At 34.6% G+C, this 274658-nt stretch overlaps 26 protein-coding genes, 4 long non-coding RNA genes and 7 pseudogenes across 33 annotated transcripts; 24 read left to right on the forward strand and 13 right to left on the reverse strand.

Moving 5' to 3' along the window:
* Positions 1-1548: 1548 nt before the first annotated feature.
* LOC120118257 (40S ribosomal protein S7-like) lies at positions 1549-4114 on the reverse strand. Its single transcript, XM_039138348.1, has 6 exons — positions 4019-4114; positions 2689-2772; positions 2513-2586; positions 2298-2421; positions 1888-2070; positions 1549-1726 (listed from the first exon to the last, which is right to left on the reverse strand). The coding sequence occupies exons 2-6, from the start codon at positions 2761-2763 to the stop codon at positions 1607-1609; spliced, it is 576 nt and encodes a 191-aa protein (XP_038994279.1). The 5' UTR covers positions 2764-2772; positions 4019-4114; the 3' UTR covers positions 1549-1606.
* Positions 4115-5249: 1135 nt separating this feature from the next.
* On the forward strand, positions 5250-11311 carry LOC120118422 (synaptotagmin-5-like). Its single transcript, XM_039138449.1, has 14 exons — positions 5250-5682; positions 6617-6691; positions 6771-6878; positions 7189-7221; positions 7340-7429; positions 8016-8141; positions 8401-8544; positions 8697-9113; positions 9251-9385; positions 9530-9748; positions 9840-10112; positions 10269-10403; positions 10513-10815; positions 10910-11311. The coding sequence occupies exons 1-14, from the start codon at positions 5488-5490 to the stop codon at positions 11111-11113; spliced, it is 2457 nt and encodes an 818-aa protein (XP_038994380.1). The 5' UTR covers positions 5250-5487; the 3' UTR covers positions 11114-11311.
* Positions 11312-11727: 416 nt separating this feature from the next.
* Positions 11728-15335, forward strand: LOC120118699 (annotated as a pseudogene).
* A 12628-nt stretch (positions 15336-27963) lies between these two features.
* Positions 27964-33234, forward strand: LOC120118423 (serine/threonine-protein phosphatase 2A 65 kDa regulatory subunit A beta isoform-like). The gene is made up of 13 exons (XM_039138450.1): positions 27964-28068; positions 28392-28806; positions 29297-29543; positions 30211-30323; positions 30641-30720; positions 31014-31155; positions 31257-31337; positions 31470-31574; positions 32046-32228; positions 32363-32455; positions 32565-32704; positions 32789-32855; positions 32971-33234. Exons 2-13 carry the CDS (start codon positions 28414-28416, stop codon positions 33091-33093), a joined length of 1767 nt encoding a protein of 588 aa, XP_038994381.1. The 5' UTR covers positions 27964-28068; positions 28392-28413; the 3' UTR covers positions 33094-33234.
* A 3116-nt stretch (positions 33235-36350) lies between these two features.
* LOC120118758 lies at positions 36351-36565 on the forward strand. Its single transcript, XR_005515776.1, has 2 exons — positions 36351-36448; positions 36536-36565. It is a non-coding gene; the product is annotated as an uncharacterized LOC120118758 (long non-coding RNA).
* Positions 36566-38846: 2281 nt separating this feature from the next.
* LOC120118424 (protein ASPARTIC PROTEASE IN GUARD CELL 1-like) lies at positions 38847-40415 on the forward strand. The gene has a single exon (XM_039138451.1). The coding sequence runs from the start codon at positions 38868-38870 to the stop codon at positions 40350-40352; it is 1485 nt and encodes a 494-aa protein (XP_038994382.1). The 5' UTR covers positions 38847-38867; the 3' UTR covers positions 40353-40415.
* Positions 40416-43458: 3043 nt separating this feature from the next.
* LOC120118426 lies at positions 43459-45159 on the forward strand. Its single transcript, XR_005515748.1, has 3 exons — positions 43459-43657; positions 43748-43846; positions 45139-45159. It is a non-coding gene; the product is annotated as an uncharacterized LOC120118426 (long non-coding RNA).
* A 1656-nt stretch (positions 45160-46815) lies between these two features.
* Positions 46816-50212, forward strand: LOC120118807. Its single transcript, XM_039138776.1, has 12 exons — positions 46816-46959; positions 47049-47146; positions 47362-47448; positions 47545-47710; positions 47930-48457; positions 48555-48703; positions 48790-48987; positions 49088-49178; positions 49273-49471; positions 49555-49692; positions 49781-49877; positions 50197-50212. The coding sequence occupies exons 1-12, from the start codon at positions 46816-46818 to the stop codon at positions 50210-50212; spliced, it is 1911 nt and encodes a 636-aa protein (XP_038994707.1).
* Positions 50213-57883: 7671 nt separating this feature from the next.
* Positions 57884-61043, forward strand: LOC120118425 (leucoanthocyanidin reductase-like). The gene is made up of 5 exons (XM_039138453.1): positions 57884-58159; positions 58284-58424; positions 58629-58866; positions 60221-60424; positions 60535-61043. The coding sequence occupies exons 1-5, from the start codon at positions 57941-57943 to the stop codon at positions 60813-60815; spliced, it is 1083 nt and encodes a 360-aa protein (XP_038994384.1). The 5' UTR covers positions 57884-57940; the 3' UTR covers positions 60816-61043.
* Positions 61044-74818: 13775 nt separating this feature from the next.
* Positions 74819-75943, forward strand: LOC120118808 (transcription factor DICHOTOMA-like). The gene is made up of 2 exons (XM_039138777.1): positions 74819-75703; positions 75801-75943. Exons 1-2 carry the CDS (start codon positions 74819-74821, stop codon positions 75864-75866), a joined length of 951 nt encoding a protein of 316 aa, XP_038994708.1. The 3' UTR covers positions 75867-75943.
* A 22904-nt stretch (positions 75944-98847) lies between these two features.
* On the forward strand, positions 98848-99312 carry LOC120118809. Its single transcript, XM_039138778.1, has one exon. It carries the CDS (start codon positions 98848-98850, stop codon positions 99310-99312), a length of 465 nt encoding a protein of 154 aa, XP_038994709.1.
* A 7160-nt stretch (positions 99313-106472) lies between these two features.
* LOC120118427 (protein EXORDIUM-like 3) lies at positions 106473-113979 on the reverse strand. Its single transcript, XM_039138454.1, has 3 exons — positions 113974-113979; positions 111192-111196; positions 106473-107694 (listed from the first exon to the last, which is right to left on the reverse strand). The coding sequence occupies exon 3, from the start codon at positions 107685-107687 to the stop codon at positions 106674-106676; it is 1014 nt and encodes a 337-aa protein (XP_038994385.1). The 5' UTR covers positions 107688-107694; positions 111192-111196; positions 113974-113979; the 3' UTR covers positions 106473-106673.
* Positions 113980-114672: 693 nt separating this feature from the next.
* LOC120118258 (chloride conductance regulatory protein ICln-like) lies at positions 114673-116841 on the reverse strand. The gene is made up of 7 exons (XM_039138349.1): positions 116617-116841; positions 116394-116517; positions 115720-115840; positions 115550-115609; positions 115386-115445; positions 115183-115277; positions 114673-114946 (listed from the first exon to the last, which is right to left on the reverse strand). The coding sequence occupies exons 1-7, from the start codon at positions 116781-116783 to the stop codon at positions 114863-114865; spliced, it is 711 nt and encodes a 236-aa protein (XP_038994280.1). The 5' UTR covers positions 116784-116841; the 3' UTR covers positions 114673-114862.
* Positions 116842-118600: 1759 nt separating this feature from the next.
* LOC120118429 (40S ribosomal protein S13-like) lies at positions 118601-120465 on the reverse strand. Its single transcript, XM_039138456.1, has 5 exons — positions 120324-120465; positions 120170-120242; positions 119940-120078; positions 119311-119497; positions 118601-118813 (listed from the first exon to the last, which is right to left on the reverse strand). Exons 1-5 carry the CDS (start codon positions 120344-120346, stop codon positions 118780-118782), a joined length of 456 nt encoding a protein of 151 aa, XP_038994387.1. The 5' UTR covers positions 120347-120465; the 3' UTR covers positions 118601-118779.
* A 9011-nt stretch (positions 120466-129476) lies between these two features.
* Positions 129477-132043, forward strand: LOC120118428 (LRR receptor kinase SERK2-like). Its single transcript, XM_039138455.1, has 4 exons — positions 129477-130062; positions 130143-130403; positions 130492-131337; positions 131443-132043. Exons 1-4 carry the CDS (start codon positions 129630-129632, stop codon positions 131925-131927), a joined length of 2025 nt encoding a protein of 674 aa, XP_038994386.1. The 5' UTR covers positions 129477-129629; the 3' UTR covers positions 131928-132043.
* Positions 132044-133071: 1028 nt separating this feature from the next.
* LOC120118270 lies at positions 133072-133968 on the reverse strand. Its single transcript, XM_039138356.1, has 3 exons — positions 133658-133968; positions 133433-133573; positions 133072-133343 (listed from the first exon to the last, which is right to left on the reverse strand). The coding sequence occupies exons 1-3, from the start codon at positions 133817-133819 to the stop codon at positions 133185-133187; spliced, it is 462 nt and encodes a 153-aa protein (XP_038994287.1). The 5' UTR covers positions 133820-133968; the 3' UTR covers positions 133072-133184.
* A 433-nt stretch (positions 133969-134401) lies between these two features.
* Positions 134402-136364, forward strand: LOC120118810 (annotated as a pseudogene).
* A 4111-nt stretch (positions 136365-140475) lies between these two features.
* On the reverse strand, positions 140476-143024 carry LOC120118430. Its single transcript, XM_039138457.1, has one exon. It carries the CDS (start codon positions 142905-142907, stop codon positions 140553-140555), a length of 2355 nt encoding a protein of 784 aa, XP_038994388.1. The 5' UTR covers positions 142908-143024; the 3' UTR covers positions 140476-140552.
* Positions 143025-145952: 2928 nt separating this feature from the next.
* LOC120118433 (probable rRNA-processing protein EBP2 homolog) lies at positions 145953-147290 on the forward strand. The gene is made up of 2 exons (XM_039138459.1): positions 145953-146008; positions 146249-147290. Exon 2 carries the CDS (start codon positions 146260-146262, stop codon positions 147154-147156), a length of 897 nt encoding a protein of 298 aa, XP_038994390.1. The 5' UTR covers positions 145953-146008; positions 146249-146259; the 3' UTR covers positions 147157-147290.
* Positions 147291-150099: 2809 nt separating this feature from the next.
* Positions 150100-150891, reverse strand: LOC120118811. The gene has a single exon (XM_039138780.1). The coding sequence runs from the start codon at positions 150889-150891 to the stop codon at positions 150100-150102; it is 792 nt and encodes a 263-aa protein (XP_038994711.1).
* Positions 150892-153448: 2557 nt separating this feature from the next.
* Positions 153449-155251, forward strand: LOC120118431 (xyloglucan galactosyltransferase XLT2-like). Its single transcript, XM_039138458.1, has one exon. The coding sequence runs from the start codon at positions 153534-153536 to the stop codon at positions 155082-155084; it is 1551 nt and encodes a 516-aa protein (XP_038994389.1). The 5' UTR covers positions 153449-153533; the 3' UTR covers positions 155085-155251.
* Positions 155252-164772: 9521 nt separating this feature from the next.
* On the forward strand, positions 164773-165630 carry LOC120118812 (annotated as a pseudogene).
* A 2140-nt stretch (positions 165631-167770) lies between these two features.
* Positions 167771-171952, reverse strand: LOC120118813 (annotated as a pseudogene).
* A 1675-nt stretch (positions 171953-173627) lies between these two features.
* LOC120118720 lies at positions 173628-174347 on the forward strand. Its single transcript, XR_005515775.1, has 4 exons — positions 173628-173752; positions 173831-173930; positions 174011-174107; positions 174218-174347. It is a non-coding gene; the product is annotated as an uncharacterized LOC120118720 (long non-coding RNA).
* Positions 174348-176249: 1902 nt separating this feature from the next.
* Positions 176250-178005, reverse strand: LOC120118814 (annotated as a pseudogene).
* Positions 178006-180427: 2422 nt separating this feature from the next.
* Positions 180428-181059, reverse strand: LOC120118704 (annotated as a pseudogene).
* A 4886-nt stretch (positions 181060-185945) lies between these two features.
* On the forward strand, positions 185946-187743 carry LOC120118703 (sorbitol dehydrogenase-like). The gene is made up of 5 exons (XM_039138707.1): positions 185946-186200; positions 186311-186378; positions 186459-186695; positions 186785-187263; positions 187340-187743. The coding sequence occupies exons 1-5, from the start codon at positions 186095-186097 to the stop codon at positions 187530-187532; spliced, it is 1083 nt and encodes a 360-aa protein (XP_038994638.1). The 5' UTR covers positions 185946-186094; the 3' UTR covers positions 187533-187743.
* A 24793-nt stretch (positions 187744-212536) lies between these two features.
* On the reverse strand, positions 212537-214268 carry LOC120118266. Its single transcript, XR_005515741.1, has 2 exons — positions 214221-214268; positions 212537-213276 (listed from the first exon to the last, which is right to left on the reverse strand). It is a non-coding gene; the product is annotated as an uncharacterized LOC120118266 (long non-coding RNA).
* Positions 214269-217109: 2841 nt separating this feature from the next.
* On the forward strand, positions 217110-220551 carry LOC120118434 (annotated as a pseudogene).
* A 1827-nt stretch (positions 220552-222378) lies between these two features.
* Positions 222379-225036, forward strand: LOC120118435 (post-GPI attachment to proteins factor 3-like). Of its 2 annotated transcripts, none has more exons than XR_005515749.1 (5): positions 222379-222653; positions 222950-223211; positions 223306-223502; positions 223817-224193; positions 224364-224400. XR_005515749.1 is itself a non-coding variant. In XM_039138460.1 (5 exons), exons 1-5 carry the CDS (start codon positions 222550-222552, stop codon positions 224716-224718), a joined length of 1038 nt encoding a protein of 345 aa, XP_038994391.1. In that variant the 5' UTR covers positions 222381-222549; the 3' UTR covers positions 224719-225036. The 2 variants fall into 2 exon arrangements, 1 of the variants encoding a protein (XP_038994391.1); XM_039138460.1 differs by lacking the exon at positions 224364-224400 and adding an exon at positions 224432-225036 and having other exon boundaries at positions 222381-222653; positions 223817-224004.
* A 361-nt stretch (positions 225037-225397) lies between these two features.
* LOC120118437 (dehydration-responsive element-binding protein 1D-like) lies at positions 225398-251558 on the reverse strand. The gene is made up of 3 exons (XM_039138465.1): positions 251553-251558; positions 244867-244874; positions 225398-226096 (listed from the first exon to the last, which is right to left on the reverse strand). The coding sequence occupies exon 3, from the start codon at positions 226088-226090 to the stop codon at positions 225413-225415; it is 678 nt and encodes a 225-aa protein (XP_038994396.1). The 5' UTR covers positions 226091-226096; positions 244867-244874; positions 251553-251558; the 3' UTR covers positions 225398-225412.
* LOC120118815 (LOB domain-containing protein 24-like) lies at positions 227788-228277 on the forward strand. The gene is made up of 2 exons (XM_039138781.1): positions 227788-227940; positions 228014-228277. The coding sequence occupies exons 1-2, from the start codon at positions 227788-227790 to the stop codon at positions 228275-228277; spliced, it is 417 nt and encodes a 138-aa protein (XP_038994712.1).
* Positions 232998-233487, forward strand: LOC120118816 (LOB domain-containing protein 24-like). Its single transcript, XM_039138782.1, has 2 exons — positions 232998-233150; positions 233224-233487. The coding sequence occupies exons 1-2, from the start codon at positions 232998-233000 to the stop codon at positions 233485-233487; spliced, it is 417 nt and encodes a 138-aa protein (XP_038994713.1).
* LOC120118436 (serine/arginine-rich splicing factor RS40-like) lies at positions 237417-241121 on the forward strand. Of its 3 annotated transcripts, none has more exons than XM_039138462.1 (6): positions 237417-237535; positions 238287-238397; positions 239557-239669; positions 239766-240013; positions 240128-240757; positions 240845-241121. In XM_039138462.1, the coding sequence occupies exons 2-6, from the start codon at positions 238292-238294 to the stop codon at positions 240870-240872; spliced, it is 1125 nt and encodes a 374-aa protein (XP_038994393.1). In that variant the 5' UTR covers positions 237417-237535; positions 238287-238291; the 3' UTR covers positions 240873-241121. The 3 variants fall into 3 exon arrangements, with proteins under 3 accessions (XP_038994393.1, XP_038994394.1, XP_038994395.1); XM_039138463.1 differs by lacking the exon at positions 237417-237535 and adding an exon at positions 239027-239345; XM_039138464.1 differs by lacking the exons at positions 237417-237535; positions 238287-238397 and adding an exon at positions 239393-239474.
* On the forward strand, positions 245426-247003 carry LOC120118818 (protein DETOXIFICATION 49-like). Its single transcript, XM_039138783.1, has one exon. The coding sequence runs from the start codon at positions 245426-245428 to the stop codon at positions 247001-247003; it is 1578 nt and encodes a 525-aa protein (XP_038994714.1).
* LOC120118819 lies at positions 250060-250916 on the forward strand. Its single transcript, XM_039138784.1, has 2 exons — positions 250060-250183; positions 250303-250916. The coding sequence occupies exons 1-2, from the start codon at positions 250060-250062 to the stop codon at positions 250914-250916; spliced, it is 738 nt and encodes a 245-aa protein (XP_038994715.1).
* A 9016-nt stretch (positions 251559-260574) lies between the features above and the next one.
* LOC120118537 (BAG family molecular chaperone regulator 1-like) lies at positions 260575-262619 on the reverse strand. The gene is made up of 4 exons (XM_039138561.1): positions 261840-262619; positions 261501-261757; positions 261272-261418; positions 260575-261180 (listed from the first exon to the last, which is right to left on the reverse strand). The coding sequence occupies exons 1-4, from the start codon at positions 262069-262071 to the stop codon at positions 260803-260805; spliced, it is 1014 nt and encodes a 337-aa protein (XP_038994492.1). The 5' UTR covers positions 262072-262619; the 3' UTR covers positions 260575-260802.
* Positions 262620-274658: the final 12039 nt, after the last annotated feature.

A 274658-nucleotide genomic window follows, 5' to 3' on the forward strand; every position in this document is an offset into this window, starting at 1 on the left:
CTAACTACAATTCAAACAATAGCGAGCTAGATACCAACCAGGGAGCAAAACCTAGCCGAACTGCCGAAGTGGTCCTCATGGATATGAGGTCCAATATCCTCTTGACCCTACTATACCAGGGCAGATGGAAGATGGGGAGATCCATCTCCTTTTCAATCCATATGTTCAAAGGGCCAGTGAAGATCTTCAATGTGAACATGGGACCCCAATAGAGCAGGACCTTAGGTTATGGTATTCATTTGCCCGACAAGTTACCTAATGTTTATGAAGTTGGCCATGTGAGCAATAGGGAAGCCGATAACAAGACAACAAATTCCTTCCCAACGAGTGATCAATCCATATTTGCTTACCCCATCTCTGGAGGGACCCCTACGTTTGCCCACCTGTAAAAAGGGCCATATGAACCATGCAATTATTATACTCTCCGTTCCGAAACAACAGTAACACACCTCTGAAATCAACAAGCAAAGTTAAATACACCTCCAACTACAGGCCATGCTCGTTGCAATAGTCCATTAATGTTGCGACCGATAGATAAGACAACTTGGAGGAAACAATCATTTCATCATTAAACATCTAATAGACTGATTAGATAAATCTATTACGACCCTAACAAAGTCGATCAGAAAGGTATCAATCCCATACCGATCCCCAGTTATCACATAGTTTAAATGAGTCATTCGAACTTGAATATTATTACACTCGATTCAACTCAAAAATGTTAAAATAAACTCGACTCGATTCGAAAACTCGCAAACCTAAAATTTTCAAACTCAACTCAAACTCGAAATTATAAACCGAAGCTCATAAAAACTCAAAAAGAAAAATAATTCTTAAACATAATTCGATTAAAGCCTCGTATTCAAACTTATATTGAACCTTAAATATATAAAAATTTTATAATACATTCTTTTTAAATCAACACATAAATATTAATATTATTAATAATATTTTTTAAAAAATAAAATATTAATATATTATATTTTTGAGTTGCTCACGAGCTTTTTAAGTTGAGTATAAAAAAACTCGTTTCAGCTCATTAAGAACTCAAGTCAACTATTTATCGTGCTTTGACCGAGTCATCTTAAGTAACTCGTAATCTATCTCATCTCATTTACAACCCAAATTCCGTCACATGACACCCAAAGAGGTGGTATTTTTTCTTCTCCTCCTCTAAAGAATCCCTCGTGGAAACTCTTCCATAAATCTGTCTCAAAACACGACTCTACCGCAACCGCACAACCAGCCAACCAATCTTCAACCCACCTATCCACCTTAGGCAGCCAGTTAAACATCAACATAGACAAGAGAAAAGGATTCCATATAAGTGATGTTGCAAATAAGAATATGCTGTGTGAAAGCCAAAGTATTAACAATGCCAGCAATCAAACACAACAATATTAGTCGTAAAAAGCGTGGCACGGTAATAACGAGCAATGTTGTATTCCACACCAAAGATGCGTGAACACTAATTAAGTTACACCACAAGGGTACTCATAAATCTCAAAGTTTAAGGTGCTCCACTACAAAAATCATTTTTTTTGTGTGTGGGTGGGGGGGGGGGACAGACAAGGAAAAGGCATTGAAAACTTCAAAGAGGATCTATCTATGCCTCAGTAACTGGGAATTCAAACACGACATCTTTTCCGGCAAGCTTCCGGTAAACTGCCGAAAAGGTCTCGAGCTTATACTCTGTGTTGTTCCGTTCCTTTGGGTCCAAATAGACCTGCACCAAACGGGTAGCAAAAAAGGAGTGAGCATCAGCCTTCAAAAAATTAATCAGATCTATGAACGATGAAAACAATCATAATTTCTTGGTCATTTCTCCCGAGATTTAGCATCCTCATTGTAGAATTAGTATTAATAGTTATATGAGCACTGTCGTACCTTCATTATCTTGGTTCCATCAATTCTATATCTAATACGCTTCCCGACAATCTCAGCAGGTAAGACAATATCTTCTAGCATAGCTTCATGTACAGCAGTTAATGTGCGGCTACGTGGCCTCTGAACAGCAGAGCCTTTTTTTGGAGGCCTTAATATCCTCCGGGTAGTAATAAGAATCACATCCTGTCATGTAAACATAAACCATGTTAAAACCAACATCATGAGCATACCACCAATCAAACAAACAAGTAAGTCATTATTAAACACAAAATATAAATTTATGCAAAACGATAAACCCAAATCAAGCAAAAAGAATTCAAGCAGAAATACCAATCATGAACAATACAATAAAACAGATTTTATTCTCATTTTTTGCAGAAATGCAAGAAATAGCTTAGTGCTTTCCTCACCTTGCCACTGAACTTCTTTTCAAGCTCCCTCACAAGCTTAACATGAACCTTATGAAAAGCTTTCCTCAATCTGTAAGGAACATGGATAACAACAGCTTTCCGGCTGCCAGATACATCAATCTGACTGTAAGTGGAAAAAAATGTTACAGCTATCATATGATGAGCAAATACACACGTAACTTGACATTTGATGGACCATAATTGATCATTCTTACACTGCTGAATTAATGTAGAGATCTTTGAGGTCGCTTTTTAGATCGTTGTTGGTATTCTCCAAATCAAAGAAAGCCTATAACAAAAAATCACACACACCTTAAATCATTCACAAAACAACACATTTTCAGTAACATTTCAAGTGCAGCAGACATAACACATAAGAGCATTTTAGGACCTGGGCAACCGACTCCTCAAACTCTGTTGGCTCGACATCTTTATCTTTGTGGATCTTCTTCCTCGAAGTATACATCTTCAATACCTGTATCGTGAGAAGAAAATAAAAGGTTGAAAAAGAATTTTGAAAGAAAAAGGAAATGTAATAAAAAAATCAGACAAATTAAAAATAGGATCAAGTAGGGATGGCAATGGTCCGGATTTGGACCGGATCCAGCTAGACCCAAATCCATATCCATTTTCACATCTTGGATCCAGACCCAGACCAGATCTACGGGTCTAGAAAATCGAGACCCATATCCAGATCCAACGGATCTCACGGGTCCTGATCCAAAACGGGTCTGTTAAAAAACGACCATTTGACCTATTTTTTAACGTAATAAAACTGTCATTTACTAATTTCACATCACATCTCCAATGGAGGAAAGATTAATTCCAATACAACTAGTAACAGAATAAAAACGATAAACTAAAGTCTCAAAAAAATTCCACACAATTACAAGAATGTATTTTGAATAACACAAACATTAAAAAATGTAGATCATGAAACATTCTATTGTTGCAGGCCGAGTTTAAAACCTCTAAGAACTCAGGTATCTCCCTCTATAAAATATCTATATATTTTTTAAAAATTATTATGTCAAATATATATATATATATATATATATATATATATATATATTAAAATCAAAGGTGGACTTTTCTATAAACGGGTCCAGACCTCGTATCTTAGTGTTAGATCCGAACCCGGATCCATACTTTAATCAGAGGATCCAAATCCGGTCCAGGATCCGTCGGGTCCAAAATTTTAGGATCCAGACCCAATAAAACGGATCTGAATCTAACGATTCGGGTCGGGTCCAGGATCCATTGCCATCCCTAGGATCAAATATTGAGCTATCCATATACAAATTTTGAATGCTCAATTTAAGATGTGTAGAACAGTTGTATAAGTTCAAGATTCAAGAACAAGGTAACAATTAAAAAGTTTTACGGAAAGGTTCGAATTACATGCTGTATCAAACAAAAGCAAATAATATATGTACATGCTTCAACTTGAAATGTTTTTACAATCATTTGGCAACAAGTCTTGAATAAACAAGAAAAAAAGATAATACACACATATATTATATATCAGTTTTAAGAAAACAGCCACTTCTCCAGTACATTTCACCAAACAGCACACAGAATTTAGCATATCAGAGAAAAAAATGAACCTAAACAAAAACTAGAAGGGAAAAAAAGGGAGCAAGCGAAACGTATCCATTCTCTTTGTTTTTAATTCAGTTCCTAGGCAACCAAGCAAGTGATAAGAAAACAAGAAGTTTCACCTGAGAAAATGCAGCAGATGGAAGTGACGACGGACTGTAAAACGTTACAAGCTCCTCCCTGCAGCAGATTAGTGAGGAGCTAGGGTTTCCGCCAATTTGAACTTTATAGTGTTGACAATGATTTCCGAGTACACGCCACAGTAGTGATTCAGTTTGGACCTCATTGGGCCGGGTTTTGTATATTCTAGTGAACCTAGTCTGTATGGAGGGATGGACACGAATCCGAACTTGACGGATTTTGACTCAATCTAATTTTATTAGGTCTAATTTTTTTTAAAAATAAGATCCGGATCAAATTGGGTTTTTTGCAATATATGTTCGGATCAGGTAGAGTTTATATTTATAATGAAAATACCCGATTCAACCAAAAAATAAGTATAATAATATTTTATATATTTCGAATACAAATTGTATATTTTTCAAGTCGAATCGATCCGACCCAAGTCAACCCATGCCTATCCATGTCCTTATGTTCATGGATAAGAGTGAATATTCGATCGATTCAAGTCGAGACAAAAAATTTTGAGTTATTCAAATTGATGAGTTATATTCTTTCATATTATAATGTTATTTAATATATCAAATACAATCTAAAATTATGAAATATATTAATGATATTATATTTTAAAGAAATTATTTTGAGGGTAAAATATTGATGAGAGTATAAATGAGTCAATGAATTGATGAGAAGAAAGAATTTGAAAACAATTGCAGTCGAAAGACCAAATTGAGTAAAATGAAAAGTCAGGGGACTAAATAAAAAGATACAACTTTAGTAAAAAAATAACAACGAAGTTACATCAGTATTATGTTACGGTATATGAGCATCAGTTTCAAATTTAGTAAAAAAAAGACTTGAAATAAATCATAAATTGAATGAATAACGAGATTATAAAAAATTAAAGGACTTTAAATTAAATATTTAAATGCCAAAACATACCAAAATTAATAATTTAAATATTAAATATGTAATTTACCCTTAAAAAAAACATTGGTATTAACAAAAAGATTATTTTGTCTTCATTCTCATTGCAGTAATCAGTAATTTAAACGGAATTTTAACTATATTTTTTCCTCTCATCTCGAAGTTTAAGCAAAATTATAATAATTATTAGTAACCCAACAAAGAAAGACAACGATAGTATTCATAGTTTAGCCACCACAGTTCTTTTAGCATTTAGACCGACTTTGACTTTTCATCTCCATCCCCATCTCCATCTCTCTCTATATGGCTCTTAATTCTTTGGCTTCAGTTTATGAATTTTCCAGTATGATTCATAACATGTGAATATTATTATTCTTATAAACCTTTCTTTGTCCTTTTGGCTCCTTTTCTATGGCGGTGAAATGTTGAAAAAGTATGGATCTTTCATATTTGTGAGCTTGAGTCGAGACTTTAAGAGAAATTACAGTTTTTTGTTGTTGTTGTTGTTGTGAGAAAAGATTTGATCTTGTTGGTGTTAGCTAAAATGGGTAGAGGAGAAAAAAGAAGCTTGATGAATGTTGATGTAGTTGTGAACTTTTTCAACAATGTCATGTTGGAGAAGAAGCCTTATCTCCCCCTTTTGATCCCTTTGATTTTGATATTCTGGGCTTTAGAGAGATGGATTTTCTCCTTGTCCAATTGGGTTCCTCTTGTTCTTGCTGTTTGGGCAACCATCCAGGCAAGTTCCTTCCTTTTCGATGTGTTTTATGCTTATGGATATTGGATATGAAACAGCTTTAATGAACAGAAATGGATTTTCTCTGTTGCTTTTTCTCATTCTAGATTTTCTATCTGCTATTCAAATGCAGTGAGAGTAGAGTTTTATGTTATTAGAATTCATTTTTTTATAAAACATGTATAGATTCAGTTGATCAGGTGATTCTATTGGATTTTAAGTTCCCCCCCCCCCCGTGAATTGCTTCTGTTCATATGGCATGGTGTGCATTTTTGTTTTCAGTGTTCAGATAATCACTTTCGATTTGGCTCCATATTTGCGGCTTGTTTCGATCTGTTCTCAAATAACCAGCCAATGGTTCTCGGTGGAAGTAACATATGATTCTTGATACTCTACAATTACTATCGCTTCATTTACGATGTAAAATATCATTGTTACTTCAAGACAAGAGTACAGATGAAGTTCATTTTTGAAAGGGAAACTGGTTTATATTGAATTCAATTATCCTGTCTTTAGCTCGATTATTGAGCTAGCTAGGCATAGCCCTTGTAGCAAATAGGATCTTGGAGATTCAACTAGCTTGCATTAAAAGATTTAGAATGATTATGTAGTTTCAATTGTTGTTTTCCCTCTTCATCAGGATAGCTGCTTAACCGTTCTATTTTCATTAGTATATTTTTTCCCTCCAAGGTGTAGACCTAGGAATTGGATTCCTAGGTGATGTTGTCGAGATTCATTCTTGTCATGTTTTTCTGCTCTTTTCTTCACTTTGGAGTTTGGACTTAATTTGATAAGAACAACTCGATTTTCTAGTAGAAAACTATTTTGTAATATCAAAATGCTTGAAAGAAAATAATTTTATCGGCTGAAGGTTTTTTGGCAATTAATATTTAAATTTTTATTATGATGACATGAATGTATTTCTCTTTCATTGCAGTATGGTAATTATCAACATCGAATAGCTATTGAAGACTTGAATAAGAAGTGGAAGCGAGTTACACTAATTAACTCGGTAGTTACACTTTCTTTGATTTTCTACTTCCAAGATATGTGAGTTTTATCATGATCAATCATTTGGCACTTTTAAACAGAAAATAACACCATTGGAGCACTGCGAGTGGCTAAACAAGCTTTTAATGGAGATTTGGTCCAACTACATGAACCCAAAGCTTTCATTTAGGTTCCACTCCATTGTTGAGGTGAGAATTGTGGGATCTTAGTGAAAACTTCATTTATCTAGTCTTATTGCAAGTTCCGGTTTTAAGCATTATATCTAGTTGAAAACATGTGGGAGCTTTGAAGGACAATTTCTTCTAGACCTTGCATTGCCTGCTCTGAACACATACCCACACTATGTAAATATATGTTTGTTTATATGAACTTTGGGAAAAGCTTAAGTTTGCATTCAAATCTTAGCTGTCAATGGTTCTCGATAGACAAATTGAATGTTCGTCTATTGATGTTTCGTATTTATTAATTATATTACTAAGTGAATCTTCTTGCATGCAGAAACGTTTGAAACATCACAAATCAAGACTTATTGTAAGTGATATAATTTGCATTTAGTTCTCAAGAAAAAAGTTCAAATTTACAGTTGGAGACTTTTGATTGATGTTAATCTTTAGATACATGTTCACCGATGAGACTATTATTCATGTAGGAAAGAGTAGAATTGCTGGAGTTTTCACTAGGTTCATCTCCACCAGGGTTGGGTCTTCACGGGACTCGCTGGTCAACTTTTGGTGATCAGGTTCGGATTCGGGCCTTCTGGGTTTTTCATGACAACTTATAATCAAAGTTCATTTGCCTTGAGGCTAAGAATATGACAATCAATGTTCATGTTTTTCCTTTTATGTCAATCGCCGGTAAAACTATAAGGAGGGCCAATAGTTCTATGACATTATAGAGGGCCAAATAGTTATCTGTTTTCTTGTAACCTAGGTTACCTATAATTGTTCATCATTGGAAGGAGGTCATGAGCCCTTTCCTTTTGTTTTGCTTGGACCACACATCAGTTCTTCTGCATTGATAATGGATTCGAGTTACACCAATGAGGTAGTGAAGATTGCTAATTCAACTATGGTTCATGACTAAAAGAAAATTTTAAAGGGTGACTATTGTCTTTCAATAAAAATAAAAGGTTTGCTCTCGGTTTATTCAAGCTTGTACAGATGGACAAGGAAATATTTCAGCTTGGCATTTCTTAGTTTCTTTTCTTTTCTTTTCTTTTCTTTCTTTCTTGTAATAGTATGGCCTTTGTCTAATGGTTTATTTTCTGTCGTCTAATCAGTGAAATATACTTAAGATCCTCACAAAGCATATATTCATTTCGACAGCGAGTTATGCACTTGGGTTTTGATTGGGACACGAGTGACCTCAGCATCATGTTGCTTGCCAAGGTGGCCAAGCCATTTTTCGGAACTGCAAAGATTGTTATAAATAGCCTTCACATCAAGGGTGATGTACGTTGAAAAGCTTCTGCCATGCATCCCTTCTTTCTTTTCTTTATATCGGACAAATAAGTCCTACCTAGAAATTTGATCTATCTGATGGGTTGGTTCGTAAATTTACTGTTAGAAGTCTTCGAATGTGGAGAATTCAGAAATTCTTTTACAAATACTTTTGCTTTATTAATTCTCTAAGACCATTTTTGACTGATTTTCCTCGGTCAAGTTTGTTAATTATGATATATTGATATTATACCTTTTTTACATGCTGCAGCTTCTCTTGATGCCAATTCTGGGTGGGAAAGTGGTTTTGTACTCGTTTATATCCACTCCTGAAGTTAGGATAACAGTTGCCTTTGGAAGTGGAGGAAGCCAATCACTACCTGCGACGGAGCTGCCTGGTGTCTCTTCTTGGTTGGTATGTTTCTTTCTTACTTTTCTCTTGTTTTCGTTTTTTTTAATTTTTTGCAGGCGATAAGTAACTTAAAAAGATGCTAGGTCAACTCAATAATTTTAGCTCTTACTTTCCGGCATTGGGATAATTTTTATGTTTATTTTCTCATAATGCAGATTAAACTTTTGACTGATACCTTAGCTAAGATGATGGTCGAACCACGCCGTCAATGTTTCTCTTTACCGGCCGTAGATTTAAGGAAGCAGGCCGTGGGCGGTATTGTTTACGTGACAGTTCTTTCTGCAGCTAAACTTTCTAGGAGTAGCTTGAGAGGAAGCCCATCAAGGAAGCAACCGAGTTCCGGTGTAGATGGTTTACAAGAGCACATTGATGATAAAGATCTACAGACATTTGTTGAAGTTGAGTTAGGAGAGCTGACCAGAAGAACTCATGTGAGGCTGGGCTCCGGTCCTCAATGGAATTCAACGTTTAACATGGTTTTACATGATAATACAGGAATTGTTCGATTCCATCTCTATGAGCATACACCGGGCAGTATGACATGTAACTATCTTGCAAGTTGTGAGATTAAGGTACATTAAAATCGATCCTATGAGTATTGACCATAACATATTCATCAGCCAACCTTCTCTTTTTCAAGATGTTCTTTATTATCATCATCTTTAATGGCACCAATAGTTGATTTCCCATTTTCATGTCCGTTGAGCAGATGAGATACGTTGCAGATGACTCGACAATGTTTTGGGCAATAGGGCCAGACTCGAGTGTGATAGCCAGGCATTCTGAATTTTGTGGCAAAGACGTCGAAATGGTTCTTCCATTTGAAGGGGTCAATGCAGGGGAGGTACGATGTGATGTGCTTTTCAGTTTCACACTGCCAACTATCAGTTTGTTTTTGGATTAAATGGAGAACAAATATTATTATTCATTCATTTGTGACGTATTCGTCGGCCTAAATTTGTTCTCTCTTATATATATATATATACAGTTAGCAGTGAAGCTTGTGGTTAAAGAATGGCAATTTTCTGACGGTTCTCTTAGCTTCAACAACTTACGTGTTAGCTCACAACCATCACTGAGTGGTTCCTCAAATTTTCTTTTGAGAACTGGAAGGAGAATTAGTGTAACCATCGTGGAAGGGAAGGATCTTATTACAAAAGACGAAAGTGGAAAGTGTAATCCGTATGTTAAATTGCAATACGGAAAGGTACGATGGATTTGAGGTTGCCAGTTTGATATTACACATTGTCGTACTATAATTATGCTTACCATTGATCTTTGCTATGAATTCTTTTCAGGTTCTTCAGAAAACAAAGACAGCACATTCTTTTAATCCGGCTTGGAACCAGAAGTTCGAGTTTGACGAAATCAGAGATGGTGAATATCTGAAGATAAAATGCTATACCGAAGAGGTCAGTGGAGATGACAGCAATGGCAGTGCTCGTATAAATCTTGAGGGACTGGTAGAAGGGTCGCCAAGGGATGTGTGGATCCCTCTTGAGAACGTGAATTCAGGAGAACTAAGGCTACAGATAGAAGCAGTTAGGATGGACGACTATGAAGGATCGAGGGTAACTTTTTATGTGTGTTCTTTTCGACCTACGAGGCCTGTGTAATATAGCATACTTTGCTTGAAAAAAGCAAAGACTGCATCATATACGCATATTTGTTGATGTTCTTCTATCTCGAGTGCATCTATGCTAATACACATTTTGTTTTTCCTCAAGGGTTCTGCATATTACGGCAATGGTTTGATTGAACTTGTGCTTATTGAAGCAAGAGACCTTGTAGCTGCTGATCTAAGAGGGACAAGTGATCCGTACGTGAGGGTGCAATATGGAAACTTGAAGAGACGAACAAAGGTATGGAGAGAACCTGATTTTGAAACAGTTTAATTAATGATGAAAGTTTATATTGGCGTGTGCAGTGCTGTCTATTTATAGCTTATCTGATTCATGGAATGCCCTTCAGGTCATGTACAAAACGTTGAACCCTAAGTGGCATCAGACGTTAGAATTCCCTGATGACGGCAGTCCTTTGGAGTTACATGTCAAAGACCACAACGCGTTGCTACCAACATCGAACATAGGTGATTGTGTTGTAGAGTACCAGGGACTGCCTCCAAATGAGATGGCCGATAAGTGGATACCGCTACAAGGAGTCAAAAGGGGAGAGATTCACGTTCAGGTTACAAGAAAAGTTCCGGAACTAGAGAAAAGACCGAGTCTGGACCCTGAACCATCCTTAACAAAAGCTCATCAAATATCAAGCCAGGTGAAAACATTTTGGTTATGTTGATTTCCACAGCCCTATATGATCAAACAATATCAAAACTGACATGTTTTATTCGATGTGAGTTTGTGTGTAGATGAAACAAATGATGATAAAGCTTGAATCTTTAATTGAAGATGGCAACCCCGACGGAATGTCAGCTCCATTGAGTGAACTCGAAAGTCTTCAGGATATGCAAGAAGAATACATGGTACAGCTTGAAACCGAGCAGATGCTTCTACTGAACAAGATAAAGGAGCTTGGTCAGGAGATTTCGAACTCATCGCCTCCTCTAAGCTGAAGATCTCAAAGTTGAATCGGTTATTTACCTTCCGATATTACACGTAATACGTCGTTCTACCGAGATGGTTTTGCTTACCCAGGAAATGCTTACAGACAAAAGATCATGTACATCACACGCGACATAATAATGCTCAACAGAATAGGTATCACTGCTTCATGGATTTGGCTGATTGATAGTACTTGCATTGCTTTTAGGGTTGCATAATGGCTTATGCTTGTTCAAGTGTAGCTAAGGTCATGTATTGTGAGTTGTATTGCTTAAATTCTTAAGTACTGAATTTGTATCATAAAATAATTGTTAATAAAATATTTTAATGTAATTACATAGTTTTGATGGGAATAAATGCTGAATTGTGAGAATTTATTATTTTTTTCAGTTTTTGTTTTATTGATATAACATGCAATCCGGTTTTATCCTACTATGAATCTTAATTTTTTTATTAAACTGATCTTATTATAAATTTTTCGAATCATAAATAAAATTTAAATCTATAATATATATATTATATTTTAAATATTTACCCAATAAATATAGTCAAGCCCAATGCCAAAAAAGAGCCATATCCATTACCAAAATATCTATTTTCTCGCACAACTGGTGAAAACCCCTGCTTTCTTCCAAGTTTTCCAGTGCTACAACTAAAGCTAAAACAATGGCAGCTACTCCTTAGTAACAGAAGGCAAAGCAATGGCTTCACCACCACAAGATTGGCGGAAATGCCCCCTCATAGCTCCACTCTCTCTCTCCTCCTACTCCTACCCTTCTTCCCTCAACCTTTTGTTCTCACTCCCAAAACCTTCATTTCACTTCTTCAGCTCTTTCCCCTCTCTCCGGTCCGGAATCAACCAGAGCTCCGTTTCGAACCGCTATTCTTGCCCGTGGTACCACCGCCTATCCTCCATCCCTCTTAACACCGGTGGCGCCGAATTTTCCCTCCAGGCCTTGCCTTCCCATTCTGAAAAAGTCATCCAAGCGGACGGTAACGGTGAAGGGGGCGTCGAAACTCGGTATTTAGATAAAGATAAAGGTCAAAGCACTATTGACGGGATTGTTCTCAGGCTGCGAAACCTTGGGTTAGGACCAGATGACGAAGATCAAGATGAGGATGATGAGGTCGACGATTACGATTCGAAGCCGGTGACTGGAGAAGAGAGAGTGGGTTCGACCTGACACGAGGCTGATAGAGAGGGAAAAGGAGGAAGATTTGCTGCCGTGGGAGCCGGAAGAGGCGGAGCCGCGGCGGCGGAGGTGGTAAAGGAGGAAGGTTCGAAAAAGAGGAGACCCATGGCTCCGACATTGGCCGAGCTGACAATTGAGGATGAGGAGCTTAGGAGGTTGAGGAGGATTGGGATGTATTTAAGGGAAAGGATCAATGTGCGGAAGGCGGGGATTACGAAGGCGGTTTTGGACAAAATTCATGATAAATGAATGGAGGAAGGATGAGTTAGTTAGGCTTAAGTTTCATGAGTTTCTCGCCGTCGATATGAAAACTGCTCATGAGATTGTTGAGGTTGGTTTGTTGCTTTTAGTCACTGAAAATCTTAGGCTTTTGGAATCATTTTATTGGTTTTGTTAGTCATGCATGCATTTCCAAAAGAGATGATAGTATACTGCTCATGCATGCTAACAATTTTGCAGAACTTAACTGGAGGTGTCTTGCTGCTTAGAAACAAGTATTTTATTGTCATATACCGCGGAAAAGATTTCCTTCCCCCAAGTGTTCCTGCTGCTCTGGCAGAACGACAAGATTTGACAAAACAGATTCAAGATGCTGAGGAGAAACTGCTTGTCAGAGCAGTTGAGCCATCTCAATCAGGTGAAGATAAAAGACAGACACCCGCAGGTACTTTGGCTGAGTTTTATGAAGCTGGGAAGAGATATATCTATCGATGACGTGAAAAGATGATTGAAGAAGCATCGAAATCTAAGCATGCTAGACTTGCAAAACGCATCAAACATGAATTGGCTGCTGTAAGTATAAATTTATGTCAGAAAGAATAAAATTTTGACTATTCACTAGTTTTCTTATCATTTTAAGCCATTGGAAAATTAACAATGGAAGCTTCTTTTGACATATAAGCATGTCTGCCTTCTTGCGAAGGCTACTGCTATTCTCTATCTTGCATGCCAAATAAGTTTCTTCTTTTTTAAAGATCTGAATCAGGCTGCTATTTCTGTTCTCCATTTCCTATCTATCTTTAAAAGTTTTCATTATCTTGTTTAGTGCTTCTAGGTAGTTGCTGTCTGATGTAAATTTTTCCATGTTCGTATCTGCTCTGGGTAAACAACATGTTTGGGTTATTATATTTATTTGTTTATTGATATTTATTGAATGCTTGAACATGCAAACAGGCCCAAGCCAAAAAGCTTAGAGCAGAGAGACTATTATCTAAAATAGAAGCCTCGATGATCCCTGCTGCTCCCGATTATGACCAAGAAACAATCACCGATGAGGAAAGGGCTATGTTTCGCAGAGTTGGTTTAAGAATGAAACCATACTTGCCTCTTGGTAAGTGATCTTTTCGTTTGGTGACTGAGTTTTGAATTTAAAGTTAAAATGCTGATGGTTTGTACAACTATATACTAGGTATCCGTGGTGTTTTTGATGGTGTAATTGAAAATATGCATCTGCATTGGAAGCACCGAGAACTTGTAAAGCTAATATCCAAACAAAAGAAACTTGCATTTGTCGAAGATACAGCAAGGTTATTGGAGTATGAAAGTGGTGGGATACTGGTGGCAATAGAAAGGGTCCCCAAAGGATATTCTCTCATCTACTATCGTGGAAAAAATTACCGCAGGCCCATTAGCATAAGGCCAAGAAACCTTCTAACATAGGCAAAGGCATTGAAGCGCTCAGTTGCAATGCAACGCCATGAGGTTTGATATCTTACATTCTGATTTTATTGTTATACTTGATAACAATTCTTCCTTGTTACTTTTTTGTCTTACATTATACTATTTGTAGGCTCTGAGTCGGCATATCTCTGAACTGGAGAAAACCATAGAGCAAATGAAAAAGGAAATTGTAAGTGCTCCTCCTATGTACATTCCATTTTTGAACTCTTAACCGCATTCTTAACCCAGTTAACCTTAGCAAGTGCCATGGATAATCTGCTCAAATATTTCAGCAATCCTTGAAATATGTTAGGTGGATTACAGAATTGAACCAACACTAGGTAGGACTTTCCCAAGTGATAATTGGTTGATAGTCTGCTCGTAATGCTGCCATTATTTATGGTTACTGGTATGCTCTATGGATTTGTGTACATTTCCTTTAGTAATGCCTATTTAATGAGAGTATGCAATGGTCTTTGACCAGAGCTATGAGGCTATAACGTGGGGGGATTTTCTTTCTCTTTTTTATAATTCTAACTTGTTGAATCTTCAATGTTGCCGTTCTTTCCCGTAAAGTCATCATTGGTTCTTTCAGGTAACTTCGATTCTTTGTGGTTTTATACCCGTAAAGTCATCGTTGTCTGTATTTCTTGTCACTGGAGAATTATTGTTGGTTCTGTAGGGTGCTGAAGATGTTGAGGACGATAACAACAGGGGGTCAGGCGAGCACGGCCAGTTTGACCCTGTCTCAGAACTCTACCAAGTGAGTTACTATATGTTGCTACTATTATTGAAATTATTTTGTTACTGTTTGGGGACAATGTTTCTTTGTAAAGGGAATAATTTGTCGAAGTACTTGTTTTCAGAGTGAGGATGAAGCTTCAGATATAGCATCCGACGACGATGACGAATACAAAAATGAGCTTGATGACTGTGAAGATGATAGTGAATTTGTTGACGATGAAGATGATTCCAATGACGACCGGGAAGATGATGAATCTTTAGAAACGAACTTTAACCCGATTCACACAGATATCGTCGATCAAGTTTCTGAAAATCTTGAACCGAGTAGACAGTTTTCTTCTTGTTCACATATAGTCCATCAACCAGTCTTTCATTTTCCCGATCAGGTCGGGCTGGAATGAGTAACCATACATGATGGCTGAAGCATCTTCCTATTTTGCATTGAATTGTTAAAATTGAGGCGGAAGCGCTTACATGCATCAGCTGCCATTGAACTGGATTGTACAATCTGTAGCGATTTGTTCAATTTTAACACCATCAAGGTTTGGTATTGTAGACCATCTCTCATTTAGGGTTGGGGTTAATTCAAAACTAATATAAGTTGTGTAATAAAAAAATTACATGTTACGTATTGGAATTTTCAAAGTTTGTTTTGTAGTCTGAATATTTTTTTTAATATACAAGTTACTGCAATGGAAAAGAAAAATAAGACTTAACAAATTACTTCAATGGAGCTCCGTTAAGAGCAGAAAAAGAAGAAGACTCGATGATAGTTGTAAACTCTTATTGTAATTTTAAATATATATTTTTAATAATACTGGTGGCTTTAATTAAAAATAAATAAATATATTTTAGTAACCCCGACTCCATTTCTGCCTATTAGACTTAACCTTATTTCCCCGGCCAATGCTACATTTAAAGCATATTTTTTCCGCCCTAACACTCGTATCTCTTTCTTCGAAAATGTTAACTTACTAAGAGGAACAACAATAGAATTGAAAGTAGAAGAAAGGAAAAATATGATATTCAACTGAATTAAACTCATAACATTGACAGCCTATCTATATAAGCAATTGAATAACAAAAAAACTAGAAAGTTATAATATTACGGTGATTGCTGCTTTCACCAACTTCAAACCTTGAACTTTTGTTCACCGAAAGAGATAAGTCTAACGAAACATCATCGGTTTTGGTTCGGTCTGACTGCAAACCATCGCCGTTCTTCTCCATGCAAACCTTCGGTTTTGGTCCCAAAGTGAAAGGACGATGTACATTGCCGATCTTATCCATAAAGTTCACCGTTTCAATTGGTGTTGATGAAGACTACGATGTATTACCAAGTGAAAGAGATAAATCCAAAGAAACACCGGTCTCTTCAAAATCTTGGTGTCCCGACACGAAAGCTCCATTACCGAGCTTCTCCAAAAAGTTCGCCGTACTAAGTTCAACTTTCTTCTGCCATAATGGTGCCACCGACATATCAGTTGAGGTTTGTCGAAACCGTATTTCGATTGGGCCTCGGAGTTGGGCTTCGACTTGGATTAAATGTTTTAGGTGTCGCCACCGATCACTTTAAAATAAATTTAGGTGGGTCGGACACCATCTTACCTGATCTGCGTTGTACCAGAAACGTGTCGGGTTCGGGAGTCGGTTATGGTCAAGGAAAGATTAGCACCCTTAAACCGCCATTTCGGTACCAATTAATTTTCCGGTTGTCTTTATTTGCGAAAATTAACATTTAAATTGAAATTCAAATATTCAATCCGAATTAATTACCATTGATCGATTGAAATTATCCCTAAAAAGTCAAAAGTGTTGGATTGTCAAAATGAAAATAAACATGAAAAAAGAATAATAAAAAATATTAATAAAAAAATAAATATATATATATATAACAAAATGTTTTTGTATATTCAGACAAAAACGGGTGTCTACAAAGTTGATGAAGAGGATGGTGTTTTACCAAAAGAAAGAGACAAACCCAATGGAACATTGGTCTCTTAAATATCAGGGTTCTTCTCTTCTGCCATAATGGTTCCACCGACATGGATGAAACTCCGAGGAATGAATGGTTTGTCGTCTTCCATTGTCGAAGCAACGTGAAAACACAGCGTCAAGAACTCTTCAAACCCTTTCTTTAATGGAAAAATTATACAAACTGGGAAGCCTGCCAATATCAATTCCCAACTCTAAGCTCTCGACGTTAGAACATTGTACGATGTTAGGGTTTATGTAGAGATAATTTTCGAATTCAAGTAGGAAATTAATTTCATTAACTTTCACTTCAATTACAATATTCTGTCGGGCCCTTTAGTAAACTTATAGGGTTTACGTTGTCATTGTCAAAACTTTTTCTTAATAAAAGATATTTTTTTATTAATATGTGGTAATTAATATAACATAATATATGTTCATAGATAATTCTCTACCATTTGATATTTAAAATTCATACCCTAATATTTTTTTATATAAAAAATAATGTATTTGGGAAATAAATTTTAATAAAAAAATTTTATAAAAAAATATTTTTAAGTAAATTTTGTAGGAGTAAGATCGATCTAGTTCAGTTAAGTTTCTTAGGTTTTTTGAATTGTCCATTTTAATTTGTTTCTTTTTCCACATAAATTTCTTATTTCGATTTTTTATTTATTTGAGAAATTTTCAAATTCGTTTAGTAAATTTTTAAAAAAAAATCTAGAAAAATAAAAAGATATATAAGAATTGTTACATAATATTTATAAATTATTTCGTTCTTTGAAATATAGAAAAAAAAATATTTTTTTATAAAAAATAAATTTAAATTTAAATCAATTTAAATAATTATACTTTGTAAATTTATATTTCATAAATCATCTTTAATATTTTAATTATATTCAATCATTTTTTCTTAACTCTAAAATTTTATTAAATGATCATATATATATATATATATATATATATATATATATATTCAAATTAATTTCGGACTTGTGAAATACATACATTCATACGTCTACTACGTTTAAAATGGTTTTTAAATTTTATGATGTTGTTAGGTTTTTATATTTTGTTTATGTTATTAGAGTTTAGTCCCTTGTCTTTGAAATTATAGGTTCAAATATTCTATCAATAAATCACATTTATTGACTAAATTAACTTTAATTAAGTTTATCTAATGTAGTTTATAATTTTATTTGTTCTGTATTTTAAATATTTAGTTGATTTAATTTTTTTAATATATAAATGATCATTACAATATAAAAATATAGCATATCCACGAAAATAAGTTAAGTAATATAATTTTTTTGAGTGAATTCAGCGATTAAAGAAGTGTCATTTTCTCTATTACCACATGGTCATTAGCTTTGGGGCTTAATACCAAAATAAATGTCTAAATTATACATCAATTCTCGAATAGGTGCCTAAACTATTTTTTGACCAATCCAAGTGCCTAACGTTACAAACATTATCATTCTAGGTGTTCAAGCTGTTAACGGCGTTAATTTCCCACGTTTAGTGACACATGTCATAATCTGATGATTTTGAAATTTATTTTTTTAATATTATTATATTTATAATAAAAAATTCTTTTAAATTATAAAAAAGACTAAAAATACCTAAAATCCCCAAATCATATCCTTATTCTGTCGCTGCCGCCCTTTTCGACCACGACCTCCGCCGCTAGCATAGACCCTACCATCCTCCTAGTCATATACCATCGTAGTTGTCGTCGATTGGCCGTCGAGATCACTTGGGGATCGCGATTTTCATCCTAGGGTTCGCGGAGTATAAAACATCGATCGGTCACGATTTCATGGGGGTTTCGGTTGCCGAGGTCGGGTGAAGCTTCGTCAATGGCAAAGGGTGACGACCGATGTGGGTTTAGGGGTTGGAATGAAAGTTTTCAAAGTTTTATGGGTTTTACAAAATGTTTATATTTTTCTTTAATAAAATTTTTAAAATATCAAATTGTGACACATGTCACTTAACGTGGGAAATTAATGTTGTAAAAATTAAAATGATAACGTTTGTAACATTAGGCACCTAAATGGGTCAAAAAATAGTTTAGACACCTATTCGAGAATTAAGGTATAGTCCGGGCACTAATTTTGATATTAAGCCTTAACCCCGGCTCCATTTGTCGCCAATTTGCAGAAACGGTTAATTTTACTATTAACAAATAACATCCAAGTCTTAACTGTATTTCTCCGGTCAAAGCTGCATCTGAAGCATATATTTCCCACCTTAATTCTCATCTTTTTTCTAGAGAAAATGAGTGAAGTTCCTCCAAAATCCAGATCAATGTGACGGCGATCAACCAGAGTCGAGCTTTGGATTTCATTTGTGCTGAACACGGCATCGGCTCAATGATCAGATCCTAACGGTTAGAATGAGCTGATAAATTTTGTTCTCGTAGGAGGCCAACTCATTGATTTTGTTTCTCGACGTCCCCCCCCCAAAAAAAAAAAAAAGCCGAGAATTATGATTGCTTAAGGTAAATTTCGAAATTTCCTTTTTATATTAGTAACTGAAAGGTGCGCTTAGGTAGGTTGATCTTACATTACAATGCAACACTGTTAATTTATCAGTAAGAGGAAATTCCGGTGAGTGTACGACTCTCGAGAATGAAGCTCTGTATGAGATCTGCTTTCGTTAATCTCGAGCTCACCGCTCTAAGTAATTTTGGTTTTATTCTCTTGATTTGTTGTTGTTTAATGATGGATTTGTTTCCTTTCTTCTCGATTTGCTCCGATTCGGTTTCCAAAATGCCCTAAAATGATTTTGTTCAACGTCTATATGATAATTTCGTCGGCGCGAGATCTCTATGCGTAGTTTCTTAGTTGATTCGTGACCTTTGAGTTCTCTTGGTGTGATTGTGGTGAAATCTTGGAATCACTAGAAAATTAGATTCTTCAATTTATTTTGCTTTAGCTATTCATCAACTAAATAGTTAAATCAAGGAAGTTCCCAAAATATCGATGTTCCTTGAAACTCCTGAAACTAGGAAGTTTATGTTACTACTAATGAATGTTTTGTAGTCTGAATTTTTTTAATATTATATAAACTGCAACCGATATGGTCATGGACATATCCTTACGATTGAAAAGAAAAAGAAGAAATCTTGATGAACAAGTTACTGCGATGGAAAAGAAAAAGAAGAAGTCCTGATGAACAAGTTACTGCAATGGAAAAGAAAAAGAAGAAATTCTGATGAACAAGTTACTGCAATGGAGCTCGGTTGAGAACAGAAAAATTGAACCTCGAGCTATCAACGTCCCAATAGAGGCCGATCTCATCATCCTGCTTGAGTCCCCTTCTCTTCACAAAGTCTTTGGTCCAGTTACTGATGAAGACGTTGGCCTTGCTGCTCCAACGCTTGAAAATCATCCCATGTAGGGTGTTGGTGTCACTATCCCAAACTGAAACCGGCAGTCCTCGTTCAATGCTCGCTACCTGATCGGCATTCCAGTGCGGCAGAATATGGTATTCCACCAACTCCGATCCCAACATCAGCCTCGCCATGTTCCCAAGATCACTATTGTAGAGCTTCTTCTTTATGCACCATGGATCGAGGCCGAGTCTCAGCTCGGTCATCCTCAGTTCATCATCCATCTCCACTTTCCTCCTCTTGTAAGCAGGAGGCTTAGGGTTTAACATTGTTTTCCCCTTATCCAAGCTTCTGCTATTCTTTGCATTACGGTGATTACTGCTTTCACCGACTTCAAACCTCCAACTTTTATTCATCGAAAGAGATAAGTCTAACGAAACATCATTGGTTTTGGTTTGGTCTGACTGTAAACCATCGCCGTTCTTCTCCATGCACATCAGATCACATACTTCGAATGTGCTTGGTCCCGACAGGAAATCCCCATTGCCGATCTTATCTATAAAGTTCACCGTTTCAAATATTGGTGTTGACGAAGACGAGGATGTATTACCAAGTGAAAGAGATAAATCCAAAGAAACACCGGTCTCTTCAAAATCTTGGTGTCCCGACATGAAAGCTCCATTGCCGATCTTCTCCAAAAAGTTCGCCGTACTAAGTTCTACTTTCTTCTGCAATAATGGTGCCACCGACATATCAGTTGAGGTTGATGAAGACGATGGTGTTTTACCAAGCGAAAGAGACAAACCCCATGGAACATTGGTCTCTTCAAAATCGGGGTTCTTTTCTTCTGCTATAATGGTTCCGCCGCCATGAATGAAACTCCGAGCAGGAATGAATGGTTTGTCTTCCATTGTCGAACCAACGTGAAAACACCGAGTCAAGAACTCTTCAAGCTCTATTTTTAATGGAAGATTATACAAAAACAAAACAATAAAAACTTCGAAAGCTCTCTTGCCAATCTCAACTCTCAACTCTTAGCTCTCAACGTTATAGCTTTGTACGACGTTAGGGTTTATATAGAGATACTTTCCGAATTCAAATAGGGAACTTTCTCTTCAAGTAAAATAATTTGTTGGGTCTTTTAGTAAACTTATAGGGTTTATTTTTACCACCGCCATTGTTAATTTTTTTCTTAATAAATCATATTTTTGTTTCAAATATAATGTGTTTACGAAATATTTTTTTTGATTTGTATTAGTTAAGTTTTTGAATTTTTTTTCTTAATAACTTTTTCATAGTATTTTTTTTATTTCAATTCTTTTTACTTCTCTTACATTTATTTGATAAAACTTTTAAAACTTTGACGTATATATTTTCTTACAATTAGATAAAAGTCTATTCACGAAAATAAATAGAATAATATAAATTAATGATAAAATTCACATAGAGAGATTTATACTTTAATTTAGGTTTAAAGATCAAATCAACCTTTACAACTCGAGTTAAAATTTCATTAATTTTCAAGTAATTTTTTTCGAAAATATCATATAATAAATTTAAATGACAATGAATTCTTAAAACATTTTCTATTTAAACTAATTAATTATTATTTACTTAAATAGTTGATTCGTTATTTTAAAGTTAATTGTATCATAGATCTCTAAACTATGATTATTATTTTAAATTAGTCTTTAAACTTTTAAATGTTCTATTGCATTCTTAAACTATGATTCTTATTCTAAATTAATGCTCATAATTTTGAATATTTCAATTTTATCCACAAACTGTGACCCTTATTCTAAATTAGCCCATAAACTTTTAAATATTTCAATTACGTTCTAAAATCTCGGTATATACTAATTACATGTGTTTGAAAAATAAAATTTAAGTAAAAGTATGGTTAAAATTAATTACATAGGAGTAAAATGAGAATATTCAAAAGTTTATAGATCAATTTACTAAGAGGACCATATTTTACGGTTGAAATTGGAATGATAAAAAATTTGAGGATAATTTAGAATGAGAATAGTAATTTAAAAATAAAAATTAACATATTTAACAATTTAGAGATTAATTTAAAGTGATAATTGTAATATAAAGACTGTGACCATTGAAATATTATTTATTTCAATGGTTAATTAATGATTTTATAAAGAACTTTGACTCATTTAATACAGTCGAAGTTCCCGCTAAAACAAGTTCCATTACTATCCTATTAGGAATGGGTATGAGATCCGAATCAAATAATTTTAACCTGATTTAATTCGATCCTATTAGGAATGGATATGAGATCCGAATCAAATAGTTTTGACCCGATTTAATTCGATCGCATCAGATTTTTTTTTAAAAAAAAAACCAGGTTCCATTGCCGATCTTCTCCAAAAAGTTCGCCGTACTAAGTTCAACTTTCTTCTGCCATTATGGTTAAAATGCCTTCAATTATGGGTTAATTTTTGTATTCGCTCGAGTTTAATTTGAGTACAACACCCCTTCACCTATCATAGATTTGACTTAAATTTGTAGAAATTTCATCCAACCTAATTTTTAAATTAAAAATGTGCATATAGCCTAACCAGGCATACACACACAATGCCCCTCCATTTTCATATAACTTGAGTTAATTTAGAGAAGTTTCATCATGTATTTTCAAATAGATGCCTAAAATATTTTTTGATTTATCTAGGTGCCTAACGTTAGAAACGTTACCTATTTAGGTATCCGGGCAGTCAACGGCGTTAATTTATTCCGTTAAGTGACACGTTTCACAACATGATAATATTTATTTTTTAAAAAAAAAAGATTAAAAATATTATGATATTTATATATAAAAAAACTAACTTTTTCTTATATTATAAAACAACTCCAAAATCTCAAATTCTAACCTTAATCTGACACCGCCGCCCTTTTCAGCCACGACCACCGCCGCCCTTTTCAGCCACGACCACCGCCATCGAAATAGTCCCTACCATCCTCATACTCATACGTCGTTGTAGTTTCTATTGATTGTCCGTCGGAATTGTATGGGATCGCGATTTTCATCCTAGGGTTCGCGGGTATAAAATGTTGATTCGCCGTAAATAGTTAACAGCGTTAAAAACGAATTCATTTTAAAAAAACAAAATTATCACTAAAACGACATCGTTTTGAATCTATATAACTGCCTATTTTAACGTCGTTAAGTGATAAAATTTAAAAAAAATTAAAATACAGTTAGTGAAATAAGAAAGAGTAAACTTCACTTATCAAACTTGTAATTTACCCTTAGTTCAATAACAAATTGTTTATCTTAAAAATGTTGACCCCTCCGTGAAAATGTCTTCGCGAACCATCGCGGAAATTGCTCTGTCTTTACCGCTCCACACGTTTTACCATCCCATCACTCCTCGCGTATCGCACAGTCGCGCATTACCATCACCAATGTTGTTCCGGCCCCATCGTTACACCTTACTATTCCCACCTATAACATTCCACCGTTCCAACGCGTTTACCGACTCGGCGCGTGGCACATTGTGTTCATCGTTTTTTAGCGTCTCATGATCCCACTACATAACCTGTGATTACGTAATTACAAGGACGTCATCCTGTGTGCTATCAAGAGGCTGAATCCGACTGTCGGGTCATGTTATAGGCCATTACCATTAACAAGAATTAAACAGTCAAAAACCAAATATTTTAATGGACAAGTCAGCCTTACACTTATTAGTATATATAATAATTAATACGATATGAGATCAGATTTAAATATATTAAGAGTAAACTTCATTTTTTTTATTAAACTTTAAGTTTTAATAGTGAATTTTAAATTTCTATATTTTAAATATTAGTTTTTAGTTTTATGTTCAATTAAAGCATTGAGTCGTTAAATTCTTAACAGGCCTAATGATGTTGTCGTTTCTTTTTCATGGAATATTATCAACTCCTCTAGTGGTTTTAGCTGGTTAATTCGACAATCATCATGTCTTTTTGAATTTAACGATCCAATCATCTAATTGAACCTCTGTTTTGAAAATCGGATCGGATCGGTCGGTTCAACTGGGAGCCGTTGCTTAGTCCGATTCAATCTAAACCGGTTAAACCGTTATTAGTGAACCAGCCAGAACCGCTGAACCGTTCGAACCAGACCGGTTGAAAACCGGAAAAAATCGGGATTTTTGTTTTTTAAAAAAAAAAATTAAACCAAACAACGTCATTTGTTAAACGAGCCAAGTCGAACTTGAGTATTGCTGAGCTCGACTCGAATTTGAAAACTTTAAAAGTAAACTCAACTCAACTCAAACTCACAAGCTAAAAATTATCAAGTTCAACTCAAACTCGAAATATAATATTGAAACTTGAACTCAAAAAGGCTTGAACTCAAAAAAAAATTAGAAGCTCGATTGAAGTCTAAAATTCGAGCTTGATTGGAGTGAAAGAATAGTTATATAATTATAGTTATATAATTTTGTTATGATTTTTTAACCCCAAATTTATTTTTTTATTATAGTTATATAATTATATTTATTATTTAATATGTTTTACCTTAAATATTATGTTGTAGTTAATTTGAATCATTTTGTTTCACTTGATTTTATGATTTTTAACTTATATATGTTATGACTTGCTTTGAATATAACTTGTGATATAAAAAATTATTTTTTATTAAATATTTTTGGTATTTTTATTTAATTTTTTAAATAATTATGACATCGTCCGGTTCTTTCGACCAGTCAGACCGGTTCAACCGGTTGAACCAGTGAACCGGTAGCATGACCGGTTCGCTAACCGGTCCGGTTCTGAAAACCATGAATTGAACTTATAACTAAAATTCAATGCCTAAATAAAAGTATTTCAGAATTTAGTACTGAAATCAATACATGACATAAAGTTTAATGACTATTGAGCGTAATTTACCCTTGTATTAATTATATAATTTTGATTCTTTTAAGAGAATATATAACATAAAGTAATGATTTTATGTATGCTTCTAGTCATGGCCTTTTTTCTTTTCCTTTTTCCTCTTCGGCCGCCTAGTGACGGCCTATTAGACAATTTGTAGTATAAGAAATCAATCACCCACCCTTCTCTCAAATTCAAAGCAAATTCCTTATTTTTTTCCTGAAAAATTTGTTGTTGTTGAGATTATCTGGAGTTCAGTTATTGATCCATTAGAAGAGAAATAAAAAAAGGATAAATTATTTGTGAAATTAGTTTCAGTTCTATGGAGAAAGATAAGAGGAAGAGGGCTGGAAAGGAGCCGAAAGAGGAGGTAATAACGGAGGCAAGGAAGAAGAAGAAGGTAATAAGCAAGGAAGAGGAAGAAGCGGCCGCCGCCAGTGAGGAGGAGGTGGAGTTTTTTCGCTATATTGCGGAGGATGAAGGCGGTGGTTTCATATTTCAACAAAGGCAGCGGAGCTGGAGGAGAAAGGTGGAGGGCAGCAGATGTTGAGGCTGAGAAAACGATTACGGCGGCAGACGACGACGACGACGAAGTAAACCCCGCCAAGGATGTCATCGATAGTAACAAAAACAATAATAGAAGGGAAGCCGCGGCGGAGAGTGGCGTTTTGGACTTGAACGAAGCGCCGGAGGAGTAGGAGGCGGCGATTAGCAGCTGGTCTTGAAAACCGCTGCCGAAAGGTGGAGGTTTGAATTCCACGTGTAATGTTTGTCGGATATTTTTGGGTGATTATTATTATGTTCATGGACGCTCATGCTTCTAACTAATTACTCCAAATTTTCATCCATTTTTTATTTATTTGTTACTGACAACAAATCTTTAACAACAAAATATTATATTTTAAAATAACATCTAAATTATAATATAATTAATCACAACTTCTCATGTAATGAAAAAAATAAAATTTCAGAAATTCTATAATAATATAATTTCAAAAATATAACATCTGATTATTAAAAATTTTAATATGACCACATAATCAAAATATTCTCAACAATCAGTATTTATATTGTTGAACGGTGAAGTATTTTAATATAACATTAAATTGTAATTGTAGTTGGACAGTGAAGATCGTTTATTTCTTATGAACTTTAATTTGCATAATAATTTCATCACTGAGTTTAAAAATATTTCAATAGTAAGTATTAAAATTTATTTTATTTATTAATTCGGTCTATACAAAAAATGTCTCAACCTCTTCAAACTTGCATTTGGTCAATCAACATATATTACCGATCATCATTCGTGGTAAATCAATAAAGATAATTTTGATTTCATTAGATCGAACAAAAACTGGCAAAAACTATTTAAATGTTCAATTTTATAATATTTTTATCTTCTTCGACGACCCTGATGAACTTAATTTTAAGATCTTTTGTTTATATTTTTAAAATAATTTTTTTTCAATATTGGATATTTAATAAACAATTTATTTATTTATTTTTGAAGTTTAAACAAGTCTCGCTAAAAACCCCTTCTAACTAACACCAAAGGTGTAATACCCATAGTTTTATATGTCTCGAAATACGAGTTAAAGATGTTACATTGACATTTCAAAGCATTCTTTGTACATAAAACTTTAAATTTTCGTTCCATTTAAAAATCTCTCGTTTAACAATTTAGAACTATTTAATTAATCATATAAATATAAAATAATAATTTATCGTCCAACTAAAATATGATTTTAGCAGCAACTAAGCAGTTCAATGTTGTTTCTCAACATATATAAAATTGCTAAAACACTGTCTAATTTAAAATCATTCAATTTTCTTTTGAATTATATTTACTACAGACCAGTTTAAGTTAATTGATCAGAGCCGTTCAAACATTTATAACATACATGCCACTATTGAGTAAAATATGTCTTACGATACTGTAAGGTATATTTTGTTGAGCCCTCAACTATCAAAAGTTATAAAATAGTCACCGACTATTCATATATTCCAAAATCATCATTTTCGTTTAAAAGTTTGGTTTGTTTGAGTTGAATGCTATATTCCCTAGGATATGTAAAATTTGATTTCATAATTGTTTGAGTTGTATTTCGTGGATCGAGTCTCTGTTTACATCATGCTATCAAGCTAGTGCTTAAAATATTATATTATCGAGACAATGCTTGAAAGCAATGGTGGTACTGATAGACATTATTAAAATATGATTGTATCATATCCGGTCAGCATGTAAATATTTAGTTTAGTTGATCCTTAATTTTTAATGAAAGGGACTAGTTTGAAACATACGAATAGTCGATGACTATTTTATAATTTTTAATAGTCAGGGGACTCAATAAAATAATGTCTTATAACTGGAAGACCATTTTGTAATTTTTAATAGTTAACGGATTCAACAAAATAGTACCCTATAGTCAAGGGACCATTTGTGTACTTTAACCAAAAATAATAGACACCAATTTTATTACAGGTGTTCAAAACCAGATACTTGCATTTACAGGTACTCGAAGTATTGGGTACCCAATTTTTTTGTTAGTATATTTTCGTCCTATGACCGGCCTATTAAGTTCAGGTACCCGTAATTTCAGGTTACAAGTATCCGTTCATATTTTTATTTAATTTTTTTAAAAATCCTATATAAAATACATTAAAATTTAAAAGTTCATAATATTCATTTCATATATAAAGATTAGTGAGGTGAAGTTAATTTTAAGGAAAAATTTATTTCCAAAAGAAAAAGACTAAAATTATTAAAATTGATCGTGATTTTTTATTTCGAATCTGATATTGATAAATTAATAAAAAAAATTAAAAATTAAAACCTAAACGAACACCCCTAATTTTAATCATATATATTAAAAAGATTCAATAGGCAAATGACACGTGTGTGAGAGCAAAATAGAAGTGATAGGTGTATGTTTTGTTTGGTAAATATACCATTTCTAAATTCGAAATTATCGTGATTATTTTATTGTTTATGCTTTAACATGTGGTTGTTTATCAGAGGGTAAAAACAGAAACAAAAATTTATGGTCAAAAAGAGCTCTCGCATATGTCGAGAAATTAAATATTAGTAAAAAAGAGCTCCAATCTTTTACCGATCGATCACTTTCTCTCTTCTCTCTATCTGCCCCTTTTTACATATCAGATCGGGCCTCCAGCGAACCCTCGACAGGTACCATTTTCCTTTTCTTTTTCATTGCAAAGAAATGTTACTCTCGGAATCATAGATCTGCTCTCCAATTGTCTTCAGCTTTAGTCGATTTAAGTTACGAAAGATTTTGCATGTCTTGTTTGAATTGTTTATGGATTGGATAACCTTTTCTTCGCATTTATTAGGATCTCAATTTAATCCATATGTGTTATAATTTTGTGCGTGGTTAATTAAATAGTTGTGCGGATTTAACCGTGATTTCTGTTTTTATTTCCCCCCCCCCCAAAATTTGAAGTTTGAAATAGAATTAAATGGTTATTTTGAGTTTATTGGCATACTTACAGGTGTAATATCTTGTGAGCTGACATGGCAATGATAGATGAGCCTTTGTATCCCATTGCGGTGTTGATTGATGAGCTAAAGAATGAAGACATTCAACTTCGTTTGAACTCGATCCGTAAGCTCTCTACGATTGCACGCGCCCTTGGGGAAGAAAGGACTCGAAAGGAATTGATCCCGTTTCTTAGTGAGAACAATGATGACGATGATGAAGTTCTCCTTGCTATGGCAGAAGAATTGGGAGTTTTCATTCCTTATGTTGGAGGTGTGGAATATGCTAATGTTTTGCTGCCTCCGTTGGAGACTCTTTGCATTGTTGAGGAAACTTGTGTGAGGGATAAGGCTGCTGAGTCATTGTGTCGAATTGGTGCTCAGATGAGGGAGCAAGATTTGGTTGAGTTCTTTATTCCAATGTTGAAGGTTGGTTTCTGCTTTATGTGCCTTCTCTTTTTCACCTGAAGTGTATATATAGTTTAGATAGTTCTGCATGTGGGTGTATGATAGAGCGTTTCTGTTGGTTGCAATAAGGAACTATGAAAAATTGAATAGAATTTGGTTCTGGGTTTAATGTGTATGGTGAAAAGATTGTTAGTGGAATAAAGCTTTCTCTTATAATGCTCGAGTATGCTATAAACTTACCAGAGTAGTTTGAAAGCACCCCTGAATCTTGTTTTGTATTTCAACATTAGTAATCTTTCTGTCATTAACTGCTGATGTGCATGTTTTGCACCTCTGCCTTGTTTCCATTTGGATAATTGTACGATATATAATATGATCATTCCTAAACCTAGTGACCTGATGATGGTGTTATCCTTAATGTGTACTCAATTTTTTAGCTGTAATCCTTAGCATTCTTGATATAGTTTTACCTAACTAAAAACAAAATGAATGTGTTGTCTTCAACATGCAGAGATTAGCTGCTGGTGAGTGGTTTACAGCTCGAGTTTCCTCTTGTGGATTGTTTCATATTGCATACCCAAGTGCCCCAGAGGCAGTGAAAACTGAATTAAGAACACTATACGGTCAGCTTTGCCAAGATGACATGCCCATGGTTAGGAGATCTGCTGCAACAAATCTTGGAAAATTTGCTGCTACTGTAGAAGCAACTCATTTAAAGGTGGACGTTATGTCTATGTTCAATGATTTGACACAGGATGGTATGTAGATTGCCTAGTTTATCTCTTTTGCTTCATTATGACCACTTGTGTTGCTGATAATTCTTTGACAGATATATGCTTTAAACTTTAAAGTACTTTAAACGGATAAATGAACAGGGTAAGTGATTTGAGTTGAATAATCCTGGTCAGAAACATAAGGGAGGGTTATTAGCCTTATGGTATTCTTCCTTCTAGAGGAGATGGATATAAGTTTAAACATGAAGAGGAGGAATTGGGAAAAGGGTTATGTGCAGTTCCTTTCTAATTTTTTTATCTTTTTTCCTTCCATTTCCGACAAATTTGAATTTTATTGAGCAAGAGTCTTGGACAGTCACCCAAAAAATTAGATCAACAGATACTTGAGCTGTTCTGACTTCTGACCTTCAAGGCAACCTATAACCCCCTTTTTCTTCTTCCAGTCATTTCAAAGAATTATATCCAAGAACCTGTGAAATTTTTCTACAAAGCTTAACTAAGGCTGCTAAATCACTTTATGGGATTTTAACCTTGTTTATAAATGAAAGAATAAACGGATCCCTTATCTTTGACCATTTGTTCATATGTATGCCTTTTATTCTGCATATTTAGTTTTTCATTATTGTTTTTGAGTTTATAATTTGTTACAGAGTTTGAAATGCTTATTTGCTCCAATCTTTTGTCTCTGCAGATCAAGATTCTGTGCGATTGCTAGCCGTTGAGGGTTGTGCAGCTCTTGGAAAGTTGTTGGAGCCCCAAGACTGTGTGGCTCACATTCTCCCAGTCATAGTTAGTTTCTCACAGGTAGACCATGTATTATGAATATTGTTTTACTAATATGTTTGATTTGCTCTACTAGAAATTGATTAACCTCTAAGCTTAAGTTTTTTTTTTTGTTCATGTGGAGAATATATCTTGTGTAGGTGTTTGATGCAAACAAATATTTTGTATGATTTCTAATTAAATTTAAAACATTTTTCTTGCCTTTTGAAGTGATGTGATGGAAGTTATGGTTCTTTTTAATTGCCCCCCACCCCCTCGCGTTCTTTATTTTTCCCATTCTTAAATATGGTAATTTATAGTTTTGAGTTATTTTTTTATGGTATCACTATTGATTCTAGGACAAGTCATGGCGTGTTCGATATATGGTCGCGAATCAGTTGTATGAGCTGTGTGAAGCTGTTGGTCCTGAGCCTAGTAGGTAAGCCCTATAATCACATGGCATGAGCTGTTATATTTTCTGCTGTCCTGACATCTATTGTTACACCTGTTTTCTGCCGTTTTACCATCTTCCCATTCTCCTTGATCTCTATTGATGAATTTCCTTATTTCCTCTCTATTTAATTAGAAACCCATAAAATTTGCAAAGGGCAGTTTTCAGTTATCATGCTTTGGCCATACAAAACTGATTTATTTAAATTACTTTTTGTGAGCTTTATTTTGGATGATCATATCTACTGCAATCAAATGATATTGTAAGGTTCACATGTTTAGGTCAGACCTGGTTCCTGCATATGTTCGCCTACTTCGTGATAATGAAGCTGAAGTACGGATAGCTGCTGCTGGAAAAGTAACTATGTTTTGCCGAATTCTGAATTCAGAATTAGCAATTCAGAACATTCTTCCTTGTGTTAAGGTAAAAATGCTTATGGAATACTTTGACTACTTCATTTGTAGTGGTAATCTAGTTTTCCCGCTCTTGCTATGTTCTGATTTAGTTAGTGTTGCCTGCTGTAGGAACTATCAACAGATTCATCTCAGCATGTTCGTTCTTCTTTGGCTTCAGTTATAATGGGAATGGCACCCATTTTAGGGAAGGTAAAAACAGTCCTTTTTTGTGTTCAGACAGTCAACCTCTATGAAATTCAGTTTTGGGAAGTATAGGTTTCATAATGTTTTCTGGTATGTTTTTTTATACATGCAATAATGTTATCTCGTTGATGGTTGTAGGATGCGACCATAGAGCAATTGCTTCCTATATTTCTTTCTCTTTTGAAAGATGAATTTCCAGATGTCCGGCTGAATATAATTAGCAAGCTTGATCAAGTCAACCAGGTGGGACATAATTTAAGATTTTATTAAGAACGGCAACGGTTTCAACAGATATTTTTTCAAACTGTTAGCTTGTCAACTGATTTGGGTTGAATGGTTCTTACATTTTCTTTGTTTTACTGAGAAGTGAAAGGAAACCTCTGACTGGATTAACTGTTAAGTATTTCGAGGTTTAGATAAATGATGTGTTATGAATTAATATTTTGGTAAAATTGAGAGCAGTGAGGCTGCAAAACCTAGGATCTACAACCTAACCTTACCACAAGAGTCAAGTAGGAGTGACATTGTGTCATTGATTATATTTATAATATTTGACTGGCACTTATCGCCCACAGTTTCATTATTTATCGTCTCAATATTTTAATAATTTGTTTTGGCGGTGTGGTTGGAAGTGCTACATACTAGGGGCACGTTAGTGAATATCTCTTGCTTATAGTCGAATGCCGCATATTGTTAACATGCCTATCATTGCAGGTAATTGGAATTGATTTGCTTTCCCAGTCCCTATTGCCAGCCATTGTGGAGCTTGCCGAGGATAAACACTGGAGGGTTCGGCTTGCAATAATAGAATACATACCTTTATTGGCAAGCCAGTTGGGTGTTGGCTTTTTTGATGACAAACTTGGCGCACTCTGCATGCAATGGCTAAAAGATAAGGTGCAATGGAGTTTATGTGCCTGTTTCTTTACGATTCTATTCGTATTCAAGTGTCTCTTGTCGGAGAGTAGAAATAACAGATATTAACTAGGAACTTATTACGAGATAAAATTTGCTAACTTTGTCGGTTGTAGGTTTATTCCATCCGTGAGGCTGCTGCTAATAATGTGAAGCGCCTGGCAGAAGAATTTGGACCAGAATGGGCAATGCAGCACATAGTTCCGCAGGTCAGTTTGCTTATGTAAATAATCTTTTTTCTGAGTAAGTTAAAAGGGGGACACCTGAAGATGATGCCGGGTCTCAATAAGACGTCTTTTCCCGAATATCTATTTACAGGTTTTGGACATGATAAACGATCCACATTATCTATATCGGATGACCATCCTGCAGGCAATTTCTCTACTTGCCCCTGTTATGGGTGAAGAAATTACTTGTTCGATGCTTCTCCCCGTGGTTATCAATGCTTCAAAAGATGGGTAAAGTTGATAGAAGTTTGATTTGAAACTGTTTTTTTGGATCCTTCGTCTTTAGTTACGAGACCGAAAATTGAATTATTTCAGGGTACCGAACATCAAATTTAATGTGGCCAAGGTGCTGCAGTCGATTATCCCTATTGTCGATCAGTCTGTAAGTGAATTTATTTTCGTTTCTACGACTGTCCCTGTTAAAATTCTAGTGTTTATATTATAATGTAACCGTGAATTTGTTGTTTATATAATCGTCGAGTGATGAATACAAACAGGTGGTGGAGAAGACAATCCGTCCATGTCTGGTTGAATTGAGTGAGGATCCAGATGTTGATGTGAGGTTTTTCGCCACCCAAGCCCTACAATCAAGTGATCAACTCACCATGATGTCTAGCTAGAACCCTAGATTAATGGTATCTCTTCTAGTTCTGTCCCTTTTTTAACCCTCAGTTTTTGTTTTTTGTTTTTTTACCCCTTTGTGTTTTGTACCCATTTGAATTCAAAAACTCAGTTGCAATATAAATATTTAATTTTCTTAACTTTGGGTGCTGAGTTATTTCTGACGAGCAATCTTATGGTGCTATTTTTTTTATTATTATTATAAGGTTTAATGCCAAATAAGTGACTAAACTATACCTTTTGTTCCAAATAAGTGTATATTTTTTTGGCCCATCTGGATGTCTAATATTACAAACGTTAGCACTTTAGGTGTCTACGTGTTATAACCTGGTAATTTTGAAATTTATATTTTTTAAAAAATTAAAAATATTATTATATTTATTAAAATATCCTAAGATTTCTTATATTATAAAATAATTTTAAAATCTCAAATCTTAATCTTAACTTGTCGTCGCAACCCTCTATGGCCACGTTCATTGCTACCGACATAGTATTTGTTATCATCTTAGTTATATAGTTGTTGATTCACCATCAGAATCATGTGAGATCGTGATTTTCATCCTAGGGTTCGTAGGATTTAAAATGTCAATTTGTTATCGATCGATCGTCAATCGATCACGATTTTATAGGGGTTTTGGTCGCTGGGGGAGGGGAGGTTGGGTGAAGCTTTTTCGATGGTAAAGGGTAGCGATCGACTTGGGTTTAGGGGTTGAAATGAATGTTTTCAAAGCTTAGGGGTTATTTCAAAATTTATGTGTTTTTTTAAATGTATATAGTTTTATTTTTTTAATTTTTTATAAAAAAATTCAAATTATCAGGTTATGACATGTGTCACTTAACAGGAAAAACTAGTGCCCTTGACTGTCTGAACATCTAAAATGCTAACGTTAGACACTTGGATTGGCCAAAAAAAATGTAGGCACTTATTTGACACAAAAGATATAGTTTGAGTACTTATTTGAGCATTAAGTCTTATTATAAAAATTAGATTTGATTTGATTTGATTTTTTTAATTCTAAGATATTCAAAATTTAGTTGTTTTGACGTTATTCAAGTTAATTTGAAATTTTGATTCAATCTATGAGTTTAGGTTGAATTTGAATTTATAAAGTTCGAATAATAAAAAAATTAAAATTAAAATGATTTCTTACTAAAGTAATTTAGTTGTTTTGAGATTTTATTTCTAATTTTGCTCTCTCCAATTCTTAAATCATTTTAAGTATATTGTGATTGATTCGATTTGGGAATCGATTGAATAGTTGTTACTTTATCCTTTAAACGTTATATTGTGGAAATTAATTTGGATTAATTACATTATACATCCTCAATTATTAAATTCTATATTGGCCCTTAAACTGAAATTATTTCAATCAAATCCTTCAATTAGTCAAACTATAAGTTTTACCACTAAATGTCAACTTCAATCTATTATGATTTTTTAATATAAATATGGATTAATAGATATTTTGGAAAACGTCAAAAACTAAGCTAGTATTCAACATCAAAGTGACGCCTAGATTCATAAACTTATTGAAACAATACTTTAATTCGAGGATTTGACCGAAATGTTCTAAAATTTAAGACATCAAATGAAATTAACTCGATTTAGGAGTTGTTTGTTTACTTCAGAATGATTAAGTGCTGAATGATTCAAATGTTGAATGGTTCAGAGGCTCTGTATGAATTAACTCTGAATGTGACATGATGTTTGATAATGGCTCTGAATTATTCATAATATACTTCTGTGTTAAATCATTCAACACTGTTTTGTTGAATCAGTCAGCATTGAATCATTCAGAGGTGAGAAACAAACAGTCTGAATACTGAACGGTTTCAGCACTGAACGGTTCAGCATTCATCGTTGAATAGTTTCATTCAGAACCAAATAAACAGCCTGTTAATTTCCTACGCGTATCACATATGAAAATTAAATGGTAGACATTGGTAATTGATGCAAATGTTCCATCAATCATTTCTAGCTATCTTTTGTGGTGTCACGTTTATATAAAATTTACATTATCAAGGTTTAATTGAGAACGATTTTCTCATAAATGATTGTTAAATTATTAAAATTATTATAATATTAATGTGATAAATGAACATTTATGTTTATTTTATTATTGATATAACTATATTGATAAATAGTTCTAATTTTTTAGAAATAAATTATTATAAAAAGATTATAAGTTGATATGAATTATCGCATCATCAATGATGTACACATAGATTGTTATGCAGATTCCCATGCTAGTTCCATAGAAAAAAAACTTAAGGGTACTGATTTGCTTATACCACAAACGTTACAATTTTATTAATTTTAACACTAACATTTACTTTTAAATGCAATTATATTACTCTGCTGTTAATTATTTAACGGCACGATGACATGATAGCTCTGTGTCGTGACGTTGCTGAAGTGGAAGCCTAAAAAAACCTAAAACGATATCATTTTATTGATATAAATAATATTATTTTAAAAAAAAAATCCTAAAATTTCTACCAGGAAAATAAATGAATAATAAGTATCATTGTAAAGCTTGTTTCGACCGGCAACAAAGTCCATTGGTCGAGACATGCATGCTCGCGGTTTTCTACCATCCGTGCTAACTCAAAACGTAGGAATATGTAAACAATCCAGTTAGCATTTTCATTCATGGACCATTCCAATTCAGGTCATAATTATTTTCATGTTATTTGTATGACACCATGGAATACTCAATTTCTGTTTATAACATAGGAGAGGGATCAAGGATACAAGGAGCTGGGTTTCATAGACAGAATCACACAGAGCAGTGGACGTTCGTTCTCGGAAACAAGTACTGTTTTCATTTCATTGTCGAATTACATTCTTAAATTGGCCGGATCTTTCGTTCCCTTTACAGCATTTTCATTTGAGTGTATGCACAGCACATACGTAAAGGTGGCAATAAGGTTTGGTAGATTCGGGGCATCTAGCATTCTCGTCGAGGCCGGTTTAGGTCCATTTATAGACCACTCTCTTTGGACCAACTTAGTTTTTTGGGACTGCATAGTATTTTTGATATATTACTTTGCATGTCTATGCATTTATTTTCCCTTCATGATATCAGATATGGTTTAGCCCCGTATGATGTAATAGCACATGTGATGGCTTACGGTTACATGAAGTGCAGTCCTCACATGAACACGAAAACAACTTGGGTCTGCAATGTTTATGTTACTTATCCGCATCGATAGAGAGTTCGATGATTCGCTAATGAGTTACCACCATTTTTTTTGTAGGTATGCTCGAACATTTGCATTTTTCTACACAATCGGTCTGCATATCCTAGTCTTTACTTGTCTATATCGAATGTCAGCTCTAAGCTACCTCGGGTCATCATCCGCCCTCTTTTTTCTTCCGACTCTGCACGTTTCCCTTTCGAAATCTCTGACTTGAAAAATGTATTTCGCCGAATGCAGCAATGGCTCCGAGGAAGCCCTCATCGGAGATAAAATTCTCAACCTCCCGCAGGGACTTTAGCTTCATCTACTCAATACTTTTGCATTCATGCTGTTCATCGTAAGAGAAATATATATTATACATAGCGTTGAAAAAATGCATAGAAATTCCAGAAATTGTAGGGTGATAGAGTATTCATTGTCAAATGGTTGAGAGTATTATAACATATACTACTTTATAATGATCTTAGCTTAATAAAAAAAACTATAATATACCCTTATTGACAATCTGTCTTAACTTATTTAATTAGACGATAATTATTTGTTTGTTGTGCTGTGCCAACACTATTTGTAGACTGTACTTTTACAAAAAATAAAGGCAAATGAATGTGTTCTGAAACACATCAAATCTGTTTTAATTGTGGGTTTAGAGTGGGTGAACTCAATTAAAATTCATTTAATTATGAATGATGCTAGTAGTTCCCATTATAAACATGATACATGGTTCTATATATGATGTGTATGTATATAAGTGGATATCTATTTTTAGTTGGATTATTGATTATATTAAAATAATCATTTTAATCACTAAAATTATGGGTTCGACCCCCTAGTTTATCATTACCGTGGACTCGTCCTCCTACAGGTTGGGTCAAAGTCAATTCTGATGGTGTCGTGAATACTGGCGATAACTCGGCTGCTGCTGGTGGGGTATTATGGAACCGTGATGGGGATTGGATATTTAGATATACTTGGAGTTTAGACATGCTCAGTTATCGTAGCTGAATCGTGGGCCGCTCACAACACCTTAGTGCATGCATGGAGACATGTGAAAATGATGGAAGTTGAAACTAACAACTTTAAGGTTGCTTGAATCTATGACCTTTCTGATGCACTAACTAGAAACACTCTGGTAGATGCTTTGAAGGAACTCCGTGATCGCGACTGGGTCACGGGGATGAAACATGTGAAGAGAAAGCATAGTAGTTTTGCGAATAAAAATTAATCATAAATTTTATAATAATTTGATAAAATTTAGTGATTATTTTATAATTTTTTAAAATTTAATTATCAAAATGTTTATTTAAATATAACTTGATGACTTATGGTGTATTTTATCCTATTTATTTTAGACAACAATGATGATTGATTAATGGTATAACATTGCGTCAAACTCAAGTTCTAAACTCCATTCGGTTTCACTTTTTATCACTTGTAGTTCCCATAACTTTACACTTTACTTAAATAATTTCTATCATTTTTATTTAATAAATTATAATGTATTTAATTTGTCAAAAAAATATACTATATTTAAAATATACTTATTTTTTTGGAAATTAATAATTGAAAAGTAGTTAAATTGTAATTTTTGGAAATTAAAGGAAAGAAACATACTTCTTAGTATATGGGTGGAATTACAGTACGAGTCCTTGTACTTTCAATTAAATTAGCATTTAATTAATCTATAATCTTACACTCAATCAAAACTTTTAAATATTAAAATAAATATAACGTAAAGGGGTTGGATTTATAATTATTTTTTGGTATTTTTTTATGGATAAATGTATTTATAGGTATTATTATAAGGGTAAAGTACGTAAATGATATTTGACTATATGATGTTATTTTATTGAGTCCGTCGACTATTAAAAATTATAAAATAGTCTTTCGATTATAAGTCATTACTTTGTTGAGTCACTCGACTATTAGAAGTTATAAAATGATCACCCAATTATTTATATATTTCAAATTCGTTACTTTTTCTTTAAAAAAATTGATGCTCATTTGATTGGTTGTTAACCTGAAATTTAATATATGATAAAATTATATTTTAATGATGTCTATTGATATCGATGTTGCTTTCGAACACCGGGTCGACGAAGTAATGTTTCAAACGTTATATCGAAAACACAATGTAAACAGAGAGTATATCTACAAAATACAAATAAAAAAGTTATGAGATTAGATTTTATTATATCTCAATGAGCAAGTTAACGTATAACTTATGTGATAATCAAATTTTTAACAAAAAAATATTAGTTTAAAACTTTTAATAATCGAGAACTAAACAAAATAACGTCTTATATTCGAGAAATTATCTTATAATTTTTTTTAATGATTGAAAATTTAAATAAAATAATACACATTTATGCACTTTATCATTATTTTAGAGGAAGTAAAACAAAGAGAACCATAGAAAGTAATGTTCAAAGCTCTGCCACTCACAGTGGGCAGCTGCTTCTTGCTTAAGCCTTTTAGTCATTTAGTGACCGCCAACGAGCCTGACGCTGACGTTCCATATCGTCTTTATAACTCGGAACTCTCTAACAAACAAAACTACAAACGAAAAACAATGGCTTCTTCTTCAAAGCTTTCCTTTCTCTTCTCTGTTTCCTTTTTACTTTCTCTCTTGTTTCCTTTTTCCCTCGCTCGTTCCCCTCCGCCAACAACCGCCACGCTCGATGTCTCTGCTTCTCTTAAACAAGCTCAACATATTCTTTCCTTCGACCCGCAATCTTCTGGACCCTTTTCCGTTTCCGAAACCCAACCCGTTTCATTCAACTCTTCTTCTTCCTCTGGTTCTGTTTTCTCAGTTCCACTTCACTCGCGTGGCTCCATTCGCAAAACCCATCATACTGATTACAAAAGCCTTGTGCTTTCCCGACTCGAACGTGACTCAGCCCGAGTCGACTCACTTACAACCGAGCTGGAACTCGTTGTCAGCGGGGTACATAAGTCGGAGATCAAGCCTGTTCCCACGGACATCGAACCCGAGGCGCTTTCTACACCTGTTATTTCCGGGACGAGTCTAGGTAGTGGGGAGTATTTCACCCGGGTCGGAATCGGTAGCCCGGTTAAACAATTCTACATGGTTCTCGATACCGGAAGTGACATTAATTGGATCCAATGTGAGCCCTGTTCGGAGTGCTACCAACAAACCGACCCGATATTCAACCCCTCCGCGTCCTCCACTTACAGCCCGGTTTCTTGCGACTCAAGGCAATGCTCTTCTCTTCAAGTCTCTGACTGCCGTGGCGGGAAATGTCTTTACCAAGTCTCGTACGGGGATGGGTCGTACACCGTGGGCGATTTCGTTACCGAAACGGTGTCGTTTGGGAATTCCGGTAATATCAACGGCGTTGCTTTGGGTTGTGGGCATACCAACGAAGGCTTGTTCGTTTCAGCTGCCGGTTTGCTTGGGCTCGGCGGCGGTCCCTTGTCTATGACATCGCAGATCAAAGCGACGTCGTTCTCTTATTGTTTGGTGGATCGTGACTCGGCCGAGTCGTCGTCTTTGGATTTCAACGCCGGGTTACCGGCTGACTCGGTTGTCGCTCCGTTGTTGAGGAGCCGAAAGGTGGATACCTTTTATTACGTAGGTTTGACCGGGTTCGGCGTGGGTGGCCAACCGGTTCAACTCCCGCCAGGACTTTTCGATCTGGACCAGTCTGGAAACGGCGGGGTGATCGTAGACTGCGGTACGGCCATAACCCGGCTGCAAACGCAGGCTTACAACGCACTCCGAGACGCGTTCGTGAGCTTAACGCGCGACTTGCCGACAACCGGCGGGGTGGCGTTGTTCGACACGTGCTATGACTTGTCTTCGAGGAGCAGCGTTAGGGTCCCGACGGTGGCGCTTCGTTTCGGCGAAGGAAAGTCGCTGGATTTGCCGGCGAAGAATTATTTGATACCGGTGGACTCGTCGGGCACGTTTTGCTTCGCGTTCGCCCCTACGTCGTCGTCTTTGTCTATAATTGGGAACGTGCAGCAGCAAGGGACACGTGTGAGCTACGATTTGGCTGGTAATCGGGTCGGGTTCTCTTCTCGTAAATGTTAAAAGAAAGTAACTAAATTTCCCATTAGTTACTCTATTTATTTACCCATCCCTTTCACCTCTGGTAAGAAAAGGTTAAGAAAATGAAGCAAGTTTGTTCCTTTGTATTGTTATAGCAACTTTTAAGGTTAAATTTTTACCATTACTGTTAGTAGTAGTACTTTCTTTTTACAGTGGCAAATAAATTCCAATGAAGAAGAAGCTTTGGAGTAGCGTCGGCAGTTAATTAGTTTAACACCCTTTTAAGGGTTATGATTTCTGAAATTAGTGTTTGTATTATATAAAAGTTGTATATTCAGTTTTTGCGGTTTAAATTGGTAAATCTTAATTTTATATTTTTTTAATTTTTTCTGTTATCCATAATCATATAATTTATCAATATTGTCAAGAATCGATGACATAGCACGAAAAATATTAAATTAAAATATATGAATTAAAGCAACAACTTTCATAATAAGCACTAATAAAAGAACTTGCCCCACCTTAGAAATTATGTTACCTTTATTAATTTTATGTACAATGAGGTGATTGCAGTGTGCATTCTATTGTAAATATGATCATGTTGATGTATTTGTTTACAATTACGTAAACGCGTGCATGCGTGCCACGTGGTTATGAGATTTCGGATCCATGGATTGTGATTTTTGATTTTACGTGAGCGGAGCGCAGAGTTAGAATCGAGTTGATTGAGTATTATTTTAAGATAAGGATGGAAAATTAGGGTTTTCTAAAGCAGAGAGTATTAATAAATTTTAAAATAACAAAGCATGGCATGACATCAATATTAACTTTTTAATTAACTAAATATATATTTTTAAATCTGCAATTATTTGCTTATTGCAATCATCTTATAAATTTGACTAAACAAGTAATTCATAGTCTACAATTTTAAAGATTTGTAAAAGTTCAACATTTTATGATAAAATAAATATTTAATATTTCAAATAAATAAATTAAAGATCATTTAATTGTCTTAAAATGATTTTTGATTAATTAATTTTTAAATATTATAAAATAACTATTAAACTTATTGGGTCTTCAAATAATATTAACCTAAGCTTCCACACTAAATATCAAATAATCCATATTAACGTAGCTCAGCATTCCAGCTTAAATAAAGATAATTTCACGTCTTGAATCAGCGCGATTGAAGTTGGTATTTATGTAATAATGTTTTTTATTTGAATTTTATTACAAATATTGACATCTTAAATAATAAAATTTCTGACATGACATCCGTGATCAACAAAACCTGTTTGTTTGGGTAAATGGCGAGTGGGGTCCACGTCATTTGCATAGGGAGTGATGAAGTAAAAAGAAATAAGGAAACAGATCACATGTGGTGCGTGGGACCCTCCAAATTTTTTTGAATGGTCGTCAAGTCAACTGACATATAACAACACGCAGGCTTTATAATGTTTGATTAAAGGATTTTTGTTGCTAAGTTTTTATAATTCAAAAATTAAATTAAAAAGCCGTGTAAATGCCTGTCCAAAACCCACATATTTAAAGGTAAAACATACGAATAATCTTTTAATTATAAAATATTTTTTAATTATTAAAATTTATAAAATGATCTTTTAACTATATAATATTATTTTATTAAATTCATCAACTATTAAAAATTATAAAATGGTCAACAAATAATTTATTATGTTTTAAACTTGTATCTTTTTATTAAAAAAATGACGATATATTGAGTTGAACGTTAATATATTTATCGTTATGTGATAAAATTTGATTCTAGAATCTCAAACGAATACCATATCTCAATCATCAAATTAATTTTTAATTTATACAATCATTTTGTAACTTTTAATAGCTGATAAATTTAATAAAATAACATTATATAATTGAAATACCATTTTATAATTCTTGATAGCGGACAAACTTAATAAAACCTTATGTTCAAGCGATTTTACCCTATAGTTTAAATATCAATTATATGTGCTAAAGTTTAATTTGAACATAATAATGTTACGTCAATGTCATGTGGGTCCCAATTCCCAAACTCCATTGGGACCGGTTCCGTCAATGTCGGCAGGCGCTTGCTTCATCCATATCTGTCTTTTCTTGTGTAGCGAGTATCCTAGCTACGAGTGGTGTGAACACACCGCTCCATATTCGATTTAATCTCCAAATATATTTGTCCATCCATATACTTTCTTCTCATTTCATTGGGTAATTTAGTTTTGTTGATGGAGACCCAACTTTCCCCCTCATTTAATCAGCAGGTTTTAGTGTAAAGTAGCACCATAAGAACGCTAACTATATTGGCTTTACTCTTCTAAGTTCCACCCAATCATCTCCTCACATCTTCTTCTCACGTGACAATGAATATCAATAAAGAGTATATTGGGGTCTATTAGGTGGTGTTAGGTGAGACAGTCCTACGTGGTCAGTAATAATGCGGTTTATTTATTTTAGGCGAATAAAAAAAATTAAAACTCATACTTTTAAAATAAATTAATATGACTCGTATTTTATTTACATCTAATGTGGCCCTCAAACTGTAAAAAGTAATATGACATTTTGACTAATGGTTATAATATTGATGTATTAATCCATTATGATAGGTGACATAACTAATAATATGATAAATTGATTAAATTAAATTTTATTGTTGTCTATTTTCCCTACTAATACTTTTTTTTAAACAAAAATGGAAAAATTAAATTAGAAAGTCATTGGCAACTGTGACCGACTTTAGCTAATTCAACCGTGTTCATCATCAATGCACGTACTTTTACCAGCAAAATTCAGAGCTCTGAATATCCATTCAAGTAATGAGTACAACAAAACCACAGATAAAATCTTTCCATAAATTATTATAAATTATATTATTTTAATAATTTAAAAAGTAATAACTAATTATTTTATAATAGTAATATATTCAGTTTGGACCGAATCGGATCTAAAAATCAAGGCGGATTCAGGGCGAGAGAAAAACTAAAAATTATCGGGCGAGACAGGCCGGATGTAGAGAATATATTTTCGAGTCGAGACCGGGTATGTACAATATATTTTCGGGTCGGGTTTGATGCGGCAAAAAAAAAACCACCTCTCCCCGCCCGTGCCCCTCCCTGCTTTTAAACAGTTACTATAAAAAGGGGGGAAACCCGCCGTGAAAAAAACCTTGAAAAGGGGGCAGCAATTGTTATTCAACTGAAAGCTAGCAGTGAGGCAGATCGAGTGCAAAAATGGGTATGAACTCAGTGAAATGGGGGTATGTCCGTATCATCACCGGCACCATTTTTGGTGGTATCCTTGGCTTCTACGTTATGCACCGCGTCGAGCTCAGCTACAAGGTCCCTTTTGGTTATGTCTCTGCTTCTTAATTTGTTCTATAAAGATTGTAGACTTTTGATTTGTACTTTTTTTAATTTTTATTTCAACAGGAGAAGATGAAGGAGAGATTGAGGCAGTATGAACTTGAATTGAAGAATAGGGAGAAGCTAGAGGAGCTTGAAGATTCCCTCTAGCTCTTTCTTTTTGCAGTTAAGCTTGCACACTGCTTCTTTCTCTTTGAAATCATGATGGTTCTGGATGATTAGTGATTAGTGATAGCGGCTGTTGAATTTTAAAAGGGGGGGGGGGAACACTCAGTTAGTAGAAAAAGTTTGATCTATTCCTACTTTTTAATGGTTTCTTTTATATTTTTCAATGAATTTATCAGAAATATTTCTGGGTATCTCTTTTCGAATTTCAAGTTATCGCTATTCTATCATGAATTTAGTATAACATTGTCCGTAATGCTAGCTTCTGGCTGGTTGTACTGAGCTTAATTTATTAGGGATTAAAGGTTTATACGAAAACACTGGTGTAGTGAGATTTTTATCAGCTGCAAGATCAAAATGTAGAAATAGATTACATTCGTGGAGGAGAAATCTCTTATTCTTTGCGATAAGGAATATAGGGGTTTAAGAAGAATTTTCTGTAATCTAAAAGATTGAATTTTGGGATGCCGTAAAGATTGTTTTGATTCATATTGGTTTCTTGTGCATGCCAATGGTGCACAAAAAAGGTGAGTGTTAACAACATTCTGCTCGAACAAAACAGAAGAGGGACAGAAGAAAAGGATAAACGAAAACTGCATTTATGTCTTAGGTGAACATAGGACAATGAACATTTTTGTTTTCGATACAGATTTGAAGTGTTTCATTTTCATTAGGTCATTCATCGAACAAGGAGTAATACATAGAATAGGGTTAATAACTGGATATGAGCTGAAACAAACAAGATTAGACATAACCATACCTCTTATTATGAAGCATAGGTGAAGTAAATGATGGTTTCTTTACCCATTAGCTTCAACATCTTCATTATCTAACTTTTGCTTTTGGAAATATATTTTTTCCCCTCAAGCTTTGCTTTGTAGGAAGGATAGAATGGGCGAGAATGAAAATCTTACAAATCCAATGATTAAATTTCATAACAACTTCATTACTTTTTAACTAAACCATTAGATTAACAAGTTTTATATCTTTAGCCGTTTTCATTGTTCCTTCTAGGCAAAATTTTAAAGTTAGGACATTACTTGCTTTGGGGGTTTTTTTGTCTCGTGTTATAAATTGGTTTCCATGAAGTGGTTGAACCATTGATTATGTTGCAGAGCAAGTTGAGTTGTGCTTCTTCTTGTGGTATTCAATGGGTAAGTGTAGTTGGATTAGACATAACCATACCGCTTATCATGAAGACTAGGTGAAGCAAATGATGCATTATTTACCCAATAGCTTCGACATCTTCAGTATCTTACTTTTGTCTTTTGGAAGTATACTCTTTTTCTCAGGCTTTGCTTCGTAGGAAGGATAGTAGGGGTAAGAATGAAAATCTTACTAATCCAACGATTCTTACTTCTTAGCTACACCATTAGATTAACAAGTTTTCTACCTTTAGCCGTTTTCATTCTTCCTACAGGGCAAAATCTTAAAGCTAGGACATTGCTTTCTTTGGGTTTTTTTAGCCTCGTGTTTTAGATTGGTTTCCATGAAGTGGTTGAACAATTGAATATGTTGTAGAGCAAGTTGAGTTGGGTTGTGCTTCTCCTTGTGGTATTCAATGGGCAAGTGAAGTTGGATTCATTAAATTTCTTGTCAATGCGGCTTTTGTCGTGCTCCATCGGTGGTTAACCGGACAGAGATGATACAACTCGTGAGTAGTTAGGCCACTGATCCAGTGATCTGTTGTAATGTCTTATCTATCTGCTGTTCGTGTTTATAAAAAACGGACATGGAAATTAGTATACCCTAGCTTTGCGGAAATGAATTTTTTTGTTACACAGAGAACAGTTCGAGGCTTCCTTGTAATGGAATTTTACTTCTTGTTAATGGATACTCTTTTAGTGAGGGTTATAGTTGGTGGTGGATTTTGCACCAAGATATTGCTAATGACAATGACAATGTCGTTTTTGTTGTTTTTGTTTTGAATGCAAAATTTGATGTCTCTTTAAATAAGATATTAAACGGTAATTACTAGTTAATCAAGCGGAACTTGATGTTAGGCTACTAAATGGAGTAAAATGGGTTGAGATTATTATTTTCATCATAATTCTCTCGAATATTCGATTCGGATGAGTTGATCAATTGGATTATAATGATTATACAAAAATAAAATTGAATTCAGATTTCGAGGGTGAACAAATAATATTAAGAAAAATTTTATTTTATATTTAAGAGTTCGACTTTGAATATAAATAAATTCGTGTGATTACTATATATAGTAGTCTTACATCTTTTTAGGATTGTTGGATGATGTGAAATCAAATGTTGATATTAACTTCTTAATTTTTTCAGTAAATATATTTTTATTTTCTACTATTAATCTTAGTCTTTGATTTCTCATATTCTAATATTCCTAAAAAGATGTAAAACTTTTTAGTTTTACGTAGTGTAAGCGGATCCTGACTCCCTCTCTCTCTATATATAACATCAAATTTCTAAATTCTCATAGAGACCCCGAATTCCTTCTAGGACATGTTGAATTATGTTTATGGATTCTATCGTTTCACTGATTCAGACTAAATAACAAGCTAATAAATCTCATCCTTTTTGCCACTGATTTTTTATTCAATTGGTTCAAAAATAATTAAATAAAATATAAAGAATTATTAATTTGTTTAATTCTCTTTTATTCGTTCAACTTTTAATTATTTATACCATCTCATTCTATATTCAATTTATTATCATCTATTGATGAAACAATTAATTTAGATCAATCTATTCAATTAATCGCTCTAATCCTATTCAAATAAAGTCGCCAAATATAAAAAGCAAAGGGGAAAATATAGATGTACTTTGCAAAAACAATCCCACTCAAGTAGGACTGGAAACCAATCGAGTCGAGCTCGAGTATTATTCAGTTCGACTTAACTCAAAAACTTTAAAAATAAAACTTAACTCGATTCGAAAACTCGCAAGTCTAAATTTTAAGTTTGGCTCAAATGCAAAATCATGAATTAAAGCTTGAAATGAAGAAAAAAACTCGGCCCACTGACTCAGCTTGCTCGACTGACCAAAAAATCAGTCCAAAGCGTCGCCGCAACAGTTCGCCTGGAGTTCGACTCATCCATAACCGAATCTATGATTCTCATATTGGAAAGACTTGTCACCAGGTGTATATGTATATTTTAGGTTGATCGTTTTTTTTTTCATCAAAATTTTTTGGTCTTTGGAAAAAAATAAGTGTGTTTAAATTTTGCAGTGTAGACAAAAAACAGTGGACTTTGCAGCATCATGCAAGAGAAAGATTAACCAGAAACAATGTACTATCCATTTTTGTCACAAATGCCTCTTGAACAGGTCTTTTTATGTTCTTTGTTCCACATAAAGCTACCTTACTTTTTAAGAATATTACCATACTTGCTGGATCTTACTCTCGATTAGACAAAATTCTATTGTCAAGATTCTTCTTAAAACCTTTTAACTATAGCATGATCTAGATCTAATAAGCATGTGTTACTTTAGTGACATTGAAATATGATAGCTAATTGTTTATTTGTTTGTTTTTCCATCAGATATGGAGAAAAGGCTGAGGAGGTTGCCTTGTTAAATGATTGGAATTGCCCGAAATGTAGAGGAATTTGCAACTGTAGTTTTTGCATGTCAGTCAAATATTTTGTTTGGGAAGTTAATTGCAAACATTTGCTTATTATTTGTTTTGTTTGCAATCAAAATGGGGAAATTTTGAATCTTTGTAGGAAGAAGCGAGGTCACCAGCCCACCGGAAGACTTGTACATGCAGCAAAGGCGAATGGGTTTGCGTCAGTCTCGGATATGTTGCATCTCAATGATTCCGAAAGATCAGGTTCTCAAGAGACTGTTGGTGAAGCTGTGTCGTCTAAAAAGCGAAAAGCTGCAGAGAAGGTTTGATTGGGATTTTTCATCTGTTTTATTGCTTCAAAGGCTTTCCATTTAATTCCTTGGGTATGTTTAGATAGTATTAGTCTTATTAGAGAATGGTCAATAGGATGAGTGCAAGATCCATGTCGATTTTCCGAAAAATAGACAGTTCTATTTATAGATATGGGTTCATCTGCTGGTTTATGAACTATAAAATGAATGTTTATTACAATTTTCTAACAGGAATCTGGAACAGAGGAAACTGGCAATAGCAGAAAGGAAAGTAGTGATAAAGGGTCAAATGGTTCAATACAAGCCAATGAGAAAAAGGCTGCAACTAAATATACCAAGTTGAAAAGACTGAGAAGCAAGAATGGTGGGGAAATCGTCTCTGAAGGCAATGATGCTGATTTCTCGACCCAAAAGGTTACTCCGAAAAAGTCCAGAATCTCCAAAAAGGCATTGTATGAAGGAGAAGTGATTTTGGACAGGAACACGGCTATCCAGCTAATTGAAATGAAGGTCCTTAAGAAGTGTGATCAAGGAGAAGATGAAATGCTAAACCATGCAACTCCCATAGCAAAGAACAAGCCAAATAATAAGTCTCCAAATCCTAAGAAGAAAAATGTAGAAGTCAAAAGTGAAGCCTCTGATGACGATATAACACTGCCTCAAGGCACATTACTAAACTGTGTTGATGGCATTGACTTGCCTGCTGAGGATGTTGGCCACGCCTTGCAATTTCTAGAATTTTGTGAAGCTTTTGGAGAGGTGAACTTGTTATCTGTTTGTTTAGCATGCATCCTAATAGGTTAAAATTTTCACTCTTAGTTCTGTATTCTCACTTGGTAGTTTTGTTTGATTTCAGGTTCTCAATATGAAGAAAGGGCAATCTCAGCTGATACTTAGAGAGTTACTTACTGGAAAAAGCAAACGCAAACACAAACTACGTTATCCTTCGATTGTGCAGTTTCATATTCGACTGCTTTCCATGATGCAAAAGGATTTGGGAAAAGAGTATTCATGTTTAAATAGATAGTCATAAACATTCAGTTCCTTGTTTTAATTGGTGTATTGATCATCTGAATTAATTCTCTGTGCAGGTATCCTTGCCTTAGTCGGGATTTAAGTGAAACTTCATGGGCTCAAGTTCTTGGAGAATACATCAGTGATTCTCAAAAACCATTAAAGCGGTCACTGTCGGATTGCTTAGATATGAGTGATGATAGATATGAGAAATTAAATTCCTCTAAAAAACTGCGACTCTTAAATTTTCTATGCGATGAATCTCTTGTCACCACGTAAGTCATAAAGTTCTTTCAATAAATTCTGGTCATGTTTTTCTTTTTAGATTCTTAAGTAAAATGTATTGATAAAAAATTTCACAATTCTTCCCTTCAGAGAATTCAGAAGCTGGATTTATGAACAAAACTCGAAATTTGTCGAGAAAGAAAAGAAAATGAAAGAAAAACTTCTTTCTCGGAGAGAGAGGGTAGTGAAGTCAATATGACAACTTAGCTCAAGCAAATGCTAGTGTTAATGTTAAAGTTATGCCTTTGCTTGTCTGATCATAATTCTTTGAATAGGAGAGAAACATGGAAAAAGAGATGAAGCAGAAGTTGCAGGATGAGATAGCCAAAGCTATTATCATGAAAAATGGTGCACCTCTTTCCATTTCGGAGAATGAAGAGCTTATTTCTAGAATCAAGAAAGAAGTGGCACAAACTCTTGAAGTGGACTATACTCTTGCAGGTACATTGGAAGTGTCCGAGACAGTGGATGAGGGTATGTTCTGTTACATTGTCCTTAATAGTTGCACAAATGGATCCCTCTTTGCATATTTTGGCTGACACATTTTACCTTGCTAGTGATGCCCAAAGAGGAGGAGGATTGTCGATCAGATGCTGTTAGATCGGAGCCAATATTTTGGGACGGCCATGGTCATAAGTTTCTCAAATTCTGGAGATTGAGAGGCCACTTGGGTGAATCCAATATTCTGCTTCAAGGTTTGTCATATGCTTTGATTATCCAAAATCCGGGTTTCATCAGCTTGTCAACCGAATTTCCATTTCATTTGTTTCCGCTAATGTGCAGATATCGAGGTAGGGGATTCAGTTGCAGCTAAAGAACAATGGTACAACTACAGCACCGAACAAAATGCTACGGTTGAAAAATATATTTCATCTTTCAGGTATCAAAAGATGATTTTAACCGCCTACCTCTTTTCAAAAATGTCATTTAGTCTTGATCATGGAAATATGGCAAGATCAAATAAGTCAGAAATGAGACCATATTTCATGTTCTTGGGATACTATTGCTGTACATCTTTCATGGCCAGAATTCATCTTATGCCATTGTTAGGCTATTTTTCATTTTTATCTATGTTGCTCGGACTCTTCATTTTTATCTAGCCACACCCCGGTCCGGCACTCATACCCCAATCCGAGTAACATAGTTCTTGATTGGTTTCTGCATAATGGATTTCATTAATTTGTCATTTTGTTTTGCAGGATGCAAAGGAAATGAGCAATCTATATTGTCTCATATAATTTCAAGAAAATACTGTAGCTACAGCATAATTTTATCTATCTATCTATTTATATATATGTGTTCCTCCAAACGAAGCATGTTTATATCCTCCCGTGTGTGTTACTAAAAGAAACCAAGTTATGATCTTTCAATGCAACGGAGGGGAAGCTATGGTTTATGGTCTTATACAAGATCAGTGTGTATTTTACGTACTTTTTTTGGCCCATTAAGGTTTCTCTTTAGAGAAGGCAAAATTGGCCCAATAAGTCAAGTGGGTAAACCGATTAGCCCATTAGGCCAACCTAAATTTTAATTTGAAATCTACGGTAAATATTATAGTATAGGGTAAACTCATCACGCTCATATGATTAGTTTGTTTAGATAATTGTTTTATTCAAATTTGTCAAGTCGACGTGACAAATTTTAGAAAGATATAATTATTTTATTAGAATTTGTCATATTAGAGTGATAAGTTTTAATAAAAAAATATATTTTATTGAAATTCGTCATGTATGTGTGACGGGTTTTAAATCATTATGGCAAATATTGTGAATTTCAAATTAATTTTAGAAATAAATTAATAGGTAAATTTTTTCCACCAGTTGTTGTCTTTTCCATATACCGTGACAAGTTGTGTTAATCTCCAAATATTTTTCAACCTTAGAAGATAAAGGACATTGTTCTTTGGGAAGGGCAAATGGTTGTCCCTTGTTCCTATATATAATGGAATAAGAGGTTGAGAGCAACTTCCGTAGAATATCTCTGAATTATAAAATACTCTCCGTGAGACTCGATCTCACGATCTCAAAGTTAAGAACCTTATGCTTTACCAACTGAGTTGGATAGTCATCTCTTGGGAAGGGCAAATGGTTTTCTGAAAATGAATAGAATTATAGGGGGAAAAAGAATAAATATAGCAAAGTAACTTATGTTCAAATTATCTTTTTAGTCATTGAACTTCCCAAAATTATAAAAAGATTATTAAATCTTTTGACCTATTACTAAATAATCATATTGAATTTGATCGGTTTCTTTTCAAGGATAAGATTGAATTGGGTTCAAGTTTAAGATGGAAAATAACATAAAAAAATAATGTAAATTACATGTTTAACACTTAAATTATCATTTTTATTTCATTTTAGTACTTAAAACTTTTAATTTTTTAAAAAGTATACTTAAAGTTTAATTTTTGTTTCGTTTTAGTATTCATGTTTAAAATTTAATGTTAAGTTTTTTAAAAATTGAAAATTAAGGTACTAAAACGGATCAAAGCACGTTAAGTTTTTAATAGTGAGTACTAAAATAAAACTAAAAATTAAACGTTAGATATGATTTTTTAAAAAAAAATTAAAATTTTAGATATAAAAACAAACTAAAACTAATAGTTTAAATATAAAATGCATAATTTATCCTAAAATTATTAGATAAATTTTAAATGAATAAAAAATTCAACCCAACCCATACAAAAACTATGGGTGCAATACAAACTACGAATGCTTTTTAATCATGGAATAAATTTTTCTCCAAATAAAATAAAATAAAAGCAATGGTATTTTAATCGCCACCTTCTCCACTCGACAAAACTTTCGAGATAATGTTCTGGAAAAAATTAATTCACGAGATAAAGCATTCCTAAGATTAATTGCTCAAATAAGGTGAAATCCACAGTGTTGGTCGTAGGTCGACATGCCTTGCTGGCGACCTACTAGGTCGTCATGTCTTCCCGACGAGCTACAAGAGATTGCATGTGCCATGTACGTCCCAACACGCTGGGCATCCGAGGCCATCCGACCGAGGCCATCCGAGAACATCCGAGGCCATCCGAGGGCAACCGAACGAGCTATGCGAGGGAATCAGAGTGAGGGTAGGTCGCCCGAATGGCATGACGACCTATGTGTTGGGACATACATGTGCCATGCAACACGTTCATTCTCACGTTCATTCTCTCTGTTTGAGCAAGAGTAGGTCGTCCGGTGCATGGCGACCTGTAAAGTCGCCCGGAGTGCATGGCGAGGAATACATGGCGACCTACGACCAACACTGTGGATTTCACCCTATTTGAGCAATTAATCTTGGGAGTGCATTAACTCGTGAATTAATTTCTTCCAGAACATTATATCGAAAGTTTTGCCTCTCCACTCACAAGTACCGAATTTACATTAGGAGACCTTCCACGGTTTGCTCTAGCCAGGTAAAATAACAGAAGCAAATACTGTTTTTTCCACTTATTTATTTATTTTAATCCACACCTTTGTTTTCTTTTTCCTCTCCGCCCAGTGTTCCTTCTGTAATCTATGGTTTTTGTTTTTCTAGAGAAGAGCTGTATATATTTATGCAGGTTAGATCTTTTTAAAAGAAGCAATCTCGTTCGCGCCACTCTTCTAGCTGTAATATAGCCTTAGAGTTCCATTTTGCATTTTATTTATTTATTCTCATGAATTACTATGTGGGTTTTTATTTTTTAATGCATACTTTTTTTCCCTTTCAAAATTTATTTGTATCTGAGTTTTTAGATCTCAGTTTCTACGCTGAACTTGTTGAGTGATTCTTTTTTTTTTTAAATGTTTGTAATTAGTTTAAAGCCCGGATAGTTTTAGTTAGCTAAGAGTTTATAACTTTTTGCTCTTCTTTTAGTTGGTATTTGTAGGTATATTGTGATGTTTAGTATAGCTTAGTTATGCTCTGTTTTTATGTTGTTTGAAATTATGTAAAATCTTGAGTTAATTGTTTGCTTTTTGTCTGCCTGATCCCTTTGAAATTTGTGTTTTTATCTCGTTTTCTACTGTTTGTTTTGCCAGATTCGGGGGGTTTATCTTGTTCTTTTCCCTCTTATTTTAATTATTGTTTTCAAAATTCATATTTTAATCATTGTTCCTTTCCTTGTAACTTTTATTAATTGGGTTGTGCGTTTTTTAAAATAAATTTCAATGGCAGATGATTTTTGAAACAGTTCAAGTGAGTTGTTTGACCAATGGGGGGATGAGAGCAATCAAGGCTTTAAAAGAAAACATTTGGGAACTGATGAGCAGGCATCAGCTTCTTGTCATAATGGCTCTTATGCTAAAGGGGATATGGAACATCTGGTCAAGATATGACTGCCAATATAGATGAAGACACACAGCTTGACAATGCATCTGTAAGCAGCACACTTAAGGAATTCCTTTAGTTTCAATGGATATGGTTGCTGTGGACGTCGGTTCTCCGTTCTTGTTATGTTGCTTCTTTCTGAAGTGTTGAATTTGCTCTGAGGTTTGTCTGCAGAAAAAGGTGAGACTGCCAAAAGAATTGACTTTTCAGGATATATACAACAATCAAGATGCATTTGATGATGATGACAGTGACTGGGAGCCTGTACAAAAGCACGTAGAGATTTTGAAGTGGCTTTGTACAACTGCACAATGGTCAACCTTGATGATGTTTCCCACTGTGATGTAAATTTTTTCCTTTCTTCTTGATACTATTCCATGCCCCTCTTTTAGTATGATTCATTATAAATCTTTTCATGATTTCTGGAATTTTCAATTCTCTTTACACTTGGTAAAGAATTTTGGCTCTAGATGACTTAGCAATTTCATCTATGCAGATCTGCGGGGAGCATAAAGAATCTAGCATACTAAGGCTTGGGTTTTATGCATCTCCTTTTTCACCAGCTGTGGAACTTATTCAGGTTGAATCAGAATCCAGAGCGAGAGACAAAGGTAACTACATTCTGCTGAGCCTTTTCAATAATATGTTCATATGTTGCCCTTCGAAGAGGTTATTGGACTGCCCTACCTTTTGATGTTTTCTTTTTATTTCCTGTATCTTTTTTCATGTTTGTTGGCTTTATGTTTTCATGATGGTCTTACTACTGGTACATTGAAATACACTAATGGTCAATCAGTTGTAATCATATGCTGCAGCATTGAAAAGGTTGTGGAGGTTGTGCTATTATAACATGTGATATTGTACGGAAAAAAGATATATTTAATTATATCTGTAACCTGGTGAACTTTTATTTTTTTAAAAGTGCCCTATACGACGCAGAAATGGTTCAGCACTTTGCATGGCTGTTAAACTTGATTGCAGAGAAGGGAGGCCATTAGCATTGCTCAGTAAAAACTGCTTTGTTATTGAATGGCACTGCCATGTTATCATTTTATCAGTGATACTGCCTCCTATCATTTCCTTATAATGTTGCTTTTTATTCTGTTCAAGTTCTTATTGATGCACACAATGTTGATGGTCAAAATTATGGTTATCAAGTTTAAAAACAGGGTGAGATTGTCGTAGAATGTTGAGCACCCTTATTTTTTTGTAATTTTTTAAATAAAAATAACCTATTTATGATTTTTGATCAAGTTTTGGAGAATTGGAATGATTATAAACGAGCTTGTTTATGAACATAAACGAACACAACACACATTTGTTCTTGTTCGTTCATTTATTAAATGAACATTAAAAATTTTGTTCATATTTATTTATTTAGCCTAACAAACGAATATAAACGAATGTTATACGAAAAGTTAACGAATTGTGCAACGAACACTCTTCATTTACACCTAATTTTTAATAACTCTTATCTTATCCAAATGGTCCAGTTGACGTATCTCAACAAATTTTTTTTTTTGAAAATTTAATTAAAAAAGTTTTAAAAGAATTGTATACATATCCAACCAAACAAAATTATCAAAATTATGTGATAAACAAATTATGTTAACAATTGATTATTGTTATATTCTGAGTTTTAAGATATAATTCTATTCATGTATTTATATTTAATATTTTTTTGCACAAATTAAATTATTTCAATGGTTAAAGGAATGATTGTTATTTCTAGAGATCTCATATTCGAGCATCAGTAATTGTAACAAGGGTGATTGAGCGTTCGTTGTGAAATGGTTGAAAGTGTCTAGAATAAATACTAATCTGTAATTACCTTAGTTTAATCAAAAATATATATATTTAATACATTTTTGTGTGAATTATCTATTTAATTTTACCTTAAAAGTAAATAAAGTTAAACTACATCATCTTTTATGTATTATTTCGATTATTTTCCTAATATAAGTGAACAATAATTACTCTGGCTACCTCATTAGCTTCTTTAGACACAATAAATTGTCAATAATCCATGAAGCTTCTTTGCGGTCCTAATTTGATGAATATGATTAGGTTTAGGTTATCACTCTCGAGTAGCTCGAGATGAATACTCAGAGAATGGTATTAGAACTGTATCTGAAACGACACACAAAAAAAGAAAGAAAGATAATATGTACCTTACCAATCCCATGACGATTTGGTCTTGATTTGAACCATAGAGCACATTTGAGCATGTTCAACCAACCAATTCCACAATTTTGGTTATGGGTTGTCACACTAGGGGTCATAAAGTATATATCAAAAGATATTAAAAAAACACGAACCAAACGATTTTGGTAGTAAAAAAAATTATTGTTACATCTTGAGGTTCTGAGTTATAGCACTAATAATGTCAGAAATATAAACGTTCAAAAAATTATTTTAAAACTTATATTATCTTATCTTATACTTATCGTATATTAATAAAAAGAATATTCATAAGCCACTCATAGCGGGATTCCACAAACAAATAATCTTATCCTTGGCTCCAAAACCCAGGAGACATTTCGGGTGCGTTTGGTTCACGGAATGTAAGATTACCAGTGGGAATAAAAGATTACCAGTGAATAGGATTACTGGAATGTTGTATTTTGTGTTTGGTTGGTTTATCAGGAATGTAAGATTACCGTGTTTGGTTAAAGGAATAAAAGATTATTAGAATGCATATTTAACCAAATTGTCCTTATTATATATTTGTATAATATTACAAATTGTAAAATATTTATATATTTTCTTTAAAAAATTAAATTCATAATATTTATATAATTTTTTTATAAAATTAAAAATATAAAAAAGGTTTAATGAAAGGGTAAATTTTTTTTAACCCTTGAACTTCATATAAAATTTTAATTATAGAATTTTTTTGTAAATCTAAAATAATTTAAGGATAAATTTATAATTTAACCTTCATAGAATTTTTATTATTTAATGACAGAAGAAGAATATTTTTGAAAAAAAATAAAAATTTAAACATTTTAGTCCAAAACGCAGGTAATGTTACAATACCTCAGGTAATGTTACAATACTTAAGGGAATGAAAGTAATAACATTCCCGATAATATATCCCAAAAAATCTACTATTGGTAATAAAATATTACTGAAAATGAGATTCCCGGCCAACCAAACATGGGATTTCCATCCCATGGGAATCCCACAATCCTTGAACTAAACACCCCCTTCATGGAAGATTGATTACCCATAGATGACTTTATCAAAGTTCAAGATAAACTGGGACGGTTGAACCAACAATTAATACATAATTAAGGGGTAAATCATGCGTTTAATACCTAAACTTTGAATTTTTTCAAAACCATACATATAGTTTAGTTTTTGTTTCATTTTAGTACATGCGTTAAAAACTTTAGTTTTTATTTTATTTTAGTACTATCGTTCAAAATTTAACGTTACATTTTTTAAAAAATTGAAATATAATCAAAATTGATAGTTTAGATACTAAACACGTTAAATTTTTAACGACAGAGTACTGAAATGAATTGAAAACTAAACGTTATGCATAGTTTTAAGAAAATTGAAAGTTCAGATATTAAAACGAACTAAAATTGAGTAATAAATGCATAATTTACCCCATAATTAATTATTAATACCGAATTGAGTAGTTAGAAAATCCTAGCTACCACGTTTGATGAGTTGACTAGTACTGGAACAAACCCAATTCCAGAAAGGAAGAGTCCTATCTACTAGTCAAGACCTCACCACCAAACTCTACCCATCCTTCCCTCACAATATTATATTTCAAATCTTCTATTGTTATAGATCTTGAGTTATGATTTTTGTACGATTATTAACACATTCTTTTATAAAAAATATATGTAAAATATGTACAAATATATATATATTTATAATAATAAATTAAATAAATAATATAATTTCATAAAAAACTAACTCAAATATATACCCGAAATCGTTTTTTTGGGTAGTAATTGTTGGAGCGTAAAAACAAAGATTTAGTGCTTCTTGGATTTAAAAATTGTAGTTACCCCACTACTGTTTTATGCGCACGAAATTAATATAGTAACCGAGCACAATAAATCAATAGCTCCAGGAAAACATAAATGCTTTATGCTTATTAGGTTTATCTTTTTAAAATACAAATTGTATTTTTTAAAAAATACTTGAAAAAGATCACTCATCAGCGGACAGGTCCATTACATCTTACAACAAGTTTTGAAATTGATCATCATATTTTCTACAACTAATGTTGAATATTTTACATTAAAAATAGTGAAGTTTAAGGACATGAATTTTATTGAAATGTTTATTTCTTTACTAATAAAACAAAAATTCTTGAAAGGTTTAGAACTTTGATATTGTTCCTAAAGCCTATGCTCTATTTGAACTACTAATAATAATTAAATCAATTATTATATTACTGATTACCTTTTTCCCAAAAATAAATCCCAGCCTAAAAATGTTACACAATTGAAAGGCCGCTCTTGCTAATATTCTACCATTGTTATTTGCTACCGAACTTTTCAGGTGCTCACCTCTATATAAACACAAGCGGATGCTGTTTTTTCACTCAACCCTCTTTCCTTCCTTTTCCATTGTGTGCCAAAAAATTGTAAGCTACACAAGCAAGCAATTATGAAATCAGCACACACAAATGGTTCTTCTCTGAATGAGTCGGAGACCGGTAGGACGTTAGTTATTGGTTCGAGCGGGTTTATAGGCCGATTCATTACCGAAGCCTGCCTAGAATCAGGCCGGCCAACATATGTTTTGGTCCGGTCTAGTTCAAACTCACCCTCCACCAAGGCAACCACCATCAAGTTCCTTCAAGACAAAGGAGCCATCATAATTTATGTATGCACTACCATTTTGCCTAGACATTTCTTCATATTTATTTATCTTTGCATTTTCAAGCGGTTTTCATGCAATAGTACCTATATGTATATTTTCATGCAAGCCCTAAAAATGTTTGTAACAGGGATCCATAACCAACCAAGAATTCATGGAGAAGGTTTTGAGGGGATATAAGATAGAAGTTGTGATATCTGCAGTAGGAGGGGAGAGCATCTTGGACCAGTTCACTCTAGTAGAGGCTATTAAGAATGTCCACACTGTCAAGGTATATGCATGTACGCATATACATATACATCTACATATGCATGCTATGTATTATTGTATTATTGTATTATTGTATTATGTCTGTGTATAGCATGCAATACAACTGTGCAACATTGAGACCCCAAAACCATATGAAGTTAATAATTTCAAAAGGCAATATTGAGTTTCAATGAATGAAACCTGAAAAAATTGATTTAACTTGCAGAGGTTCCTTCCGTCCGAATTCGGGCATGACATAGACAGGGCGGAGCCGGTGGAGCCGGGCCTAACCATGTATGAGCAGAAGAGGAAGGTTAGGAGGGAGATAGAGAAGTGCGGGATTCCGTACAGTTACATATGTTGCAACTCCATTGCTGCTTGGCCCTACCATGACAACACTCACCCAGCTGATGTTCTCCCGCCCCTTGATAGGTTCCAAATCTACGGTGATGGCACCGTCAAAGGTATTCTCAGCCCCACATTTTTCCTTCTTTTTGCTTCATTGTCTCTGCCTTAATTCTAATTTTTTTTTCCCGATGAAAATCTATGTCTATGAATTAAATCACTCCCCGGTGGCCACATGGGTTTCATAGTTTTGAAGCTAATGTCTCTCTCTCTCTGATATTAATGTACTTAAATCACTCCCCAGTGGACACATGGGTGTCTTAGTTTTGAAGCTAATTTCTCTGATATCAGTGAACTCAAACATTACTAGATGTTATCTTATAACATAGATAATTAATTATATTGTTTGGACTCTTCATTTCTCTTGAAATATTAGTATCCAACACATGAATGTAAGAGTCAAAGTTAGACACGAATATTTCAAGAGAAATGAAGAGACCACACAGCATAATTAGTTATCGGGTAAATTATGAATTTCACTACTGAACTTTACTCAGCTCTTTCATATTTTGCTCATCGAATTTTAAAAAATTTCACTGAACTTAATGCATTGAATTTTTTTCTCTCACTAACTTTACTCTCTCTTATATTTTGGTCACTCCACCGTTATATCGTTAACGGCGTTAAAAATGAGACCGTTTTAAAAAAAACAAAATTTTCACCAAAACGTCAATTTGCATCTATATAACAGTCCATTTTAATACCTTTAACAATTTAACAATCAAATGATAAAAAATCCAATGTATTAAGTTTAGTGAGGAAATTGAAAAAAAATTAAAGTACATTGAGTAAAATAAAAGAAAGAGTAAAGTTCAGTTGCTAAATTTGTAATTTACCCTTATGTTATGTGATAAGATAAGATAACATCATAACATAAAGTAATATTTAGATTTTGGTGTGTCAGATACAGGTATATCTATGTTTTCTGAGTGGACACGAATAGATAACACATCCAAGAATGATTCACATGAATGGAACAATTCAGAAAACATAATTATACTCTATCTGACACACACTAAAATCTAAATACCATAGGCCCAATATTTATCCCTGATTAATGTTTTGTGTTTGTTGTCGAAGAAAATGCTTAGTGGTAGTGGATTTTGTAGTTGAGCTTACAGATTTCAGCAGTTGTGTAACTTTAAGAGTCAAAGTGTCAAGCCTAGCAAAGAGAGGAATGTGACTGATATGTTGAGAGGAAGGATAGGTAGCAAAAAATCACGTAACCATCATTTCCTAACCCTGTCCTGAGTGCTACCCGTTGCTTCATTCCCCCAACAAACTCGCAAAAGGCCAGTGACTAACTAATTTTTTTGGCCAATATTTATTAGCTAATTGAAACACCACATTAGAACACAAAACCGAGTAATGACTATTAATCAAAACTTCAACCATTCTGTGGTGATTCGACAGCGTACTTTGTGGCGGGATCTGATATCGGGAAGTTCACTGTGATGTCCATTAATGATGAGCGAACACTAAATAAAACTGTTCATTTTCAACCCCCAAGCAACCTACTTAACATGAATGAGATAGCTTCACTATGGGAGACGAAGATTGGTCGCATGCTTCCTAGGGTCACTGTAGCAGAAGAAGATCTGCTCCAAAGGGCTCAAGGTTTGTCTTAAATCCACTTTTCTTGCGAGTGAAGTAAGCTTTCTCTGAAGAACTAAATCCTCATTAACCATTAGTTTTGTCGGCTAACCCAATCGGTACTAACCCTCCAGAGATGCGGATCCCTCAGAGTGTGGTTGCGGCGATAACGCATGACATTTTCATCAATGGCTGCCAAATAAACTTCAGTATGGACAAGCCAACTGATGTTGAAGTCTGCTCTCTCTATCCAGACGCTACTTTCCAGACCATCGCTGAGTGCTTCGATGACTTTGCGAAGAAGATATTCGGTAATGCCAAAGCAGTGAGCAAGCCAGTAACGACAAGCAACAATGACATTTGTGAGACCGCTGCTAAACCAGAAGCATTGGCTATCACAGCGATATGCACATGAGAAACTTCTCAATTCTAATCAATAATTGTTTTAGGACTTCTTATTGTTAAATTGGTGAAGAAAGTATTAGTAGTAGTTACATCGTGTATTTTGGGAATTTAGTATCATTTACCAGGGGGTGAGTATGATTGAGTGGGCGGTTATGAAACTAGAACAATAGATTATAGATCACACATGTATTATTGGTCCTAAAAGGTTTAGATCATGGATTGGCTCGTGTTCTTTCAAGATTAAACTTTAATATCAACCCTATGATCCAATATGTTCCAGGATTGATTCTAAATCTTCATTTTTTTACAACTATATAAGCAACTAAAACAATAATGGTTCAATACTACATATAAAAATTAGCCACATAACTAAAATTCTAAGGACATTTTTCAACTTATATATATACAGATAGATAATATTTAAATATTCATAATCCTTTCAAATTTATAAATCGAACTTTGTCAAAAAAAACAAATTTATAAATCGAAGATTATTATATATTTATATGTTTATGTGCATTTAACCTCACGACTTACCAGATGTAACGATAACAATGATATAATTGAAATTAAAGCACAATCTGTTTAGTGTTTAGTGTTGTGTTCAGTTTCATCCATTTAACAAGCAAGCATAATCTTGCAATCAATCCCATGTCAGAAGATCATTCCTATCAGGCAGGCATAATCTTGTTGTAATTCATAGAACGTACATTCTCTGTATGTCTACACTAGCGCATGTCAATTCAAACAAGAAAGAATCTCCACTGTGAAAACTTTATAAAAACTTCTGACCTGTTAAGTTATTTGGCCTTTGTCATGCACTTCCATCGTTGCAGAAAAGTAGCCAAATTTGGGATTGAAGATCATATAAAGGTAAGTGTTCTTCAATGGAAGACAAAACAGATTGGACATTTTCCACATTTTGCGCAGCATGTACTGCAATGCAAAGGAACTGATAGACATGACACCAGAGAATAAAAGTAAATATGAACACTGAGAGCAATAAAGTTTTGACTTCATTTTAAAAAATCTGAAAATGCAATCTCTTGAAATACATTACGATGTTATAGCTGCAAATAATATGATCTTACTGGGGAGCAAAAAACATTAATCTGATCTGGAAGCTTTTGAGATTCTGAGTAACTGGCATTTAGATATGAACTTACCTAAATGAAAAAGTTATTTCAATTTCAGATTTCTACAAGAACCTAACATGAACTTCAAATATTCTACGAATCATGGAAAGTCCTCTTGTCTGACCCAAAGAATGAAAATTGGTTTTCAGAATTCAAGTTGGGAATTGCGACAGGTGCATGCCATCAGTTTTTCTTCATTCATGCTATTATAAAATGCATAGTTATGGTATCCAAGTATGACAGACCATATTTAGTTAACAGTCTTGTCTTCTAGTAGTATATTTTACCTCCTTTCCCCCAAAAAGAACACCTCTTCACTCATTGGCCATTTTCACACACAAGCAATTTGAAAGGTAGGGAAAAAAAAACTAATGCTTCTTCCACCCTTCTGGTCTAGAGGCTTTTTTGTTTCCCAAAGAGTCATAGTACAACCATCAGTACGTGTCCTTTCCTACTAAAACGATAGAAAAAATGAGCTTCAACTTAGAGAATATCAAACTAGTCTCGAAATTTTTTAAGTGACTCTTCTTCTGGCATTGTCTTATTGCTTGCATTTTCAACTTTATTTCCTTTACACTTTTGGTTTATGTCAAAGGTTTGACATCAATTTAAACTCCAGTAGCATAATTCATTCACTTATGTTCTTCGTGAATGATATCGATTGATAATTCATTCATTTATCTAAACCATAGTTCAAACTTATCGATTTTTAATTCATTAAACTTCTACAGGGAACAAGTTCCGCAAGCAAAAGTGATCTACTCTCCTAAAACATTTCAAACCAAAACAGAATATATATATTAAACCCTTGCGAGCTTTTCCTAAATAATCATTAAAACCTCTATTGAACACAGAACAAGAAAATTTCTAAAATTAACAGCAAGTTAAAGCAATCAAATTCTTGTGTATGAGAAATCGAGAGAATTGAACTTACCACCACTAAGAGTAAGAAACGACATGATCCAGCTTAAGAAGGATCGTATCCGCTGCCAAAGCCTGCTCCGAGTTCAACAAACGGCTTCATCTACATCAAATTCCCAAAGCAATAGCTTCTATTAATTATAAGCATAAACAGGGAGAGGATAACCCTATTTTTTCCGTTTAGATTGTTTATAGGATTTTTAACTAAAAATTGAATCTATGTAACTAAATCTTTTGGGTACTTCTAAAGGGCGCCAATAACCCGTTCACATTTTACATTTAAGTATTTCAAAAGGGCGGTAAAACTGCCCAAATAATGATTTAGTGATGGTTTAATTCTCAAAAAAATCCAGTTTATTTATTATTTCCCGAAATGGGGTGAAATGTACAGTGCTTCAAGTGGTTCTTTGGATATCTTGGCGTTTTTAGGGTTAATTTTTCCATGATTGCTTTCTCGGCGTCTTTGGGGTTATGACACTATGGGAATGCTCGGCGTCTTCAAGCAATTGGACTGTGGGATATCTCGGCGTCTTCTGCATGCTACAAGGAATGCCAAGGTGGATCTCTCGGCGTCTTCACCTGTCGTCTGATGGGAATGCTCGGCGTCTTCAAGCAATTGGACTGTGGGATCTCTCGGCGTCTTCTGCATGCTACAAGGAACGCCAAGGTGGATCTCTCGGCGTCTTCACCTGTCGTCTGGCGGGAATCTCTGCATTACTCTCTGAATCGTGCATGCATTCTGGGGGCCTGAACGTCTTCATCTCTGCATGACTCTCTGCATGCATGCAGAGTTGATTTAACAGTTGAATACAATAATAATAGGAGTGCTCGGCGTCTTTAGTTAATAGGGTTACAGGGGCGTTCGATTTCCCGGCGTCTTAAGTTATACATGGAGAATATTTGGTTGCAGGTGGTCGTGAAATCTCGGCGTCTTCTTCTTCCGAGATTCATTCTGCATGCGTCTGTATTCTTTGTGGCCGAAGCGTGAGATTCGTCTGAAGCGTGAGATTCGTCTGAAGCGTGAGACTAATAATTTACTCGAAGTCTTCAATTACTTGTTATAAAATAGGGGTGGGTATTGTATTTCATTGCATGCAGTTGGTTTTAACTTACAGAAGCAAGTGAGGGAATTTTTTTTTGCATTAGATTCAATTGAAGCTGCTGCTTGAAGTGATATTGGAGATTTTTGTTGGTTCGGTAATTTTTCGAGCTTTGGTTTAACGTCGTTCAAAAACACGTAAGTTCTTTCTCGTTTCCCATGCGAACTCTGCTTTTTTCGTGTTGAAAGAATGCTCATATATTTAGGAGAATGATACATTTAAATTTTGTTCATGAGACCATAGTAATGTAATTTAGAGTACTAATGATAATTTAAAATTAGAAAATGTAAGTTTGATGATTAGGTATACAGAAAATTTAAGTTTGAGTATTATTGTTAATTTAAATTTTCGTATAATTTTTAGTTGTATTTTTATATAATAATTATTAGAATTTTTATTTTGATTTAGTGGGAAAAAAATTCCCATTATGTAATCCTGATATTTTTACTGTAATAATAATGTATTTAAGTATTATTTTTATAAAACAATTGTTAACATAATTTATATTTATTATTTATAGTTTTGTAAATAATTAATTTTCATTACATTATTAATGTAATTTATTCTGAATATCTATATTTTTACGTGTAGAGAAAATGAGCAACAAATTTTTCACGATTGTCCATTACAATGGACATATGATGGAAAATGAGGTCGGAGTTATTTTTCAGTCTGAAACACCTATAAATATGATGTTTAAAAGGGACATCACATTTGCAGAGATCAAGGAGAGGATAGAAAGAAAAATACGTGCTAAAGTTGATGGTTTGAGATACAGATTTATGGTATGTCCCAATCCGATCAGGTATGCTGCAGTACCACTTGAAGAAGACGATGATATTATAACTATGGTTGAATTACATGACTCAACAAATATTCCAATTATTGAGTTATTTGTTGAGTTGTGTAATATATCTAATGTGCCTGGGTCATCAATAAATGCGGTTGAAACTTCATCTCAAATGGGTTTCGAGAGTCATTTCGATAACCCAACATATAGGTCGATGAACAGCTTTGTGGCGATGTTGGAAAGCGCAAATGAAGTTGGTGGAACATCTGGAGCCGCAGAGTATGATGCTGAAAACCGCTGGGAAGAAATACTTGAAGATTCCAGTGAAGATGAAGAAACTGAGGAACCTCTTTTGGCTGAGGATGATGCCATGTTCCATGGTGATGAAGCTGATATCAATATTGATGAATATTCGACATCGTATCAACCTACCCCTCACATGCAGGAGATTGATTATGAAGCAATGAGGGCACCTGAATTCCCGGAGATGCCACATTTAACTTCAGGCTATATGATTGAATCGTCCGATAACTCTGGTGAATTAGCAGTTGGGAATCAATACAGAGGAAAAAAAGAAGCTACACTAGCGATTAAAGAGTATTGCATAAGAGGCCATGTAGATTGCAAGACTGCAGAGTCCAACCAGAAAACTTTGTACGCAAAGTGTGTTAAATATGGGCCCGAGTGTAAATGGTTGATCAGAGTGTCCAAAATGCAGAGGCAAGATGCTTGGGTCATCACAAGGTACAATGGTCCACACACATGTTTGCAAAACTCTATCGAACAAGACCACCGACTACTGGACTCCGATGTAATTTGTCAATATGTGAAGGTTTTGGTTGAACAAAATCCAAGGATCCCTTGCTCGGTGTTAGCTGCATCTATTCAAGACCAGTTCGGATACAATGTAAAATACAAACCCGTGTGGCATGCGAAGGAGAAGGCAAGGAGGTTGATATATGGCGATTGGGATACATCATACAATGAGTTACCTGATTTGTTACGAGCTATGAAACAATTCATACCTGGAACCATCGTGAAGTCTCAGACCATGCCTGCATACGACCGAGAAGATCAACTTGTTCAAGGGAAGAGAATATTCCATAGACTCTTTTGGGCATTCAAGTCTTGCATAGAAGGTTTTCCATTTTGCAAACGTATGGTCCAAATAGATGGTACGTGGTTATACGGTCAATACAGACATATATTATTGATAGCAGTTGCGCAAGATGGTCAACGAAATATATTCCCAATTGCATTCGCCATCGTTGAAGGAGAGACAACAGAGGCTTGGGACTTCTTTCTCAATAATCTACGTAAGTATGTCGTCCGAGAAGAAGGAGTTTCCTTGATATCCGATCGAGGAACTGGCCTTTTGGCAGCAATTGAACGACCGGGAAGTCGTTGGACACCTCCGCACGCATATCCCGCATATTGTATCCGTCATATTGGTAAGAATTGTATTGAGAAGTTTCATAACGGCCGTATTCGTAGGGAGATAGTCAGCATGGGTAAGTTTTATTTTCAGCATTTGTACTCATTTATGTGTTTGTTTATAAATTGACTTTAACACAATATCTATTTTGAAACAGGATATGAACTACGCCAACCAAATTTTGACAAGAGATTGGAGGATTTGAAGGCCATAGATGAGCGTGTTTGGAAATGGGCGTCGAAAATCGAGCGGGAGAAGTGGTCGCAAGCATACGATTGTGGTCGGAGATACGGACACATGACTACAAACCTTACTGAGGCCATTAATTCAGTACTAAAAGGTACACGACATCTCCCAATAGCGAGTGTGGTGAAAGAGACATACTTTAGGTTGGCTAAAGTTTGGTCTGATAAAGGGAAAGAGATCGAGTGTCTGATAAATCGAGGTAAAATCTGGGCTCCGGCGGTGGTAGAAGCAATGGAAGCAAATGAGCGTATGGTAACCTCAATGTTTGTTCATGACTTCGATCGAATTGGACATACTTTTGTTGTCATCGCATGCATACGTCGCAACGAAGGAGCAGATCGAGAATCATTTACTGTTAATTTACGACAAAGATGGTGTGATTGTGGCCGCTTTCAGGCGTGGAAATATCCGTGTGCTCATGCAGTCGCTGCATGTATGCATACTGGAATCAATTCATACACTTATGTTGATGAGTGCTTTCACCTGCAGAGGATATTAAATATATACAACCATGAGTTCAGACCGATCCCAAATGAATCTTATTGGGACAATCGAGATCATGATGAATGGTTGCCAAATCCACTACTTCGTAGAAGTCCAACGGGTCGACCGGAATCTACTCGTATTCATACCAGTATGGATATACATATTAGAGAGAAAGGCCAACCGAAGAGGTGTGGATTATGTAGAGGTGAAGGGCATTCAAAAAGAAATTGTCCAAACCTTCCACAGTATAGACCTCAGCAGTAATCTTATTATTTTATAAATTTTTATATTGTATGCGATTCAATTACTCGAGTACATATTTAATAATAATTATTTAAATTTAATTATTTAACTTTAATGATTTAATAATAATTATTTAACTTTAATGATTTAATAATAATTACTTTAATGATTTAACTTTAATGATTTAATAATAATTACTTTAATGATTTAATTTTAATGATTTAATAATAATTACTTTAATGATTTAATTTTAATGATTTAATGATTTAACTTTAATGATTTAATAATAATTACTTTAATGATTTAATGATTTAATGATTTAATAATAATTATTTTAATGATTTAATGATTTAATGATTTAATAATTTAATAATAATTACTTTAATGATTTAACTTTAATGCTTTAATAATAATTACTTTAATGATTTAATGATTTAATGATTTAATAATAATTACTTTAATGATTTAATTTTAATAATTTAATAATAATTACTTAATTTTAATGATTTAATTTTAATGATTTAATAATAATTACTTGACTTTAATGATTTATATTTACTGATATAATAATAGTAAATATATTCGATTCAATTACTTTAATTTGATACAAATAATTAAAATAAGGATTACAACTCTTGTCGGTGTCGGGGTGTTGTTGAGTAATAATGTCGAGGCCCACGTCGGTTTCGTTGTTGTCGTTGCACTTGTTCAGGAGTTTGTTCAGCATAACCAACCTGCTCATTCATCGAGGGCATAGGTTCTGGTATTGTAAATACATGCCCACCACCACTATGCTCTCCCGTCTGAGGACAAACACTCGTACTTGTGATCATAGATGTCATCTGATCAAAATCATTTGTTGCCCCAAACATAGGAGGGAACATGAGTGATTGATGAGGAACATGCTGAGGAGTGTAGGGCGTAACACCAGAATCACCAACCATTTGACTAAATGATATTGTGTGATCAAAAGATTCTGGTGGGATATTATCCATTGTCTCTTGTTCTGCTCCACGGTGAGAAGAACTCCCACTCCCACTCCCAGTCCTTATTGGTTTCTCGGGTTTACCGAATTTTTTGGTATACTCTATAAATTGTCGTCTTTCTCTGATCGTTGTCAAGAACGGCTTTCCATGTTCCCAAAAATAATTAAGGTAATCCGAACTCTTGAAGTCAAAGTCATCTGGTTGTATGGGAGTGAGCGTTGGCAAGTATGAACCCCTGTTGTTCCAATGATTGATATGGTTAGCATGCCTCACCGACCAATCCTCACCGACCCTACCCCGCCCATCTAATCGATGGAGAGCATCATGATTCTCTGGAATGACTGGAATATGTTGGTGGAAGCCGAACTGCCTCAACACTCTATCGGCAAATTGGAACTCCACAAACATGAAATGGATCAATGGTGTAACAGCACACCAATATTCACAACCCTCCCAGACATGTTGCGGTACGCACGACATAATTTCTTGATCATGGTACGGCCTCCAAATAAACTATAAAATAAAATTATATAGTTATTATTTAATTAAATAATTATAAAAATCAACAAATTAATAAATAACAATATTATAATATAAACATAATAAAAAATAAATTCACTTATTAATTTTATATATACCTCAACTTTGCATTTGATGTCAATCTTAAACCTAAACTCTTTCACGTTGTTGTGCGCCAACCCCGTTCTTTCTATTTTATGCCTCCATCTGTATACCAATCAAAATAAAATTTTGTAATTATTTTTCATTTACAAAATATTCTTTATTTAATTAAAGATAAAATATTTTAAATCAATAAAATTACCTTCCGGCAAGAGGAAAGTCAACTGCAGTTCGGCTAATCGGTGTTAACCATGGAATTCTGTACCACGCCCACGATTGTAATAACATCGTGCATCCACCGATTTCAGTCGTGTACGCATCATTAACATTTAATGATGCCTTGCACATCTCGCGATACAAGAATGCCAATATTGCTGATCCCCAACTATACTGACGGTCATAAAGAAGTTCTCCAAAAACGGAAGATATTGTATATGGACAAGATTACTGGATTTATCTGGCATCAAGATTCCGCCGATCAAACGTAATATATGCTCGAGTTGCATATATAATGTCTCGCTCACTACATTGTGGATCGAGCTTAAACTCATTTGCCAACCAGGATAATCTCAGCCGTGACCCTTTTGCTACATCTTTGTCTGGTACCTTCCCAAGGTAACGCTCACATATTGCAAACATGTAAAGATCTGTATTTCCAACCACTGCCATTCCATTTGTAGGAACCCCTAGTTGTAAAGCCACATCCTCCAAAGTGATCGTACATTCACCACATGGAAGATGAAAAGTATGAGTTTCTGGTCTCCACCTTTCAATTAATGCACTTATCAAACCGGGGATCAACCGAAATTCTCTTACAAAAGCAACATCATAAAAACCCACTGTTTTCAAATTATCAACAATACGTTGATCTGGCATCTCACAGTTGATAAGTCGAGGACGAAGGACTCGTTGTTCGTCATCCTGCAATTTATTAGTCATTGTAATTAGAATTAATACACCGTTCTCAAATAAAAAAATAAGTCGATCATATTACCAGTTCTCCCAAATTACTCGAAATGTGTCGACCATCTAGTCTCAAAAGAACATTTTCTTCGGCCATGTTTCAACAAATCTAGACAAAAAAAAAAATTAAATATTACACTCAATTATTACATTGTTTTATTCAAATAATCAATTGCATGTTATCTACTTTAATAAAAAATAAACATCAAATATAAAATGATCCCTAATTACTATTTGCTTCTCAACATTTTCAAACTTTGCAATTTAATCACTAAATTTATAAATTCTTTCAATTTAACCAATTAAGCATATTAATACTAAATTCAAGCATAGTATACCAACTTTTATAATTTACTCTAATTTCTTAAATTCCTCAAATTTTGCAAAACGATCCCTAATTACTATTTGGTTCTCAACATTTTCAAAGTTAGCAATTTAATCCATAAATTTTAAATTCTTTCTAATTTAAACCAATTAAGCATACTAATACTAAATTCCAGCATAGTATAGCAACTTTTAATAATTTACTCTTATTCCTTAAATTCCTTAAATTTTACAAAACGGTCCCTAAACTTTACAATGTTCCAAAATGGTCCCAACCTTATTTCAAATTATGTAACAACATATAAATTATTATTTCAGAGTGTAACAACATATAATCATAAAATTAATAAACTTATGAAACTAAAATTATGAGATCAATATGAAACCCTAAACCTTTAAAACAAGAATCAAATGAGATCTAGGGCTTGAGTTTAAATTACCTCAGGCTATGCTTTGTGATCTTACTGCTGATCAATCTCCCTCTCAAGCTCTCACTGCTTCTGTAATTGTGAATTGCCTCAGCCCCAAACTCTCACATTGCCTCAGCCCGAGCAGTCTCTTATAAACATTCGTAACTCATCCATGCATTATTGGATTTATTTGTTAAGAAGACGCCGAGCTATCCAGCCTTCCATGCAAAGACGCCGAGAAATCCTTACCTAAATGTAAAGAAGACGCCGAGAAATCCAACAGTTGCATTTTCCCCACATGCAGACGTGCAGGACCCCCACATGCAGACGTGCAGCCCTGCAGGACCCAGGACCCGTGATTTCTGTGCTTTCTCCTTGCAGAACCCGTGATTTCTCACGTCCAGTCCCATGCACAGCACTGAAGACGCCGAGATTTCCTACGAAGAATCCAACTGAAGACGCCGAGAGTTCCTATGAAGAATCCAACTGAAGACGCCGAGAGATCAATCATACATGCACAGCTCCCACGCTTCCACATCTGCTGAAGACGCCGGGATATCCAAGTTGAAGACGACGACAACTCCATCAAATCTGAAGACGCCGAGCTTTCCATATTTCCTATAGCAATCACCCCATTTGGGGAAATAATAATTAAAGTGCATTATTTGGGGAATTAAACCTCCCCGTATGCATTATTCCGGCAAAATATCCCGCCAATAACAGGCAATTTTGGTCCAATGGTCGGTAGGTTAATTATTTAGAATACGACACCAGATAGTTTATTAGAGCTTGTCACTCCAACGTGATAAAATTTAATAAAAAATTATATTTTATTAGAACTCGTCATTTTGGAGTGATGAATTTAAATAAAAAAATTATTTGGACAAACCCATCATACGGATGTGACGTGTTTGGCTTACACTGTGGCATTCACCGTAAATCACAAATTAATTTTAGAAATTACCTAATAAATTAATTTTTTTTACCTGCTTGGCCTGTTAAACCAATTTTACCTCCAATAACCCGTTCTAATATAATAATTGTTGGGGTTCTAAGTTTGTTAAGGCCCGCATAGAACGGACCAAAAATGGCTGGATTACAAGTTTACATTACTCTAATCACTGTATTCGATTCATTGATCGATCAATTCAAATCAAGATTGTAAAAAAAATATTATGAGATAATCTTTCAAATCTATTTTTTTACATTCACAATGTAAAATTTTGAATCTCAAGTTTTATTTAAGGATCTTAGGTCTCATCTTAATTCTCACAGAACCAATTGATAGTCAATTAATAGAACAAAATTTTTAGTGTACTTGATTAACGTCTACCTCGAACTATGGGTTGGATTGGGACGATTGTTTGATCGACCTGAGTATTATATCCTTCCGTCACCCGAATTGATTCGATCTAGAGAGATTCTATCTGACTTAAAATTCGATTCAAATTTAAGGATAAAAACCTTCACTCAACCCGATTCGACACTAATCGAAAATAAAGATAGTGTTATTATTGTAATTATATATAAATATATAAGAGATTATTATATTATAATAATCAAATTAAGATTTTTCAACCTATATCTAAATTTGACCAATCTGATCTTTATACTCAATTATTTAGGGGGGGAAATAATATATCTTATAAAATTAGGTAAAATCAAATATAAATCTCATGCTCGAACGAATGAATAAAAAAAATCAGTTTAACTAGTTGCATCAGTGGGGTACTGACAAATATAGAATATAAAAATAGAGTAAAATTAGTATACTTTTATTATTAATAATCTAATGTTTACAGTATTGATTTTTGGTGCAAATAATATGCTGGTTTAAATATCTATAAAGAAGCAAGATAGAGATAAATATCGATGAATACGAATAAACATGAAGCATAACAGTTGACACTAAGGAGCTGTTTGTTTACTTCAGAATGATTCAGCGCTGAATGATTCAAATGATGAATGATTCAGAGGCTCTGTATGAATTAGCTTTGAATGTGACATGATGTTTGATAATAGATCTGAATCATTCAGCATTGAATCATTCAGAAGTGCGAAACAAACGCGCTGAATGCTGAACGGTTCATCATTCAGCGCTGAATGATTCCATTAAGAGGCAAACAAATAGCCCCTAAGATCAATTAACCATGTAGTTAAGTGAGGCAATTTAGGGTTTTCAAACATTAAGAAAAAGAAAACTGAGTTAAAAAACGATTATTCTAAACCTTAGTTAATAATTTTAATTGAATCTTAATTCAAATGAAAAGTTATAGTATTTAAAGTATTAATTTCGATTCGTTTTGTACCTAAACTTCTACACACACAAAATTCAAAAGTTAACATTAAGAGTGTGTTTGGATGGGGGATTGTGAGATTATTTGGGGGAAAGGTTTTTTTTCGGAATGTGATACCCATGTTTGGATTGCAAAGATTTTCAACTCTTGGTAATAAATCATTCCCAACAGTGGCATTTTGAGGGTTTAATACCGAGAATGTGATTCCCCCAATCCTTTAGGTATTAATCTTTTCCCATGACTTTGGACTAAAATGCCCTTAAAACAATTTTTCCCCCAAAAATATCCTTCTCCTAACCATTGAATAAAAAAATTTCTACGAAGGCTAAATTGCAAATTTATCCTTAAACTATTTTAGATTTACAAAAAAATCCACAATTAGAATTTTATATGAAGTTCAGGGGTTAAAATAAAATTAAACCCTTTCAATAAACTAATTTATATTTTAAATTTTGTAAAAAAATTATATGAATTTAAAATTTTTAAAGAAAATATATAAATTAAAAATAATAAAATTATATATTTTCTATAATCTTTTATACAAATATTTTCTTTTGAATATTTAGAATTTAACTTGTTTAAAAAACAAATATATAACAAGGATAATTTAATAAAATATACATTCCAATAATCTTTTATTGTTTTAACCAAACATTGTAATATTACATTCATGCTAAACAAATCAAACACAACAATGCAACATTTCCAGTAATGTGTTAGGTAATGTTACATTCCGGTAATCCTATTCCCGGAGATAATGCTACATTCTATGAACCAAAGGCACCCTAAATTCTGAACGAACGTAACTAAATAAAATAAAAAGTAAACTTTATGTATAATTTTAAAAAAATTAAAAGTCGGATCAAACATGAACCCTAAGTTTATTTCACTTTTTTTTCCACCTGTGTTTGCCATAACAAGTTACGACAAAAGCAAAATGATGATCAATCCAAGAAACAGAAAAATAATACAAACAGTTTGTGAAAGAAAAGGGGAAAAGAAGATCTAAACTTACGGAAGAGAGCATGCAAATGCAGGTTCTACTTATAGCTAGCTAGGTAGAGTTGAAAGAGAGAAAGGAAGTGAAGAACATAAAAGGAATTCACTGTCAATCACCAACCTGTTATCACGCGAAGTGCCACAATGCTACGTGTTTCCTAGCTCTACTCCAGTTTGTGTTTTATGAAAACTTGATGAAGACGGTAATACAAGTCTAATTCTAAGATCCACCCCTATAGTTTCTCAAAGATGATAAGTTAGTCCTTTAATTCCTCAGATATTGGCATCGAATTTTACAAAAACTGAGATGTTAGTGTATTGGACACTTTGGTCCTTCACGACTTCAACAATTAATATGCAACAAAATAATAAAAATTAATGGGATAGGATTCACTTACGATGAATAAAAATGATTAATTTATACGAAAATATAACCATTGGATGAATCTAAATCAATAGATAAGATTAAATGAAAAGTTTCCATTTTTTTTATAAAAACTGGAAAAAAAATAATACTAATGCACAAAGTTGTAATCTAGTTCATTCATTTATATTCATTCAATGATTATATTTTCGTGAAAAACTAATCAATTTTACATTACTCCATCGGATTAAGTTTTAGTAATATGTAAAAGTAGGGGGTGAAACTTAGAAATAAACCTAAGAATAAAAGATCAAGAAAAAGATGGTTTTATTATGTGTGGTATCGATTCCACAAGTGTTATTGAATTCCCTGGTTTCGTCTCTCTTACGACAGTGACAGCTCTGCTATTATAGCACAGTGTTCATCATCTCTGCTGTGGTCGTCCTTGCTTTCTTTTTTGGCCTTTTTTAAATGCTAGCTAGTTAAGTTTCAAAGCCATCAAGCAACACTGAGTTTTCGCTTGCAGATAATGGAAGATGTTCAACGGAAACGCCATGATTTTATTGCTTTTTTTAGGGATAAAAATGGTGTATTATGATTTATGTGTGTCGTTCTCAAGTTTGATACCACCATCTAGCTCCTTAGGGTAGGGTTGTTTGATTGTTTCCCAGAAAAAAAATATATAGAAAAAAATGTTTCCTTCAAAAGGAAATGGCTGCTGCAGTGATCCAATGGCACATTTCGCAGCAGATCCATCACTTTCCTCCTTCAATTTCCCCTCTCCTTATTACAACCAATGTGAGCTAGAAGCTCTGCAAGACTATGATGTTTTTCTCCAACAAGACCGTGATCTGTTGCTTCATAACCAGACCTTGATGGCGGCTGATTCTGTCTCGGCCGACAACGTCACTAACGTGCCTGGTTCCAGCCACGATGTAACGAAAGTAGCGCAGAAGACGCCGGGGAAGAGATCGTCAAGTTCCAAGAGAGACCGACACAGCAAGATTAACACGGCGAACGGACCGAGAGACCGGAGAATGAGGCTGTCGCTCGACGTTGCTCGGGAGTTCTTCGGTCTGCAGGACATGTTGGGGTACGATAAGGCGAGTAGAACCATCGAGTGGTTGCTCATACAGGCGAGGCAAGAAATCAAGAGGCTAGCGAGAACCCAGGTCGACGGCGTTGTCGTTGCATCCGCCGCAGCAAAGAGCACTTCCTTGACATCGGAGGGCGATGTCTTATCGGCGGCGGAACCTAAAGCCATAGAGAAAATGGTCAAACACCAAGCTAAAACCACTTTCAATCCACTCGCGAGAGATTTGAGGGACAAGGCCAGGGCGAGGGCAAAGGAGAGAACAAAAGCAAAGAAGATGTGGACTCAAACGCCATGGGGTTCCTTTGAGAGCACCAGTGAAGAATCTGGTAATCTTCAACAGGTTGAAGAACTCGGCTCTCGAGACATCGAGCACTTGAGGATTAATCATGACAACATGATTGATGAACCTTCGGCAATTATTAATAAATGGAGCCCGAATTCGATACTCAGTTGTCTGCAAAACCCTGGAATTAACCAAGAGGTAAGTCTCTAGAGCAAAAGTTTCTTGATTTTATCTAATGAACATCTGATGAACATATATATACACACACACATATTATGTATCTGTTTGATTGCAGCATCAGCTCACAGGCTTTCTGTCTTTCGGCAAACCACCGGAGACCTACAACAATAACAATCCATGAAAACGTGGTTCATTATAGGGCGTATGGATAAATTTCAGAGGCATCATGCACTGTTAATTGCTTACTTTATGTATGGTATGTAATATGGTATGAACTATGAACAAGCTTTTTATTTCCCCTTTTCTAATATATTTCGGATTTTGTTGTGGAATGATCTTTTAATTGTCAATGATGTTATGTTTTTCTCTTCTTAGCTTTATTTGTATAACCTTATCTTAAACATCTAAACTAAAGAATCAGATATATTAGTGCTGGTATGATCGTATTCGACATATACCACTTTCAGGTCATATTATTTCTACATTCATATTATGTTTTTTCAAAGTGTCAAAGAATCAAAGAGGATATATTTCAACATACCTATCATTTTGCTCTCCTAGTATTTCACACTACTAGATATATACCTTAAAAGGTGCACAAGCAAGACATATATGGAGTATAAATTATAGAGCTTTTTCAGAATTTGAACTTATTTCATATGGTGGAGCATGAAATTAAGCCTGGAGAATTGCGTGACATGTCAACAAGATACTGATTCAGTGACAGTACTTCTCCTAGGTGGTGTAAACCCTTGGATTCTTTGGAATCCACTGAGGTATCAAATGAACTTTTCCTATAGTAAGTTGCAGCTAATCAGATGAATATTATGTTAGAGGGACGAATTTAAACATATAAAATTTCAAGGAACAAATTTGAACTTGAACTTTATAAAAGATTTATCTGATAAAATGATACTTTTAAACTCTAGAACTTTTCTTTTTAATTCTAATATGAAATAAATATCTCTATATCTGTAAGGCATGACATACACACATTCTAATAAATATATTTATATTTGGTATATCCATATACAATTTTATGAATCATATGATGAGATACTATTAAATATTGAGGTATATTTATTTTTAATCAATCGACTAATAGTTATAGGATTACATTGTCCATGTATTGAATATAAAATTTAATTAAATTAAAGATAATTATTATATTATTTTTATTAGAAATAAAACTATTTTTAAACAGCAATAGAGTTTTTTTGGGGACAATACTAATCTAGGTTAGAGCTTTAAGAACAATGAAAAGAAATCTAAACTGACACAAAACCAGAGAGATATCACCGTTATTAATGGGAAATGCATACATCATAACAGAATAATTTCATTTTTGGTGACAAAAGCAATCACTTGACAGTTGATGGGAGTGTATTTTTTTTATTAATATAAGGTGTATATAAGTGATAGTATTTATTTTAAAAAATATAAAAATATGTAAAATTATATTATCGATGGACTATAAAATAAAATCTAAACTTTAACATAAAAAAGATTTTTTTTAATTACTTGAATTAAAAGCAACTAATTCACCAAAAAAGAAACTAATTTAATAGGTCTACCTTCTCATATAAGTTCAGTCCAACTAAGCATTATGCCCACTGCCCACCATCTTCAATAGTTCGCACGCTTGATGCTAGGGCTGAGCAATGAAACCGAGAAAATTGACATGAATCGAGTAAAACGGTTCGGTTTGGTATTATACGGTTCGATTTTCGGTTCAGTTTAAAGTCTTAATTATTTTGATTCGGTTCAGATTTTCCATATGGAATCCATTTGTTCCATACTGAACCGAATAGGTAATTTTTTTAAAAAAAAATTATAGTTTCAAGTGATTTTTTTCATTGAAAAACTGAACCGTTAAAAAAACTGAACCGAACCAAAACACCCGATTTCAGTTTTTTAACCATTTGGTTTCGGTTTAAATTTTGAAAAACCGTTTATTTCAGTTCAGTTCAATTTTTGATAAAGAACCGAACCATGTTTCCATATCTAATGGAATTTGGTGAATATTCAATAACATGATCACATTGATACTTAGGGATCACAACTTTTTTTTTTTGTCGACGGGCCACTTTTTTTGTTGAACATTTAATAATATATCTGCGGTCATATCTTCTTTAAATTTTAAATTTTTATATTATATATATATTAGTGATGATCTTATGTCAAATTCACCCTTTAAATTTTTAATATCATTTCCATATACTCATATAAAATCCTACAATTATCCATGTTTGGATCGTAAACCCCATCATAAAGGTTGGATAAGAGTTGTTTCCTAAAGAAATACCAGATATAGAAAAGCAATGGAGCACCCATGATATTTGGTCATTCTTGCACTTAATTGATCATATGTTGAAACTAGAGCTCACCTCATCATTGATATGCTACAACAAAGGTTACCCATTCAAGGGATAGGCCCAAGGAAGTAAAGGTAAAAACATGTGGAAGACAAATGAACCTACAAAAGGAACAAATAGAATAAAGGTAAACTATTGTTATTTACTCGTTTAAGATCTGATTTAATTCAATTCAAAATATAATCGAGATTCAATGTGACTATACGAAAGTTTTCAATCCAAAAATAAAACTAAATAGAAGGGTAAAGTACACAAATGGTCCCTCGACTATACGTTATTGCTTTATTAAGTCCATCAACTACCAAAAGTTACAAAATGATCATCTGACTATTCATTATATTTCAAACTCGGTATTTTTTGTTAAAAATTGTGGTTGCCTAAGTTAGACATTAACATGATGACTAGATATGATAGTCATTTGATATTATGGAATCAGATTTTATAATATCACAGTCAGTAGGTTAATGTTTAACTTATAATACTGTCAATTTTTTTAACAGAAAATGATGAATTTGAAACAAATGAATAGTCAAGTGACCATTTTGTAACTTTTAATAGTCGAGGTACTCAACAAAACAACACTCTATAACCAGAGGATCAGTTTGTAACTTTTTAATATTCAATGAACTTAATAAAATAGTACACTATAATCAGGAGACCATTTATATACTTTACCCTAAATAGAAATGGATTTTTAATCACAAATCTTGTGTCCAGCAATTAGTGAAAAGAAACGGGGCTTTCCTACAAATGCAAAGAGATTTTATTATATCTCCCATCGGCAACACAATAGATCAATCCATGTTTGTCATATGACATCTCGAAACAAGAGACTTAAACTATAATTTTTTTAATAATCAAGGGTAATATAAGGTGCTAACTATCAACTATTTGATATTGAATGCTCATACCTATGACATTCTTTGTGCTTAAATTCGGGACTTCAAGGAATAATAACAATTCCTTCACTACTGAGATCGCTTGGTTCGATTTGAATTCCAAATACTCTCAACTCTTTTATCTCTCGATCATGCCTTAACCACCTCAAACCATCTTACTTTACGATTTTCCATCTTGAATTAAACGGGATGAACCGTCGTAAGATTAGGCATTGCAATATTGCATCCCAACAGTACCAGTTGGAATCAGGACATACCACAAATGACAAATCTCATACGATTTGAGTGCTGGATCTACCCATGTGAACCGCACAAGCGTCTGACTGAAACCACAAAAAGGAAAAACAGAATGAGTACTTTGACCCCAAAGTCTTTTGATCCTATCTTTAATTGCATTTTTCTCCATCTCTCATTTTGAGCATGCGCAGTTAAACCCCTCCATTAAAGCTTTTGGACTTGTCCTCCAAATCCCACACTTTCCATTTGGACCACTCCTATTAATTTCTCTCTGTTCAGGCAGTAAAAGTAATCTTCTTCTCCCCCCCCCCAAATGCAGCCAAACCCTAGTTCATAGAGATGAAGAGGAAACCCTAAAGCGGCCAAACCCTAAAACTGTTGTTTCCCGGTTCTCTCCGCTTAGAAAACAGATCGCGCAAAAAGGAAAGACCCTAAGATTTTGGGGTCCGATTGTTTTAAAGGTTTGATTTTTGGCCAAAATTAACCTAAACTATACTGAGTTTTGTGTGTGTGTGAGAGAGAGAGAGAGAGGGAAAGAGAGGGATCCAAGTTATCAGCAGCAAACCCTAGATAGACCCCAAAGACCTAGAACATGGAAGTTGAAGATCTGAGTCATCGGGGGTCACTTCTTGCGAAACCCTAAAAGGAGGTGTAAAGAGCTTTGAGGTTCCATCATCAATGGAAGAAGAAAAGATGCTCTATAACTCCGTATGGCAGATGCTAGGGATTATTACGAGTGTTTGGAGCAATTGTACTGGTGGAGAACAATTACAAAGGGGTTACTGACTCCTCAGATCGAAGGACGCTAGCTCTTTGTTTTATTTTTTTAATAAATTAAGTTATTATAAGATAGTAATTATTTATAATTTTTTAATCTATTCAACACTCACATATCTTAAAACAAGAAAATTATAAAATGCATGTCATTCATTCCAATTCACCACTAATTTTACAAGGTAAAATTTACAAATGGTCATTAAACTACGTCAAAATTATCCTTTTTCAACATTAACTTATAAAAGTTACATAATGAATATTAAATTTTAATTTTGTTACAAAATTAGCATGAAACCATTAAGAAATATCTCATTTGATACTTCAATTATAACTAAAACTTAATTTTACTCTTAATTTTAATTGAAATAATTCTTATTAGGTTAGTTGAATTGAAAACAAAATAGATATAGACAAAATAAATATCATATTTTAATTTTATATTATAAATATTAAATTTGTACAATATAAATTAAAAATTATTTGATATGATATTATAAAATTATGGATGTATGATTTTTTTAAATATATTTAATTTTTTTTTAATAATTTTAAATATAATTTATTTTCTTATATTTAAAAAATAAATTTTCTAATATTTTAGAATTACTACTTAAAAATGTTGAAAATATTAAAGTTAAATTTTAGTTATAATATAGGGGCTAAATAAGATATTTTTTTTATTAATTTAGTATGTTATTTACCCCTTAATAACATTTAACGATTGTTATTTATTTTTTTAACAGAGTGCAAAGTTTAATGTCTAATTTGAAACTTTTAAAAATTCAATGATAAATAAAATAAATTTTAAAAATTTTGTGACTATTTATGAATTTTACCCTATTTTATATTAGTGGTGCATTTCAATGCATATCATTAGTGATGCATTTCAATGAATGTTACTCATTGTAGACTCATCCTCTTACAATAGGACCTTTAGGGAAAACAATATTTTTTTTATCATTGAAGTCACTTAATAGGTTCAAAGGTCACTTAGCTCTTGTTTATGTGGCTTTTGTGATGTATGTGGTTTTTTGTAGAGACCTTGAGTTCCAGTAACTATGTCTTAAGGTATATATGCGTTGTCAATAAACTAAAAAAATATTTAAACTTATATCATCCTTGTAATAACAAAACTCTTAAAAAGACACATTATAGGTTAATGATTTACTTGTATTTTAAACTTAGAGTAAAGTACACTTTTAATACCTAAAGTTTAATTTTAGTTTCATTTTAGTACCCAATCGTTAAAACTTATCGCATTTAGTACCTAAACAATCAACTTTGGTACTAAAATAAAATAAAAATTAAACTTTATGTATGATTTTGAAAAGAATTAAATGTTTAAGTATTAAAACGGACCAAAATTAATAGTTTAGGTGTTGAATGTGTAAGTTACCCTTAAACTTATTATAGTATTGAAACCGTTAAAACATGTGAATTAACCTAAACGTAATCAACTATTTTATTAGTGATTTTGAATTAAGATAAAGAAACATGACACGAGAGTACTCCTTTGCAACAATCATTCTTATCCACCATTGTCGTGTCTTGATGTTCCAACAGTTTCGTACTGTTATTTAAACATCTGCAAACCATGTGTTTTTGGTCCTGTCTTGGACCAATTACCTTATTGAACTGATTCATATTTCTAACAAATGCATCCCCACTATCTTCTGCAAAAGTTTGTTCTCTCACCTTATCCTTACTTGGAGATAGATATCCCATCTATTGACTAAATCTTCCCTGGTTTTTTCTACACACCCATCATACCATTTGAATCCTACCCACTGTTATCCTTTTCTTATGTCACTTCATGATAGCAATTATCCCCATATATGGATAGGAAATCACACTATACCAAGTCAAATATTTTTCACTTTAGACCTGAACTCGATTCGATCTCGTCCTTCTCACAACTTGATCCAATTCAAATTCAAACTTTTAGAAAAATCTAACCCAATAAAATCAGTTCATATCAAAACTTATATCATCCCTACTTATATCCTCGAACCTTAAATTATTTAGTCGTATATTAAGATAATACGCATTTAGTTATATTTGACTGTGATCAATACATAATTCATTATTTCATCAACTACTCAATTCTACCCTCATCAAGCATCCCACAACCCCCCCCCCCCCCCCAAACACCTCAGCTAACCTTCCAAAGCCTACGACTAGTAACTTTTATCAAGTAAAAACCATTCCTCCTATCAAGTAATTTTTTTACCATTTGACCTAAGTTCTGTCAAAATGAATTACTTGTTAGTGTCATTTATAATCCTATTTATGATACATATGTGTCGTTGGTACTTGGTTCCAACCCAGGAATTAAAAATTTAATCCAACATGATTTTAGGACAGAACAAAAGCACAAACCATATGTGTTCTAGGTTCTAGACAAGTGTTGAGCCACCTAAAACATGCTCCCAACCGTGAGAAAAAAGAGGAGAGAAAGTGACTGCTGCTACAATGTCACTAATATGAATGGCATGCTAGTTTGATATTAATTTAGCATAGGAGATGCGACTATTTTAAACTTATTAGAGATTTAAGAAGCATTCAAGATATGATCCGATTGTTAAATAACACATTTAACATTTAAAAATTATATTTTTTTAATTTATTTAATTTTAAAATTATTATGGATTTCAGAAGCATTCAAACTGGAAAAAAATGATGGATTGAGACTTAATTCGTCTAGTTTTAAAATTAAAAAGGACCTAAAATGAAAAGGTTTAACATCAATTTCACATCTAAAATAAAAATAAATAAATAAAAAACATATATATATATACACATTGATACTCAAGAGTGAAATGGATCGACGAATATCAAATATGATGACAAGATATATACAACACTTTTAAAATAAAAAATTCCGTTCGAACATTATAGTGATATTAGATAGAGAGACAGTCATAGATTGTTAGGTAAGCTACACATTTAGTATTTCAATTATCAGTTTCATTTTATTTTGGTCACTCGACTATTGTTTGTTTCAAAATCATATCTAACGTTACGTTTTAGTTTCTTTTTTTGTCATCCACTGTTAAAAAATAACGATGATACCCCATCATATTGAATTTTTCAAGAAAGAAAATGACACTTAAGTTACTTTTTAACAATGTGTGACAAAAATAAAACTAAGACGTAACATTAAGTACGATTTTTAAAAAAATATATAATAGAGTGACCCAAACAAATCAAAAGTAATAGTTTGAATATTGAACGTGTAGTGTACCTAAATTATTTAACATTAATTTCACACTTGGGCCTAAATCTTATGGACTGCACTGCTGGGTGCCTGTTTACAGGATCTAGTTTACAGTAGGACTGCACTGCTGGGTGCCTGTTTACAGGATCTAGTTTACAGTTGAGTGAGTTTTTTTGCCCAACAGGGCAGACAATTTTTTTTTTTTTTTTTTTTGCAAATCTGGACAACACTATTATTGCGAGATCTACAGTATTTTTTACTGTGCATGAAACTCGTCGTGACGAGTTTTAATAAAAAAAATATTTTTTATTCAAAATTTTTTCTCGATGTGATAAATCTTAATAAAAAAATTATAATTTATTAGAATTTATCAACTCGATGTGACGAGTTCCATAAATACTATAAAAAAATATCGTAAATCCCAAAATAAAAACTTAAGTTCCCTAATGGCCTAAATAAAATACCCGAATGCCCTAATGGTGCAAAAAAACCTAGTTGAGGGTCGAATATGGGTTGATAAGCTCCTCTTTCTGTACTACGAGCCAACTATGTGAATTCCTACTAATAAAACCCTACAAGGAATTTTTTAAAAAGTTGATATAATAATAATAAGGCTTAATGCACGGTTTAGCCTTTTAATTATATCATTTTTCACTTTAACATTTAAATAATTTTTAAAAATATTCTATTTATATATAAATCTCGTGTAACTCCACTCATAATTACTTATCGAATGATTTTTAGAATTATATGTTTCTACATAAAATATTTAATTATTTATCATTTAGTTTATTAATATAAAGTTTAATATTAAACGCATAGAATATAAAAAGTAACACTGTACTGTTTACTTCATAGACAAGAACAAAAAGACAAATGAAATGCTAAAAGAAGGGACGAAATGGCAGAAAAAGTATAACTTGTATGATAAATGTTTTTTTGAATGGTATATAATGATTAAAAGGTAATATGTATTTATAATATTTCTTAGTTAATACATATATCTTAAAAGTATAACTGTTCGAGTTTGAAATTTCAAGAAGGAACAATATTTTTTTTAAACACTACGATCATTTAATGAATTTAATGAATTATGTATGATAAGTAATTAAAATTGAAAAAGAAAAATATTATATATGTGCCTAAGATTGTTTAGGATTAGAGTATTTTCGTAATCCTCTCTTGTGATCAATTTTTTATTTATTGAAATTTCTTTATTTTATCTATACTTTTTTTGTTAATATTTTTTTCATGTAAAATCAATATATTTTTTATTTTTTTATTTACGATTCATATTATTACCTTATCTAATTTTATAATAAATCTTGTTGTACTTAATTTTAAAAAAATAAAAAATATAAAAAAAAATCTTTTAATTCCGTAGACATTGATAGAAATTAACATTTAGCTCAATATGTTAGGTATTGATGAGGAGGCTTATATAATAAATATGTAATTACAATATATCATTTTTTTCATTTAAGCACTTAAAGTATTTTTTTTTTGTAAAAATAAAAATCTAAAGTTATCTTTTTGTTAAAAATAGGCAATTAAAGTATTCAATTTTTTCATCTAAGTACCTAAAGTATTATTTAATTAATACCACATGTCGATTTTTTAACTTAAATGAAAAAGTTTGGATAGTTTAGGTACATATTTTGACTAAAAAGATAACTTTGGGTACTTATTTTGACAAAAATACTGTAGGTACTTAAATGAAGAAAAGAATATACTTCAAGTACTTATTTGTATAAGACTTATTAAATTTATTTAGATAAATCATATAAAAAAGGATTATTTAAAATTAAAATTTACATTTTCTAATAAAGATGTGTCGCATAAACTCCATTTTTCACAAAACGATCCTTTGATGATTTCAGGCGTAAATTTCAACACTTAAACGAATGAGTTGGTCGACTGATCTTTATACTTTAACCTACATAACTATTAGCATATAGTAGCTTATTATAGCAAAGGAGAAATGATTACACTTAGAACCGTAATGACTCCAAACAAGTACAAAACAGCAATGATTACTCAGAATCTTCGAATTTTAGACAAAGGAAAAAGGCTTAATGTGTGCAAGTGTTTATTACCTTCGACAGAGCCAGATCAACCGCAGTTTCCATATTTCTTCTTACAGCCGCCCAAGTTTGATCATATCATCATCACCATGCAAAATGAACGATACCAAAACAAGTTAAAAAAAAACCAGAATTCCAGGCAATTAGTCTGTTAACCCGACAATACAATGATTCTCTTACATATGCAGCGTAATTATGTAAGAACATCCACCTAATTATTTTCATGCTCAACCCCAAAGTTGCTGCATTTGAAGGAGAGATCGAATTATATGGACAAGGAAGAAGAAGAAGAAGAAGAAGAGATTATAAATAATAGTAGCTGTTGAATTTAAGAACAGACAAGAAAAGGCACAAGAGGTGGTGTTTTGCAGATATAAATAATATTATATTTGTTTACAACTACTACAAGACGATAAGGGAAGTAGTACTGCAACAGGGAGCTAGGCCTGTAAGGCTGTGAGATTTTTATTTATGGTAGTTTATTGCTTTCTAGCTGATCTATGCAATTTAGGGTTCAACTACGAAGCTTTTACTTGTAGGAGCTGCTGTGCTTCATCTTTTCCATCTTCTCAACCACTTTCATCTTTTCATTATTTTCCATCGAAACGTTTCACTGTCCAACTAAATTCTGATTCTAGTATTTAAATTACTCTTGTATTTTCGGTTGCGTTACATTTATTGATATTACGAATATAATAAACTCCATTGCAATGATTGTAGGTATCGTGTCACAGAAGGTATAGCTAGGGAGTGCTGCTACAAATTACAAATTTTATTATGTGATTTTTTTTAAAAATATGATGTTTCCTAAATCATGAAGATGAAATAAGAGGATTGAAGAGAATATTGAAGAAATGAAGAGATTGGGAAAAAATAGAGAGGAAAGTGAAGGTGGAAGCATATGAATAAGGAAGAAGAGAAAACAGTGGTGGATTCCCTTGTTATAAAATTTAAATTTTATTCGATTAATTATATATTTTATTCATTATACTTCTTTTGAGATTTTATTTGTGTTCATCCATTTTATATCGTTAATATAGTGTGTCTCTTAAAAATATTATTTTAGACATGTTACTAAGAGAAAAGATTAATTATGTTAACCTAAATATTATAAGTAATCGTATATTATGCTATTTTCGTAAATATCATAACATATGATGATATTTTTATAAGAGAAAATAATTTCAGTGACCGAAAATATCTTATAATATACGATTTTAACCAACTTTTTTTGGATTTGCGAAAATGACCAACAAATTCGCAACGCGAACTCCAATTTCGCAACACAATTTCCAAATACGCAACGGGATTTTCCAAATTCGCAACGCGATTTTCAAAATCGCAACTCAGTTTCAGAAATTCGCGTTGCGATAGTTGTGTAAACCTATATCGGTAATTCGCATTGCGAATTTGAAAATCGCATTGCGATAGTACTGTTTACATTGCGATAGTACTGTTTATCTATATCGGTAATTAGCGTTGCGAATTTGAAAATCGCATTGCGATAGTACTGTTTACATTGCGATAGTACTGTTTACATTGCGATAGTACTGTTTACATTGCGATAGTACTGTTTACCTATATCGCAATGCGATTTTCAAATTAGCAACGCTAATTACCGATATAGGTAAACAATACTAAAATTCGCGTTGGGATTTACCTATTCGCGTTGCGATTTTGGAACATGTGTTGCGAAATTGGAGTTCGCGTTGTGAATTTGTTGGTCATTTTCGTAAATCTAAAAAAAGTTGGTTAAAATAGTATATTATAAGGCATTTTCGGTCACTGAAGTTATTTTCTCTTTTTATAATCGTATCGAGATAAATCAGTGTGAATGTACCCTAAATTCAATTATACTTCAATTTTAATCTATTCCTCTAAAAAATCGATCTATTGTGCCACGGATTCGAATTTTTAAAATGATTTACCTTATTAAATCAAATTGAAATCCTTCATTTTTAAATCTTTTACACGTCTAATGTCAACTAAAATTTTAATACCAACTCGTTTATCATTCCACTGTTCTACACTTTACAGATATATAGAATAAAAGTAGAACCTGCTAAAAATCATAGTTGGTGTGATTATAGGCCATCCGCTCATCACATAAAATAAAAAAGGAGAAATTGATGTGCAGTTTTTGCTCTATGTAGTTGCAGTAGTATTAACACCTTATCTATCTGTGTGTGTGTAGCTGTGAAACATAATAAGAAGGGGAAGTGGTGCAGCACAGTCAGTCTCTTTTGACTTTCTGAAACCCTGAATCTAGACGACAAAACAATGAGGGCTGAGATCTTTAAGGATCCAAGACACAGGGATTGCAAAATCCAAGCAAAAACTTTAGACCCCAAAGTGATGTTTTAGGTAAACAATTTGGTACACCCTACCCTAGCAGCTGCAGCATCTGATTCGAGAGCCAACCACACAAACTGTTCATGTTATAAATCTGGGATCAACTTTCCCATGTTTCTATAAACAACACCGAGATGGCACACTAATATTAACTAAAAATAAACTAACTTATTTACGAACATAAATGAAATAAACGTGCATTTGTTAGTGAGATTTATTCATAGGACATATTACAGGCCAAGGCTGATCAGTTCACCCATATCAGATATCGTATTTAACACCTGACTTAAAGCTAAATTATCCGCACTGTAAACATGATCTATCTGGCCACGAGCCTATATCTCACGACATCGTAGGCTTCTCTACTCCATTAATGGAGCTCACTCGAATCTCCAGTCCATGAGACAGCTTTCCGATCACTCTCGACAATGACACAGTATGCTATAATCACTTTTCAAAGTTTAGAATCGGTCTCTTTATCTGTACTCGTTAGAAGAACTATGCAATTACATAGTCCCATGTCCAGCACTTAATAGAATCGGTCTGTCAATCAAGTTCGCGGTACAGTGATAAAAGACATTTGTTTACTTTAAGTTTTGGTTTACACCTTAATGTGAATGCAATTACATAGTTTCCATGTCCAGCACTTTATTCCTTGAGGTCTTAGGTTCGAGCACAATGAATTCAGGGATGTGCTTGTTCAATTTCAAATGGTTGAGAATTATCTTTGAATAGATATTGTCGTATACTTATACCATATTAATAAAAAAAATTAAAGATGAAACTGGAACATTTAAAAGTTTGGGGACCAATATAAAATTAAGATCATTGTTTGATGACGAATTTAAAATGTTCAAAAATTTAGAGATCAATTAGAAATGAAAATCAGAATCTAGGGATGACATTGACATATTTAAAGGTTTAGATATCAATTTAGAATAATAGTGATAATTTAAAAGTGTGTGTATAACAAACTCAACTTTAAATAAACAAGTTTATTTATGGGATAAGATTTAATTATACACTATAAATTTTTTAAATTTTACATAAATTTAAAATTGTTAGATATATAAAAATAGACGATCGAGATTTAATAATAATACATAAGAAAATATTCACTAAATAAAGAGTTAAAAAACCTAAACCTTTTTTTATTATTTGATTTAATAAAATTTCAACCAACAATATAATAAACTTTAAATTAGACTTATCTATGAGTTGGGTGATTTCTCATCTAGATACGATATTATAAAGTTTTTTTATAGAAACCTTTAATTTTATTTAAAATAGGAAATATCTTAAATTATAATAAAGATTTACAATTATAATTGTAAATTAAGTCTATAATTAAGATAATTTACTATAATCATTAAAAAAATTACAACTTAATATCGAAAAGATTAAAATCTAACAAATAAACTTGAACAATGATAGATAAAAATTGCATCGAAAAACGAACCACAAAAGGAGAACAGGCTACTGAAAGACCATCGGCAAATCGTAAATCAGACTCGAGAGACGTGAAAAGTTATCCACAAACGCATAACGGGTATCCGAATCTAATTCGAGGGTACAAAACAGGGAATATCAATAATATAAAAGATAAACATCATTTTGATCAAATCGTGACAATATCAAATCGACCCTTGAAAAAGATAAATGAAAATAACAATTAAACGATCGAAAAACGTGTCAAAAAACAAAAGAAAATATGCTAGAAAGACATATAAAAATGTGCCTTACAAACATTGAAAATCAAAAAATAAAACAAAATAAAGATGAGATGTAAGAAAAAAATACCAACGATCGACAACTAACATTAAAATTAATGTCGTCGGAAAAAAATATTTGAAATAATTAAAAAAAGTGTATATATTACAAAGATTTTTTATTTATTAAAGTAATACATATACATATAAATTTTTTACCAAGAAATTAAAAAAGAAATTAAAAGATATTAATGATCTAAATCGGGTCAGATCGACCATGCCTACCAATGGCTCATCACCACGGAATATCTCTACACATAAAATTAAACAAAGCATAATTGTCAATGTCAAAAACTAAAAAGTCGGCTACTCAAGTTCACACACACAACCAAAATCATCAAATGTGGGGGTCGATTTATTAGTGATAGTGACCGATTGACGTAGATATATTATAGTTAGAGAACATAAATTAAAATCCAATTCCATTTAAAACCATCAACTTGGTTAACCCACTAAGTACATAAAACTAAACTAAAATGGAAGGTAACCTACCATATATAATATATGGTAATCAAAATTCACCTCGAGTTTTAGGTCACCGGACACTAATACCTTTCCAATATGTCTTGATTTTTATCTATATCTATGGTAAACTACAGAGTATTCACCTTGATTTTTTGGTCACCCGTCACTAATATGTAACACTTTTGTTTCGTATACGTCCCGTATATAAGGTAGAAATGTCACATTAAATGTATCAAAATAAAAATATACATGTCAACTATGAATATAAAAAATATCAAAAAGATATCATACTGGTTTTGGATTTTGAACTGGTCTCCCAAAATGTTAGATGTCATGCCCGACTCCCTACTCTACTGACTTCACTTTCCCTACTTATGAACCAATCGCACGCTAAGTATTCCACTTAGTGAGACAACGTAAAAAAAATAAAGAAAATGTTTAACGAATATAATTAACCATATCAATAAATTTTTACTAAAATGAAATATATACAGTTTACGTCAAACATATATTTGATTTAAAACTACTTTATAAGAATTTTCATAAATTATTCGTACTAAATTTATTTTCGGACTTATACTTTTACATTTCAAAGCAGATTATTTCTATATTTTATTCAGATTAGATCATTACTTTGCCAATTGTATTATCATGAGAATATGCGATATGTGAGTCAGATAACGAGTGAGCACGTTATATACAAATTTATTGTGAGAATAAATTGCACCGAGTCACTCCACCTCGTGTATCACTAAGGCATCCAAGTCAGTCTACGAGTGACCCATCTTGGTGCCATATAATGCACATGTAAAGTTAATCAAATGCACATAATTACTCTACCTCGTACACCACTAAGGTTAGCCGAGTCAGATCATGAGTGATCCACATTGGTACTATATCATAAACATATTTAGATTCACTCTTCCTCATGGCATATCATTGTACCACTAACACTCATTTTCATACAATGGTCTTTGTTATAAATAAACTTCTAATTTGAGTATAAAAAAATTCAGATAATTGATTATAAAATCATTCTCATAGAAATCCAAACTTTGGGCAGTTCATCCCAAAACAATCATACACTATAAAATAAAACAAAGTAAGAAAATATACGTCAAACACTACTTTAAAACTTTCTTAATAAAAACAATTGAGATTGGCTCATCGCAAGTCTTCCTCATATTATCTATTGTAAAAAGTTTAGTCGCACTCACCTGTGGCCTCACTAGCTTATTTGATACTATCAATTTACTCTCGAACTTTATCATTCCCTTTTATCTCGCTTTGAACTTGTGAACGATCACGATCTACACGAATGTCAATTATCCCGACATAACAAATTTCAAACACGAATTATTATTGTAACTAATAATAATAAACTCGATTTCGAATAAAATTCTGAAAATTACCATCATCTTATATTTGATACTAATTTCTCTCCCTTAATTTAATCAACTTTATTTCTTTTAATATTCCCTTCCAAGCCCTTTTTAAATTTCATTCTTTATCCAATATCCCTTTAATTCGACACTTTCCCCATTTCACCACCAACTTCCTTTAAACTTTCAATTGAGTCCTTAAACTTATAAAATCTTATAAATCAGTCCAATTTACTGTTTTTAATACTAAATTTCAGCATAAGACCTTAACTTCTCAACGATTGCACATTAATCCTTTAGATTGTCACACTACGCGAAAAAGTCCCTTAAAGTCTAACAAAGTTTCAATTTGGTTCCAAACACCATTTCAAGCACCTAGAATCATTTATATTCCATATAAACCATTAGGAAATTTTTACAAAATTTTCCCTTAATTTTTCCCTTAGGCCGAAACTTTGCAATCTTCACCCTAATGGTCTCCAATTTGATTAATTCACAATTTAATCGCCAACACATCATTTACATACCATTCCAGTCGAATTCAAAACGAATCATATCAAATTCAACCAAGTTCCTAACAATTTCATCAATGGCCGAAAATCTCATCTTGCTCCCTTGATGGACTTTAATTAATTTTCCTACTTGATTTCAATTCTACAACACTACTAACATCCATTTTCAACTTTAGTTGAATAAATTTCAATGAATCTAAGCCTCCTCTTCATCCACCTAAATCACCCACTTTCACCATTCAAGCATGACACAAAGAAATAATTACATCATCTTATAGAGAATTTAGAGTAGAATAATTTCCTATTTTACATCCTAGTTCTAAATCTTAATAAAATGGACCCAAAATGAAGAAGAAAAAAACTAACCTTTGGCTATGGAGTTCGGCAGTAGCTAAAGAAGAGGAGGAGTTCACGAAATCTCCCAAATTTTTTACTTTTAAAAGCTAATAAAATGAATTTTTTATTCATTTTGTGCCAAAAACCCAAATTGCCATTAATGAATTCTATTATTTACTTCAATGCCACTCCTTAATTTCCATTTTAATATAAATAGCCATAACAATCTCGTCTCTCAATTTCCCTTTTTGACCTTTCAATTTTATAAAATTTTATTTTAGTCACTAAATTGCATTATTCCACTTTATAGTGCAATTTCACCAAATTTCACTAATCCAACTTAAATTCCACTAATTAAAAATATCCATATAATTTTTCTAACCCAAATCCACCTTCATTCACATTTTTGTAGATTTCGATTCGATCTGGTTATCTAAATATTATACTGGTCTACATCTTTTAATAGACTTTTATGCAAATTTCATATTAAAAATATGAAGCCCACTAAAATAATTATCTTGGGCTGAACTACTTATTTACAGACCCAAGATATAACTTTTAAAAAATTATATTTTTAATCCCTAACTTTTACAACTTTATCTTTAGTCCTAAACTTTTAAATTTTTATATTCCAATCACTAGTCCAAAATTTGGGATATTACAAATACTTTTCCAATAGGACTTTGTTTTTATCTATGGGAAAAGGTTGACCTACAACAGATACCATGAAGGTTATTCACGTTTATTTCATATCTTTAATCAATTCTCCATTATTGGTCATAATTTCTGGGTTGCTTCCTTGGAATCATATAAATGACCGTTGATGCTCGTTGCTCCAGGTGAACAATTCAAGGAATACTCGGTAAAAAGGGACGACTGGATTCGGACTCGGGATGGGCAAGGTATCCAAACCCGACAGCTTCTGACATGACTTATTTTTATTGGGTCGTTTTTTAAAATAAATGGGTTTAGGTAAGATCGTGTCGGTTTTTTTAGATATTATGTTCGGGTCAGGACGGGTACGAGTTTATGATGAATAATATTTGATCCGAGCCGAAAAAATTGTAATTTCTTTCAATTAAATTCCTATTTTTTTATAAATACATTATTTTAGATTGGTTCGGATTCAGATTTTATCTCAAAATGATGGGTTGGATTCAGTTTGAATGACAGATGTATATAGAAAATATTTAAATAATTTTTTATAAGTATCTGATATGTAACGTATCCGAACGGATTTGATAATAATATTTTTTAAACCTCTCAAAATTCAACGTTCACATAAAAATAATTAATTTTATAATTAAATCAGATCATATCAAATCTCATTTTAGAAACACCTTAAGATAATAATATAATTTTATTAAAAAGATCCATACGTGACAAATTCCCAACAAACATTCTATTAACAAAACAATATTCTTTAATCACCAATTATTTGTTACTGCAATTCCCGCCATGCACGAGTGATTAAGGGATTACAGTTTCCAACAAAGAGAATTTGTGATTTCTATTAATTAATTAAGTTTTCAATTTATAATTATCAATATTTGAATTAGCCTCGAGGTTCGATTAATATATTATTAACTTCGGTATAATTCAATCATTACTTTTTTGGATGAATATATGATGTATGGATGGTTTATTTTTCACATATTATCAATACATTAGATGATATGTCATTAATATAATATTTTAAAGTATTTAATAAAACAATAATTTAATAATAGGAGTGTAAGTGGTAGGGTTGTAAATGAGACGAGACAGATTGCGAGATATTCGAGATCGACTCGATCAAGGCTCGATAAATATTCGGATCGAATGGACTCGACTCGAGTTCTTAACGAGCCGAAACGAGCTACTTGATATTCGACTCGAAAAGCTCATGAGAAGGTCGAAAACATAATATATTAAGATTTTATTTTAAAAAAAATAAATTATTAATAATATTAACATTTATGTATTGATTTTTTAAAAAATACAGTAAGATTTTCATGTATTTAAGGTTCAGGCTCGAGTTTGAGTTTGAGGCTTCAATCGAGTTAAGTTTAAGAATTTTTTTCTTCATTTCGAGCCTTTTCGAGCTGCTCACGAGCTTCAGTTCAGGATTTCGAGTTCGAGTCGAGCTTGAAAATTTTAAGCTCGCGAGTTTTCGAATCGAGTTTCATTTAAGAATTTTCAAATCGAGTCGAGCTCAACACTACTCGAACTCAACTCGACTCGTTTACACCGCTAGTAAGTGCTCCCTAGAGAGCCACATGCATCCGCCACTGAGACCAAATCCAATTGACAAAAGGTTGTGGTGGGTCCAAATGAAGGGATAAACACACAGATTTGTAGTATTTAATAAAACAATAATTTAATAATAGGAGTGTAAGTGGTAGGGTTGTAAATGAGACGAGACAGATTACGAGATATTCGAGATCGACTCGATCAAGGCTCGATAAATACTCGGATCGAATGGACTCGACTCGAGTTCTTAACGAGCCGAAACGAGCTACTTGATATTCGACTCGAAAAGCTCATGAGAAGGTCGAAAACATAATATATTAAGATTTTATTTTTTAAAAAATAAATTATTAATAATATTAACATTTATGTATTGATTTTTTTAAAAATACAGTAAGATTTTCATGTATTTAAGGTTCAGGCTCGAGTTTGAGTTTGAGGCTTCAATCGAGTTAAGTTTAAGAATTTTTTTCTTCATTTCGAGCCTTTTCGAGCTGCTCACGAGCTTCAGTTCAGGATTTCGAGTTCGAGTCGAGCTTGAAAATTTTAAGCTCGCGAGTTTTCGAGTCGAGTTTCATTTAAGAATTTTCAAATCGAGTCGAGCTCAACACTACTCGAACTCAACTCGACTCGTTTACACCGCTAGTAAGTGTTCCCTAGAGAGCCACATGGATCTGCCACTGAGACCAAGTCCAATTGACAAAAGATTGTGGTGGGTCCAAATGAAGGGATAAACACACAGATTTGTAGTATTTAATAAAACAATAATTTAATAATAGGAGTGTAAGTGGTAGGGTTGTAAATGAGACGAGACAGATTGCGAGAGATTCGAGATCGACTCGATCAAGGCTCGATAAATACTCGGATCGAATGGACTCGACTAGAGTTCTTAACGAGCCGAAACGAGCTACTTGATATTCGACCCGAAAAGCTCATGAGAAGGTCGAAAACATAATATATTAAGATTTTATTTAAAAAAAAATAAATTATTAATAATATTAACATTTATGTATTGATTTTTTAAAAAATACAGTAAGATTTTCATGTATTTAAGGTTCAGGCTCGAGTTTGAGTTTGAGGCTTCAATCGAGTTAAGTTTAAGAATTATTTTCTTCATTTCGAGCCTTTTCGAGCTGCTCACGAGCTTCGGTTCAGGATTTCGAGTTCGAGTCGAGCTTGAAAATTTTAAGCTCGCGAGTTTTCGAGTCGAGTTTCATTTAAGAATTTTCAAATCGAGTCGAGCTCAACACTACTCGAACTCAACTCGACTCGTTTACACCGCTAGTAAGTGCTCCCTAGAGAGCCACATGCATCCGCCACTGAGACCAAGTCCAATTGACAAAAGGTTGTGGTGGGTCCAAATGAAGGGATAAACACACAGATTTGTAGTATTTAATAAAACAATAATTTAATAATAGGAGTGTAAGTGGTAGGGTTGTAAATAAGACGAGACAGATTGTGAGATATTCGAGATCGACTCGATCAAGGCTCTATAAATACTCGGATCGAATGGACTCGACTCGAGTTCTTAACGAGCCGAAACGAGCTACTTGATATTCGACTCGAAAAGCTCATGAGAAGGTCGAAAACATAATATATTAAGATTTTATTTTTAAAAAAATAAATTATTAATAATATTAACATTTATGTATTGATTTTTTTAAAAATACAGTAAGATTTTCATGTATTTAAGGTTCAGGCTCGAGTTTGAGTTTGAGGCTTCAATCGAGTTAAGTTTAAGAATTTTTTTCTTCATTTCGAGCCTTTTCGAGTTGCTCACGAGCTTCAGTTCAGGATTTCGAGTTCGAGTCGAGCTTGAAAATTTTAAGCTCGCGAGTTTTCGAGTCGAGTTTCATTTAAGAATTTTCAAATCGAGTCGAGCTCAACACTACTCGAACTCAACTCGACTCGTTTACACCGCTAGTAAGTGTTCCCTAGAGAGCCACATGGATCTGCCACTGAGACCAAGTCCAATTGACAAAAGATTGTGGTGGGTCCAAATGAAGGGATAAACACACAGATTTGTAGTATTTAATAAAACAATAATTTAATAATAGGAGTGTAAGTGGTAGGGTTGTAAATGAGACGAGACAGATTGCGAGAGATTCGAGATCGACTCGATCAAGGCTCGATAAATACTCGGATCGAATGGACTCGACTCGAGTTCTTAACGAGCCGAAACGAGCTACTTGATATTCGACTCGAAAAGCTCATGAGAAGGTCGAAAACATAATATATTAAGATTTTATTTTTAAAAAAATAAATTATTAATAATATTAACATTTATGTATAGATTTTTTTAAAAATACAGTAAGATTTTCATGTATTTAAGGTTCAGGCTCGAGTTTGAGTTTGAGGCTTCAATCGAGTTAAGTTTAAGAATTTTTTTCTTCATTTCGAGCCTTTTCGAGCTGCTCACGAGCTTCAGTTCAGGATTTCGAGTTCGAGTCGAGCTTGAAAATTTTAAACTCGCGAATTTTCGAGTCGAGTTTCATTTAAGAATTTTCAAATCGAGTCGAGCTCAACACTACTCGAACTCAACTCGACTCGACTCGTTTACACCGCTAATAAGTGCTCCCTAGAGAGCCACATGCATCCGCCACTGAGACCAAGTCCAATTGACAAAAGGTTGTGGTGGGTCCAAATGAAGGGATGAACACACAGATTTGTACAAGTTTCGAAGGGTGAGTCCAAGTGGGGCATATTGCCTCATAAGTCCACTTCAATTAAAATAAATATTAAATTAATTAAAAAAGGTTGCGATGACTTGGGCTGGCGGAATTGCCAAACGAGTTGACCTACCCACTTGCTTTTCTTTTACATCAGCTGAGTCCACGACACGTACAACATCTCATGATATGGTGCTTCCATTTGGGTATAAGTACAACTAGGTTCGAAAAAACGAATTTTATCTTTTAATTTTGAGTTATTCGAGTTAATTTGAATTTCCGGTTTGATTTTCGAGTTTGAGTGGGTTGAAATTTGAAATTTTCGAATTACTTGAAAAATGAAATTTTGATTACATATTTTGACAGTTTTACGATTTAGTCTTTGATTTCATTATTCATTCGATTCTTCATTCATTTTAAGTATATTTTTTATCAAATATGAACTACGTGCTTCCAAACCATCGCATAATACATTTATAATTTTAATTCAATTTTTATAAAATATTTTATATTTTTTTAATTTAGTCCCACAATATTTCATAATTTTCTTATTTCTTCAATTCATCATTTATTTTAAGTCCGTTTTTTACCAAATATAAACGACATGCTCATATACCACTATAGAATACATATGTTCAATTCTTAATTTGTTTTCTTCTAAAAATGTATTCTCTTTTTTATTTAGTCCCTTAACTTTGCATTTTACTCCATTTGGTCTTTTGTATAAAATTGTTTGCAAATCTTTTCTTCCCATCAATTTCTTGACTCCTTTATACTCCCATCAATATTATACCTTCAAAATACTCTCTTTAAAATATAATATTGTGAATATATTTTATATTTTATAATTTGTATTTGTATTTGATATATTAAATAACATTATAGCGTGAAAAGAATACGAACTACATATATCATATATGTTAGAGAAAGTCGAAAAATTTGAATCAATCCTTAACATAATACTATAATAATTATAATAAAATTAGCATAGAAACTCGAATAACTCGACTCAAATTTTTTAAAATTGACTTACTCGAAAAAAATCTAAAGTTAAGTTCAAATTATAAAATACGACTCGTCAAATTGAATGACTCAAAATTCTTTACTCGATAGAATGTTCACCCTACTTGTAGTCACTTGCTTCCTAAAACTGCAATCGTGAATCACGTCCTTGCATGTGGATTTAATATTTTTATTTTCTTTTTGTGTATTTTTTAACATTTTGCAATCAGTTTGTTCTCGGTGCATAAATAATTGAATGAAGAAAAGTATCAAAATATTTGAATTAATATGAATTAAAATAAAATTTAAAGATTAAGTTGAACAAAATTATTGAATTCAGAGGTTAAAAATCTCTAAATAAAAATATAAAAAATTAAATACAAAAGTTAATCAAATTTACGTCGCACTGAAAGAAAATCATTTAAATGTTGATTAATATTATATATTTAATTTAATCTTAAACAATTCATTTTTTATTATATAATAAAATAAAGTAAAAAATTAACTACTAAAACTCAAATTGCATTTAAATACCAAATTTTGATTAATATAATTAAATAGATTAATTTCTTTTAATCGTTAATTATTATATTCTCAAAATCACTTTCGTTGGTCACATTTTACGGTTGATCAATCAATTTAACTGAATTATTATTTTTTTGATTAACTAAAACTAAATAAAATAATAAATTATTTCCCAATGAATACTCTCCAATCCCTACCAAAAATAAATAAATAAAAAAGTCAACGAAATTTCTACGGGCTATAACCGGTAAACCCGTTCACACCTCTCTTGTCTATATATGCAACCAGGCCTCTAAAAACCGCCAAAAATTCCATTCCTCACAGAACTGAGAATGGATTCATCGGCACACGGCTCTGCTTCACACAAACAGCGGCTAACTCTCGGCTTCCTTATTTCTTTCATGGCTATATGCGCCAAGCGCGCCGGCCGGCTTTCCAGGAAGCTGAAGTTAAAGCCTAAGCAAAGCGGCTTAGCATCCGGCACTCCGAGATTATACTCGCCGAAATCGCCTCTGAGATCGCAGGGACCGAAGCAGCTCCTGACGACGATAAGCAACAAGGCGATCACGCTGGTGCAGCGGAAGAAGCACGGCGACGGATACGGAAAAGATGCGGAGGACGACTACGGGGACGGCGGCGTATGGCAGAGGTCGATCCTGATGGGGGATAAGTGCCAGCCGTTGGATTTTTCGGGCGTGATTTATTACGATAGCAAAGGGAATCAGCTCGACGAGTTGCCCATGCGGTCGCCGCGTGCCAGTCCCTTGCCCGGTTACCTCGCTCAGAGAAGGCTTTGATTTGGTCGCCGATCGAGGTTGTTTCAAAGACGGGTTTTGTTTAGTTTGCGCTATTTCTTTCTTTCGGTGTGTAAGCCACGTGTCGCATTCCTATTTGGTGGTTATGGATTGAGTTCGAAGGCCTCAGGTGATGACCTCTTCTCCGCCTGGATCCTTTAAAGAAAAGGAAAAAAAGGCTCTGCTATATAAATTAGTGAGTTACTTCTGCATCGTAGATTTTCTTTCCCTTTTTATTTTTCTAAACGTATTTGTACAAATATTTAGGAAAATAAAAATTGCGTTGCTCAACTTCTATTAATGCAATATTCTTGTCCCTAGGAGTATAATGAATTGTTGATTAAATATTCGTATAATGTTTGTTTATGTTAGTTTAAAATATGAGTATTTATAAAATTTATATGTTTATTTAATAAATGAATAAACGTAAATTGGATTGTATTCAGTTCGTTTATGTTCATGAACAAATTTATTTATTGACAAGTTTATAAGTTTATTTATTGACTTGTTTATAATCTCGTTTACTCGGTTCTTCTTTTCCTTTTATATTTGTTTATATTTTAAAATATTGCTGAAGATATATACTAAATTGAATATGAGGTGAATTTTAGAGTTCAAATTTTGAAGTCTAAGGAACATAAGGACTAATGAGATAATTTAATCATTTGTCTTTAACTTCCAAATAAAATAATAAAAAGATAATGATGTCATCGAACATTAAACAAACATGTTTAAGAGCTTAAATTGACATGTTCGTGAACGTTAAATTAGCGAACACATATATATTAAAAAATAAATAAACGTATATGAATATGATACTCAAAAATTAAACTAATATAAATCAAATATTAACATATTCAAAGATAAACAACGAATTTGAACAAAATACAAAGACCAATGGATTAATTGTTAAAAATTTCAAACAGAGAAAACCTTCAAAGCTTTCAAAATCAACACTTTTTGAACGGCGACCCTTCAGCAGATAAAGGACTAATTTCAAAAGTTGAAACTTGAAGAGGTCCTACAATAGAAGTTTCAAATCAATTATACATATAAACAATTTTTTGAATGAATTAAGAATGATGTAAGGCTGACAAAATATTAAGAAGTGTGCTTGTATAAATACATATAGAGACAAACTATTGTAACATGGTTACATGGATGGGGGCATGCCCCCTAAATATTTGGTTTAATTGTTTCTTTCGTCCCTTTATAATTATATAAGTAAGTTTGACCCAATTAGATAATAATTGTCCTAATTGAATATTTTAATTTACAATTAACCTAGTTAAATAATAATTATATATTTAGGGATAGTTATTATAATATTCTTCTCTATGTTTTTCTAAGCTAAATCTTTATTTTACTGAACAAAAATATAGATCGAGTCATGCATGATTTTTTTCACAAAATTTACTTTAGATTTTGAATCAAGTGAAACCTCCCTAAAAGATCAGATTGGGTTTTAAGGGGATATGCTTCTCGAATCATGTCAAATTGACTGAAATTCGACCCGTATCCATCCATGATTGGGTGTTTTAAACAAGACCAAATGTTATGATTAGAATAAACTGAATTAAAAATATAATCATATAATAGAATCTATAATATTTGATCTAAATTAATTAGTAAATAACTTAAATATAAGCTACTATATTAATTCTGTCCATTCAATTTGGCATTAATTTAATTTTAAAGAGATTTGGTTTGGATTATAGGTGGCTGCATTAATTTTAGTGTCTCAACATAAGTTTAAGGGTAAGAGAGGCGTCCGTTGGATCAACACTTCTAAATTTTAGTATTTATTACAATTTTAACATTTACGAATTATTTATATAAAAATAATAATTTAAATAATTAAATAATAATCTAATATTTCTATATCGACTTGAATCAATAAAATGTCAATTAAAGAAAAAGAACAAAAAACGCAGGCACCGATATCTAGGGGTGTAAACGAGCCGAGTCGAGCTCGAGTATTGCTGAGCTCGACTCGACTCGACTCGACTCGAAAACTCTGAAATGAAGCTCGACTCGAACTCGAAATCCTGAATTGAAGCTCGTGAGCAGCTCGAAAAGACTCGAAATGAAAAAAATTCTTAAACTTAACTCGATTGAAGCCTCAAACTCGAACATGAACCTTAAATACATGAAATTTTATTGTATTTTTTTTAAAAAATCAATACATAAATATTAATATTATTATTAATTTATTTTTTTAAATAAAATCTTAATATATTATATTTTCGAGTTGCTAACGAGCTTTTCGAGTCGAATATCGAGTAGCTCGTTTCAGCTCGTTAAGAACTCGATTCGAGCTCGAGCTCAGGTCGAGTCCATTCGATCCGAGTATTTATCGAGCCTTGATCGAGTCGATCTTGAATAACTCACGATCTGTCTCGTCTCATTTACAACCCTACCGAGAGCTGCATCCTTTTACCTTGCTTTCCAACAAGTAACCACCGTGTTGGATAGCATAGTCCTTCACATAGCTAACCGTGCCATAAATCCGGCTCAGTTCATAGTCAACCCTCTTGGACCCTCGAGGGTGCATGCCTATGAAGTAACGATACATTCAATGCAACCCCAAAGCCACACATCGAGAAGAAGCCGACACAAAAGACACCGTAGTTGTAACACCCCAAAATTTTAGTTAGTGTCTAAAATATAATTTTTAAAAGTTTAATGGCCAAAGTATAAAGCTTAAAAAAGTTCAAGGACCAGTAGGGTAAATTTCAAAAGTTTGGGGGACCAAAAGTGCAATTTACAAAACTTAGGTGGAAATCAAATTTTTTATCCGAAATTTATGTTAAAAGCTAAAGTCCGATAAAATTCGTTAAATATGGTTGAATAGAAATTTTGAGAAAATTGAAGGATATTAAATTAAGCTTAGAAATATTATTTTCATATTTTAAAATGATGGAAAATAATATAAATCATTAGATTTGGGAATTAATTTTTATGTTCAATTTGGACCGTTGAATTAAAGTGATAAGATTGAAATTTTTGGAAAGTTGCATGGATAAAATGGTTAAGTGTATAATATTTTGTCCATATTTGACTATGGAAAGATGATAAGTGTTGTGTGACTTGGTATGGATATAAATATGAGAATTCATTAATGATAAAATTGTCATTTCACATTAAATGAATTTTAAATTCATTTAAGTTCAATAAATGACAAATTAACATGAAATTACTTAGAAATTTCATGTCATCTCTCCATATTTCCTCTCCTTGGGTGTGAGCTACATAGAAGATTATGGTTGAAATCAAGATCAAACAATATTAAAGCTAAAAAGAATCTTAATGGTGTGTTTGGTTCACGGAATGTAAGATTACCAGTGGGAATATAAGATTATCTGGGAATAGGATTACTGGGAATGTTGTATTTTGTGTTTGGTTGGTTTAGCAGGAATGTAAGATTATCGTGTTTGGTTAAAGGAATAAAAGATTATTGGAATGTATATTTGATCAAATTGTCCTTATTATATATTTATTTTTTAACAAGTTGGAAAATATTATATATTTTCTTTAAAAAATTTAAATTCATAAAATTTATATAATTTTTTACAAAATTGAAAATATAAAAAGGTTTAATGAAATGGTAAAATTTTTTTTAACCCCTGAACTTCATATAAAATTTTAATTATAGATTTTTTTTGTAAATCTAAAATAGTTTAATGATAAATTTGTAATTTAACATCCGTAGAATTTTTATTATTCAACGACAGAATAAGGATATTTTTGGAAAAAAATTTAAGGGCATTTTTAGTCCAAAACGTCGGCAATCAAACAATACATAAGGAAAGGGAGATAATAACATTCCCGGTAATATACCCCAAAAAATCCACTATTAGTAATGTAAGATTACCGGGAATGACATTCTCGGCCAACCAAACGGGGGAATGTGGATTCTATTCCCATGAGAATCTCACATTCCCCCAACCAAACACACCCTAAGAATGAAATATGAATCTCTAAGGAAGGTTTACAAGGGACACCAGGTGAATGCATATTTAATTTGTACTTAAATTATCGAACAAATATTGATTTACGACGAGCCAATGACAGAGTTACTATGATGAGGAGTGACTCGTAAATGTTATTATGTTATGGGATTTGTTGAGTCAAACAGATAAGCTATTTTCAGCTAGAGAGGAAGAGATTGTTGTGGGTACTGTAACAGCTTCAATGATAAAATCTCTCAGTAGTTCAGCCCACAAAAGTTCGGTATACAAAACATTGGGCTTTTATGATTTGCCAAATCCTAACAGAGTGATGGCCCAGACACGGTTCCCAAGTTCAGCTATGCCATTTATATTGTCACGGTAGTACTCGAGAAAGGCACCAAAACCATGCACGAGCAGAATAGCTGGACCTTCATGTCCGACTACTGTGTACTGGAGAAAGAAAAAAAAGTTGGCTCCTAACCATAATTTACAGAAATCCATAATCCAGACTATAGTAATCAAGTATATCAAGGTAGCCTAAAGTCTCTTATCCTTCCAAGTATCTCAAGTATGCAGCCAAAGCATTGAGCACTGAGTTTGTTCCACCACCCACAATATCACCTTTTTGTGTAACAAAAACAGATTCGTCGAGTCTCCTTCGCTCATTGCTTTCAACGTTAAAAATTTTTGGTTAGGTTCCATAGCCATAATCAGAACCACATAATAAACCAAAAAAATAACTCCGCAAATTATCACAAATTAAAGCACTTAAAATAGGCCAATTAAGGACAAATGTAACTAATTTACCACCAGAAACTTACCCCAATCTAACTCGGTCTCTGCAACAGGGAATGTTGCTGGATCGGTAGGCGAAGTTGGTAGTAACTACGTCTTTTTAAAGTCACTATATGATGCAGGTAGCCTCTTCAGATCACATTATAAGTACACAATGCAAAACGTTAGAAACAGAAAAACCAAATCAATTCGTCCTTAAATGTATAATGCAAGAGATTCACTTAGATATCTAAGAAAATTCAAGTGCAAATGGAATAAAAAAAAAACGTTGCAACCTGAATTAGTCACTGTTATTTGCATCCGACTTTTAATAGTACTACTTTAATTCTTGTTCCTAAGGTTCCTAACCCCTCTTCTATTAAGGAGTATCACCCTGTTTCTTGTCGTAGTGTGGTTTACAAGTGCATTACTCGTATTCTTGTGGGAAGAATCACTGGCTTTTTGGGTGATATCATTTCTCATAGCCAGAGTGCCTTTATGCCAGGGATGAATATTATTGACAACACTTTAATTGCGCAGGAGCTTATTAGGGGGTATGCAATGACTTCTCTTTCAGCTAGGTGTGCTATTAAGGTGGATATTCATAAGGCCTTTGACTCTTTGAGCTAGAATTTTATTCTTAAAATCCTTGAAGTGTTGGTCATGCTTTGTGTTATGCTTAATTGGATTAAACTTTGTATTACTTATCCCAAGTTTTCGGTCTCTTTGAACGGTGAGCTTGTTGGTTACTTTGAAGGTGCTAAAGGGGATCCTTTATCCCCGTATCTGTTTGTTTTTTCTATTAATGTTCTGTCTAGGATGTTGGATATGGCTGCTGGAGCTGGTTTGTTCAATAATCACCCAAAATATGCGAGGATTGGACTTATGCACCTTTGCTTTGCCGACAATCTTTTAATTTTTTTCGAAGGGTTGTTATGACTATGTTATTGGTATTTGGGTGGTCATGGAGGAATTTTATCAATTTTCTGGTTTGGGTTTTAACACGGAGAAGACCGAAATTTTTTCTACTAGGGTTTCGAGGAATGAGTTGAAGATGATTGAGGATGATGTGGGGCTTAAGAGTGGCAAATTACCAATCCGATACTTGGGCATTCATTTGGTTACAAGGAAGCTTACTGTTAAGGATTGCAAGCCTCTTGTGGATCGAATTGAGGCAAGGTTTCAAACTTGGGCTGGTCTACAATTGTCTTATGCAGACAAAGTTCAACTTATCCAAGTGGTTGTTTTCAATATTCATAATTTCTGGAGTAGACAATTGGTTCTTCCGAAAGCTGTTATTAACCGTATCAATCACTTGTGTGTTCGTTATTTTTGGAAGAACAATGACGAGGCTGTGAGAGGTGCGTGTGTTCGTTTCTTTCACTGCACCGCTTAAAATCTACGTTGCTCCGACGACTCTCGATCGTTCCCTATGTGTTAGACGTGGACCGCCTAACAGTTTTTTGATTATGTCTCGTCATGCTTCAAACTCCACATGCCACTCCAAGTTTCAAATGTAGTATGTTTACACATTTTAAGTCTCGTTTTGTCCTGCCTTCAAAAAATGAATCTCAACTTTCCCTGTTGCTTATCTTTGGGAACTTGTTGTAGTCCGAATCGGGTAACGCAAGATGTCTTTTTTTATCCCTTTGTTCTGCAATTTGACACTATAAAATCTACCTGCTACATACTGCTGCAGAGTGCATTGAATTGGGTTGAGCCTACCAGTCCTAATATAGGTGGAGTTGTTGCTTGGGTGATAATCATCAGCCATGCCACACTATAATTGTGCAGTTGAATATTAGAAGCAAAATTTTATAGCCATTATGGTTTGTTCTGGTGAGATATTAATGTACTTAGTTAATGGGCTGGCACTTGCATGTTATATCGATCTGTGTTTACGCCATTTTCGAATAGAGATTTCTATTAGTAAAATGCTGCTTTTTACATGACCTGCAACGATAGGTTATGATTTTCTGTTTTTCGTAGGCTTCAAATAGGCATTGAGAAAAGATATAGTTATGCTGATTAGAAATATCATCGAGACATTCTCAAAATTTTATGTAAGCATTTGAAGAAAGATTAAGAATCTCTTAATCAGGTTATTATGAGATGTTCCAACATCATAAGGTCATTTAATCATCGTTATCGTCAACCTCATTTTCGATTAATCTTGGATAAAGACAAATTAATATATGTTCAAAGATAATTATGAACCGTTTAACATTTTAAACCCTAGACCTAAAAAATTAACAACAATCCCTTCAACACCCGAGACCTAAAGGATTAACAACTATTCCTTCAACACTGATGTAGCTTATTATGAGATGTTACAACATCAGAAGGTAAGTCAGGTAAATACTCTTCAACAATTACAAATTTTCCCGGAAAATTGGAAGAAACTGAATCGAAAGGTGATGGGAATCAAAGCACAAATACAATGTAATTGGTATAAGAAATAGTGTATTAGGAAAATCAAACTTATTATACTACAGAAGTACATACTTAACAAACTTAACTACCTTAACTAATCATTCATCAACCAAAACCCAGACACCCCACAGGCAAAAACAAAAACTGTAATAAACAGACAGGACAAAGAAACACAAGTTTCAAAAAAATAACCAAAAATAAAAATTATTGATCAAGGGCATTAGGCCCGGTACAGTAACTCACGATGTGGTTCCAGACCCACTGAACCAAGTATCTCCGTCTGATCCCATTCATGTTATACGTGGCGCCACCTCTATCGTTCAATAATTGCCCCGTGTACGAGCCACCACCTCCGGTTCCGTAAATGCCCTCGCAGAGATCCGCTATTTCCACCGGAGCCACCGGGTCTTGCCCGGCGTACCAAGCGTTCACCAGTGGATTGGTTGCCAGCTCGGCAACCTCGTGTCCGATGACGCTTATCATCCCGTCGACACCCACGTCACCGTTGGGTGACTTTAGCGGCTTTAACCCCGGCATGTATGTCGGGACGGCGAAAGGGTAAGCGCATATTCCCGGGCAAAGCTTGGCGGAGTTGCCCACCCATGCGTACGGGAGCGTGTACCCCACGATTGAGGGGAATGTGAAGTAATGGAATCCGCAAACTTGGCCGCAAAAATCCTGGACGTACACGTCGTCGGATGTGAGCAGGAGATATAGCCCGCTCTTTGGGTTTATCGGCAACGGCTTCGTACGGGCCGTCACCGCGCTTTTTATCACGGACTGTATCGACAGGCGCGTTAGTGACTTCCCGTGGGAGTAAAAACGGTCGTTTTTCTCTTCACCCAAAAGCACCGTACGGGAAATGTTGGCCCCGGTTTGGTCCGTGTAGAGCTGGACCGTCTTCCACCATCCGGCCACCGATGGGTGCATGGAATCAACGGCGGAGATCGAGTTGATGAACTCGCGGATGATCTTCTTCTGGGAATTCTGCCATCGGCCGTACCATATCGGGTGCACGGTGATATTAGCGGTGAGAACCGGTCCCATGTGGTATCTCATTTTGACAAACTCCGACGAGCCCTCGTACTTTTTGGAGCCACCGAACATTAAATCAGAGCTGTTGGCCTTTAACCATGGACGATAACCGGTGACCGGATTTATGACCACCACCAGTGTTGCAACCGCAACGAGGCTGAACAGCACCGATACACGGTGCATTTTTAAAAACTGGGGTTAAGAAAGAGAATTTTTTTTTGAAAGGCTAGAGCCAGAATACTCGGTGAGATGGATTATGAGCTTATATATACACAGACACGCGGTTAGAATAGAAAAGGAAGGATTTTGATTTTAAAAAAATGGCGTAAAAATATAATATTTTAAATTGTGTGATTTTTTTGATTTGAATTTTTTTTTTCTATATGAATATATTTTGGTTTAGTAAAAAATAAACTTAAAAATGTGTGTCATTCAAATTTATTTAATTAGATATTATTTTTTATAATTATATATAAGTAAGATTTTAATATTTAATACAATTTAAAATGATACTTTTATAATTTCTCACTGATTCTTCTCTTTTATTTATGATTTTAAAAAATTTCATATAAATTTATATTTTTATAATTTTACGACGTTACTTTTATATGTTGGGATATGAGAATATTTTGAAAAGGTTAAAAAATAAAGGAAAAAGAATTATGACTACTACAGATGCATTGAGTTGCGGGTAATGGAGGACTGATAGATCCTTTAAAGTGAAGGGAGTTGAAGTGGGGCCCCTACGGGGTCAGAGTGGGGACACATTTTTTCATCATCATGTACTAAAAACCGCGGGAAAATAGAGGATGAGGGTAATTTAGGAATTGTACTATAAGGCACAACTGCATCTTTGTCTGTGGCTAAGCCTAAGATGATCAGAGTCAGGTGCTGCTGTGTACTGTAACCATACGAGATTAAAATACGGTTCTTCATTTAAATATAAATTTAAAATGTAAATTTTATTTATAATTGCATCGTGTTTTAAATAATAATATTCAAAATGAATATTGAATTTACGGCCTGACAACACATTCTGCCCTATATTGAATTTACGAGTCGAATCGAGCTATATTCTATTTGAAAACTCTAAAATAAAACTCAACTCGGTTCAAAAATTCGTAAGCCTAAAATTTTTTAATTCGACTCAAACTCAAAATCATAAATTATTTACCACTTGAACTAACTTCTATATGTTGATCCAAATTAATCAAGACGAAAGCTTGAAACAGGAAGGACAACTGGTAAGCAGTTTAAAAAACACTCTATTTCTTTTTTTATATAATGTTGTATCAAGTTTTAATTAAGTATAGTTATCGTTTTTAGAATTTAAATTTTTTATATTATAATTATTTAATAATTTATTATTTTATTGTATTAATTTTTTATTATTTTATGTAGTTATAAAATGACAGGCGGGTTGTTGTGTTTAAATGAGAATCATTTATCGAGTCATTTTACCTATACAATAATAATTTTAAATCATGTTATTTTATTTATCGTACTAATTTTATTATTTTATTAATATATCGAGTCATTTAATAGTTTATTATTTTATTATATTTTATTATACTCATTTTATTCATATCACACAAAATCCCGCGAGGTCGCGTCTTATAATCCTCACTCTATTAGAAATTATCCTAAATTAGTAATATTTGAAGAAAAGATTCTGACAGTTAATATTTTATTGTTAGGGTGTTATTTGGGTAAAATTGCCCACAAGTGGGGAGTGCAATAGAAGAAAGGAGGATAGGATAGGGGAGTAATTTGCGCGGCTCTAAATGATGACAGGCGAGCCAGCCGGTAGCCATCTCACAGCTCAGATTGAGAGCGACTCCTTTTTTATTTGCTATGGACCCCACTGAAAGCAACCAAACTACTTCCGTGGACCTTCAACTTCTGCTTTGTTTCGAATCTGATTTCACCTCCCCTTTTCACTCGTGCTCCCAACAGAACAAACCCCACGCGCGTTTTTATTTATATTCTAAACTCATGTTTTTCGCCGGACAGCGGCTCCGAAACTTGTGGTGTTTGGCGGGCTATTGGCTTACATGCTCTGCCAATCAGCCTCTCGTTAAGAAACATACGATCCGACATAGCGCGTGCGAAGCACGGCCAATACTATTTGTTCGATAACTTTTTTTATTAATTATACGTATTTAATTTATTAATCAATTAAAACAGATTAAATATTATAGAAAATTAGTTTTGATCACTCTTTCTAACGAAGTTTATTTCATTAAAATTATTGAGATTTAAATATCTAATCTTAGTTAAGATATATAATACCTCATTTCGTTAAATATCGAGATTAAGTTTTTTCTCTTAGTTGATTATAGTTAAAGAATCAAGGACAACAATCAAGTTACCAAAGGAAGATAACCACAAGAGGGAGTATACGGAACAATAACCTAATTTAAGGTTAAAAAATAACAGTGAATTAACGTAACAGAAAATGTTATAAAAAACGTAATATTTAAAATTAGATGTAACCTAAAATGTTAATTCTTTTAAATTTTTTTTTCTGAATCGAAAATATGACATGTCCATAATATTTTCGGTTTGCAAACGGAAAATATTAAAAAAAAAAAAAGGTTGCTCAAACTAAAATATTCTTTATTATCGTGTGACAGAATTACCTTAGTGACAAGGCTATTTTCTCTTGTCCGTATTGTTGCGTGCATGCTTAATACGTCATTTATAATATACATGTCTTATCATGACCGAAATATTAACTTCATTAATAAGATGTATATTTAAAATAATCGTATTAAATTGTTAAAAAATACTGTATTAAAGAACTTAATGAAAGTTCTTAATAACAAAAGGAAATATTTCCTTTTAGAGGATTCATATTTGAGTATGTATTTGTAATATATATGTTTATTATCAATAAAAAGATTGTTAATAAATATTATCTTATGTTGTATAATATATTCATCTTCGAATTCAATAAAACGATATTATCGACGAGAATTGGTTTAAGTGGTAAGCAACTTGATATCGCTTAAGCAAGGTTTTAGGTTCGAATCCTTGTGCGTGTAGAAAATCTCTTTTGAGAGACTCACATACCAAAACCAAATGTGCGACTCAGATAGTTCTAGATTAATCAGGATGAAGCCTTACAAATGAAGGGCAACAAAAAAAACGATCTTCAACTGCTTTCGTCACGTTCATGTGAACCAACATTAATTACTAATACTATTTTTTTCGTATAAATACACAAACACAAACACATACACACATACATATATATGTTATTAATTTGGGATCAATAAAAAGTAATATATGTTTAAAGACAATTATCAACCTTTTGATATTGAAAGTTTACACCACTAACATTATAGTGTACTAACTCAGATTTTCAAGAAATAACAATAATTTATTTTTCATAGAATTCATTTGATTTGTGCTATATATATATATATATAATTAATTTGGGATAAATAAAAAGTAATATATGTTTAAAGAAAATTCTCAACCTTTTAATATTAAAAGCTTACACCACTAACATTTATAGTATACTAACTCAGATTTTCAAGAAATAACAATAATTTATTTTTAATAGAATTCATTTGATTTGTGTTATATATATATATATATATATATATATATATATATTATTAATTTAGGATAAATAAAAAACAATATATGTTTAAAGACAAATCTCAACCTTTTGATATTGAAAGCTTACACCCCTAACATTTATAGTGTACTAAGCCTTAATTATTTTATTCCACAAAATTTGGGTGAATTATAAAATAGTTTGGGTTGATTATTCAAATTGTACGATATCTGTTATAAAACAATTATTGTTATTCTTTAAGATTTCGAGTATTAAAAATACTAAAGATGTGAACGTTTAATATCAAATTGTTAAGAGTTATATTCTAACCGATATTGCTTTGTGTTTACATGGATTAATAAAAATAACCTATATTCTTTAAAAAAATAAAATAAAAAATAACATTAACTTTTATTAGTAAGATCATACAATGACTATACAAGGAAAACATTAAAAACTTAACCCATTAAACTCGAACAAAAGATAGATACTAACATATCTGAATGCATCGACAAACGAACAAAAAAAGAGAGGATGAAACTATTGAAAGACCGTCAGAAAATCACAAATCAGAATCGAACAACGTGAAAATACTATCAACGAACGTGGATCGAGTATCCAAATTCAATTCGGAGTCTAAAACAGGTAAGATCAACATGATAGCAAACAAATGTAATCTCAATTAGTCGTGGCGATGTCAAATACAACCCTAAAAAAGATATAATTATTAAAAGAGTTATAATTATAGAAAAAAACCGTGTTATAGAGACTGTGTTGTAAAAGTATAATTATTGAAAGGAAAAATAGAAAAAAAAAGGTATGCTATAATTAAAAAAAGAAGAAAAATATTGAATATCGAAGGCCAACAATTAATATCAAAATTGATGTGATTGTCGATTACACAGATAAAGAAGAAGAGAGATTAACGGTAGAGTTTATTGTTAGAGTCGTTTTATGTAATTTTTGTTGTTGTTTTAGAGACAGACGTTCTAATATTGATGGGGAGCTGTTGTTAGATTATTTCTTCCTTTTTATCTATATATATCGTGTTATTAATTTAAACTGGCAGTTGAAAAATGTGTTTCATCTGCTAATTATATATATGAAGGTGCATGCGTATGTGCATTCATCATATGCAGCTAAGCAGCTTGTTGAGGCCGATAAATAATTAAAGAAGGCAGGCAGGCAGGCATTGAGGAACATATTCTAATGTTAAGGAACGACGGAGAATAAACGCAATTTAAAATATAATAAAAAAATCATAATTTTTTTTCGTTACGTTAATTTTCTACCGTTTCTTAATCTTAAATCAGACCGTCATATAACAGAATTATTCATCAATCACTAAAGTAATGAAAATATAAAAAAAAATGATGCATGCTGAAGTGAGATGATGATTGTAAACGGAGAAAAGAACCGAAAGAACCCACAAATTAAGATATGATTTTGCATGTAGTGTTGGAGACACAACGCAAAGGTCCTGGGGTTCACATAATTAGCTTGACAAAATGATCACAAACACAAATCACCACTTTTTCTCTTTTTTTTTTGTGTGTGAAAATCAGTGACGGATCTAGAAATAATTTTATGGGTGGACACACATATGTCAATAATATAATATTTGTGAATAGGATAGGCACGGATAAAATTTTAGGGTGAACATTATTAGTAAAATAAATAACTAAATAAAGAAAATTTGGATTTCATTGCCCACCCTCGAATACATGTGTATCCGCTACTGGTGAAAATGATTATGTTAAAGTGATAGGAAATGATAATCTCATGTAGGGATTTACTTTTTCTTTTCATCAAGGATTCTTAAGTAAGATAGTTCGGTCCATGTCTAATTTACAGCATCTTTATCTCTACTCTAAAGATGAAAAAATAATTCATCTCCAGTAAAATAAATAACTAAATAAAGAAATTTCGGATTTCAGTGCCCACCCTCGAATACATGTGTATCCGCTGTGAAAATGATTATGTTAAAGTGATAGGAAATGATAATATCAATTAGGGATTTACTTTTTCTTTTCTTCAAGGATTCTTAAGTAAGATAGTTCGGTCCATGTCTAATTTACAGCATCTCTATCTCTACTCTAAAGATGAAAAAATAATTCATCTCCAGTAAAATAAATAACTAAATAAAGAAAATTCAGATTTCAGTGCCCACCCTCGAATACATGTGTATCAGCTGTGAAAATGATTATGTTAAAGTGATAGGAAATGATAATATCAATTAGGGATTTACTTTTTCTTTTCTTCAAGGATTCTTAAGTAAGATAGTCCAGTCCATCTCTAATTTACAATATCTATATCTCTATTCTAAAGATGAAACAATAATTCGTCTCCAGCACTATCTCTAAATTACCACCAACTCTACTTTATTCACAATATTTAACTATTATAATATTGATTTTATAAATATAAAATAAAACATATACATTTATAATAAATATCAAGATAAAAAAAACATAAATAAAACATTCATAAATAACATTGTGTTTTTATGTTTTATTAGTATTTTCTATGTTTTTATGTTTGTTGTAGTTTTTATGTTTCAAAAAATTAGTATGTTTATTTATTTTTATCTATCTTGCAATTTAATCTACTTGAATTTTAAAAAAATCAGAAATATTACAAAAAAAAAACTACAACAAAAACATAAAAACATATTTTCTATGTTTTTGTGTTTGTTGTAGTTTTTATGTTTCAAAAAATTAGTATGTTTATTTATCTAATTTCAATGTATTTTTATCTATCTTGCAATTTAATCTACTTGAATTAAAAAAAATCAGAAAATTACAAACAAACAAAAAAATTGTAGCGCAGCTACAGTGCAATGACAGATGTAGCGTGAACTGTAACAGATCGCCACAATAAAGATGCATTGTAGCGATGGACTGGAGAAAAATACTATCTCCAAAGTGGAGATATTCTCCGCACTAGAGCTGCGTTGGAGATGCCCTTACACCGACGAAATTCGTACTAATAAATACAAGAAAGAAGTAAATATTTATAAAAATAAAATAAAATTTAGAGAATAGACTGTAACATTATATATTCGAGTAGTGGGAAAAAAATTCTAATACAAGACACCCATTATATTATTTTTTTTAATATAGGATCGTTGTTACTGTGATAAGGAGAGAAGCTAAGAATTATACTTCAACTTTTTCGAGGAAGATGCGTGGATTACAGTGCGTCTTTTCCATCGCCGACATTTTTTCTTTGCTCTGTATCACTTTTATGGATGTAGTTTGGACAAGCTGAAGACGCATGGTAATTCATTCATCTTCCACTAGAAAATTGAAGTCGCATGGTATTTCCGACGTCTTTCGATAAGAACTATAGCAATCACACTAGATAAAAAATAAACTAGACCCTATCTAAGGCAATTGTTTTTTCCAGCACCCCATTGATCGATTTTGCCTTGTATATTCTATCATGTATTATATCTTTCGAGAGGAAGATAATAATCTTATAACAAATGGTATCAAATCAATCTTTTAATTGTTCGTGAACGTCTGAATAAATGTACGAGATTGAACATGAGAGAAGATTTAAAGAAGTGAAGATATTTATCCTCGTCAAAAACAGAAAAAAAAAATATATCATAAAATTTAAAAACACGACGTTCTCGAAAAAGAAAATGCTCGCGTCTCAGTTCGAGTGGTTAACTGTTAATATACAATATAGGGTAAGGGCACAAATTCGGTTAAAATGCAACACAAGCTTTGCCTTACATTGAAATTCCTGCATACGGATTGAACGACAAATATCACGAGGTTGCTCACCGTGGCTGCTTCTGATGTCCGCCGTCAGTAACTTCTTCCATCTCGTCCGCATCCTCAAAGCGTTGATCGTTGATTTGGAGCTGCAAGTTTTGTTTTTGCACAAATGGGACTCAATGAGACGACAAACCCGAGAAGCGAATCAAGAAAGGAATGTAGGAAAGTATGCAAGAGTTGAACCGGAGACATGTACATGGAAAGTTAACATGAAAACAAGACATCTACACAGCAAAGCTTTCCGTTCCAAAAGTTGCATTTATTCAAATTCAAAGCATTAGCATTGATCATGTAGAGTGAACAGCAACTAACTAGAGCATACCTCAAGCACATTGCGAGATAGGTCATGATGACCATTAGAATGGCCGATTGTGCTTGTCAGATTCTGGGAGAAATTCCATTCTATGTCTTCACTCTCTGGAGATACAGTATGTAATTAGGGATTTACAGAACATGCGAGCTATAAAGGAAACAGATGAGAGCCATTCAAGAAAGTAGTCATTCAGAGTTCAGACTATTGCATACCTCCAGCTCCATCTTCCAACTGATCAGCACTGAAAATCCAGTTATGTCCTTCTTCTTCTTCTAAATAAAGAATAACAAAAAAACAGTACACCGCCATCCAGTCAGCAGAAGAAAAATGCCAGTACAACAGAAAATGGATTTTCGAATTAATAACTGGAACTCACCTTCGATAGGCTCCGGATTCAGTTCAGCACAATCACAGAATACTAGAAACAGAGTATCCACTTTTTACAGAAGAAAAAAATAGATAAATGAGTTGGCATTTATTATCACCGGAGACAGAAATAATCATCTATGAACTAACTAGTAGAGGAAAATACTGAATCATACACACATTGGCTAGCATCTGAAGGAATAAGCCTCATCTCTCTGATCTTGGATAAATCTAAAAAGTCACTGCATTCTGAGTCCGAGTCCTCGGTCTCATCTTCAACTTCATCATCTTCAGTTTCAATCTTCAGACAAAAAAGCATTAATCAGACGATGAATAAAGGGGATGAAAAGTGCATGCTAATAAAAGGCACAAAAAAATATGGCACCAGCGGCTTCAAATGGAGGGAAAGGAAAAAGAGACGTCTCTCAGTAAATGAGGGAAAATGTACTACAAGCGCTTAGCGGGAAACAAAAACATTGAATATCACCATTGAAAATACACAGAGAAGTTATAAAATTCCATTTAAACTAAGATAAAAAGAATTTAATTTTGTTTCAACCCCGAATTTTAATAAGACCAGATTCTTTTTTTTTTCAAAAAATATTAAGCTGGCAGCTAACCCCCCCCCTCCTGAATTTGATACCTCTGTTTTCCTTTCTTCTCAGTAATCAACCAAAATTAACTTGCACCCAAGCTATCAAACAGCTACAGAGGCACAAAAATCAAGCTACTGAATGCATGAGCATTGATTAACAGCTAAAATAATCAATAAAGATCAAAGAACTAAGGAAAACAAAGGGAGTTAGTTTTCTGGGCAGACGAATGATATTCTGCTAAGAGAAGCATAAGTGCACCTGAGTGTAAATACAGGGAGAAGAGTAGGCCTCGGGGTCCCTTGAAATGGCGTGCAACGACAGAGACAAGAAATCAACGGCGTAGCCCTTTGCTCTGTCCAAATCACTGTGCCAAACAACTTGCCTACCAGAGAAATCATAAATTGCAAGTTCAATTTGTAATTGAAATGAAGATGTTCACAAGCAAAATCTTTTGAGTAAATGAAGGCCAATTTGAAGGTACCTGGTAGTGATGTAGAGAGTGCCCGGGGATTCTGGGGCACGATTTCCAAGTGCAACGGAGACGAAAGGTTGGACGTGAACAAGCTCCTCGCCGTTATCTGTGTCCAGAACTGGCTCTCCGGCGCCGTTTCCACTTCTTGCCGTGAACTGCCTAAGCCCTACCGCCATTATCACTGCTTTTGCTTTGGTTTGATGCGGGTTTTTCTAGGGTTTTCAACTTGTGTAGAGGAACCGGAAGGAAAAATGGTCCTTGATGTTAACAATAAGGGTAAACTACACGGTCACCACCAAACTATGGTCATTAACCATTTTGACCACCAATGTTTAAATTCGATCAAACATACCACCTAACTATTTAAATGATTCAATCCAACCACTCACCGTTAATTTTTAACATAGGTGATGACGTAATAAAATTGAAATAATTATATATTTAGTCCTTAATATTTACATAATCTATCAATTTAATCATTATTTTAATTAATTCAAAAAAAATAATCCCTCTATTTTAATTTAGTAGAATTTGATACTTTAGTTTTATAAAATTGACAAGTCAGTCTTGAATAATAGTGATAAGCCTTGTGATTGATCGTCGACTTAAAAATTAACGCTTTAAGAAGTTATATAAAAAATTCAAAATCAATAAATTAACAATTTATATGAAACAAACACAACCCAGTAGTTCAAATACATGTGTATAATAACGAGGAAATTATTCTCTCCATTTTTTGCAACTACAATGACACATTTCTTTTTGGCATTATAAAGGTACCAATTCAGTTAATAAAAAAAGCCAATAATTCACTTTAAAACAATAATTATTATTAAACTTTATATAAAATTAAGTGTCCAAACTATAACTCAAAATAATATTTGATGCTTAAAGAATTTTTCGTTAATAATAGGTGTCTAACATTTTCTCCGTTAATATTTTAGGTGTTCGGGCCTTAACCTCCATTGTTAAGTGACACGTGTCACGTCATCATAATTTTAAGAAATTTTATTTAAAATAAAAATAGAAATATTTAAAAAAAAAACAAACTTTTAAAACCTTAATTTTAATCTCTTTACCACAGCCGATAGCCACCAATGTCGTCAATTGGTTGAACAACCAACGATATGTGACCAGGTCAACCACCCACGACCAAAGCCCGCTATATTTTCTCAACTGATCGAACACCAAAAAATTGTGAAAATGAAAGATTTCATTTTAAGGTTTCGAATCCCTAAACCCTTTAGATCAAACGTGATAATCGATTGTTTAATCGGATGTGACGGACAGTCGTGGCTGCTGGCATTTTGACCGTTTGAGAAAGTTGCAGGGGAGGAGAAGGGAGAAGACAAGGGAGAAAGAGAGAGGGAGGGAGAACACAAGATTTTTTTTAAATTTTGTTTTTAAAATTTTTAAATAAATTTTCAAAATTATGAAAATGTAGCATGTATCACTTAACAAAGTTTTTTAACACCGATTAATGCTCGGACACCTAAAATAAATAAAAAAAGTTAAACACTTATTATTGGCGAAAAACTCTTTAAACACCAGATCGTATTTTGAAATATAATTTGCACACTTATTTTTTGTATTAAGCCTTATTATTATTACTATAAAATATTTTCATATTTGCATATATTGTTCAAATAAAATAATTAAAAGTATATATAATCATAGATCAAATACACATTTGCTAACATTTATATACAAAACTTTATTTATAATATTTTATATAAAAAATAAGTGATCCTTGCAAGACACATTAATCCATTATATATTCCAATTCCTTTTAAATTATAAATAGAAGAAATTGAATTAGGGTCACCCGAATAATGAATAGAGATAGTTTATCCGAATTAGTCAATCAATTAATAATTTAAAACCTTATTTCAAGGTTCATGTTTACCAGAACATAGGAATCGATGCATTTTAGATTATTTCCTACTCCAAAAGTTAAATTAAATGAAAAAAGAAAATGAATAGAATTGAGTCAAACTAAAAATGAGTTCTTTAACTCTCTTTTCAGACAACAGAACTTTTAACATCTATAAATAGTCTTACATCAAGACATATCTAACCAGAACAGGAATACACAATCTAACTCGTACCGAGCAATGAGCATTGACATTGAAACACAAAGATACCCGAAATTGCACGACCCGCATGCCAAATCTAAGCAACAAGAGTGCTGGCAGTTGTAGACTCACTGCAAAGCAAGTAGTTGTTGTGTCAGCATTGCAACATAATGCAGAAAAAAGAAACATACACATACAGAAAAAAGTAGGAAACTAAACTAGGACGTGCATTTCTCTGTTGAATAAGTTTTCAACATGAACTAATGCTGGGATAATTAGATACAAGTCGGCATAAATAATATCATTTACTAAATGAAACTTGAGATTGCATGCTAAGTTTCTAACAACTCCCTTGAATCCCAACCTTCGAAATAGAGTTGAGCATCCTATGATAAGCCCATCAAGTACTACAGAGAACTAAAGTGAACCATTCACTCGATTGATTGAAAACCAGAATATAAGACCAAGGTTAAGCAAGTATGGTGATAGTATTGTCGTAGTGAGCAAGACGAGCATAACATGCATAAAGGAGCAACCCAAACACATTGAATGGAATTATAAATCAATATACCATCCATCAGTAAGGAAGAACACAAGTATAAAGCTATGATCCAATACGTAGACTTACTATTTCCAGACAGGGGGAAGCTTCTTTGTTTTCTTGTAGTAGCGAGCAAGTCTGTGAATCCTGCTCTCGACAAGGATCAACCTGAATTTGGAATCCTTGTCCTTCCTGTTTCTCTCCAAATGCTTGCGGATGGCAACGGCCTTCTTGATAAGGTGGTACAAATCCTCAGGAATTTCGGGAGCTAGACCTATTGTAACAATACAAAATAACAACACATCAAATATAACCACAAAAATATGCTCTCATCTTAGGATAACAGATGCAAACCGTGGTGTTGGGTTCAGTTTTGATTCTGTTTTTGGTACGGTACGTAAACAATGATCGTTTTCCCCAAAAACAATTTGAATAACCAGGGACGGAGCTATTAAGGACGCCAGAGGGGCACATCCCCGGAAATGTTGTCTAATGGCAATTTTAGTTCCAATTAGTTTAAATGCTTTTCAAATTAAACCTTTCCCCTCCCATATTTTGGAATTTTGGATTAATTACTTATTAGGTACATCTAAATTTAGCTCCTCCCATTGTCTAATACTGGTTCAGTCCCCGGTTATCGCCCTAATGAATATTCTACAGCTAAATCATTATGCTAGTTGTAATTTGTAAAATCAAAACATTGTGCGACAATTTACCGTGAGCCTTGAGGATACGCAAGATCTTGCTTCCGGTAACGCTCTTAACCTGAGCAATACCATGGGAATCACGAAGGATGACACCAATCTGAGATGGGGTCAGGCCCTTCTTCGCAAACTTGCAAATGTTGTCTTCGACCTAAACAGATTCAACATCGAATAATTAAAGAAAATTTCCATGGGGATTTCTGTCGGCAACGAATCTCGAAAAAGGGGATTAAAGGACTCACATCTTGAGAGGAGATCTTGAGCCAGCTTGGTGGAGTTCTCTTATACGGCAGAGCTGAGGCAGATATACCCTTACTGCAACAAAGTGGAAGAAAAGAAAATGTTAATAAACGTACGTAGAAATATGAGTGTGGAGGGAGGGATAGAGAGGGTTACCCGCGACTGTGCATGCGACCCATAGTGTCGGCGGTGGCGGAGAGACTTGACTCTTTCCTGCTGAAATTTTGAAGTGGGAACTGGGCGGTTGGAAACGAGGCGCAAGGGCAAACCCTATCTTTTCCTTTTATGCGGGGTTTTTCGTTTATAATTTTAATAATTTAATATGTATTTTTTTGCTATATTATTCTAGATAATTATGGTTATAAACAAAGTATTCTTAAAAAACAATTAATTTTAAAATGTTAGTAGTTAAATGAAATATTATTTTTTAGAGACTTTGAATTTAAGTAATTACGTATAAGTATGTATTTATGTTATTAGTGATTAAAAAAAAATTAAACACATATTATTTTATAATCATTTTAAACTATTAAAAATAAGATAAACGAGGATGAAGTTTTGATAATAAATAACTGATGACACGAATGATTAATATTTAGACAACCCATTTTAAGTTTTGAGCTAAAGATCGATGTTTATTAAGCTCATTTTTGCAGGCAATTTTAGCCCAATATCGTGTACGGGCTAATTATTTAGCTCAATAGGGTACCAGATTTTTTATTTTGAAAAATACAATATTTGCTACAGTGACTTGTAACTCGTTATCTCGACATAACGAGTTCTAATAAAATATATTTTTAATGGAACTTGTATTACGATATAGAAAAAATCTAATAAAAATTATATTTTATTAAAACTCGTTGTCTCGAAGTGATAAATTTAAATAAAAAAAATATTATTTTGATAAATTCATCACTTTGAAATGATAAATTTCTCATATATTATATCATTTTCTGTAGATGGTAAAATAAAATCTAAGGTGATTTATTGGACCAAATAATTTGGATGCCCTCAGTATTGGGGCAAACACTCCCCCCCCCCCTCCACCAATTTTTACATGTTCCGAACGTTTCCATATGCCCCAAACCCAAGCCTCTGTCCTCTCTCTAACTGTGACCCAACACCACACATCGGACGTAAATTGAATTTCCTAAACTTTTTCCAACGTCGGGAGCTGCCCCCAAACTTTTGAAAAATTAACATTTAATCCTTAATTTTAAAAAATGGAAAATATCATTATGTCTCAATATTGTGTTGTCAATATTAACGAGTACCATGATAAAGGGAGGATAAGATCCAACAAATAGAAGAAAAGCTACTTTGGTGTGTGCTAAAGGTCTCGCTAAAGCAAACCAAAAAAAATAAAGGAACTTGAACATGCATCACACCTTCGACTAAAGCCACGGACCCATACTCTTATGCCCCAAAGTCCACTTGTAAAGGAAGGATTATAAGGCATAAAAGTTTCCTTTATACCAATAAATATACGGTGTTATGATAATAAGTTATCTTATATTTTTAACCCAAAAATAATAATAATATGAATTTTCAGAATAATATTATTGAAAAAAATAACCGCAAAATTTAATTAAAAAAACTACAAAATTTAAATATAAATTGTAAAACGAATCGAAGTTGTATAATTATAAACAAAAAACGAACATGAACTATAAAATGAGAAGGCTTAATTATAAAATAAGTGCCCAAACTATAACACTTTTTACGAATAGGTGTCTAAATTATTTTTTTGAATGATCTCGGTGCCTAAAATTGCAAACGTTGTCGATCTAGGTGCTCGGGCCGTAAACATCATTAATTTCCTCCGATAAACGACACGTGTAGATTTTTTTATTTTATTTAAAAATTAAAATTATTTTTTTTTTGAAAAAATACACAAAAATTTTGAAATAACCCCAAAACTTTGAAAACCTTCATTCAAATACCTCAAAACCACATAGGTTGCCGCCCTTTTCCATCGACGAAGCTCCATCCGACCTCCCCTCCCCTCCCCTCGGCGATCAATATCCCTATGAAATCGTAATCGATCGACGGTCAATTGATGTTTTATACTCCACAAACTCTAGGATGAAAATCGTGATTCAAATGGCCAACTGACGACAACTATGACAGAGTATGACCAGGAGGAACGCAGAGACTACGTTGACGGTGGTGGTCATGGCCGGAAAGGGCGAAGTATGACTAGGATTTGGGGATTTTCAGGATTTGGGTTTTTTTTTTGTAATTTAAGATAAATTAATTTTTTATAAGTATAATAATATTTTTTATTTTTAAAAAAAATAAAATTTAAAATTATCAAAATGTGACGATGTCACTTAACATAGAAAATTAACATTGTCTACAATTTAGACGCCTAATATGGTAACGTTTGTAACATTAGACACCGAGATTATTCAAAAAATAGCTTAGACATCTATTCGTAAAAAAACGTTATAGTTTCAACACTTAAGTTACAATTAGGAGATTCTCTTTATATTTGTCAAAATCTTTTTTGGTCCTAGCCACCAAGCTGCTTTATACAAACCTTTTTCTCTTTATCTCCTCTACCAAAGGAGATTCTCCTCAATTTGATGTTGACCTTAATGCTCGGTTCTCCAACTCGTTGCATGCATAATACCTACAACTAAAGAAAACAAGAGTTATTAGTAAGTGGTTGTAAAATGTGGTAGTAGATTTCTCTTTGTTCATTTAAATCGAATTCTCTTAACATTATTACTAGGATAGATAATATCATATATATCAATGAGTTTTAAATAATATATCTTTTATATCATTAAATTATAATTATATTATCGGGTTGTTAAAATTAAAATAACGAGATGACATGAATAAAACAAGATCATTTTGATACGACTATTAATGTTTAAAACGACGTCATTTTAAAAATTAATCTTTAAAGATATATCACTTGACAATTAAAAATCATTTTACCATATTTGATCACTCAAATGACCATATTAAATAGGGTAAACTACACATTTAGTACATAAACTATAAGTTTTGGTATGTTTGAGTTTTTAAAATTTTCAATTTTTTCAAAATCATGCCTAACGTTTAGTTTTCATTTCATTTTAGTACCCTCGTTGAAAATTTAATGCACTTAGTACCTAAATATTAATTTTAGTCCGTTTTAATACATAAACTTTCAGTTTTTTTTCCAAAACATAACGTTAATTTTTGAACGGTATACTAAAACGAAAGAAAAACTAAAGTTTTTAACGACATAATATTAAAATAAAATAAAAACTAAACTTTAAGTATGGATTTGAAAAGATTGAAAGTTTACATAAGAAAACTGATAGTTTAAGTAATAAACGCATAGTTTACTATATAAAATACGACTACATATAAAACAATCAGTGTGCTTTCTTTATCGCTCTACGAACAGCAAAGCAATGAGAAAAAAAAGGCTTCAGAAAAGGCTGGACACAAGAAATAAACAAAAGAAAACGAAAAAACTGTTTGGGGAGCACCGCAACATGCACCATAAGACATAGCACTGTTGGGTGTAGAATAGACTGGAACCGAACCAGATTCCACCAAGACCAAGATGCATGCCTAAAAAGCAGCATTCCCACAATATAATACACTGTTATCTTCCCCCTTTTCCATGCATTTTTGTGTAATCCCAGATATTCTACTGCTCAAAACACCTTCTTTTCTGGGTACCACCCAACTGGTAAAATGCTGTAATCTACATGGAAGAATCCCACCCTTTTATCTTTCGGTTGTTGGAGGGAGATGCCTTAGAGAAAAGATGGCAAAACCGATGCTAAATTGTTCCTTAGGTTCAAAATTCATTTAAAAAAAGTAAAGATAGTCTGAATTAGATGTTAATATATTATATAAGATATAATAAAATTTGATATTAAAATCTTAAATGATTATCATATTTCAAACAACATATTAATATCTAATTCATATTAATTTTAATTTTTTAATAAAAAAGACGAATTTAAAATATAATAAATAATCGATTGATTATTTTATAACAATCACGTGGATAGTAAAACATAACGGAAATTACAAAAAGACTTGCAATAAAAGCTTAAGCAAGTCACAGTATGTCAGTATCACACAAAACGTACTCACGAAAACCTAGGCACTATATATGCATATCAATAATTTACAAACACCCTAAATTCAAGAGTTTCCATATAAGATATAATATCAAAAAATATTTTTATTTTTAGGGTAGAATGACTATTAATTGAATGAAAATTATTAATTGATTTAACGTTAATATTTGTCACCAAAGTAAACATACTACATCACCTTTTTTATTATATGAAATATCATCATTTTAAAGACATAATATATATCGCATAATCATTTTTACCATGATTATTACTTTTAACATATAATATATATAATATTATTATCTTAAATATATTATAATTTTTAGTTAGCAACATATGTCGATCATTGAAAATAATCGGCTTTGTTTCAAAAACCCTAGACGTATCCCACGTAGTATCTGTAGAATCCTGGTCTTGTGATATCTGACGTAACGTGGTCCACTAATATATTTACTCATTTGGACAAATCCCACTGTGACAATGACAAAGTTTGATTTTAGTCCTCCACACTTTTTTTCCTTTTTCATCTTTTCTAATATGATTCCTTTTTTTTTACCAGACACAATGCTTTGCTGCCGCAGGCCACAATATGTCGGTCACTTTACACTCGTTATGATTCGAGTAAAACTCTTCGAGTGCAAAACAGAGGGTTTGATATCAGTAGTGTAACACCCATAACCCATATAATTATACCTATATATGTTATGGATGTCATCCGAATTTTTAAAATAATTTTTCAATTCATAATTGATTTAAAATTTATTTTCTTAAAATGGTAGATGATATTATAAAAATATCATATCATAAAAATTATGTTTCGTTATAATAAATTTAATTCAAAATATTTTTTATAAATAATGAACAGTGTACAGTGAGGGAATCGGTTCCTGTAGCAGGGGAATCAATACCCCTTAAGCCATTTGAAAATTTTCTTAAAACGTGGGTACTGTTAATTACTACAGTATAAATCAAATTCCATCATATGATGTCTTATTGATGTTGAAATATACTTCTTGATGCTTAATGTCGTTCTGAACTCTTTATTCTACTATTGACTTTTTAACTACGCGTGAAAATCATCACACGCTAAGTATAAACTTAGTGAGGCAATTAAAACAATAAACATTGCAATACAATTCATGCATGATTTTCAATGTCAAAATCAAAATGTCATTTAATTATGTTACCAGCATATTCAATATTTATCATGATCAAAATAATACAACTTTCTTACCAATATACATATCATTTAATCCATAAGCTGATAAGCTCATTTTATCAACCTATTTACCATTTATTCCCATAACCTCATAAGCTTATTTTACTACATTCTTATAATTTATTCCATAAGCTCGTAAGCTTATTTTACCAACATTCTTACCATTTATTCTATAAGCTTGTAAGCTTATTTTATTCATTTACTTACCATTTATTCTATAAGCTCGTAAGCTTATTTTATCCATATACTTGCCATTATTCCATAAGCTCGTAAGCTTATTTTCCTGGTTACCATTTATTAACCAATAAATCATAAACCGTAGCTTATAGCCCAATATACAACCCTGAGGACCCTGAGTATTCGAGTAATATTTGCACCGCAGTGTTACACATAAGGTCGTGCCCACTATATACACCGAAGTGTATTACACATAAGGTCGTGCCCACCATATACACCGAAGTGTATTACACATAAGGTCGTGCCCACCATATGCACCGAAGTGTATTATAAACCTGCAGGTGCTATACTCTATGGCATGCCAACTATACCATGTCCCTCGATTATTTACTTGGGCATATAGTCTATTTTATTCGATCCATCCATGATAAAATATATTATCATAATTTAACATTGGACAGTTCATACCCGAAATAATATTCAAGGAAAAATATATCACATTATTCATAATCAATGCATTATAATTTCATATTGTGACATATAAATATCATGTCAAAGTTATAAAGAATGAAATAATATCATGCTGATATAAACAAGGTCGACTTATCGCAAGTCTTCCGAATGATGTATAAAACATCTATATATAATTTCATGCATGTATTGCACTCACCTTGGCACTTTATAATTTCCAACATATGTGTCTCATTATTGTCCATAATAACCCTTTCCTTTTATACTCGAATTGCTCTGAACACAGAGTAAATCATGATCTGTACAAAATATAGATTCATACCTATATATATGTTAGTATTGTACTAACATAAACATATTTCCAAAATAAATTCCATAATATATTTGGAACTCATTATCTATTAAAATACTTAACTCTTAATAATTCCTTTTTAACATTGGAATCAATTTTTCCAATTTATATAAAATGGTCCTTCACCATTTTACCACTTAAAATTTCAATACAAAAATTCCAGTATTAAAAGTATTATCAACCAAGTACCCATACAAAGGCATAATTACAATAAACACTCCCAACAATTCGAAATTTGTATTACAATCACCAAACTTTCTAAAATTTCCATATTCCGACAACTTGCACTATCTTTAAAGAATAAGTATTATATAGTAATATACACACTGGAATTTAATTTTGTTTATTCCTTTGAAAACTATACTCAAATACGAATCTATCCATATAAAGAACTCTTTCTAATTCATTCTGTACAATTTATGGTGAATTTTCAAAGTTGACCAACAAAATCTGTTTTGAAGAACCTGCTGTCCGATTTTTTTCTGACCCTTCATTGGTTAAAAATTCATATATTTTTGTATACATCTTGAAATTGATACTCGTTTGTTTTAAACAAAACTAGATCGATATATGAACACAAATATATAAAAATAACCTCCAAATTATTTTTATATAAATTTTGATGAATTTTCAAACTCACTGCTAAATTCAAAATATAAACTGTTTTCTTTAATCTCATCCTTAGGTTCTTCATCAATTCTTACAACGAATTCTTTAAAATCACTTAACTCTTCATAACCTATAAAACACAAGAAATCAAAATCCTCTTCATCAACTCAATATGAACTTGAACACTAACAATATTATCATGCAATATTGATACCAAATGATAGCGTTTTTTGCATGTAACAATTTTCTATTTTCAGCATACTCAAAATCTTAAGAAAATTGCTTGAAAATTGAATTGAAGCTTTCTCTTACATTAGAAGAAACCCATGCAGCTTTGAAGAAGAAGAGAGCAAATTTGGATGAAATGTTGGGTGTATTTATCTTTGTTTACATTATATTCCACTTAAATGAATAAAATATTCATTTAATTGGGATAAGACCAAATCACCCTTAATGAATCTTCTTATTTATCATAAAACCATGAGAAATCATCCTTATCATCTTTCAAAGTCAAAGATGAATAAATTTGACTTTAACTTACGAAAATACCCATTAAATTTTTAAAACTTACGTTTTAGTCACTAAATTCTACTGTTTCTATCAATTATGAAAAATTGCACATTTCCAAACCAAATTTCTCTGATCTAAAATATTAAAAATAATATTTTCAACCATTTCATAACATCTTTCAGATTTTTGTAAAATTCCAATTCGATCCAAATTACCGATTCCTTACCGGTTTTAACCATTTCTAATTTTTCTTTACTAAAATTTCAAATCCAAAAATATAATTTCTATAAAACCCCACTCTCAAGAGTAAACTATCTCTTTATGGAATAAAATTCTTTTTAGGAAATTTATCACTTAATTCCCTAAACTTTTTTTTTCCAATTTTCTACTTTGACCAACAAACTTTTAAAATTTTCATTTTGATTATTATCCAATTTTTTTGGGTATTACAAGTAGCGGATCTTAGTATTGAGTTTTGAGGAGACTGATTCCATAAAAAAAAAAACTGGGGGGCGATATACATGTAAGGGCAGACATTTAAAAATTTAAAGGATTAAAAATTAAATTTTCTCAAAATTTTAGGAAAGGCCTGTTGGACTTTTGGCTTATATCGCCTACTATTGTTTTGAAATTTTAAAATGATTTTTTTAAAATCAAATTCTAACCCTAATTTTTTAAAATTAAGGGTAAACACACATTTAATACTTAAATTATTAATTTTAGTCCGTTTTAATACATAATTTTTTTTAAAAAAGCGTACATAACATTTAGTTTTTGTTTCATTTTAGTTATATGACATTAAAAACTTAACGACAGACTCGTCGATAATTGTATTCGTCGACTGATGAAACCCTAACTTTTTATCCCGAATCTTTTCATGCGATTTTGACTTCCATTTCAATGGAAAACGCCTCAATCTCCCCAAATTGATGTTAGACTCTTTGATTTCTTCATCCTCCAATTTGCATGATCCACTGTGCGATGGACCTAAAACTTGACTATGTTAGTCGATTCATCATTCTCTCGTGGTCCACCGTTCAAATTAGTTGTTCGTCCACTAGAGTTATGTCATGTCAGCTAATCCGTTAAGATTTTAATGATAGAATACTAAAATGATACAAAAACCAAACGCTAGATATAGTTTTGAAAAATGCATACTAACAAAATTACCCCTCAACGATTGCAAAAATAGTCACTTTGTCTCTATCCTTTTTTATTTGGAGCATTTTAGCCCCCAACATTTTATTTCAGAGACAAAATGCCTCGTGTGTAGATGTAAATCGTTAGTTAACTAACGGTCAACGCTTTTTGTTAATGTGGAAGGTCCACATGTATTCCACATCATCAATTTTTTTTTAATTATTTTAAAATATATTTTTTATAATTCTATGTGAAATTAATTATAATTTATTCTAAAAATATTTTTTTATTAAAGTAACATTTAGTTTTTGTTTCATTTTAGTAACCGTTCAAAATTCAACATTAAGTTTTTTTAAAAATAGAAAGTTTAGGTACTAAAACGGACCAAAATTGATAGTTTAAGTATTAAATACGTTAAATTTTTAACGGAATGGTACTAAAATGAAATGAAAAACTAAACATTAGGTATGATTTAAAAAATAAAAAAGTAGGTACTAAAACAAATCAAAACTGATAATTTACGTATTAAATCCGTAGTTTACCCAAAAAAAACAAACCTGCAAACACAGTATCTATTGTTCTCTTCACTACATCAAAAAGGCCAATAAATCCAACAGTTCCCACTCTTTAACTTCTCCTTCATCTCTTCCCCTTCCGTTTTTAATTTTTCTAATGTAATTTTTAAACTCACTTTTTACTCCTTTCTCTATCGAAGCAAAAGCATGGCCATCACTGCATCTTTGTCTCTTCTCTTTGTCCTACAAAGACTGACACGAGAGAACTGAGAAACCAAAAAAAGGGTATTTGAAAGGGGGAAAAAACAAAGCCATTTTCTTCTACCAATTTGTTTTTGGCTGAAACTTTTAGAAACTGAAACCCCAAAAGCAATGACTTCCATTATCTTCAACCTTTGTCTCTTGTTTTCCGTCCCTCTCTTCACAACCCAGTGTTGTTTCAGTGAGAAGACTGAGCTGAAAGCATTAATGGATGTCAAAGCTGCTTTGGACCCAGATGATAAATATCTATCTTCATGGACTTTCAAAGGCGTACCTTGTGATGGTTCTTTCGAAGGCTTAGCGTGCAACGAAAAAGGCCAAGTAGCCAACATTTCTTTGCAAGGCAAAGGGTTGTCCGGCAATATCTCGCCGGCGATTGCAGAGCTCAAGCACTTGACGGGGCTTTACTTGCATTACAACGCTTTGTACGGTGAAATCCCAAAAGAAATAGATAAATTGAATTTGCTCACTGATTTGTATTTGAACATGAATAATCTCTCCGGTGAGATTCCTCCTGAGATTGCTGACATGGGAAACTTACAAGGTCGGTTTACTGCTTTGTTTGTCCATTGTCTTCAGCATGCTTTGAAACATGTTTTTCTTTGTGTTGCATGTTGTTTGCAGTGTTGCAGCTGTGTTATAACCGGTTAACGGGAGGCATACCCACAAAGCTGGGATCTTTGAAGAGGCTTAATGTTCTTGCTTTGCAGTCCAATCAACTTACTGGTGCAATCCCAGCTAGTTTAGGGGATTTGGGTACTTTAATGAGGATTGATTTGAGTTTTAATAGTCTCTTTGGTTCAATCCCCATGAAACTAGCTGATGCTCTTCTGCTTGAAGTTCTGGACATTCGAAATAATTCGCTTTCTGGCAATGTTCCACTTGGTAAATCATCTTTTGCTTTGTTATTGGTTCATTTTTGTGTGGTTTTCAGTACGCCATTTGATTTTGTTTATACACTTGTTTGATCTAGCTCTCAAGAGACTGAATGATGGATTCCTGTTTCAAAACAATCTCGGTTTATGCGGGTCGGGTTTTCCATCGCTGAGCCCCTGTAATGCCACCGGAGGAATTAATCCGAGCAGACCCGAGGCGTATGGCGCAACTGGTCTTTCTAGGGAAATACCAGAGACAGCAAATCTGAGGTTATGTGAGCAAACAAAGTGCTCCAAGCCGAAGTCTCGAAAGGGTCCTATTTTTGCTGGCCTATTTGTTGCCACGGTTGCATTATGGGCTATAGGGTTCTTCACACATAAACAATATCGTCGCCGAAAACCAAAACTCGGTAACCCGATCGATGTTTTTGATAGCTCTGATCAAGCACAGGGAGATTACTGGAAGAACGGTTCACCACTTGCTAGCCTTGAGTATGCTAATGGTTGGGATCCTTTGGCTGGCAGGAATTTCAATGGCTTCACCCAAGATGCCCTTAAGAGCTTTAGGTTCAATTTAGAAGAGGTTGAGACGGCTACTCAAAACTTTTCGGAGGTAAATTTAGTTGGGAAGAGCAACTTTTACGCGACCTATAAAGGGTACCTGAGGGATGGATCAGCTGGCGTGATTAAAAGGATCAGCAAAACGAGTTGCAAATCTGATGATGCTGCTTTCTTGAAGGGATTAAATGTTTTGGCGTCATTGAAGCACGATAATTTGGTGCGTTTGAGAGGCTTTTGTTGTTCGAAGGCCCGGGGAGAGTGCTTTCTTGTTTACGATTTTGTCCCCAACGGGAATTTGCTGAGCTATCTTGATGTGAAAGATGGTGATGGCATGGTCCTGGATTGGTCCACTAGAGTTTCCGTTGTTAAAGGCATAGCCAAAGGTTCGTCTCTAGTTCTTGGCCTTAATCTATTGCAGGGTTAAAGTGTGGTTCCTATTTGCTAAACTAGATTTGTTTGATTATATAATATATATATTTTTGGAACAGGTATAGCATACTTGCATGAGTACAGAGTGAACAAACCCGCCCTTGTTCACCAAAACATTTCGGCCGAAAATGTGCTCATTGATCACCGGTTCAATCCGCTGCTTTCAGATTCCGGCTTGCACAACATCCTCACCATCGACATCGTCTTCGGAGCACTCAAGGCTAGTGCTGCCATGGGTTACCTAGCTCCTGAATATGCTAATACCGGTCGTTTCACCGAAAAGAGCGACGTTTATGCATTTGGGGTAGTTGTTTTCCAAATCCTTTCAGGGAAGCAAAAGATCACAAGCTTGGTACGTTTGGGAGCCGAATCTTGTTGCAGGTTCCAAGACTTTATCGATCCTAACCTCCACGGTAGGTTCTTCGAATATGAAGCGGCTAAACTAGCGAGAATCGCTTGGCTTTGCAGTCACGACTCTCCTATTGAAAGACCATCCATGGAAGAAGTGGTCCAAGAACTTGGCAACTGCAGTAGCCGTCTCTAGTTGCATACGGTTCCAAAGGTTTTTAATGGTGATGGTGTTGTCACTAACTACTCACAGGGGATGTATGGGGCATGCTTTTAATTGTTGGCATCTTCTTGTCAGGACTATGCCTTAAGGATTCTGTGCATTGTTGTACCGTACTAATGGGGTTTTCATGTGAATTCGACATCGGTTCTTCGGAAAATTGTATAGTAGCGGATTGTCTTTCATTAGCTTTCGTTTCGACTCTGAATGCATGCAGTTCTATGGTACATTGCTACCTTTCTATTTGCAGACATGGTTTAGGTCCCATGGCCCCATGGGACATTTATGGTTGTTATAATCCTTGGCACTAATGCCATGTCGACCTAGAGAGGTAAAATCATAGTATCAATCATACAATGTTTGCCTGTCTGTCCTTGAATATGGAGGAACATCATGAAGCAGAATGAATAATTAAGTTTCTATATGACAGCCTACCACTGAATTTTTCTCTTTGCTTTGATTGCCACCTTTCTTTCAAGTTCATCTTCAGGCTCAAAGTGGTGTCGGTAGAAATAATCATGGCGGCACTCTGATCTATCTTTGAACAAGAGGTAACAGAGAAAATGTACCTGGCCGAACATAGCAAGGGTGGTCATGTAACATTCTTTACTTGATTAAGCTTCCGAGCCGGTACCGGTACCATTCTTTACTCAATTAAGCGTCCGAGCAGGATGAGGGGTGTTACGGACTACATTACGTATACAGTATAAAACATCGAGTGTATTAGACATCTACCCATATTCGACATTTGACCTTCAGTTCGAGAAATTTAGCCATAGACTATGCCTATAAGAAAACTACCATCTTCCTCGGCACCTTCAAACTCCAAATGTGACTTAAAACTTACAAAACATTGAACATATCACACACGTACTCATACTCAACATTCAACCTTGAATCCGAGTAAGTAAACCATATAGGCTAAGCTTAGTAAGAACTGCATTCGAACTTACCCACTACAAGAAAACTTTCATCTTATTCAAAACCTTCAAACTCCGAATTACTTCCGATTGGATCACAAAAACTTAAACATGGTTTTGAGTCGGTGCACATTCATACCAAAACGATATTCATACATCTTAAAACTCTTTCGAAAACGCTGGTGCAAAAGAACTCATAATCCGGGAACAATGGTGACGGCATAAATTATCTGAACCAAGTCTCGGATTCGAAAGCAACAAAAGAACATGTTTATTATATGTCCAAGAGATGATAAGAACACGGTTTAAGTCGTCAAAGATTGCTCAGTTGAGCAACAGTGAGTTTATTTGAAGCCATCCATTGTTTTCCTACAGCAATTACCTCTCCATTCCCTTTCCTTTTAACTTCAACCACCACATGAATAAGCTTTCCTCTGTTTGCAGTAACCTTTGATTCTATCTCTACATGTTCCTACACAGTCATATGATTTACAAACATCAATCAAACACCTTCAAATTTAATAAACACACAGGCATGGAATTAAACAAGAAATTTTTAACTTGAATCTTGGCTGTTGAATAATACGAAACGTTGAAATCGACTGAAGTGATTATACGATTCGCAAACGAGAAAATGGCAACGCCTCCGAGGAGGTCGAGCAACGAAGCTAAAGCTCCAACATGCCAATTTCCATCAACATCCTGTAAATCAAAGAAATTGTCATGAATTTAATGGAAACGGAGAAAACCCAGAATTCTAGGAGGGTTGAGAGTGAAAGTTCATACCGAGACACCATTTGGAACGACTAAATCAAATCGCATAAGCCCCTTTTCAGCATGGACAACGCGCAGCCCTTCAAGGACCCTGGTATCCAGTCCATGGCCTATTTTACCTCGTAGAACACCGTGAAGCCATGTCAGGGATGTTTGCAAGGAGTCATTTTCCATTTCTTTTAATTTTCTCTCAGATTCTGCAATTTCTATTTATCTTTCCGTAGGAAGATTGGGGACGACGAACGAAGCGTATTGGTGCTCGAGTTGACCGGAGAAAGTTACCGGCTCGGGATAAAGTTTGTCTTTTTAGAAAGAAGAAAAAGGAAAAGAAATGATTTTGAGAGGGCGGAAAACTTACGACTAAAGACAAAAGAAGTCTGGTGTCCTGGGCGGGTCACCATATCGTCTAAGCCAGCCGCCGGTAAATCACAATTTAAGCCCTAAACTTTTACACTTTTCCCATATTGATATCAAAACTTTTTAGTCTACATTAATATCTAAATTTATTTATTTTTAGGCTGTAAATTTATTTACTTTGAGATTTTTTTTTTGATTTCTCAAGGACAAAGTATTTTATTTAAATCTTAATAGTAATAAAGTAGAAAAAAGAAGAAAAACTTTATATCATAATTTCACATTGATCAAATGATAAAAACTATTTATCAATATGATTTGAGCTTTCATGAGTTTTGGATTAAATTTCATGAATTTTAAAGTAAATTTAAAAAATTTAAATTGATAAACTAATAGAGAACAATGAGAAAAGTTTTTTAATACGATCGAAGAAAATAGTAGAGAATGATTGTTATATGACCAATACGCCAACAAAATGTCGTGTATATCAGCATAAAACGAGACACATTACACTATTATTATTTTATTTAACGTTCGAGTGACAAAAATTACAACAATTCGAAAGTTCAATTATTAAATTACTTTTCTGAAAATATAGTGATCAAAACAAAAATATGGTGAAATTCGGGTGATGACAATCATAATTTACCCTTTCGCGTGGTGGAGCCTGTCCTCCACATATTTAACCCTATCGCCGGTCAGCATTTCGCCGGCATCCTTTCTACCAGAATCTCCTCCCTCGATGTACGCATAGAAACCAAAACTAAGGTACTGAAATTACTTATTTTCCGGTAATTCTATTGCACGCATTATTCCTTCTACTCTATATGAATATGCCTAGCTAGCACTAGCAGAATTGAATTCGATTGATCATAAATCTGCGTTTGATCAGTTTTCGTGTTTTTGGTGAGATATTCCAGGATATAGTTAACACTTTTATTTGATGTAGGAGAAGGAAAAAAGGATTTTACGAGTGTGGAAAGGATTTTTGAATTTCATGATTTTCTCTTATTCTTTTCTTGTTTAATTTGGTTCGAAGGGATAGGCTAGACATTAGAGAATCGTATGTAGTTATAATTCAAGCTCCAAATCTGTTGAACCTTGCCTTTTAAGAGTGATTTTACGAACAGAATGAGCTATGGCTTCGACTTTTATATGAACAGATTCAAGCTCCAAATCACTGGTTGCCATTTGAGTGATTTTATCATTATATGAACAGATTGAGCTATGGCTTCGTCTTTTATATGAACAGATCCGAGCTCCAAATCACCGGTTGCCTTTTAGGAATGAATTTATCTTCTGATTTTAAGGGTTTGTGAATTATGATTAGTTAGTACAATAAATAAACTAGTAGCAATATGATTTATTAGTATTCAATTTCTATGCATAAAGTTAAATTAACAAAGAAAACACAAAAGTAATGAAAGATGAAATGCTACATATTGTAGGACAATGTGTTTGTGGAATTGCTTTGCTCGATTCAATACAGAGTGGTTAAGGCACATGCTGATGATGCATTTTACGAGCTGCAAAATGCCGAAGAACAGATCCGGGCTTATGTGTTTGATGGTAATTTTCTTTGCTTTTCTGTTTGCATGTCAGCCTTTATGTATTGACACTATTCATTTATAAGTTACCCTTCCCCCTCTCCTCCCTTTTGTTTGATTTCTGAGTACTAAACATTTCACTTCTTGGGGGTAGTGGTTCGAGTTCTGGTTCCTAGAATTAATCTGGATGATCTCTTTGAACAAAAGGGTGAAAAAAAGGACTAAACTTCACAATGATGTTGTCTTCGCAGCCCAAAGACTTCAGCTTGCGAGTGTGTACAAAGGTGATGCTGAGAAGATTCTCCGAGTTAAAAGAGCAGAAGCCGAAGCCGAGTCCATGTACTTAGGCGGGGTTGGTGTGGCCAGGCAGCGTCAGGCAATCACTGATGGATTGAGGGAGAACATATCGGACTTCTCCCACAAGGTGCAAGGCACCTCAGACAAGGAGGTGATGTATCTCATCATGATTACACAGTACTTCGACATGATCAGGGACCTCTGCAATTCCCCAAAGAACACGACCGTGTTTATTTCCCATGGACCTGGCCTGGTCATGTAAAGGATATAGGTGAGCAGATCCGGAATGGGCTGATGGAAGCATCTAGTGCACAACTAAATGTTGAATGAATATCAAGACAAACGATCTAAAAGGTTGGTCTTTGGGTTTAGATTTGTTGTACAGTCCTTCCACTTTGTCAGTGAGATAATAAGTCAAGGATTATTTGCTTTTGATGGACCTATAGCTCAGTCTTTGCAGGCCCTAGTGACCAACTCTTCTGGCCATTAGCAGTGGGTAGCAGGTGAGGGTTCGTTTAATGGGCAAAATTGGCCCAATAGGTCTATGGGGAAAAATAACCCGGTCATTTCGAAAATTAATTTGAGATATATGACAAATGTTACGGTGTATGAAAAACTCGTCACGTCTACATGACGAATTTTCCAAAATTATATAATTTTTTATTAGATTTTATCACTTCGGGGTGATAAGTTTTAATAAAAAATATATTTTATTAAAACTAATCATACCCACATGACGAGTTTCAAATCATTATAACAAATACCGTAGTCCCCAAACCAAAATACCCGACGTCGTATTGGGCTAAATAATTAGCCCACTTACGATATTCGGCCAAAATTGCCTCGTTTAATGCATTTCCTTGGAGTTTTGGGTCGACGGGGTAATTTGGTTTTTCGAGGTAAACACGTGGCCTCTTTAATTATTCCACACAAAATGCATATATATAATTTTTACTAGGAAAATAAATCCCATACTTACTTTCTAGTAAGTTTCTTATAAAAATATATTAAATTTCCGATAAATTAAAATTCAATCCCAAACCATTCCTTTTTTTTATGAGAAAATATATATTCCCACCTTCTCTCCTTTGTGTTAAAAAGGTTGGGGTAAAATGCACTTTCCTTTTAACTGTTAGGCAGAAATTACAAATTAGGTATAGTAAAAGCCGGCAGAAGCAAGACATGGAAGTCCAATCAAAGCTTTTTGAAGTTTTTAACCTAACGGGTGAAAGTAAAAAGGGTTTTGGCCCATGCAACGTGGACCAATGTGAAAAAAAACTGTCTCATTTGATGATTTAAATAAAAATATAAAATCATTTTGAAGGATACAAAAGGAAAGTGTAATCATGAAATTAGGAGAATATAAATTATTTTGTTTGTAATGAGTGTATGAACCATCATTGTTAGTAGGTAAATGTAGTTGGGGATTGGTAGGTTTTGGACTACCATTTTAGTGGTATTTGAAAAAAAATGTAGAATAGCTTTTTTTTATTCTTAACTTTTATCATTCTTCTCATATAAAAATTTAAGAACTAAAATGATTGGAGTTATGGGTATCTTTATTTATTTTTGAATTAATCACTCGTATTTGATATATTGATCGATTAATCTAGATCGGGTATAACATAGACGAGAGTGACCCTCCCAACCCAGTTTGATCCATTCACAAATGCCAGGATTCGAACCCTAACCTTACTTAAAGAACCTAGTGTCTCATTCCACTTGTTAGTGTCTCATTCCACTTGTTGTTGGTGAGTTATGGGTATCTTTAAGTCTAACCCTTTCTTTCCATCTTTCAATACCCAATTATCTTAAAAATTAGAAAGAATAAATATTAAGATTTGGATTTTGGATTTATCAAGGTAAATACATTATTTGTAATATGAATTTCGTCCAACTCAATTTAAAAAAATGTATAATAAGATCTACAAATTCAATCCATGTTTCTTTCCCATAAAAAAATGTTAGGGTATTGTAACGTGAATCAGCCGAGCAAAAGAATTTGCTGGATTACCCTGCTTGACTTGACAGGTTTGGCTTGCATAATAACATCCAGTGAAAATAAGAACACAGAGAAGATTAGAGAAGATTAATGGAAGAAACCAACAATTGGTTGGTACAGTAGGATAGACCACTAAATTTATTGTGATTGCGAATGAAATAAACTGGGTTCGGAGGATCACACCGTGAACCTTTTCAGATTAAATCAAACGGAATTCAAATCACAAACTACTTAACACAAATTATTCTGATTCTGCTTCAAGTTCAAAAAACAATCAACCACCGTGTGAGTGGTATGAGGGAAAAAGAAAAGGTGGAGAAGTATGATATCAGGAAAGAATGTTCAATCATGGTGTAGCATTGAAAGTGTCAAGATTCTTGTAGAAAAAGGGCGGGTCCTCCCCCTGTCCTATACACTAATGATTTATACTTTTCTTTCCCTTTTATCAAACAAAATTAGTGGGATGAACAATACCATACTATACTGGTCGAAGAAGAAGAAAAAAGCAGCCCCGCCTCCCTAGTTGGTGAGCAGTCAACATTACTTGGCCTTGCCGACAGCTCCATTGTCCCTCCCTTAAAATTCTAGTAGTAAAGACACACAAAAGGTTGAGAAATCTACGTTTATACTCTGCTGACTACATACATATGAAGGTCAGTAGGTAGACGAGTCTAAAACCGTGTCCGAAGAGTGAGTGCGAACCTGTGCTTTTACTGGATATCTCGTTTGGAGTTTAACATAGTTTTACCATCAATAGGGGACTGCTGCAGTGCAGCAATGGTTTCATGTAAAAGTTTTCCTGGGATTGTCCACCGATGGTGTATAACAGAGTGATACGATAATACTTAAGAAACCGGAGCATGGGACAGCACGGTTTAGGGTTCACTCTTGACGTTCCTTTTCACCTATTACTTGCACAGCACGGTAAGTCCATTCGTGGATTTGCAGTCTTTCGTCAAAATAAACAAGGGATTAAAATGATGAATAAAACCTGAGTTCAATGCATTCACATGTTTACCGTGCAGCCAACCTACCATATTTTTCATACGCATAATATGTATTTTTACTAATGTGTTAAATTCGAAATTTTTACATTTTTTTATCTTCTTGTAAAATATTGTCCCAAAGTTGATTGTATCATGCATGGATACATGCCCATGGCAACCAAAATAGTAAAGAAACTTTTGATATATGGAACTATATGAATACTACTAATACCACTAACCTGTGAGTTAGTCAACAATGCTCACAGAAATATAGAGCCTACAAAATCAGGTTGTGATATCCCTATCAGCCATTGTGTGCTTCCAAAACCGACAGTCCTCTTTGCTTCTTCTTTGCTCAAAAACTTTGTAGCAGCTATATCGATAACGCTGCAAAAGCTTTCAATATTCAGTTTTGACATTAAAAGTTTGAAAAGAAAAGGCAAAGGGCCCAGCCAGAAAGTAACAATGTCACCATAATTGCAATGTTTGAAAGACAAGCTACCGATAATGATGGGATTAAGCCATCCAAAAGAAATAAAAGATCTGATAGATAAACGAAGAGAGAGGAGGAAAAAGGCGGTTGTTTCTTACTTTTCCTTGACTACGACAAGACAGACATCCGCTCCTCATAGTGGGGTTCACACATTGGCGAAACCAGCCAGCCCTCGAGCGACGAAGATACACTTCCCAAGTTCATCCGAGGTTGACCCTTTTGGGTGGAGACTAAAATCTGATTCACCACAAGCTCAACTGAATATCTGCGCCAACAATGATACTTGTAAGTTTCTTGACAAATTCTATTTGCATTTCAAGGCCTCTTATTGCAGTTAGCATAGTTCCAAACTCATTTTAATCAATAAACAGGCTTTAATTCTTGTAATAGGTGAATTTTCTTCAAGCAATAGTTGGTTCCATGAGATTCCTTATCTTTTCCGGATTAGATATACAACATAATCCCCGTTCAATTACACAAAGGGAAAATATGGAGGTAAAACAATATTAGAAATGTCAACATTCCAAAAATGGACACACCAAATTGGGTCATGTTCTTACTATTTCCTATACCAGGCACTGACATACTAAGTTTTCAAGACACAGGCAATAAAATGGATCAGCACCCTTCCAAGAATCTTACTGATATGTTGGAACGATATGAATCTGGTTAACTCATCCTTGTACGAATTCCAGATCGGTTTACGAGGTCTTGAAAGTTTGTGATCTTTTCTACCGACTCTATTTTGGATGCAGCCATTGTGCATACCAAGACGGCAAATGGATCCAACAAAAACATAAACAGAGCATATATAAACATGCATCTAGTTGAAGTCACCATTAACTTCAGTTGGTCGAACATGCAGACAACAGAAGTCAGATGACATATCACAGTTTATTCCGTCGAAAAAAGATTGCAATTCTTTATTTCAGATCTCTCAAATATCCGGATTGTTAGTGATTAACTCCATGAAAATGGTTGTAGTTCATTGACAGTTTAACACAAGAAAAAGAAAGCATGGGTGGGCAATAAAGTGATATTTCATTCCAATCATGCAATTACGAAATTCTAACAAGCATTCTCTGGCAACTACATCACTATCTATATGTTTCCTGGTTTAAAATTAAAACAGAAGTAAAGATGGAAAAAAAAAAAGACAATGAAGAAAGTATTCGATCAAATCCTAAAGGTTTACAATTCTACAAGAGTTAAAAGAAAAGCATTACACTTATGGCGCATCTGCAAAAGCTTCATTGAGGACGTCATCCTCACGGCCGATCATGAACAGATCTGCATCTTTTTCTTCCTCATTGGAGAAATCCCTCCTGTCAAGCTTTGAATGAGCTGCAATGAATATCATCTTCTGAGCCCTTTCAAAGCCTATCCGTGAGTGTCGGTGGACACAAATCCACTTCATCAAAGTCCAGTTATGTTTAAATCCGCTCGATGTTGCATGTAGGAAGATAAGCCTCACCGCAACCTTTCCTAATGATTTGTATTCGCTAAGACATGTTTCCCAAACCAGCCTACTGCTCTGCGGGTTAGCAATTTTCATTTTTCCAGTCACGGAGTCTCGTTGTTTAACCTGAACAGCTTGGGCATATAGTGGCTCTAACCCTTCTGATCTCCATTTCATGAGCTCCATCAGTGCAACATGTGCTTCTTCCTTGGTAACCAAACGAGTGATGAGCTCGTCAACATCCTTCTCCTGCTCATGAGTCAAAAACTTGAAGCGTGGAAGGTATTTTCCGCTGGTATCCCGTATCAAGTAAAGTGGATCAAGTATAAATGCAGCTGACCATGCAGGGTGGTAGCTCTTTTTAAATCTCTTTTCAACAATTTTCTCAACGGGAGCTTCAGCAACGTTGAACTTGGTACACCATTCCTTCACTTTGACCCTCAACTCCTCCCAAAGAGGGAGGCATTGCCCAATCAATGGCCTTTCCATCTCAATCTCATGAGCCATACCTTTGATCAACTTCACCAGTGCATAAACTGCCCCTAAATCATTCCAAAACCCTTCATTTTGGACAATCCCAGCAACTTCCCTTGCGACGGGATCCTCGATACAGATCCCCTTGTAAGAATCATCCAACACGACCATCTGAAGCACTTGCGAACAGCTCAATATGTCCTCCATCATTGCAAAAACACGTGCAATATTACTTCTGCAATGACATTTGTTTAAAGGAACCCGTATCAACCCAGCACACTCGAGCTCCTGCATACTATACTTTTGAAACCCGTTTCTAACTTGCAAATTATTGTTAACAAAACTCGATATCTTTAAGGAATTCTCGATGACAGTCCTGAAAAGGGGAAGCTCTTTGATAAAATCCTTTATCAAACTAATAAAACCTTGAAGCTGACAAGATAGATTAACCATCCAATGATTCTGAATCTCCAAATTCCTCAATGCCTTCGCCTTATGATCCGAAACTATCCCTACACATTTCTGAATACCGCTTCCGGATATCCCCATTATCGTCTCCCACAAGACCCCCTCAGCCTGCTTGGAAGTAACCGGTTCACCGGTAAAGACCACCTTCTGGTACAAGCTGCTCCCATTGGGAAGATTAACACTGAATTTAACAAAATTCTCCTCCACACAACCAGAGCTGCTAGTAGTACTAGTATAGCTACTGCAACCACGACAACTCTTCCACCCATTAGAAGCAACTTGAAAGTACATTGCATCCCTAATTCTAGCCTCGGATTCACCCTTCGCCTCGTGGAACTTATTATCGAGCCGAGCACCCGAGAGGTCCCTTCTCGAAATAACTGGCATTCCAACCTGGTTAAGGAAAGCCCGAAACTTTGGGTGCTCGAGGCTAGAAAAGGAAATTGATCCACAAGACTCATAGAACCACTCAGCTAATAAATCAAGTGCAGAATCTATCTGGCCCTTGCTTAAAGCTGGACCTGGGGAAATTTTAGGACTCTTAAGCTTCTTAACACTATCTTCCAACCTTGCCAAGGCACCCAAATCTTCTTTCCCACCAGATAAGACCAAACGATGCTGATTCAACCCATCATTATATTTGTTATTACTATGGCTCGAGTAACCCAGAAAACGAGTGGACTCAACTATAGCCAAAGAGTTGCTATTACAATTATTATTATTATCATCGTTACCGTTATTACTAACTTGGTTTTGCAAAACAGAGACAGCCGCCGCCGGTGGACTTCGTTTTCGATGATTATGATGATACGAAACGGAAGAAGGGGAAGCCAAGGAAGATATAGGCAACGGAGACAACGACGAACCTGGTCTCAAACCGGAGCTGAAATTGGGGCAGGTACCGCGTTTCAAGTGCTCTGAAGCGGACCGGGACGGGTTCGAGGCGGAGAAAACGGCGTCGCAGAGGGAACACCTGAGTTTAACGGCTTTGGGGAGGCTGCTCTCCGGGTTCCGAACGAGGATCGGTTCGAGGTGAGCCCAGTACCAAGCTCCCTTGCCCTTGGTGGCCTTAGTTCGAGCCGTGACGAGGCCTTGGTATCGCTTGTTGAGGGCTTTGGCAGCCGGGTCTTCACTGGAAGAAGATGAAGGGTCAGTTGGAGGCAGAGAGACAGTGGAAGCCATTGGAGAGTTATATATGGTAAGGTGGTGTATAGGTGTCAGCTAAAGGTGGCGGTGAAAAGTGAAGACATGGCTTTAAAGGGTGAATTTATGCGGCAGGAGAGATGGGCAGCAGAAGAACGATAGATACAAAGGGGTATATATGCAGAAATGAAGAGGAAATGAGAGGTCTATTCCCATGGTTGTAGTTGTCATGTCAAACTATTTTTTCCACCCCAATTATGTACTTTTAATGGTATAGTGCACAAATAATCTCTCGAACGTTATTTTATTAATTTTTTTATTATTAAAAATTATAAAATGATTATTTAATAATAAGAGATTTATTTATTAAATTACTTTATTATTAAAATTTATAAAATGATCATCCAATTATTTATATATTCTAAACTCATTCTTTTTCATTAAAATATCTCGATATTTAATAAAATAATACATTATAATCATCAAAGAACTATTTCTACATCATACTCTCTTTTAATAATATGCTACGATTATAATATTATTTATTGATATTTTATATTCTTTTGGACTGGCTTAACCTGTACGTTATTTAAATTTGAAAATTTCTGAAAAAGTTCCACAAAAACTTATTTCATAACCAATAAAAAGGGGAAAATCTAAACAAAACAAGTTTAAACTTTGAATTATTTAAATTAAATATATTAAGTGATTTCAGTATTAAAAGAAAATTTTGTTCGGGTATTAAATTATAATAAAAATATAATTATAATAAAAATATATTTTATATAATTCACTGTAAATATTAATATATAAATCATGAATTTATTTATTTTTAAATAATTAAAATAAATTATTTTAAAAATATAATATTAAATTATTAAAATAAAACGTTAATACATAATTGAGGAGTGAGATTTGCTTTTTGGAGCAATTCTATGGTGCTTATGGACGCGCCGTAACAAAATTATTTTTGAACCAGGTAGTTCTTTGTTTGAGGGAGTATTCCAGGTTAGTCGCCGCATGCTCGTGGAAGCTGTCCAGGCGATACGAAAGAGGCAAAGCGATTCTATTGCACAAGGTGCTCGAGCTATAAGAGAGGTTAGATAGGATACACCGTCACCTGGCACTTTGAAGCTCGATACGGATGGTGCTCGACAGAGAGTGACTGATTTATCAACATGTGGTGGTGCGTTACGGAATCATTTGGGAGAGTGGATCGTTAGGTTTTTCTAAATCCATTGGTTGCTACTCAGTTCTAGATGCTGAATAATGGGCCATTTACGAAGTTTTGAAGGTTGCATGGGAGCTCGGGTTTAGAAATATTGTTATCGAAACAGACAGCAAGAAGGCACTGGCGGTGGTTCGTAGGGAGTCAGATTCTCGAGGTGTTTCGACTATGGCTCCTCACTTGGATTATTTTCTTGATCGTGATTGGATTGTATCTTTCAGATTCGCTCCCCGTGAATGCAATAGAGTTGCTGATGGCTTGGCTAGAGTCGCATGGAATTTACCTTTTGTTCATAGTGTTTTTCACGTTCCCCTCACTGAAGCTCACCAGCTGCTTCAGAAGGACATTCTGCACCAGCAAAATGGTACACTGGAAGATGAAGGCTAGTTGTGTAGTTTAGCTTGCTGATTGCTATATCATGTTTTTCAATATATATATATATATATATATATATATATATAATTGAGTAGAGACATGCATTAGTAAAGATAAAATACAAATTTCTTTCTACACATAATTAAAAGAGAAAATAACCTCAGTGACCAAAATCGCAACGATTGGTGGTATTGCATTTGTTTCTTAAGAATTTTCTCTAAAAAGATAGTATTCGCGCGTACGTATCGAAGACGAGACGGACGAGACGGACGGCGGCGGCGACGGCACGCGAGAGTCCCCCTTATTCTCTATCACTCAACAAGGAAGTGGGAAAACCAAGCCTTAAATACCATTCCCAATAGTGTTTCCAATACTATGTGAGATTGAGCATTACCAACACTTGTTTCCAATACAATGTGATTATTCAGGAAACAATTAACAATCATGCACCTTAAAACAATTAAATCAGCAACCAATTGCATTAATATTATACGATTAAATATGTCATAATTAAAAGTCAATCTACAATCAATCGCGATTATTGCAATTTTAAGCAAAACATTCAAAAATAATATCACTATTTAAGGCTCAATCCCACATAGTATTAGAACAAGTGTTGGTAATGCTCAATCCCACATAGTATTGGAAACACTATTGGGAATGGTATTTAAGGCTTGACTTTCCCACTTCCTTGTTGAGTGATAGAGAACAAGGGGGACTCTCGCGCGCCGCCGCCGCCGTCGTGGTCGTGGTAATACGTGTCTTCGACATGTCCGCGCGAATACTATCTTTTTAGAGAAAATTCTTAAGAAACAAATGCAATACCGTCGTTGCGATTTTGAACTATCGCAACGAATTTGGAATAAATCACAACGCGAACTTTGACTATCACAACGAACTTGGAATAAATCGCAACGCAAACTTGGACTATCGCAACGAATTTGGAATAAATCGCAACGCGAACTTCGACTATCGCAATGCGAACTTGGACTATCGTAATGCGAATATGTAAATCACAATGCGATAGTCGAAGTTCGCGTTGCGAATTTGGAAACTGATTTGCGATACCGGAGATCGCGTTGCGAATTATCGATCGCATTGTGATTTAGTTGGTCATTTTGGCAAATCCAAAAAAATTGGTTAAAATCGTATATTATAAAGCATTTTTGATCACTGAGGTTATTTTCTCTAATTAAAATGAAAAACTAAAAATTTTAACTTTTACGGTTAATTTGAAACCATCACTTTTATTATATTTTTTCTTCAATATTTACTCGTTTAGCATTAGTTTTACATTAAAAACGAAATTTCTAACTAAAAATGCTTCTAAACTACGTTACCAAACGGGACCTTAGTTGGATTGTAAATCAATTGGATCATAGAAACTGTCTAATTTTCTAAACCCAAAGCCCATCCAACCGAAAGAGCCGAATCCAACTAAAAGGGGAAGGAGACCATTAAAGGAATAAAAAAAAAATCAAGACTCAATATTTAGAGCTGCTAGGGTTTTGCTCAGGTTTTGAGGAACAGGCAGCTGGTATTTTCTTCCTAATCAACTAGTTTTGTGCTTTAAGTATCTTTTTTCTTTCTGATAAGTTTATGTTTTTTTGCTCCAAGTTCTGAGTAATTTGTTTGTCTTGTCGTTCATATGTTTTTGAAATTTTGATTTGCTTCATATGGGAATAAAACTAATGTTTTTACTTTCAACCCCCCCCCCCAATTCTATTTGAATTATTACGAGTTACGACCTTTTGATTTTACCCCATTTTTATGGCAGATTTGTACTCTATGGGGCTGCGAAGCAAAGATTTAAGCTTCTTACAACCCGAGAATGCAGCGGAAGATGATGTAATGGATCCTCACAGTGAGGAAGAAGAGTCTGAATTCGAATCTGAATCGGAGCAGGAAGACGTGAAGTTGATGGAGCCGTCGAAGACCGCCGTATACAATCGAGAAGGCCTTGTCGAGAAGCTCGAAGATATCAGCTGGCCGGAAAACGTCGATTGGATGCACAAGCTTTCCCTCGATATCAATCATGAGAAAGAGGTGGATGTGAACGATGACTTAGCGAGAGAGCTCGCTTTTTACACGCAGGCGTTGGAGGGGACGAGGCTGGCGTTCGACAAGTTTCAATCAATGGGGCTGCCATTCCTTAGGCCACCGGACTATTATGCGGAGATGGTTAAGACGGATGCTCATATGCAGAAGGTCAAGGGCAAGCTCTTGGCGCAGAAGAAACAGATCGAAGAAGCCGAAGAGAGGAGGAAAGCAAGGGAATCCAAGAGGATTGCTAAAGAGGTTCAAGCTGAGAAGTTGAAAGAAAGGGCTAAGCAGAAGAAACAAGAGATTGAGGAAGTTAAGAAGTGGAGGAAGCAAAGGCAGCAGAGCGGCTTCAAAGACGGAAAAGATAGTATGCCGGACTTGGGTTTCGGAGAAGGTAAAACTTTCGAGAGGTCGAGCAAGAAAAGGCCGGAGGTGCCACCGGGTGATCGATCCGGAGGGAAGGCAAAGCAAGGTGGTGGAAAGGGTAATTTGAAGAATAAGAAAAACAGGGAGTTCCGGGATTCAAAGTTCGGGTTCGGAGGAAGGAAAGGTATGAAGAAGCAAAACACTGCAGAAACGACGAACGATTTTCGAGCCTTCAACAAAGGCAGTGTTGCAGGAAACAAGAAAAGGAAAAGGTGAATTTAGCTCGGACTTGTTTTCACTTTTTCAGGGCAATTTTGTTATGCATTTGCTTAAATTTTAGTTGCTTCATCATTAACTATGTTTTTGATACATCTTTAAGCTGTTTTTCTGAGTACATTGTGTAATGGCTACGTTAATTTGGTGTCTTGATGCGGGAGTATGGTATGGATGGTAACCAAAAACCGAGATTGGATAATATATCTCGAGTTCGATTTTTATGATATCGATCTTACGACGACGAGCATTGATCGCCCTCGAATTCTTCTTATGGTTTCGAGCACGAGTTCATTCAAGTATCAATAGGACCTGACATGCACTAGTGCAAGCAAATACATATGTACGATTGTGTATACTATCAAGAGGCCTTACATCCACGTCTTTTTATATAGATTTTTAGGCTGTAAAGTTAATGTACCCTTCATTTACAAGGGAAAGAGACACTAAACAATCTACTCCATGATAGAAGGTCAAAGAGACCAACTTGCAAGTTGACGATGTCTACTAAATAAACGATGCATTGTCCCATTATCATATTGAATCTATGCTTTATTATAAAGTAAGTGTCTAAACATTTTTATTAAATAGGTGGTTGAACTTTTTTTTTTAATCATCCATGTGCCTAACCATATGAATGTTATCGCTTTAGATGTCTGGGTCATAATTACTGTCAAATTATGTCGTTAAATGACAAATCATGTGTAAGGTTATGATAATTCTAAAGATTTTTTTAAAATTATATTTAAAAAATACATAAATTTGAATCACTTCAGGAAAAACTCCAAGCTTTGAAAACCTTCATTTCACGCCAGTCGTATCTTTTTGTCGTCGATGAAGCTAAACCCGACAATCGAAAACTTTATGAAATCATGATAAATCGAAGATCAATCGACGTGTGTAGCTCAACGAACCTTATGTTGCAAATTACGACCCCGTATGATCTTGACAGCTAATCAGCTTCAAGCAAGGTTCAAATAGTGGGACACAAACGCAATAGCGACTGTTATTTTGCGGTCGTGTCGTCGTCCAAAACTGATATTTAATAATTTAGCGTTGGGTAACGAATTCACGTCGATATCGGTCCTTCGCGCCCACAATTTATCGGGTAATAGTGAATAGCGTCGATAACAGGATGCTATTACCGCTTTTCAACCGTTACTACAAAAGAAAAATGCTTAAAAGAGTTGGAATTCTCACACAAAAAGCAACAGGGAAAAGAAACTTGGACAACCATGTTTATTGTCACACAATGACACCCCCCAAAGAATATGGTCGAGTGGACGCTCGATGAAATTTTGTGAAAAATGAAAGGTTGAGAATAGAGAGATTTGGACTTGTGGAGAATTAGAAGATATGTTTGGGTTTTAACTCAAACAATGAAAGGTAATAGTTTGGGCCGTCCACTCCTACTCCTACTCCCACTGGCCACTCCCACTCCCACTCCCACTCCCATTTCCTCACCTTATTTTATTTTTTAAATAAAATTTAAAATATATTTTTAAGTGATATGTTAATTTGTTATCCTTATCTTTTAGAATTTATAATTTAATCCTTACTTTAGAAAGTAAACTTTTGTTTATGCAATTGTTACTATTTCGAAGTAAACACGAGACATTCAGTACTCCACAAGCACAAAGAACTTGGAATCAAATGAATCCGAAATAGTTAATTAAATTATTTACTTTATATTATTTAATTATATTATATATCTTATTTCTTTTAAATAATAATGTATTCACAATGTCATCACTCATCATTAATTATCTTATTCTTTTGTCGGGTTTTTAAAATCTTATATTTGATTAAACTATATTATATAATGTCACTTTCGCTTAGAAAACATTCTAAAAATCATTAAAAATGACTCATTATAATTATAATTATTGTGTTTTAAGATAAGTTGTACGAAATTTTAAAAAAATTCACGACCGCGACACCTGCAGTGACCGCAATGGCCTGTGTTATGTCCATAACTGCGATAAACGCGACACGATCGAAAACATGACCGCGAACGCTATTTAAATCCCTGGTATCAAGTATGACAGCGTATGACTAGAAAGATAGCAAGAACTATGTCGGCGGTAGTGGATGTGGCTGGTAAAGACGATGTCGGCGATATTATGACCCCACATAATTTTTTTTTTATTTTTTTGAAAATAAAATTTTCAAAATTATCGTAACGTGAAACGTGTCATTTAATAGAGAAATTTAACGACAGTTACTGCCTGGACACTTAAAATAATAACATTCGTAACGTTAGACACCTATATGATTAAAAAAAAGTTCTGATTACTCATTTAAGAAGTACAATATAATTTTTAAATTATTTTATAATTAAGGCTAGAATCTAAGTTCTTCCTACACTTTCGAGACCCAAGTATTTGGTTGATTGCATTCATCATCTTAAATATGATCCCGCCAACAAAGCCAAATACCACCAATACCATGCAACCTCAACATGATGGGAGTTCAGAAATCCTAGAGCAGCAATAATAGAATCGGCATGAGACCCGTTGATGTGAGGTTCCACCAAACTGATAACATCAGGACAACAGTCACGGAAATACTGGCGAGCAGCAGTAACAAACTTAGGGTTGCCACAACCTTGAACATTCCGAAAGAAGAGATTAAATCCATAAAAAAAAGAGTGAGGAGGGCCAAAACGACATTTGATAAGCCGACATGCTGGTCGAGTTATTGTTCATCTCAGAAGGGGCAATCTTTGGCACATGAGAGGCCAATAACAAAGTGGAAGTGCTGCTTTCGAGATTAACAGTGGTATTAGAAGGTTAGATGTGAGGTCAAGCGGTTTGGTGTGGGGGATTATATCAGAGAAGTCAGGGATAATAACCACTGGGTGTTTCAACCTATCAAACCCAGAAGGAGGCTGAGTCTTGATAATACTGCGACTATCAGCCATGGAGAAGGCAGTGGAGTGGTGTTTCATGGACGGTTTGACCGAAAGTTTTGGCGAGCGGGGGCAATTGGTTTGCAAGAAGGCACTATACTTTTCAACTTGACCTTCTTGGCTCGAGCTGAGATATTCACCTTTCCTGTGTTAGTAGTAGCCACGACTGGTATTTTATTGACCGATATATTCTCATTCTCGATGCTGGTGGCTGGTATTGTGTTAACCGAGGGTGCAGATGGTTGCTGGACAGTTTCGGGGGTGAAGGCTTCGCGAGTTGTTTCGACAGGTTGTTGTTCAACTGATTCAAATAGGGGGTTAAAATTGGATTCAGATATGGATGGGCCATGTTTTTGCATGGGATTTGCATGGGTGTTATGTTGGGATCGTTTCTGCCTTCGGTCAACTAGCATCCACGGTCTGAACGACTCACTAGTTTCGGGGGTGAAGGCTTCGCGAGTTGTTTCGACAGGTTGTTGTTCAACTGATTCAAATAGGGGGTTAAAATTGGATTCAGATATGGATGGGCCATGTTTTTGCATGGGATTTGCATGGGTGTTATGTTGGGATCGTTTCTGCCTTCGGTCAACTAGCATCCACGGTCTGACCGACTCACTAGTTTCGGGCTTGGTTTGTTCATTTGTAGGGATGTAAGTTGAATGGTGGTCATTTGTAGTAGTTATCTTCGGGCAAGTATCCTTGACATGGCCACATGTTCCGCAATTGAAGCAAACCGTAGGAAGAGATTCATACTCGATGATCTGAATACGACTATTAATGGAGAGCTTGGAGATTAGAGGCTGGTTGAGGTCAACTCGTATGGCCATCCTCACAAATCGTCCTTTTCATCCACATTCCGTTTGGTAGTCGATCTTGATTATCGGACCAATGTTCTCTCCAATTTCAGTGATGATGATGCGTTTGTATAGAGTGACTTGAAAACCAGAGAGGCGAATCCAAGCAATAACCTTGCTTGGATATGGTTACCATGGGCAGAAATTTGACGACGAAGGCTCGATGGTGAGGTAATAGCCAAATATCGTCCAGGGACCATCAGATAAAACCTTCAAATAATCCGATTGGGTGCGAATGTTAATTAGGTAATAATCATTTTCATTGTCCATCAACTTAAAAGGTTGCGATGGTTTCAGAGCTCATATATCTTGTTTCGAAGGGTAGTGTAGCTGATACGTCGCCCAAGGAGTTTGACAACGATGGTCTGGGTAAGGTTCTTTTCCGCTAGAGATTGGATGCATTCAAAGAATCCGATCGATAAGAGACCATCAATTACGGTGCTGGTGACGTCTTCATTCGGTATTTCGAAATCCTCTTCATCAAGGATTTATTCTTCAGGGATTGAGTGGCACTGTTTATCACCCATTAGTTTATCTTTGTAAGATATCGCCGGGGGAAGTGGTAGTCTGCTTGTCCAAATCCATGGTGAGTTCTGAAATCTGGAGGGGCCAACATTGGGATCGGAAAGTATTACTGTCGGCAACCAGTTCTTGTTAGGGGGTTCATCTTCAAGGTGGCACAACTTTTTTGGATTGAGGTCAGGAGGGTCTATTTTTTCTTTTTGTTTATTTGGTTAGTGAGAAAATTGAATAAATGATGAGAAAATAAGGGAACAGGTGAAAAAAAAGGTGTAATCTAAAATTGATCAGGGTCAGGTCAGGTTAAATCGGGTTTTTAGTTCAAAATTTTGGTAGGTATCAGGTCGAGTAAAACCTTTTAAAATTACGTTCGAGTCGAGTGAGGGGTAATAATTTTTGGGTCGAAGTCAGATATGTAAAAATCTTACTCATGCCCATCTCTACTTACCCTTAATTTTGATTAACAAATTGCAATAGAAAATTTACACTTTATTTAAGTGTTTCTAATGAAAAATTTGTCTCTTTCTCAAAAATAAACTTTTAAGAAACCCTAGTCCCTCTCTCTTCCCTCAACATAGTTTTCTTACTATATTTTTGTGACGCTTCTTTCTCTTGATATTTGTTTAGTCAGTGACGGTATTAATCTTAATGTTAGTTGTCGACAGTCGGGGAATATTAATTCTCTAACTTTTATTATGTCTATTTTTTCATGAGTCTTTTTAATTTTGAATAAACATCTCTTACATTGTGACATGATTTTTCTATGCTCTTGTGACACTATCCTCATATTTTTCGGTATGTTTTTCACATACCTTTGCGGTTGTTTTGGTTCTTGCACAAAAACCATCATAACATTTATTTTCTGATTGGTTAGTAGGTGGTCACGTATAGTCAGATCCCCTTTTTTGGTAAAAAGGTTATTTGCCGATTTAATCAGAATTGTGTAGCGAAATAACCTGCCAGATTATTTGGTTCGTTCTCCACTCTTTATCACTCTGTCAAGCGTCTCATTCGACAAAGACAAGGAATTTGTATGAAGGTTATTGGATTTTGATATTGGTTGTCATTCTCAATGGAATGTTTTAAGTTTCTTCGTATTTTAAGTTTATTATTTACTTTTGTTTGAGTATTTTGGTGACAATTGTCTCCAAATTTATCTCTTTATTATGATGTGTTGTAATATTGATTCTTTCCAATATTAATAAGATTCAGTTGCTATTATTAAAAAAAATATAGGAGAGTTTTACATGATTTATCCACTTCACATTTAATTAGACATGAATGGATACATGTTTCATAAGTGGTGAGGCGAGAATGAAGATAAAAATTAAACTCATTGTAAGTGGTGAGACAAACATGAAAAAGATATTATACACATGATCCTCATTAATCATGGCATGAACTATGAATGATATGATTTTATTAACGAAAAAGATAATGTATGAAGGTTATTTTTTTAATCTTGGCATGCACCATTATTTATATTTAAATATTATGGACTTTATTTTCTATTTTTTTAAACTAGTGTTGAATTGTATTTTAATTTATGAATTAACTTAATATTTTTTAAATGAATTATGAATTAATTTATGAAATAATAACATATATATATGACAAAAGTTCGAATGACATGTATTTTATTTTTTTAATAAGAATGGTTTCTATTAATTTTATTAATACTTATAAATAAATAATTCTATGAAATACAACCCTAATAACAAATTATAAAACTCATAAAATAATAACAAATTGTACAAGTGAAAATAAAGCGGAAAAATCCAAGTGTTAATCAGTGAAAGGGTTTCACACTCTGTCGGTTGCCCTCGCAGGTCACAGGCGATAACCCAAGCCACGTGCCTTTCTCCTTCTGGCTAGTACCGAGTGCCCACCATTTTCTACCTCGAAACGCCTCTCCCGTATATATTACAAATCCAAAGACAATTTGCATAATCTTGCTTCCACGGTCTTCCATTGTAGGGTGAGGGCTCATTGCGCCGCTTTTCAAAGCTTCCATTCATTCCGCCATCGCCGCCGCAAATCCCGCTCCTCATCTCATAACCGCCGCCGGATAACGGCTGCTCCAAGGAGGGAACTTCATGCTTCCGTCACAATCCCCGAAATCCTCTTCTTCTCTATCGAAAAAGACGACCCCAGAATTGAACTCATTCGAGCGCAAAAACTCATCCGGCTCTTTCCGTTCACAGAGTTCCTTCTTTTCCCCAAACAATAATCGCTTATGGCTACTTGTTTTGATCATTTCATTGCAAATAATCCTCCTCCTCATGGCTCGTGCCCTCCCTTTTTTCCACCGCCGAACCCATTTCCCTTCCCCTTTGTCCTACTCCGATAAACTCCTTCAAAATTCGTCTAATGTTTCATCCACCCATCAATTAAAATCCGCCGACATTTCGATTTCCGAGGCCGTTTCACCGCCCGAACGGTGTTCGTCGGGTCGGATATATGTTTACAACCTACCGGCTTTTTTCAACCGAGAGTTGTTAGATAACTGTGCCGATTTAGACCCGTGGCATTCGCGTTGCGAGGCTTTGTCCAACGACGGGTTCGGGAGGAAAGCTACCGGATTATCCGGGGTCGTACCGGAGGGTTTGGTTCCAGCTTGGTACTGGACCGACCAGTTCGCCATGGAAGTTATTTACCACAACCGCATTTTGAACCACGAGTGCCGTACGACGGAACCGGATTCGGCGACGGCGTTTTACATACCGTTTTACGCGGGTCTCGCCGTCGGGAAGTACTTGTGGCTCGGGTATAGTTCGAAGGATCGTGATCGGTACTGCGAGATGTTGCTGAAGTGGCTGCAGGATCAACCGTACTGGAACCGTTCCGACGGCTGGGATCATTTCATGACGATGGGGCGTATCACGTGGGATTTCCGGCGGTCGAAGAACGAAGACTGGGGCTCCAGCTGTCTCTACGTGCCGGGTTTGAGGAACATCACTCGTCTTTTGATCGAACGAAATCCTTGGGACTATTTCGATGTCGGCGTTCCGTACCCCACCGGATTCCACCCCAGATCGGATTCCGACGTCGTCCAATGGCAGGACTTCGTTCGCAACCGCCGCCGTGAAACCCTCTTTTGCTTCGCCGGAGCACCGCGTAGCACAATCAGGAACGATTTCAGAGCCTCGCTGCTCAGCCAATGCAACAATGCTTCGGGTTCATGCCGAGCCGTGAATTGCACCGGTACCTGCTGCTCCAACGGCACCTCCTTGATCCTTGAGACTTTTCTTGATTCCAGCTTTTGCTTGCAGCCGAGGGGCGACAGTTTCACTCGCCGCTCTGTCTTCGACTGCATGATCGCCGGATCGATCCCAGTGTTTTTCTGGCACCGAACAGCTTATCTTCAGTACCAGTGGTTTCTTCCCAATGACCCCAAGAGTTACTCTGTTTTCATCCACCGCGACCTGGTGAAAAACGGGACATCGATAAAATCCGTACTCGAAAGTTACAGCCGAGAAGAGGTGAATCAAATGAGGGAGAAAGTGATTCGATACATTCCCAAACTGGTGTATGCAAAACCCGAAAAGGGTTTGGAGAACACAAAGGATGCATTTGATGTCGCCATTGATGGTGTATTACAGAGAATCAAGGAGCAAGAGCAGCCTGGATTCAAGTGGAAGCGGTGACTTGCCTTTTCCTAAGAATTATACACACGTAACAATAAAATTCTCAGAGTACGTAGATTCTTTCTCTTGTTTTTGCAGGCGAGGGCATGATTATTCTTCCCCTGACATTGTTGTATCTGTATTTTTCTACACAATAATGACATACCATATATGATTATTATGAATAAGAAATTATATTAGAGATGTAAATTCTCGTCCTCGGCGATTATTATACGTCGGAGCTGCAGCACTAGTGATTGTTGATCCTGAAATCATGGCTAGAAGATCGGAACAATTGACATATGTGCAGATGGCACGATTTGTCTGCAGCAGCAAGCAAACCAGCTGAAGATGGAAGTAAGGTATCACTTTTCAATTGGCCTATGACATAATTGGCATTTATTTAGATGATATACATTGTTGCAGCTTCTTCTTCTTCTTCCTTTCGTTGGCCTATGAGTATCATGTTGAGATTTGAGTAAAGTTTTGGTTGGGGATGGCTTTTTACATTAAAAGAAAATAGTGTAATGGTAAGCTTATCAGTGCATAAAGAACTAAAGGAAGCTCAATTCTTAGTTATTTTTCTGAATAAGCAGTAGTGGTCTTACTTTATTCGTTGGAAAATATAGTGAAAACCTCGGACAAGGAGAAAAAAATACGGTTGGATGAGATTTTCTAGTAAGAAAACAAAAGAAGAAAACATTAAACAATTGGAGGAATCATTGTCGCTCTGCTAACTACTTGAATTAATTTGTTATCATTGTCCTGCTTGATTCATATTTTTATGTGTATATGATATTTTCAAATAAAATAAATTTATTGTATTTCGCTTTTTTTTTTATTTAATTTATTTCATGTCTGGTTTTTTGATTTGTTTCTGATTTGTCCCAAAGCTGTCGGTAATTAAACCAAGCCAAGCAACCATTTCTATGTATGACGAAAAGGCCGAGCCCTTGGGTTTGTTGGAATTATTTAGACACTTGGGTGGGCCTATGGGGAATTTAGGTCGAAAAAGACAACTCTTTAGACAGCTATTAATGAAACATATGGCATGACAAGTCTTTGTCCATAGACAAAGACCTGCGAGTGTCGATCACAGATCCAATGTATAAGATGAATAATGGGAAGAACAGTGAACGTTCAATTGATTTGAATTATTTTTTTTTGAATTATTTGAGTTAAAGAGTTTATTATATAATTCGGATTTGATTTAAAATTTTTTCGAATGGAGTCAAATCGATTTTTAGAGTTTTATTTAAATTTAATTAAAAATATTTATAATATTATATTATTTTTGATTTTAATTTAAGTGACTTTCTGTAATCATATATATAATACAAATATATTTCTTCATATTTTATTCATGTGATATACATATATCAGATAAAGTCTAATGACTCGATTTAAACTTAAAAATAAATTCACTAATTATTAAAATTTTGAGTTATTCGAGTTACATTTTACAATTATATTTGAACTTGAAATTTTTCGAGTCGAGTCGAGTTTATGAAATTGTAACTCGAAGTCAATTCGAGTCGAGTTTTTTTCGAGTCAAATTAAATCGAAAAATTTAATTTTTCTAATCGATCCGAATTTTGAGTTGCATCAAGTTGTACCTTTGACCGTTTTAATTAGCATAATCGTTAGTTTTTGCTTGTGTGAATGCCAATTGTTTGCTTGTTTCCATATTAGCTAAATTACTGACGTGTCTCATGATGATGTGACATTTATTAAAAAATAAATAATAAAATATTTTAAATATTTTTAAAATGTTTAATAAATATTTAGTAAAATATTTAAAATATTCCATCTTGGTGGCCTCCACGCAAGCGGCGGTAACAAGGGAGTAAGCTATGGTGAACATGTGTCGGACAATCGATGGTCAGAAGAACAATGAGAAACTTGATGTCAAAAGAAACGAAAAGATCAAATAAATGAACAAATATCAATGCATTAAAAACTCAACTCAAATCCAAATCTTCTATTCCAAATTAAAAGATCAAGAATGAAACTTTTTTTTTTGACAAAATATCTCAAAATCCATATTTCTGTTCATATTTGATGTCTTAAATATGTAATTTACCCTAAATTACATATTTAAGAATCAATCACGTTAACACCTGGTATTTAATGGTTTCTTAACCTGATTTTTTAATCTCAACTTATTGATTGATAGAATCCCACGATAAGTATCGATTTAATAATTTTTTCCCAAATTCAAATACCAATTTGATAAAAAAAAAAAAGAATACAAGTACTAAGTTGAAAAGTTTTCAAATTACGATACCAATTTGTATATTGAACAAAACTTTTAAAGGTAAATTACACACGTACTCACTATATTTCACTTCTCTCATATTTCACTCATCGTACTTTTAATTTTTTAATTTGTTCACTAAATCTTAGAGATTGAATTTTTTGATCCATCAACCGTTAATTTTTAATACCGTTATGACACGGCATAATTAGCTTCTTTTTTGTACAAATAGGAGAAGACCCGTGTTAGTTCCGTATGCAAAAAAATAATAATATAAATAAACTAAAAGGGAAAATAAATGAAAAGAAGATTAAGGGGTTGTTTGTTTGTCTTTTAATAGAATCATTCAGTGTTGAATACTGAATCGTTTAACATTCAGCGCGTTTGTTTCGTACCTCTGAATGATTCAGTGCTGACTGATTCAGCAAAACAGTACTGACTGATTCAGCACAGAAGTACATCATTCAGAGCCAGTTATCAAAACATGTCATATTTAGAGTCAAACCATTCAGAGTCTCTGACTTATTCAGCATTTGAATTATTCGACGCTTAATCATTCTGAAGTAAACCAACAACCCCTAAACCAACATAAAACCAAAAATACAAACAGGTTCTTCTTCTTCGAAGAGGCTATCAACGACAGACTTCAGTCGGCGGAAAATGAAGGCGATGAAAGAGTTAAGGTTGAAGGGTAGATGAGGGGTTTCCTCGGACGAGCAATGAGAATCGACTGAAGCTAATGCATGCATTATATGGATTCTATTTCTACCAATAAAATTGAATAAGAATGAAGAGAAGTTTCTTGCAAATTGTACCCAAAGAACACTACCACATCAAACAATGAGGATGAAATAGGGTAAAATCCATCATCCTTTGGCACTTAACAAAGGATGAAAAAAAAACCACGAACACAAATAGACAAAAACCATTTCATTATTCGAAAGAATAAGCACCAAAAACAAAAGATAAATCCATCCATCAGGTTGCTTACCGATGCACCGAAAGCACCCCGTCACAATGGTCGGCTTGGGACATCAATCCCAGTGGGCCAAGAATGGTGGGTACCCAGGCTTTGGTTGCCTTCATGATCTCTCTGTTGGATCATAAACTTGATCCATTATGGGAGCCTAAACCCAAACCCAAACTAAATTGATGTCATTACTTACATCATTTTTAAAGATGTCATTGCTTACATCATTTAATTAATGATGTCATTGCTTACATCAATTTAGTTAGGTGAGAGTTAGATATTTGTTGAATTTGTAATGGTTTAAATTAGTTTATTTGTGTGGTGTAGGATTGTTCTTGAGTAGTATAAATACCCCTTCCCATTTTAGTTTAAGCATCAAGAAAAATTAAGAGCTTCTAAGTGAGTGAAGAAGCAAAGTCTTATAAGAGTGAGTTGTAGTTCTTGTTTTTGAGTGAGAGTACTCTTGTAATATTTGTTTGAGTTTCAAAAAAGTTGTTTGTGTGAGTGTTTTATTTCCAACATAGTGGCATCAGAGAGAGTTGGAAAGATCGAAGGTCTCGACAAGAGGAATACGACGCCGCCAGAATTTTCTCAATCTGAGTTCTGACGCACCGCCACGCACCGCCGGAAGACTGCTGCCAAAAAAAATCGAGTTGACTCACCGAGTTGAGCCGATTCAGCCGAGTTGGAGCCCTTGACCGAGTTGTCCAAGTCCCTCCAAAGTTTTTTTCATCGTTCCGGATTCATCCCTGCAATCGGATTTTACAAAATCTCATTATATTGAGAGATATGGCAAATGGTATGGCACCATTCCAAGTTCCGACACTCAACAACAACAACTACGACAATTGGAGTATCAAAATGAAGGCACTTCTTGGATCACAAGATGTGTGGGATATCATAGAGAAAGGCTATAATGAGCCTGCGGATGATGATGTTTTTGCTACTCTTACACCAGATCAAAAGACAACTTTGAAGGATTCAAGAAAGAGAGACAAGAAGGCTCTCTACCTCATCTATCAAGCATTAGATGATGATGGTTTTGAAAAGATTTCAAGTGCAAGCTCTAGCAAGGAAGCGTGGGAGAAGCTGCAAACCTCTTACAAAGGATCCGAGCAAGTGAAGAAGGTTCGTCTCCAAACATTAAGAGGTGAATTCGAATCCTTAAACATGAAAGCATCTGAGTCTATTTCAGATTATTTCTCAAGAGTAGTAGCTGTTTCTAATCAATTAAAAAGAAATGGTGAAAAGTTAGACGATGTGAGGATAATAGAGAAGATACTCCGTTCGTTGGATCCCAAATTTGAGCACATCGTCGTGACGATTGAAGAAACTAAAGACTTGGAAGAAATGAAGATCGAACAGCTCCAAGGATCATTGCAAGCATACGAAGAGAAGCATAAAAAGAAGCATGAGTTTACTGAGCAACTCCTCAAGCTGCAACTCAAGGATATTCATGAGAGCCAACACAATGATAGAAACCAACGTGGCCAAGGCAGAGGTAGAGGCCATGGACGAGGTGGAAGTCGAGGTCGTGGACGAGGCTGGAATTACAACAATAACAATTCCAACAACAACTATGAGAAAGGAGAAAGCTCAACACGAGGCCGTGGAAGAATTAATCCAAACTCAAAGTATGACAAATCTCAAATTCGATGTTATAATTGTCAAAAATTTGGGCATTATGCTTCAGAATGTAGAGCTCCCAACAACAAAATTGAGGAGAAGGTCAATTACGTGGAGGAAAAGACAGATGGCAAAGAAACTCTTCTTCTAGCACGAAAGGAAACTGATGGTGGCCAAGCAAATTCCTGGTATCTTGACAGTGGTGCAAGCAATCACATGTGTGGAAGGAAAGACATGTTTGTGAAGCTAGACGAGTCAGTAAGTGGAAATGTTTCGTTTGGAGATGATTCCACAATAGCAGTGAAAGGGAGAGGTAACATTCTTATCCGTTTGAAAGATGGGAGACATCAATTTATTTCAAATGTCTACTATGTGCCCAATATGAAAAGTAACATTTTAAGTTTAGGGCAACTGGTAGAGAAAGGTTATGATATTCATATGAATAATTATAATCTTCTATAAAAGATGATAAGAATAACTTCATTGCTAAAGTGCCGATGTCAAAGAATAGAATGTTCTTGATCAACATACAAAATGATGTTGCAAAGTGCCTGAAAGCTTGCTACAAAGATGCATCATGGCTTGGCATCTTCGATTTGGGCATCTCAATTTTGGAGGTCTAGAGCTATTATCTAAGAAGGAGATGGTGAAAGGACTACCTCACATCAACCATCCTGACCAACTCTGTGAAGGGTGTCTAGTCGGAAAACAATTCAGGAAAAGCTTTCCAAAGGAGTCAGAGACAAGAGCTAAGAAGCCACTTGAGCTCATCCATACCGATGTGTGTGGACCGATCAAGCCAAGTTCTCTCGGTAACAATAACTATTTTCTTCTCTTCATTGATGATTTTTCAAGAAAAACCTGGGTATATTTCTTGAAACAGAAGTCAGAAGTTTTTGAAGTATTCAAGAAGTTCAAAGCAGCAGTGGAGAGAGAAAGTGGTAGAAAGATCAAAGCCATGAGATCCGATCGAGGTGGAGAATTTACTTCCAGGGAGTTTCAAGAGTTCTGTGAAGCAAATGGAATTCGTCGACCAATGACAGTTCCTAGATCCCCCAGCAAAATGGTGTGGCAGAAAGAAAGAATAGAACAATCCTCGACATGGCACGAAGCATGCTCAAAAGCAAGAAACTACCCAAAGAATTTTGGGCGGAAGCAGTATCGTGTGCAGTCTACTTGTCAAATCGATCTCCAACAAGAAGTGTATGGGGAAAGACACCGCAAGAGGCATGGAGTGGAAGAAAGCCTGGCATTTCCCACTTGAGAACCTTTGGAAGTATAGCCATGTTCACGTACCAGACGAGAGAAGAACGAAGCTTGATGATAAAAGCGAGAGTTTTATCTTCATCGGCTATGATGCTAATTCGAAGGGCTACAAGTTGTACAATCCAGACAATAAGAAGTTTGTGATTAGTCGAGATGTGGTCTTCAACGAAGAAGGAGAATGGGATTTTAACTCCCATACAGATGACTTCAATTTCTTTCCTCAGTTTGAAGAAGATGAGCAGACAATGAGGGAGCAACTAGATGAATCTCAACAAGAGCTTGAAACTCCACCCACTTCACCAACATCAACCACTCAAGGAGACTCATCACCTTCATCATCGTCAAGTGGGAGTCAAAGTGAAAGAGTTATGCAACGCACAAGAAGCCTTAGAGATCTCTATGAGGTAACTGAACGACAAGATAATCTTACATTATTTTGTCTGTTTGCCGATTGTGAACCAGTGAGCTTTCAAGAAGCGGTACAAGAAAAGAAATGGAGAGATGCGATGGACGAAGAAATCAAGGCCATCGAGAAGAATGACACATGGGAACTTACCTCACTTCCCAAGGGACATAAGGCGATAGGTGTCAAATGGGTGTACAAAACAAAGCAAAACGCCAAAGGAGAGATTGAAAGGCACAAGGCGAGGCTAGTTGCTAAAGGCTATAGTCAAAAGGCTGGAATTGACTATGATGAGGTATTTGCTCCTGTTGCTCGATTGGAGACTATCAGACTAATCATTTCTTTGGCAGCTCAAAACAAGTGGAAGATACAACAGATGGATGTAAAGTCCGCCTTCCTAAATGGAGTTCTTGAAGAGGAACTTTACATTCAGCAACCATCAGGCTATGAAGTCAAAGGGCATGAAGACAAGGTGTTGAAGTTGAAGAAGACTCTTTACGGGCTAAAACAAGCACCAAGGGCATGGAATAGCCGAATCGACAAGTACTTCCAAGAGAATGGCTTCAACAAATGTCCCTACGAGCATGCTCTATATCAAGATCAAAGATGAAGATATTTTGATCGTGTGCCTCTACGTGGACGATTTGATCTTCACTGGAAGCAACCCAAGCATGTTTAATGAATTCAAGGATGTGATGATGAAAGAATTCGAGATGACAGACATGGGGCTCATGGCGTACTACCTTGGCATTGAAGTTAAGCAACAAAATGATGGAATTTTCATTTCACAGGAAAGCTATGCAAAGGAGATACTGAAGAAGTTCAAGATGGAGAACTGTAAGCCAATAAGCACACCGGCAGAATACGGGATCAAGATGACCAAACATGAAGAAGGCGAAAGTGTAGATCCAACATTCTTCAAAAGTTTGGTAGGAAGTCTACGCTATCTAACTTGCACGAGACCCGATATTCTTCACGCAGTTGGATTGGTTAGTCGCTACATGGAATCCCCAACAACCACCCATTTTAAAGCCGCAAAGAGAATTCTTCGCTATCTGAAAGGTACAATTGACTTTGGCTTGTTCTATTCAGTTTCTAATGATTACAAGCTTGTTGGATATAGCGACAGTGATTGGGGTGGAGACATAGATAATCGAAGGAGCACTACTGGATTCGTATTTTTCATGGGAGATATTGCATTCACATGGATGTCAAAAAAACAACCGATTGTCACATTATCCACTTGTGAAGCGGAATATGTTGCTGCTACCTCATGTGTTTGTCATGCAATTTGGCTTAGAAATCTATTGAAGGAGATTGGTTTGATACAAGAAGAGCCTACCAAGGTTTGTGTCGACAACAAGTCAGCCATTGCCTTAGCGAAGAATCCAGTATTCCATGATCGAAGCAAGCACATTGATATTCGCTACCACTATATAAGGGAGTGTGTTGCAAGAAAAGATGTGGAAGTTGAATATGTGAAGTCACAAGATCAAGTTGCTGATATTTTACCAAGCCTCTGACCAGCGAAGACTTCTTAAGATTAAGGAACCTACTAGGGGTCACGAGATCAAGTTTAAGGGAGGGTGTTGGATCATAAACTTGATCCATTATGGGAGCCTAAACCCAAACCCAAACTAAATTGATGTCATTACTTACATCATTTAATTAAAGATGTCATTGCTTACATCATTTAATTAATGATGTCATTGCTTACATCAATTTAGTTAGGTGAGAGTTAGATATTTGTTGAATTTGTAATGGTTTAAATTAGTTTATTTGTGTGGTGTAGGATTGTTCTTGAGTAGTATAAATACCCCTTCCCATTTTAGTTTTAAGCATCAAGAAAAATTAAGAGCTTCTAAGTGAGTGAAGAAGCAAAGTCTTATAAGAGTGAGTTGTAGTTCTTGTTTTTGAGTGAGAGTACTCTTGTAATATTTGTTTGAGTTTCAATAAAAGTTGTTTGTGTGAGTGTTTTATTTCCAACACTCTCATGGTGTGACTCAGACATTCAAACCTCCATTAACAGCATGAACCCTTCTATGCGACAGAAGAAATTGAGCTTCCCAGTTTTAAGTCTTTCAACGACGTTTGAGAATAACAAAATCCCGATATTTTCCGTTTTGAAAATCCCCCTAAATTTGTTATCCATTCCATGTTTGGCAGCAAGGTTGGTGTGTTTAGAGAAAAAGAAATGGTTTTTTTGAGATGGATTTGAAAGATGTAATGAAAAGGATAAAGAAGAGATTATGTGTGACTGCTGTTAGGGGTATAAATGAGACGAAATAGATCACGAGCTACTTGAAATTAATTCGGTTAAAGTTTAATAAGTACTCGACTCGAGTTTTTAACAAATCGAAACGAATTATTTAATACTCGACTCGAAAAGTTCATGAGCAACTCAAAAATATAATATATTAAGATTTTATTTTTTTAAAAAATTATTAATAATATTAACATTTATGTATTGATTTAAAAAAATACAATATTAGATTTTCAGGTATTTAAGGTTTATGTTCGAGTTCGAGGCTTCAATCAAGTTAAGTTTAAGATTTTTTTTTTCATTTCAAGCTTTTATGACCTTCAATTCATGATTTTGAGTTCAAGTCGAGTTTGAAAATTTTAAACTTACGAGTTTTCGAGTCTAGTCGAACTTAAAAATACTCGACTCAACTCATTTATATCCCTAGCTGTCATGGATGGTTGCTCTGTCTCTTCCCTTTCCCTTTCACGGTCAACTTTTAAAGTTATAAACTTTGACTTAAATTTTTTTAAATATTAATATTTATATTGATTTTAATATTTAAATAAACCATTTCATAACAGTGTTACAAAATTAATGGTCGAGTGATAAAAAAAAGTTCAATGTCTAAAGTTCAGTGAATAAATTGAAAAAATTAAAAGTATGGTGAGTGAAATAGGAGAGAGAGTAAAAATCGGTGACAAAGCCTGTAATTTATCCAACTTCTAAATTAACAATGGCCGGCGTCCGGTGAGGTCATTTTCCATAATTGCTTTTGTTTATTCCAAAGGCAAAAGAACAAAGAAATTGCAGAAAAAATGATCGGTAATGCATTTATACATTATACCCTAACAAGCGTATAATCTTCTTGTTTTCTTCCTTTTGTGGAGGAAAATAAACAGGAAAAAGAAGCTGGAGCTTAATCTTTGAACAATAACGTTCCCTTTACACCAAAGTAATGAGCTGTTGTACCTGATTTTCTCTGCTATTAATCAACACAGAATCCCACAAGATATGATAACGGGTCATGGAGTAGTGGAAGCCAACCCTATGGCAAATATACGGCGTCGGAAAGCCTGTCATTTGGAGGGTAGCGGCGGCGGCGGTGGTGGTGAAGGGTTAGCAGCTTGTGATAGATACAAGAAACAGAAGCTGCATAGGGAGATTGAACGACAAAGGAGGCAAGATATGGCCTCCCTTTATGCTTCAATCCGGTCACTTCTCCCCGGTGACTACATCAAGGTAAAACAAAGCCTAATTAGTTAAATTCATGTCGAGATTTATGTCTGATTTAGGGTTTCCAGGGAAAGCGGTCGATGTCGGATAATATGAACGAGGCGGTGAACTATATAAAACACTTGGGGGAAGAAGATCAAAGAGCTTGATGCCAAGAGACATAGACTAAAGGGAGTGTCTGGTTCTGCAAGTGTAGGCTCGGGAAAAACCAGACCTGCTTCAAACTATTGCTTCATAATCCGACCGAGCTTCATAGGCATCGAGATCATGTTTCGTTGTGCCTTTGACTACCAAGATTTGTCCCTTTCAACAGTACTGTCTGTACTTGTTGATTAGGGCTGCCTGTTGTCAATTGTGTTTCCACAAAATCTGGAGAATATTTACTTCATACCACCGAGGTGTGTGTTTTTGGTTGGCATTTGGCAATGTTAAGGTTCTGTTCCTGTTCCAAAAGCTGAGTTGATTTACTCATGGAATTTCACTTAACAGGACAATGATCCAACAAGCATCAGTATATCCAGGCTGCAACAGAAACTAAACCCCAAAACTAGTGAAGTAACAGAATAACTTTGAATTCTAGGTTTGGTAGGGTTTGAATTTTGATTGATCTTTCACCACTACCGTATATTGACATTTTCCGACTTCTAATTCAAGGAAATGGACTCGTTTTTATGATCCGTAAATATTGTGTGATTTGATGTCTTCTATGTCTGGTTTATGATTCATGTCCGGTCTTTTTCGATGATCGAATATGAGTTCTCGTCTCGAGAGTGTAATACTCTAATATATACAAATTTTAGGCAACTTTAGGGCAATAAGAAAAGGTTAAACATAGCATGATTAACTCTTCTTTTCTTTGAAGCATAAAATTACATGCTCTTAGAGATCAAATGAAAGTGCCAAGATGGGTGCATGCATATTTGAAACTTGGATATGGTAAGGTCAAGGTATCTGTCTGTGTACTTCAATTCTAAGTTTAATGGAGAACAAGGTATACCAAGAAAATGAAATCATACCAAAAGAATGTACACAAAACGAAGCATGTGGCATTAAGCTGAATCAGCCACAGGGCAATTCTCCTTTGGCAAGTCACTGAATTTGCATGCATAAATCATACCAGCAATCACTCTAGTTACCTGCCAAGTGAGAGGTGCCCTTTGGCTGGTTTGCTTATTGACTAAATCTATACTTCTTGAGTTCTGCAATTAATCTTTCTTGAAATCACTTGACATTCAATCGCCTTTCATACATGTGGAGCTTTATAAGCATTCCCATAAGTCTGTAGAGAGAATAACCACATACAAGAATAGAATATGCTTTGAGGGGGTTATGCTATGGGATATCCTCCCAAGCAAGTGATTTGGGAATATATGTTCCTGCACTTTACTTATAGTCCGTCCATGGTAGTCAGGCATGGTGAAATTATTTAAATATGACACATTTTGATTCGATTTTATAGGGTTAAAATTTTTGAAATTCGATATTGGATTGAGTTCTGTGAAGACTAGAGTTGTGACAAAACGAACTCAAATTTAGGGAGAAAAATTTTGACCCGAGATAATATTGTAAATCTCCTCTATATATCTAGGGATAATTAGTATAATGCTCATTTCTTTCTTTATATTTTTTCAATTATCTCAAGTCGAATAAGATTCAGTTGAAGATTATAAATTTCAAATAGGGTTACACGGTCAAAAATCAAACCCGATCTATGCACATCCCTAACTGAGAGATGAGTAAAAATAGATAGAGTCAAGATGATAAATCATGTAGTTCTAGTTATATTTAGAATTAAACCGGATCGACTATTGGAATGAAATAACATATGCTAATGGATTATCCCGTGGATATGCTTTGTGACTTCTGTAAAATGAACTTTGGATAGGCTAAATTCCATTATCGGCTTCTTTTTCTCTTCCCCATATCTAAGTTACACATGTTATAGATTCTTCCTCTTACTCCATGCCTTTGCCGTATGGTGAAGGGAGCAAAAAATCAGTTGAGACCCACTTAAAAAATTGGATAAACTACTTATTTAATCAACCACCTATTCTCGTATTATGTTCTGATCACCTAATTATTCTTTTTCAAATTTATACCTAACTGTTTTGGTCACATGTACACTTAATACAAATAACGACGTGACATGATATAATAATAATTTTAGTCTTCAAAATTTATACATTTTATCAAATTAGTTGACATTTGATTTAATGGTTCGGGTGCCCCACCTTCCCCAAGCACCTAGATTTGTTCTCCTCAACCTCAATCTTCTTCAAATTTATTTTCCCTTCGATCAAAATCTATCACCATATAATTGCAGGATTAACTTTTTGAATTAAATTTAACTTAGAACCAAATTTATATAATACATAAGTAATGAAGAACACATCTATAGTTATATTAATTTTGTTAACTGTCACACCAGGTTCTCTATAAAATGTTAACGACAGATTACTTGATCGATATCATTTAAAATAATTAGATGGTTTAGTTGATAAAATTAAAAGATTAATGATCAAATTAGAATATTTCATAACTAAACTGTCATGAGTGTAGTTTACCCAATTATTTATTATAATCATGTTTGATAAATTTTAATATTAATTTTAAAAATTATTTTTACAAAACATATGCTTCTCTACATAAATACATATTGTACACACGTATATACGTCTCTCAAATGCTATTAAATTTTATTTTTATTTTCGATTTTCCATTATTTTTCAGAGCTCATCCGAGTGCATGGTGTGAACATACGATGTGGGATGAACTTCTCTAATTCCCTTTTCTTTCTGAATCCTTACTCCCATGGTTCTGCATAAAACAAATTTAATTTTTTTTTATATAAAATACAATCGATTTCATTAAATTATGCTCAAATGATCGTTTTAACGTCGTATAATATTACCTTCCGAGCATCATAATAGTAGCTTGAGGATTAGTTCCAGGCGTGGAATTGAAGGTGGAAGCATCGACAACCCTAAGTCCATCAACGCCGAGCACCTTGTAATCATGGTCCAACACCTTGCCAACTTGGCAGCCTCCATGATGATGCCAAAACGACATCACAGTGTCGTTGCAGAACTGTTCCAAAGACTTTGCGGTATCGAGGCTTCGAGGTCTCTGGTTAAAGGGGACCAGAGCCACCAGGTCCACCAGAAGCTGCGTCGGGATCAGTCGGAAACGGAAGTCCGAGAAGGATTCGGAGCTTGCGACGTTGATCACGGTCTGCATGCCTCGCACACACATTTCCAGGTCCTCAGGTTCTTTGAAGTAGTTAAACCTGACCTTGGGGGTCTAGGTCGGATCCGTGCTACGGAGCTCGACGTAGCCGGTCGAGAGTGGACGAGCAACTTTCTGAAAGATGACGCCACCCTTGAGTCTCGTGTCGAAGAAGGAGCTGATGTTGGTCTTCGTCCCGGCATGCACATGCAACGACAACGGCCGGAGTTAAAAACCGTACCAAATTGTACAATCACACACGTAGATGGATGAACTTTCAAGATTTTAACAAGAGGAACTTATAAAATTTTAGAACGAAAATAGATTATAAATGAAAATACAAAGAATTTTTTAAAATACATGATAATTTAGGGACGACTATCCAAAGGCGGAGCTAGGATTAAATTATGAGGCCAAGAAATTGTTTAACTTTAAAAGTAATAAATCATAAAAATTAAGAGAATAAGGGTTTAATTTCACAAATTTGAAAACTTAAAGATCTTAAAAAGTAATTAAATCATTAAAATTTGGGGTCAAGGTTTAACTTTATTAATTTTAGGGTAAACTACGTATTTAGTATATAAACTTTCAAATTTTCTAAAATTATACTTAAAGTTTAGTTTTTGTTTCATTTAAGAACCAATAGGTAAAAATTTAATGCAATTAATACTTAAACTATCAATTTTAGTCTGTTTTAGTATCTAAACATTCAAATTTTTTTCCAAAACTTAACGTTAAATTTTGAATGAGTACTAAAATGAAACAAAAACTAAACTTTAGATATGATTTTGAAAAAATTGAAAGTTTAGGTACTAAAACGGACCAAAACTAATAGTTTAAATATATATTTTAGATTTTTCTATATATTTTATATTGAAAATCTATTTTTGATCCCTTAAATTTTATATATTTAAGTTGTCTCTTAAGTTCAAGTTCGTCCCTAACTTAAAATTTTGCATTTGTCTATACGAATAGCTATGAAATAGAAGGTAAAAACCTGGTTTAGGAAGTCGAGGATGAAGTCAGGAATCCAGTCGACAGAAGGAAGCAAATTCAATCCACTGCCTGCTTCGATATAAGTAGTAGGTAGGTATATGCCCACAACCGAGACGAGTGAGATCTCAACAGGCTCAGGGGAAGGAACAAAAAGGAAGTTCAATGGATTATCGCCAAGGCCTTGGCCAACCATGGGTTGGTCCAGCACCACCTCGATGCCAAGTGCCTCTAGTTGATCGGCAGGTCCGATTCCGCTCAGCATCAACAGCTGTGGGCTCCCGATGGCACCTGCTGATATGATTACCTCACCCATGTTGTCTTTTGTTAAAAGTGCTGGTGTTTTACTCCCGATTCATCCTCGAAGATCACCCCCTCAGCTTTAGGTCGTGATCCAGCTGCTAAATTTCACATAGAATGGTTCACGGATCATCCAATAGAGTGATTTCAAAAAAAGAATAATTCAAAATTTTAGTGATAAAATTGAGAGTTTTTAAAGTCGAGAGACCAAAACAAAAGAATAGTTAAACTTAAGTGATAAAAAGACGTAGTTACCAATTTATATATAAACTTACTTTCTTGTGTAAAAATGATCTTGTGCACTGTGGCGTGCAAGTAAACCTTGATATTCTTTGGGTCAGCATACTCAAGCAAGTCGGCTGCACTGTGTCTATGATCATCCATATCAAAAATGGTTGAGCCAATCTTAGTCCCGTTGATGTGGTCGTACGTAACTCCGTTGAACGGTAAAACCCCAGATTCAACCAACCCGTCCCTCACTGCAGCTTGCCACTCCAACACAGGTGCTTCGAATACTATCTTCTTTTCGACCCACCGATACGAATCATTTACCAGAGCTTCATCCAAGCCGGAGTTCTTTACGAACTCTGGCTCGGCATGCGAGTAAAATCCCCCGTTGATGACGGAGCCGCCCCCGAGTGCACGTGCTCGGTGGCTGTATACTCCGTCCTCCGTAACAATTACTTCGGTAAACGAATCGGGAAGGGTGTCTAAGATATTGAGCACCCAGTTGCCTTTGTCCGTCTTTTCAGGCTTGGCATAGGGAGACCCTCCTCTCTCTAGGACTAAAACATTGGCCGTCTCCGACAGAGTCGCGGCCAACGGACAGCCGGCGACTCCTCCACCGACTACGATGTAGTCGTGGTACGAGACCTCAGGAGCCGTGCTTGCTTCTTGAACAAAACTGTAACGTGGAGCTGCGAGATCATAATTATAGTTAATTATTATTACAAAATCCCAGCATGAATCATAAAATAGAAATATCGAATAAAAAATTACAAACCTGTCTCTGCATGACAAAAGTAGGGTTGCAAAGTAAAAACAGCAACAACGAAAGCCTGGAGAAACCACCATAATCCCATATCCATGGCGTCTTTCATGATTTATCCATACAAATACTTCAAAAAAACAAAATTAATTCTATCAATGTGTCCATGCATTTCCAAGACGTACTAAATTAAAGGAATTAGGTCACGAAGTAAAATGTACAAACATAGCCAATTAAATTCTCATATGCACAACCAGATACAGTTAGATAGACACGTATGTTGGAGCCTGTCTTTATGATTTTACTATACCTATACATGCACAAAACATATGTAAACAGCAGATTACGTTTAAAACGCAATTATAGGACTAAAAAAATGCAGGTATAAACTTGTTTTTTCTGTAGTGCAAGGACTAAAGAAAGATTTTTTACCTAAAGGGCGCACGGTGGTGGGTTTAGGGATGGCTTAGTTTAAGGAGAAGAAGCGTTGATAAAGGGTGGTGTGGATAGCTTGGGAACCGAGGGTGTGACCGGTGATCATCCAAGTGTCCGAGAATGACGACGATTTCAAAGTTCTGGATCCTTGGATGATGAAGCTCGGGTGAAGATAGTGATGGATGAAGTGAGATGATTGTCTTTCCACTTTTTTTTATGTTTTCTTTAGCTTATCGTGTGGACCTTTCCCTCTAAACTTTATTTTAATAAATACGTGTATATAATTTGATTAATTCCCATGATTATAATCTTTTTAATTCAATTTATTTCGTGCACAACATCAAAACTTAAATATTAGACGTCTTTAAACGACCTAAAGCTAAGAGTAAAAGTGTGATGAAACTATAGGGTAAATAAAAATTAAGCGATCGAAACTTAATTAACTCATTAAATCATTAATTGATCTACTTTCTAAAATTAGATGATTTTTTTTGGATAAGTAAATTATATTCATCCAAAAGAATGCAGCCTAGCTGCTAAAAAACGTAACCAACACACATACTAGATGAGACCCTAGCTCGTGCACAAATGCCTATTTACATCATCAAGCCTATACATGCAATGTCTATACAATTTAATTTTCACACCCTCCTTTATCTTATTTACAATTACATCAACCGAACGAGTCAAACTCCTATAGTGTCGATGGTTGTGTTCCTCTCATATAAAGTACAGAAATCCAGTCCACGCAAGCTTAAGGATACGTACTCTGAGGGATTTTCCCTTCAAGTTCACAGTCAGCCAGCAAAAGTGTTCATCCCAGCTATGTGCCTCATGTCGAAGACCACAAGCGATTAAAACAGTACCCCCACACTTCCTTTGCATAGGAACAATCAGCAAAGAGAAGATCCTGAGACTCCATACCAATCCCACACATCCCACAAACATTGTCAATTATCAACCCAAATCGAACAAACCTATCTTTGGTAGGCAATCTATCAAGGATGATTAAAGAGAATTTAGGGATATGAGTTGGAAACCAAATAAGCCTATACCAGGTAACCTTCTTCCTACTGTCTCGAGGTTAAAATTAGATGATTTATTTATAATCTTACTAATAAAAGTTAAGAGTACCATAACTCTTCCGACCTACAATGTGATTATATTCTTATCAAAATCTTGTCCCACAAGTTAAATGAAGATAAATTTATACTTTTTTATTTTTTATTTGAGTTAAGGGTAAATTGTGTATTTAGTATCTAAACTTTCAGTTTTGATTCGTTTTAGTATAAACTTCCAATTTTTTTCAAAGTCATACCTAACGTTTAGCTTTTGTTTCATTTTAGTATCCCATTAAAAACTTAACGTTGAGTCTTAAAAAAAATTAAAAGTTTAGGTACGAAAACAGACCAAAACTGATAATTTATGTACTAAACACGTTAAGCTTTTAACGACTGATACTAAAATAAAACAAAAACAAAAACTAGATATAATTTTTAAAAAATTAAAAATTTATAATTTAGATACCAAATGCGTAATTTACCCTTGAATTAATGTACTCAAGTATTTGAAGAAGTCTTATGATCGTAAATTGGCATTACGTGCATAACGAAAAGCGAAAGGTGCTAAGTAAATATAAACCAAATAACTTTCAACTTGGTCAACGGACAATACAAAATACAAATATTAATCTAGACGGAAGAATACGGAAGTGAAGGGGATAGGATAGTAAACCCTTATAAATCTAAATTATCATAGATTTTGGAATTTTTTCTACATATTTTTATTTATTAAAAATATGTTTTTGCCCATTTACAATTTTATAAATTCAAATTCTTCCTTTGAAATTTTAAAAGTTTACGTTTATCCCTACCATAAAATTATGTGTTAGTCCCTGTTCTCGATATATGCCTACAATCTTCACGTTCTTGGAAGATTTGCATGTGGAACCATTCAAACACAGTTGCAAAACGCACAACCATGAAAGCCATGCACCTTAGACCACAAATAATGTCATTCCTTTTCTAACAATTTATTTCAAAATTCGAGTAGTTAAAATTGGACCCCAAAAAAAAACTAAATTGATCCATATCCGAACATAACTTAAATAAAAAAACAAAGGTAAAGTACATAAATGGTCTCCGACAGTAGGATATAGTTTTATAAAGTCCTTCGACTTTTAAAAGTCATAAAATGATATGCTTCAATTTTTTAACAAAAAAGAACGAGTTTTGAACATAATGAATAGTCAGGTGACCATTTTGTAACATTTAATGGTTGAGGGACTCAACAAAGCAACACTCTATAGTTAGAGGATTATTTTGTGATTTTTAATAGTCGAAGGATTTAATAAAATAATACCCTATAATCGAAGGACCATTTATGTACTTTAAGAAAACATATGTAGAAATAAAAACAATGTTGTGCTTCATCGATACTCAAGTGTTTACAATAGTGATTCTCATAGTTATTTATGTTAGCAATAACTTGATAATCCTAGAAATATGAGCATTTTGAGATGAATTCGTTGCATTGTTTATTGAATTTTTCTTTGTTGTATCTTTTCACAGACTGTTTGGCCTCATATACATTTAATTATGGTTAAATTGCAATTTTTGGTGGTAGGTGGGAGTTTGAATGGAGTGCTGTGGAGGAAAGTGATGATTTAGCCGCCAAATAACCAAGACTTAAAAAAGATAGTAACAGCATGGTATCCAAATTTGGAGTCCCTTGCTGAAAAGCTTGTAGGTAGGTCCAACAATGCCTGAAGAAGCTCTGCTCTTAGACTACGTTATTTGTTGCCTGCTAATCTTGTTTTTGCTTCAGAAACTTTTGAAGTGGTTAACCCTATCTATCTACACCAATCCTTGGACTTCAATCCTGGAAAACCTGTTTCCTTAAGTTCACTCAGCAAGTTCTCATTGAGGTAAGAGCTGGCACTAATAATTTAATATTGGGGATGGCAGCAGCAACTGGATTTGACTCTTTTCTGCCTTCTGATTACAGGGATCTACTCAAGTGGTGTAAAAGAATTGCTGGACTGGGTTTTAGTTTTACCTCTGATGTTTTGACAGCTTTTGAATGCCTTTGTATTTATCAGGAGGTATGGTTTAGCATGGTGTCTTGTTTCCTTGGCTTTTTTACGTGCTTCTGAATTTTTCTATTGGTATATTTTGCATGTTATTCTCAGTGAGTATTTTCCAATTCATGTAGGCAGTGGACGTATTTGCTAGCTTTTCAACATCTGTTGGAAACCGGTTGGCTATAATGAAAGAGATTGCGAAGAAGTGGGCGGTTCCAACTTATCAGGCAGAAACTTTGTATCCTCACGATGAACCTATAATTAAGGTGGCTATTAGATGCTGTGAGTTGTGTCATATAATTATTAGAAGACAATTTGGTTCTCATATTGGGAGTTTGATTGCAGGATTGGACGAGTCAGGCTTCAACGAATTGATGCAAGTGTGAGTAGCAAGCCTACAGGAATTCCGTTATTTTTGGCTTAGATTATCTTTTGCTTCCTTCTAATGTTGTGATTCTTGCAGTTATATGATGAAAAGAGATCTTTTGTTAAGATTCGTAGTTCTTTGCATGTACTTGAGAGAATAGCTTGCTGCGTTCAGTATAATGAACCTGTTTTATTGGTTGGTGAAACTGGCACTGGGAAGACTACACGTGCAGAATCTTGCTATGAGGCTTGGGCAGAAACGTACTGTTCTGGTATGCTGATTGAGAATCTCTCTATCTAGCAAACTTATGTCATTATTATTTGAATGTAGCACACATGGGGCTGTGAATGACAGATTGGCACTTACATGTAGCACACTTATGCCATTGTGTTTTTTTTCATGTTAATTTTTTTTTATTTTCCAGAACTTAAGTCAGCAAAGTGATGTTGCTGATCTACTAGGAGGATTTAAGCCTATGGACGCTCGGTCTATCTGTGTTCCCCTGTACAATGAATTTAAATTTCTTTTTTCAAGGGCATTTTCCATGAAGGTATTCCTAGTTTTAATATTTTCCCCCTTCTGCTATCATTTAGGTTGTCATTAACTTCTGCTACTGTTTGCTTTGTATATGTAGGGTAACGAGCGGCTGGCGAGCGAGTGGTTAGTGGCCAATAGCGCCCTAGTTGATGGCATTCCTCTCTGCGGCTGGCACTCGAGGGCGTTTTAGATAGTTCACTCTGCTTCGGGCCGGGCCGGCTTTCGAGTTGAAACTCCGCTCCTCGAAAAAAGAGCTTTAATGACTCGTCTTCGGAGGTTTCTGGCTTTTGAGTTCCCTTTCTCTGTTTGAGAGAGAAAGATGCTTAGCCAGAAGCGACGAAGGGGGGGCTGGGGAAGGCTGGCGACTACATGAGGGGGAAGCTGTCGTAGAAGTTTTTCCCCTTGCTTTACAGAGATTTTTATGAACTGCCTGAAATCAAGCTTTGAGATGGAAGCGCTACAACAAAAGTGGTTCACTTTCTCTACGCAATTTCTATAATTGCTTTTGGCTGGTTAAGGCTGCTTTACCTACCTCTCCTTAACAGTCGAGCATCGCTAAAGCCGTCTCTCTACCGGTCTATTATCTTCGTTCCTAACTAAATGACTGATCTTCTTGGTCTTCGACCCCTCAGTCACTACGAACGCCCCGATCAGTGCAATGGGATGTGTCTATTTATCTATCTCTTGACTCGAAATGGGAGCAGAATTAATTTTATTTCATCTAATGAAGCAACATAAAACTGAACAAATAAATTTAAAAAAAAAATCACAAACAGTTAGTTTCATATCATATACATACATATATGTCATTGTTTTTTTTTTGATAAAAAGACATTAGATGTTCATGTACTTTTGATAAAAATTTAATATGACCCTCGTACTATTTTCTCTCTTATTGTAGTCTTTTAACCAACGTTTTTCATTATTGATCATTACGATGTTGACGTGACAGTCCACGATACTGATATGACAATCTATGATGACAGATTAATGTGGCAGATGACATCGCATATGGCTAAATTGGGAACTTAAACATGGTGAATGGATTGTCACGTCAATGTTGTAGACCACGACGTCAGCATCATGAAATAGCACGTTAGTACTGTAATGATCAATAATGAAAAACATTGGTCAAAGTGTCACATTGAGTTTTTTTTTTTTGAGTTGAGGGTCACATTGGTTTCTTTCAAGATTACAGGGACTTCTGATTCCTTTTTGCCTTTTTTTTTCTTAAATACCAATAAGAAATGGAAGAAATGTTACCTTCCGAGCATCATAACCGTAGCTTGAGGATTAGTTCCCGGCGTGACATGAAAAGTAGAAGCGTCGATAACCCTAAGACCATCAACGCCGATGACTCTGTAATCTTTATCCACAACCTTTCCGACTTGGCAGCTGCCATGATAATGCCAGAACGTCAACACCGTGTCGTTGCAGAACTGTTGCAAAGACGATATAGTTTTCATGCTTCTAGGTCTGAGGTTCGTGGGAAGCGCCACCGTCAGCTGCAGAAGAAGCTGAGTCGAGAGTGCCGGGTAACGGAATCTCGAAAGGGACGATGATTCCACGACCTTCAAGACGGTTTCCATGCCTCGAACGCACTGTTTCAAGTCCTCTGGTTCTTTGAAGTAATTGAACGTCACCTTGGGAGTTGGGAGTCTCCTTTGGGTTTGTGCTTTTGAGCTCGATGTTGCCTTTTGAAAGTGGACGCCCGGCTTTCTGAATAATCACGCCGCCTTGAAGTTTTTGTAGGGTGGTGCTTCCAATATTAATCTTTGCTATGTTAAACACCTGCAAACCTCAACCGATGTTAAACACTAACTAGGATGAAATTGGAAAGCTTAAAAGTTTGTAGGCCAATTTAGACCCAGGGTCATATAATGATATAAAATAGTAAGAAAAAAACCTGGTTGAGGAGTGGGGGCAAGAATCTTATCATCTCTCCAAGGGGAGGCAAGTTCAGTCCACTCCATGCTTCAATGTAGTCCCATATTGTGTTATGCCCACAGTGGAAAGCAGTGAGACCTCAACCGGCAAAGGTGAAGGAACACAAACACCGTTCATGGCATTATCGTCCAAGTTTTGGCCAACCATGGGTACATCCACCAGCACCTGTATGCCGAGTGCCTTCAGTTGATTAGCAGGACCAATACCGCTCAGCATCAGCAGTTGCGGGCTTCCAATAGCGCCCATCGATACGATTACTTCGCTCACGGGATCTTTCGTCAACAGTGCCTTGTGCGTTACACCCGAAGCATCCTCGTATATCACCCCGGTTGCTTTCGGTCGTGATGGTTGCCCGGGCTTACCTTCGGTCACCGGTTTTAGTCCCTTTGATGTGGTCATACGTGAACTTGTTGTCCGGTGTAACCCCGACTTGGAGCAACCCAGCCCTCACCGCCGATTGCCACTGCAGCACTGGTGCCTCGAACGCCACCTTCTGTTCAACCCACTGATATGAATCTCTTACCAGAGCTTCATCGAAACCGACTTCCTTTATGAACTCGGCGTCAGCGTGTGAGTAAAACCCTGCATTGATGACGGAGCCGCCACCGAGCACGTGTGCTCGATGGCTGAATACTCCTTCCGTCGAATTGAATTGTTGTGAATATGAATCGGGCGAGGAATCGTAAAGTCCGGCAAGAAATTCACTTTGTCTGTTTTGTCGGGTTTGAGATAGGGAGACCCTCCTCTTTCGATAACTAAAACGTTGGCCTTTTCGGACAGGGTTGCGGCCAAGGAACAACCGGCAGTTCCTCCACCGACGACAATGTAGGCATGGTACGAGACCTGAGGAGCTGTGGTTGCTTCTCGAACAAAACTATAATTTGGAGCTGCGAAACAATGGTCATCTTCAGTATTTATTTTATTTATGCAATCAAACTAATTCTAATCGAGTCAAGTCAAATCGATTTAAAATAAATCATTACCTTTCTCAGCAGGGCAGGAGTAAGGGTACAAAGCAGAAACAGCAACGAGAAAAGCAACGACAAACTTCCATGACCCTCTGTCCATTCTGTATTTCCTCTGGAATTTAATCTGATAATTATGAACACGTTCAAATATTTTATGAATGCAATAAGAATAAGAGATGCAAACTTGTCTCCACGTGGCAAAACAACAACCAAAATATGCCTATAGAAACCTCCCTGATCCGAAATCCATGGTGTATTTCCTAATTTGCTGTTCTTTCTAATCGGCTGTGTCGGTTATGTTTATTTATGTGTTAATACTATTTTATTAAAGTTGTGAAAAATCATTTAACAAATTAAATATAGGATAAGCTACATAAATGATCACTAAATTGATCATTTAACAAATCAAAAATTATAAATTAATCACTGACGTTATCTATTTGAAATAAAACAATCCCTTTCCGTTAACATCAGTTAACATGGGTTTAGGAAAGTTGAGTTGTACCGTTAAATGGTTACCTGCACAGTTAACTGCATATCTAGCCCATTGACCAGTCACTCCACTACCATCACCTTCTTCCTTATTCTTCTCTGCCTCCGCTACTTGCTTTCTATTCTCCCATCCTCTCTCACCCCGCCATATTTACAGTGAAATCCTCCTCTCCGGTTTTATGATCAACTCTACACGTAGGCGCAGGACCCATCTTGCTGATCTTTCTATGTTGTTTTTATTTATTCGTTCTACGTGTTTTCATGAATAGTCAATCTCGTTCAGACTGAAACCCCATAACAAGCCCTTGTTTTCTTTAGCTTTTCTTTACCATTTTTCGTAAACAATCCAATATCTAAGTTTTTTCTCAATAATAAAATTTCTAATTGAGACCAGACGTAGCGTAAAGCAACTCAAGCATAAACGAAATCGTGTTAAGTAACTGTGTGAAGGATGAGCCATTAGCATCCAACAAGATTAGCAAGTTCTTCTTCTAGCTACAAACAATGACCATAATCATCAAAATAGGCAAGACAAAACAAAGCTCTATTTTTTCTTTCCCTTTATTACACTGCAATGTTTCTCTATGGTGGAGTTGCATTTCTATTTGCTAGTGCGGCCATTCATCTCTTTGTCGAGTTGGGTTTTCTCAAAGTATAACAAGTGATTGATCGAAACTGAATTGGAATGAGATAAACCATATAAATCCATTGTATATTGAAAGAACAAAAACATGTCATTACAGCATAAAGAGGTCTGGAGGAAATTAGAAACCTTTATAAACAGCTATTTCCAGAATATATATGAACACTGACAGGAGTAACCTGAAATTGCTCCTTTAAGATTTGAATTTGAAAATTGTTCCCAACTGTAACACTGGATAAATTTCCTCAAAAACATATTTTTGAAGTCTCATCAAACAAGATGGTACACGTTTGGCTGAATATACTTTTGTGTGAAATTTAAGCATTTATTGGCAAGGGAGGGCAGAGAAGACTAAGGAAGACGGTGATGGTAATGGGGTGAGTGGTCAACGGGTCAGGTATGCAGCCAATGGTCCAAGTAAGCATTTGGTCAACGGGTCAGGTATGCAGCCAACGGTCCAAGTAAGCATTTGGTCAACGGGTCAGGTATGCAGCCAACGGTTCAAGTAAGCATTTAACTGTCCAACCAACGGTCCAAGTAAGCATTTAACTGTCCAACTCAACTTTCCATCACCTACAATTTGATAACGCTAGTGACCAATTTGTAACTTTTGAAAGTTCATTGGAAAAACGAAAACCTACTCAAACATCAGTGACCATTTGTGTAATTTAGCCTTAAATATAAAGTAGATTGGGAAGGGTTTAATCTTTTATATTGGTATTTGGCTCGGGCTTAAACAAAAATGTAAACATAAGTAAATTTTTATTTAAAATGTAATTTAGACTCAAATTTTTTATAAAAATACAATAAGATTTTAAAATTTAAAATATAGGTAAACCAACCCTATAATTGTAGTAAAAATTCATTCTAGCCTTGATTAATATTAAGTTTCCAACAATATTTCCCTCTTCTCTTGTTATATTATTGTTAAGGGAGATTACCAAATCAAGTATATATAAAAAGATGAAAACGTGTACTTCAAAGCAGGTACAAATTTGCTAAATACTTTCCTCCGGTTTCATATCGTAGTCGCGGTCATGATCATATTTTCGTTCATTTCGAGTTTATTGTGATTATGGTCGTCGCGGGTGTTATTACGGGTGTAGCGGATAACTCGGACGGCGACGAAACTGTAATTTCACAGACAAAATCACGCTTTCAGACCGTGGTTTGAAACCCTGCTTTCCTCTCCATATGACATACAGATTATAGCACTTCACGTATGAAAATTTCCGGTATTAGATAATCATATTAATTTCGAATTATATAGAGAATTGAATTGATCTTGAATAAGTTGAGATTCACAGTATTGTCAAATGAAACTAGATGAAACGAAAGCTGAAATAAGAAGAAGAAAAGTAATTGGCAGAGTTGAAATTTACCCCGAAGAAGCCAATCTCCATGTATACATACTATCATATCCGACATCGAAAGGCTTCGACTTATTACAATGGTTATGGCTTTTCAACTATTCCCCTGTTCTCCTGTTCGAAATTACTATGATTTTTATGATATAAAACCTGTATGATTAATTTTAACAAGCTTTCTCTCTCTGTGTATATATCTGTGTATACCACAGATGATTCTAAAGCTTCCTAGAAGCAGAAGGAATGATCTTGATGACAAGACCGGGGAAAACATCTTCGGGATCGTGGATGTGCGGGTTGCGCTCGACGATGAAGGGGTCGCCTCACTTGTCGCCGATCGAGTGAAGCGTCTCCCCTTCGGTCACCACGAATATTTCTTCGCAGGCTCGGTTCAGTAGCTGGATGCCCTTCACCGGTTCTTCATCGTCCGATACAGAGCTTGCTCTGGTGGACCTTATCAGTATCAAGGCCAGTAAGGCTACCGAACAGTACCACGAGGCCGCGTCGACCAGCCCCGTTGACTTTATCTTCATGGGTTTTCTCGAAGAAGAAACCATGGAAGGGATTGAGAAACAGAGGTTAGGGTTTCTGAAAGAAGCACTTTGATGAAACAGAGGAAGATGAAATGATGGAAGGATGCAATTCTAAGGGAAGAAAGTGCCTTTTATACACTTCTGCGTTGCTAGGAAGTCGGAGAAGAATGGTATTTAAATATTTTCATTAATTACTCGTATTTAACCATAAACTAATTAAGGATAAAGTATATAAATGATCTCCCGATTATAGAGTACTACTTTATTAAGTCTCTCGATTATTTAAAATTATAAAATAATTTTCAATTATAAGATATTTACTTTGTTGAGCGCCCAACTATTAAAAGTTACAAAATAGTACTTGACTATTAATTGTGTTTCATACTCATCCTTTTTCTTTAAAAACATTGATGACAATTTGAGTGAATGTTAACCTATTGACTAAGATATGATATAATTTGATCATAGAATCTCAAACAACTATCATATCTTAGTAGGTTAATGTCTAATTCAATTTGTCATCATTTTTTAACGAAAAATGACAAGTTTGGAACACAATAAATAGTTGAATGACCATTTTGTAACATTTAACAATCTATGGACTCAATAAAGCGACATCGTATAGTCAATGAATCATTTGGTAACTTTTAATAGTCGAGAGACTCGATAAAACAACATTCTATAGAGAACTATTTTGTAATTTTTAAGAGTCGAGGGACTCAATAAAATAACACTTTGTAATCGGAGATCATTTGAACACTTTACCCATTAATTAAATGTTAATTCGATAAAGAAATCTTTACGATCTAATTATCTTTAACCTAAGATCACCTTCCTTTGATGGCGAGAAAATTACTAAAATATAAACGAATTATTACCTTATACATGATAGTGGAAACAATATTTCATAAATGTATTGTATTAATATCATATATCTTATTGGAAGTTTAAATTTTAGAATTTATATTAAATAATTTATATTATAAATAACGTTGATTATTTATTTTTGAGTTTATCCATTGCTTAACTTTAAGTTATATGGAAGCAAAATCTTTTGACGTGTCGAGATGGGAAATTCATAGCTTATATTACGTGTAATATGTCTTATCCGAAGGAAAAAAAAACCCTAATTAATTGATGCGCAAATTAGTCGTAATTGAAGTTTTTAAAGTATGATTAAATGATTGTTTTAGTAATTTAATTTTTAAATATTATAAAATAATCATTAAATTTATCAAACTGTTATGAAATGATTACCACAACTAGGGGTGAGCGTTCGATCAATTCGAGTCTAGTCTAGTCAAAAAAATTTGAGTTATTCGAGTTGACAATTCCTATTTTATAACTATGATTTGATTTGAAATTTTTTCGAGTTGATTCAAGTTTATAAAATTCGAGTCGAGTTTAATAGATTTTTTTGAGTTTTTGTTTAAATTTAATTTTAATATTTATAATATTATAATATTATTTTATTCCAATTTAAGTGACTTTCTATAATTATATAGACAATACAAATGTATTTCTTCATATTTTTTTCATATGTTATATTAATTAAAATAATATTAATTAAATTAATTTTTTTAAGAATATATTGAAACAAAAAAATATTCTCAAAATTATAATTAAATTAAAAAAAAACATTCCCTCTACTTTATATATTTTCAAATCTCAACTCTCCTCATTTTTCCTCTCATTTCATTTATCTTCCTTTTCAACCAAAGATTTCTTTTTTTTTCTTCCATTACCTGGTTAAGTAGTTCATCCCCGGATTTTCAATTTTTTACAAGTTCAATATGTGTTCACTGAATCTAGTAATGAAAGAAAAAAATAAAATATTTGGTTGAAAAGAAAAATGTCACATCATACATAAATATTAATAAAATAATTTATGATGATTAAAATATGAGCAATTCAAAAGCTGAGTGATTAAATTGAAAACTTTTGAAATTTAATGAACAAAATATAAGAGAGAAAAATAGGAAGGTCAGATTAGTTATTTTCTTGAGTTGGAGGGCCAGATTGAGAGGAAAGAAGGATTTGGTCCGCTTAACGTGCCACGTCAGCACAAAGTAACGATCCCGTCGATCAACGACGGAAAATGTTGGTCAAAGTACCACATTGAGTATTTTTTTCTAAATTGGAGGGTCACATTGAGTGAAAAAAAAGGTTGAGGGCCACATTATTAATATTATTATTATTGAAAAAGTGGAGGGCCTTAGGTAACCTTTTACCTAAATTTTATTGAACTATTATAAAATAATTACATCAGCGTTAGAAAATCCTCAATAAATTTATCGAATTATTATAAAATAATCATTAAGTTTATCAAATTTTATTATTATTACAAGGTTATGGCGACTATTTTATAATAATTTAATAAATTTAATGATTTTTTTATAATATTTGAAAGTTTTGGTGGCCAAAATAACCACTTGATTATAGTATAAGGACATTTAGTGTACTTTACCCTTAATTTATTTATTTATTTTTGCCGTTTTATATAAATTTAAAGGGTTAAAATATGTTCAAAGTCTGATACTCTTTGTATATCTGAAGTCTAGTCCCTTTATATTTTAAATTTAAAAGTTTAAGTTCAATTGTTAACACCTTTAAAATTATTCTATCAAATTCAAGTCTACTACAATGGGTTTAATAGAGATATTCAAGTTTGTTACATGGCTTCCAAATTTATTTATTTTCTTCAAAATAACATATTAACAAATTTAATAGTAAAATGTTAATGATATGAGCAGCTGAACTTGAATTATTCGATCTAAAAGTTAATGGACTAAATTACAATTGCACAAAAAATAAAGGGACTTGAGACATGTATTAACCAACATAAAATGAATGGTTATGGTTGACATTGATGATAACTTCTTTTCCCACCATTATTATTATTATTATTATTATTAATATTATAAGATGAGAAGACTTTGTTTAATAATTGCATATTTATCTTTAACGAACAATATAAGAGATTAGGTGTTGTCAACAATTAATACATTTCGTTTTTTTTTTTCATATTTATTATTCTAAAAAAGTAACATGTTTTATGAATGTTACTTAAGATATAATTATTATTTCGAGTATCGACGACTGTAGCAAGTTGATTGAGTGTTTATTGTCAAATAATTAAGAATATTTTAAATATATACTACTTTGTAATCACCCTAGTTTAATAAAAATATTGAAGAACGATTACCCTTTAAAAAATTTTAAATTTTTAAATAATTATAATATTTTTTTATATTTTTAATTGATATTATAATTTCGTATCTTTAAAATTTTATAAGTTTAAGTTTTATAAATTTCAAATAAAATTTTCTAAAACAATGTATAATTAAAATATTTCACCCTTTTATCAAAAGTTTGAAGAAAACATGTACCGAAAAATGTATTTCATAAATGGATCCTTATCTTAAGAATTGCAATCGGTTAGTGGGTGGTGGACGACGTATGGGTGGTCCATCGTTGGCGAATGGGTGGCCGGAGATGACCGACGGTTGGAGTAAATGGGACTAAAATAAGATATTTTGATTTTTTAGAAAGAAAAAAATAGGGGTTTTTCGTAAATAAAATATTTTTAAGTTTTTTTAAAAATAAAATGTTAAAATTACCAGATTATGATAGGTGTCCCTTAACGGGGGTTTTAACTACAATTAACACCGAGGCACCTAAAATGGTAACATGTGTAACATCAGGCACATAACTTAGGTACCTGGATAGGCCGAAAAATAATATAGGACCTATTCAAAAAATAATAATATAGTTTGGGCACTTAGTTTATACTTAAGTCAAATTCAAATCATGATCACGTGTCAACAAATGAATGGATAACAATTTTCATTTAACGACCGTTACAGCCCGAACACCTAAAATAGTAACGTTGGTAAAATTAGATACATATTCACAAAAACAAGTATAATTTAGACACATATTTCATACTTAAACCAAAAAAATTATAAACATATACTATAAGGTAATTTTGTGTGTGTGAATTATCATTGAATCCGGTTGTTTTTTGTCATTTAAACACACAAAAATGTAAATTATAAACAGTTACTATAGGGTAATTTTGTGTGTGTGAATTATCATTGAATCCGGTTGTTTTTGGTCATTCAAGCACACAAAAATGTGGTGAACGGTCTCAAATGAATAAATAATCTGACTTAAGAAAAAGTATATTGAAATTTAGGATCATTTAGAAGTGTTGTTATTTCATGATGTCTCGAGTTTTCTGAATGTTAGAGGTGTAAGTTTTCTATGTTAAATGATTCAGAGTTATCTTTGATAAGATACTACCTTGTACTTACCCAGGTTAATAAAAAATTTATTAAAATTTAGGGTAAAGTATACAGATAGTCCCCTGACTATAGAATACTGCTTTATTAAGTCTCTTAACTATTAAAAGTTACAAAATGAACATCGATTATAGGAAGTTGCTTTATTGAGTTCATCGACTATTAAAAGTTACCTAATGGTCACCTGACCATTCATTATGTTCCAAACTCGTCATTTTCTATTATAAAATTAACGGTCATCTGAGTTGGATATTAACATGCTGACCGGGATATGATAGTCATTTGAGATAATGATATCAGATTTTATCATATCTCGGCCAACATGTTAACTTAAAATTTAGACTGCTGTCAATTTTGTAACGAAAAATGATAGTTTGAAACATAACGAATAGTTTGGTGACCATTTTGAAACTTTAAATTGTAAGGGACTCAACAAAGCAACTCCCTATAGTTGGAGGATTATTTTGTAATTTTTAATAATCAGAGAATTCAATAAGCAATATATTATAGTCAAGGGACCATTTATGTACTTTAACTATTTAAGAAAACAATTCAAAATGAAAACGAAAGTACAAAAGACAAAGAAAAATAATTGAGACGACGACCTGCAATGCATCAAACTTGTGACTAATAAGATAAAATGAAAAAACGTAAGACATACGCTAACTCAATGCATGTCAAGAAGATAACTACTGACGAACAACGAACACTTGTACTAAAGCTATGAAAGAAGGAACAGCGCTGAAAACAACTATCTTGGCTGTTCCATAGCCTCTACTTATAGCGATTCAGACTGCATTTTAAAGCACGGTAATCTAGTGCCAATTTTACCAGCTCCAGCTCGTTGAAAATGGGAAAAGGCGGGAAATCTCACGAGGAGGAAGAAGAAAACATGGCGGCTTGGCTTGTGGGTATCAACACCCTCAAGATTCAGCCATTCAAGCTCCCTCCTCTTGGTATAATTCTCATCACGGCTTTAGATGATAACCCTTTTCTTGTTTTTGTTTAGTATATATATGCTGATTGATTATTTTCCTCTGTGTTGTGGGGAAATTTTGTATTCAAGGACCCCAAGATGTGAGAGTAAGGATGAAAGCTGTTGGCATCTGTGGAACTGATGTTCACTTTCTCAAGGTAAAAATATTTGTAAATTATTAATTATATTTTATTAATTGTTTAGGGTTATATTGGATCAGATTAGATGTGTTTTGTAGACATTGAGGCTCGCCGATTATGTGGTGAAAGAACCGATGGTGACCGGGCATGAGTGTGCTGGTATCATAGATGAGGCCGGCAGTGAAGTCAAGAATCTAGTTCCCGGCGACCGAGTGGCGTTGGACCCTGGGATCAGTTGCTGGCGGTGTGATCTTTGCAAGGAAGGTCGATACAATCTATGTCCTGAAAGGAAGTTGCTTTCCATGCCACCGAATCATGGTGCTCTTGCTCGTCAGGTGAGTCCGATAAGCTGTGTTCGATATGGGGTCCTCGTTATTTATCTGCGTCGATTGACTAATAATGTGCAAATCGGGTTCGGGTGTAGATAGTGCGTCCTGCAGATCTGTGCTTCAAACTGCCGGATAATGTGAGCTTTGAAGAAGGGGCAATGTGTGAGCCCCTGAGTGTAGCGGTTCATGCTTGTCGTCGAGCCGATATCAGTCCAGAAACCAATGTGTTGATCGTGGGGGCAGGACCAATCGGTCTCGTCACATTGCTGGCAGCTCGGGCTTTCGGGGCACCTAGAATTGTCATTGTCGATGTGGATGAACATCGACTATCTGTTGCTAAGGGTCTCGGTGCTGACGGAGTCATTAAAGTTTCAACTGATATGCAGGACATACCCGAGGAAGTCGAAGCAATACGTAAAGCGATGGGAACAGCAGTGCATGTAAGCTGTGACTGTGTAGGTTTTAGCAAAACAATGTCGACTGCTCTGAGTGCCACTCGAGCCGGTGGCAAGGTTTGCCTTATCGGACTCGGCCACAACGAGATGACCGTCCCTCTGACTCCGGCTGCAGCCAGGTTGTATTGATTTATTTATTTGTTTGTTTACTGGAAATCAGACGAGCGACACTCATCGGCTCATGGATTTTTGCAGGGAGATTGATGTCGTCGGGTGTTTCACATACACGAATACTTGGCCTCTGTGCATCGAGCTTCTAAGAAGCGGTAAGGTCGACGTGAAGCCGCTGATAACTCACAGGTTCGGGTTTTCTCAGAAAGAGGTCGAAGAAGCTTTCGAAACCAGTGCTCGTGGCGGCAATGCCATTAAAGTCATGTTTAAGCTGTGATCTCAACCAGATTAAAGGCACTACTCGTAAGTGAATATTAAAGTAGGTTTGGAAGCAATAAAACTGATGCCTATTCAGATAAAGCAGCAGCATAATGAGAGTGGCGACTATCTATGTAGTATATCCTGGACTTTTCCAAGACCTGTTATTGTATGTGTAACAAATTTGACGCTTTCAAAGCTCCAAAACCAAGGCTTCATTTCTTATTCAAGCATTTGGTGAAGAAGATAACATCAACTGTGTTTGAGATACAGAACTCAAAACCTGCCAACTCTATTCTCCATCTCCAAACTAAAACTTCACATTCTTTAAAATTTCAACTCAAATTAGGCACATAACTACTGATCATTCCCAACTAACACGGAACTGTCGGCGATCGGGAACCCTTGTTTTCTCCTAACCGAATTTGGAAACCAACCCGGAAGGAAGAACGAAATGAGATAATGACCCCAAAAATACATACTGATGAATATGTTATAAAATGGCGCAAGGCATCAGGATATGGCTACTGGTTCTGCCCATTTCCACACTTTAAAGCCAGTTCCATCGCCGGTGAAAGACAGACCACACTTTATCCTAGGCAAGATCATCTTGAAATTTACAGTAAACTAGTTTTAAAGTTGAAGTCATAGTTTCAAACACTTGTCTTGGTTAGAAGAGAACTTCTTACACCCACTGTTTGTACTGAATTAATAAAATTCCTATGACAATTTCTACAGTGGAATGGAACTCCAAAACCTAGTTTGGGACACCATACTGGTCAATACATGGATGATCTCCTCTCCTCTCTACAAATAAACACGAGATCAGCTCTGGCTGCTAGCAGCTTCATCTGCTATAGATAAAGGAGTAAATGGTTCGCCAACAGGTATTATCACAGCTGACTTTTTCTCAGCAACTAAATTGGTCCAAGATGACCCCTCAGGATTCCTTACCTCAAAATCCACATTTTGTCCGCGAAGCACAGTGAAATCAACACGGGAGACATCCAACGGACCATGAGCCACCTGGAAGGCATCTTGATTAACTTTCTCCCCCATTTCTCTCGCATGCATAGACTTCAACTGCTCCATCTCAATTCTCAAATTCACTAAGGCAGTTGAATGTTCCGACTTCAAGGACGAGAAACGCTGTGTATGATCACCGCGAAGAGCAGCAATATCCGAGGAATACTTTCTCGCCAGCTCCTCTTGACGAGCTTCATCGACCTTCTTTTCCTCTCCCAACTTCTTCTTTTCCTCCTCAAGCTCCCTTAGCTGGGTCAATAATCTCGAAATCTCGGCATCGCGGTCTTGGAGTTTCCCAGTCAGATCAGTCTCTTTTTCACGTGACTTCTCCAACAGCTAATGCGCTTCCTTAAGTTCTTTCTCAAGAACCTTCACAGCCTTCCCCAAATGATACTGCGAATGGCACATTTCTTGGAGAAGACCCCAGCTCCCGTCAATTAATTTGCCAGTCCATGGGGGGCAACGAAGAGGAGACATCTCCCGAGATCATCTCAGATAATCTCCTCGAGGCCAACACCGGATGAAACCAGTTGTATGCACCTTGCCGATTTCTCCACGGATAAAACTCACTAAGCGGAGCCAATTCCATTTCACGAGGAGGCAAGGAGGAGGAACACAAAGTAGCAACAGATGAGGGTGGAACTAAAGAAGTAGGGATGAACACAGGTGCAGTTGCGGATAAGCTGGCAACAGTCATATGCACAACTGTTGAATCCGAGAAATTGACACCAGGGGCTACGTACACATAAATATATATGTATATCAATGTAACAACAACAACAAAACTTCAAAACAACTTAAAGAGAAAGGGACTTTTCTTTATGTAAGTCTTAGACCTCTTCCCCCTGTTCAAGGATAGGAGGCAGTGTTGAAGCGAATCTCTTACTCTCGGCAATATGTCTTCTAGTCGCCTCCGCCGCAGTAAAGAGACAACAAGCGTATCCGCAACAGATGAGGGAGTTTGGGCAGCAATTGTAGCAGCGGGAAGTTCGCTTGTAGAAGCCGTGATAATCTCAGATGAGGGTGGAATAGTTGTGTTCGCCTGCACACCTTGTTCGCCTCCAGTGACATTCCCTGAACACATAAATAAATCCAATTTTAGTCATCAACGCAATAAAAGAAAAATAACATCATAATTAATTGCGAACGAACCAGCAATGATTGACTCAGGAACCACGCCCTCGTTCGACATTTCAACACAGGTTAAGCACGCCTGCAAGACAAAGAAAATTTAAACGAATCAGTAAAGCGGAAATACCTCCAAAAAGTGAGGGCATGGTCTCTTTATCTCTTCGTTTTAACGCTCTAACTTTCCGCTCATTTTCAAGGCTTGCGAAGATCACTTTATAACCACCTATCATCTCGGGGGGCAACTATTACTACCTGCGAACATATGACCTAAGCGAACCTTTAACCATGCCGAGCGTACCTCGCAAACGCCTACCAGAAAACACGTGTCTATCATCTACAACCCCACGAGCACACCTATAGCGGACTATCACCAACAACCATTTGTTGGTACACATGGTCTATCACGTCTATCGCCAACGACCACCAACTATATATAACCATGTGATAAGAGAGTAGAAGAGGAAACACTTCTTCACCACCAAACCAGACCAGCACCATTAGAACTACCGCAACCATCCGTCTATCACGTCTTACGATTTTTTATGACTTTACCAGTTCACAATATGTATAATTGTCTTCCTCAGGGATATAAAAACTAAATTAAAGGAAGAAACAAAGGTACATCGGTACATCGGTACATCACTAACCTGACCAGAGTTTGTGTCCCAAGCCCTCAAAGTCTCGTCTTTACTCCCCGTAGAAAGCTTATCCATACCTGCTGGCAACACAATTCCACTAACAAGCTGTTCACAAAACAAACAAAACATCGTCATCGTTTGGGGATTCAACATACTAAAAGCTTCCCCTAAACTCGATGGGAGTAAAAACTTACACTTGTTTCCATACCTACAGTTACCTCGAACCCAATAATTACATACTTTCTCCGTTTTTCTAACCACCTTTTTCGCTCCACTTTTCCGTTTGGGGGTAGCGAACCCTTTAACGGTGGTGGAGGAGGCGGGTCCCGAAGGATAAGACGGTTCGCCGTATAAGAAAGGGCAAGGGAAACTGGTGCACTTACCTGCCCGCCAATGGGAACAGACTTTTTCGTTTTTGGAGGAGTCTACTCCGGGCCGTTCGTAGACGCGCCTATCGCCGCCGTCGTCTGAATATATACGCGCTTAAAATTATAATAAGTAACAAGGGATTGCGTTGATGAAGCTTCAGTTTTAACCGAGTCTGGGAGTAGGAAGTTGAAGAGAAAATATCAAAATATCGGTGGGAAAGAATATGATCACGAAAGAGATCGCCGGAATCGTTATCTGAAGGATACACCGATCGAGAGAGGTTGAAGCAAAGAGAATTTGGTTTAATGGGTGGGAATATGCCTGCTGCTGCAGGGAACCGATCGGCAGCAGATTTCATTACTGTTCTACTTCTCAATAATTGGTAACCAGTATCTTGTTTTTCATAAAATAAAATCTTAGGAAATCATGCAAATGAGGGTTAATATTTGAGTAAAATTGTGTTTTCATTAGTAATGTTTTAAGTTGATCCATCATTAACAAAAACGACGGAATACCCAACTAGATGATTTAAAGTTTATTCTAACTGAGTTGACGGAAATGTCAAATATTGAAAGCAATTGAATCTTTTCCATGGTTTTTGCTTCATCTTCTTCTTTTTCTTGGGTAGTTAACACAAGCCGAGAAAAATTAGAAGAAGTAGAAGGGCTAGCCCGTTAACAATAGATCTTATAGCAGAAGGGGTTCACAGGCTGAACCGGGGACACTGCTTGAGTAAACGAACCAAGGGCTAAGGAAGATGACGAAGTGGAACTTGAAGGGGATTCCGTACAAGGGGAAGCGACAAGAGACCAAACCCGACCACCACTTCGACCGCGCTTGCTTCTTGCTTTGGCTGAAATCGGAGTTTTAAAACAAGTCGTAACTGGTGTTTCCGGTTCAGGCAATTTGCTTCCTGGTAACTTGGGCTTCTCCGATAACGTTCCGGTTGGATACGCCGCCGCAGAGTGTTCCGAGAAGGAATCATCAACGAAATGAGATAGCCACTTAAGGCTCGCGACGTCATCCTCCAGTAAAAATGTCGCCTTTTTCAACATTAACAACCATATCTTGAACTCAAAATAGTAGAAAGCTAAAAATGGGGGGATTCTTTTCTTCAAAGTACCGGAACGGCGAGCTCGTCGGTGGATAAAGAAGTGTACTCAAAATGGATAGTGTACACCCGTTTTTGTCCGGGTCTTTTATATTTATTTTTTTTATTTATTTTATTTTTAATTATTATTAATTATTATTATTATTATTAATTTTACATATTACATTTTTTGCAGGCTTAGAAGCCCAATTCAGATTACAAAGGCCTAATCCCGGAGCCCAACAACCCGAAGCCCAATTGGCCCAAACCAGAAGCCCACTATCACTGGCCCAATCCAGTAGATAGTCTAAACCCTAAAACATATTAGGGTTCCAAACCCTAATCCCCTTCCAGCCGCCGTGTGACCCTTCTCTGCCTCAGCGCCGCCACCATCACTGTTCCGGTCTGACCCCAACTGTTGCACTATTGTCATCTACAGCAAAACCAATCAAGAAAATATATCATATACAATTCAAATCTCACAAAATCTAAATTCCAAATTTAAATACCAATAAATCCCTAAGTATTCGGGATTTCGATCCCACCAAGTCAGTGAGACTCATCCCCTATTTTTCCTAGATATCATCATCATCTCACCAGAAATCCGGGGGAAAGCAAACATAAAAGAGAAAAGAAGAGGAAATGGAGAACGGTGGGTAAAAAAAAAACAGAGAATAAAAAAAAAAGGAGATACGAAACAGAAAAAAAAGAGAGAGAAGAAAAAAGTTTTACCTCCTCCTCGAACCACCACCGTGGATCTCGTTGTGACCTTCTCCGATCCCAGCTAGCCCCGTATCTGAAGGTAAAGCCTTCTCCTCTTCTAGGTTGGTTAGGGTTGGAGTGCAGTGGGTTTTGTATTTTGATTCACTTAGGTTTTTAGGTGAGAGAGAGACGAGGTTACTCCCCATGGCCACCGATCTACGGTGGCCGGGGAGTTTAGGGTTCTTTAGGGTTCTCTGTTTGCTGAAGAGAAGGGGTGAGAAGGAGAAAGGTTGAGAGCCTTTTCGGCTCTCTGTTATGAGGGAAGAACGAGTGAAACGGCTGATGAGGGGAGAGTAAATGATTTTAGGGTTTCAGAATAACCCTTAAAAGGGTTATATCTCAGACGTCGAGCGACGTCGTTTTGAAGCAAGAGGGAGGCCGAGTGATGGGATTAAGGGCTAATAGCCTATTTGGTCCTCTTACCTCTGTAATCTTGCACGCGTGTTCTTAGCATTATCACAGTTAAGGTCCCTGTAGCTTGTGTAATGGTTGTAATCTTACCACTTTAATGAAATTTCATCATTTTATTTTGAGCTTTTATTTTATTTTTGTTACATTTTCGTCATTATTTGCTATTAAATATTTTTGTGGTTATATTTGTGTTTCAGCCATCAAACTTTAATTTATTTATACATGTGCAGTATAGTTTATTGTTGGTTCATTTTAGTCACTATTTACTATGTAAAAGAAATACATGTTTTATTTATGTTTATAATCCATGTATTTTGATTCTGAATGCATTTTGATCACTACTTTTATATATTGGGTTAAATGCTGAATATGGCTTACTTGTTTTACTTTCATTTTATTTTAGTCCTTAATAATATTGTTGAGTTATTTTGGTTTCTAGTATTTGTCTTTTTAATGTTTTATATTTGGGTTCTGTTTGTTTTGTAATCGCTGTTTAGTCCTTTAGTTTCTGTTTTTGGCATTTTGGTCCTTTAACTTTCTGTTATTGATTTTAGTATTTTAAATTCCTGTTTTTGCTGTTTAGCCCTTGAAGATTCTGTTTTTACTGTTTTAGTTCCCAAAATTCAATTTTTTCCATTTTGGTTTCTAAAGTTTCGATTATATCTATTTTGGTTCTTTAACTTCCTGTATTTTTGCAGTTTAGTCCCTAATTTTTTTTGTCATTTTAGCTCTTTTAATTTCCGTTAATTACATTTTATTGCCTTAAATGATTTATTTTGGTATTTTAGTTTGGTTTGTAATATTTAATTGTTTGCTTTTCAATCCTTTATACATGTATAGTAAATGTTCTAATAACAGTAAATATTTTATTTGTCATTTGCAATCATATTTGTTTCTATTTTATTTCCTTAGTTGTTAATTTCATTCAAATATTTTTCAAGAACATGAATTTGTAGAACGGGCGTGGAAAGTACTATTTGACCGAAGTGGTGCAATCCGATACGACGTTCAAATAAAATATGGATTTGAAAGCACAAATTCTTCCTTTGTACGAGCTTATGAATTTTTTTTACTGTTATTCTATTCTTGTTATTTTATTTTATTTTATGTTCATATTGTTTGATGTTTAAATTTTAATCTTTATTTATTTATTTCTTGATTCTTAATATGAATGATGTATGCTTTGGAAAAGTATAATATGATGCATTTTATGTCAATTTTCGTCATTATTTTTTTAATTTAAAGAGAAAATATTCTTTACAAGTAAGAAATAGATGAGGTAGCTTTCCCGGCGGAGGATTGCAAATCTCGGGATTTCTTATCGAGAAAAGGATTTTTTTTTATATATTTATTTTAACTAATATTCAATAAATAGATCATAATTTATTTATTATTCTATTTTCATAATTTTTATTGTATTAATGGTTGTTATGTTAATATTAACGATACATATATTAAGCATATTTTATTTTCTACTCATGATGATATTATTTAGTGGTAATTCAAAGATAGGATATACTTTATAGATGAGAAATAGATGAGATAGCTTTCCCCCGTTGAGGATTGCAAATCTCGAGATTTCTTACCAAGTGAAGTATTTCTATTATTTTAACTAATATTCAATAAATATATCATATTTTTACTTCATATTCAAATTGTAATTTCCACCATTTACGACGATGTGTAAGCTACACAGTACCAATTTTGGGCGTTGTGGGGGTGTTTACCCTTCCCCACACGTAACCGACTCCCGAACCTATTTTAAATGAATTTTTGGTAACGTAGACCAAATTTTTGTCTTATAAAATTATTTTTCTTAAAAATTGTTTTTAAAAGACGTTTTAGGTATTTGACCTACCTAACCCAAAGGTCGATGGCGACTCTTTTCAATTTTATTCAAATCCATTCAAAATCACCAAATTTTCCGAATTAAAGTCGTAATCGTTTTTTAAAACCATAAATAATGGTTCCACCTAAAAAAAAATGGTTATGACAGCTTGGCGACTCTGCTGGGGACGAAACTAGAGAGTCAGGCTGTCGGTCGCTTATATATGGTCGTTATGGTGGAAATTATAAGTTCGAATCTTTAGTAAAAATATGATCTATTTATTGAATTTTTATTTATTATTTTATCTCTTTATTTTTATATACTAACATTTTAATTGTTTTTTTCCAGATATTTCTTAGTTCTCGTTGGGTGTTATTTTTTTTATTTTCCCTGTTTTTTTTTTTTTGAGTCAAGGTTTGTTTGTTTTCTCCTCACACATCACTTTCATTAGCATAACACGAGCTCTAGACATGAGCTTCGATCCAAATTAGTTAGGGTGTTTGCTTTACTCTCGTAAGAATTTATTCTTCGTATGAGTTTTAGCAAACAACCCATGGGATACATACCTTATACCTTCGTAGGAATTTATTCCTCGTATGGGTATAAGGCAGTGAATCCCCTCGAATTGAACTCGGTCCGTTTGAAACCTGTAATGGGTAAGGATTGAGGGTTTGGTAGCCCAAGGGGGCACCGACATCAAGGACAATTCGAGTCCCTTTTTTCCTGTTAGAGCTGAAACCATGCATATAGTGAACCATAGAACGGTCACACTAGGTAGAGTCATACTGAACCTCTGTCCGTCCAATAGGTACCCAAAATAGGCGTACACAATGGAGAAACCCTCTAACCTTTTTATTTTTTTTATTTATTTATTTTTGATGTGTATAATAGATTTATTCTGTTAAAGCATGTGAAATAGAATTTAGGTGCAGTTAGAATTTAATTAATTTAGGAGGGTAGAGAGCATGTTCGGGTAGGACCCTTTTTGAGGATATTATTCGGGTAGATAATACATAAATAGAATAGATTTATTTCCTGTTTTATATATCTTTTATGTTAATTTATACAATTGTTTTGACTAACTGTTTTGTTGTTTGTTTATTTTTTCATACTGCATAGACATATCATTAGAAAAGGCGATTGATCTGTGAGTATCGATAAAGTAGAAAGACTTTCACGATGGAAGGAGTTTCCTAAACAAAGAAGTGAATCCAGCAGATGTAAGGAACTGGTCCCGAAGCCAAGCAGAAAGAGCAGGGAGATAGTCTATCAGGGAACTACGTGTCGGATCTGTCTGATTATACACCAGCTTCTTTAAAACAGAATGAGCTTCAGGGATTGAAAACCATTTGGGAAAATTGGAATCTTATTGAGAGGCAAGCTTTTCAGCAGACTTATGGGGATATATTTCATCTGTTATATGTGAAGGTAGACCCAGTTCTCATACGAAGCATAATATAGTTTTGGAATCCGGCCTATAGTTGTTTCACATTCAACCGAGAGGACATGACTCCAACCCTCGAGGAATACCAATTTCGTTGAATTTGCCAAGCATTAAAGTAGACAAAGTTTACTCCCGATCGATAAAGGGCCTTCTTTTAAGTCAAAGCTTGCAAAGATCTCGGGCACAAGCGACAAATGGGTAAATGATCGCTTGCAACGCAAGGGAGAAAGTGAGGGAGTGCCGTGGTCTCACTTACAAAGATAGCTGAAGCACATGTAGATGAAACGTGCGTAGAGATGTATTTGCTTTGGGTATATATGGTTTGGTAATCTTTCCAAATGTTTGGGGCTGATCGAGCTAGCAGTAGTCGATTTGGTTGAGAAGTTAGAAGAGAGGTGAATCCATTCCATGCGATTCTTGCTGAAACTTTCCGATCTTTGAATATGTAGAAGTTGGGGGGAGGTCGTTTTATGGGTTGTGCTCAATTGCTTACTGTGTGGATCAGAAGCCATTCTGGAAGGAAAAAAGTCAACTATAATCGTTTTTTGAAAGATTATTCTCCTGTCGCTGAGTACCTTACGAAGGAGTGGCCTGAAGTATCTCAGAAAGATCAATGGATTGATTTCTTCCGGAATCTACAGAGTCAAAACATAGCATGGCGAACACCGTGGCTGATGCATACACAAATCTTGTTCAAGTGTGGAGATTTGGACTGGATCATATTACTGGGACTGTGGGGAGTGGGATACGCTCCTTTGTTGATATTGAGACAGTACGGTGCCCGACAGTTTGTTCCCGTGACTCATGGGTTGATTGGTGCTGATTTGATTATAAAAGAAGGCAATTATAGAAAGAAAATCAAGATGTGGCTGATTCCTGGAGGATGACTTTTTAGGACTAAAGTAATTGGAGCGGATGTTATCTTGACGCCTGATTATGAAGCCTGGAGAATCAGGAGGGTAAATGATAAGATACCTTTAACATCTGGAGGGGATCAAGGTCGATAGAAGAACAAATCAAAAATATCCCTTCGAATTTGGAATCCAAGAATTGAGTTTGAAATGGAAAAGGCTAAGATTCCAAGAAAATAGAAAGATGGAGAGAGAAAACTTCATGTTGACTATCGAGGCTGAATTTCATGCCAGACAGTTTATAATGATGAGAGAACGGAAAGAGGAGGTGGAAGCCGATTTAGAAGACTTAAAAAAAGATTATCAAAGGGTGCAGCAAGTGAGAAAGAAACTTGGATCCAGAGAATTAGCGGCTGCAAGACGGCGAATCAAAGTCTGGAAATTGAGAACAAGTGTCAGATCAAGAAGATAGAAGCTGGAAAAGCAAAGTATGCGAGCTAGAGGCCGATAAAAGGAATTGATCAAGCAGTATAAAGCTGAGGCTCGTAGAGCTCAAAACTCCAGAAGGAAAAGAGTCAGCTTGAAGAATTAGAAGAAGAAAGAATCAAGTCCAGGGTTAAAAACTGAGATGAACAGTATAATTGAGGACTTTGAGGACAAAGATCGAAGAATTTTAGAGCTCGAAGAAGAAAGAAAGCAAAGAAGAAGAGATGTGGTCTGAGAGACAGGGATGGAATCGATTCCTCGATAGAAAGCAGCAGAGATTGGATCGTGGATGCAGAGATTCTCGACAAAAAGTCAGCAAGTAGATGAGCTCACGGGAGAAATGGGAGAATTACAGATGAGATTCGAACATGAGATGAACCAATCTCGAGCTATGAATGATGAGCTCAAAATTCATGTATCGAACCTTGAGCAATCCCTTCTGCAAGTACAAGTTCCTCCCGCTTCAGTGGACCTAAGAGTTGCTCTCGAAGAAAACAATCCTTCCAGAAGGAAATCAGAGAATTGAAAGGTGAACTCCCGAAATGCCGAATTCATATTACCAGTCTAGAAAAAGAAATCAAACGCATCAATAAGGGATGGGAAAATACATATGAGCACTATCGATCCTTGGTAGAAGAACGCGAGCGCATGATGGGGGAAGCTATTGCTCAAATGGGTGAAGTGGCTCGGTACATGAACGAATTAGCCAATAGAGCGGAGATCATCCAACTGCGCACAAAATCCGGTTTCTGAATATACAAGGGAGATCATCGCCATTATGAATGAATTGTAGAGCTGAGTCTGAGGTCTAGGCCTTATATGTAATAGAACTCCTTTGTAATGAGTGAAACTTTTATCCAATGAAAGTATTTCCGAATGGTTTACTGCTTGGTCAACGCCTTTTATTTGCATTTCATACTTGCATCATTCATTATGCATAAGTATTCATCATTTATAATGCATCACCATTAAAATGTATCATTTATAGCACATTACCAATAATATGCATTCGAATTTAAAAGAACAATAAAATTAATTTCCGAAGGGTTATGTGACAGACGATTCTGGCAAGTAAGAACTCCAATCCTTATCACGCGAAGTAGAGCCATGGAGGCCAAGCTTGATCAATTAAAGAAAGAAATGCAAGAAGATTTACTAAGAATACAACAAGAATGGCAGGCAAAGATGGATCAGTCACAAAAGTCAATTATAGATCAATCCTGCAAAGCCGGCTAATATGATGAATGATGATAACCAAGATGTCTGGATACGTACTGAAACAGTTAAAGAACCAAGCACGGCCCCTGTTGAAAAGACAGGAGTCTACCCCGAGACTAGTTATCTCACCTGAAAAGCTAGTTGAACATCCTGCAGGGTCTTCAGCTGTAAAGGTTCAAATGGCCACGACTAACCCTCAAACAGTCCTTATAGTATATTGATGTAGATCCTGAGGAAATGGAGAACCTAAAACGAAGTACCAGAGCATTTAAAGGACTGGTGCAAAGGGTTTTTTAAAAATGGGAAAGCAGGTTCTCAAGACGGAATGAATGCAGAGGAATTGAGTCTTGCCAGACCTAGTATTACCACCAAAGTTCAAGATGCCGGAATTTGAAAAGTATGATGGAAAACTTGTCATGTTGCTCACTGACCATGTTTTGTCGAAGAATGACAGGATTTTGAAGGATATGGGCTATTAATTCACTGTTTCCAGGCCAGCTTGACGGGGTCAGCTGTCAGATGGTATAACCAATTAACCCGAGCTAAAATAGGGTCTTGGAAGGATTTGGCCAATGCGTTTAAAGAACAATATCAACACGTTACCGATATGCCTGATCGTGTTACTCTCCAAAATATGGAGATGAAGCATAATGAACTTTCCGACGTACGCTCAGCGCTGGAGGGATATTGCTGCTCAAGTGTACCCACCACTTATCGAGAGGGAGTTTATAACCATGTTTATAGATACGTTAAAATCTCCTTATATTGATCATATGTTAGGATGGCAACTAAGAGCTTCTCTGATATCGTGATGTGCGGAGAGATGATCGAGAGCATTAAAGAAGGGGCAGATTGTCGTAGCCAAACTCCTGCAAAGAAACCCTATTGAAAGGAAAGGAGAGGTGAATAATGTAAATTTCTCTGTGAGTAAGCCAAAGATGGGAAATTCTTCTTCATCCCAAGGAGAGACTAAGCATAACAATGAAAGGATGACGTTCACCTCCCATACCAATGACTTACGGTGAGCTCTTCCATGGATTAGTCCAAGCTCACGTAGTGTCACCAAAATTCATTGATCCAATTAAACCCCTTATCCAAAATGGTTCAACGAAAATGAGACATGCGAATATCATGCAAATCTCAGAGGACATAACATTGAAATTGTCTCGCTTTTAAAAGAGTGGTTGAAGATCTGATCAAGAGAAAGGTGGTGTCCTTTAATGATTCTGAAGCACCCTGTGTTGCTGCAACCCGCTTCCAAATCATCAGAATCAGGAGTGAACGCTATTGAGAAAATCAGAAAATAAAGGAGAATTGAAGAAATAAGAACACCACTGAAATGGGTATATGCTCAAATAAAGGAGAGAGGGTTGTTGAGCCCTAGAAATGAATGCTCAACGGAAAGACAGAGATCTTTTGTGAATACCATGGTGAAAATGGTCATCAAATTCAGACTGTCAAGAATTCAGGCAAATAGTCCAAGAATTAATGAACAAGCAGGAGTTGCAGTTCTATGAAGAAGAATGAGTGAGAATGAAAGATATATCTGCGCTTCTGAAGAAATTCAAGGGAAGCTGAAAAGAATTAAAAAAGCCTGTCCTGGTCATATCGAACCAAATTACGAGGCCAGCAGTGGAAGTATAACTCTAGGTGTGATCAAAACCCCTACGCCTTTTCCTACAAGAGTACAAGAGTGTTCCCTGGGACTATACATGCCAAATTAATACTCCTGAGAGTAAGGAGGAAGAGGTTGCTGAGTTGGATTTTTCACCAGGAGTGGAAGATGCTATGCTCCTGGAAGGCTGATAAAGCAAGAGATGTGGTTATTAAAGATCCTGAGGATAAATTGAATGAGCCTGTTAAGATTGAGGAGGCTCAGATTTTAAAGTTTCTGAAACATAGCGAGTATAATATTGTGGAACAGCTTCATAACCCCAGCACGGATTTCAATGTTATCTCTACTATTGCATTCGAAGTACATCGAAATACTCTGATCAAGTGCTAATGAAACTTTTGTAGGGAAGGATATACCAGTGGAACGTGTGGACAGGATGGTAAATCATATTAATGCAGATAATTTTATTTATTTTATGATGACGAAATACCTGAAGAAGGAAAAGGCAGGGGCAAGGCTTTACACATTACCGCTCATTGCAAAGGAGTCATCGTCTCTGGGTGTTAATTGACACGGATCGGCCTTGAATGTTATGCCATTCGCCACTCTAAATAGACTTCCTGTGGATGTATCACAAATGAGGGTTTGTAGCAATGCTGTAAGGGCATTTGATGGGACAGAACGCAAGATAATGGGAAGATGATTATCCCTCTCAGATTGGCCCTACAACATTTGAAGTAGATTTTGTTGTCATGGATATTCATCCGTTATAGTTGCTTGCTAGGAGACCCTGGATTCACATGGCTGGGGCAGTTCCTTCCTCCCTTCACCAAAAGCTCCGATTCATTGTTGATGGACTCTGGTGACCATCAAAGCGGAAGAAGATATCATGCCTCTATCACTACAGATGCACCATATGTAGGGGTAGATGAAAATGCACTAGAGTCCTCCTTCCAGTCCTTGGAATTTGTTAATGCTACTTTTATTTCTGAAGGCAAAAGAATTCTCATTCCTCATCTTTCAAAAATACAAGATGCAATTAAAGGAGACCTTAGCTAGAGAGCAAAGGGAAAGGCTTGGGAAAGAAACTGCAAGGATCACTGAAGGGTCGGCTCCATCCTAAAAGAATTATTTTGGTCTCGGATACAACCACATACCATGATAAAGTCAAGGATGCACAAAAGCTTAAGGAAAGGAGGAAGGCAAGAGTAAAGGGAGAAGATCTTGTTTGGGACCCATGGTCATTCCACCACTCTCCAATCTTTTGTGTCTGGAGGATTTGTGATTGACACGCTGAAACAGTTAGGGGATATTGATACAGAATTTGTTGAAGATTTATTGGGAAGCCTGAGCATCAACGTTATCACAGAAGAGTCTACTGGAGAGTGTTCATTGGCATCAATCCGTCCGTGTCCGCCTGGCTATGTTTTGAACAATTACACTGTTGAAGAACTCCCTGTGTTTCTATAAGCACTTTTCAAAGTAATGCATAATAACAAATCTGTCTCCTTTTGACCCAAATATATAGGGCTTTTGTAAAAGGACAAATTGTTATTTGTCATTGCTTTAATGAAACAGTGTTCTTCTTTCATTCTAATCTTAGCAAGTATTTTATTCATCTCTTGATATTCTTTATTCTTTATTGATAATTATTCTCTTAATAAATATTAGATAAAATTTTTGTCCCACAGCCAATATACTCCTTTTGATTCGCAGGTCTTCAGATATCAACTGTTCGAGTAATGATACTTTTGAACCACAAATTGATTTTGAAAATGACATGTGTCGAAGAATCTGAGGGTTATAAAGATGAAGAGGAATGTGAGTTAAACTCTGAGCTTGTTAGAATGATGAGCAAGAAGATAGACAAATATTGCCCCACAAGAGACAACTGAAACATAAATTTGGGAACAGAAGAGGAATAAAGGAAGTTAAAATTGGCACTTCACTCTCACCAAAATAGAGATGGTCTTATAAGCCTTCTTCGGGAATATAGGGATGTGTTTGCTTGGTCTTATCAAGATATGCCGGGTTGGAGACTGACATTGTGATGCACAAGCTACCATAAAACCGGAATGCAAGCCTGTTCAGCAAAAACTTCGAAGAATGAGACCATATATGCTATTAAAAATCAAGAAGAATGAAAAACAATTCGATGCTGGATTTTTACAAGTGGCCAAGTACCCTGAATGGGTAGCAAACATAGTGCCAGTTCCAAAGAAAGATGGCAAAGTTCGGATGTGTGTTGACTACCGGATCTCAATCGAGCGAGCCCCAAAGATAATTTTCCACTCCCACATATCGATACTTTGGTTGACAATACGCTGGTCATGCTCTTTTCCTCTTTCATGGGGTTTCTCAGGTTACAATCAATTAAGATGGACCCAGAAGACATGGAAAAGACAACTTTTGTGACAATGTGGGGTACGTTTTGCTACAAGGTGATGCTCTTGGACTTAAGAACGCCGGGCAACATATCAAAGAGCCATGGTTACGTTGTTCCACGATATGATGCACAGGGATATAGAAGTGTACGTGGATGATATGATTGCCAAATCACAAACTGGAGAAGAACATGTAAAAGTCTTAAAGAAACTATTTTTAAGATTAAAGAAATACCAGCTCAAGCTTACCCGACCAAGTGCACATTTGGAGCTACTTCAGGGAAGTTATTGGGATTTGTAGTCATGAGAATGGGATAGAAATAGATCCTGATAAAGTCAAAGCATTTTGGAATTACCTCCCCCTAAAACGCAAAAGGAAGTACGAGTTTTCTGGAAGGTTAAATTATATTGCCAATTCATCTCAGTTGACCGAGAAATGTGATCCAATATTCCGATTACTGAGAAAGCGAAACCCAGAGAATGGGATGATATTGCCAAGAATGTTTCGATAGAATTAAGGGTTACTTAATTAATGCTCCTGTCTTGATGCCACCAATCCAACAAACCATTGATTTTATTTGACTGTCTTTGAGAAGTCAATGATGTGTTTGGCCCAACATGACGAAACTGGAAGAAGAGAGCAAGCTATTTACTATCTCAGTAAGAAATTCACTGACTGTGAGACTCGATTTCCTCTATCGAAAAGCTGTGTTGTGCTTTAGTATGGACTACTAAGAGGCTGAGACAATATTTGTTGTATCATACTACCTGGTTGATATCAAGAACTGGATCCGTTAAGTACCTGATGGAATCAACGGCTCTAACGGGAAGGATGGCGAGATGGCAATGTTGTTGTCCGAATTTGATAGTCATATGAACCAGAATCATTAAAGGGAGTGCTATTGCAGATTTCTTGGCAAGCAGCATTAGAAGACATGAACCAGTAAATTCGATTTTCCGAATGAGGACTTGATGATATTTGTTACTGAAGAAGATACTCAAAAAATGAAGCATGGAAAATGAACTTCGATGGCGCTTCTATGCTGTGTGGGACATGGAATTGGGGCAATACTAGTTTCACCTGAGGGAGATCATTATCCTTTTACTAGTAGGCTCGCCTTTGAATGCACTAACAATATGGCAGAGTATGAAGCATGCATCTTGGGTATTCAAGCTGCAATTGAGCGCAAAGTTAAAAGCCTAGAAGTATTTGGCGATTCTGCTCTGGTTATTTATCAGCTTCGCGGGGAATGGATGACTCGAGACTCCAAGTTGATAGAATACAAGAACTTAGTGATGAGTTGGTCAAAGAGTTTGAAGAAATTTCTTTTGCTTATCTTCCTCGTGAAGAAAATCAAATGGCAGATGCCTTGGCTACGCTGGCAGCTATGTTTAAGGCCGATGATCAATCTCGAATGATGCCTATTCGGATGAGTATAAGAGAAATGCCAGCTCATTGTTGCAACATAGAGGAAGAAGAGATGAGGTCTCCCATGGTATTTGATATTCTCCATATGTGAAGTATCGGGCTTACCCGCGGAGGCAGCGGAGAATGATAAACGGACCTTAAGAAGATTAGCAATGGGGTATGTCCTTGATGGAGATATATTGTATAAAAGGGCAAGGATCAGGTGCTTTTGAGATGTGTGATGAATCGAGGCCAAGAAAATACTTGAGGAAGTCCATGAAGGAGTTTGTGGAACACATCTAATGGATTCACAATGGTTAGAAAATCATGAGGTTTGGGTACTATTGGTCCACTATGGAAGGAGATTGTATCATTTTGCTCGAAGATGTCATAAATGCCAGATTCATGAAACCAAATACATGTTCCTCCTTCACCACTCCATGTATGAACGCACCTTGGCCGTTTTCAATGTGGGGCATCGTGTCATTGGGGCAATTTCACCGAAGGCCTCAAATGGACATCGTTTTATCTTAGTGGCTATAGACTACTTCACCAAATGGGTTGAAGCTGCCTCTTATGCTATGTTACAAAAGGAGCAGTGTGCAGATTTCTAAAAGAGAAATCATTTGTAGATATGGAACACCTGAAAGGATCATCACAGATAATGCATTGAATTTGAACAACGATTTAATGAAGGAAGTTTGCACAAAGTTAAAGATCAAACATCACAATTCGGCTCCTTATCGCCCAAAAATGAATGGGCAGTAGAGCAGCGAATAAAAACATCAAAGATCACAAAAGCAACTGAAACATATAGGGACTGGCATGAAAAATTACCTTTTGCGTTGCTGGCTTATCGCACGTCCGTTCGTACATCTACTGGGGCAACACCATTCTCTTTGGTATATGGGATGGAAGCAGTTTTACCTGTTGAGGTGGAAATACCTTCTTTGAGATATGATGGAGTTGAAACTGGACGAGGCTGATTGGGTACAAAGTAGGTTTTGATCAATTAAATTTGATTGAGGAGAAAAGGCTGAGAGCTATCCTGGCCAAATGTACCAGAAAGGATGATACGAGCATGACAAGACGGTCAGACCTCGAGAATTTCGTGAAGGCGATTTGGTACTAAAAAAAGATCCTACCTATGCAAAAGACTTTCGAGGGAAGTGATGCCGAACTGGGAAGTCCCTATGTTGTAAAAAGGCATTCTCAGGAGAGCTTTGGTGTTAACAAAAATGGATGAGAAGATTTGCCTAATCCCGTGAATTCAGATTCGTCAAGCGATATTACACTTAAAAAAATGAAAAAGAAAAGAAAAAAAAATAAGGAGGGTTCAGATGAAAACCCAAACTGGGCATCTTGAAACCAAAGGAGATTCGAGTTGAAAATCCGTAATGACGGCTCGAATAATCAAATTGAAATGGTGGATTCCCCACGGAAGCCTAACAGTTTAGGGAAAGACTCTCATACTCACACATCTTTTGTACGATCTGAATCTTCGAAACACATGTCACTTTCGAGAAAGATTTGGGGTGAAGAAATAGGACTCAGCATTTGATATTCACTATATTTGTCCATTGTTTTTCCTTTATATACTTGTTTTCTTGTCCCAAAAGATTGTACTTTCTCATTATCTATCTTCAGTGAAATTTTTGATTTGATTCAATATCCTCGCATATATTCACAAATTACTATCAATAACATCGTTATTATGTCTTACTCGAAAAGTGTCAGAGTAGTGATTTTGAAACAGTGTTCGCCAGAGACACATACAAGGCACGCTCCCATCAATCATTAAACAAATCATTGAAAAAAAGAGGTTTAATTAAAAATCAGTTTCAACATATCATACTTTTCCCAAGCAAAGAAGTCCCAATTTAAAGCATGCAACAAGGAAAGGCCATTCTGAATGAATTTTCTCTGAAAAATCAATCATGACCAAGAATCAAAGAGGCAAGATAACTCTCTCGGGTAGATCAAAGGACCAAGTCAAAGAATATTTAATGAGAGGTCAAGGAAGTAACCAGGCATGGACAACGCATAAATATCGCATAGTTCCGCTCAAAGAGTATGAGAGATTCCCAATGCCAGGATCGGACTGAGCATAACCCTTTAAACGGCATATGACCATTTTACAGGATCTTCGAGACTTATTGAAGCAATGAATCAGTCAACATCAACTGACCAGATCTCCTCATCACGTAGGAGAGTGTCAACTTTAGGATAACCAGCCGTCCTCATCACGTAGGAACCGAGTTATCACCCTTCCTAACGATGGCCAGAGTTCTTCATCATGTATGAACCATGTCATCTACCCTTAGACGACCAGACTCTCCTCATCACGTAGGAGCCGTGTTAACCTTAGATAATCAGCCGTCCTCATCACGTAGGAACCGAGTTATCACCCTTCTTAAGATGACCAGAACTCTCATCGCGTATGAGTCGTGTCATCCCTTGACCAGATTTCTTCATCACGTAGGAATCGTGTTTCCCTTAGACGACCCGAACTCTTCATCACGTATGAGCAGTGTCGTCCCCAACAACCAACATTATTCGATTTCTAAGTTTGAAAGGGAGAACCAGACAAAAACGTGTTGTCTTGTCGTCTTTGCACTGTTCTTGTTAACACAAGTATGTGCAAAGAGGGGCAGCTGTAGACACCCGTTTTTGTCCGGGTCTTTTATATTTATTTTTTTTATTTTATTTTTAATTATTTTTAATTATTATTATTATTATTAATTTTACATATTACATTTTTTGCAGGCTTAGAAGCCCAATTCAGATTACAAAGGCCCAATCCCGGAGCCCAACAACCCGAAGCCCAATTGGCCCAAACCAGAAGCCCACTATCACTGGCCCAATCCAGTAGATAGTCTAAACCCTAAAACATATTAGGGTTCCAAACCCTAATCCCCTTCCAGCCGCCGTGTAACCCTTCTCTGCCTCAGCGCCGCCACCATCACTGTTCCGGTCTGACCCCAACTGTTGCACTATTGTCATCTACAGCAAAACCAATCAAGAAAATATCAATACATTCAAATCTCACAAATCTAAATTCCAAATTTAAATACCAATAAATCCCTAAGTATTCGGGATTTCGATCCCACCAAGTCAGTGAGACCCATCCCCTATTTTTCCTAGATATCATCATCATCTCACCAGAAATCCGGGGGAAAGCAAACATAAAAGAGAAAAGAAGAGGAAATGGAGAACGGTGGGTAAAAAAAAAACAGAGAATAAAAAAAAAAGGAGATACGAAACAGAAAAAAGAGAAGAAAAAGTTTACCTCCTCCTCGAACCACCACCGTGGATCTCGTTGTGACCTTCTCCGATCCCAGCTAGCCCCGTATCTGAAGGTAAAGCCTTCTCCTCTTCTAGGTTGGTTAGGGTTAGAGTGCAGTGGGTTTTGTATTTTGATTCACTTAGGTTTTTAGGTGAGAGAGAGACGAGGTTACTCCCCATGGCCACCGATCTACGGTGGCCGGGGAGTTTAGGGTTCTTTAGGGTTCTTTGTTTGCTGAAGAGAAGGGGTGAGAAGGAGAAAGGTTGAGAGCCTTTTCGGCTCTCTGTTATGAGGGAAGAACGAGTGAAACGGCTGATGAGGGGAGAGTAAATGATTTTAGGGTTTCAGAATAACCCTTAAAAGGGTTATATCTCAGACGTCGAGCGACGTCGTTTTGAAGCAAGAGGGAGGCCGAGTGATGGGATTAAGGGCTAATAGCCTATTTGGTCCTCTTACCTCTGTAATCTTGCACGCGTGTTCTTAGCATTTATGGGTAAATCACAGTTAAGGTCCCTGTAGCTTGTGTAATGGTTGTAATCTTACCACTTTAATGAAATTTCATCATTTTATTTTGAGTTTTTATTTTATTTTTGTTACATTTTCGTCATTATTTGCTATTAAATATTTTGTGGTTTATTTGTGTTTCAGCCATCAACTTTAATTTATTTATACATGTGCAGTATAGTTTATTGTTGGTTCATTTTAGTCACTATTTACTATGTAAAAGAAATACATGTTTTATTTATGTTTATAATCCATGTATTTTGATTCTGAATGCATTTTGATCACTACTTTTATATATTGGGTTAAATGCTGAATATGGCTTACTTGTTTTACTTTCATTTTATTTTAGTCCTTAATAATATTGTTGAGTTATTTTGGTTTCTAGTATTTGTCTTTTTAATGTTTTATATTTGGGTTCTGTTTGTTTTGTAATCGCTGTTTAGTCCTTTAGTTTCTGTTTTTGGCATTTTGGTCCTTTAACTTTCTGTTATTGATTTTAGTATTTTAAATTCCTGTTTTTGCTGTTTAGCCCTGAAGATTCTGTTTTACTGTTTTAGTTCCCAAAATTCAATTTTTTCCATTTTGGTTTCTAAAGTTTCGATTATATCTATTTTGGTTCTTTAACTTCCTGTATTTTTGCAGTTTAGTCCCTAATTTTTTTTTTTGTCATTTTAGCTCTTTTAATTTCCGTTAATTACATTTTATTGCCTTAAATGATTTATTTTGGTATTTTAGTTTGGTTTGTAATATTTAATTGTTTGCTTTTCAATCCTTTATACATTATAGTAAATGTTCTAATAACAGTAATATTTTATTTGTCATTTGCAATCATATTGTTTCTATTTTATTTCCTTAGTTGTTATTTCATTCAAATATTTTTCAAGAACATGAATTTGTAGAACGGGCGTGGAAAGTACTATTTGACCGAAGTGTGTGCAATCCGATACGACGTTCAAATAAAATATGGATTTGAAAGCACAAATTCTTCCTTTGTACGAGCTTATGAAATTTTTTTACTGTTATTCTATTCTTGTTATTTTATTTTATTTTATGTTCATATTGTTTGATGTTTAAATTTTAATCTTTATTTATTATTTCTTGATTCTTAATATGATGTATGCTTTGGAAAAGTATAATGATGCATTTTATGTCAATTTTCGTCATTATTTTTTTAAAAGAGAAAATATTCTTTACAAGTAAGAAATAGACGAGGTAGCTTTCCCGGCGGAGGATTGTAAATCTCGGAATTTCTTATCGAGAAAAGGATTTTTTTTTATATATTTATTTTAACTAATATTCAATAAATAGATCATAATTTATTTATTATTCTATTTTCATAATTTTTATTGTATTAATGGTTGTTATGTTAATATTAACGATACATATATTAAGCATATTTTATTTTCTACTCATGATGATATTATTTAGTGGTAATTCAAAGATAGGATATACTTTATAGATGAGAAATAGATGAGATAGCTTTCTCGTTGGAGGATTGCAAATCTCGAGATTTCTTACCAAGTGAAGTATTTCTATTATTTTAACTAATATTCAATAAATAGATCATATTTTTACTTCATATTCAAATTGTAATTTCCACCATTTACGACGATGTGTAAGCTACACAGTACCAATTTTGGGCGTTGTGGGGGTGTTTACCCTTCCCCACACGTAACCAACTCCCGAACCTATTTTAAATGAATTTTTGGTAACGTAGACCAAATTTTTGTCTTATAAAATTATTTTTCTTAAAAATTGTTTTTAAAAGACGTTTTAGGTATTTGACCTACCTAACCCAAAGGTCGATGGTGACTCTTTTCAATTTTATTCAAATCCATTCAAAATCACCAAATTTTCCGAATTAAAGTCGTAATCGTTTTTTAAAACCATAAATAATGGTTCCACCTAAAAAAAATGGTTATGACAGATAGTTTCGTCAGAAAAAAGTTGCTTTTGGCTTAGCTTTTGTCTCTTATTCGAACATCAACAAGAAGAAGGGATTCTAAGCAAAATTCTTTTCGAATCAGAAGCTAATCGACAAAGCATAGGACATCAACGAAAAACATAATCGAGTGAAACAACAGATGGAAGCTAGAAGTCGATGGTAAAACAAGGACCCAAGGTAAAGCGAGGAAGAAGATGAATCAACATCCCATGCTATTGCTTTCAACATTTGACACTCCACGTGGCGGTCAACTAAGTCCAAATAAATTTTAAACGGTCCAGCTGTATATTTCGTTTCTAATAATTTTTAACCGATAATGTTAGTAACAGATTATGATTTTTGAAACATCCGTAATGAAAACAAAAATTTATTCGAACATTATTGATCATTTGAAAAGTTTACCTTAAAATATTTATATTTTATATTGAATTTATTTTTATTTATTTTTATTGGATTATTTTTATTTTACATTGAAATTAAAATATTATGTTTTAGGTTACTATTTTTATCACAAATTTCAAAATAAATCTACAATTAAATCTATATATGACTTTTAATGATTTATTTTTTATAACTTTTATCAATAAGATAATAATCCACTATCATTTACCGAAAAGTTAAATTTATTATTTTATAATTAAATGATGATAGAATTATTGTTAAGTGACTTTATTGATAAAAGAGTTGTTATTCTTTAAGTCCTCGGTTCGAACACTAAAAATGTTAGAAATGTGAGTGTTCAATGTCAAATGGTTGAAAGTTATATTTGAACATATACTATCTTATATTTACTCAAGATTAATCATAAAAATGATGATAGAATTAAATCAATTTTTAATATATAAAAAATTTAAATTATGATTAAATTGATAGAATATATAACTTTTGAGACTAAAAATATTATTATAATAAGTCATCAACTCTGTTAAAACTTAACTACATATAATCAAAATAAAATAAAAATATAATCTTCATAATCAAAATACCAAAAAAAATCAGGTGACCAAAATAAAAATACAAGTAATAATTTAGTGATCAGATTTGTTATTTATTTTTTAATATCTACATTTATGGCTTTTATCAATTTAACCTTGGTCATTAAGAAACATAAAAATATCATTAATTGAATAAGATAATTGAGAAACATATTTTAAAGATAATTACATGATCCAGCTAAATTAAACGGTGTTTTGAAAATCGGATCGGTCGGTTCAACCGGGAATCGCTGCCTGGTCCGATTCATTGTACACCGGTTAAATCGCTATTAGTGAACCGGAAGGAACTGGTAAACCGGCTGTGAACCGTTCGAACCGGACCGGACCGTGAACCGGTTAAAAACCGATTCTGTTTTTTTTTTTAAAAATTAAATCAAACGACGTCGTTTGTTAAACGAGCCGAGTCGAACTCGAGTATTGTTGAGCTCGACTCGAACTCGAAAACTTTAAAAGTAAGCTCAACTCGACTAAAAAACTCACGAGTTAAAAATTATCAAGTTCAACTCGAACTTGAAATATAATATTGAAACTTGAACTCAAAAAGGCTCGAACTCAAAAAAAAAAATTAGAATCTCGATTAAAGCCTGAAATTCGAACTCGATTGAAGCGAAAGAATATTTCGCTCTGTGCTCACCAAAAGGCTCCATGATTTTGAATGTCAAATTACCTCTATTATTTATAGAAGTCAGTTGGGATGCTCTTCTATATTTCTTAGCCATGTGAGATTGTTTTATTTTCATATTTTTACTCTTTAGACTTTTATGATGGTCTTCTATGTTTCTTAACTATGTAAGATTTTTTTTCTTTTAAAAATAAACCAAACGATATCGTTTGTTATGATTTTTTTAGCCCCATATTTATTTTTTGATTATGGTTATATAATTATATTTATTATTTAATATGTTTTACCTTAAATATTATGTTGTAGTTAATTTGAATCATTTTGTTTCACTTGATTTTATGATTTTTAACTTATATATGTTATAACTTACTTTGATTATGACTTGTGATATAAAAAACTGTTTTTTATTAAATATTTTTATTTAATTTTTTAAATAATTAATTAATTATGATGTCGTCTGGTTCTTCTGACCGGCCTGACCGATTCGACCGGTTGAACCAGTTAACTAATAGCACGACCGGTTCGCTGATCGGTCCAGTTATAACAACCATGAAATTAAATCTCGCATTCAAAAGAACAAAATTCATTACAAATGATGATTATGGTAACAAAATTTTGGGACATGAGATTCATGAAGTACCACAATAACACTTGTAATATTCATTAGCACGTATCAATGTATAAATAAAGGTCAAATTCTTCTAGTAGTCCCTATGCTATGTAAAGTTGTGGACTTAATCCATATATTCTAATTTAGTCAATTCGACCTCAAATAAAAAAGATGAAAGCTACCATTAATGAAACAAACCCACCTCAAGGAACCAAGTCGTAAGAACTTTGTGCCTGTAACGAATAGCACACATCTCTATATAAGCTTCATCTTTAACAGTTTCAAGGAGAGTACACAAGTCGGCAACAGCAAAACTACTACTGCAGTTTCCAGGTAAGTCCCGGAACAGCGAAAAAACCGCATTCAATTCGGTACATAGTTACCGGGAGAGATCCATGTCTGAAATCACAAAGTTGCTAGCTTCACAGCATAACAATTAGGATAATATATACATCGAATCATTTTGTCTGAGAGTTTGCTTCACTGACACATAAGAGAAGAATAGACAAACGTATATCGTAACGGGAAATTCGAGAGGTATATAAACTTGATACTAAGAATTAATGACAATCACAAGGGTCGAGATAAAATGGGTATAATCAACTGGCAAGCTTAAAAGCATCGATGAAGAGTCCATATGTGAAACCCATCTTGAAATTGTTGAGAAGAGCAACGGGGAAGGTTACCTTCGGACGCTGTAATAAAACTTTGTCACGTACTCTGTCAGTAGCACACATACAACTGCTGCAATCACATCATTTACTGCTAAAGCTCCAAAGGACAGAGAGATCGTTTGTGCGACGTAAAAACCTCCCAACAGGGAGATTCCACCAAAAAGTGCCCTTCGAGAAGGGCTTCGAAAGTAATTCCTAGAAATGTCGGGCACAAGCCTTATGATGTCAACCAATCTTCGAGGGCCTCCATTCTCTTGCACGGCTCGAATGTTAAGAAACCCTGGAGATGATCGAGTAGTAAAAGACTTTTTACGAGAAAGTCTTGTTTGAGGAGTCAAACCGAATTTGAAGCTTGCAGAAATCAAATTCTAAGTGCCGTTTATAGTTTTTTCCGTCGAAACTGTTCAAAGGATCAGACAGGATGCCTCTCCTGGAACACAGGTAGACGATACGGTTGGAGGTGAACCTGAGGATGGCGGAAAACAAAATCGTGAGCAAAACGACTAAAAGAAAAGGAAATCGTGCACGTGCACATGTGTGTGTTCTTGGTATAATAATAAGACACTAAAGTTTTCTTCATTTTCAATAAAAGCAACCCGAGTGAATGAACGGCAAGCATCCACGACATGCCGTGGCTCAGCCGAAAAATCTATGGCATTTCAAATGCAAATTGTGTTAACATGGAATCTATGAAATCCTTCGGGTAATTATGAGCAGCCAATTCGACCTCTAGGCCAAAAAAGAAACAGCATTGTTATCCTTCACCTATATGCTCACATGATCCAGCTAACTCGTTCTCTCCTATTCGACTCAAACTTCGTAGTAACAAACACTCATTTAACTACAGGATACTCTGTCTACACTCTACATCGACAAAATTTGATTAATTTCTTCTCCAACAAATAGTAAACAAAAGATCTCAAGGACAAAACCCAAATCCAAATCACATCTAAACCCTACCATGTTAAAAACCGACCATAAACCAGCAGAACGGGTTCAACTAAGAATAAAGGGTGTTATGCATATTTTTATTAATTATTTACCATAATTAACATTAAAGATTAAACATTAGGCTGATTTTACAATCGAATAAGCCAATTAACTCGGTAATCAGCTTCCACAATTGATATTCGACCTGGAATTTTAACCCACTGCACTCTACTATCCGATTGTGCTAATTTCGAATCTGTGCTTAGGAAGAAAAACCTATTCTTGAATGCCAAATTGGGTCATACAGCAGCTTATGACGAACTTCGCTCGGACAAACTTTCCAGCAATAACAACAATAAAAAGAACAAATTCAAAACCCTCATTTCCACAAATTTGGTATTGTATGGACCTAACTTAGATTGTGTGTGTGCAAAGTTAAGGTCTTCAAATGATTAGCTAAACCATGGTGAAGAGACTTACCTACAAACCGAACCCCAGAAGATTCATAAGCTCCATTGCTGCAAATATTATTGAAAATGAACAGGATAGGATTTAGCTAGGGATGGCATGGGTCGGCAAGTAAGATACCCGACCCGATTTATTTTTTAATTACTATTTATTTCGGAAAAAAAAGATAGTTGAAACTGCAACGGAAGTGAAGCATCCCATTACTATGTTTAAAGAGTAAAGACGATAAACGCCTGTTTATAGTGGATGTGGAAATCATAGGCAACTTCATCTCCTGGATATGTTTTGATAAGCTTTAATGAATCATAAGCTCTTCAACAAATGATGCTTGAGCAAATGTAAAACCCTCGTCCACAGGACACTGTAACCAATATAATTTTTTTGACTAAATTTCACATCTGCTACTGAATTTTTATGAAATTAAAACCTAACAAAGGGTTGGGTAACTAAAATCTAATTTTTTCTACTGATTTCACATAGTTTCAACAATACATCAGTAAAAAACTAAAAATAATAAAAGGAAACACTTACCTTTATGAAAAATGAATTCTTCTACTCTTGAAAGATGAAAACTGATGAAAAATGGAAGAAATTTGTGTGAGAAAATGAAAAAAGAAGAAGGATTTCACACTTCCTGGTCGTCAAATATGCGCAGAAGGGAAATGAAAGCTAAACGGGGGAAGGTATAAATGCATAATTTTAAGGCTTAAATGAAAAATCAGCCCTCTAACTATGCTGCTTTGTCAGTATAATTATTTTAATTAAATATAATTATTTCTAAATTTAAAATAAATGTTTTGGTTAAAATATTAAATATGATTTGTCAATATATCATTGGTTAAAAGATATTTTTTAACAAGATTAACAGATGGGTTTAAAATAATAACAGAATAATAGTTTAGGTACCCGATTTGATAAAAAAATAGTTTAGGTACTTAAAACAAAAAAAAACAGCATAGTTTGAGGGCTGATTTTTCATTTAAGCCTAATTTTAATTGTAAAGTAGTTGGTAGGGTTTTTAACCCTAAACTCGACTCTAACCCCGACCGACCTTTTATATATAAAACACGACCTGTGCTAATTTGATCCTATTCAAATCCGATTTTTTGTTAAAAGAAAACCTAACTTGATCGTATCGAATCTGATCTGAACCCATCGGGTCCAGATCTTATGCTCATCCCTAGATTTAGCAGCGAAACCTGATTGTTTTTCTCTCGTTTGTATTGAGAGGTGGATAATTTTGGGGCGGCCAAGTTGTATATAGATGTTTATTTCGGATATATATATTTTTAATTATATATATATATATATATTAAACTAATAATTATAATTAACTTCAGGGTAAAGTACACAAATGGTCTCTGATTATATAGTGTTATTTTTTTAGTTTTTCAACTATTAAAAGTTATAAAATGGTCTCTCGACTATAAAATGTTATTTTATTAAGTTACTCGACTATTAAAAGTTATAAAATAGTTATTCAACTATTTATATGTTATAACTCGTCATTTTTTATTAAAAATTGATGACAATTTGAGTTTGATATTAACCTATTGAATGAGATATGATAGTTGTTTGAGTTTTTTTATCAAACTTTATCATATCACATTCAGCATATTAACGTCAAACTCAGACTGTCGTTAATTTTTTAACAAAAAATGATGAGCTTTAAACATATGAATAGTTGAGTGACCATTTTATAACTTTTAATAGTCACGATACTCAACAACGTAATATCCTATTGTTAAGGATCATTTTGTAACTTTTAATAGCATAAAGACTCAACAAAAAAATGTCATGTAATTAGGTGACCATTTATATACTTTACTTTTAATTTGTCTACTTTACCTTTAATTTTATTGAATAAATTAAGAAATATATAATAATAATAAATTACAATATTAAAAGGATAGTCCACATAAAAATACGTTAATTATATTAAAGTTATGTTAGAATATAAATTAATCATTAATTGTTGAAATACTAATATAGAAGGAGATGATCATAAAACATAATTTTACCATATCATAAAAGTATAAAATGATGTTATATTTTATGTGACAACAATAATATAAGTATATTTTGTTCGTATTTCTTAAATTAAAGATTTTTAATATAAAATACATATATTTTTTATAATTAATTATTTATCGTTACTAATAATATTATTATATATCGTAGTTAAGCTTAATAGTATGAATGATAAAGAGTTGAATTCAGTCAATTTTTATATATACCTGAATATGATTTAAGTAAAAAAAAAATTACATCAATCATCTACATTGACTCGTATTATTATTTTTATATTAGATTAGATCATATTTTCACCTCAAATGCTATATAATTTTATCTTTAAAAAATTCGACCTAATATGAATCTATTTTTTAAAATATTTAATATTAAATTGAACCAAACTAAAAAATAAAATTAGTTGACCCTTATTCTTATATGTAATGAGATAAGTGAGGTAGGATAGTAGGCTGCCCCCAACGCCAGGTTAAGAGCAGCTTCCGTGGGAGACATCCAAATTATGAATTATCCACCGTGAGACTCGATCCCACGACCTCAAGATTAAGAACCTTACGATCTACCAACTGAGATGGATCGACTCAAATTGAACCAAACTAAGAAGATGGGAATCAAATTTGAAGCCCTACCTGATATGGACATAAGCTCGCATTACCATCGGAAAAGGAAATCCATAATTAAATTAAACTGGATTAAACTTAAACGTCGAGTCCGAGGAGATACTCTTTCGATTTCAAAACACAGAACCGAGCAAAACGACAAAGAAAATAATGTAGAAAAAGTAAACAACAGCTACGCCTCAAACACTCAAAAAGCCCCCTCCTTATCCCTTTAAATAAAATAAATTTCTGTAAAAACCAGAACTTGTAAAAAAAGACAAGACTCAAAAATAAAGAGCACACAGAGACAGAGAAATTGAGGTCTGCCTTCGGAAGAGCTGTCTATCACTGCTCCAACGGACTTCTTCTTCTTCTGTGGTGCTCGAGCTGTTTATCTCTTGCCAGGTTCGTATCTCTCTCTCTATGTATATGTAGTTTTTGTAGTGTTTTAGGGTTGATGGTTGAATTTGAAAACTGGGGTTTGTTCTCTATTCGTGGAAAGGAACGATTTTGGATCTGGGGTTGCTCTGTCTCAAGATAGATATTTTTATGGGGTTTTGTTGAATTTTGCTTTTGTTTTTGTGATTTTGATGGCTTTTTAGGTGATGTGTTGTGGTTGCTTTTGTGGTTTTGAGCCGATTGGGTGACAGGGCTTTTTTTATGTGATTAGGGTTTTCGATGGGTGATCGTCTGGTTTGTTGAGGTTTTGGTGTGATAAAGTTTCTCTTTTTCTTATTTTATGTTAGAATGCGAGTAATTTTATTCTTTGAGCTTGGATTAAAGTTTGTTGAGCTAACAAAATATAGTGATGTGCTTTATCTGATTTTTTTTTCCTTCTTAAATTGGACTATCATGGTATTTTAGTTTTCATTAAAGTTCGCAAAGAATGCTCTTTTGGAGCTGAATTAAACTGCTTGATTATAATCTGATGATTGCAAATTTTTGTACAGATTCAAGAAATCCAAGAGAACTAAGATGAGCTCTCATGTGTGCATTTAAGATTATGATGTTTTGGAGTTGATATAGTCTTGTCATGATTTCTGGTACCGTGTTCTTTGATGCTAGTTTAGCTGTCAAAGCACAACAACTGCCCATGAAAGTCTTATATTTTAGTAGTCTTGATCTCAAGGATGGATTTGGTAAGAGTTGTGTGAACATGGAAATATATAAATCAAAGTTTTGACAATTAAAATTTGACTAGCTTGTTTCCTTGGGAGACTTAAGTTGTTGCCAGCTGCCCTAAAACCCAGGGGTGTTAAAACTTACATCCTGAATCACTTTTGATTAGTTGGACGACTGGAAAGTGTTATGGCTGTTGCCAAGAGCAGCAGCTTCAATGAGACGTCAAAGCAGCCATGTAATTGCTACAAAATTGAAAGCTTGAGTGAAACTATATTGGAGGCTGACCAAACTGCAAATTTGAGAGATCGATACATTCTTGGAGAGCAATTGGGTTGGGGTCAATTTGGTGTTATTAGCTTGTGCTCGGATAAGTTGACAAGAGAGGTGTTGGCATGCAAGTCCATATCTAAAGATAGATTGGTAACCTCTGATGATGCACGATGTGTCAAGCTTGAAATCGAAATAATGACTAGGTTATCAGGGCATCCAAATGTTGTAGATCTCAAGGCTGTTTATGAGGATGAAGACCATGTTCATTTGGTTATGGAGCTTTGTGCAGGTGGGGAGCTTTTTCACCGACTTGAGAGGTATGGTCGTTTTCCCGAGGCAGATGCTAGAGTTCTCTTTAGGCATCTGATGCAAGTGGTCCTATATTGTCATGAAATTGGGATCGTGCATAGAGATTTGAAGCCAGAGAATATCCTCTTAGCAACAAAAGCCTCATCATCACCAATCAAACTAGCAGATTTTGGTCTTGCAACATATATCAAGCCGGGTAGAGTTTTACATTTCTTATTTTCCCTTCTCTAACCAAGAACATTTTTCAGACAATGCTTGTTTGCTTCCTTGAAATTTTTGGGACTTCTGTGTTTTGAACAATTTTGGTGTTTGTTACCAACAGGGCAGTGTTTGTATGGGACGGTTGGGAGTCCATTTTACATTGCACCTGAGGTTTTGGTTGGGGGATATAATCAGGCTGCTGATATTTGGAGTGCTGGGGTGATTCTATACATACTACTTAGTGGGACTCCACCGTTTTGGGGTAAAACGAAATCACGGATATTTGATGCTGTGAGGGCAGCTGATTTGCAATTCCCGTCAGATCCTTGGGATCGGATTTCTGGTTCTGCAAAGAATTTAGTCAGGGGAATGCTCAACAGATCCTCCTCAAAGGCTCACTGCACTGCAGGTTTTAGGTATGTTGGAATCCCTGCAAACAATCGTCGTAAATTTACTGGTGCATGCAGATGACATTAGAATAGTAGTTTAATCATTATCTTCTGACTTCCATAGAAGCATGTATAAGGAAAGTCTGTGCATGAGCAACTGGGTCAAACCCGGTAGCTCTTTAATGCTAGCTTCCTTAAATTTAATTACCTGTTCCGGATGACTGGTATATATAGGCGGAGAAGTCACTTAAGATTGTTTCCTTTCTTGCATGTTACCTGAAATTTCCATCTTCAACCAAAAGCTTAATGTTGAATTGTTTTCTTTTAGACCATTCATGGATGAAGAATGATGAATCTTTTCAAGAAGAATCAAGTGCGGTTGTATTCCAAAGTTGTGGAGAGTTGGAGTTTCATAGTGGCTCATTTTCCATGTCTAGGGATCAGGATATCAGCTTTGGTGCCGGGTCGCCAATCATTTGTGATGTTCAGTCACCCACGTTAACCAGCAGAACATCGTTTTCTTCTTTCTTTGTGGAGCCATCTACACCTTGCTTGGCATCGGGTGGATTTTCTTTCCACAGCATCAATTCTGATACCTTAGAATTTCATTCTGCCATTCCGTCGATGCCGAGCTTTGCATTCTTCAGCCCTAGTTCCGGGGTTGAACAAGAGAATTGCAAATCAGATTTGTCGATCAACATTATTCAGATGGAGAGATTGGATGGAGGTAATTTGTGCCAAACCATCTTACAAATCTTTATGATTTGTTGTTCTCATACTGAAATTATGTCTTGCGTCATCACATGAATGCAGGGTTGGATAAGCTGCTCGTATTACCAGATTCTTCGCTTTGCTTTGGGCCCGAAGCAAGAGAAAAGGAGATCAAGGCAGATGAATTCGGAAGGACAGGAGGAACGAGCGGGTCTAGGTTGTTGTTGGCCTTCCACAGCAAGAGGAACCGCACCATCGGTCACGGCGAGCGAGAACAGCTCGATTTTATGGTGTCTGAATCTGTCATCCGATGGGCATCGTGCACAAATCTCCCAACTGCCACATCCCTCAGGTCATCTCTCGTTTGTTGAGCTGTCGGTGTGGGTCGAAATAATTCCAATGGAGGGTCAACATTCTCCATCAACGTTTGCATAAAACTGCATTTTCTACGTCAATGTGTTTTATTACTGATTCTTATTATTAAGTGGTGTTTCGAGTCCGTATTTCCACATCCCGGTGCATGGCACCGGCTCGTAAGCCCGGTGTTACCGGATTGCTGGCTTTAGCATTTTAACCGGTAGATACAAGTAGGTAGAGAGAGAGTAACGTGGTGGTTGCTGGGACTTTGATTCGTTGTATAAAGGAGTGTTACAAAAATTTTCCAGGTTTCGGGTTTTGCTTGTTTAAACGGTAAATGTGTAATATTTTGTATCAGCTTCGCCAGTTTATGTTTAAACACGTATTTGACCCTCAAAGTTATCCACTTTTGTCGGTTTGGTACTTGAAGTTGTAAATTGTTATCGTTAGGTGCTAATTTCCTAATTTCCGCAAAACGAAGTGATAGAACCACAATGAGACCATGTCTTTTCCCTAGTGGAACACCAAGTACTCTCAGAACAAAAACCATCGCCTTCTCTTCCCTGCACGAACAAAGGAGAAGCTGTTTACACCAGGTTGCCAAAGGCAAGCTAAGAATTTCCTGGTATCCGGGACCGGACCGGCTCAAAGGTCACTGATAGCCATGAACTTTCAGTTAGTTTCGACATCGGAACATTCCACGATTAACAAGCTCAACCACCGAGTTCCTCGGATTGCCAGTGTCATCGCTTTTGAAAATCGACATAGTTCCTCAACAGTTTCAAGGGAATGTTAATTTTTTTATTAATGTATCGTATCATTGATGTAACATGAATTAGCATTTTAGTGATCAATTTAGGGTAAATTACACGTTTACTAACAGAATTTTACCATCTCTCTCCTATTTCACTTACTGCAGTTTTAATTTTTTCAATTTGTTCACTGAACTTTAGACATTGAACTTTTTTGGTCACTCGATTGTTTACTCCGTAATAGGGTGCTCAGGTGGATTATTTTAATAATAAAACATGCCACATAGGACATATAATTAAAAAGATAAATTACACATTTACTCACTGAACTTTACTGTATCTCCTAATTTACTCACTATGCTTTTAATTTTTTTCAATTAATATAGCAAAGTCATAATGCCTTTAGAAATTTAACGGCCGAGTGATAAAAAGTTCAATGTCTAAAGTTCAGTGAGCAAATTGAAAAAACTAAAAGTATAATGAGTGAAATAGAAGAGAGAGTAAATTTTAGTGAGTAAGCTTGTAATTTACCCATAACCGATCAATAATATAAATTATCTAAAAATAACAATTGAAAGTTGAGTGTCCAAAATCAGAAGAAAATGTAACAAAAACGATCAGCACTGTAGTTTACCCAAAAAATGTTGGTTTTAAACATCCATTTGCAAACCGTCCCGCCACGTGGAAAGCAAGCAGCTGCTTTAGCCTTTGGGAAGACAGCAAAGAAACGACACCGTATGAAAATTGTCAAAGCCTTAGTGGCTTAGGGCGTCATTACAGATTATACCTGATGTCCTTTTGGTAAAATCAGATCTTCATATTGCCTACGTGTCAGATTATGGGTCGTTTATTAGGTCAGCTCCTCACGAGATTCTGGTCTCTGACCTCCCGCAGTTCACGTTCATGCTCACGATTCTCCATAAACATCAAAATAAATAAAAAATAAAAAAGATAAAATACATCAGATATCGTACAACTTTAGGTATCATTGAACTTCTAATTTTATTAATTATAATATTAAATTTTTATTTTCATTTCAATTTTTTCACTAAACTGTTAAATCATTAATAATACGATGACATAACTAATGGTTGTCGACATAATTAATTACTATTGATGTGGCTGCCTGTTATCAATACATCATCAAAACGACGATTATTGATGTGGCTGCCTGTTATCAATACATCATCAAAACGACACCGTTTTGATATGGCTGATAATGATATAACAACCCAGTAATATAATTGAAATTAAAATTTGAGTTCAATACTATAATTGATAAAATTAAAAGTTTAGTGGTATAAATGCAACAATACCTGAAGTTCAGTGATATATTATGTAGTTTACCCAAACAAAAATCCGGACCTTTATTTCTCCACTGAGTTCGTTGTTCCAGCTCAACTCCAGCTCATCTCGGTTCTTCAGCTCTGTTCTCTCTCTCTCTACGTATATAATTATCTTTCTTGATTCCATGGGACGGAATCCACCACGTCATCTCTGGTACCTCAATCATCAATCGTTTATTCTGTAGAAAAATTGAAGAAAACGAAGAAAAGAAAATCGAATCATTGTTGGTTTCTCTGTTCACTTTTCCTTTTGGCCTATGAATCAAATGGCTCTCTGCTGTTCAATTTTGCTCTTTTTAGCCCTATCGTTTCTCGTTTCTTCACTTCACGCTAGTGAAGGTGATGCCGATCCAATTTACAAGTAAGTTCATTCGGTTCACTTATCTTGATTCGCAGCTTCATTTATATAGATTTCAATTATTTCTGTTTTTTAAGGAAAATTTGATGAAAATTAATTGACGAGCAGTTGATAGAAGAATATTCTTGTTAGAAGAACCCATAATTGTAGTTTTTTTATGCTGTTTGGAATAATTCTATTATCGGTTAGTTTAATGACCTTATCTTCTCTTTTTCTGGTAAATTTAACTTGATTCGTGATTCCTAATTCCTATGCTGTTTTTATTTATTTGTTGATTTTCTCGGTTGTTCATTTATTAGGGCTTGTTTGGGTGAGTGTGAGATAAGTGGGTGCGTGGGGAAAATTTGTTTCCAACACTGTAAATTCTCATCCGATGGGAAACCAATTGATGGGCCATGGTATTTACAAGAGCCGCTCTATCACAAATGGAAGCAGTGGGATTGTCGTGCTGATTGTCAGTACCACTGTATGATTGCTAGAGAAGAACAAAGGGAGAAACGTGGGGATAAACCGATCAAATATCATGGAAAATGGCCTTTTCAACGTGTTTACGGGATCCAGGTTCTCAGAATATCAACTTTGTATCATTGTTATGTTGTTTGCCTTTTTGGATTGTTTTCTTGTTAGTGATGATGTTTTGTTCTGGTGTTTTTAGGAACCTGTTGCTGTTGCTTTCTCCGCACTAAGCCTTGCTGTGCAGTTTCATGGTTGGCTCTCGTTTTTTATCCTTCTGAATTACAGGTTGCCTTTGAGGCATGATAAAAGGACTTATTATGAATATACTGGTTTGTGGCATGTCTATGCCGTCTTGGCAATGAACTTCTGGTTCTGGAGTGCCATTTTTCACTGTCGGTAAGTGATCCTCTTTATGTTCGTTTGGACCCGTAATCTTTACGCATCCACTAATTGTACCTGATCTATTAGGAGCCTGGGTCAGGTTCTTACTCATAGAAGCCTATTTTATGCCTTTAGGAAGTAAATTTGAAAAGTTTTGATCGTGTAATAACAATGTTCATAAAGGAGCAATATTTCTCTGAAAAGAAAAATGGAATGTATAATTGGGTGACAGGTTTTTGAGCCGAGTGTTCTTATAATCATTGTGTAATACAATTGATTATTTTTGTTGTTTTATTTTGTCTGGAGTTATCTAACTTAAATACTTGTAGAGCTGTTGAGTTGACCAAGAAGCTAGATTATTCATCTGCTGTTGCATTAGTTGGATATAGTCTTATTCTAGCAATTCTACGAGTTTTTAATTTGAGAGATGAAGGTTCAAGAGTCATGGTTGCTGCTCCACTGATTGCATTTGTGACAACACACATCTTGTATCTGAACTTCTACAAACTTGATTATGGTAATTCTTTCTTTGTTACCCTCACAAAACAAGATTATCAGCATTCATCACAGTTTGCCTCTAGATTTGGGCTTATGCATACAGTTTTGTTTTGCAATTTTATTTACTTGCACCACATTATAGTTCCAACTTCCTGAATAACAAAATTGCTTGTCAAAACTCAGATTCTGATCGATTTTTACTCCAAAGCACTCGCATGATTCGAAATGGATTTGCCTAATAGCTAGTTTTAATGCATTGTAGCTTCGTTTCTACCATGTTTTCAGTCATCTATTAGGCAGAGCTATTCGTACATCATAAAAAAATTAGACAATCCACTTTATTGTTTTTTGTCATAACTATTTTCGCTATGACCATGAGTTCATGCTGCACCCTATTCATAAACCGGATTTGTTTGCAGGTCTAAATATATATATATTTTTTGCAGGACTAAATATGAAAGTTTGTATGGCCATGGGTGTAGCCCAAATTCTCATATGGGGAGTGTGGGCTGTTGTAACTTGCCATCCATCACGGTGGAAGGTTTGGCTGTTTGTTGTGGGGGGAATCCTTCTTGTGTTCCTGGGAATATACGACTTTCCACCGTACAAGGGGTTTGTTGATTCGAATGCTCTATGGCACGCTATCAGTATCCCTCTTACTTACATTTGCTGGAGCTTTGTCCAGGATGACGCAGAGTTGAGCACATCAACCCTCCTGAAGAAAACAAACTGATATTTCTTCATTGGACTCATGCACTAACCGATCTCACCAGTGATCGACCCCCACCTCTGCAACATTTTGTTTTCCGATGCTCAATGTTTTCTTCGCAATGCAAGGATATTCAGTGTAATTGAAGTCCTTTAGACTCGGGTCTTTGTTTTTTGTCGTGGCAATCGATATATTCACAAAGGCTGTTGTCCGACTTCAACGTAAATTTCTGTATTGTATCTTTCAACTAGCTTGTTTTACTTGCGTTGCTTGATTAGTCAGTCTTGTGTTGTAGGCTATGTTTATCATTTTAACTTGTAATAAGACTCCGAAGTTTAGCTATGTGCCAATGTTTTATATTCTTCGAAAAAGACAGAAGATAAGGCTGGCCCAGATGTATTGTGAAGCCCATTGGATTCGACCTTAACCAATACTTGGGCTACGGTTAGCTTGAATTTTAGGTGTTAATTATGTTTATATTTGGTTCGAAAAGGAATTTTTTTTAATAATGAGTAAAATTTTGGATAATTTTTTAACACATATACTATATATTCGTAAGTTTTTTTTAAAAATGATATTCTTTTTTATATACAAATCTATCTTTTTCATTCCAACAGTTTCCGTACTTCCAAAAATCAAGTACGGGTGCAAAGAGGCAATCGCCGGCGACAATATATTTTCCTACGTACGAATGTATGTATCTATACTAGATGTAAGTTTAAATCGAATAGCTCCACAAAGGTACATAATCATCGGCGGCGTCATTTTCTTCTTGTTCCCATTCGCCATCGTGCCCGCACCGAGGAGGTGACATCATCATACCGGCAGCCATGTTCGCCCAAAATCTTTGTGTCCCAAACAGCGCCTCTTCGTCCCAATAGAGCCCTTTGTCGGACACCGTCGTTTTCTCCATCTCTGTGTTTTCATCGCTCCTTGCTTTGTTTGTAGAGTTGCCATCCGGATGCATGGCCGTTCGGAAAGTCTTCGCCACCTCTGCCGCTGTCTTCTGGATATCCTTCGGGTCGGAAGAATCCGGCAGCGGAAGGTTCCAAGCCGAGTCGGCGAAGTTCAGACAAGCCGACCTTCCTCTCAGGGCAATCGCTGCCACGTCATGCGCACGCGCCGCAATCTCCGGAGTAGGAAAAGTCCCCAGCCAAATCCTCGACTTCTTATTGGGCTCCCTCACTTCGGAGACCCACTTCCCGTGATTCCGCCGGCGGACTCCACGGTACACCGGGTGACGCGTCTCCCGGAACTTCTTCCTTCCATCTCTCTTCTTCGGACAACTCGAAGCTAACATCACTTCTTCGTCGGAAAAATTCGCCGGACGACCAGTTCCACTCCCAGAAACCGACCCGGAATCGACCATATCGTAATCTTGAACTAAGAAATCCATTTCTAAGTTCTAAATCAGGAAAAAAAACCAGCTTAACTTTCAGTAGAACTATCAGTAATCAAGTATTTCCACTTTGGAAATCTGAAAAGGGGATTAATTATATATAGAGAATTGGTTTGGCATAGACAATATTAAAAAAATTGAAGATATTTAGAGAATTAAATACAGTAAAAAAAAAAGGAATTGAAGTTATTGAACACGGAAAATCCAAGGTAGTGGCACTGTACTTGTAGATAGATTCTTAGAGCGTAAGTCTAAGTTTCGGACAAGCTGTGGATCAGCCAGACAAGGGCACGTGGAGATTTTGACATTATGGATTTATCCATTTTAATAAATGAATGAATGAAATCTCTGATTCAAAAGGTTCATCTTCTTCCTTAGAAGTGACAGGGAACACGGGAGGGGCGTACGTGGCGAGTTTATAGGGAAAGCTAACGTAGTATTAAGAACACGCGCGAAAAAAAAGACGAGGTGGCAAAGGAAAAAGCTCTTTTCAGGGTGATGTCATGATTTCCGACACACGGTGGACAGTTAAATATTTTATCTTTTACTAACTGCCCTTCACAAAAGACAAAGGAGGGGCGGTGGCGATGCATCGTAGAAAGTAACCTCCCCCAAGGCTGAAGGCTCCAGTGGTGGTCATTGCCGCGTTACACCCTGTGGACCAATAGTGTTGGGTTTCATAGGACCTATAATTATTGGGTTTTTTTGTATGCTATTATGGGCTAATTTACATATTTTTGCATTTCTAATTTTGGACATTTATGTATATTCCAATTTTTTATTAATATGAAATAATTATAAAATAATATCTGTTCAAAAATAACTCTCAATCATTTGATATTAAACGTTTAAACCTCTAATATTTCTGGTGCTCGAACTCATAACCTTAAAAAACAACAATTCCTTTTCACTTTAAAACACGAGTTATTCATTTAAATTTACAAAAGTTATGTTTGTAAGAATTTAAATAAAATTTATATATATATATATATATATATATATATAGAGGATCTATTTATTTATACTGTGTAAATTATTTTAGTTTTACGAATTTTTAGGATCTATTTATACTGAAGTTTATATACCATTATATTTAATTCAAATTATTTCTTCATCAATAACTTTCCTTTTTTTTTCCCTCTTTTTTACGTTTGCGACTTTATCATTGCAGGTTCCGGAAGAAGACGAGTTCTTGGCTTCCTTGTTCAACTTCGGCAGTCTGTTCGACTGACACCATCGCTTCAATAAGCTAGCTAGTTGATGGCATGTATTAAATTATATACATATAGTTTATGCATGTCCTATATAATATATGGTTTGTAATGTTATATATATGCTTGCAGTTGTGTCGTCCAATTATATCAACAAATATTTAGTATCTTTGCTCATCTTTTTATTAAGATTTATTTTGAATTCTAATGAAAAAAAAAAGCTTAATTAATTACCATATTTTCTTTCTTCAAATTATGGAAATTACTATACATTAGCAACTTTGTCCTCTAAATCTCTCAAAATTTGAAATAAAAAAGTAGCCGTTGCATGATTTTCTTCTATCCAATGCTAATGCCATATGAACCATACTAAATTCTACCATATATTGATCCAAATCTTTGTTGGATTTATTTTACAGTAACAATAGATTTCGAGCATCCTTCGTAGAGTGTTGGATAGATTTTCATAATCATCTCGATGCCATGAATCCAGGTCGTTGTGCCGCCTGTAGATATTTAAGAAGAAAATGCCCTCCCGACTGCATCTTCTCTCCTTACTTCCCGCCCAATGTCCCTCAAAGATTTGTCTCCGTCCACCGCATCTACGGCGCCAGCAACGTCGCGAAACTCCTCCAGGTAAACATCGGTTTTGAGATCAAAACGATATATGTCCATGTGGTCTGAGTTCGATCATCGTGTATGTACACAGCAACTGCCGTCCCATCTGCGAGCTGAAGCGGCGGAATCACTGTGCATGGAGGTGCAGTATCGAATCGAGGACCCCGTGTACGGCTGCGTCGGGCTCATATCATCGCTGCAGCAACAGATACATGATGCGGAGAAGCAACTGGCTAAGACTCAAGCCGAGATTGCGTTTCTGAAATCTCATGCTCAACATTCTCAAGTTGCACTGTTGGACGATGCTGCAAATCTTGGCTTCTCTAATCATCAAGGTTCTTCTGGGTTTATGTAGGGTTTAATATCGAGTGGATAACGCATGATTATGGTGTAATAAAAGTAACTTTGATTAATGCAAAGTTTTAAATATTTATAAATTATGTGTTGGCCTATTAAATCGCATGTTAAATAGATGTGTTCGTAGGCTATGTGTCACCCGATTCTAAAAAAAATTCGAACTACATTTAAATGTCAAATATCATTCAATAAATATAAAACAAAGGTGGTCTAGACAAACCCACTCCATAACCAGTTCCTATATACCTTGCGAGATCTTGGCCTCGAAGGTATGTGAATATATACATATAATATCTATATATATACACACATATAATTGATAATCATTATTGGAAACTTCGACGAGCCTAACTCACATTTATAATATTAGACCCTTACGCAACTAATTTTTTCTTCTTTACCTTTAAGCTTTCATTCTCTTACATTTGACACTTTTTCTCTCTTTTTCACGCTTACTAAAATGGTAGAGCTCTCCCTATTTATAAATTTTAGTGACCATTAACTTGTTGATATATGTCACATCTTAACCATTTAATATTATTAATATCTAGATTCTTCTGGCTAAACTGACGAGATAATGTTGTGGGAAAAATAAATTCACAAGATAATACGTTTTAACAATTAATTGTTGAGATGGGGTGTTTACTACAGTTCGAACGTAGGTCGCCAGGTGATTCGGGAGATCAAGGAGGTCGCCATGCCGTCCCCGCGTCCCACAATGGAAGGTCGCCATGCACGCTGTCTAATTCAAACTTTTTTCTTTAATCTCTTCCTGGGGATTGAACGCTGTTATAAGAAGAAAAAAGAAAGGAAGGAGATGATTGAATATAAGGCAGTCTGCCCCCATTTATTCGAGCACATGGAGTGTTGAGTTAATAATTCACTCTCATGGTAAATTCATCATTTCTACACACCTTTCCTCTATACCTTTTCCATTATTTGTTGGGTGAAACTTCTTTATCCTTTCTCGGCTAAATTGCTGAGATGAGTTTTCAAACCTTTGATAGTTTGAATTAGGCAGCGTGCATGGCGACCTTCCATTGTGGGACATAGGGACGGCATGGCGACCTCCTTGGTCGCTCGGATCACCTGGCGACCTACGTTCGAACTGTAGTAAACACCACATCTCAGCAATTAATTGTTGGAACGTATTATCTAGTGAATTTATTTTTCCCACAACATTATCTCGAAAGTTTAGCCAGATTCTTCTATTAGATAATTCTAGATATAATATTGAATAATACAAATATCTAGATTATTTTATAATTTCTAGACATCTACTTTTTCTATATTAATCTAGAATATTTTCAAGATATATCACCTAAATGACAATTATATATTTATCTATAAGTTGCATTGGATTTCAAGAATTTTGATTTGAAAATGCATATCTAACAGATGATAACTTTGTTTTTCTTTTTATGTTTAACTCAAGCACAAGATGTTCCCAAAAAGATTCTTGAGCATATGGATGTCTAAGGCTTAACAATAGAAATGTGGCCAGCCGTTTACAGGTCCGCTTTTGACTAATTATCTATTTACACTTTCTTAGTGGTTTTACAATATCCCTAAAGTTTCTTGTGGATATGAAAATATTGTAGAAGTATCGGCTCTTCTTAAAGCGAATCGCAGAGAGGGGTTGTTTTCAACCAAAGGCCATGTTCAACAGGTTACCCAAGTCCACTTTCGCAGTTAGCCATTCACTGTTGATGAAAACAGCTGAAGAATACGCTCGACTGCGAGAACTGCAACGATTTAGGGGCTTAACATCGTATCCTGGCTATGGAGGGAGTTACTCGGCTCATAGTGCTACTAGGTATGTAAGCTTCGACTATGGTAATCATGGTGCTTCAAGCAGCGAAACGGTTCAACCCATATGGCGTTGGACAATCCCGTTTATTGTCCCACCAAGCTAACAAGTCACTGCTCCCTGGGAACATGATGAATACGACCTATATCGGTAATTGACCTGGATACGAAAACAGATCAAATTTGTCACTCAACGGTGGATTTTGTATTGGCCTGACGAATTCTTCGAACTCATTGCAATCGTACCCGCAGCAAATTCAACCAAGGACTGGCTTTTACGATGCTAGTTCCTCATCCCAGTTAAGCACCTGGTCTTCATTCTTCCAGTTCGACATTCGGCAGCAACAAGATCTTCGGAATCATGAGCAGTTCCCAGTCCCACCCTAGTCTGAATCCCGGTTACGGTGGCAATACTACTAGCTACGCTGGGATTAGCTTGAATGCTGATGGGCTTAACGGTGTGGCCATCATTCAATTCTGGCTCCAGGAGGGCTCTCTTCTTCGGGAACAAACCAAGTTCCACCAGGGTTTAATGCATCGAACCAACAAGCAAACACCTCGATGCTACCGGGTAATAGCCTATAACAAATGATATCAGACAGATCCTTTAACTACCAGATTTCACACTTAGCGTCTCAGTAGGTCGAGTAAACAGAATAAACAATCGTGATGATAATAGTGATGATATTATCATCACGATATTAGATATAATCATGTCATGTCGTATAGAAGTGTGAGACATAAATCCCGTGTCGAAAATTAAAATGGAGATCATGAAATTCATAAATTAAAATTTTTAATTTTAATTTTATTGTTAATTACACTCTATCTTACTCCATTTTTTATTATGATCTTAGCTAGCTTAAATTATCCTCTCTAAATATGTACGACCTCGAATGAATTTTAGGTCTCATTTTAAATTAACTAAACTGGAATGTCTATATAATAATAATTTATATGAATAAAACCCGAAACTACTCGTAAACATCTCTATTTTTGTTCCTAATTGAATTATTTGTGTTCTATTAGACCATCAAATCAAATCCGAGCCGATTTAATCCTTTACAAGCAGGGTATGTTCGGTTCACAGAATGTAAGATTACCAGTTGGAATAAAAGATTATCAGTTGGAATAAAAGATTACCAGTGGGAATAAAATATTACCAGGGAATATGATTATTTGGAATGTTGTATTTTGTGTTTGGTTGGTTTAGCAAGAATGTAAGATTACCGTGTTTGGTTAAAGGAATAAAAGATTATTGGAATGTATATTTGACCAAATTGTCTTTATTATATATTTGTATAATATTACAAATTGTAAAATATTTATATTTTCTTTAAAAAATTAAATTCATATATTTATATAATTCTTTTTACAAAACAAAAATATAAAAAAGGTTTAATGAAAGGGTAAATTTTTTTAACCCCTGAACTTCGTATAAAATTTTAATTATAAATTTTTTTTGTAAATGTAAAATAATTTAAGGATAAATTTGTAATTTAACCTTCGTAGAATTTTTATTATTAAATGACAGAAGAATGATATTTTTGAAAAAAAATAAAAATTTAAGGGTATTTTAGTCCAAAACGCCGGTAATGTTACAATACCTAAAGGAAGGGAGGTAATAACATTCCCGATAATATACCTAAAAAAACCTACTATTGATAATAAAACATTACAGGGAATGAGATTCTCAGCCAACCAAACATGGGAATATGAGATTCTCATCCCATGGGAATCCCACAATCCTTGAACCAAACCCCCCCTCAGATTATTAGGTATGTCCAATCAAGATTAATAAATACTTTATCTACAGTACCAACTCAAGTAGACCAAATCCTATCCCATAAAAAAACCAAGAAAGATCACAGCATTTAAATTAACATATTCAAAGAGTAATTATCCTACTAATATTCAAATTAAATAATAGATTTAATTTACAATGATCAAAAGTTAAAGTACTTTTATTAGTCAAACTTAAACAAATATTATTTTAGTTTGAAATATACAAAAGTATATAATTATCTTTTAATATTCAAAATTAAAAAGATAAAAAATACATTTTTAAATTAAATTATTAAAAGAGTAATTATCCTACTAATATTTAAATTAAAAATTATCTTTTAATTTGCAATAGTTAAAAGGACTATGAATTTAATATAAATATTAAATCCATCAATTAAATTCACTCCTTTTTCAACAATGCATATAGCAACAAATGAAAGATGATACTCCAACTGCTGAATATGCCCTACCTGCTGAAGATAATTCATCAAATGAGCAGGCATGTTATCATCATTATCATCACTGAAGTTTATTACCATTATGTTTAATTCAAATTATTTCTTCATCAATAACTTTCCCTTTTTTCCCCCTCCTTTTTACATTTGCGACTTATCATTGCAGGTTCCGGAAAAAGATGAGTTCCTGGCTTCCTTGTTCAACTTCGGCAGTCTGTTCCACTGACACCATCGCTTCAATAAGCTAGCTAGTTGATGGCATGTATTAAATTATATATATATATATATAATATGGTTTGTAATGTTATATATATGCTTGCAGTTGTGTCGTCCAATTATATCAACAAATATTTAGTATCTTTACTCATCTTTTATTAAGATTTATTTTTAAATTCTAATGAAAAAAAACGTAATTAATTACCATATTTCTTTCTTCAAATTATGGCAATTCCTATACATTAGCAACTTTGTCCTCTAAATCTCTCAAAATTTGAAATAAAAAAGTAGCCGTTGCATGATTTTCTTCTATCCAATGCTAATGCCATATGAACCATACTAAATTCTACCATATATTGATCCAAATCTTTGTTGGATTTATTTTACAGTAACAATAGATTTCGAGGATCCTTCGTAGAGTGTTCAATAGATTTTCATAATCATCTCGATGCCATGAATCCAGGTCGTTGTGCCGCCTGTAGATATTTAAGAAGAAAATGTCCTCCCGACTGCATCTTCTCTCCTTACTTCCCGCCCAATGTCCCTCAAAGATTTGTCTCCGTCCACCGCATCTACGGCGCCAGCAACGTCGCGAAACTCCTCCAGGTAAACATCGGTTTTGAGATCAAAACGATATATGTCCATGTGGTCTGAGTTCGACCATCGTGTATGTATGCAGCAACTGTCACCCCATCTGCGAGCTGAAGCGGCGGAATCGCTGTGCATGGAGGTGCAGTATCGGATCGAGGACCCCGTGTACGGCTGCGTCGGGCTCATATCATCGTTGCAGCAACAGATACATGATGCGGAGAAGCAACTGGCTAAGACTCAAGCCGAGATTGCGTTTCTGAAATCTCAGGCTCAACATCCTCAAGCTGCACTGTTGGACGATGCTGCAAATCTTGGCTTCTCTAATCATCAAGGTTCTTCTGGGTTTATGTAGGGTTTAATATCGAGTGGATACCGCATGATTATGGTTTAATAAAAATAACTTTGATTAATGCAAAGTTTTAAATATTTAAAAATTATATGTGTTGGCCTATTAAATCGCATGTTAAATAGATGTGTTCGTAGGTTATGTGTCACCCGATTCTAAAAAAATTTAGACTACATTTAAATGTCAAATATCATTCAATAAATATAAAAATAATTTAAAATATTTTTTTATTAAATTAAAGTGATTACAAAGCAGTATCTGTTCTAAATACTCTCAACAATTTGACAATTAACACTCAATCACCTTGCTTGAGCCACTGGTGCTCGAACCTATGACATCTAGGAAAATCAACCGTTCCTTTAACCACCGAGGTAAGTTGATCCGTGTAATAATTTAACATTATTTGTTTTTGAATTTAATTGTTTACACGTAATAGTATCTATTTTAAAGAATCTCAATCAACGTTCAAATACTTTAAATCTCTATAAATAACATCCGAACGAACCAATTTTAAAAATGATTCACGTCTTAAATGCTAAAGTAATCAAAGTCAAATCGTAATTTGATTTGAAAATAATTTAAGCGTTTGTTAAATTAAAATTGTATATGAGACGGGCCATTTTTATGTATAAAATTTATAAACCTTGTATTTGCTTAATTTAAGTACGATTTGAAGTGACATAATCAAATTATGTTTAACTTTATTTATATACATAAATATATAAATGATTGATTCCAATTCATTTACTATTAATTTATACTATACTTTTATTTAAAAATATTTTATTTTTAATTTAGTATTTAATATTTTATAATACTTTCCATTTGATAAATTTATTTATTTATTTATGCTTGTGGGGTGAATGAGAGGAATCTTAGTGATATTCTTGCTGCACTTGCCTTCGGTTGGGTTACTTACCTGTAGGTATTTTGGGGTGCCATTAGTTATAAGGAAGATCTCGATCAATGACTGCTATGCTCTTTTGGAGAAAATCAGGGTTAAATTTAGGATATGGTCTAACAAAAACCTAAGTTATAAGGTAGGTTGCAACTTATCAAGGCTATTCTTTGTAGTATTTTTCACTATTGGAGCCGATAGTTTATCTTTTCTAAAACTGTGATCCTTAGGATTGAGCAACTGTGCATGCGTTTCTTTGGGAAAGGCATAATACTTCTGTCAAGGGGTTCGGGTGAGTTGGCATCAAGTTTGTATGTTGAAGTCTGAGGGGGGCCTGGGCCTTAAGAATTTTGTCTGTTGGAATCAAGTTTGTATGTTGAAGTCTGAGGGTGGGGGGCTGTGCCTTGAGAATTTTGGTCATCATAAAGAATATCTGGGCTGGGGAAGGATTACTTTGGGTTGCTTGGGTCTAGGAGTATGTCCTGAAAGGCTCTGATTTCTGACAAGTGGATTGCAAGGCTCAATTCAGTTGGGTTCTTAGGAAGCTGTTTAAACCATCGGGTGGTTGCTGGTAGTTGTTTGCTAATGATGCTAACCGGGATTTGATAAGTTGTAGTTGGGTTTGGGATAATGTGAGGGATAGAAGGGATAACATGCAGTGGCATAAGATTATCTGATTCCTTTCCCATGTTCTAAACCATGCTATTGTGGCTTGACTGTCTATCGTAAGACAGGTTGCCTACCAAAGATAGACTTGCTCGGATAGGGGTTGTCACGGGTAATCAGTGTTGTTTGTGTGGTTTAGCTAATGAATCCTGGGATCACTTATTTTCAGAGTGTTCTTTTTTCTCATAGCACTTCGGGCGCGATCCTTTCTGCTTGCGGGCTTCAACATTGGCCCCCGTGTTAGCAGGAAGGCTTGGCTTGTGCGATTGAGAACTTGAAGGGTTGGACTTTGACCCATATTTTAAATTGGCTCCGTTTATTGTTCAAACCCATTTTCTGGGTCTAGTATTTTGTTCAAATTTTAGGCAGGTCTTCGGGCTTTTTGGTGAGCGCCCGACTTTTAATCCAACCTAAGCTGAACGTGTCAAAATAATCTTTTTTTTCTTTCTAAAAATAATAAAATGTTATAGTCATATGTTAATATTTAGGGTAAACTACATATTTATGACCTAAACTACCAGTTTAGTTATGTTTTAATACATAAACTTTCAATTTTTTCAAAATCATACTTAAAGTTTAGTTTTTATTTTATTTTATTATCATACTGTTAAAAACTTAATGCGTTTAGTACCTAAATTATCAATTCTAGTCCATTTTAGTACCTAAAATTTTAATCTTTTTCAAAAATTAATGTTAAATTTTGAACAGGGTACTAAAATAAAATAAAAAACTAAACTTTAGCTATGATTTTAAAAAAATAAAAGTTTAAATACCAAAACAGACCAAAGATGATAGGTTAGGTACTAAATACATAATTTAGCCTAATATTTATATACTTTATTATTAAACTTAAGGCAAAAAGGCACCCTAAGCCCTTGTACTTTAAAAAAATCAAATGTGACCTTCAAATTATTTCTCTCTCAATGTGGCATTTCAAATATGAAAACAAACTCAATGTGACCATTTGAGTATCGTTTTCCGTCGTTGATTGTTACAATGTTGACGTGACAGTCTATGGTGCTGACGTAGAGGTCCACTGTGGCTAATGATGTGGAATATGATATGGTAGATGGGCTAAATTATTTTTTTTTAATTTTGTTCAAAGGCCAATTTTTTTTTAAAGTTCAAGGGCTTATTTAATTTTTTAAAATAAAAATATTTAAAGTTATAAATATAAAATTATTCAAATATTTAAAAAAAATAAATATAAAAACACTAAAATAAAAATTAAATTATTAAAAAATGAAATATTCATATTAAAAATACTAAAACTATTATAAAAAATTAAAAGTTTTTGAATATATATCATAGGTTATAAAATGATAACATATAAATTATCAAAAAAATTAAAAATATTTTTAAAAAGATATATTATACATAACATGTAGATGTAATATGTATGCATATCATCAACACTTTATACAATGTATTTTTACTGGATTAATCGAGATTTACAAAATTTAAATTAGCCGAGACTTACAAATTTTGGATTAGTTGAAATTTACTATGTATTCTAATTATATTTTATTTCAAAACTTAATAAATAATTATCTTTTAAATAAGTCGAGGCATACAAAAAAATAATTAGAAAACATAATAATTTTTAACTAATAAAAAAATATAAATCTTGATAAATTTTGTAATTCTCGATCAATCAAATAAGAATACTTTGTATAAGTATTGATAATATGTATATATGTTACATGAGTATGTTATGTATAATATATTTTTAAAAAAATATTTTTAATTTTTTTGATAATTTATAAGTTATCATTTTATAACCTATGATATATATTCAAATTCTTTTAATTTTTTTATAATCATTTTAGTATTTTTAATAATTTAATTCAATTTTTAGTATTTTATATGTAATTTATTGAATATTTGAATAATTTTATATTCATAATTTAAAATATATTTTATTTTAAGACAAATTAAATAAACCCTTGAAGTTTTAAAAAATCAATTTGGCCCTTGAACAAAATAAAAAAAAACAATTTAGCATGTCTGCCATGTCATTTTCCATGTCATCATCTACAGTGGACTGCCACATCAGCGTCGTAGATTGTCACGTCGGCACTGTAATTGTAACGACTGAAAATATTGATCAAAGGGTCACATTGAGAGAGAAAATAGTATGAGGGTTAAATTATGTTTTTTTTTAAATTACAAGAGCTTGGGATGCCTTTCTGCCTAAATTTAATCAATATATTCTAATTTTCCCACAAGTATTCTACTTTGTCTAATTAATTGAAATATCAAATACTAGTATTTGGGTCAAATTAGGATTTGCTTAATATAATTCGGCCCATTTTCACAAATATCTCAAAAACTGGGGGCTTGTGAAATACGAACGTTATTTTCACCTCGCTATTTATTGACTCACGAGCTGCACGTTTTAGCTCATTTCGGGAAAAATATCGCGGGCCTCTTTCACTAGGGTTTCGAACTTTCTTTGATTGTTTCACCCTGATATTGCTGTTTCCGAAGGTAATTCCTCACTCTAATCATCGTTTCTTTGTTCAATTTCTATACAAGTTTATTCTCCGGAGTTTTTTTATTCCTTTTCCATGAAAATACGTGTAAATGAAGGAAAATCTAGTTTTTATGATTCTTATAAATGTAATTTGTTCGGTTCCAATCTTTTATCTCACCTTATTTCTCTTCTCTGTATCTAAGATGAGATTTTAGCTCAGATCTATGACTTGTATATTTTAGCTCAGATCTATGATTTGGTCATTTTTCATTTATGTAGATCCAGTAGCTATAATTGTGTTTTCATCTCCCCTTCCTTTGAAAGACCTCGAGAGCATCCTTCACTAGACTGCCGTGAACAATTTGCTTATTTATCTCGAAAAGAATGCTTTCTCTTTTTATTGTATGATGATTGATGAATCAAAATATAAAGAATGAAAGACATGTAATTAATTTGGGGGAAGTCTCTTCTCTTGGAGGATGTTTTATGAAAATGACATCTGTGCTATATTTTAAATAGCCGGGAAGATCTCCTTGTCTTGTTGGTTATCTTTTGTTTTGTCTTTTAAGCCTCTGTTTACTAAATTGCTTTGAGATATTTGTTGACGCTGCTGTTATGTTCTTTCTATTTTAATTATGTTAGAGTGTGTTAGTGCTTGATAGGTTACACTCTTTTTTTGACTTGTTCTTCCATAAGTTTGCATGAGTGTGTACATGTATGTGTCTCTCTGTGAAATACTGATGGAAAGTTGTCGCATCTGCTCAGGCAACATGAGACCCATTTTCTGCGGAAACTTTGAGTACGAAGCTCGGCAGTCTGATTTGGAACGACTCTTCAGAAAATTTGGGAGAGTCGAAAGAGTAGATATGAAGTCTGGTAAGTATTGTTTCGTTATGTTATTTGTTCCATGTGAGAATTTGAGCACCATTCCCTTGCTCCTTTTTTTACTTTTCTTTCATGCTATTGGTGCAATTTGATGGATGTGTTAATTGTAAAAGTGTCAAAGAGTATTTTGAGCTTAAAAAGCTGTTTTCTTGTTCACTATGTCAGTTAAAATCTATTCCACGTAGTTTTTAGTTCCAAAAATGTAAATGAATCCAAGCTAATTTTTTGGTGCTGAACTCGAATTCCGAAAAAAATCTTGCTCGACAAATTTTCTAAGTATAATTGTGTTATTAAAAAAAAGCTTAATTTGAATTCTTACGGTAAGTATAATACTCTTTAATTGTAAATGCCTGTAAAAAGTTAAAATATGGAGCAATATGTGTGCAAATGTCGAGATGAGTTAAAGTTCCTGCAGCAACGAGGAATGTCGAGTATCCTAGTTCCAGAGCATTAAGGTGTTGGTCCCTATCGTGATGGCCGTGCAGCAGCATGACCTCGTAATACACGACACAGCAGCATCAATCTTCCTTCGTTGAGTTTTACTGGGGGTCAACGATGTTTAAGGAAAAAAAGTAATTTTGAAAAATAAGCCCCCATACTCAACATTTTCTTTGGCGCAGGATTTTCTTGGGATCTAATGGAGGAGCTCCTCAGAATTCTGTTTCATGCATGTGATGAGCTTCCTCTTCTTGCTTTCAAGAAGAGTCACTCTAATCTGCAATGGCACCGATCATCCCTCATTTTCCTCCAGCATTTTTTCATTTCATTCATCATGACTTTTTCCCAGCCCTCAAATTCAGACATGTTTCAAGGTAGAAACATTACTGACCTCATGGCAGAGGCTGCAGAAAATATGGAGAAGGCACATTAATTCCTTGCCCTACCTGAGATCCATTTTTGGATTCTTGTTCCTTGACATCACTTAGTTCATCGCTCAAGGTCTGTTACTACTTTAATTGGTCTTAGTTTATAGATTATAAGGAGCCTGCCAAAATTGTCCTTGGGCAGCATTTTAGGTGGTTTGTCTCTTGCCGAAGAGGAAATGCCAACTGATAGAAGATTCCTTTGGTGGGAGGATTCATTGTATCTTAGTTAATCATTTTCCACCATTGTGAAACTCCTAATGAGTCCATTTTTTCCTGGTGAGTAGGATTTGCTTTCATCTATATGGAAGATGAGAGAGATGCTGAAGATGCCATCCGAGCACTTGATCGAACAGAATTTGGTCAAAAACGATGTAGGCTTCGTGTTGAATGGACGAAGGTATTGATTCGGTATTGTTACTTTTGACAGATCATTGAACTGCTTTTCTGTTTGCTTTCTCATCTAAGTAAATTCCTTTTTATTAATGTGTTGTAGAATGAGCGTGGCATTAGAAGGCCCGAGGGAGGTGGGGGTGGTTCAAGAAGACCTGCTTCCAATACAAGACCTTCAAAGACTCTATTTGTCATCAATTTTGATCCATATCACACTCGGACTAAGGATTTGGAAAGGCATTTTGAGTCTTATGGAAAGATTGCAAATGTAAGGATCAGAAGGAATTTTGCATTTGTACAATATGATTCCCAGGATGATGCCACCAGAGCATTGGAGGCTACAAATATGAGGTATAATTCCTACTTCCCAAGAAGAATTGTCAATTATTTACTCCTTTATTTCAAAGATATTCAGTAAATCTTATTATTATTTTTCCTGAACCATGTTCTCTTGTCTAATTGCAGCAAGCTGATGGATAGAGTTATTTCGGTAGAATATGCAGTTCGAGATGACGATGATCGCCGAAATGGTTATACTGAAACTCGTGGTAGGTCACCTGAGAGAGGTCGTGATAGAAGGCGATCACCAAGTCCTTACCGAAGAGAGAGGGGTAGCCCTGATTATGGCCGGGGCTCTAGTCGTAGTCCTTATAGGAAGGACAGGGGGAGCCCTGATTATGGTCGTGGCCACAGTCCAAGTCACTATAAGAGAGATAGAGGTAGCCCTGAGTACGGCCAGATCACCAGCCGTAGTCCTCCCCGAAGAGAGAGGGCTGGCTCTGACCATGCTCGTGGCTCCAGCCGAAGTCCTTACAGGAAAGAGAGGGCTAGCCCTGAGAATATCCAAGGCCCTAGCCGTAGTCCTTATAGGAGAGAGAAGCGAAGTGCTCAAAATGATGGTAGCCCTCATCATAGTCCTTACAGAAGAGAAAGGCCCACTTCCGACAATGGTCATGGAGCAGACCATAGCCCATATGGAAAGGGGAGAGCTAGCCCAGAGAATGGTCGTGGTCCCAGCCCAAGTTCTATGCCAGAAAGAAGGGTCAGCCCCTATGGTGGTGAAGCTGAAAGTCCAGCCAATGAGAGATATCGCAGGTTCGTATCATTATGATCTATAAGTTTTGCTTTATCTTTCGGTTCGGAGAATCAGTTTCACTTTATATTTTGCCATTTGAACTGCAGTCAATCACCGGCGGCGGGGAATGATTAGGATCTGGAGAAAGCATAGAAGGTCTTCCTTTGTCTTTGTGGTAAAACTCAGTTGGAAGCATTGTTATTTGTTCGTCTTTGGTGACAAAACCGTTTATGCAAATTACATTTAGAGCTGGATTCTCTGTCCTTTTGCTGTAGTGCATAGTTTTAAAAGGCTAGATTTGCTATGGAGCCATCCTGTTTTACTTTGAACTTTGAAACTAGTTTCTTTTCATCAGCTTGACCCCTTTTTCATGCTTATTAGCTATCATCCCTTATCTTGTTTTCTGAAATGTCTTGGTCAATCATTTAGAATTTCATCGATAACCGATCTCCGAAGGTTCTCTCTGAAAGCCATAGTACACCGGCAACACTGCCTTTGCTTCCAAAAAGACATGCTGCTGTGGACCTATACCGCAGCACCATGACCGAACTGCCACAATGTCACCCAAATAATCTCAAACAGCAGCTGATAACGTAATCGAAGTATTTGCTTCACAACTGCCGCATCAACATTTAGCTTAACAAGCCTAGGAGCAACTCTTAGACCATCGACTCGATCATTATGAATAGTTTTAGTTGATGTTTTAAAGATTGATGCATCACATTTTAAAATTTACAGATCAAATTTAAATGATAATTTTAATTTGGAAATCTCGTATATAATTGTCTATTATTATATTGGTAACATGATCTAGATGAAGGGCAAGTGGTGAGATGTTAATGAGGATGAGGAGTGCCAATGGTCCGCTCGTATCTCCACTCAAGTCAGATGCATAGGCAGCCATTGGAATCTGTATCATATTACCACATGTTGTAAAAGACGAGATTTTGATTTGAAGTGGATATAAATGGCACTTATTCAGACCCCATTGACATAGTTGGATTTGGTCCATTTTCTTTCGCGTCAATCAAGTGCAAGGCTGAAACCCTGAAAGAGCCATTATTGAAAGGGAAAAAAAACAAAGTGGTACTGGCGAGTGCGTGCACAAATGACGAAGCTTTTTCAGACAAGCAGGGAGAGCATTAACCATTTCTATGCCTAATTCTACGACCTTTTTGAAGGAGCGAATCAGGGTACACAAATAAAGCTGTTGTGTTGCATTAAGGAGACACTTGAAGAAAAATAGTCGATTGTTCACTGAATGGTACGCCCCCCTCTCTATCCATATCCAATCAATCCCTTTGCTTTGCTTTCTTGTTTTACTGCCTCTTTTGTCGTTTCTGAATATGTATAAATGTATGATCCAAAGTAAAACTATTGAAAAAGATACGTAAATCATGTTAGTTTTATATTTAATATAAATATTATTAAAAGCATCTTGTAACTAATGCAAAGTTGTTGTCCTCCTTGGGTGTCATTGAAAAGAGTAAACACTCACTATACCTAAAAAAATTGGGAGCAAGGATCTAATTCACTTAGTTTCAAAACTAAGATGATCTAAGAAATAGTTGGATCCAAAAAATTAAAAGGAAAAAGATTTAATTTATCTAGTTTCAAAACTACGAGGTACTTAAAAAACAATTAAATCCAAAACTTTTAGAGAGTTGTTTTTTTTAAATAATTTGGGGTGATCAGAATCTTTCTATATCATTGACAATGCATATACACTTGTAAACCCAACTGTTCAAATTTAAAATTTCTAGAAAAATAATATTTTTTCTATTATTGAATTCATTTGATGAATTCTGGGTATGAACCTGGTGATTTCTTTGGTAAAAGATTTTTTATTATTTCTATAGAATTCAGGTTTGAGCACCATAGATGTAAGAGGTGTGAGTGTTCAATATCAAAATGTTAAGAATTATATTTAAACATATACTATCTTATAGTTACATTAAATCAATAAAAATTGATGAATTCTGGAACAAACCGCACGTCTTTTCTTTAACCAAGTGGTGTGCGTCATGCATAGGTTCAACTACGTAATTTATGTTCTTTTATGACTTAACAAATGCCCATAATTATAAAATATATCAATATAATATACTCTAATAATGCATATTAATATTTTGTCCGAATATATATACTATATCCAAGTCTTATAGTTATCTTAATAATCCTTTGCGTACTTATTTTTGACAAATCATGGGAACAAGGAAAACAATGATAAAATAATAAAAATAATCACAATATTAATAATATTTGCAGTTGAGAAATTGCATGGCACTACCAAAACGGAACAAAGAAAACCCTAGAAATGATAAATACAATATGAACGTGACATCTTTCGTGTCACCTTTTGCTTTTAAAAAAATCAGAGCAGAGGATGAACACACTATCATCACCACGAGTAGTGCTTTTACATTACTTTCAAAATAAATAATATATCTTATATAATTTACTTTTGTTCTTACTTATAAATAAAATCCTTCAATTAACCCGAATTAATTTATTTCAGTAGTTAAAAGAATTGTTGTTATTTTTAGATGTCACAAATTCGAGTACCAACGACTGTAACAAGGTGATTCATTATCAAATGGTTGAGAGAATTATAACATATACTACTTTGTAATCACATTAGCTTAACAAAAAAATCTTTCAACTAACTTAGTGTTGGAAAAAGAAGGAACTATTCAAACCTTTACCCTTATTTTTTGTTAGTTTAATTGTCGGTCATTATCTGACTTATTAATCAACAAATTCGAATCGAGTATTATAAAAAATTATTTTGAAGTTCATTTTCTCAATCTAGTTTACTCCATTCACGATATTAGAATTCGAACTTCTTAAAGAATGTAATATCTCATCCTATTAAATCAGTTGATTGTTGGTCATAATCCTTAGTTTAATAAATAGTAAAGTAACCATGAATGTTGTGTTTCATGTTGGGAGTAGAGGCCAAATGGGAATATGGGTTTTTACAGAGAAGAAAGTTAAGCAAAAACAAAATAAAGAATGCTTTGGCCTTTAACAAAGATCACTCAAAAAGTGGGAAAAAAGAAGAAGAAAAGAACCATAGCATCCTTCTCTTCAACGCTTAAGAATAAATAAATAAACCCAAGTGTTCAAACCAAGCTCTTAAATCAAAATCGGGTTAAAACTTTTCTTATAAAGAGAGCAAAATAATTCCAAATCGAATTTAAAATAAAATGTTAATTACGATCAAAATGATATATTTTGTCGGTACTACCGACTTAGTAAATCTTATTATTAATGAATAAAAAAATTAATTACAAAAAATTTAGGTCAGGAGTGACTCTTTCAGTCTATGGTCAGAGTATACCTAAGATACATTTGGGATTTACATAAGAATTTACATATTGCCCACCAAGAGTGACAGTGGTAGGAATCGAACTTGGACTTACAAGCTTAAATTCTTGAATCCAACCACTTGTGCCAACACTTCTTGGCAATAGATTTTACATTATGAATTGACGATGATGAATGCATTAAAAGATTAATTATGAATGCATGAACCAAGTTACCTCATTAGTTAAAGGAATGATTGATATTCCTAGAAGTTCTAGGTTCGAGCACCAACGACTATCAGCATTGGTGATTGAGCGTTCATTGTCAAATGATTAAGAATATTTAGAACATATACTACTTTATGATCATTAAAAATAATTAGCATACAAAGAAATGGGAACTCAATTCTCGCATAGCCAAGTATAGTATAAAAGAAAGATTAAGCTAAACACATGCAAAAGTTGCAATTTTCCCGTTTCAAAGGATTTTCCACACGTTTTCTCCACGTAGTGTTTCCTTTGGTCCAAACCACTACTGAAGATTTATTTTATTCACTTAATTATTTAAATATAGATTTATTTTATTAAATCAAATAATATTATAGGAAAAGTTAATTTATATAAAATATTTAATATTACTAAATTTTTTGAATATTCGGATCCAAAATCTTAAACAAATTAAAAGTTGAGATTTGGTTATTTAATACCAAAATAAACCAACCCCACTCATATGTGGAACTGTCAATGCCGACAACTTTGGTTGACAACATCTTTGTTTTTTTCTTTTATTAATTTGAGTAAGCACAATTCAATATTCGATTAAAGATAACTCTCAATCATTTAATATTAAACGTTCGCATATTTAGTATTTTTTATACTCGAACTCTAAATCTAAAAAAAATAACAAAAATTCTTATATTATTCAAGTCGCTTGTCTCTTGTTGTTTATAGGTTCTTTGTAGTGCAAAAACCAGGGTCTCCTCCAACATAAAGCTGACTTTGACTCCCGGTTTAATTTGCCAAACATTGAGAGACAAGACAACCTAGAATGGGTTCCTAGTACATGCCACAATTGCCTTGTCCTTTGCCCTACACAGTACCAACTTTAATACAACAATAAACAGAACTATAAGTTCCCCCTTGAGGGGGGCCCTATTAAAAAATGGCTCGAATACGAATATAATCGAGTTTATGTACGATTATAAATGGCTCCAATACTGAAAATCTCGATAAAATAAAGGTTCATATGATAATTTCTCCCTTGCCACGTTTACAAGCATTTAAAATTCACTATAAAACCCATTTAGTCCCCCTTGCACAACCCTCCCTAACACAATCCATCTTGCTCGATCACTCGTAGCATTTTTCATATACAGCAAGATGTGCCAGTTCAAATCCTCCGGTGAATGTGATTCCGACGTCCCTTACCTTCTATCGATCGACGACTCGACGAAAATCTACGGACCATTCATCCCTAACGAGAAGGTAGATAGGGCCATTTCTGTTCCTCTTGCAATCAAGGAAGCCATTGCCATAGCCAATATTGCTGTCCCTATGATACTAACCGGGCTCATGTTGTATTCCCGGTCGTTGATTTCCATGCTTTTTCTCGGCCGCCTAGGTGACATAGCCTTGGCGGGCGGTTCGCTCGCCATCGGCTTTGCTAATATCACCGGCTACTCCATTCTATCCGGTCTCGCCATGGGAATGGAATCGATTTGCGGCCAAGCGTTCGGCGCAAAACGATACACCGTTCTCGGCATCACGTTGCGGAGAACAGTGCTTTTGCTTCTCGTTTCTTCGCTGCCTATTTCTCTCCTGTGGATCAACATGAGGAGGATATTGATACTGTGCGGCCAGGATGAAACTATAGCCATGGAAGCACAATGGTATCTTGTTTATTCGGTCCCTGATCTTTTAGCCCAATCAATTTTACATCCATTGAGAATCTATCTTCGAACACAATCCATTACTCTCCCTTTAACTTGTTGTGCCATGTTATCGATTCTTCTTCACATACCCATCAACTATCTTCTAGTTTCATATCTTCAACTAGGCATCAAGGGTGTTGCTCTTTGTGGTGTGTGGACAAATTTCAATCTTGTGGCCTCATTGATCATCTATGTACTCTATTTTGGTGTACATGAAAAGACATGGGGAGGGTTCTCGGTCGTCGAGTGTTTTAAGGAATGGAAATCACTGTTGAATTTGGCCATCCCGAGCTGCATTTCTGTCTGCCTCGAATGGTGGTGGTACGAGATCATGATTCTCCTATGCGGCTTGTTGTCGAACCCGACGGCGAGCGTCGCTTCGATGGGGATTTTGATCCAAACGACAGCATTGATCTACATATTCCCGTCGTCCCTGAGCTTCAGTGTGTCTACTCGAGTCGGGAACGAGCTCGGTGCAAACCAGCCTAAAAGGGCCAAGCTCGCTGCCTTCGTAGGCCTTTGTTGTGGCTTCATGCTGGGATTATCAGCACTATTGTTTGCCACAATGGTGAGGAACATATGGGCTAGCATGTTCACGGGAGACAAAGAGATCTTTGCATTAACATCCCTTGTTTTGCCGATCATCGGTCTATGCGAGCTCGGGAACTGCCCGCAAACAACAGGTTGCGGGGTTCTACGAGGCACGGCGAGGCCAAAAGATGGCGCCAACATAAACCTCGGTTGCTTTTACCTCGTCGGTATGCCGGTAGCGGTATGGCTCGGTTTCTTTGCTGGGTATGATTTCAAGGGACTATGGCTCGGAATGTTGGCAGCTCAAGTGTCGTGTATGGTGACCATGCTAACGGTTCTGATCAGAATGGACTGGGATTTCGAGGCCGAAAGGGCTAAGAGGCTGACCGGAGCTCAACCGGCCGTCGATGACAGCAAAGAGAGACCAAACCAAGCGGAAATCCAGGAGGATTCGTCTTCTTTATTATGTGATTTGGATCATTATTGCCTCGTTTAATCAACAATTTTCCCCTTGTTTTTCAAGTTTTATATTTTTATTTTGTATAGTTTAAAAGAGGGTTAGGATCCAATTTCATTATTTTCAGAATTTTCGGTATATTAATCATCGACCCAATATCATTAATTAAGCATATTCTACGTACCATTTCATCTTAATATTCAGCCGCACAACCTGTATTCAGTACTGTCATATGATCTACAAATATGAAAAATTAACAGCCCATAATGAATTGATTTTAAAAGTTTAAGTCCTTGATTGTCTCTCAAAAGAAGGAAGAAAAAGTGTTCGATGCCCCATAATTGAGATAATGGGGGCCAATTAAGGGAAAGTTACAAGAAAATTATGATTAGAGCAAGAATTTAGGTTTAATTACTACCTTGAACTTTCCCTAAATTTTGTGCATAAAATTAAAGTAATAAATGCTTGAAAATAAAGGCATTCACATGCGAAAAAGAATTTACTTTATCCCTAGATTTTGCATTAAAATTATATATAATTATTAATTATCTTTCTGTTTTAATTTTTTAGAATTCGATTTTGCATTAAATATTAGGTATGTTTTTGAAAAATTAAAAGTGTGGATACTAAAACGAATCAAAATTAATAATTTAGGTACTAAATGAGTAGTTTACCCTTACAAATAACATGATGTTTTGTGTTAATATAATGACTAGGTCAACAATATTAGAAGAGATTTATAGGTACACGAAACGTTTAAACTTTTGCGAAAAATCAATTAAGCTCATAAACTATTGTTTAGGTTAAATAGTATATCCTATTATTTTGAACTTAGGAGGATTTGAAGTCAAAATAGGACTAAACCTATTTTACCAGAATTTAGGAGGAAAAATGGAAGCTGAAAAAGTCGTGGGAAAAGGTCAGGTGTCAGTGATTGCAACAGGTGGTGTGGACGACAATGGTGAGGCTCTGGTGGCTGCTCAAGGTGGTGTTATTTCAGCTGAGTGCATTGCTTTTATTGACAACCTGAGTAAATGAGTTTCGGGGAGAGTTCTACGCGAACTATTCAGGCATTATGGGAAGGCGACGAGGGTCTTCATTCCCAGAATAAAAAAATAAGGAAAAGTATAAGGATTCTACCTTTGCTTTTGTCAGCTTCGCTTCTTATGATGATTTGAAGAAGATAATGAGATTGTTTAACAAGAAGAGCATTGATGGTAGGGTGGTTGAAATGTCCAAAGCCAAATTTGAGAAGGTGAAGGGCGGACATCCTCGATCTCGTTTCACTCAGGGAGCTAAGCATGGCATTGTGAAGACAAAAACTGGATGCTTCAAGGGGAGAACATGGGGCATGTAGACCGGCTAGGAAGACTTATAACATTAGAGATAGCATGTCATATAAGGAGGTTGCGTCTGGAATGTCTAGGAAACAAGCCTACACTGAGTTGGGTTCAATGAGACGTAGAGAGAATCCTTCCGAGGGGGTGTCGAACAGTTTGCAGAATATGTTCTTTCCAACGCAGGAAAATGAATGGCTAAAATGGTGCATGGTGGGATCACTGAAATGTGGCTTTGATCGCAACCAGGTACAGGAGACATTACATAATGAAGGTATTGATGCAAAAATTGCCTTTTGGGGTGCTGACTCGTTTGTGGTAATGTTTGCATATGAGGAGTGTATGTCTAACACCATTAAATATAAGATGAACGTCCTCTGGTTCTGGTTTGATTGGATTGATCAACTCATGTTGGAAGACGGATTGTCATACATGATCTGTTGTATCTCGCTTGTTGGTATCCCATTATTGTGTTGGCATGAAACGTTTTTTTTGGAAGGTTTAAGGAATAGAGGGGGTAAATTCCTGGGCCTAGCGGTAGGGACAAGAAGGAATGAGTGCGAAAATGTTTGTAAGGGTTCTTGATCTTAATGGAATTCCATCTGTAGTTACAATGTCCATCAGAGGTTGTCCTTTTGTTATTAAAATCAGGGTTGACAAGGGATAATACTGATTAGGTAGACGATTCAATCAGGTGCACTGGTGATCGGTTGGACGATTGACCGACTGAGGAAGGTGGAACCGATGGTGTAGATGACTGTGGCGATGTGAGGTTTGTCGATTCCTATTCCTCCTCAGTCATTGACGGTTACTCTGTGGGTGACAAGGAAGTGTCGATTCATGTGTCCCATTCATTGGGAATAGTTGTGGTTGATTCTAAATCAGGTGCAAATTTACCATTAAATAATATTTCTCCGATTCAGGTGGTAGAGAGGGAAAAATCCTGACGTAGTTGACCGAATGTTGGATAGCAATCATCATCAATAGAACCCTAAATTGGGTAAAATTATAGTGATAACATGTTAGGTCGCAAGCCTGCTGATAATTCTTTGATTTTGAATCATAATATATTTCGGCTTTCCTATTCTCCAAGGGGTCGAAATGGTAATGCCTCGGGTTCCAAGCAGAATACTAATAATTCAGTTGATGAAGTGGTGGCAGATAGCTTAGAAGATTTGAATCTTAATTCAATGGTGGTAAAAGATTTGTGTCTCGTCAGAATGGATTGCTCGTAAGAGGGGCGATGAGCAGCTTTCTGATTACTGGTAAAAAACTTCCATATTCCGATACCCTAGTAGCTCGTTATATCATGCAAGCACAAGCAGGCTCGCCAGGAAGTAAATAAGAACATCTCTTGAAGGAAATGGGTATTCTCAATTATGCTCGGATCTTGGTTCAACTAGTAGTCAAGACCCGCTGATGGAAGCTGGGACAATTTGGGCAGTAAGTAATGCAATGAAAGTTTCATTTAAACGGGGAAGAGAGGCTATCCTCAATAAAATTCGAGATCTGGAAGGGGAGGATTTGAGAAATCCATAAGTAAGGCTCTGTTATAAATTAGGTAGTGTTATACTTTCATCTATGAATTTGTCTATCTTATCATGGAATGCTAAATGTTTTGGGATGAGGGAAAAAAATCGGGTAGCCTGCAAATTATTTTCTGAGCGTAAGGCGAACATAACGTTCTTTCAAGAAACCAAACTTGAAGAGTTAAGTCATTCGTTCAGTAGAAGACTGGGCGGAAGCTTCCGAGGTAAAATGACATTTGCTCCGGCAGAGGGGTCGACTGGTGGGCTTATATGCGGTTGGAATCCTAACTTCCTTGATGCCTCGGACAATATTATTTACCACAGGTTTATTGCTCTAGTAGGAAGAATCAGAGGTATTAATAGTGTGTGTGGGTTTGTGAATGTCTACGGTCCCTTGGTCGAAGCATAAAAATGGGCTTTTTTTAGAACCTCTTACAGTTGGTTGAAGCCCATGATATTGTCTGGTGTATAGGGAGTGACTTTAACGCTTACCTAAATTCTGAAGAAAAAATTGGGCTCTCTGAAAATAGTCGAACAATAGAAATCTTCAGGAATTTTGTACAAAGAGTGAGATTGGTGGATCTTCCATTGGAAGAGGGGACTTATACATGGTGTAATAATCAGTTCTCACTCACGTTTGTGCGGCTGGATCGCTTTTTAGTAGCAGCGGAGGTGATACATGCATTCCCAAATTTGTCTCAAAAGTTATTGTCCAAAGAATTATCGGGTCATAAGGCCATCCTATTATATTCAACTACTGTTGAATGGGGCCCTAAACCATTCAAGTTCTATAATTACTGGCGCGAGTCAGATGGGTTTGGTAAATTTGTCACTAATTCTTTTAAGGTGCTTAAATCTGCAGGAGGTTACAAAAGCATCGGGCAACTTCTAAGGAATTCTAAAAAGTCCATAAAGCAGTGGTATGCGAGTTCAAGAACCGATATCCAAACTAATATTGAATCACTGGAAACAAACATTTGGATTTTAGAAAGTAAAACGTGGAAATATGAGGCCTCTGCTAATTTATTTCTCGAGCTACATAATCTTAAAACCAAGTTATGGCATGTTTATCTGAATGAAGAGTGAATGTGGCAGCAGAAGTCAAGATTAAGATGGTTTTCGGAGGGTGATCGTAATACGCGATTTTTCAATGATGTGGCAAATATGAAGATGAAGCAATATGTTATTTTTGGGGTAAAGATTGGGGGAGATATGGTGGAAGATCCAATTCGTATTAAAATGGCTGTCAAGAATTATTTTTGTAATGTTTACAATAAATCGGTGGTCATCGAGATCGAGTCCTTGAATCTTCCATTCAATAAACTTAGCTCGTGGCAGTCTTCAGACTTGGAAAAACCGTTCTCGGTGGATGAAATCTGGGGAAGTTATCCGTACTTCTTATGTGTATCAACAACTTCAATCTCGATTCTTGTCAATGGGTCACCCACAGACCAGTTCAGCATCTCGAGGGGTTTGAGACAAGGCTATTCCCTCTCGCCGTATCTATTTAATCTAGTTGAGTAGGCACTCAATCTCATGATGGTCAAAGCATCATCAGTAGGCCTCTGTTCGGGAATTAAGATGGGGAATGACATCAATTCTGTATTTAACCTTCAATTTGCAGACGATCTACTAATATTTTACGAAGCAAATTTTGATCAAGTGAGGAATGTGAAAACGATATTATGGGTGTTCGAGCTCGCATCTGGTCTACAAATTAACTTGAAGAAAAGTCGACTCTTTGGGATTAACATCGAGAATGAAATCTTCGAGAGTTGGGCTAACTCTATTGGGTGTTCCCAAGGTTTGTTCCCCTCTGATTATCTTGGCCTTTCGCTTGGGGCAAAACGAAATTCTACTGCTATTTGGGATCCGGTTACTAGTAAAATTTCCCAAAGGCTTGAGGGCTGGAAGTCCAATTTATTATCATTTGGAGGTCAATTATCCTTGGTTAGGCACGTGTTGTCATGTTTGCATGTATACTTTATGTCATTATTTAGAATTCCAACTTCTATTCTCTCTCGAATGGTGAATCTTGTCTCAAATATCATTTGGAGTGGGTCTCCGGATAAGAAGAAGATACATTGGATTAAATGGTCTATTCTTTGCCTCCCGATTAAGGATGGTGGCCTTGGTCTCGTAGATTTTGAGTCAACTAATCGGGCACTTCTAGGGAAGTGGATATGGAGATTTGGGATGGTAAAAGACAGTTTTTGGAGGAATGTTCTTGCTTGCAAGTATAAAATTGATGCAAATTCCCTCGTACCTCATGCTGAGCCGCACAGGAAGGCATCATGGTTTTGGAAAAACGCTCTAAAATATTTCCTCGCATCTGATGAGTTGGGTGCTATCCTCCAAAAAAATTTGGTGCTTCAAGTTGGTAATGGTGACTCTATCTCTTTTTGGGGTGACTTGTGGCTATGTGAAATCCCATTGTCCGTAAAGTTTCCAAGAATTTTCTCGTTGTTAATAGCGAAGTCGGGGCCTATTTCTAAATTCGGTTCGAGAGGTCTCGAGGGATGGTCGTGGTCCATTCAGTTGCACCGCAGGCTATTCGACTGGGAGCAAGCTCAATGGTCATAATTCATGGGGGTCCTTTATAATTTTAGAGGTTCTAACTTGGATGAGGACTGGGTGTTGTGGAAATGCTCAAGTGATGGTCGATTTTCTGTTAAATATGTTAAGTCGCTCCTTGGAAATCTGAATAGTCCTATTATTTACTGGAAATCCACTGTTCGGTTTAGTATTGCGCCTCTTAAAGTTGAGGCATTTTTGTGGCTGGTTCTCCCTGGTCGTGTTCCTGTTAAAAAGGAATTGGTAAAGAGAGGTGTGCCGCTTGAGAATGATATGTTTTGCCCTTTTTGTAAGCCCTTTGAAGAGTCAGTTGAACACATCTTTTTCACTTGCTGCAGTGTTTGGTGGTTATGGTCAAAACTTGCGTCCTTTTGGGGGCTCTCTTTGGTTTTCCCGAATTCTCCTCAATCGTCCATACTGGCATGGAAGGGATCTTTTCATTCGCCTTCTTGTGAAGCTGTTTTGAACCTTATTCCCCCAGTGGTAATCTGGTCTATTTTTCATATAACTCATCTCTTTTTTATTGTTAAGCCTTGCTTTCTCATTCCATTGCCTCGCCAGCTTCGAACATCGCAGTGGTCAAATGGAGGCCGCCTTCGTTTGGTTTTCTATCATTCTGTGTTAATGGAGCGTGTAATCGTTTTAATGGGAAGTGGTCTAGGTGGCATCCTAAGATATAGTAATGGGTCTATTCTTTTGGAATTCTCGGCTTCAGGAGTTAATGGTTCTGCTCCCCTTGCTGAATTGCTAGCAATTAATTACGCTATTAAGCTCTTTGGTTCCGCGGACTTGTTGAATTATTTTCGCCTTAGTATTAAATGTGATTGTTTTCAAGTGGTTGGTTGGGTATTAGATCCTGTGAAATCGATGTTGCCATTTGTTTCGCTTGCCAGTTTTCAGTCCGATGTCATCCATAGTAAAAATTGGTATGTTAGGAAAATACCAAGAGTGTCTAATATAAAAGCGGATGATTTGGCTAAAGCTGGTATTGATCGAAGTGTGGATTTTGTGCGTGTAGCTTAATTGCTCTCTGCTGAAGGGGTTGGCTTCTGTGTGCGGGATTGATGTGATTAGGGTGTGTTCAGCCTGGTAGTGTTCTAGTGCCTGTTGGTGCTAGTTTCTGTGCTATTTCAGCAGGCTTGTGGAGAAGTTTGATGGCAAGGATTCATAGTGTTTGGCTTTCATAGCACACAGCGAGTTTTACTCTGAATCTCGTCTTAATTTTTTTGTGGTGTGTGGCAAGTTTCCCTCTCTAATTCTGCAGCAGGTCTAGCATTGGGGTTGGATGTTCTTTATTCAATTGGTATGTGATTTTGCTTAGTTGGGGTTGTTTGTTTGTCTAGCTGTAGTGGTAAGTTTTAGTTGGAATATCATCGTTGGGTTTAGTTGTTATTTGGCGATTTGGTGCATGTCCCATATTGGTCTCCTGGTTTGGTTTGTCTTTGTCAATATTACTCTTTTTCCTTCATTTTAAGGTTAAGAAGGTATTTTAATGAGGTTATTGTCAAAGTGATGAACCTCTATTTTGATCTTAATAAAATATGTTTTTTACTTTTCAAAAACAAAACTTAGGTAGATTTACCCATTTTAATATTTAATTCTAGCTTTGTCTTTGATTAAGTCATTCAATATTATTATTAAAAACGCAAGCTAGAATAGCCTGAAAATAGGAGAATCACGAAATGAACATGTTTTGCATATGTAGAGTGCAACTTGCACAGTTATTAATCTCAGTGGCGGAGTCACACTTTGGTGAGGGTGTATATGTGTACATCTTGAAATTTGAATTTTCTTCGATTAATTACTTATTTTATTGATGGTGTTCATCTTAAAATTTTTCATGCTCGCCTTGAAATCAGAGTTTTTCTTCGATTAGTTACTTATTTTACTGATGATATCCACCTTAAAAATTTTGAATTATTCGAATTGACGAGTCCTATTTTACAACTCGAAGTTGACTTGAAGTTTTTTTCAAGTCGAGTTTATAAAATTTGAGACGAGTCGAATTTTCATATTTCCTTTTAAATTTGATTATAGATATTTATAATATTATGATATTGTTTGATTCCAACCTAAATGATTTTTTATAACCATATACAATACATATATATTTCTTCATATTTTATTTTCATAAGTGATATACATATATTATACAAATCTAAGGGACTCGATTTAAATTTAAAAATTCATCCACTAATTACTAAAAATTTTGAGTTGTTCAAGTTATTATTCGTGTTTTATTTTATAACTAGATTTGAACTTGAATTTTTTTCCGAATCGAGTTTTTCTCACCACCCCTATCATAGGTATAGTAAAATATACCTGTATAGTTACCTCTTTGGAATTGTGAAGCATCAAGGCTGAGGTAAGTAAAATAGTCCAGAATGATAATATATATTATTATTAGCTATGGATTCATATACAAGATTCCACAGGCAGTGGCCAATGGCCATCGTGTACGTGTTACCATCTCTTGTGAATTTGGAAGAGACGTCGCATTATATAATTATGGAAGATGGATCAGATCTTGATCGAGATCATGGCTCTACAATGCCACTTAAAAGGCATAGCCAAATCTTATTTTTTTCAAAAAGGATGAGTTAATATATGACCGAATTATTTCCATAAAAGTATCTTTATAACTAAGAGATGACTATCCAGGTAAGTTGGTAGAATATAGTAGTTTTAATTTTGAGGTTGTGGGATCGAGTCACACGGAGGGCATTTTATAATTTGGAGGTCTTCTACGGAAGCTGCTCTCAACCTGGTGTTGGAGGCAACCTACTATCTTACTTCTCCCTTACCCCATTACATACGAAAACAAGGGACAACCATTTTTTATCCATATAACTAAACCTGGTATTCACCTGCTTTTATATGTGTATATATGTATATATATATAAAGCTGCAGCTTTCTTGGACGGGCATGGGGTAGATAAGGTCAAATGGCCTTCAGTGGAAATTATACCTAGCTTTTGTTTTGGTCAATGGTTTTAGCAGAGATGAAGAGCCAGCTATACACATTGTTTGCGAAAGTAGGGATGGATCGAGGGGAACAGGTTGGGGCAGTCTGCCTTTCTAAAAATTTAAAATTATTATATATTTTAAAATTTTTTCTATGTATTTTTTATTGAAAATCTATTTTGATCCCCTATAATTTTATAAGTTCAAGTTCACTCCCCTAACATAAAATCTTACATCCGTCTCTGTGCGAAAGGATATGATGAACTTCAATTCTTTGACGTATTGATATGCATTTGGTCTTTTAAACAAAATCAAACGTTTGAATCTTTAATGCTTTGGGTAGAGAAAACTAGATTAGGAGGGACGTACTTAAACAAATCAGTTATGATTACAGTGGTTTGTTCAGGTGTAATCTTTTACCATCTAAAGTTAGCTGTATTTAAGACCTGGGCGTGCTTGCTTAGCATGGCGAATGCATGCATTTACGTTACGAAAAAGCCATACATGCATATCCTCTTATGGCAACAAGCAGCAGCTAAGGAGAATGAACTTACAAAAATACTAGAGGTGAAAATAAATTATTAATAAAAATATAAAAAAAATATTTAAAATATAATAATTTAAAATTAAAAAATATATAAATACTCATTAGGTGATCTTCCTATTTCCACATCGTCAAGCACGACTGTGAAAAGGGCTTGAAGTTGAAATCCATATACAAAGAATTAAGGGCATGAAATAAATTAAAAGAATGGGCTTCGGAAAGATGGCAAAAGAAGGCAAAATTGGCCCAATAAGCCAGGCGGATGAAAAAAATTAATTTAGGATCTATGGTGAATGGTACAGTGCAGGGTAAACTCGTCACGCCTACTTGACGAATTTTCTCAAATAATATTTTTTTACTTAAACTCGTCACATCAAAGTGACAAATTCTAATAAAATATATTTTTTTATTAAATTTTATAGTGTCAATGTGACAAGTTCCAACTATAAATATATTTTATTAAAATTCATCACTTCAACGTGATGAGTTCCAAATTAATATAACAAATGTCGTAATTCTCAAAATAAAAAATATATATATGATATCGCATTGAGCTAAATAATTAACCCGCCTACAAATATTGGACCAAAATTCCGGCAAAAGAATCATGGCTGATGGCTTTGAAAGCTAAGATTTTTACTACAATGGCCTAATTGTTATGCAATAACACCACTTTAAAAGATTCAATTATTCAACATCAGAAATAGTCAATGAGACATGAATCAAGCCATCTTTGTAGTAAATAAATTATTGATATTTCTTTAAGTCAGGTTCGAGCATTAAAATTATTAGGGGTGTGAGAGTTTAATGTTAAATGATTGAGAGTTATATTTAAACATATATTATCTTATACTTACCTCAGATTGATAAAAAAAATAGTCAATAAGAGATTTTAAGTTATTTAATAAGTCATATCTGATAAAAACTGAGACCTTAAAATTTTTAATCAGATCATCTCGTATTTATAAGTTTAATAAAAAATTAATGAAAAATGTGGCAATTAAAAAAATCCAGTTTTGATCATTTTTTAATTTTTAAGTTTGATTATTATATGAAAAATTGTTTGATAAATTATTTTTTTTATTAGAATCCGTTGGCCTGACCACTATTTATTGGACCTCCATTGCTAGTAGGCAATAATAGAACTTTGACCATGGAACCCACCATCTCTGAATCTGGCCCTCTCCCTGTTCACCTCACGGATCATACAGTGCTCTATAAAAACATACTAATTCCATGAGTTAAATACTTTGATTAAGCACATTTCAATTCATTTTTTTATTTTTTCTGTAATTTTTAGTGTTCAATAATCATATATATGTTCAACTATATCAAGAATTGAATTGAAATATTTTTAAAATACACATATATATTATTAATACAAGGGTAAATTATATCGTTTCTCACTTAACTTTACTCTCTCTCATATTTTGTTTAACTCTACTTATTGTATCTTCAATTTTTCTATTTTGCTCACTGAACTTTACAAATTGATCATTTGCTCACTTTGCTATTAACTTTTTAATGGTGTGATGACGTGTCACAAGCATTAAAATTGCGTCGTTTAAAAAAACTCAAATATACACTAAAACGGCTCGTTTCAAATCTTTTTCTTTCCCCCATAGTCGCCGCCGACCACCACATCATTTTTCATTCTAGCCATCGTCGCCTGTTGTTTGATGGTGGTCGTTCGATCTCAAAATTCATGGATCGGTTCGTCTCGAACCCCTGAGTCCGAATCTGACGGTTGTTTCACCGGAAAATATCCTAAAATCCGTTAATCTAGAATGAAATGTTTCGGCTTCCTCACTTTCAATCTCCGATTCTTGGATTTCAGAGCAAGTTCCGACAAAATGGAGGCCGGATTCAAACTCAAGCTGTCGAAGCGAAGCGACCCATGAAATTTGGGATCGAACGGTCACCATATACGGCCGAGGATAGCATCCACCCACCACCTTTTATTTTTATTTTATAGTTGGGTGAACAAAATAGGAGAGAGAATAAAGTTCAGTGAGAAACAATGTAATTTTCTCTTTATGTTTTCAATTATTTTATATTAAAAATATCACACTATTACAAAGTTAACGTGAGCAAAATGATCCAATCTGTAATGTTTAGTGAGTAAAATAGAAAAACTGAATGTACGATGAGCAAAATATGAGAAAAAATAAAGTTCAGTGAAGAACAATGTAATTCACCCTTAATACAAAATCTCTAATGAGATTAAAATAGATACGTGTCTACCTTTAGAAAACTATGGAGATGTTAATATATATATATATATATATATATATATATAGTATAATCTACTTATACAGTGTAAAACTCTTTAATTTTATATTATTTTAGGATCATTGAATTGGGGAAATTAAAGGCTGACATTAACTCATTGTCTTTTTCGGTGGATATATTCTCGTTTTCTATTATTAATCTCAGACTTTAATTTCTCTTATGTAATGATCCTAAAAAATTATAGAACTAAAATAATTTTGTAATTATAACTTGATCTTACCTATATATATATATATATATATATATTATGTGAGAGAACAATATGCACTCACCTACATATAACTTTCTCCATTAATTATTGGATTGATCATGTCCATGTTTTTAAAAGCTATATTTATTCCAACTTTCTCTATCACCATTTTCTTTTGACCTTAGGGTGCCATTTCTATCCACAACTCAAGTTGTTCTTTGGGGGTGGGGGGGGGGGCCTGGGTAGCTGTCGCCCTTCATCACTTTCCGTGGGGGCAGATTTGGGCCTACGTCTATGCAGCTGGAGATGAGTTGCCAAGCACAACTCTTACTAAGCTTTTATTTTTGTCTGTTCTTTAATGATTAAATCATAGTATAATAACACAGACCAAATTACATTTCTGATTAAAAAGATATAAATTCTAAAATATAATAAATCTTGTAAATTTTGCTTGAATTAATAATTGATATTCGATTTATTGACCGACTAATTTAGATCAGGTTCTAGTGACACCCATTATGAGAGCAACCCTGCTAACCCAATTTTCTCTATACGTAAATATCAAGATTTGAACCAATAAACTCTAAATTTTAAGTACACTTTATTAAGCACCTGCGCTCATTATTCAAGTTTGTGGAACATAAGCTATTGCCGACAACTATCTTATACGAATAAAACACCTACCAACTTTAAGCCAACACCGTTTATTTTTTGTTATATTAGTCCTTGTATATCATAGAGTTACTTCATATTATCTGATTTGATATTTTTAATTTATATAATTTAATTATATTAATTCTGTACCGTTTAAGTTAAAATGTGATTTTAAAATTCGAAAGATGCTTTATTAAGATTAACCAAAACACCATACAAAATCTACAACTGATTCATTATACATAAACTAATATAAAATTTGATATTTTTAAGTGGTTAACTTTGTTGGGTGTTTTAAGCGTGGTCAAGATTAAACATTGATCCCAAATTTCCAAAAAATTATAGTTTAATCCTCAAAGTATCAATGATTGATCATTACATCAACTTACCCACTTAAATGTTACATTACATACAACATAAGTTACATAATTAAAAAACAAATAGATCGAATTGTAAACACATATTCATAAACAGTTTAAAATTTAAAGGTTAAATGAAAAAATAAATAACCCTCTAAATATTATATTATATTATATTTTCTATATAATAGATCCAAATTTTCTACACAATACTCAATCAACTGGAAAAATTGCTCGCATGGGCGGTTGGAAAAAATAATTGGCTTACATTGGGTCTCGTCAAAATTATTTATTGAGATGGTATGATCGTTTCAGTGCCGAAGATGCCATGAAGATAATGTGTCTTTCTCATTTTTCACGCAGTGAGATTGTCAAAAATTACTATAGGAACAAAATAGAAGGCGCATTGTGGTCGTTGAGTCTTCTTAGAAACTCATTATGTTCCTGGTGTCTCCCGACAAACACTGCAACATTACTCATGTATGAACCAATAATTTTTTTCACTGTCCTAAGTGAATAATTTTGCCCAATCGACCTTTTGACTTTAGCGTTCCAAGTTCCAAGTTCCAACGATGAATCAAAATCTACCCTTCTCAACCAATAATACAAAAAGCACAGTTCTCAATCATATCCCAATCATGTTCATTAAGCTCAGTGTTGTGATTCTTTACTCCATCTTGATCTACCCTATACATTGTGGTTGGTAATAGGTAATATCATAGCCTCAAATGCTAAACACTTGCTTCTTGAACCAAATAAAAAAGGATTTCTGAAAGAACACACACTTCCAAATTAAATGGTTAAATTAACCCACCAATCTTCATTTCCTAATTGTGCACTTTTTATCATACTCAACTACCCATCATTGGATAGACCAAATCGCTACCACTCAAGTGAACTAGACCCCACATCAAGCAATGGAATAGAATTAGACTATAATTATCTCGTTGAATCGGTTCGACTTTTTATGAGAAAAAAACCTATAGTTTTATTTTTGTTTTTAAGGGTTCGACCTAATTTGACTACGAATGTAAACAAGGTCCATATAACCCAAAATGGTTCTTTGTAATGAATAATATTAAAGGCACAGGGTTTAAAAACCTAGAGGATAGTATCTTTTAAATTAACGAAGTCTACAAATATACATACGTTTGTCACCATCAAAAGGAAGGCAGTACACAAACTGGGAAATGAATTCAACGATAATAGGATACAAATAAGAGGTTCTTAACTATAATGATGGAAGCCCCCATTTTATTTTAATGAACTTAATGACAGGTTAAAGGAAAAAAATAGAGGGTTGCTCGAGAAAATCTAACTACAGGAAGAAGAAGCAAACCCAAAGCACATTCACACAGGAGAAAAGAAGAAAAGAACAGTGATGTAGCATACTGATTAGTCGAAGTCCCAAGGGAACTTGGGCGGTGCTGAATTATTGGCAGTTGATGTAGATGTGTATAACGGGGATGAATCGAATGTCTCCCATTTCGTGGTGAATACAACCGACCCCGATGCTGATTGCTGCTGCTGTTGCTGGTATTGTTGATGTACAGGCAAATGGGCAACTGAATTGCTTGATTGCTGCTGTTGAACTGGTGCCAGTTTTTGCCCGTTAAAGCGCCTAGATTGCTGCTCTTGTACCGGAGCTAGTTTCCTAGCATTCGAATGCTTATTTTGATTTTGAGTTTCTGTTTGTCCTCCATTGGTGTTAGGCATAGCAGTTTTTATCTTCAACATATCCAATGTTTCGACATATTTTTGAACTCTTCTCACCTTCAACAACAATGGCAGATAAATACATGGTTCTTTGCACTATAAAAAAACTAAACCAAACCAAAGAAAAGCAAATAATCATTTCAGATACCTGCATTTTCCTTTGTAATTTAACATCTCCATCGGCCATTATCCCATCTAATTTAAGCAATTGGTTCATCAACTGCTCAATCAAACTAATCACATATTTTTCTGCTACTTTCCCACCTTTATAAATGATCGTTTCAAGGGTTGACACCTAACACAATATCCCATGACTTCATAAATTCAACGCAAATATCATGAATCTCATTAGTAGAAAACTTGAATAATGCGTGTACCTGAGAAGCAAGTCTGTCGACTTCCAAGCTGATTTCGGAGATAGATTTAGAAGCTTTCTCCATTTTAGCATTCTTTCTCGTCTCCAATATCCTTTTCTCTTGACTAATTGGGTCTTCGATTAAAACGAGTTTCGATTTGTCCTTCACACCAGCCATGTCAAGAAACGCGTTGGAATCCCTCTCTTTGTCTTTGTACAACAGCTTCTGGTCTTGATGGTGTAGTCCAGTTGGCCCAGTCAACATCTTCTTCAACTCCCCTGACACACTCAATATTAACCCGAAGTCAATAATTTAAATTTTAATTAATCCAATGATAAAAAGAGTTCGATAGTAATTCACCGAATGTAGCTTGCGAACTGATGTTGATTTCATGATAGATGGACCGGTACTTGACTCTAACTCGAATAGTCGGTGGCGGGACGGAGTTTCGACCGGATTCCTTTTGAACCAACATGCCTCCGGGTCTAAGCTCCCAATCTTGAGCAACCGGTTCACCGCCACCGCTAAAAGATGAGCCTCCTCTATTCGTCACCGGAAACTGCCCTGTCGCTTTAGTCTTCATTCTCATCATCTTATTTTTTTCTAAAAATAAGGACGATGAATATTTATGAAGGATTGTTTTAGATCTCTGGAAAAGTCGGCGATTGGTATTTTTTTCGCACAAAACGTTACGTTTCTACGACTCCGATCCCAGCATTACAGGAGCCCAATTCCTACGTTCACTCGATTTACAAATAAAATCAAAATGAAAAAAAAAAGAAACGGAAACTCTTCACCTTCACCAGCAATGACGTCTTACCAAAGGCAATGTAAAGAACAAAAAGAAAAAAAAAACGCAAAATATTCGATTCTTTTCCCGCAAACTCCCAGATCTCTTCAACCGTAATGTATTTAAAAATAAATAAATCTCCAAATTCACTAGCGTAATACAAATGCTTCCAAGAATCTATGATTTCTCTCGAATTTTCGGAGAAAATCACAGGGAAAATATACAATCAAAAGGAAACAAAAACCTCTTTCCAGAATTTTAAGTGATATGTTTTCCTTCTCTCTCCCCCCTTCGTTGAAGCTCTGGAAAACTCGCGGAAGATTATAAGAGGAGAAATTGAATAAAAAGAACGAGTGGACAGCTATCTCAGCTGCTGTTGTGAAGTAAGAATCAAAATTATAATATAAAAGAATTAAAAAAAATCCGATATGAGAAATCTATTTTATTTTTTAATATGTAAAATTATAATCTTTTGAAAAAAAAGGAAACAATTACAAACAAAGGAAGCCGCCAAAGCGTGTGAAATTTGACGGGAAAACAGACGATATTTAGGTCTTTCCGTTTTCACCGTGGATCTGGGGTAGTGTTCGGCTGCGGCGTGGTATAGGTCATGAAAGCATGGGACTGGATGCTGGTGGTTAGACACGTACAGGTCTTAAAACAGTGAATATCATGAAAAAAAAATGAAGATTTAATACATGCATTAATACAATAAATAAATATATATTGTAAAATTTAATTTAAATAAATTCGTATTTATTTAAAAGATAGATTAACTACACAGTGATTACTTATCTGTATTTTTTTTTTATCATTGATTTCAAAATACATAAGATATTTATTTTTATTTAATTAAGATATGCTCACCACGAGTTAATTGTCGTTAAATATTTTGGTACAATTACATATTTGATTTTTTTTTATTTACATAATCTCTCAATTTAGTTATATTTTTAATAGATTAAAATAAATTTAATTTTCAACCGAATTATGTAATTGTCATTGGTGCAACGTGTCATGTCATATGTCACATTTCGGTTGAAAGATTAATTTTATTTTAATTTAATTTAACTAAACAAAGCAAATTGAAGAAAAATAAATATATTAAATTAAAATAAATTAAAATAAACATATGACATGACGTATGACATCAATGAGACATTACATCATTTTATTGAAGGATTAAATTTATTTTAATTTATTAAAAGTATAATTAAATTGAGAGAATATATAAATAATATGGATCAAATGTGTAATTATACCAAAATATCATGTCACTTAATGTATTCATTGTTAACAAAAGTTGACTCGTGGTGACCGCATCTTAAATAAATAAAAGAAAAAAATACCATATCTTATTAAATAAAAATAAAGGTGGCCATATCTTATGTATTTTAAAATCAGTGACTAAAATTAGACAAAACACAATCATTCGTGTAGTTAATCCTAAAAGATACGTTGTGCTTATTATATTTTACTAAAGTTTTAATACAAAAATAAATGTCTAAACTATATTGAACGTTTACAATCTTAATATGATATTTGGTCCCGAAATTTTAGAAAATAACAACAACTCAAGTTGTTTGGTTCGTGTGGTACTCTCCCTCTTGATTTCACTGTTAGGAGGGTATTTTTAGCTTAGTTATATTGTTTAAAAAATCAATTATTTTCATTAAAAATAACGTGATTTATCAAACAAAATATGGAGAAAAAAATAACCTAACTAGACTTATCTATTTATTTTATTGAGGGGAATACATTTTTTTTACCTAAAATACTAATATTGAAAAAGCATAGTAAATGGAGGAGGATTGGAAGTAGTTTTCCGAGTGGGATCTGGGGTTGTCATTTACTACCAGAACTGCAAAATCCACCAAAACGATTTGTCTCGCACCACAGGAGAAACTCTTACCAAATCAAACGCGACGTCGTCGTTGCAACTTAAAATGTCCACTCCCAGTAAAGTACGTATTAAAGTACACACGCCTAAGCTACCTACTACGTATACAGAGAGTAAAATACAGTAAAAAAAATCCAACCACGTTTAAAACAACCCCTGGGGGGGGGGGGAAGTTACGGTGCGTGTCAAATTAATGGGCTTGCCCAAAATGCAGTTGCAGCTTTTTCACTTTACTGCCTCCATTTGATGAGGTCTGACCTTGTTGTCATCCACCGACACTTCTTCACACGTGTGAGGCGCACGAGCGAGTGCGAGGTATACGCGTGGCGTTTTCTAAACCGTTCCACGCGTAGTAGAACGTGTGAGCTTGGGGTGGGGGATATTCTGGTGCACGACGTAGTATAGGGAGTGCAACGGATCGAGTTAGGTCGGATTTTTATTCAATCTGATCTAACTTGATTGGAAAAATAAATAACTTATATTCGAATTTAATTTGTTCTGAAAATCATATATCATTTACTCAATCTCACCCAACTCAAAAATATATATTTTTTATTTGACATCATAGAGTATATATCCTACTTGTCCGGGTATAAAATAAAGATTTAATTAAAAATAATTAACTTTTAAGAAAATTACATTATTATCTTCGGATCGGATTATATTTGAGTTTTTTCATAATCTACTTGAATCTGACCAGATCCGATCTCTTTCCCTTAAAAAATTTGACCTAACCCGTCTTAAATCTAATTTTTTTAAAAAAAAAATCTGACCTCTCAAATTGGATGATATAAAAACTGTCAACTTTGGGTTAAATTTTCATCCCAAACGTAATAGCGTAGGTTTGGGTTTGGGATTGGGATTGGGATTGGGATTGGGATTGGGATTGGGATTGGAACGGTGCAACCCACTTGGTTTAGACTCACGACCGAACCAATACCAGTTGCAGAAAGGAGTGGTTGCTTGTTGTATGGGTTTGTCCAAACTCCCAAATAATATTTCTTTAGCTATTTATAATTGTGAAAGCTTTCAATGTTTTGAATATAATTAAGTACGTAATATGAAAAATTAATGCTGTAACTATTTTAATCAATTAATGTAATTCTATAGCTTATGTGGAAGAGTATGATTTATGGTTTCCAAGACTCGGATGAGTTCGGTCCTATTGGACAAAACGATGGCCTGATTTCGGTGAGTACCAAGGATTCCTGGCCGGCTTTGAGAACATCTGATAAGTTCAAGGCTAGTCTCAATGTTCGTTGGTCTAATTGCCTGGTCGTGAAGCTGCTTGGCAGAACTATCGGATTTCGTGTTCTTGATGAACGTATCCGAAAAATGTGGATGCAAAAGGCAGAGTATGAACTGATTGGCGTAGGAGATGTCTACTTTCTTGTTAAGTTCTCATCCCTTGGCGATCTCCATTTTGCCTTGGGACACTTCTTCACAGGTGTGAGGCGCACACGCGAGTGCGAGGTATACGCGTGGCGTTTTCTAAGCCGTTCCACGCGTAGTAGAACGTGTGAGCTTGGGGTGGGGGAATATTCTGGTGCACGACGTATTATAGGGAGGGCAAAGGATCGAGTTGGGTCGGATTTTTGGTCAATCTCATCCAACTTGACTGCCGCAAAGGACGTGCATGTGCCCAATGGTCATTTCAGGTGTCTTGGAGAGCTCCCGAAGCTGGTAGAGCCAAGCTAAATACTGATGGTGCCAATCAAGGTAATCCAGGCGTGTCGAGAGCTGGTCGTATTTTGCGGAGCAGTATTAGAGATTGGATTTTTGGTTTCTCTGCTCATTTAGGTGTTTGTTACAACGTTGCGGCTGAGCTCCACGCTGTCCGTCTCGGCCTGTCAATTGCTTGGGAGTATGGCTTTCGTAACATTGAATCCGAGATGGACGCTCGGGTTGTAATTAATCTGATTGAATCTAGGAATGTTGCTAAGCATCCCTTGGGAACTATTATAGCGGACATACGCAGCTTGAAGGATCGTAATTGGACTCTCACGTTCCACCATGTTTATCTTGAAGGAAATTTTTGAGCTGATGCCCTCTCCAATATGGGTTGTAGCCTCGAAGATGAATTCGTGATTTATGATTCTCCTCCGTCTGAAGCGTTTTCTTTAATCGCTTATCGCATGGGAGTATCCTTCCCGAGAGGATATACTGCTGCCTAATCACCGTTTTCTTTTACTCTATTTCCCCTTTGTAAACAAAAAAAAAATACTAATGTCATTCTTTAATCGATAAAAATAATTGATAATTCTCATAATTTAGATATAGTAGTCCCATGTTATAATTTAATATGTTTAACATATAGTTTATATGTGAATAAAGATGTAATAAAATGACTTTATTGACTTTTTTAAAAGAGAAAATAACCTCAGTGACCAAAAATCCTAGATAATATACGATTTTGACTAACTTTTTTGGATTTACGAAAATGACCAACAAAATCGTAATGCGATCTCTAATTCGCATTACGATCTCCAGTATTGCAAATTTGCGTTGCATTTCGCGTTGCGATAGTTGAAAATCGCGTTGCGATGGTCTACAGTTGTCGTTGCGATTTTCCAAATTTGTTGCGATAGTCTATAGTTGTCGTTGCGATTTTCCAAATTCGTTGCGATAGTTAAAAAAAAGATTTTGTTTCTTAAGAATTTTCTCTAAAAAAATAGTATCCGTGCGGACGTGTCGAAGACACGTATTACCACGACCCGAGACGAGACGAGACGGCGGCGGCGGCGGCGCACGAGAGTCCCCCTTGTTCTCTTTCACTCAACAAGGAAGTGCAAAATCCAAGCCTTAAATACCATTCTCAATAGTATTTCCAATACTATGTAGAATTGAACATTACCAATCCTATTGTGAAGATTGTTTCTTGAAGAGTTGAATAACGTTCATTGCCACAAGCGTTGCATGATTGGTTCTGGTGGAGGTTCTGTCGGGTTTTTATTCTTATACTTGAAGAAATGATGATAACCTATGCTACTTAAATTAAGCACATGATATCTACGTATATTACTCTTAAGAATGTAAGTTGTTATATATGCAAGTAAAGTCGTCAAATTAAAAGGACTACTTTTACTTGTTTCAAAACATTGTTAAAAGTAAAAAATTAGAAAAAGTGGGGTAATGCTCAATCCCACATAGTATTGAAAATACTATTGGGAATGGTATTTAAGGCTTGGATTTTGCACTTCCTTGTTGAGTAAAAGAGAACAAGAGGGACTCTCGCGCGCCGCCGCCACCGCCGTCTCGCCTCGTCTCGGGTCGTGGTCGTGGTAATACGTGTCTTTGACACGTCCGCGCGGATACTATCTTTTTAGAGAAAATTCTTAAAAAACAAAATCTTTTTTTTAAACTATCGCAACGAATTTAGAAAATCGCAACGATAACTGTAGACTATCGCAACAAATTTGGAAAATCGCAACGACAACTGTAGACTATAGCAACGCGATTGCGAAATAGAAAATCGCAACGCGATTTTCAACTATCGCAACGCGAAATGGAAAATCGCAACGCGAAATGCAACACGAATTTGCGATACTGGAGATCGCAATGTGAATTAGAGATCGTATTGCGATTTTGTTGGTCATTTTCGCAAATCCAAAAAAAGTTGGTCAAAATCATATATTATCTGGGATTTTTGGTCACTGAAGTTATTTTCTCTTTTTAAAAACCCAAAGGTTTATCTAATTTTTTAAATGAAAATCGATTCGGTCTTCAAACTTTCAAATATATAAGTCATAGATTGTCACGTCATCACACGCATTTGACAGACACTATAATATTGTTGACAATTATATCAATATTATTAACTATCATATAAACACATTAACAATTAAGGCTTAAAAGTTACTTTTGTCCCGATAGCATACCTAATTTATCATTTTCGTCTATGTCGTATTTTTATATCAATTAACCCTCAAATTTGCTCAATTGTACCATTCTACACCATTATTCTAACTTAAACCTTAAATTATAAACATTAAATCAATGTTTAGGATTTAAAGTTTGTAGTTTAGAGATAATTAGGTTATGGCTTAGGGTTTAAGGTTTATAGTTAGGGATAGGGTATAGAATGATGCAATTGAGCAACTTCAAGACTTAAATTGATGCAAAAATACGATATGAGTGAAAGTGATAAATTGAGTCTACTACAAGAGTGAACACATATGTATTAATAATAGAAATTTTACGTATGGGGTAGACCAAATAAAATTTAAGGTGGGCACCATGACTAATTCAAGAATTAATACAAAAAAATTTGGATTTTAGGGTGGCACGTGCCCACCTTAGCCTACACACAAATCCGCCACTGATTAATGATAATTTTCATTGATTAAAGGACTTAAATGATGCATTATTCAAGTTCAATGACTCAAAAAAATTCGAATTTTATGGTGGTTAGGTTGCCACCTTGACCTACACATAAATCCGCCGTAAATTAGTTTCATTAATTTTAAAATTCACAATATCTAAAAATCAATTGAACCATAAAAAATACGAAAAGACATAACTTTAATTTCAAAATTTTTACAACATAATTGCAGATTAAAATAGAATTAGACCACGAAAGTTGAGGAGCCATAAACTCTCCCACTCGTAACTTGATTATATCTTTGATTGATACTGTTGATATTGCAATAATTTAGAAAGCGTAAATTTAAAATGTTTACAACAATAATACTAATTAAATTAAAATTTCAACCGATCATTTTATTATTTTATAAATATGATAATCCTTTGACTTAGCAAATAACTAAGGGGGTGGTGGAAGGTCTCTTTATTACATCTTAATATCATTTATTTATGAAATGAAAATGAAACTCTAACTACTTTTTCAATTATCAATAAATAAAATAGGAAATTAGGTGTATAGAGTGAATTAGACTGGCAAATTTGACCCAAACTGATTTATCTAAATCGAGATCCGAAATAGACTTGAACACGATGAACTAAACTTGACCCGAAACCTGAAAAGCCGAATCAAACAAAAATCGACCCGAATTTTTTCAAACCAAAAGTGTCCTGAATCGAACTGAAACCAACCCGAATTTTAGTCAAACCGAAAGTAACCCGAATCAAAAGTATCCCTAATTTAATTTACCCAATCCGATCTGAACAGAACTGACTCGATTTTAACTCAAAAATAACTTATTTTTTACACTACACAAATATTTTTTACAATACAAAAATATTTATTTTTATTTACAATTTAAAAATAAAATATTATCGATGACATAATAATATAATATCATTTATAAATATATTTAAAATAATATTTATTCAAACATAAATAGTATATTATTATTACTTTTAAATTTAATAAAATATTATATTTATAATTGAATGCTAAGCATATAATTTAAGTTTAATTGGTAATAAAATGTATAATTAAAAATTTTATTTTTTAATCGAACAAATCGTACAACAAAATTTTAGGTCCAGACCAATAAAAAATATCACAAAATCCAATATATTTATAGGTCCAGATTGAGTTAAATTATAATCCCTAATGATAATTGAATTTAAATAAAATTGAACACAAATGAATATTTAAAAAAGACATGTTTTTACAAAATATAATAATTCTATATACTTAATTTGACTCATACTCAACTCAACCCTAATTGACTCGAAGATCTAAAGTTGAGCTAAACCGAAAATAATTGATCATATATTGACTTACTTGAAAATCAACGAATTCGATTTGATCTGACCCAAAATCAATCGATCTGATATTGTCTCGAATAGAAAATGAACCGATCTAATATTAACCTGAGCCTATACCAAAATTGATCCGACTTACTATATACCTGAATAAAATTAAAACCCCAAATGACTCGACTTAACTCAAACTTGACCCAAATTAAATCTAAACCCGAGATGACCCGTATCAAACCCAATCTGAATAACCCGTTTACCACCTTTAGAGTGAATGGGTATTTAAACTAACTTTTAAAATAATAATGAAAATATGATAAATAAATAACGCTAAATTATTGATGTAGAATATTCTCATTGTCGAATGATTTATGGTATGGTATACAAGGTAAAGAGGGCCAATGAAAAGATGGAACACTACTCGCTAGGGTTTTGGGAGCCAGGCAATGAGTTAACTCAGCGGCAGGACCGGCCATGGGGTGCTGCCGACGGAAATGGCTCACACGCAACACAATGTGGTCAACTATTTACCGACACATGACCTGCCTATCAGCATCGGCGCACATTATTTGTCTAAAGGGCAAAAAAAAGAATTAATTACGTCCTTAGTGTTCGTACTCTTCGTATTTTAAGATTTGGTCATATACTTTTTTTAATAATAATATAATATTTGATTCAATAGTTAATTAATCTAAATTCAAGTTACATAGGTGTCTATTGTTAAAGCAATCTTTCTATCTAACCTATTCTACTCACAATATCAAAATTTAAACTCTGGATATTATAAATATAGCAAATTATATAAATCTGACGGAAGTCGATTAAGAATGTTATCGATTAGACTTAAATGAAGTGAACCTCAATAGTTAAAAAAAGAGATTAAATTCCAGAGGGACTGGAAATGTAATTTGACATCAGCTCGTGAACATAAAGTGCATGGACTGCTAGTTTTCAACTCATCATTATTAGTCCAGCTTTTCTTTTGTCGACATTGCCAATGCTCTTTCAACCACTTTGAAATACGTGATAAGATATCCACAATTAAATTTAGTTATATTAGTGAATTTTAAAGATATTTATAGATTTTGACCTTGAATTTAAATCCTTCTGATGAGTTGATTTATAAATTGATATGATTAGAACATTTGATATATTTATATATTAAAAAAAACAATCTTTATATAATTGGTGTGTCGCTCATCTCTTTTTTTTTCATTTTTTATTGACAATCGATTCTAATATTAATGTTGGTTGTCAACTGTATGTATTTTTTATTATCTTTTTCTTTTCTATATCGTATTTTTATTTTTTTTCTTTCTTTTTTTAATAAATTTGCCTATATGACACTTTTTAATGTTTTTTGGCATTTTTTTAATTATTTTTTTAATTTATCTTTTTTTCAAATGTTGATTTGATATCGTAACGACTGATCAAGATGACGCTTATCTGATATCTGGTTTACATTCTCTCTGCTTTGGACACTCGGATTAAATTTGGATACACGATTTGTGTTTGTGGATAACTTTTCACGTCACTCGAGTCTGATTTGCAGTTTGTCGGTGGTTTTTCAATAGCTTAATACGCTTTTGTGATTCATTTGCCGATGCAACCAGATCTGGTTGTATCCATCTTTGTTCGAGTTTCTTAGTTAGATTTTTAATCTTTCCTTGTATGATCCTTATGTGATCTTAAGTTGCTAGTTTTGTTTCAATGATTATAGAGATTTTTCCTAGTTATGTGCTTAATTTACGATTGTGATTGTAAATCTTTATTGTAATTTGAAATATTTCATATTTTGAATAAAATTAGTTGTTTCTATATAAAAAAAAACTTAGCATGAGAGGGGCCAAGATATAATTATAAAATTTGGGAGAGCTAAAAAAATGCATAATATTAAAAAATGTTTTAAATATCTGTTAAAATAATTATGTTGACATCTAATTTTAGAAACACTCTCATTCTTAATATTTTATTTTTTTATAAAATAATATATGTTTAGATGAAATCTATTAGTTGATGAATATGGTTAGATTGCAATATTGACATTGTATGTTCACATATGAACAAGTGATTCGGTGATGAACGTCTTGCCCTAATTGACATGTTTTGACATGATCTTATATGTCTGATTTTTTTTTAATTTGGGTTTAGGTCCAATTGGGTTATGTTTTTTTGAATGATAAGGTTGTGTTCAGGTTATGTTATAGTTTAGGGTAAAAATATTCGACATGATCCGAGAATAATAATGTAACTGACCTTTATATATTTAAAGATAATTGCTATAATATATATGTCTTTATATATATTTTAGTTAGGTCCTTATTTACCTAATAAAAATAAAAAATATATATATATTTGTGTTGAGTCAAATTAGATTGAATCGATTAGATTTTATCATTAAAATCAGATCAAATTTTAAGTCAAACAAAATTTTTCTAAACTCAAATTGAATCGACTAACAAATAAAGAATGTTATACTTAGTTAACTTTTTAATTAATACTTAATCAAATTGAAATGAACTAAAAACTTCCCTATCTAACTTATGACCATCCTTAAACATACTCGCGTTAACTAGGTAACATTGTGTTCCTCGTAGAATGTAATGTCTAAGCCTATTTGGCTGTCAAATCTCGAAATTGTTAAAGTACACAAATGATCTCCTGACAATAGGGTAAGCTTTATTAATTTATGACTATTAAAAATTACAAATAATCATTTGATTATAGAGAGTTCCTTTGTCGAGTCTTTCAACTTTTAAAAATTATAAAATGGTCACCGACTATTTATTATGTCTCAAACTTGTCTTTTTATGTTAAAAGTTTTAACGATATTATGAGTTGAACGTTAACTTACTGACTGTGATATGATAAAATATGATCACTGAATCTCGAAAGATTATCATATCTTTGTCATTATGTTAACGTCAAACTTAGACAACCACTAATTTTTTAACAGAAAAGGACGATTTGGAATATAATGATATTCAGATGGCTATTTGTAACTTTTAATGTGGAGGGACTTAACAAAATATCATTCTATAGTCGGAGGATCATTTTGTATCTTTTAATAGTTGAAGAACTTAATAAAGTAATATCTTATAGTCGGGGGACCATTTGTGTACTTTACCCAAATTATTATAAATGCCTAGGATTCCAAATTTGGGTTTTCATTGTGGGTTTTTTTATTTGTAGTTCTCTGGACTTTTATGTTGGATTCCCACTGCCTCTCCCTGGCTTGATTTGGGTTGTTTGCATGATTTGGGTTTACTACATGCCCCAGCCTGTGCCCCTCCACAAGTATTAAAGATTAATTGATGGTTCAATATGTGAATTATCATGTCCTCAGATGTCAAAGTTATTAAATTCATGTACCATATTAGTAAATTAAAAAAGACACGGCACATCAGTAACAATCCCCACATGCAGCAGACCATCCTGGCAACAAGGACATGTTTTGGACGGTGTAAAAGGGACCAGACCAACTGAGCATCATTGGACATTTGGGTCAATAGATCCAATAGGACATTGTTCAAGGTTTCACAAATCTATGTAGTTATAAAAAAAAATATGATAATTGTTTGTCCCACACCATTCATCTTTATTAATATCATTTTTGCATAATAATTTTAAATATTGATATAATTATGAACCCATCAAACGATTTTGTTGATTAAAAAATATTTTTTTTGTAGACCTTAAATCGAACAGCAATACTCATAAGTATACATGTTTATTATCAATCGACTGAGAAAATTTTGAACAAATACAAAAAAAAATACATTAAAAAAATATCAACTATTGGCTCAACCAACAAACAATTGATACGATGTGATATATCTTTGCTATTCGAACGCAAAACATTTATGGAATTATTTTAATTTTTTTGATAAATATTGTTTATTAGGATTTTTTTTTAAATTTTTTTTATTTATAAAGTTAAGGTTTTAAAAATTATTAAAATTTTAATTTCAAATTTTGTTATACATCAATCAGGTTACCTATATACTTTTATATATATTATATAAACTAAATCAAATATATTAGGATGAACATTTGAATCCAACTTAATAGATTATTATTTGGCCCAATTTTATAGTATCAATTCTTTTGAAAAATTGAGTTTGAGTCAAGTCTATTTTATACTGTATAAGAAAATAATAATATAATTGATATTTATATTTTATAAATAATTATTATAATATCTAAAAATGGACGTCTCTTGTTCCCATATATAATGGGGTAAGGGGGAGGTAAGATAGTAGGCTGCCCCCAACACTAGGTTGAGAGCAACTTCCGTAGGAGACCTCCAAATTATGAAATGCCCTCCATGGGACTCGATCCCACAACCTCAAGATTAAGAACCTTGTGCTCTACCAATTGATCTGGATGGATCGGCTAGAATTGAGTAATAGTTTTTTACTTTAAAAATTGAGTTAGGTGAAACTCCCCTAAACTTAAATCAAATCGATAACAAGTAAAAATATATTAGTAAATTATCTATTTAATATCTAAATTATTAGTTTTGGTCCGTTTTAGTACATAAACTTTCAATATATTCAAAATCATTCATAACATTTAGTTTTTATTTCATTCTAGTTTCCCTCCGTTAAAAACTTAACGCGTTTAATACCTAAACTATTAGTTTTGCTCCGTTTTAGTACGTCAAACTTTTATTGTTTTCAAAACTTAACGTTAAATTTTGGAGATACTAAAATAAAACAAAAACTAAAGTTTTTAACAACAATGTACTAAAATGAAATAAAAATTAAACTTTAAATATAAATTAAAAAAATTAAAAATTTATGTACTAAAATGGATTCAA

Source organism: Hibiscus syriacus, unplaced genomic scaffold (genome assembly GCF_006381635.1).
Source record: "Hibiscus syriacus cultivar Baekdansim isolate YM2019G1 unplaced genomic scaffold, ASM638163v2 tig00110328_pilon, whole genome shotgun sequence".
Lineage (NCBI taxonomy): Eukaryota > Viridiplantae > Streptophyta > Magnoliopsida > Malvales > Malvaceae > Hibiscus > Hibiscus syriacus.

What these genes read in the sequence shown, in the direction of transcription:
- LOC120118257 (XM_039138348.1), bottom strand. Translation starts at nt 2,763, where the DNA reads ATGTATACTTCGAGGAAGAAGATCCACAAAGATAAAGATGTCGAGCCA. An exon ending in AAAAGAAGTTCAGTGGCAAG is followed by an intron (nt 2,071 to 2,297) that starts GTGAGGAAAGCA and finishes TTTACATGACAG; the next exon opens with GATGTGATTCTTATTACTAC. An exon ending in ATGGAACCAAGATAATGAAG is followed by an intron (nt 1,727 to 1,887) that starts GTACGACAGTGC and finishes CGTTTGGTGCAG; the next exon opens with GTCTATTTGGACCCAAAGGA.
- LOC120118422 (XM_039138449.1), top strand. Translation starts at nt 5,488, where the DNA reads ATGGGTAGAGGAGAAAAAAGAAGCTTGATGAATGTTGATGTAGTTGTG. An exon ending in GGTCAACTTTTGGTGATCAG is followed by an intron (nt 7,430 to 8,015) that starts GTTCGGATTCGG and finishes TCATTTCGACAG; the next exon opens with CGAGTTATGCACTTGGGTTT. An exon ending in GCCTTCACATCAAGGGTGAT is followed by an intron (nt 8,142 to 8,400) that starts GTACGTTGAAAA and finishes TACATGCTGCAG; the next exon opens with CTTCTCTTGATGCCAATTCT.
- LOC120118423 (XM_039138450.1), top strand. Translation starts at nt 28,414, where the DNA reads ATGGCAATGATAGATGAGCCTTTGTATCCCATTGCGGTGTTGATTGAT. An exon ending in TCATAGTTAGTTTCTCACAG is followed by an intron (nt 30,324 to 30,640) that starts GTAGACCATGTA and finishes TATTGATTCTAG; the next exon opens with GACAAGTCATGGCGTGTTCG. An exon ending in TGCAATGGCTAAAAGATAAG is followed by an intron (nt 32,229 to 32,362) that starts GTGCAATGGAGT and finishes TGTCGGTTGTAG; the next exon opens with GTTTATTCCATCCGTGAGGC.
- LOC120118424 (XM_039138451.1), top strand. Translation starts at nt 38,868, where the DNA reads ATGGCTTCTTCTTCAAAGCTTTCCTTTCTCTTCTCTGTTTCCTTTTTA.
- LOC120118807 (XM_039138776.1), top strand. Translation starts at nt 46,816, where the DNA reads ATGAAGAAAAAAACTCGGCCCACTGACTCAGCTTGCTCGACTGACCAA. An exon ending in CACAAATGCCTCTTGAACAG is followed by an intron (nt 47,147 to 47,361) that starts GTCTTTTTATGT and finishes TTTTTCCATCAG; the next exon opens with ATATGGAGAAAAGGCTGAGG. An exon ending in TTTGTGAAGCTTTTGGAGAG is followed by an intron (nt 48,458 to 48,554) that starts GTGAACTTGTTA and finishes GTTTGATTTCAG; the next exon opens with GTTCTCAATATGAAGAAAGG.
- LOC120118425 (XM_039138453.1), top strand. Translation starts at nt 57,941, where the DNA reads ATGAAATCAGCACACACAAATGGTTCTTCTCTGAATGAGTCGGAGACC. An exon ending in AAGGAGCCATCATAATTTAT is followed by an intron (nt 58,160 to 58,283) that starts GTATGCACTACC and finishes TGTTTGTAACAG; the next exon opens with GGATCCATAACCAACCAAGA. An exon ending in CGGTGATGGCACCGTCAAAG is followed by an intron (nt 58,867 to 60,220) that starts GTATTCTCAGCC and finishes GTGATTCGACAG; the next exon opens with CGTACTTTGTGGCGGGATCT.
- LOC120118808 (XM_039138777.1), top strand. Translation starts at nt 74,819, where the DNA reads ATGTTTCCTTCAAAAGGAAATGGCTGCTGCAGTGATCCAATGGCACAT. An exon ending in ACCCTGGAATTAACCAAGAG is followed by an intron (nt 75,704 to 75,800) that starts GTAAGTCTCTAG and finishes GTTTGATTGCAG; the next exon opens with CATCAGCTCACAGGCTTTCT.
- LOC120118809 (XM_039138778.1), top strand. Translation starts at nt 98,848, where the DNA reads ATGGATTCATCGGCACACGGCTCTGCTTCACACAAACAGCGGCTAACT.
- LOC120118427 (XM_039138454.1), bottom strand. Translation starts at nt 107,687, where the DNA reads ATGCACCGTGTATCGGTGCTGTTCAGCCTCGTTGCGGTTGCAACACTG.
- LOC120118258 (XM_039138349.1), bottom strand. Translation starts at nt 116,783, where the DNA reads ATGGCGGTAGGGCTTAGGCAGTTCACGGCAAGAAGTGGAAACGGCGCC. An exon ending in CTCCCTGTATTTACACTCAG is followed by an intron (nt 115,841 to 116,393) that starts GTGCACTTATGC and finishes TTTTGTCTGAAG; the next exon opens with ATTGAAACTGAAGATGATGA. An exon ending in TATCTCGCAATGTGCTTGAG is followed by an intron (nt 114,947 to 115,182) that starts GTATGCTCTAGT and finishes CAAAACTTGCAG; the next exon opens with CTCCAAATCAACGATCAACG.
- LOC120118429 (XM_039138456.1), bottom strand. Translation starts at nt 120,346, where the DNA reads ATGGGTCGCATGCACAGTCGCGG. An exon ending in GCGTATCCTCAAGGCTCACG is followed by an intron (nt 119,498 to 119,939) that starts GTAAATTGTCGC and finishes TTGTTACAATAG; the next exon opens with GTCTAGCTCCCGAAATTCCT. An exon ending in CTTCCCCCTGTCTGGAAATA is followed by an intron (nt 118,814 to 119,310) that starts GTAAGTCTACGT and finishes CTTGCTTTGCAG; the next exon opens with TGAGTCTACAACTGCCAGCA.
- LOC120118428 (XM_039138455.1), top strand. Translation starts at nt 129,630, where the DNA reads ATGACTTCCATTATCTTCAACCTTTGTCTCTTGTTTTCCGTCCCTCTC. An exon ending in TTCTGGCAATGTTCCACTTG is followed by an intron (nt 130,404 to 130,491) that starts GTAAATCATCTT and finishes TGTTTGATCTAG; the next exon opens with CTCTCAAGAGACTGAATGAT. An exon ending in TGTTAAAGGCATAGCCAAAG is followed by an intron (nt 131,338 to 131,442) that starts GTTCGTCTCTAG and finishes TTTTTGGAACAG; the next exon opens with GTATAGCATACTTGCATGAG.
- LOC120118270 (XM_039138356.1), bottom strand. Translation starts at nt 133,819, where the DNA reads ATGGAAAATGACTCCTTGCAAACATCCCTGACATGGCTTCACGGTGTT. An exon ending in TCGTTCCAAATGGTGTCTCG is followed by an intron (nt 133,574 to 133,657) that starts GTATGAACTTTC and finishes TTTGATTTACAG; the next exon opens with GATGTTGATGGAAATTGGCA. An exon ending in ATTCAACAGCCAAGATTCAA is followed by an intron (nt 133,344 to 133,432) that starts GTTAAAAATTTC and finishes ATGACTGTGTAG; the next exon opens with GAACATGTAGAGATAGAATC.
- LOC120118430 (XM_039138457.1), bottom strand. Translation starts at nt 142,907, where the DNA reads ATGGCTTCCACTGTCTCTCTGCCTCCAACTGACCCTTCATCTTCTTCC.
- LOC120118433 (XM_039138459.1), top strand. Translation starts at nt 146,260, where the DNA reads ATGGGGCTGCGAAGCAAAGATTTAAGCTTCTTACAACCCGAGAATGCA.
- LOC120118811 (XM_039138780.1), bottom strand. Translation starts at nt 150,891, where the DNA reads ATGGCCATACGAGTTGACCTCAACCAGCCTCTAATCTCCAAGCTCTCC.
- LOC120118431 (XM_039138458.1), top strand. Translation starts at nt 153,534, where the DNA reads ATGCTTCCGTCACAATCCCCGAAATCCTCTTCTTCTCTATCGAAAAAG.
- LOC120118703 (XM_039138707.1), top strand. Translation starts at nt 186,095, where the DNA reads ATGGGAAAAGGCGGGAAATCTCACGAGGAGGAAGAAGAAAACATGGCG. An exon ending in ATGGTGCTCTTGCTCGTCAG is followed by an intron (nt 186,696 to 186,784) that starts GTGAGTCCGATA and finishes GTTCGGGTGTAG; the next exon opens with ATAGTGCGTCCTGCAGATCT. An exon ending in CTGACTCCGGCTGCAGCCAG is followed by an intron (nt 187,264 to 187,339) that starts GTTGTATTGATT and finishes GGATTTTTGCAG; the next exon opens with GGAGATTGATGTCGTCGGGT.
- LOC120118435 (XM_039138460.1), top strand. Translation starts at nt 222,550, where the DNA reads ATGAATCAAATGGCTCTCTGCTGTTCAATTTTGCTCTTTTTAGCCCTA. An exon ending in AGTGCCATTTTTCACTGTCG is followed by an intron (nt 223,503 to 223,816) that starts GTAAGTGATCCT and finishes AAATACTTGTAG; the next exon opens with AGCTGTTGAGTTGACCAAGA. An exon ending in CTTCTACAAACTTGATTATG is followed by an intron (nt 224,005 to 224,431) that starts GTAATTCTTTCT and finishes TATTTTTTGCAG; the next exon opens with GACTAAATATGAAAGTTTGT.
- LOC120118437 (XM_039138465.1), bottom strand. Translation starts at nt 226,090, where the DNA reads ATGGATTTCTTAGTTCAAGATTACGATATGGTCGATTCCGGGTCGGTT.
- LOC120118815 (XM_039138781.1), top strand. Translation starts at nt 227,788, where the DNA reads ATGAATCCAGGTCGTTGTGCCGCCTGTAGATATTTAAGAAGAAAATGC. An exon ending in ACGTCGCGAAACTCCTCCAG is followed by an intron (nt 227,941 to 228,013) that starts GTAAACATCGGT and finishes GTATGTACACAG; the next exon opens with CAACTGCCGTCCCATCTGCG.
- LOC120118816 (XM_039138782.1), top strand. Translation starts at nt 232,998, where the DNA reads ATGAATCCAGGTCGTTGTGCCGCCTGTAGATATTTAAGAAGAAAATGT. An exon ending in ACGTCGCGAAACTCCTCCAG is followed by an intron (nt 233,151 to 233,223) that starts GTAAACATCGGT and finishes GTATGTATGCAG; the next exon opens with CAACTGTCACCCCATCTGCG.
- LOC120118436 (XM_039138462.1), top strand. Translation starts at nt 238,292, where the DNA reads ATGAGACCCATTTTCTGCGGAAACTTTGAGTACGAAGCTCGGCAGTCT. An exon ending in AAGAGTAGATATGAAGTCTG is followed by an intron (nt 238,398 to 239,556) that starts GTAAGTATTGTT and finishes CCTGGTGAGTAG; the next exon opens with GATTTGCTTTCATCTATATG. An exon ending in TTGGAGGCTACAAATATGAG is followed by an intron (nt 240,014 to 240,127) that starts GTATAATTCCTA and finishes GTCTAATTGCAG; the next exon opens with CAAGCTGATGGATAGAGTTA.
- LOC120118818 (XM_039138783.1), top strand. Translation starts at nt 245,426, where the DNA reads ATGTGCCAGTTCAAATCCTCCGGTGAATGTGATTCCGACGTCCCTTAC.
- LOC120118819 (XM_039138784.1), top strand. Translation starts at nt 250,060, where the DNA reads ATGACATTTGCTCCGGCAGAGGGGTCGACTGGTGGGCTTATATGCGGT. An exon ending in TCTAGTAGGAAGAATCAGAG is followed by an intron (nt 250,184 to 250,302) that starts GTATTAATAGTG and finishes TCTGGTGTATAG; the next exon opens with GGAGTGACTTTAACGCTTAC.
- LOC120118537 (XM_039138561.1), bottom strand. Translation starts at nt 262,071, where the DNA reads ATGATGAGAATGAAGACTAAAGCGACAGGGCAGTTTCCGGTGACGAAT. An exon ending in TCGACAGACTTGCTTCTCAG is followed by an intron (nt 261,419 to 261,500) that starts GTACACGCATTA and finishes ATATTGTGTTAG; the next exon opens with GTGTCAACCCTTGAAACGAT. An exon ending in AATTACAAAGGAAAATGCAG is followed by an intron (nt 261,181 to 261,271) that starts GTATCTGAAATG and finishes TTGTTGTTGAAG; the next exon opens with GTGAGAAGAGTTCAAAAATA.